We start from the raw sequence: 202,702 nt of genomic DNA on the forward strand, positions 1-202,702 counted from the left end.
CCCAGGGAATCCAGACCTTCCATGTCTGAGAGGACTGCATCTCTCCAAATCCCCAGGGGAAGGACAGACCTGCTCTCTAGAGAGGATGGAAAGGCTGTGTTACCATGACGACCTTACAGTCCTGCCAGCTGCCCCACAGGAACATGGGCCATTTCCCAAGAATTACTACTGTGGGTAGGAGGGTAAACACCCAGGCCCTTCATGGTCTGCTGAACACAAGGCTGAGCTCCTTGGTGTCTTAAGAATCCTCAGTGCTGGCCGGTCGCGGTGGCTCATGCCTGTAATCCCAGCACTTTGGGAGGCCAAGGTGGGTGGATCTCCTGAGGTCAAGAGTTCGAGACCAGCCTGGCTGACATGGTGAAACCCAGTCTCTACTAAAAATACAAAAAATTGGCCGGACATTGTGGCAGGCACATGTAATCCCAGCTACCTGGGAGGCTGAGGCAGGAGAATCACTTGAACCTGGGAGTCGGAGATTGCGGTGAGCCAAGATCACGCTCTCGTGATTACACTTCAGCCTGGGCAACAAGAGTGAAACTCCCCCTCAAAATTAAAAAAAATAAAAAAATAAAAAAGACTCTTCAGTGCCATCTGGGTCCTTCCATTCATGGTCAAATAGTGGCCAGCCTTCCAATAACTGGCCCTATAGAAGCACCCGTGGAGCCCTGCCTGCACCCTATGGACGTCTCTAGAGTCTCAGAGCCCCCAGTCGGGGTGGGCTGCCTGAGGACCAGGGACATCCCCAAAGAGAGAGACATTGGGAGCCAGATGCCTGCTATCCAGACACCAGAGATCAGAGCACTATCAGTGCTGAGGAACTGAGCTCTTGTCACCATTAGGGACCCCCAGGACAAAGCGTCATCATTTCCACCACGTCTCCATTCATTTCCTCTTTTTGTTGGTTCCAGGCATCTGATGGCTCATGGGAAATGACTGTGAGGTGCTGGGAGTGACAGGCTGTGTTCTTGCCTGTTGCCACACCTATTGCTGAGACTTTGCAAAATGAATCCACTGAGGACCTGGGGAACCGACCAGGGTCAGTGACATCGTCAAGGCCACCTTTTCTGTATCACCCGCTAGGAGCACCAAGAGTTCAGTTTGCCTCCAAAGGATGGGAAATTCCCTGTTATACAACACATGCAGACTGAGCATCAGCAACGGGCCGGATGTCATTCTGGGAGGTGGGATTCAATGGTGACAGGACAGAGCCACTGCCCTCAAGAAATTCACGTTATGGGATAGGGTGGACAATAAACAACTAAGTAGGAAATGCAACGTCTGTACTGATGAGCGATAAAGAGGATGTCCAGGGAGCGATGTGGTCAGGAGTGAGTGGGGCTGCTCGAGGACAGCCTCCCGGGGAGGTGACATTTAGCAGAGGCACTGGCAAAGAGAGATAACACAGCCTGATTGTTCCCCTCAAGGAGCCACAGTCAGGGACACCGGGACCTGACCAGGTCCAGCCAGCTGCCCAACCCAGGGACTTCAGCTTCCTGCTTTTCACTGAACTTGGAGCCCGCTCCGTGGGTTTCTACCCTCAACTTCTGGGAAGTTGTGAGAAATGCAAATTTTTTTTTTTTTATGGACATCATTTTGCTATGTTGCCCAGGCTAGCCTTGAACACCTGGACTCAAGCAATCCTCCCACCTCAGCCTCCCAAGTAGTTGGGACAACAGGCTCATGCTATTGCACCTGTCAAAAAAGGCAAATTCTTGAGTCCTATCAAATTCTACAGACCTACCGAATCTGAAACCCTGAGGCTGGGGGCCCAGCAATCTGTGTTTTAACAAGCCCCTAGATGATTCTGATGCCTGCAAAAGTTTTCAGACTTGGAGAAACCCTGGAGTAGAGCTAAACCTACCCACTACTTTGTTCAACATGTAGGAAGCTCCTCCCAGTTCCGCAAGACCACCCTGACTACTCTGGTGGTCTCATACCAGCAGCTGCTGATGGGATTTCGGCCTTGGAAACTGGGACCCCAGATGAGGGTGGTTGGTGATCTCAGCTGGGAGTGAGGTTCGCAGAGCTCCTTCTCACACAGACTTTTCTCTCTGCCCACAGCTCCTGTTGATGGAGCAGAGAGGATGAGCGGCTAGGCATGCCCTTCTAACTCGGACTAAATAATTCAAAGAAAATGTTCTTTGGGCCTGGAAAAACAGTCCATGGGTCTCTGTGAACCTTCCCTTGGTGCCAGTGGGTTTGTAGCCCACTCATTTCCGTGGGTCTCTTCTTCACTGCCCTGTCTCCCTGTCCCCATGGACCAATTAGTTGTGGTCTACCCCAGGCCCTGGCTTGGCCAGCACTCTTTCTCTGTCACACATCCTTGCAATGATCTACACCATCAGTGGGCACTTAGAAGGTTAAGTCTTGTTCCTCTTTGGTCATTCTGTAATGTAAAAAGGCATTTTTTTTTTTCAAGACGAAGTCTTGCTCTGTCACCCAGGCTAGAGTGCAGTGGCGCGATCTCGGTTCACTGCAACCTCCGCTCCCCAGGTTCAAGTAATTCTCTTGCCTCAGTGTAAAAAAACATTTCTAAGAGGCATAACCTAATAGAAAGGCTGCCAGTGGATTTTGACATGATTCCAAAGTCATGAAGCTACATGATGAACTTCGGCAGCCTTCTGGGCCTCCCATCTCAGGGCCACCCGCTCTGCTCTTGGCCAGCCCACTGCCTGGTTCATTCCTATAATAAACATGTGTGCCAGGTGCATGGAGACCAAAGGACATGAAGTCAGCCACTGGGCCAACTGTCTCCTGACAGTGAAAACTGCCTGAAATTTGTCAAGACAGTAAATTTAAAAGCTATAAGAGTCGTCTGTTGGCGAGGCCCACACAACCATGTCAAATTCTGCCTCCTACTCCAAAAATTTTAATCATGCCAAAGCCACACACATGCACACATATGTAGACACACATGCACACATATGTAGACACACATGCACACATATGTAGACACACATCACAAATACAGCACACACATGCCGAGTTTCTGCTCCTGTCTTCTTCTCCCAGAGGGGCCAGTCCTTCTTGTCAAATCATTCCATGAAAGGCCCTGCCTCCTGAACAGATCCTCCTGGCCTGACCTGGCCTGACCCTGTCACCTCCCAGAAATGGTGTGCAATTCCCACCAGGAAAGACCCTCCTCTGCATCGGATACCTGGGGTGGGAGGTGATGGTGGGAGGGAACCTGAAGTCCATAAGGCCCCTGCTAAAAGCATGTGGGGCTTGGGAAAGGAAAGAGGGGTCTTGGAGCATCTCCAGGGTGGTTGCCATGGAAGGCTCAGAGCCTGCGCTGTTGGGAGAGCAGGCACGGTGGTCTATTAAACCCAGTGGTGCTGATGGAGAGAATCTGCCCTGCCCAGGAGAGACCCTCTCTCTGCACAGCTGAGATTAACTGGCTTCAACATGGCTGCACGAAGACTAACAACCTTGTTGATTCTTAGAGTTAAGGCCTCAGGTGGTAGTAGCAAGACATGAAACATTAGCCCTACAGAGATGGACGTGACCTTGAAGTCTGTTAAGTCTGACCTACTCATTTGGCAGGAATGGAAAAGGATCCCGTACAGTGATGTCCTCCAAACCACACAGCTGATTAGAGGCAGGCCTAGGAGGCAACTGCTTTTCTGATCTCAGAGGAACATTCCCACAGCTGTTCTGGGCACCTCCTTCGTCTCTGTCTGAACATCCAAGAAGTACAAAGGGCTTCCAGGTTCTGGGATGTGGAATCCTGCTCAGCCTGTCTCTGGAGCCTGTGGCCTGAACCACTGGGCACTGTGCCGCCTTCTCTGCCCTTCCCTCATCTCTTCATCAGATTCGAGGGGGAGAAGGGAGCTCAGGCTGCCAGCTCTGGCCTGTGGACTTGCCAGCCTGAGGTGTCTGAACTGAAAGGATGTCAAGAGCAGAGATACAGGCTTCATCCTTGTTGACAGCCTAGGAGGGAGCGATTTGCACCAAGCCAGGAATTGCTGAAGAGCTCAGTCTCAAAGGCCCCTGTGTCTCCATCGTAAGAATTCAGTGCCGGGGCCGCACTGCCCTCCACATCTCATGCCCAGCGAGTGAAGAAGAAAGGAAGGAATCCAGTATTTAAATGTGCTGCTCGGAGAAGAGGTGAGAAAGCTGACTGTACTTTTGGCAAGGTATTGCTTTTCCAAGTTCCATTTTTGTACTGTTTTTAGAAGAGGGCTTCAAAGTAATAGATGCCAAACGTTTGGAAGTACAAATAACTAGGGGGAAAAATATCACCCATAATTTTACTAACCAGAGGCACATTTTCTTCTGGTCTTATCTCTGAATTTTCCTTTTTCTTCAAAACTGACATCATGCTGCACATTTTTTTTACTCCATTTTGCAGATGAACATGCTGCAAAATTGATCTAGGATCATGCTTTTGATCCCCCAACTTGACATTATATCACAAGCATTTCCTCCAGGTTATTCTCTAGCAAAAGATAATACATCAAAGAGACATGCTGTGAATTACTTATGCATTTCTTTAGTATTAGAAACAGAAGTTACTTCTATATTCTTTGTTATAAATCACACTGAGATGAACATCTTTGTGGGTAAATCTTGGCCCTTATCTGTGATTATTTCTGTGAAGTGAATCCTCTAAAAGGAATGATCACGTCAAAGATGAATATTTGATATCTCTTGAAATGGGCGCTTACCAGTGTAAAGAAAAACGCTCAATTATGAATTGAAATGCCCTGAAATGGCTTTCCTCTTTTATACTTTTAAACAACTGAGCTCCCAGAAAAATAGACTAAATAATGCATTTGTTCCTTAATTCACAAGTTGTAGTCCCTGCTTTCTCCCTGATGTTGTTTATAATCTAGATATAAGACCAGAGGTGGACACACACACACAAAGTTCTAGAATCACAGAGGTCAGAGGGCCCTGGGTGTTACCTGGCCTAGCTTCCTTCATTTGACAAGCATTGAAACAGAGGACTGGGGAGGCTGGGTGGCTTGCTCAAAGTCCCACAGTCCTGGCCGGGATGGTACCAGCCTCTGCAGGGCCTTCCCCACTAACTCCCTGGACCAGAAGCTCAAGGGTCCTGGTGAAAGATCCCGATGACTGTCACTTCCTTTCCTTTTCCTTCACACCCAAAAGGCACTGGTTGAACACTCAGGCCCTCTGTTCTGTCCAAGGAGGCTCTAGGCCAGGAGATGTCCAGATAGTGGTTGTTGTCTGAGCCGTGTTTCTTCCACATGTGGAGCATTTTCTTTCTTTGTAGATCTTTAAGTGACATTCCAAGTGCAGTCTTATAATATCAGAGCCATTTGGTTTTCAATGAGTAACTAACTTCTAATGCACTAACTACTTATGCTTTTTTTCTTCATTATTCCAATCAGAACACATGTATTGAGTGTCCGTTATGTGTTATGTACTGTGCTAAGGGAATAAGACAAAAGTGAACGTTGGGTGGGCATAGTGGTTCACGCCTGTCATTGCAACACTTTGGGAGGCCAAGGCAGGAGGATCGCTTGAACCCAGGAGTTTGAGGCCAGCCTAAGCAACATAGCGAGGCACCATCTCTACAAAAAATTAAAAAATTAGCCAGGCATGGTGGGATGTGCCTGTAGTCCTAGCTACTTGGGAGGCTGAACTGGGAAGATCACTTGATCCCCAGAGCAAGGCTGCATTGAGCTGTGATCATGCCACTGCACTCTAGCTTGGGTGAAAGAGTGAGACCTTGTCTCAAGAAAAAGAAAAAAAAAAAGAATGCTTACTGAGAGCTGCCTGTGTGCCAGGCATTGGTCTAAGCCATTTACAAGTGTTGAATCCTTATTATTGAATCCTTAGAACAACCTGTTAAGTCAGGTTACTATTATCACCCTCATTTCACAAAGAAAGAGGCTGAGGCAGAGAAAGATTAAGCCACTTGCCCATGATCTTACAAGCTGGTAAGTAACCAGGCCAGGAGATCAGGCTCTAGAGTCTGTCCTTTTCCCCGTCTGGCCACTGATAACTGAGGCGAGCTCTGGCTGGGGAGGAGTTAGACCCTGGACAAGAATCTCAGTGGAGGGCAAGAAGACCCAACATAGAGTATAAGCTCCAGGAGGGCAGGGGGTTTTGTTCCCTGCTGCATCTCTGGGGTCTGGGACAGGGTCTGGATTCATGGTAGGTTCTTAGTCAATATCTGTTGAATCAATGAATGAGTAGACATATGTAAGGTGCCAATTCAGTCATACTGGAGCCCAGAGTGAGTGTGGGAGAGGGAGGAGGAGACGAGGAAAGGCAAATGAGATATGGGGCTGGAAGAGCTTGGTGTGACCTGCCACGGAGCTTGCATTTCATCCTAGGGTGGGGGACACCATGGGCGATGTAACCTAAAGAAGTGGCAGGCTCAGATTTGCATTTTAGAAAGAGATACCTGGTAGGCATACAGGGACAGAGTCAGAGATGCGAGGGGGGTGTCCTGGAGGAGGAGGCGGGAGGAGGATGGGCTAGCAAAAGCCCTCTCGAAATAGTCCAGGCAACAAAGAAGGCTGGGACTGTGGGGCTGCCGCCAAGAGAATGGATTCCAAGGAGCTCCAGAACTCGATGATCCATCAGATGTGGGTGGTGAGAGAGGGGCAGGGATGGAGATGTTGGTGGTTTCTGGCTTGGGAGAAGCCAGTTTGGTGACAGCAATCTAGATAGGCTATGTGTGTGGAAGAACAGGTTTTCGGTGTAAAGATAGAAAATTCAGATGAGATAGCTTTTAAGTGTCTATAGAGTATCCTCACAGGCAGCAGGAAGTGTGGATCTGAAGGAGGTCAGGACCAGAAATACAGATTTGGAAGCCACAAGTGAGGAAAATGCTCTGGGGGAGTATGGAGGAGACAAAAGGGATGACCAAGGACAAAAGCCTGGGAAGAAGGGGGCTCAGGGAGGAAGATGTAGAACTTGGGGGAGCAACGGGAAGAATTTTGAGAGGGAGGGAGAGGCCGGCAGGGTGGCTCTCTGTAGTGGGGTCATGACGATGATGGGGTGCTGGGAGAAAGGAGCTGTTGCAAAAGGTTTTGGTGGGAGGGTTGGGGGTGGGGACAAGGCTGCTGTAGGAGGCTGAGTGAGGACAATTTATTCCAAAAGCTCCCCAATTTATTCCAAAATCACCCGATACCCAGACAAGAAGAAAGAGCAGGGAGCTGTGGCTCTCAGTCTTGGCCACCCAAGGTAGTCTTCTGGGGAGGTCCCGGCCCCACCTTAGAGATTTTTATTTAATTGGTCTGGGGTGGGGCCTTTCAGGCTTTCAGCCAAGACTGAGAACCTTTGTCAGGGAGGATTTTTTAAGTTTTTATTTTATAACATGGAAAAATCTTAAGCTTGCTTATAGGATGAGGGGAAGGAGTGGGTGGGGAGGAGAGAGAGAAAATCCAGAGGTGTGGGGGTGGCTGTGGGAGCCGGTCCCAGCCACAGGAGGGGAGAATCTGGAGGAGCCCTGGGGACGATGGGATGGAGGCGGGTGGGGACGCATTGGAAAGCAGCCTGGGAGACCCATCTAGCATCTGTGGGCAGAATAGTGAGGGGCTTTAATGTTTGGTGGCTTCTGGAAGTGAGCTAGCCTGAGGAGCGTGGGGAGGTGAGGTAGGGAAGCGGGGTCCACTGGAAAAATGCAGGCTTTGGTGCCGCAGCCAGCGGAGAAGGCAGGGGAGAGGCTGGAAGGCTCTGGTCTCCATGCTAGTGGGAAGCCGGGTTTTGTCCTGGGCTGTGCTGCCTGGCAGAGGCATTTCTCTGGCCACATCAGCAGCCCATTTGGCTGGGTGTGGCGGGAGAAGAAGGAACTTCGAGGGACTAGAGGGGCATGGGGAGGACAAAGTTTGTGGAGATGTGTGTGATGGAGAGGAGGGAACAGGAGGTGGTCAGGGCGGGGCTTGGGGCTGGCCAGAGATGAAAGGGGAAGCAATCACAGCCCAAGGGCTGGAGTGTGATTGGGAGGCTAAGGTTTGAGTTGCTGGTGCTCCCTGGGCTGCAGCTACAATGGGTAGAGTTGGCAGAAGGTGCTGGATCCAGGTATGGAGTAAGGAGGACTCCTGCCATGCTCTCAGGGGTGGGATGGAAATAAGAAAAAGTCAGGAAATGGTCAGATTCCAATCATGTAAATACTGTCAAGGATTTCCCACTTTGTCCTACAGGCAATAAGCAGCTGTTGGAATCACTCAGCAGGGGAGTCATGGGATGAACGGGAGGCTTTAGGGTGAACCTGCAAAGTTCTTTGCAATCTGGATTGCAAACTGAAGATCTGGAACTGAAGATTTGGGAGATTAACTAGGTCGCAATTGCAATGAGACAAATCACCTCTGGGTAGGGTGGGATGTGCAGGTTTAACCATCACCCCGGCCCTGGTTCCCTCTCCCACACCTCCAGCAAGTGTGCTTCAAGCCATCTTTTTGTTCTGTTTTGTTTTGTTTTGTTGAGATGGAGTCTCGCTGTGTCACACAGGCTACAGTGCAGTGGCATGATCTTGGCTCACTGCAACTTCTGCCTCCTGGGTTCAAGCAATCCTTCTGCCTCAGCCTCCTGAGTAGCTGGGATTGCAGGCAACTGCTACAATGCCCGGCTAATTTTTGTATTTTTAGTACAGACAGGGTTTCTCCATCTTGGCCAAACTGGTCTGAAACTCCTGACCTCAAGTGATTGCCCGCCTCAGCCTCCCAAAGTGTTGGGATTACAGGCGTGAGCCACTGCACCCAGCTTCATCAAGCCATCTTTGAGTTCACAATAAAAACCCAGAAGGTAGGGTGAGACCCGTGCTTCTGTTCCGGAGGGAATTTCCTCTAAATCTCCATGCCACACGCATCTCCAAGGACCCTGAAAATGGTCATCTGACACTCCCGTGTGCTGGGGACCAGCCCCTTGGGCCTAGACCCAGTAATTTCTTTATCTGTGCTAATTCCAATAATGGTCTGTGTAAAAGTAACAGTGGGAGCCCAGGAGGCTTCCAGATAGGAGAGGATGCAGGGGAGAGTCTAGGTGAGCAGGCCAGAGGCTCTAGGCCTTACGTATTGCGGAGCCCAGCGCAGAAGTTCCAGCTCATTTAACCCAAGGCATGTAGCGAATACAGAGGTTTTGGGATCAAGCAGATGTAAGCTAGACTCTCAGGTCTGCCACTAACTTGCGGGCAAATTATTTAACCTCTCTGGTCTCAATTTCCCTGCCAGTAAAATAGACATAATAATAGGATTTCCCTTTGTGGGTTGTCCATGAGGATTGAGCGAGGCAACTCGTGTAGAGAGCATAGCAGTTCTTCCACATGGTTAGCTGGTAGGTAGATATTGGCCGTTTTTATTAATTCAACACATGTTTATTGGGTACTGCTATGGACTGGTACTGGGTACTTTAGGGGAGTTATGTCCCGCACCCTGAAATTCATATACTGAAACCCTGACCCCCAGTGTAACTGTATTTGGAGACTGGGCTTTTAGGAGGTAATTAAAGTTAAATGAGGTCATAAGGATGGAGTCCTAACCTGACAGGGTTGGTGGCCCTAGAAAAAGAGGAGGAGAGGAGGGAAAGCCACGGGAGGACAAGGTGAGAAGGTGGCTGGCCACCTGCAAGTCAGGGCGAGAGCCCTCCTCAGATCATGACCATGCTGGCACTTTGATCTTGGGCTTCCAGCCTCCAGACTTATGAAGGATAAATGCCTGTTGCTGAAGCCATCCAGTCTATGGTACTTAGTTATGGCAGCCTGAGCTGACAAAGACAGGTGCGTACTGCCTGGCAGCATGAGCCGCATGCTGCTGCAGCGTGCAATGAACAAGACGGATCTGCATTCTCCCAGAGGTGAGAATCTAATGAGGGGAGAAGAGAGGTGCACACAAAATAGTTCAAGTCGTGATAGGAAAAGGCTGTAGGAGAAGAGCAGGCAGGTTGTGCAGGCTAGGGCAGGGGGTGGGGGCGGGGTGGGAGGGATAGAGGAGTGCTGATATGCCACGGAGTGGCGGAGCGTCAGAGAAAGACACGTGCTTTGGGTAGCCTGCAAGGCTGGAATGGTCCAGGGAAGAGGTGATGCTTCCGGGTGGGGGTGGTGACAGGGATAGTTGCTGGAAGGGCAAGAGTGGGGAGCCATTTCAGAGATGTTTCCCCATAGTTTTAGGAGCTGGCGAGGATGCAGTCAAGAAAACCTGGGGCTTCCTGAGACGCAGTCCGGCCAAGTAGGAGGATGGAGTGGGAGGAAGACCATGCTGGGAAGCAGATTCTGATGGGAATGAAGCTGGGACCAACCAGGTGGGGTGTTTTTGTTTGTTTGTTTGTTTTGGCACATTAGTTCATAGAACTGCTGGCTGAAGAAGCAGAGAGGAAGAGGAACAGAATGTGGAGCTGGGGAGAAGCTGCCACGTAATTGCCATGGAAAGAGTGGCTGTTGGCAGGAACTGCATTTAGGAAGCATGGTAGTGGGCCTGCCAAGGGAGGCGGTCATGATTCATGCCTGGGAAGTGCTCGAGGCCAGAACGGAGGTTGGAGGAGGCGCTGGGGCCTGGGGTGTGGCGGCCGTGGTAGACAGGCCGGTACTGGTGATGGCTGGGCTCAGGGTCTGGCTCAGGGGAGTGTTGCTGAGAGTTACTGTCCCTAGAATTTGTAAAATCTGACTCTGGGGACGGAGAGCCAGGAAAGGGGTGGTTGCTGTGGCAACAAGGGCACTCCACAGGGGTAGGGTGGGGCAATCGCTGTGGTGGGGGTGGGCATCACAGGCCTGCCTTGCTTCACACCCCAGGTGTGGGCTTAACTGCAACAAAGCTACCAAGAGGCCATGGGCTTGGCCCCTTCATGTTCAGTGCAAGAAACAGATCCAGACAGCTTTCTAGAAAGGGAATGTATTTATACATTTTCCTAAAAGTTAAAACGCAAGGAGAGAGCGCATTCTTAAATCAATATTGTAATGAACGTCAAGAATTCCTTTGAAATAAAAGTCCCAGGGCTTGTTTTTTAAAAACCTGTTTCATAAGTAGGATTTTCATCCATGTCACTTTCTTAAAGTAGGACACTCCAGAATTGCCCCTCTGAGTTTTAGAAAATATTAAACCCCAGTTATCATCAACAGTAGGTATGTAAATTGGTGCAACCACTTTGGAAGACAATATGGCATAACTAATCAAAACTAAAAATGCACACAACCGTTGAACGCTCGTTCCTCTTCTAGGGATTTTTCTTGCAGATAGACTAACTAAAAACTGGAATCTTTGGGAGGCTGAGGTAGGCGGATCCCTTGAGGTCAGGAGTTTGAGACCAGCCTGGCCAACATGATGAAACCCCATCTCTACTAAAAATACAAAAAATAGCTGGGCACGGTGGCACATGCCTGTAGTCTCAGCTACTCAGGAGGCTGAGGTACGAGAATCGCTTGAGCCTGGGAGGCGGAGGTTACAGTGAGCCAAGATCTCACCACTGCACTCCAGCCTGGGCAACTGAGCCAGACCCCATCTCAAAAATAAAACCAAAACCAAAAAAACCTTGGAATCTATGTGTCCAGGGAGAGGAGACTGGTAAAATGCACCATGTTATGATATAGAATAGTAGGTATCTTTAAAAGAATGTGGTAGATATAAACTAGCTCCACAAAATGTCCAGAAATCTGAAATGAAACATGAAAGACACATAAGAGAGTATTTAAAAAAGGGGGCTCTGCAAAAATCGGGTTGTATATGCATAGAAAACATTGAAAGACTGCATAAGACATTGGCCCTGGAGAAATGGATCTGGGGTCTGGGCTGGCAGGAAAACTTCCTTTTTATTGCAAACCCTTTTGAACATGTTAAATAACATGTTACTATGTGCACATGTTACTTTTCAATGTGAAAAAAAAAAAAAAAGGTTAAGGAGAGAAAAGTTGGTCTCTTTCTTAGGAATCCTAAGAGGAATGATGGGGGAAGAGTCTCCCAGGATACAGCCAGCCATCCACACAAAACAAAATGCTTCTAGCAGGATTTTACACACACTACCTTGAGCTGGAGTTCCCTTTTTATTTAATTTTTATTACGACAAAAGTAGTATGTGGGCAGTAAAGGAAAGCTTGAAAAGTAGACGGAAGAAAAAACATTGCTCACGGATATGCCACCTAAATCAACCGTGTTCACCTCCAGTGTCTTTCCAGGATAGAGCTTTTTCCATAGTTGGAATCGTAATATATTCCCATTTGGTTTCTTGATTTGTTTGTTTGTTTTGAGATGGAGTCTCGCTCTGTCGCACAGGCTGGAGTGCAGTGGTGCGATCTCGGCTCACTGCAACCTCCGCCACCCGGATTCAAGTGATTCTTCTTCCTCAGCCTCCCAAGTAGCTGGGACTTCGGGTGCCCATCACCATACCTGGCTAATTTGTGGATTTTTAGTAGGGTTTTCTACGTTGGCCAGGCTGTTCTTGAACTCCTGACTTCAGGTGATCTGTTCACCTTGGCCTCCCAAAGTGCTGGGATTACAGGTGTGAGCTAGTGCGCCCGGCCTTGATTTGTTTTTTCACTTAACGTTGTATTACGAATATTTCCCTCTGTCCTTGAGAATCTTGACAAGAGACGTATGTCGGCTTTTTGGACATGGTTTCCTCTTACCCAGTTCTTCCCAAAGTCAATCTTAATTCTCCTTGTTTTCGTTCAAGCCCATTTGATTTTCCAGCATCTTCAGTGAAACAGGAGATGCCCGCTGCCAGGCCTTCGATATTCACAGATGTCCTTGAGCACAGTTATGGACTCCATGGGCCCTTGGACTCCTTGGGGATCGCCCCTGTGCCTGTCAGCGACGTTCCCGGCTCTGGTCCCGGGGGAGGCCAGAGTGCAGCGCCACCTGGTGGCAGGGAGTCACAAGGCACAGACCCGGACCCGTTCAGGTTCTTTATAGTCGCAGGTAAAGAGTTCTCTTCTAGAATTGGGTTGTTACACCAGTGGCGAAGGTCACTGATGCCAGCTGCTGGCTGGAGCCCCCAGGAGCCCACCGAAGCTCTGCCCTTCAGGAGCTGGTCCGGGGGCCGCCTGGGAGACCCGCCTCATCGTGAGCACCTACCTGGTGCCAGACACATTACATAACTTCACAGACATTCTTCAACAGGGTGTCACTATCCCTTTACAGAGATGCAAACCAACCCAGAGATGCTAAATAGTCACGGTAAAGCTGAGATTTGGACCCCAGCCTTGTTCCTGTGTGTCTAATTCAGAGTCTGATTTGCAGCACTAAAATGGAGCTTATCAGAGGAGCAGAACAGGGAATGGGGTGGAGGGTGCCATGATTTGAGACGTCGCCTTCCCATTGTTGGGGATGCACCAAGCCCCAGGAAGCCGTGCGGCCACATAGATGGATGGTCTCTGGCAAAGTCTGTCAGGAATTCAGAGGACTGCGGCCACTAGCTCTGCAAATCTGAATGAAATTTGTGCCTGCAGGGGCCTGGGTGGATCTGGAAACGTCAAGATGCCGGTAGCAGAAATGGAACTGGAAATGGAAAGGCAGGCTGGTGGAGCCTGGTATCTTGACAGAGCTCCAAAAACAACTGTGGAGAGAGAGGGATGGATAGAAAGAGAGAGAGAGAAAGAGAGAGAGAGAGAGAGAGAAGGCTGGGTGAGGAGAGAGAGAGCTGGGCGGGAAGAAATTCTTTTCTGGCAGACGATAAGGGATCATGATCTGCTAGTTTGGGAGTGTTCCAGCTCTGCCAGACATCTCCAGTGGGATGGTCTCCCTTCATCCTAGTCAGGGGCTGGGACTTGCCTTCCTCTTCCACCATCTCAGTAAGCGACCTTGGCCTTTGATTTGAGAGGGGCTGATGTGGGCAGGGTAGATTCTCAGGACACAGGAGAGCATCCATCCTTCTTAACAAACTGTGAATAAGGTGCTGGCTCCTGCTTTTGACTGGTTTTCCTGGCTGGTCTTCCTCAGTGGCAGGAAGCAGGAGCCTGGGGGCTGACCCACCTGCCCTGGGCTCCTTGGGAGGGGAACAGTGGTGCTTGATCCCAGGAGGCTCCCTGTGAGTGACTGCTCCCTTCTGCAGCGAAGGATGTCTTATTATCAGGTCTGAAGATGAGGGAAGTTCACTATTGATTATGCCAGCCAGTGAGCAACTTTCTAACTTCACGGTCAAGTATTTGCCTTTCTGTTAATCAGGGTTCTTCAGAGAAGCAGATAGATAAGTAGGTAGATTAGATAGATAGGGAGATAGATGGCTAGATAGATAGATGGCTAAATAGATAGATGGATGGCTACATGGATGGATAGATGGCTAGATAGATGGATGGCTACATAGATGGATGGATAGATAGATAGATAGATAGATAGATAGATAGATAGATAGATGGCTAAATAGATAGACGGCTAGATAGATAGATAGACAGATGGCTAGATACATAGACAGATGGCTAGATAGATAGATGGATAAATAGATGACTAGATAGATAGATGACTAAATAGATGGATAGGCAGATTGATAGATTTATAGATCAATAGATAGATAATAGACAGATGGCTAGACAGATGGATGGCTAGATAGATAGAGAGATGGCTAGATAGATAGTGACTAGATAGATGGATAGGTAGATGGCTAGATAGATAGATGGATGGATGGTTAGCTAGATAGCTAGATAAATGGCTGGATAGATAGATGGATGGCTAGATACATAGATGACTAGATAGATAGTGGCTAGATGGATAGATAGACAGATGGCTAGATAGATAAATAGATGGCTAGATAGATAGATGGCTGGATATGTGGATAGATAGGTGGATGGCTAGAGAGATACACAGATGGATAGATAGATAGATAGATAGATAGATAGATAGATAGATAGATAATTTATGGAATTGGCTCATAGGATGGTCAAGGCTGGCAAGTGTAAAGTCTGTAGAGTGGGCTGGCAGGCTGGAGACCCAGGGAAGAGTTGATGCTGTGGGTCGAGTCCATAGGCAGTCTACTGGCAAATTCACTCTTTGGAGGAAGTCAGTCTTTTTCTATTAAGACTTTCAGCTTATTGGATGAGGCCTACACACAGGAATTGCTTTACTCAAAGTTTACTGATTTAAATGTTCATGTCATCTAAAAAATACCTTCGGAGAGACATCTAGAATAATGTTGACCAAATATCTGGGTCCTGAGGCCCAGCCAAGTTGACATAAAATTAACCATCACTGCTCCCTTTGCTTTTAGCACTCAGTGAGTGAACACTTTCAGCCCCTGCACCCCAAGCCATGAGTGATATCTATCTATCCACCCAGGCTGGGGGGAGTGGGAGCCCTGGGGCATAGTAAAGGGCTTCGATGAACACAGGAGGGGAAGGGAAGTACAGTGACAAATGCTTAGATATATTGTATATCTGTTAATATTGTATAGTAGATATATATTGTATATATAATGTGTGTATATATATATACACACACACAATATATATATAATGTAGTGTGTGTGTATACATACACACACACACACACACATATATATATATATATATATATATATATATATATATACAGTATATATTGACCTCTGCCTCCCCTCTCCTGGCTCAGTCCCTTCTCTGACCCTGAAATTCTTTCTGTTTCTTGTCCACGGTGGAAGGACCCCTGGACAAGAAGCTTGGTGTCTCCATTGTGCCTCTCTCCCAGCCTGCCCTGACCCTGTCCTGAGACTCAAACCTTCCTGTGACCCGCCTCCACTCAAGGTTTCCAAAGCAGAATCGCTCCTATGCCTTTGCCCTGCCACGTCAGCCCTCCTCTTCAACACCGAGGCCTGTCTGTTCTTCCCGGAGCTTCTAGAGTTGGCTGAGTGCCCAAGACCAGGTGCCTGCCAGACCACCCTGATGCTTCTCACTGCCCAGCTTTCCCAGAAACTGTTCAAGTCCCCTGATGGGGCCTGGGGCTTGCCAGGGCTGGCAGTGCCTTTGGGCAGATGCCCCAGTCTGGACCCAGGATCACATGACTGAGTCCGACCCCACTTCTTCCCCTCAGCTGCTTTCCAAGCCTCTGCCCCATGGGTGAGGTTGACCAGATGCTGCAAGGAATGCGTAGACTCACACTATGCAATCGCTCTGGGGCCCTATGGCTGGGTGTGGCTCCTGGGCACAGCCTGGGGAGCATGTTCCTCCTTTGAGTGGCCCCGAGCATTGAGGACAGCAAGGATAGTGGCAGGTGGTCTAGGCCCTCCTCATCCCTGCCAGCAGCAGCTGGCAGTCCCTTGTCCCTTCTGGAGGCCCCTGTCCACTATCAGGCAGCTGCCTCCTCCAGTGTCTTTTGAGGACATTGCTCCACAGCACCGATACACCCATGGGCTCTTCCCATCAGCGTCGTCTCCCACCTCCCATCCATGTGGTGATGCTGAGCTCTCCACATTGATCCTGCCAACCCAGATGCAGGCAGACATCCCTGGAGAGTAAGACTGCTCTTGTATGTGGAGGGCCGGGGTGCAGTCATCATCAAATGGGATCTCAAGGTAGGAATGCAGTGATTATGGCCTAACACATTCAAGAGAATATGGCTAGAAGATGTGTGGTTCTACCTTTATGCTATAAAATTTGAAACAGTAAATTTTTTTTTTTTTTTTTTTTTTTTTTTTTTTTTTTTTTTACTGTGTTGCTCTATCCCCCAGGCTGGAGTGCAGTGGCGTGATCTCGGCTCACTGCAATTTTTGCCTCTTGGGTTCAAGCGATTATCCTGCTCAGCCTCCAAAGTAGCTGTAGCTGCGATTACAGGCACGTACCACACCCAGCTTATTTTTTTAGTAGAGACAGGGTTTCACCATGTTAGCCAGGCTGGTCTCAAACTCCTGACCTCAGGTGATCCACTCCCCTCAGCCTCTCAAAGTGCTGGGATTACAGGTGTGAGCCACTGTGCCTGGCCACTCTCTAGCCATTATTTGAAGTCTTCATTGATAAATCACTATCCCTCACATGAGTTCGTGAATTTTGTAATATGTTACAATTATTTATATTGACTGGAGTCCTACAAAAAAAAAAAAATCCACCCACCAAAAGGGCAACTGTGATCTAGATACTGGGATTTCCTGAATATGGAGGGCAGAAGGGTGGGGGACAAGCCAACTGACCATGCTGGATAGATCAGGCAGTTGTGTGGAAAAGGAAGCAAAGTTGGGATGGGCCTTAAAAATGAGAGAAGCGTGCCTGTGTGGTGTGTGTGCCAGGGGATCTCACTCTGTGGAATGGCAAGGACCGTGGGAATAGAGGTGTGAGAAGTGGGGGGCTGGGGGTTTGGGGGAAGCTCTCTAAGTAGGTCAGTCTTGGCATGGTAGGAGTCTCTAGAGATGAGTGGGTGGAGGTGTAAAGGGACCAGTATTGCAAATGGATCCTCCTGGTGGCATGGTCCGGGGCTTCATGGATGTTGGTGGAGGCCAGCAGGGAAGCTAGAAGGGTGTGAAGGTGCACAATGGGAGCATAGGAGATGACCCCATAAGGAGGGGGTGGACAGGTGCTGAGTGGAGGTGTGGGTGGGGAATGAGAGGCCTCCACACTGGGCTGCTGCAGAGGTGGCGTGCTCCGGGAGGGCCGGAGCGTGGAGGCCAGTTCCCATCACCACCATATCCCCACGCCTGGCTCCAGGCCTGGCCAGAGGTCCTTGACTGGGAGTGCTTTGTCTGCCCTACAGTCTCGCCTGCCGTGTGTGTTGCTCAGCGGGGAGGTGCTGGGGGCCCTGTTCTGGGACAACCATCAGTGTGATGCATGTTGAGCCCCTGGGCCCATGTGAGCTCCTTTATGAGCTACGTCCTTCAAGTTAGACAAGAAGAGACCAAGGCCGAGGGAGAGAAGAAACTTGGACAGGTTCCCACAGCTTGAATGTGGTGGCGCTGCCTGGCTGGTGCCCCTTCCTGGAGGGGGTCTGTTGTCATATCCTGGAGGCCAAGGCCTGGATGTGGATGGTGAGGGCACTCTTTGTGCAGCGGGTCAACACATGCCCCTTCGGCCTTGGTGGGCCTGACCCAAGGACGGAGGGTGCCCAGGTCTGGGGGCTGAGGGATGAGTGTCCACCGCAGAGCCCTCAGAAATGACTGGTCCTGGATGGCGGTCCCTGGAGAGGCAGCTCCTCTTTGAGTGGTGGGCAAACTTGGCCATGCCCAGCCTTGGAGGCAGTGCAGTCCAACCGGCCACCCTGACTGCTGAGATGCAGGACTCGGCACCCAGTGTTGTCCTTGGCCAGGCGGCCAACCTGCCCTGTAGGGCTTTGGGGTTCTCCTCTCCGAGCTTGTTTCCCCAGCATCCTGGAGAAGCCCAGGGAAAAACCCAGCCTATGTTCCTGCTGTAAACGGTCCACATCCCCTCCAAGCTCCCTTTGTGTGTCTCCAAGTGCTGGACTGCAGGGATCAGAGCTGTGCTGCCCGTGCAGCACCCACCCGCCCCTGGGAATGAGGGTAATGGGGTCACAGAGCCATCAGTTGGACCTTGGCGCCCTCGGCTGGTGGCGGCCAAGGTCTCCCAGCACCCAGGCCGCTGGGAGTCTCTAAGGGGGAGGGGTGGGGCTCGACTGTCCCCTCCCCGTCAAGTTGGCTCTGTCCTGGGCAGGCCATAGTCCCAGTTGAGAAGCTGTGCCCCCTTGGGTGTTTTGGAGGTTCAGGGTGGGTGTTGAAAAGCCCTGGGGGAGAGCAGAAGGCTCGGGGGCCTGTCTAGGGCGTGGCATCCCAAGTGGGCGTCAGCTCGGCAGCAGAAGAACCACTCCCCTGGCCCACCCATGCCTGCTAGGCCATGCTTCTTCAGAAGTGGCCACAACTCTCCTGACATCTCCGGAGCTGGTCATTCCACCCAGGGGGACTTCAGCTGCCACTGGACACTTCAATTGTAGGCTGCGACCTGTTGCCAGGAAGGAGAGGGCCGGCGAGGGAGCTGCGGCGGCTGTGGCAGGGTGTGGGGGACGGTGGACGGCCAGGGCCCCCCTCTCTCTCTTTCTCTCTCTCTGTCGCTTGGTTTCTGTAATGAGGAAGTTCTCCGCAGCTCGGTTTCCTTTCCCTCACTGAGTGCCTGAAACAGGAAGTCAGTCAGTTAAGCTGGTGGCAGCAGCCGAGGCCACCAAGAGGCAACAAGCGGCAGGTTGCAGTGGAGGGGCCTCCGCTCCCCTCGGTGGTGTGTGGGTCCTGGGGGTGCCCGCCGGCCCGGCCAAGGAGGCCCACGCCCACCATGGTCCCCTGCTGGAACCACGGCAACATCACCCGCTCCAAGGCGGAGGAGCTGCTCTCCAGGACGGGCAAGGACGGGAGCTTCCTCGTGCGTGCCAGCGAGTCCATCTCCCGGGCATACGCGCTCTGCGTGCTGTGAGTACAACCTGCTCCCTCCCCGGGCACAGAGATGACAGAGGGGCTCAGAGGGGGCCCAGCATTGGGATGGGTTGTTCTTATGTCACAGGACAGAGTGATCTGATATGCACACTTCCCCGCCACCCTGTCATGGACCTTGTCCTTGGAGTTCAGAGAGCTGGTCTCGTGGCAGGTTTTGCAGCCTTGGAGCTGTCAGAACCACTCTGAGGCCTGATCTTACACCCCAGCTTCCCATGAGCTGTGTGGACCTTGTGGCTTCCTTGGAGTCTGGGGACTGAGAGAAGGGAGTTTGGGCTTTTTGAGCCAGGAGGAGGCTCAGGGCTCTGTGGAGGTGGGTGTGTTAGAGATCAGCTCAAATATGCCCAGCTCAGAAACCCTGAGAAGAGCAAAAGTTGCAAGGGGGACCGTTCCTGGAGCACCCAGGCTTCGGGCCCCTGGAAGCAGCTGTTGTTTGGCGAGCCAAGAATATGGGGTGAGTTTAATCAAGAAAGTACTTTCCGTTCACTCAGAAGCTGCTTTCAGGGGCCTGAGAGCTGAGGAAGTCACCATTACCACCAGCGAGCAGCCTCTTCTCTCTCCTGAGCACTCGGCTGTGACTGCTGCCCACCCCCCACCCCTTCAATTTAGGTCTCTGTCACCATCAACTCCTCCCACTGCCCGGTTGGGGATGTTACTGAATGTACCAGCTGTGCTAACAATGGAGGAACCAGCCATTTGCTGAAGGTTCCTTTCTAAAACCCCCTTCCTGTCCAGTGTCTGAAGGAGGCCCTTGCCCTGAAGCTCTTGGTCTAATCATTTTGCCGGGGCCTCAGGCAGTGCCGGAGTGTAGTCAGGGAAGGGCGTGTCCACCTGAACATCTCAAGTAGCATCCCTGGGCTGGCAGAAATGTTCCCCCGAGCAGCCAGGGCCTTGCCTTTCTCCAGGCAGGAGGGGAAGTGGGTGATGAACCCAGACCTGTTTTGAATACTGACTCACAGCTAGGACCTGCCATGCTAAGCATTTGTTAGCCCATTTCATCCTCACCACAACCTAAAGTGAAGGTCCTGTTAAAAGCCCCACTTTGCAGATGAGAAATCTAAGGCCCTCGCAGGTTAAGTGAGTGACAACAGTCAAAGCCACGGCCATCTGCCCCCAGAGGCTGCAGCTGAGACCAGCAGCCTGTGGCCCAACCTCTCCTGCTCCCAGTCCAGCGGGGCATGCATGTAGCCTTGCGGGGCTGGAGAAAGAAGCAAGGGGAGCCAGAGTGTTTACAGGGTCAGCTGGGGCACTGGAAACCAAGCCAGGCTCACAGCTGGTCGCTGGCCTGTGCTGACAGTCTGCAGCCCCACCTCCAAAGACTGGTTTCCTGTACCCCCTCTCTCATACCTCAGGGGAAGGAACGCAGGCCCAGGCTGCCTGGACTTCCCCAGTGGGGACCTGCTGTGGCCTTAGAAGGTGCAGGAAGATTCTCTTAGGCATCTCACAAGCCCAGTCTGACTCCACCCAGCCCATGTGGATTACTTGGATTTCTCTCCTGGCCCAGTGGGATCTTGTCCTGGCTGTTTGGTGTTGGCTGAGCTGAGGCCTTCCAGGGCCCCATCTCGTTAACCTTCACCGCAGCCCTTTGACCAGGGCTTGCTTTGTGGTTGCTCAGGTTACAGACATGGGGCGTGGGTCTCTCTGACTCCAAGCCGTGAGCATCTTAACGTCTAGGATCAGCCTGAGCCAGAGTCAGAGCTGGAGAGGCCTTGGAGAAGCTCTGGTGCGACAGCCCTGGCTTTTCAGGGGGTAGACAGAGTGCAGAGAGCCTGAGGCCTTTGTCCACCATGCTGGCTGGGGGCAAAACTGCTGGGATCCAGGCCAGTTCTCGTATTCCTTCCTCCTCCTCTTCTCTCTGAAACCTTGTCTGCACTGAGTTACTCTCAGAGTCATGATGGGTGTGCAGTGTCTGCTCCTTAGAGAGGGACCTGTGGTGCCTACAGATGTCCACTATCCTCTTAGCCGAAGCCTCGTCAGCCTCCTATCCTGAGGCTGCTGGGCTGCAAACACCAGGAGCCCCACCCCTTGGCCAGACAAACCCTGGGCTCAGGGTTCCCCTTCCTCCTCTGCTCAGGGTGGGAAGCTTCCCTTCCTGCAGGGTCAGGCTCCACTGTAGGCTGTGGGATGCTATGGACCTGCAGACTTTCCATACATCTGCAGGCTTCATATGGCTGCCACCCTGGATTTTGCCAATTACGGAGATTTTAAAACTAAAAACTAATTAAATGAATGATAACAAACTGTCATCTTCCAACACCTTGTTTCTTGAAAGAAAGCAGCCTTTGACACCAAAACAGGCAGGAAGGGCATAAAAAAAAAAAAAAAAAAAAAGCCAGTCATTTAAAGCAAAGAGATTGAACTTCTTGAAAAACAAACCCCACCACCCTTAGTTTTCTGTGTTCCCTGCAGAGTCACCGTGGCCTGATGGAGACAGCAGAGGCAGGCAGTCCCAGGCTGAGGGGTGTGCAGGGCAGCCGGGTTTTCTGCGGCTGCAGAAGTAGCAGGTTTTGCCCCCTAGCCCTGGAAGCCTGGAGCCACCCTGCTCTAGGAGTGACTGCAGAAGGAAGCCATACGCTCACCCTCCTACCCTAGCAAAGCCCATGGGAAAAGTATACCTGCCCCATGGCCCCTCAGATCCCCCAGGTGCCCTGACCTCATCCTGCCTGGGCCCCAGCAGCCCTCCCTCCCAGGCCCCTTCTGGTGGGCAAGGGGACAACGGCTGGAGTCTCCACCTGATGGTTTGGGCAAGTGTGCCTGGAGTTTCAGGAACTGAGAGCAGCCTCACCAGGGAGGGGCCTTTGTGCTCAGGAAAGAGAACAGGATTTGACTATGTAAATGGACTTGAGCGGGGGTTGGACATCAAAAGACAGGGCTGCAATTCGGTGCCACCCATGTGACTTAGGAGGGCACATTCTGCCCACACCCTGCAAACCCTGCATTTCCTCGAGAGAGGTCAGCCCCGTCACCTACCACTGGGCAGGAAAGCTTTGATCTCACCTCAGCAGCTTGGAAAGCCCTGCTTGACAGGGAGCCTGGGCTCCATCTCAGGACACAGAGAGTTGCAGTGGGAAGACTCCAGCAGATAGCTGCCTGGTTTGGGTCCAACTCTGCCGTCTTGCAGCCAGGGGCTCTTCTAAGCAGGGCCTATGTCGTCCCCACCTCGTCCCCACTCAAATCCCCCGGCAGAGTTGGCCCTGCTCCGGGGGGAGTCTGTGGGTGCCTTGAGGCGATGTTGGGCACATCGTGGATGGGAGACATTAAGAGCGGTCAGGCTCATGCCCTCTCCTGCCACGTAGGGGCCAGCACACCTGGCAGGGCCTCATGTTGCAAAGAAGAGATGCTTTGGGAATGGGGTCAGTCAATGCAAGGGTCCATGGGTCGGCCAAGCTGGCATCCCCTTGTGCAATCTGCACAGGCAAAGGTGATCAAAGGCCCAACGTCAGGATACATGCTGCCCTCTCTGCAGAAGCAGCTGGGGCCCGGGATCAGGCCTAGGGTGGCTGGCTCAGCTGGCTGCCATCCAGCCTGGAGTTGCCCAGGAGGGCCGTGTTCCCAGCCAACCACTCCAGAGAGAGGGGGCTTCCCTCATGGGGTAGGCGAAGGCACGTGGCTGCCTTTGGCTCAGAACCCAATGCCTGGTCTAGCCACAGCTGACAGTGTGGTTTTGGTTTCCCTCCACATGTGGCCTTCCACAGGCCACCCAGGCACCATGGCAGGGTCTGGCTCACCCCTTCCCAGGGGCAGTGTAGACAGTGCACCGGACAGACCTTGCTTCACTGACAGAAGGTTGTTACCAACCTGCTCTGCCTAATAACAGCAGGCAGCTTCCAAAGAGCTATGTGCCAGGCACCATTCTAGGCTTATATTGACTCATTTGATGTCCACGAAGACCTTCAAAGGAAGTCCTATTATCCCCACTTTACAGATGGGGAAACCAAGGTGCAGAGCGGTTTACAGAAGAGGCCTAGTTTACAGGACTAACAAATACAGGACTAACAAATAACAGGACTTGCATGCATGATCTTCCTGGAAGCGAGAAACAGAGAACATAAGGTGGCCTGTGTGGGGCGGGGCAAAGCCTGGAGAGGGAACTTCTGGTGATGGAGCCGCAGAGAAGGGACTTGGGAGGGCGAAACTCCTAACCTCAGAGAGTCCAACAGAGTTGGAAAGCTGTGGTGTGAGTGGGTGGCTAAGTCTCCCTTTCGAAGCTTCAGTAAAATAGACACTTAAAACGCACACTTAATTATTTTTGTGCAAATGCAATAAGGCACTATTTTTCATATCTGATATTGACAGTCAGTGGGAAAAAATGCTGGCCCAGGCAGTAGCCAGAGCTACTGACATCTGGTTCACACCAGAGAGCAGGCCAAGGGGCTTTATCCAAGGCTAACTGTGCTGGGTTTTCTCTCTACATGCAAGACCAACCAGGAAGGGGTATGTGCCCTGGAAGGCATATGTATTTCACTCACTAACTGTATCTTCCATGCGAAGTGATGTGGAGCAAGCATGTTAAAATGGAGTCTCCAGGTTTTCTGTGCCTATGCTCAGCCCCCCAGAAAAGTCCTTTCGGGTCCAGAGATAGGCTCCAGCTTTGGTGCTTTGCATGTTTGTCTACCTGGTAGGTTAAATTCATAAATTCATAAACACAATCAGCACTTCTTGGGTTTTTTTTTTTTTTTGACAGAGTCTTGCTCTGTTGCCCAGGTTGGAGTGCAGTGGTACAATCTTGGCTCACTGCAACCTCCGCCTCCCAGGATTAAGCAATTCTCCTACTTCAGCCTCCCAAGCAGCTGGGATTACAGGTGCCTGCCACCACACCGGGCTAATTTTTTTTTTTTTTGGTATTATCCTCAGGTGATCTGGCCTCTTCGGCCTCCCAAAGTGCTGAGATTACAGGCATGAGCCACTGCACCCAGGCTTTTTCTTTCTTTCTTTCTTTTTTTTTTTTTGAGACGGAGTCTCGCTGTGTCACCCAGGCTGAAGTGCAGTGGCGTGATCTTGGCTCACTGCAACCTCCACCTCCAGGATTCAAGCAATTCTTCTGCCTCAGCTTCCTGAGTAGCTGGAATTACAGGTACCCACCACCATACCTGGCTAATTTTTGTATTTTTAGTAGCGATGGGGTTTCACCATGTTGGCTAGGCTGGTCTCGAACTCCTGACCTCATGATCCACCTGCCTCGGCCTCCCAAAGTGCTGGGATTACAGGTGTGAGCCACTGCACCTGGCCTTTTTTTTTTTTTTTTTTTTTGAGACAGGGTCTCTTGCTGTTGCCCAGGCTGGAGTGCAGTGGCACAATCACGGCTCACTGCAGCCTTGCTTGATCAAGAGATCCTACTGCCTCAGTTTCCCGAGTAGCTGGTATTCCAGGTGCAAGTCACCAAGCCTGGCTAATCTTTTTTATGTAGAGACAGGGTTTTGCTATGTTGCCCAGGCTGGCCCCCAACTCCTGGAATCAGGTGGTTCTCCCACCTCAGCCTCCCGAAGTGCTGGCATTACAAGTGTGAGCCGCTGCATGCAGCCTCACATCAGCACTTCTCAATCAGTTGGTGCCATCTCCCTGCACATGAGCCCTTGCATCATGAAGACATGTGGTCCTCGCAGCCAGGCCTTTCTCCCCACCCCAGACATAGAGTGAGAGGAGCTCTGCTCTTCCCTCTATAATTCGTTCCATGTTGTGCACTCCTGAGGAGCAAGGCTCTGTGGTCTGCTGGCTCTGGTGTGCTGCATTTGCAAAATGCTAACCTTCCTGTGCCAACCCAGCATCTTCATGGGTGGAATGAGGATGACAAGGCCAAAGCCCACTCATTGGGTTATTTTTTCAGATTGAGGTATAATTCATATTCCATACAATCACCCTTTCTATGGTGTGCAATTCTTAATTTTTTTTTTTCCCGAGACAGAGTCTTGCTCTGTTGCCCAGGCTGGAGTGCAGTGGCATGATCTCGGCGCACTGCAACCTCTATCTCCCGGGTTGAAGTGATTCTCCTGCCTCAGCCTCCTGAGTAGCTGGGATTACAGGCGCGTGCCACCACACCCGGCTAATTTTTTTTTTTTTCTTTTTGAGACAGAGTCTCACCCTTGTTGCCCAAGCTGGAATGCAATGGTGTGGTCTTGGCTCACTGTAACCTCCGCCTCCTGAATTCAAGCAATCCTCTGCCTCAGCTTCCCAAATAGCTGGGATTACAGGTGCCTGCCACCACACCCAGCTAATTTTTGTATTTTTAGTAGAGACGAGGTTTCACCACGTTGGCTAGGCTGGTCTCAAACTCCTGACCTCAGGTGATCTGCCCGCCTAGGCCTCCCAAAGTGCTGGGATTACAGGCGTGAGCCACCGCACCTGGACCTGGTATACAATTCTTTATTGTGTTTTTAGTGCATTCACAATGTTGTGAAACCAACACCACTGTCTAATTCCAGGACATTCTCAATACCTCGAAAAGAAAAGAAACCGTGTACCCATAGCAGTCACTCCCTATTCCCTCTCCACCCAACCCCTGGCAACAACTAAATGACTTTTTGCCTATGGATTTATCTTTTCCGGATGTTTCATAACTGGAAACATACAACATGTGGACTTTGGGGCCAGCTTCTTTCACTGAGCACAATGCTGTCAGGCTTCATCTGTGTTGTGGCATGAATCATTCCTCTCCAGGGCTGACTAATGAGCCACTGTATTGAAAGAACCAATTTTGTTTATCCATTCATCAGTTGACAGGCATTTGGGTTGTTTCCACTTTTGGGCTATAATGAATAATGCTGCGATGAACATTCATATACAAGGTTTTGTGCAAACATATATTTTCAATATTCTTGGGTCTATATCTAGGAGCAGAATTGCTGGGTCATTTAAGTCTAACACTTTGAGGAACTGCTAAACTGTTTTCCTTGGTGGATCCACCATTTTGCATTCCTACCAGCAACATCTGAGGGTTCCAATATCTCCACTTCCCTACCAGCACTTGTTATTATCTTTTTTATTATAGCCATCCTAGTTGGTGTGAAGTGATGTCTTACTGTGGTTTTAATTTGCATTTCTCTAATGGCTAATGATGTCAAATATCTTTTCTAATGCTTAATGGCCATTTGTATTTGGAGAAATGTCAATTCAGATCCTTTACACATTTAGAAAACAGGGTTGTTTGTCTTTTCCTTGTTTCCTTGGGTTATTGAGAGGATAAAATGGAAAGATGTGAGTGACATTTATAGCCCAAGGCCAGGCATGTGGTAAGCACCCACCGAATGCTTCGCACACATGAAAATCATGCCGGTGCTGGGCAAGGTGGCTCACGCCTGTAATCCCAGCACTTTGGGAGGCCGAGGTGGGTGGATCACCTGAGGTCGGGAGTTCAAGACCAGCCTGGCCAACATGGAGAAACCCCATCTTTACTAAAAATACAAAATTAGCCAGGGATGGTGGCACATGCCTGTAATCCCAGCTACTTGGGAGGCTGAGGCAGGAGAATTGCTTGAACCCGGGAGGCGGAGGTTGTGGTGAGCCAAGATGGTGCCCTTGCACTCCAGCCTGGGCAACAAGAGCGAAACTCTGTCTCAAAGAAAAAAAAAATGCTGGTGATCAGGTGTGGTGGCTCACACCTGTAATCCCAGTACTTTGGGAGGCCGAGGCGGGCGGATCATGAGGTCAGGAGTTTGAGACCAGCCTGGCCAACACAGTGAAACCCTGTCTCTACTAAAAGTACAAAAAATGTAGCTGGGCATGGTGGCGGGTGCCTGTAATCCCAGCTACTTGGGAGGCTGAGGCAGGAGAATTGCTTGATCCCAGGAGGTGGAGGTTGCAGTGAGCCGAGATTGTGCCACTGCACTCCAGCCTGGGTGACAGAGCTAGACTCCATCTAAAAAAAAAAAAATAGTGCTGGCAATTAGTCTTTATGAGCTAAAAGTGACTAGTGACATCTCAGAAGCGGAGGAGTACAGGACCCATCTGTGAAGAACATTCCATACAGAGGAGAGAGGAGAATGGGGGCAGAGGATTGCTTCGGAAACTTCCTGGAGGCCTCCGGGGGATGCTGAGCTGTCACTTGAGGCAACACTCAGAGAGATGGAAGCAGGAAGAGGACTGAGTGATGCCCCTGTGACGGAGGCTGCTGGGGACAGGGCTGGGAGCCTGGAAGCCGGCAGGAGGAAGGGATGGGGGCACAGAGGCACATGGAGTGAAACCAGGGGCAATGAACATGACGTCAGGAAGAAAGGCAGGCATCTGCAGACTACTAGGCTCCAATTGAGGGGGTGGGTGCAGAGGGGACTGAAGTCCTGGGGCTGAGGACGATGGAAGGAGCACAGCGTGTCCCATGACCGGGGGACTCAGGGTTGACAGGTGCGGCAGCACGTGGGGACCAGATTCTCTCCCCTGCTCACTTCACGCTCCCATTGTCCCTTTTCATTAGAAAAACACCATATTAACAAGTGCAGGACCCTAACAGTTTGGGTTCAATACTTATTGTAAACAACCCCACAGAGGGCTGGCTCCGAGAGATCAGCTGGGACCTCCCCAGAGCAGAGAGGCTTGCTGGACCACACAGCTGTCAGTGGCAATGGAGAAACAAATAGATCTGATAAACAGCGACGTCCTGTTCTTTAGAGTCATTTTAAAAAATGGTATTTATACAAAGCACAGAAAGTACAAAGCAAAAAGCAGAAAAGTAACCACCCCATCACTGAGACACTAGCATAAACATTGTTAATTCGCTGGTGTATCTTCTTCTTCTCTCTACCTCCCTGTATGTATGTAATTTCCATTTTGTATACACATGTATTACATGTATATATATAATTTTAGTCTGAGATTTCTAGCAGCATTAGCATTTTCCCATTTAGTTAGGATTTCTTCCTAAATATCGTATTTTAATTTTACTCTGAGATTTCTAGCAGCATTAGCATTTTCCCATTTAGTTAGGTTTTCTTCCTAATGATCATATTTAATGGATGTACAGGATTCTATTACATGATGTGCCACACTTTATGAAATGATTCTTCTATGATCAGATATTTAAGTTATCAATAGCATTTTGTTGTTATAAATATGACCAATGAAGGTCTTTTGCAGAAATGTTATAAACATGTCTGGTTATAGATTCCGAGGAGTGGAATTACTAGATCAAGAGACAGGAATGTTTTTAAGGCTCTTGATACAGAATGATACATTGCTTTCCAGAAATTTTTTTCCATATATGCACCAGTAAGCTGTACAAGAGAGTGCCCGCCTCATTCTAACCTTCCTATTCTGAATATTTTCATTTCAAAACACAATGCATTGCAAGGTGAAGGTGGTGAATGTTCATTTTGATTTGCATTTGATTGTGGTCATGTTGAGCTTATTTGATAGAGTGATTGACCTTCATAATCCCTCTTTCGTGAATGGTCTGTTCAATTCTCTGCCATTTTTCTATTGAAGCTATAGTTTTTCTGTTATCTACTTGCACAAGTTTATATCACACTTGTTGCAAATATTTTCATTGTGATTTTCCTTTAAGTTTTATGATTTTTTTTGACATTCAGGGACTGTAAATTTTTATATAGTGAAGTCTATCAGTCTTTTCCTTTTTTCTCCCTTCGCTTTTCAATGCAGAGAATCCCTCTGCACACAGAAATTCACTTGTTTCTTCTTGTGCAAGGTAGGGGGGTTACGACAGAGCCTTTGGAGCTAATAGATTTGGGCTAAGGATTCAGCAGGTTGTTTTTTTTTTTTTGAGATGGAGTCTCAGTCTGTCGCCTAGGCTGGAGTGCAATGGTGTGATCTTGGCTCACTGCAAACCTCTGCCTCCCGGTTTCAAGTGATTCTTCTGCCTCAGTCTCCCAAGTAGCTGGGATTACAGGCGCCTGCCACCATGCCCAGCTAATTTTTATATTTTTTAGTAGAGACGGGGTTTCACCATATTGCCCAGGCTGGTTTCAAACTCCTGACCTTGTGATCCGCTCGCCTTGGCCTCCCAAAGTGCTGGGATTACAGGCGTGAGCCACCGTGCCTGGCCAGGATCCAGCAGTTTATTGAATTCCACTGGGCCCTGGTTCCCCTTTCAAAAACCAGGGCTAAGAATACCTATGTGGTAATGTTGTGGGGCAGATTGGATGGAAAATATATATCATGTTTTTAGCACAGTACTTGGTAAAAACAAATAAAGCAGTTATGGGTTTTTTACTTTTGTTTTTGTTTGTTTGTTTTACATTGAACCTTTTAATCTCTCTGGAATTAATTTAATAATGATGTAGGATACAGAGGCTGGGCACAGTGGCTCACACCTGTAATCACAGCACTTTGGGAGGCCGAGGCGGCCGGATCACCAGAGGTCGGGAGATCGAGACCATCCTGGCTAACATAGTGAAATCCTGTCTCTACTAAAAATACAAAAAAATAAAAATAAAAATTAGCTGAGCGTGGTGGTGCGTGCCTATAGTTCCAGCTACCTGGGAGGCTGAGGTGGGAGAATTGTCTGAACCCAGGAGGCAGAGGTTGCAGTGAGCCAAGATTGCGCCTCTACACTCCAACCTGGGCCACAGAGTGAGACTCTGCCTCAAAAAAAGGAGAAAAAAAAAAAATGATTTATGTGTATTTTTCTCAACTAATCATCTTTCCCAAAACCTCTTACTGAATAACATTCCTTTACCCTTTGGGGTTCCTCTTTTACCATATTTTAAGTCATATATCTTTCTTTGTGTTTGTACTCTGTTCCATGTATATCTGCTTTTCTTTCACCAATATCATAACAATTATACCACCTAATTTTATAAAATATTTTATTTTAGGTGATTTTCATATCTATTCTTCCAGGTGAACCAGCTAATAATATTGCCAAGTTGGGGAAAACTACTATTGGGACTTTGATTGGAATTGTACAAAATCCATAACATAGCTGGTGTAAATTGACATTTGGTAATATTCAGTCTTAACAAATATGGTTGTCCCTATTATTTTAAATTTTGTAATTTTCTTCACATAGATTCTGCATATTTATTGTTATAATTTCTTCTGATTATCTTATACTCTTATTACTATTGTGAATACATTTTCCCCTACATTTCATTATAACTGATAACATACAGGGAAGTTATAGATTTTATAAATTCATCTTTTATTCTGTCACTTTACTCACTCTTCATTATTTCAAATTGTTTTTTAGTTACTTCTCTGGGATTTTCTTGTTTGACTCTCATGTTTGACTCTCATGTCATCTACAAATTACCATTGTTTTGTGGTGTACTTTCCAAATACTTATGACACTTATTCAGATTTCATAACTTATTGCATGGGCCAGTATTTCTAAAACACTACAGTGGGGAATATTGGAAAAAGAAAACATCCACCTCAAGGAGACATACTGTGAGAATCGCCGTGGACCACCTGGGAAGGGCATGGGATAGCCTCTGTCACCTAGTTACCACTTGATAAAAGATAATTGTTGCTGTTCATCACGTCCAAGAAGAAGCAGTCTTCTTCTAGTTTTAGAAAGAGTTCTGAAGGACTGAGTATTTAATTTTTATCAAATGCCTTTTTAATATCTATTGTGATTATTATATTATATCCCTTATTTCATTTCCTGGTAAAATAATTTTATATATTTATATTTGGTTTATATATGTTAAACCATTTTGCATGATTACAATGAACTATTCTTGATACAATACTTTTTTATTGTACTCTGAAACTTATTTAGGATTTTTATATATGTATTCGTAGTTGAGGTTGATTTACCTGATTTTGGTTATGTTATGGTTTTAAGAGTCATGTATATTTTACAAAATATTCTGGAGGCATTTATGTAGCATAATTATTATCTGATTTTTGAAATACTTTAAAAAATGTTGGTAAAGTCACTTCTTCTCAGTGCCATTTGTAGAGATAATTCTTTAATATTTACTTCAATTTATTCTTTAGTGTTGAATTGGTCTTGTTTTCTATTTCCTCCCATGTCACTTCTGTTAAGTTATATGTAATTTTCAGAGAACAATCTATTTGTTGAGATTTTCAAAATTTCTGGCAAACAATCGTGAATAGTTTTGTATAACTGTAAGGTTTCTCTTTTATTGTGGCCATCTTCATTTTCTCATTTCTAACTGTTTGTGGTGCCCAGGATCCTGGCAGGAAATAGATGGCATGTTCAACAGGAGTGATAAAGACAGGAATGGCAAGGCAGCCAGTGGCTGGCACCTTCAGGATCCATTCCCACCCCTGACCTGAAGAGGCAGGGGCCAGAGCTGTGTCACCAGAACCTGGCAGGGCTGAAGCTAGGAGACTCCAGAGGTGGAGCTCTGTCCCCGCAGATCTGCAGCAGGCAAGGTGGGGTCAGTGGAACAAATCAGCCCATCCCCTCTCCACTCACCCTGCTGGTGCCTCCCTTCAGCCAAACCTAGGTAAAGCAGCCCCTGGAGATTTGCTGTCTGCACAGGGCAGGTGGAAAAGGGCAGAAAGTGGGTCTCGCTGGGGGAGGGGAGGCAGGGGGAGGCTGTCCAGCTCACTTGCATTTGTTTCTTTCCTTTATTCTGTTTGTCACAGGTTTGCCCATTTAATCTCCTACTTTTCAAGTGACAGGCTCTTAGGTTGGTTAATCTCTTCTGTTTTTTTGTTTTTATATTCTAAAAAATGATCTCTGGACCGGACACAGTGGCTCACGCCTGTAATCCCAGCACTTTGGGAGGCTGAAGCAGGCAGATCACCTGAGGTCAGGAGTTCAAGACCACCCTGGCCAACATGGTGAAACCCCGTCTCTACTAAAAGTACAAACATTAGCCAAGCATGGTGGCGGGCGCCTGTAATCCCAGCTACTCAGGAGGCTGAGGCAGGAGAATAGCTTGAACCTGGGAGGCAGAGGTTGCAGTGAGCCGAGATGGAGCCATTGCACTCCAGCCTGGGTGACAAGAGCGAAACTCAATCTCAAAAAAAAAAAATCTCTGTCTTTTCAGGAAGCCCTGTTGCATCTGTAGAACTGAGATCAGCTTCTGTATTTCTCTTCTTCCATCTCTTTGTTAAATCTTTGTCTTTTCCTCTAGTACCACTTTCCTGAGTGTGTCTTTTTCCTCGTTCACTTTCTCCAATCCATAGCTGCTATTTCCTGCCTCTGTCGTGTGTTAAATTCTGACTCTAAACGTCCCGGCTCTTCCCTAACGGTCAGTTTCCTTTATCTCAGTTTGCTCAATTTTCACAATCAATTCCTCCAATTTCTGATGTGCAGTGGTCTCTCGAATCTTCCTGAGTTCACAAATCAGACTTGTCCAGAATTTATTTTTATCAGGGATTCTATTTAAGATGGAAGTAACTCCTTGGAGTCCTTAGGAAAATGCCCTTTTCTGGGTGGTGACATGCTTTCATAGGTCAGGTGATTTTTCTTTTCTGACAAAGAACTGTCAAGAACAATTGGATCAGATTTGTTCAGAGATGGGAGTGGGTTAAAACGACTGGCACTGGGTGGGAGATGCCAATTCAAGATCCAGCCGGTGGTAGGGCCAGAGATGAGGGTGTGGTGAGACACACAGAGGATGGGCTCCCTCCAGGGGCGGAGAGGGGGCGCCTCATACCTGGGTCTTGGCTTTGAGTAGCTGTCAGACGAGGAATAGCCCACTGGACCCTCAAGCTGTTGTGGGGGTGCTCAGCCAGCTCCCAATAATACTTGGCCAGCCTCACCCCCATCTCTCACCTCCTGGCCAGCTGAGCCACCTGTTAATGTTTTCTCCCTTCTGGAGGGGTCCAGGTTAGCACGAAATGGCCTCTTTTCATTCATCAACTTTAGCTTTCTCTCTGGCTGCGATTCTTCAAGGTTTGGAGTGGCGAATGGTGAACAGCTTGTTTCCCAAGGTTGCCACACATTTTCTTGTCCTTCTACATTGGTGCAAATGGTTTTTTGTGGGTTTTTTTTAACGCAGGGTTTCCAGCCCTCGTTCTCCTACCCCATCTTGTCCAGAAATCTGCAGAAACAAAACAAGTCTTAAGAAAATGCAAAAACACAGACAAAAACATTAGAAATTAGAAATGATATGTAACAAGAGTCACAAAAGGATTTAAAAGCAATTACAGGAGCAGATCAGCAAAGCGAGATAGGAACACAAAGAGGTTCTTGAATCTTATAGTTGGATTCTCTGTCTCTCTGTGGGTCTGTCCATGGTGAAGATGTTCCTGGGTCTGGCTGTCAGTGTTCATTTGGCTAGGAATGGCCATACAGAAATGCTAAGATTTATCTGAAAGAATCAAACACGATGATGTTTCTTCCTACTTCCACGGGCTTGTCCTCCCATATTAGAGTAGAACTTCTCGTACCACATCAGGGTTGACCTGGTCTAGGAATGCCCTTCTGCTGAGAGGCAACGTCCTGCCTCTTCTTTGCCTCCACACTCAGCACAGGGTGAGCACCTGTCATCACCCAGCACCTGTGGGAGTCACATGGGAAATTTGCTGTAAGCCCCGCTTCATTTGGGAATGGAACAAATCTCATTTGTTAGCAGAAGGAAGTACTGTTGGGCCCAGTGCTATCCTAACCCAGATCTCCAATGGGAATAATCCTGATCTGATTACTCTGAAAGGCCACCCAGTCACTGGGAGTAATCTCAGCTGAGAGCCAGTGTTAGCGTAACAAGGTGTTACCAAATCACCACAAAGAGCTGGGGAAGGGCTGGGCAGGACCCACTGCCCCCAAAGAGCAGTGAGCATGTTTTCCAGGTTATGTTCCAGGGCAGCAATTGCCAAACACTATTTAGTTGTAGAATCTTTGCTTTAAACATTTTGTATGTAAGATATTGTGTGTGTATGTGCATGTGTATGTGCATGTGTACATACACATATGCATGCATGCATGTTACATGTATACACATGTATGCATATGTTGTGTGTGCACATGTATGTGTTTGTGTATATAAGACCAGAGTGAAGTACAAACTGCTGGTGGGGTGACAGGCCAAGTGAGCACCCTCCTCCACCGCTTGGCAGAGCCCCCACACCCATGGAATACGGTTTGGTACTACTGCTCGCCCGATGACTTGTGTGTGGCGGGGCTTTTGGGGTGTGTGTGGGGTGGTGCTGTATGTTTTCCCTTGAAGGTTGAAACTGATTCAGCCCTGGGGGTCAGAATGTCCAGCCCTGTGCATTGGCTATGCAGGGTCATTAACATCTGCTGAGATGTTACTGTCTAAGGGGGAAGTATCTTCTTCCTATTATACTAGCTTTTGAATTCTGATCTGTTTTGGTAACATGGAGCTGTTTCTTTGTTTCAATGTTTCTAGAACATCTTTGAAAAAGCCATAAAGGTTTGTCTGCCACACTTGATTGAACCAGAAAGTCTTTCCTGTTCTGTGCGCCTGCCTCTGACTCTCCCTTCGTGACTATGTTCTTTCTCTCTGTCTACAGGCTGATGTTCTTCCTCTCTGTCTACAGGCTGATGTTTGCGCTGGCTGGAGCTCTTCCACAAGTCAGCTGCCCTCAGCCAAATAAGAGGCTGTCCTCACCCCTCACCTCATTTGCATACCTACAGGAGGAAGTGCCAAGGGAAGAGAGCATTGAAAAATAAGAGCACAGCAGAGTTGAGCTATCTCCACATTTGTCTGGCAGGCTCTGCAAAGGGGACTGAGGCCAGTGGTTCTCTGTGTCCCAGAGGTGTCCCCGGGAGATGTAGTGTCACTGGACTAGAGATTCATCCTTGCTGTCTCTGATGCAAGATGATTGTATCAATTCAGGCTCTGGAGGTAGGACAGGGAGCAGAAGGATGGGGACTAAAGCCACGGAAGAAAGACAGAAAAATCACCTTTTCTATGTGAAGTGAAGAGACACGTGGAAGTGAAATTACTCAAAATTCTTTTGAAGTACCCATGATGCAAAAGCCATAAAATAAACTATTGTAAAATTAGCCACATAAAATTGTAAAACATCTACGCAGCTTTAAAAAAAACCTGTTAAAAATAACTCCAAGATATATTGTAGCATATATCAGAGTCTTATTCATAACTAAGCAAAAAATGATACCAAAATAAGCGAGTCAAAGACACAGAAGGGAATTCACAGAAAAAGAAATACAGATAACTAAACATGAGAACATGCTGAAGGACTTTTCTCATAAAAAAAGGCAAATTAAAGCAAGTTATCATTCTCACCTCTCAGATCTGCAAAGATTAAAAGGTCTGATAACAGCCAGTTGGCAGGGTGTGGGGAAATAGACACATTCATATCCGGTTAGTAGGAGAAAAAAAGGCCACGACTTCATTGGAAGACAGTTGGTAGTCTCTATCAAAATAGCAAATCTCCAGGTCATTTAGCCAGCTGTCACCTTCTAGTGATTTATCTACAATCACTAATAAACGTCAACACGTGTACAGCACATGGTGAAACATGATGAAAATAGTAATAAACCATCTCTCACTTGGCTTGAGAAGACCTCTACGATCTTTTTTGGTGAAAAAAACAAATTTCAGAAAACGGTATATATAGTATGATATTATTGGCATCTAAAAAAATATGCATATATAATCTTGTGGGTATGTTTAAAATTTCTGAACTTAGTTGCAAACAGGAATAGGAAATCTAAGAAGAGGGGCTCATGGGAGTGGGGAAGGAGATGTTTATTTTTTATTTTATATCTTTCTGTATGGTTTTCATTTTTTAAAGTTAGTCTATATTTTTAAAAATCTAGTTAAACAGGGTCAGGTGCAGTGGCTCATGCCTGTAATCCCAGCACTTTGGGAGGCCGAGGTGGGTGGATCACCTGAGGTCAGGAGTCAAGACCAGCCTGACCCATATGAAGAAACCCCATCTCTACTAAAAATACAAAATTAGCTGGGTGTGGTGGCACATGCCTGTAATCTCAGCTACTTGGGAGGCTGAGGCAGGAGAACTGCTTGAATCCGGGAGGCAGAGTTTGCGGTGAGCCAAGATTGCGCGCCATTGTACTCCAGCCTGGGCAACAAGAGCAAAACTCCATCTCAAAAAAAAAAAAAAAAAAAAAAAAAGAAACCCCATCTCTACTAAAAATACAAAAATTAGCCAAGTGTGATGGCAGGAGTTTGTAATCCCAGTTACTTGAGAGGCTGAGGCAGGAGAACTGCTTGAACCTGGGAGGCAGAGGTTGCAGTGAGTCGAGATCGTGCCACTGCACTCCAGCCTGAGTGACAGAGTGAGACTCCGTCCCCAAAAAAAAAAAAAAAATCTAGTTAAACAATAACATATCGATAACATATGTAAATGCTCAGTGGAGTGCCTGTACCTGAGGGGGTGAGTGTGTGGAGCTTCTACACTGAAGTACTGGCTTAATTACAGAGGCTGGTCCTGTCTACAGGGCTCTACGGGCCAGGCAAGCCTTCCAGGCTCATGAGAATCTTAAGTAGCAAAATGGGGCAAGATTATGGTGGGTGGGAACAGACCGGCAGCTTTAAGTAAGAGCGTAAGATCCAAATAGCTTTCCCTCGATCTCCTGACAGCCTGCTGGCCTCAGCAGCCGACGGATTCCATGGGTGTTAGCTGCTGCCAGGGTTTCAGCAGGCTGAGGACCACCCCAGTGTGCCCCTCTCCCAAGGTGCTAGCACTTGACAGCTCCCTTTTCCTCTCACAAGTTTTAGGAAAGTAAAAAGTACCGTCTCCTCCTCACATTAGGGATGACTGTGCCAAAGGAAGGTAGAGCTTCTAGAAAGAGAAGAGAATCTGGGATTCCTAGGACTTTCTTGTTAGAAACAACCCCAAGACTTGCTCTCCAGCTGCTGGGGCAAATCCAGGTCTTGGCAGGGCTGGTGGCCAACCCCTGGGAGATAATCCACGGGGCATAGTGTCCAAGAGGATGAAGCCATTTGGGGGTGGCAGGGAGCTCAACGGGAACGAGGTGCTGAGTAATCCCTGCCTCTGCCAGGTGGCCCCTCTGTGGCTGTGCCTGGCTTTCCATTCACCATAGGCCACTCTGCTCAGGCCCACTGGAGTTGTGTTTCTTCTTCAAACACCCCCTCTTTTTTGTTGTTTTTTTGTTTTGTTTTGTTTTGAGACAGAGTCTCACTCTGTCGCCAGGCTGGGGTGCAGTGGCATGTTCTCGGCTCACTGCAACCTCTGCCTCCTGGGTTCAAGTGATCCTTCTGCCTCAGCCTCCCAAGTAGCTGGGACTACAGGCGCGTGCCACCACGTCCAGCTAATTTTTGTATTTTTAGTAGAGATGGGATTTCACCGTGTTGGCCAGGATGGTCTCAATCTCTTGACCTTGTGATCCACCCATCTCAGCCTCCCAAAGTGCTGGGATTACAGGCGTGAGCCACCGTGCCTGGCCTGCAAAAACCCCCTCTTGCTCCATCTTCTTGGCAGCCGAGAGATTAAGAAAGCCCCTCCACGTGGCAGACTCCTTTAGATCAGACCCTGTAGCTGCCGGGTCCTCATCTAAACGACCCCCCCTCCCATCTTTTCCTGGTGGTGGGAAGCAGAAGCAGTGGGTGAATAAGAGTGCCTCAGCCCATGATTGCTGGACGTCAGGACTCACCTCCATCTTAAGAGAATGGTCAGCTCCTAAATTCAGAGACTTTGTGTCCAGATTCCTCAAGCTGTGTCAGGAAGTCTTGTCTTTTCAGTTAAGAGGAAACCGGGTTTTCCTGCATGGGTTCTAATAACGTCTTTGATCTATTTCAGGTATCGGAATTGTGTTTACACTTACAGAATCCTGCCCAATGAAGATGATAAATTCACTGTTCAGGTGAGTCCGTTATAAACCTAGAAACCCGAACCTGACTTCAGCCGATACTGGCAGAGAACGGGTGTAAACGATGAGGAAGAAAGCGCACATGCAGGTAGCCGGACGTGAAGGCCTGGCTGAGCCTGGCTTCCTCCCAGGCGTCCGTGGGGTGGCTTAGCTGGTAAACCGTGGCCCTCCAAGTGACCCTGCTCTGTGACATGACGGAGTTGCATGCCACAGGCTATTTGTGGCCCATGGGTATAAAGAGGAAACGAAGGTGAAGCAGACTGTCCAGAGATGAAGGGAAAGGAGGGGCTGTGGCTTGGCCGACTGTTGTCTTCAGTCTCTCAAAGGGGAGAGAGGAAGTGGCTCAGGAGGGAGAGAAGGGAGGTGAACTTACAGGAGAACAGACCGTGTTTTCTGAGGGGCTGCGAGACTAGCACAAAACAGTGCCTTTCCATTTGTAGAACTCTGTTCTGTCCAAGGCTGGTGCTCACGGCATCTGATTTCACCAAGCAAAGTCAAAATGTGCAAAACTTGCAGTTCATTTTTTTATATTTTTTATTTTTGAGACAGAGTTTCACTCTTGTCACCCAGGCTGGAGTGCAGTGGCACGATCTCGGTTCCCTGCAACCTCCACCTCCCGGGTTCAAGTGATTCCCCTGCCTCAGTCTCCCGAGTAGCTGGGATTACAGGCGCCCGCCACCATGCGCAGCTGATTTTTGTATTTTTGGTAGAGATAGGGTTTCTCCGTGTTGGCCAGGCTGGTCTTAAACTCCTGACCTCGAATGATCTGCCCACCTTGGCCTCCCAAAGTTCTGGGATTACAGGCGTGAGCCACGCTGCCTGGCTGCAGTTAAATTTGAAAGGAAAAATCAGCTGCACCCATCCAAGCCCAGCAAGGCCACCCTAAGTACGGTTTACTAAAGGCTTTGTCTCGCCACAAAATGTGACAACTGAGTGTGTGGAAGCCAGGAGAGCTATTGTTATCTGGCTGCATGAAGAGCACATGGAGGTGGCAAGAAGGAAGGAGACAAAGTTTCCTCATCCCGTGTGTGTGTGTGTGTGTGTGTGTGTGTGTGTGTGTGTGAGAGAGAGAGAGAGAGAGAGAGAGATGCTCAGTTCTCAGGGACTAGAGTAAGAGGCACAGCAGTGCATCCACGTCCCAAGCAGAGTAGCCGGGGTCGACAAAGGTTTGGACATCATGTCATGGAAGAGCAATGATGGCGTTGGAGGAGTTTGGTCGAAAAGAAAGTGGAAGTGGGAGGGGAGAGGCAGGGTACACTCTTCAGTTTCAAAGCTTGAAGGGAATGATTCATTTTGTGCGAACTAGGATGCAGTAGTAGACAGGGAGCTGGACTCAAGGTGTGGGGAGACCACAGGCAGGTCCCTGGGGGCAAAAGTCCTCCAGAAGTTGTCAAGAGGGAGAGTGTGGTGAGCAGAACGCCCCTCAGGAAGACAGCTTATGAGGATGAAAGGAATTGCTTCGAGGAGCGACGTGGTTGAGAGAGACCCAAGGGGCATGTGTGATGCAGCCCGGTCCAGGGGCTGTTTGCTGCAAGGCCTCCTTAGGAGATGCGAGTTTAGGCTCAAGCAGAACCACTCCCCACGTAGTTAGGCTGGCTTTGCTGCTGGCTGCCTCATCCTCCTGCCCCTGCGTCCACTGCAGCCTCTAAGGCACATCTGCTGAAGGCTTTCCACTGGCCTAGGGCGCCCGCAGGTTTGGCCTGGTTCTTAGCAGTCACCAGGAGCAGATGTTGGCACACCTAGTACAAGAACGTCCTTTCCAGTGCTTGGCAGCTATTTGCCATGGGAATGTCTGTCTCTGACATGGGCTCTTCACCATGTGTGGGATGTGACCAGTGGAGGGGAGCCCTGTCTAGGGCAGGCAGTTGGCCTCAATGACCTCTACCACTTTTTTCAAGTCTAGGAGGCCATGAGCTGTTCTGGCAGAGTTGGCATCTGTGATAGGTGGTTTGCTGAGAGGAGTCGGCAAACTCTCTTAAGTTAAAAGTTGGTCGATGCTTTTGATCTTTTTTCCCTTTGTGGTTTCTTCTCTTCCTTCAAAGTGAAGAAAACTTTAAGTATGACTGGAAAAGACATGACTCTGTGGCTTCTAGTAGAGTCGGCACCCGCCGCCTGTAAATGTGTAGACTGCGTCTCCGGTTTGCCCCCTCTGTCACCATCATACTCTTGCTACTGTGACGTCTTGTGACCCTGGGAACTGCTGATGAAATCTGGGGCCTCATCAGGCTACTGGGTGGTGGTGGGGGGGGGGGGGTGCAGGGAACAGAAACTCGCCTTGGCTGACTCTGTAAGGGGTAAAGGGTGGGCGGCCTTTGTGGAGATGTGCAGGGCCAGGAAGGAGAAGGCCGCCCTAGGGCCTTGGAACTAGAAGAGCATGGGGTCTGCACGCGGCTTCTCCCGTGGATCAGCTCTTCTCTGTGGGGCCGCTCTTCCCAGCCAGCAGCCTTCCTTCTCAGTCCCCCGTCCTAAGAGGGAGTCTGATGGCTCAGCCTCCATAGCTTTCTCCACATGAGCCACTCAGGGGCTGCCAGTCTGTGTATGAATCGGCTGTCTTGGAGCAGGTGCCCCCCTCTGCCTCTCGGAGATGGGGACAGAGTAATGGGTGCAGCGTGGCTCCTCAAGGTCTCCGCTCAGCCAGGGCAGTGGGCGGGCAGCTTTCATAGAAGATGGGCAGCCCTGCTGGACATATCTTCTCCTGACCCCAGCACTAGGTCTGTGACCTCCTCTGCAGTTGACGGTACAGGGAGCTGTGGGCCTAAGGTGGTCTGAAGAGGTTTCTCTTCAAGGTGAATAAAGGGGAATTCTCATAGGATTCTCCTAGGTGAACTCACCTATGAAAATCTACCTCCAAGAGTAAATGACAGCAGATGTCTACTGAGGACCAAGTGCACACTCACGCCCAATTAAGCAGACTCAGAGCCCTTCGGGGAAGCTTTAGCAGTTATTGATCTCTGCCTATTTTAACTCAAGTTCCTCTTTTCATGTTGAGGCAAAACCTCACAGTCTTTTCTGAGCTTAGCCACAGTTTCTAAATAACTCATTCCTGACACCTGAGCCTGTTCAGTGCCACCAGAATACGAGGCTCCCCAACATAAGAATCTGGCCTGAAACTTTGCCAAGTGAAGCACCGAAAGGCTTTCATTGTTTCTTAGTTTAGTAACTTTAGCTCTTTTCCCGGGGACTACTGTTCTCTTGTCAACACCAAAGATATCTTCGTTCTTTGCAGAACAACTTCATGGAGTTGGCCCGCGTGTCATAGCCCGTGACAGCCCCGTATCAATCAGGGAGAGGAGCTACCTCACCTGGGGGATTATTTTCTCTCACTCCATCTTTCACAGACTTAAAAAAAAATCTGAGATGGAAGGGCAGGATGCACACTGTAACTTCATCCAACCCCCTCGTTCTAAATATGAGTGTTGCTGAGAACTGCGGAAGTTGGAACTCACAGCCAGGCCTCCTGGCCTCCCCGGCTAAGCTTTCTTCCTTCCAGCCCAGAAGGTGTTTCCAAGCCTGGCTGGAGTCCCCTGGGGAAGGATGAGCCCAGGACTCTGCTCAGAGGGACAGAGAGACAGGGCAATGTGGCCTCTCAGAGAGCTTGGCATCTTGTCCTTCACACGGTTGTAGATAATATTTGATCCCAGGTGGCATGTCCTTTGTGGTAAATCAGTGAGGTGCCCCTAGAATGAAAGCAGACTCCATTCCCGGCTGGGATCTGCGTTCAAGTCCAATTTGGTCGGCGATGTGGCCTTGGGCAAGGACTGCCAAGAAACTGCTGGAAAGTAGAGATCACACACATACCTCCCAGCACAAGGCAGCTGCTGGGGAGGAGGGTGGAGACAGCAGGGAGCTGGAGGTGCTTTAGAGGATTCTAGGCAGTGCAGTGCTGGGAGTGGTGGGGAAGGAGGGGTAAATTTTGGAACTCCATCTCCCTCAGCTCTGCTCTTTGGGCTATGGACTTTGTGTCTTCAGGGACCTGAGTAGGCTCTGGAACTGTTAAGCAGTTGTTCAACAGCTGCTGTGCCACTCAAACCCTGAGAACCTTCTGGACTCAGCTTGCACTGCTTGTCCTGGTTGGGGGAGGGTTGGGGGCAGTGCTCTGAGCCCTGTGTGAGGCCAGACGAAGGCAGGATGGCTCAGCCCCGCAGGCCTGACTGTCCTACACCAAGAGAGCCGGTGTCTTGTAAAGCCAAAACTCCTTTCTTGACTTGGAAAGGGAAGTGACTCTCCCCTAAGAGAAGCGGTGCCCATCTCGAGCTGCTCGCTGCAGACTGAGCTGGGAGGCTGCTGCTGCCTTGGAAATGGCCCCTCTCTGGGAGAGTAAGGAAGAGTCTGAGGCCCTGCAAGCCACCCTCATGGGCCAGCTCCAGAGTGGCCAGGGAGGCCTGGAGCGGCCTCAGATGTGTCACATAAATGGCTGTCTCAAACCTAGGGCCACAGTTGAAGCAAAAGAGGCCCTTCGGCTCCACCCTACAACCTTTTGGCCCTTGCGTCCTTTCTGACATCCTTCCCACCAAGAGGAATAAAGCAGAAAATTAGAACTACCCATAATCCCCTATCACATCAATGTTCTCTGTGAACTTCCTGTCTTTTCTTGAGGTTGAGATTGTATCTAGGATATTGATTGTTTCAGTCAAGATGGGAGCACCCCCAGATGTTTTTCTGTTTTGTTTTGTTTTGTTTTTGAGACAGGGTCTTGTTCTGGAGACCAGGCTGGAGTGCAGTGGCGCGATCTCGGCTTACCGCAACCTCTGCTCCCAGGCTCAAGCAATTCTCCCATCTCAGCCTCAAGAGTAGCTGAGATTACAGGTGTGCACCACTATGCCCAGCTAAATTTTGTATTTTTCTGTGGAGACAGGGTTTCACTATGTTGCCCAGGCTGATCTCAAACGCCTGGGCTCAAGTGATCCACCCGCCTCAGCCTCCCAAAGTGTTGGGATTACAGGCGTGAGCCACCGCGCCCAGCCACACTCCCAGGTTTTAATGCAAGTTTAGATGAAGAGTTAGAAAATATCTATCTCATAGACCCTTTCATTATTCTTTCCCGATTTGGAAGAATAAAATCCAGTGACCTGAGCCATTCCGGTGAGTTCTAAAGAAGAGACACTCATGACTCAAGTCCCTGGTCCCTGACGGTGGCTGTCACGTATCTCCGGGCGGCATGGCTTTTGGAGAGGGAAAACAAAACAACTTTCTAAAAGCTGTTCCGTCACAAGCATCCGGGAGGTGAACGGTTGAGCCATTGTTATTAAGCTCAGGAAGCGAGTGGCAGCTGTTATTGTTCTCGGTGGTCACTGAGTGAAGTAAAGATTCCGTCTGAGCCGCCGGGCAAAGGATGTGGCTCTAACACACTTCCTGAAGTTGCACAACAAGGGGCGCAGAAAAGGTTCAGGGCACAGAAGCCTAGCATGGCCAGGGCTGCCCTGTGTGGGCTCCACAGCCATGCCAAGGACAGTGGGCCCCGAGGGGGTCCGTGCTGGGGGAGGGGTTCCTTTATGCTCTGACACTCACCTTCTAGAAGCCTGCATTTTGAATTGGTTTTTCTGTCTACTGCAGAATATGGACAGATCTATTTTCCAAGCCTCTGAATATCTCAAAACATCTTTAGTTGTCTACACATTTAAGAGTAATTTGATAGATATAAAATTCTTGGAACCAACTGTTCGCTCAAAATCCTATACGAGGTACGGCACTGCCTTCAAGAATGTAGTATTACGGGCCGGGTGCAGTGGCTCACGCCTGTAATCCCAGCACTTTGGGAGGCTGAGGCAGGTGGATCACCTGAGGTCAGGAGTTTGGGACTAGCCTGGGCAACATGGTGAAACCCCATCTCTACTAACAATGCAAAATTAGCCGGGCGTGGTGGTGCATGCCTGTAGTCGCAGCTACTCTGGAGGCTGAGGCGGGAGGATCGCTTGAACCTTAGAGGCAGAGGCTGCAGTGAGCTGAGGTCTCACCACTGCACTCCAGCTGGGTGACAGAGCAAGACTGTCTCAAAGAAAAAAAAAAAGAAAAAAGAATGTAGCGTTATGAATAGTTCCGAGTACAAAATCCAAGGCCAAACTTGTGCTGGTTCCTGTAGAGGGGACCCATTTTTTTCTTTTTTTTCTACTTTGAAGCCAGTGGGAATTCTTTTCCAGTGTTGTCATTTTCTTTTCATTGATAGTGCGTGCAATGTGTTCGGCTTGTTCACTTTGCAAACTCTGTTCTTTGACACAAAAGACCTTTCTTCTGTTAGGTCTTTGAGTAAGTTTTTATTCCAGCTCTTCTGGCATCTTTCTTCTAATCCCCTGAGAAAGCCAAGCCTCCCCTCGTTTTCTAGACTTCTGGGGTACACATGCCCTTGTGACTGAGCAGCCTCTCCCTCTTGTGTGGCTGCAAGATCCCTAATCCCTTTCCTAGTCTGTCAGAGAATTCTGGAAAGAGTATCCATGCCATTTGTCATCTCTACCTCCAAATGACTGTCTTTATTTTCTCCCCATCCCCACTGGCCATTTTGTCCTTGTTTCTCCATGTTCTAGAGCCTTCTGGTTCACCTTGCCCCAGATCGTGGGCCTGTTTCCTGTCTTTGTTACCCAAAGCAGTCTAGAACTGACATCAACGTGCACCATGTAGCTGATAAGTTTAGACTGGGGAATGGGATGCAAGTGTGACCAATGAGATGTGAAGAGAAGGGCTTTGTGGGCTTTCTAGTAAAGGTCTATTTGTCTTAAAAACAGACATAGGGATAAGATAGCCTCTTTCTTTCTTTCTTCTCTTTTTGAGACAGAGTTTCGCTCTTGTTGCCCAGGGTGGAGTGCAATGACATGATCTCGGCTCACCACAACCTCCACCTCCTGGGTTCAAGTGATTCTCCTGCCTCAGCCTCCTGAGTAGCTGGGATTACAGGCACATGCCACCACGCCGGGCTAATTTTTGTATTTTTAGAAGAGATGGGGCTTCACTATGTTGGCCAGGCTGGTCTCGAACTCCTGACCTCAGGTAATCTGCTTGCCTTGGCCTCCCAAAGTGCTAGGATTACAGGTGTGAGCCACTGCACCCGGCCAAGATAGCCTCTTTCCTACCTTTGGAAGCTGCCATAGGATGTGATAGCTGGGTCTCTGCTGCTGCCTTGTAACCATGAGGAGAGGTAGCTGGCGAGTGAGGCCAACACACGGAAAGGAGAAGTGAGCCTGGGTCCTGGATGATGCCCTTGAATTCGCTGAACAGAATGAAGCAACCTGGGATCTGCCCTGCCTCTAGATTTTCTGTTTTGTGAGTTAATTAATTCCTTTTTGCTCAAGTTAGTTGAGTTAGGGTTTTCTAACAGCGAACAGTGTCCTAACTTACACAGGTTTAAACTATCCTAGGGGAATTTCAAAGCAGAAAAGTGAAAATTTCAAATTGAATATCGAGTTTCACTGCACCAAATTGCTGATGAGCCACGGTCTGACAACACAGTCCCTGGGTCTTCCTTCTCTTTAGCCTGTGTCATGTTTCTGGGGACCTGCTCCAGCCCTGTCCCAGACATTCCTAATGACTTATGTTCCTGTCAGACATCCTTGGGCTCAACATCTCTTTCTCTAATCCTAGCCAGAAAAAGCACAAAAATCAATCAGTATTTTAACAATGTCTATGCACTGGGGAGGCATGATTTCTTGCTTATTGCAGAATGGTTTCGCTTCTCATCTTGACTTTGCCCTTTGAGATCAGGTTCCGGGTCTAAATGTGTCTGTCAGATTTGCAAGAGGCCACTTCGGGTTTGCCAAATAGAAGAAAATCTTTCTGAGAGGCCTCACTTGATCACCCCAGAAAAATAGTCACCCCACCCTTCACCTGTTGCTCTTTAACCCCTTACCCTCCTTTCTTTTCTTTGTGGCACTGATTTTATATTTTATTTATTTTTTTTTTATTTTTTTGAGACGGAGTCTCACTCTGTCACCAGGCTGGAGTGCAGTGGCACAATCTCGGCTCACTGCAACCCCTGCCTCCCGGGTTGAAGTGATTCTCCTGCCTCAGCCTCCCGAGTAGCTGGGACTACAGGCACATGCCACCACACCCAGCTAATTTTTGTATTTTTAGTAGAGATAGGGTTTCACCATGTTGCCCAGGATGGTCTCGACCTCTTGACCTTGTGATCCGCCCGCCTCAGCCTCCCAAAGTGCTGGGATTACAGGTGTGAGCCACTATGCCCAGCCCTGATGTATTTTAAAATATAAATTTTTATATTGACTTATTTATCATCTACACTATAACTATTCCTAGGATGTAGTGAGTGCTTGATAAATACTTATTGAATGAATTAACTCTTCTGCCACCATTAAGAAGATAGGAAGTGCTACAGGTTTCACTTAAAATTATGATTTATCTCACCCTTGCTGTAGTTATCAATCTTAAATTTGTCCTCCGCAGGATCTGCCGTTATCTATTGACTTGCTTTTCATGCCTTGGTCAACTTCCTCCGCATTTGAGACGGGTTCTCTTTTCTGGACTCAGTTCTGCTGTAGCTCCCTCCAAAGTGGATTCTCATTTCAGCATTGAATTGAGCTCCTCATTTTTTTTTTTTCTCGAGATGGAGTATCACTCTGTCCCCCATGCTGGAGTGCAATGGCGAGATCTGGGCTCACCGCAATCTCCGCCTCCTAGGTTCAAGCGATTCTCCTGCCTCAGCCTCCCAAGTAGCTGGGATTACAGCCAGGCGCCACCACCCCCCACTAATTTTTTGTATTTTTAGTAGAGACAGAGTTTCACCATGTTGGCCAGGCTGGTCTCAAACTTCTGACCTTGTGATCTGCCTGCCTCAGCCTCCCAAAGTGCTGGGATTACAGGCATGAGCCACCACACCCGGCTAAGGTTCTCATTTTGTTGCAAGCCTGCCTTGCCTGGCTGATCTTGCCTGGCTGATCTTCATGTGTCACTGGCCCTGTTGTCTGTTCATCTTTCTCCTCTTCCTGGGATTTTTACTCCTGGGTCATAAAGGCCTTGCCTTTTGACGTCCACGTGAGGCTGCCGATGCTTCCCGAGATGTCCCGAGACAAGTTCCAGCAGCCGCATTTCCAGAGAAGGCTCTTCCTTGGGTCTTCAGGGTGGTGTAATGTCCTAGTTCCCTGGGGGAAACAGTTTCTTTTCTCAAGCTTCTGTTTCCTCCTCAGAAACAGTGGGAGGCCAGCAGTACTTCTCTCCCGTGGAGATTTTGAGGACTAAAAGAGATGGTTTATGTAAACATGCAGCTCATGTCTGACACGTGACTCCATGGATGACTGTTTTAAAATGGCGAGGACACACAGAGGCCAGTCAGCTCGCTGACACCTGCATGGGGTCACCAGGCAGAGGCCCTGGGCCGTGACTGGCCAAGAGCTGGGGACACGAGGCACAGCGGAAGGAGAAAGGGCTGAGAGACTTTGGGACACAAAAAACTCAGGAGTCCTGGGATTGGCAGCAAGGCCATCCAAAGGGGCCTTGGAGAGGAGGACGAGTGCCTGGAAATCCTGACTGGCCCTGGATCGGGGTCCAGGAGCGAGGGTCGTGGGGGACGGAGGCACCAAGTAGGGCCCCTAGACCTTGTCTGCCTTGAGACCCTCTGAGAACTGGGGTTGTCCTGTGCCTGCTCACTGGGCATACGCCACTGCTGCTTTGGATAACTGAGGAAGACAGAGGCGGGGTGAGGGCGAGGGTGGATGCCTGGGGTCCCACCAGGTGACAAGAGAGAGCCTTGAGGACACGGGAGTGACCAGCGGGAGGCCCCACAACTCCCACCTGGGGCCTATCTTATCATCCCTTTCTGGCCTGGTTCCCTTTTGTTGAGCCCCTGTCAGGAGCTAGGCACTTCATCTGTGTTCTTTAATCCTGGGGGAGGGTTTACTACTATTGTTGCTATGATTACTATTCCCATTTTTAAATTCAAGGAAACAAAGGCTCAGATGAGATAACACGGTTTGCCTGTTTCATAAAACTCGTGACAGAAGAGGGATGTCATTGGAGCCATGCTGTGGCTCTGTGCCCTGCAGCCTGGGGCGCTGGGCTGGAGGGTGAGCTTCACACGAAGGCCACTGGCCTTTGTTTCTCCAGCCACTGGAGGTTCCCCAACTATGGACCCAGCTAAGGGCTTTGCAGTATTTGAGCCATGATCCTTCCTGAATGAGACCCAAGATGACTCTACTTTTAGAGTCACTGGGCTCAGGTCAAGGTGTTGGCAGAGCTGAGCTCCTTCCAGAGGCTTCAGGGGGAAATCCCTGTTCTTGCCTTTTCTGGTTTCTAGGGGGCACCTGTCTTCCTTGGCTCGTGGCCCATTCCTCTGTCCTCAAGTCCAGTGAGCGTTACAGCCGTATGTCCTGACTATATTCCTTGAGGGTCAGAATGACAGCTTAGAGATGCCCGACGGCTCATTCATTTATTAATATTCATGAATATTAATTGGTAACTGAACATACTAATACAACAGCCAGCCACAGAGACAGTCCCTCCTTCATAGGATGTTCAGTCTAGAGACCAATGACAAGCAATTTTCAAGATTAGACTCTGAACCCCAGATTTTTACATCTTGAGGGGGAAGGGTCTCAGAAACCTTCTACAGTGAAAGGAGCTCCCCTCAAGTGGGAGGAAATGAATGGTCCAGCCATGCCTTCCAAAGAACCATCTGAGAGGCACCCAGTCCCTCTTCTGTGCTTCCAAACAATCCCCACACCCAGCGTCCACATCCTCGCATTGTGGGGTGGTAGGCGGCCCGGTGTCTGTCTCTCCCAGTGAGCTGTGGGGGCCTTGAGAACAAGGGCGAGGCTCTCAGTCGCTCGAGTGTCTGCCGTTGGGCACAGGACAGAGGATGCGTCACCATCCCCTGAATGAAAGGCCCAGCTGGACCTGGCTTGAGAAGAGGCTTCTATTGACCACTCAGTGCCTGCAAAACCTCTGAGGTTAACTTTAATCTGCCCTGTTCTTAGCAGACTGTACTTCATTTTGAGTAATCCCGGGAGAGGAAAATCCAAATTTCTCTCTCAAGTATTGAATTAATCCAAACATGAGCAGTTAGTGATTTTTATAAAGAGATTTGCCGTGGAAGAGTAGTTCTTTCATTTCTGCTCTTCCTGGCTGTCTGAGTCAAGAGACCCTGCCGGGCTGGTGGCCATCAGGGTGCCCGACCCATCTCCCTACCATATTTATGCCCCTCATGACTGGCAGGAAAAAGGGTCTGAAATCTTGAAATGGAGAAATGTGTTTTCCAAAATCCAAACATCTCACAAATATATGCTATGAAGACCCTAAAAAGAGTTCTCAGCGCCTCACACAGACACAAGGACAGAACACGAGAACGTAGTCCCAGCCTTTAAAGAGAGAAAACGAACATTCCAACAAGCAGATTCAAAGTCACTCGGGGTCGGGCACGGTGGCTCATGCCTGTAATCCCAGCACTTTGGGAGGCCAAGGCAGGTAGATCACCTGAGGTCAGAAGTTCAAGACCAGCCTGGCCAACATGGCGAAACCCCATCTCTACTAAAAATACAAAAATAGCCGGGTGTGATGGTGCACACCTGTAATCCCAGCTACCCAGGAGGCTGAGGGAAGGAGAATTGCTGTAACCTGGGAGGCAGAGGCTGCAGTGAGCTGAGATCGCGCCACAACACTCTGGCCTGTGTGACAAGAGCAAAACTCCATCTCAAAGGAAAAAAAGAAAAAAAAAAAAAGTAACTTGGAAGTCTACAAGAAAGATACCACCAGCTGCTTGGGAAACCAGATGATAGAACTGCTTTCTCCCCTGACGAAGGCGCTGGGGAGATACTTACTCTTACGACACTAAACACCTTCCTGCCCCAGGGTCTTGGCACCTGCCCTGCCTTGTGCCTGGGACTCCATCCCTCAGGTCACTATGTGGCTGACTGGCCAACAGGATTCCTCCAAGGCCTTTTCCCAGGTCTTCCCATCTAATATCATGCCCTGTCCCATGGCCGCTCCTTATCGCACTCCTGTTTTTTCTTCATAGCCCTTATCGCTGTCTGCAAGGGGATTTGTCTCCATTGCCACTATAACAAATTTCAGCAAACAGAGGGGTTTAAAACAACACAAATTTATTATCTTGCAGTTGTGCAGGCCAGAAGTCCAGAAGCTCTCACTGGGCTCGGGTCAAGGTGTTGGCAGAGCTGAGCTCCTTCCAGAGGCTGCAGGGGGAAATCCCTGTTCTTGCCTTTTCTGGTTTCTAGGGGGCACCTGCCTTCCTTGGCTTGTGGCCCATTCCTCTGTCTTCAGAACCAGTAATGGCCCGTCAGGTCTTTCTCCTGATGCCGTTTCTAGGGCTGTGACTCTCTGCCTCCCTCTTCCCCTTATGAGGGCTCTTGAACGTAGATTGGGAACAGCTGAGTAATTCAGGATCCTCTCCCAACCTCAAGGCCAGCACATGAGCAGCCTTATCTCCCCCAGGCCGTGGTACATAACAGCCACAGGTTCCAGGGATAAGGAGGGCTTGGGAGGCGGAGGCCGTTATTTTTTCTACCACAGCAACTATCTTGATTATGTATTGACTCACTCATTTATTATCTGTCTCCACCACAACGATGTAAGACTCACGAGAGCTAAGACCTCGTCCATCTTGCTCTCCACTGTCTCTGTAGCACCAGAAGAACGCCTGGCACAGAGTAGGTGCTCAGTAAACATTTGCTACATGATTGAATGAAGGAGTAAATTTGCAATACAAACAAAGTGGGAAAGGCCAAGGAGGGAAGGAGAGTGGAGACCTCCAAAGCCTTCCTGTTCTGAAATTATCTGATTCATTCTACAAGATTAACAAAGCCTCTCAAGATGTGGGCGTTCAGGGCCAATGTTTCATAATCAGCTCTGCGAGGTTGGCGCTGGGTCTGGGATGAGGCAGGCGGCTGGAGTGACTGGGGGCCCGAGCTGCCAGCCTCATCAGGGAGCTGCCCCAGGCTCTGCCCCCTCAGGCAGTTTCTCTCCAGGCTGCTCCCAGGGCTGGGGACTCTGGGCTTGTCTGCCAGCTGTCACTTCTGTCTTCCCCAGAGTACCTCAAGAGTTTTACGAAAAGAAAAGAAGCAAGCTGGAAAGAAGAGCATCTCAGGGATATGTAATTAGGATAAAAATATCCCTCATAGGCTCTGGGCAATGGGGAAAATGGAGATTGCTCTCGTTCCTGGGCCCAGTGGAACCATGATGGCTTTTGAAACATAATGATTAGCGCGGGTTTTTAGCATTGATGAGCCTGGGCAATGATGAATGCCGTCTATGTGGGTGTGCGGTGCCAAAAGATGTGTGGTTAAATTCTTGAAGGGGAGGAGTTTAAACGGATCTGCATGTAAATACAGGACCTTGGCTTGGGGTGAGAAGGAAAGGGGAAATGGAAATAGCGAGAGGACGAGCTTCCTTAATTGCATGTGGCAGAAGGAAACGGCTATTTCAAAGGCGAACATTGAACATGGGAGGTGGAGGAGGCCTTGGATGCTCCCAACAGCATCCCTTTATCGCTCAATCTCCCGTCCCTTCTTCCATCTTGAGACAGGCCAAGGAGCCCCAGGCCCATCACTGTCAGTGGCTCCCAGGTAGCCAGGGGCGCTCCCACCCCAGCCCCCAGCACCCCCCCGGCCATCTTCATTACTCAGCCCCACCTGACACGTTGCCCCTGACAGGGCTCAGTAGATTCCTGCTGGATGAAAAAGGCATGGGTGAAAGAATCTTGACTCTGAGATAAAAATGGTTACCCAGGAAGAAACAGAAAGAGAAATTAAAGAATATGTCTCGAGAGAAATGGAACAATAAGCAGACTTCAACCTGAGGGCTCTGTGAAGTCAGGTTCTCCTTCACGTGGTCTGACGGGCCACTGCATTCCTCTCTTGTCTAATCTTTCTTTTCTTTTTTTGGACAGAGAAGGATTACTGCAGATTAATATTGATAATTTCTGCTTTTTCTCTTAGGACAGTAGTGAGGGTGAGGAAGTTCAAATCGAAAATACAAAACAGAAGTAAAATCCCCTGACATGGAAATAAGCCTTCCTTCTTGGGAAACTATCAGTGTAAATATATTTCTCTAAAATGTAACTTTAGAGTCTGGAATGTATTTGACATCTTAAAAATGGTCTTCAAGACTTTATGGTAAGGCCAGGTGCAGTGGCTCATGCCTGTAATTTCAGCACTTTGGGAGGCTGAGGCAGGCGGATCATTTGAGGTCAGGAGTTCAAGACCAGCCTGGCCAACATGGTGAAACTCTGTCTCTGTCTAATTCAAAAATTAGCCAGGCATGGTGGCGAGTGCCTGTAATCCCAGCTACTCAGGAGGCTGAGGCATGAGAATCTCTTGAACTCGGGAGGCTGAGTTTGCAGTGAGCTGAGATCGCGTCACTGCACACTCCAGTCTGGGTGACAGAGTGAGACTCTGTCTCAAAAAACAAAAAATAAAAAATAAGACTTTATGTTAAGCACATCAAGTGTTCAATGAGGCATTTGTTAGAGATGGACAGTCCTCAATTTTGGGGTGAAAAGATTTGCAAAAATTTGTCAATAATAATGTGATGACATCCAGAGCTGTTCCCACTACTGGCTCTCTCCTGCCACCTGTCCAGTGGTGGCTTCAGGCCACACTCCCTTGGCAGAAGGACACGCTATGAGTGCCTCCTGAGCACCCTTCTTCTGCCTCCTGGCCCATTTTCCCTGTGCTGCTCCCTGGAGTCTGAGAAACAGATGTTGCCCTGGTCCCCTCCCTGGTAGAGCCCAAGAGATTGTCTACAGCTGTGCTGGCCAGTGCTGCAGCCCCAGAGCACTTAGAATACGCTGCCTCTTCCCCCCAAAAAAGAGTGTTCTATATCTCATGATAATTTTATTGCACATTGAAATCTTAATATTTTGAACATACTAGGTTAAATAAAATATATTAATCAAATTGTTTTTACCTGTTCTTTAAAAACTCCTAGGCTGGGCATGGTGGCTCACGCCTGTAATCCCAGCACTTTGGGAGGCCGAGGCAGGCAGATCACTTGAAGTCAGGAGTTCGAGGCCAGCCTGGCCAACATGGTGAAACCCCATCTCTACTAAAATTACAAAAATTAGCCGGGCCTGGTGGTGCATGCCTGTAATCCCAGCTACTCTGGAGGCTGAGGCAGGAGAAATGCTTGATCCCGGCAGGTGGAGGTTGCAGTGAGCTGAGATTGCCCCACTGCACTCCAGCTTGGGCAATATATATAGAGTGAGACTCCATCACAAAAAAAAAAAAAAAAAAATTTCTAAAATCTGGCTGCTAGAAAATTTAAAATTGTATATAAGGCTCACATTACATTTTCACTGGGCATTATTGCTCTAGAACCTTGCTGCTCAGAGTCTGGTCTACAGGCCAGCAGATCAGCATCACCTGGGTGCTTGTTAGAAATGTGGACAATCAGGGCCCAGACCTGGGAATTCAGAATCAGCATTTGAACAAGATCCCCAAGTGATCCTGGGGCACATTAGGGTTTGAAGACCATGCGTGGGTGGGGGGAATGGCTATCAGTCTCACTCACCATGGGAGGGAGTGCAAATGCCGACAAATGCTCTGGAGGGCAAATTGCTAATGTCTATCAACCTCCGTAATGTCTGGGTCCAGTGAGGAATGTTCTCCCACCCCTAATTTGTCCAACAAGTCACATGGACAAAGATATACAGGGACACCCACTGCAGCATTACTTCAAATAGGGGTCAAAGAAGAATCCTAACAAACAACCTCATGTTGCCTAGGTTAGCATTCAACCTAACCATGATGAAGAGGGAACTGCTTAAATACGCTGTGGTCCAGCCAATGGAAGATTATGCAGCTGCTTAAAAAATTAAAGTAGAGCTGTGTGTAATGAGTTGGAAAGATCTCAAACATTAAAAATAAAAAAGTTGCAGGGTGATATTGTTGTAGGATAATTTTTGGTTTTTGTTTAAGGGATAGATTATATACACAAGATTGCACATACATAAGACTGTTGAGATAGAACTTGTATTTTAGAGATAGGGTCTCACTGTGTTGCCCAGGCTGTTTTTAAACTTCTGGGCTTGGCCAGGTGCAGTGGCTCACGCCTGTAATCCCAGCACTTTGGGAGACTGAGGCGGGTGGATCATCTGAGGTCAGGAGTTCGAGACCAGCCTGGCCAACATGGTGAAACCCCGTCTCTACTAAAAATACAAAAATTAGCTGGGGGTGGTGGTGCATGCATGTAATCCCAGCCACTTGGGAGGCTGAGGCAGGAGAATCGCTTGAACCTGGGAGGCAGAGGTTGCAGTGAGCGGAGCCACTGGACTCCAGCCTAGGCAACAAGATTGAAACTGTGTCTCAAAAAAAAAAAAAAGAAAGAAAAAACCAACTCCTGGGCTCAAGCAATCCTCCTACCTCGGCCTCCCAAAATGGAGATAGAACTTTTTTTTTTACATTTAAATTTTTTTTTTTTTTACATTTAAAAGTTATATCTCAGCTTGGTCAAAAAAAATTAAAACAGTACCAAAGGAAATACACAGGAAATAGAGACCTCCTTCTCTTATTGGTAACCCTAATGGCCTGCAAATCCCCCACCCTAGTCCCACTGTTGACAGTTTTTCAGATACTGTTTTCATATGTTTTATATATTTATATTTGTTTTTGTAAATGGGATAATACTGTATACACTGTTCTGCGATTTGCTTTCTTCCCTTAGCAATCTGTCCGTGAGATGGATCCAAGTTCATTCATGCATCTTTTGTGCTTTTTAACAGTTGAACAATAATGGATGGATACATAGATGATTTTCTTTTTTGTTGTTCTTACTACAAAAGACAGATGCTACAATAAGCAAGGCTTGCTAGTGACTGTACATACAAGCTTTCTCCAAGAAAAACTATTACTGGGTTGAAGGAATGCATATATGATTGTAAAATACTGCCACACTGCTTTGCCCGGTGCTCTTCCGAGTGACCGTCTCACCCAACGTCTCTTGGCCTTCATGATGCTCACACATCTCACTTCTGGACATTACCAGTGCCTGTCATTTTCAGCAGACAATGAGTGAAATATGTGATCGCAATATTTTATTTTGCATTTCTTTCATTAGAAATGACACTAATGACCCGGGCATGGTGGTTCATGCCTATAATCCCAGCACTTTGGGAGGCAGAGGTGGGTGGATCACCAGAGGTCAGGAGTTCGAGACCAGCCTGGCCAACATGGTGAAATGCCAACTCTACTAAAAACACAAAAATTAGCCAGGCGTTGTGGTGCATGCCTGTAACCCTAGCTACTTAGGAGGCTGAGACAGGAGAATCACTTGAACCCAGGAGGCGGAGGTTGCAGTTAGCCGAGATCACACCACTGCACTCCAGCCTGGGCAACACAGCAAGACTCTGTCAAAAAAAAAAAAAAAAGACACTAATGGCTGGGCAAGGTGGCACGTGCCTGTAATCCCAGCATTTTGGGAGGCCAAGGCAGGAAGATCACTTGACCTCAGGAGTTCAAGACCAGCCTGGGCAACATAGTAAGACCCTGTCTCTACAAAAATTTAAAAATAAAACTTTTTTTTTTTTTTAAATTAGCCAGTGATGGTGGTGCACGCCTATAGTCCTAGCTACTTGGGAGACTGAAACAGGAGAATCACTTGAACCCAGGAAGTTGAGGCTGCAGTGAGCCAGGATCACACCACTGCAATTCAGCCTGGGTGACAGAGCAAGATCCCATCTCAAAAGAAATGACACTGAGCCTATTTTCATATATGCATTCACCATTTGTGTTTCTTTTCCTGTCGATTGCCTATTTATATTCTTTTTCCATTTTTTCCTTTTTAAAAATATTTCTGATTTTAAAAACTCTTTATATGTTTTGTATATTAATTTTGGGGGTAAGTTATACTGAAAATATTTTCTCCAGCCTGCAATGTTTTTAAACATTGTTTATGGTGCATTTTGTCGTGTGGAAGTTTAAAACCATTAGGTAGTCAGATGTTTTCATTTATGGATTCTGAGTTTCGTGAATCACCCATCCCAATATTATTTATTTAGGGAAAATACTATTTTCTTCTAACAATTTTTAATGTGTTCTTATGTTTAGCTCTTTATTTATTTTTATGTTTGGTATAAAATAGGGACTATAACTTCACCGTCCAAATGGATAGCCAACACCGTATTAAATAGCCCATCCTTTTCCCATTGATTCACAATGCCATTATATCATGTGCTAATTTCCCCCATGGTCCTAATCTGATTTGAAACGCCTCCTCTTGTTCCATTGATAGATTAATCTACTCTTGTCCCAGCTGCGTAGGTTTAATCACTGTGGCTTTCTTGTATGTTTCCTTATCTGGCAGACTAAGTTCCCATTTATTACTCTCATTAGTCCTTGCTTGCCATGCATTTTCTTTTCCATGTGAGTCTTAAAATCAGCTTGTCAAGTTCTCTAAAAAATCCCAGTTGGAATTTTGTGCAATTACATGTAATTAATAGGTTAATTTATAAATAACATGTTCTTATAACATCAAGTCCTTCAATTTGAGATCATGGTTTCTCTCTCCATTTATTCAGCTTTTCTTTTATATCTTTTTTCTGCTTTCTCCATATAGCTCTTAAACCTGCCCTGTTACTGAGTGTGATGTAGCTTTAATTACCTTTGCAAACAGAATCTTCCTTTTCCATCATGACATTTTCTGATTAGGTTTTGTGGGTATCTAGGAAAGTGATAGTTTCTGTAGGGTACTCAACTATCTGTCTGAATTCTCTTATTCATTTTAATAGTTTCTGAATTTATCCTTTTGGCTTCCCTAGGTACATGATCTTGTTTTCTGCAAATAATGGCAGACGGTCTGTTCCTTCCAATGCAACTCATTTAAGGACAGGGGAGTTGTTCTGATCTGTTTTGTACTGGCTGGGACCCGCCGTGCAATGCTGCAGATCAGTGGCATGGTGCTTTTGGTTGTCTCATTTCTTTCTTTCTTTTTTTTTTTTTTTTGAGACAGAGTCTCACTCTGTCACCTAGGCTGGAGTGCAGTGGCGCGATCTCGGTCACTGCAATCTGCACCTCCCAGGTTCGAGCGATTCTCCCACCTCAGCCTCCTGAGTAGCTGGGATGACAGGCATGCGCCACCGTGCCTGGCTATATTTTGTATTTTAAGTAGATTTAAAATACAGGGTTTCACCATGTTGGCCAGGCTGATTTCGAACTCCTGACCTCAAGTGATCCACCTGCCTCAGCCTCCCAAAGTGCTGGGATCACAGGCATGAGCCACCGCACCCGGCCTTCGTTGTCTCACTTCTGATTTCCAAGGATGTTTCTGCTCCAGGAGGAGGATGCAAGTCAAAGACAACGAGTGCAACAGGAGTGCTGGGAGATGGGCACTCACCGAATGGTGCCCAAATGGGACCAGCACCGTGGATGGGAGCTGGCAAGCTTAGCCGGTGGTAAGCCACAGGGTCTTCTGAGCCAGCTCAACCCACTGCGAGGCTCCTCTTTGGTGAGACGTGGGGCTGGGGGCATGGTCAGGGCCAGACACCAGGAAACTCTCAGGCCACAACCTGTGTATCTCTAGATAGTTCTGGTCTTCTTTAATGTGTTCCTTAAATAGAGCAGAAATCAGCCTCCTATGACATCCACTCCTGGATCCCGGTTCTCCCCTCAGGAGACACATGGAAGCCTCAACTGTTTGAAAAACCAGGCAGGTCTCCCTTGAGGTTTCTTCAGGCTAAACCCTCTGGGTTACTTCAGCCATTCCGCACACCCCTCTTAACCCCAGGCCATCCCAGATCCCCGTCCCATGACACACTCAACCTGGTGCCTGTCCTTCCTAATGGGGATCTCAGAACCCAAGGCCTGCAGAGTGGACTGACCCTACCACCGGGCGCCCCTCCACGAGTGCAGTCTCACAGACCGTGGCACCAGGGGGTGCCCATTCAGCGATCCAGCTTCACACTGTATTTGCCATCGACTAAAAATGCCATCGTCTTTTTCACATGTGCTCCTGCTAAGCTAGATTTTGAAATTTATTTTTATTTATTTATTTATTTATTTATTTTTTTTGAGACAGAGTCTCACTTTGTCATCCAGGCTGGAGGGCAGTGGTGCGATCTTGGCTCACTGCAACCTCCGCCTCTGGGTTCAAACAATTCTTCTGCTTCAGCCTCCGGAGTAGCTGGGATTATAAGTGTGCATCGCCATGTCTGGCTAATTTTTGTATTTATAGTAGAGGCGAGGTTTTGCTATGTTGGCCAGGCTGGTCTCGAACTCCTGACCTCAGGTGATTCACCCACCTTGGCCTCCCAAAGTGCTGGGATTACACGTATGAGCCACTGTGCCCAGCCGAGACTTGGAACTTTAGATTGTTTTGTCCTAAACTTCCCATGGCTACACCAGCCCGTTACTCCAGACCATTGAGGTCAGCTTCATCCTGGCTATAGCACCTGGCATTTGTGCCATCCTCCTAGCTGGATGGCAGCCCCACATTGGAAGGCCTGCCTCCTGGATCCTCATCTGAATTGCTGATGTGAATGAGAGGAGGAACCAACAGCACAGATGCCTGTGTCTGGACTGACACTGGTGTGGCCTCAGCCAGGCCCATCTCTCTCCATGTGCTCTTCAACAACAACAAAATCACAAATGAACCCCATAAAATGCTTTATGGAAACCTATAGATATCAGATTAAAGATCACAATCTGGTGGCCCCTATGTTGGATTTAGTGTTCTGTTCACCCAACCCATATTTTTAAAAATTATGAACCAGTTACAAGCATTTTCAAAAATTCAGAGATTTCTACATAATAATCTGGATTGTCAGCTTTCCTTGAAAAATCTGAAGATCTGATACCCTTGATTATTCCACGGTGATGTAGCTGGAGTGGGGTGTGTATTAGTCTGTTTTCACGCAGCTGATAAAGACATACCTAAGACTGGGCAACTTACAAAAGAAAGAGGTTTAATGGACTCACAGTTCCACGTGGCTGGGAAGGCCTCACAATCATGGCGGAAGGTGAAAGGCACATCTCACGTGGCAGACAAGAGAAAAATGAGCTTGTGCAGGCAAACTCCCATTTTTAAAGCCATCAGATCTCGTGAGACTCATTCACTATCACGAGAACAGAGCCCCCAAAATTCAATCACCTCCCACCGGGTTCCTCCCATGACATGTGGGAATTGGAGTTACAATTCAAGATGAGATTTGGGTGGGGACACAGTCAAACCATATCACAGTGGAAGCATCTCCTTTCAATGGGGCATTTCTCTTTGATGTGTCACCCTCCCCACCTCGCCCTGTCGCCTCACTCCCAGCCTGTTCCACTCATTTACATCACCTGCCTGACTGCTGTAGGCCATTGAGCTATGATTTTCATCAGACGCAACCAATTACCTAACCTGTGAGGCCAGCAACCACACACTGGTAAACAGGTTTAGTTGACTTGGTGTGTTCCCAGTGACCTCCTGCTGGTTCCCAGGCCTAGCACCTGCTTTGCCTCTCCTCACAGATCATGCTGTTAGTAATCTCATCTAGCCTCTTGCCTGGGATGGACGTCAAGCTCACTACACTGTAAACTCCAGAACAGCCCATGCTACTCCTGGTGACAATCAGAATCCCCCCTGGCCTGCCCTCAAGTGTCCTGGCTCTCTCCTCTCAGCATCCCCCATGGACTCATGGGCACCCCTGGTTGAGCTCGCTCACGCAGAGCTCTCTCTCTTCCCTGGGATGAGGCTTGGTTCTATGGAAGCTGGGGTCATCACAGCCCGTTTTCTGCCTTGGGGTTTGGTCCCAGTTCCTCAGAGCAGTGACTTTCAGTTCCTTTGCAGGTGTGACCTATCTGCTCCTGTTAGAGCCTCCTTTCCCCAGAGGGCTGGGTGGGCCCCACTGGGGAGCTGGAGGGCTCACTTTTGTCACTACACTTGCCACCCAGAACACTGTTACTGTCCCTTTCTGGCATTTCTTGGTTTCAGACAATCTCACCTACCCCTCAAAGAAGGCGGAAGCTTCCTGTTGTGGTCTGGCCCTTTGCCATATTTAAGTGTTCCTCACTGAACAGTAATCCCCTCCGTGTGCCCCCAATGAATCATTCACCATCTTGTGCTAACTGCGTTTCTTCCTGATCCAAACTTGCTTTCTGGAGATGGGGGCCATGCAGAAGGAAAGGCGGGTGTATCAGGAGGTCTGGTCTCTGGGGACTGAAGGGATGATTTTGCCAAAATGGTCAATGTCACTGGACCACATGCCATGGTAAACCTTGGACAACCAGTTCTCCAGGGAAGAAAACAAGCCCATGATTTGTAGTGTTTGCCAATTTCTACCGTGGAGACACTCTAACCACAGCTCCCACCAGAGTGGCTGCATTCACAACCAGCTCTTGGGGCTCCTGGAAAACTGGGATTTGAGCCTGTAGGAGCCAGTGCCAGCACCCCATGGGCATGTGTGTTATCAACTCACATCTTCCAAGTCCTGGTGAGGTCTGCCTGCCTCTAGGACTGTAGACGTCTTTATTAGAGACTCCTGTCACTCCTATTAGGAGTCAGACAAATTAATAATCACTTCTTTTTATTTAGAGTTCTTTTAATCCCCAAACTCTTATTTATAAGTTATTTTATAAATTAATAATGATATATGACAATACATATCATATATATTATATTATATTATAATTAATAATGACATATGTGTCATATACCATTATGAAAATCAATTAATTATTAAATAATTATAATATATAATTATATATTATTAAATATATAACATATAATAGATATTATATATTATATAAGTATTAATTGCATATTATATAAATAATATATATAATACAAATGTATTTATTTATTATAAATTATATTTATTTATATTATATTTATAATTATATTATATTCATATTATATTAACTTATTTATAAGTTAATTCAGTTTTACCTCTTCATTGTGATCAGGTTTGGGAAGGATGTTTTTTCTACCTGCCTGGTCTACTTCCTCGACCGTGTGATCAGGGTCAAACTGTCCATTCTTCTGAGCTTCAGTTTATTTATCTGAGAAATGGGAGTTGCTGGTCCATTAGCACAGTTAGCAGAGCAGGTGCTGCATGATGACCGTGGCTCTCACTGACTGGGAGCCATGCCCTGGGCTCTGTTAGTTCATTAAACCACTTGGGCAAGTAGGTCTTGGAATCTTCATTCACAGCCAAGGAAACGGGTTCGGTCTTAGAGAGTTAACTACTATACTCTAGATTGCACAACTAGTTGGTGGTGGAGCTAAGATTTAAATTTGTAGCTGACATGGTGTTTTAAAACTTAGTTACAAACATTAAAAAATCGGAGCTTTCATCTAAGAATCTGGACTTTTACCTTCTGAAAAATTTAAAATTCTAGCACCCAAGGCCTGTGTTACCCCATGAGGCTGTAACTGGAGCTAACTGGAAGCTGCTGTCTTTGAAGGGGTATTTCCCCCATGTGCCCCAGTCCCCGCCTCTCCCTAGTGTCTCACACCTCGCCCGCTTCACTCACACCAAGCTTCACATTTCGTGATTTTCCCCATGGGCCAGAATGAGAGGAAGAAACTGAGGCACAGAATGTTTTGCCAATTAATTCAGCTCAAATCAGAGAGGCCACAGCAGAGCTAAGAACTGGTCTTTCACAGCCAGGCTATGTGATCAAAACCACAGCGCCTCGGTGGCTCACACCTGTAATCCCAACACTTTGAGAGGCCGAGGCGGGCAGATCACAAGGTCAGGAGATCGAGACCATCCTGGCTAACACAGTGAAACCCCGTCTCTACTAAAAATGCAAAAAAAAATCAGCTGGGCGTGGTGGCGGGTGCCTGTAGTCCCAGCTACTTGGGAGGCTGAGGCAGGAGAATGGCATGAACCCGGGAAGTGGAGCTTGCAGTGAGCCCCAGACCACGCCACTGCATTCCAGCCTGGGCGATAGAGCGAGACTCCGTCTCAAAAAAAAAAAAAAAAACCACAGCGCCTTCTCACTACAAAGCCATGTCTTTACAAACTGTTTTAATCCCTTCTGTCCCCATATTGCACTTTGTATAACCCTCCCTTTCCCAGGAAACCATTTGAGTGGGTGTCTTTTTATTTGAATATGTTCTTACAAAACATTATTGTTGTCTTGGGTGCATGCATTTTAAATTGACTGAAGTGATATCATAGCTTTCATTCTGTTTTCCCACTTTTCACCAAAGGATCTTCCATGGCGCTGCGTGCACAGCAAGCTCTTGCTTCTGGCTGCTGCTAAACACCCCATGTGTGCCTTGACCACACTACTTGTCCACTCTCCCAGTGATGGGCATCCAGGTTCCCTGCAAATCTCTGCTGCACAAAGAATGACAACCCATATAGGTGGGTTGTCAAAGTGAGCCCTGGGGTATATGCCCAGGAGTGAAGTTGCTGGGTCATAGGATATGCTCATATTTAATTTGCCTAAATTGTACCTGATTATTCTCCACAATGGCTGTCCTGGTCTATGTTCCTGGGTTTCTCTATCCAGCACAGATGTTGAGGGAGAAGGGAGGGCTTTGCATCAGTAACTAGGCCATTGGAATGGAATTCAAGGCAGGCTTGCCTCATGCCAAAGGCACCAGAACACACAGGCAGAGAGATTGGAGAATGGCAGTCTTTCGGAGTCCAGGAGCATAGAACTTAGAGGAAGGAACCTGAGACCTGGGTTCAAGTCCTGCCTCTGCCACTTCCAGGGCAAGTCACTTGGCTCTTCTGTATCCTGGCTGCCTGCCGAGGAGGTGATCTGCCCAGTGCTAGGGTGTTCTCTCAGAAAAGTAGTTCTTTTTTTTTTTTTTTTTTTTGGAGACAGAGACTTGCTCTGTTGCCCAGGCTGGAGTGCAGTGGCACGATCTCAGCTCACTGCAACCTCTACCTTCCGGATTCAAGCAATTCTCCTGCCTCAGCCTCCCGAATAGCTGGGATTACAGGCATGTACCACCACACCTGGCTAATTTTTGTATTTTTAGTAGAGACGGTGTTTCACCATGTTGGCCAGGCTGGTCTCGAACTCCTGACCTCAAATGATCCACCCGCCTTGGCCTCCCAAAGTGCTGGGATTACAGGCGTGAGCCACTGTGCCCTGCCTTTTTTTTTTTTTTTGAGACAGAATCTTGCTCTGTCACCCAGGCTGGAGTGCAGTGGTGTAATCTTGGCTCACTGCAACCTCTGCCTCCCAGGTTCAAGTGATTCTTCCGCCTCAGCCTCTCGAGTAGCTGGGATTACAGGTGCACACCACCACACCTGGCTAATTTTTGTATTTTTAGTAGAGATGGGATTTCACCATGTTGGCCAGGCTGGTCTTGAACTCTCAACCTCAAGTGATCTGCCTGCCTTGCCCCATTTCTTTATCTGTAAAATGGGAAGACTAAAAGAAACTTAAGTGAAGCTGTTTGAGTACTCAAAAAATGTTTATCCTTTTCTTCATTCATTCCCAACACTGAGGCAAATGCACAATGCATTTCATCCTCAATGCTGGAGCTTCTGTGCATGCTTGGTCGCACTTAGGGCACCCTGGTATCCCCTCTAGCTGGTTCAGGGACTCATGGGACAGAGGCCCAGCTAAAGAGCAGGATTTGGGACTGATCAGGGCAAACAGAAGGTGAGGTCGGAAGTGTGCTGAAGCCTTGGGGGTTAGGCTCAGGGAGGGATGGTGGTGGTCCTCATGGGCCACGGTTGGGGAGGAAGAGGAAGAGGAAGAGGAAGCTAAGGTTTTCATGTCTGATCAGCTCTTCTATAAAATGGGGGGTCCAAATTCTTTGCCAGTGCTGAGAGGCTTGAGTTGAGGACTTGAGGGTGAATCCTTTGGTCAGCTGTTGAGGACAGGCTTGAGATGGACAAGTGCAAGGATTCATTTTGAGAGTTGACCGCCATAGGTCAAGTTCTTCCAGAAGCAGATCCTAGGCCTTGGTACCAGTAATTCATGAAAGAAGGGCTCCCAGCAGAAACCAGTAAGGGAGTGGGGGACAAAGGACAGGGAAGGAGGGGAAGCCAGGTGTGGTTTCAGGTGAAGTCTCACCTCTGGCCTGATCTCACAGGAGCTGTGGAGTATAAATTACACCTCCAAATTTGTCCCACAGGGAGAAACTGGGCTTTTGCACATGTACTCCAGGCCCCCATTGGCTATCTTGGGTAGGGATAGGGAATGTGGACCTCCTGGGTTTCTCCTGGATTTCCCCATGAGTGAGCTGGTTCCAGTGCCCAAGGGCAGTCGTCTGAGGCACCAGGCTTAGGTCTTCCACAGCAAAGCAACAGAGCCCCCAGAAGTGGGGACGAGAGCAGGGGGCTGGTCAAGGGGTCCCAGGGAACTGGGTAGGACAGCAGCTGTGCTCTCTGTAAGAACCTGGCTATGGTTGGAAACCATCATCTCTGTCTACACTTGTGCTTTGCCAGTGCTGCTCCCTTTGCTTGCCAGGATGCTCCCTGTCTCTTTGCCCCACCACCTCCTATTCACCTGAAGTAGGAGCATCTCAGCTGCAGAGTAGCTTCTTTGGTGAATCCTTCCCTGACCCACCAGGCTGAGTCTCCTGGAACACCCTCCCAAGCCACTGTCTTCTCTTCACAAGCCTCTGCACCTGGTCGTATTTTCTTAGTTGTTTATGGTTCTGTGTCTTGCTCCTTCGCTGGATCATGGGCAGGGCCTGGGTCTGTGTTGGTCCCTGATGCTGGGGGCCGAGTCAGGGGGAAGAGTGCCAGGGGAGAAGAGAAGGGTAAGAGGGTAGTGACCACAAGCGGGCCACCTGCTGGCTGCTGCACCACCAGCTCTGTTTTCCTCCAGCCCTGCCCAGGGCAGCAGGTGATCGTGGGGCTGATCTTGACGAGTAGCTTCGACGACAGGGGCCACAGGAGGACAGGCTGACAGGGAGTGGAGGGTGCCGTGGAGAGAGTGGCTCTGGGGGTCCACAGTGGGGTTCTGGCTTGTTGGAGAGATGGTGGGGTCCCAAGGGGCCTGAAGGCCTGCACAGGGGATGAGATGAAGGGGCGGTGGCCTCTGGGAGGTCAGAGAGCAGTCGCTATGGGAAAGAGCATGTGGAACTCGACGATTTGTCCCTGTTGGCAGATATTGATGATAAAACAAGTTGTGTGACATTGGACAAGTTACCTTATCTCTCGCAGCCTCAGCTTCCCCATGGGTTAATGAAGATAAGTATGTCATGAAGGTTCAATAAGAGGAAGACCCTGGGGGAAAGTTTATTTTTCCCACCACACTTGTATCTGTCAGTGTTTGCTGCATAACAAACAGCCTCAAATCTCAATACTTAATGACAGCAAACATTGATTTTCCACTCCTGGGTCTGCAGGTCTGCTGTGGTTGGCTAATCTAGCTGGGCTGTCTTGGACTCAACTGGACCAGGCTGGACTCCAGGTTTCTAATCATGTCCAAGTCTGTGCCTAACATCCTCATTCCTGGGCCAGGCTGAAGGGCTGGAGTTTTCCTGGCCATCCTTTCTTACGGCAGATTGCAGGGGCCCAGGAAGGCGAGTAGAAATTCAATGTGGCCTTAAAGCCCTCAGCTCAGAACTGGTGCTTTTGCCCACATTGCATTGGCCAAAGTCATGTGGCCAAGCCCAACATCAGTGGGGCAGAGACACAGATTCATCACACTCTAGTGCAAGGTGCTACAAGGCCCCGTGATGAAGGATGTGGCTGCAAAGCCCTGCAGCAGGGAAGGGCCCCTCTGCCACAGCACCCCTCCTCCTCCTCTGGGCTTCTCCAGTGCACTAAGCTCTTGGAGAAAGTGCAGGAACCTTTCACATAGTGAACTGGAAAACTCACTGTGATGCCAGGTATGAGGCACAGTTTCTAGCTGTCAGCTGTGACTCTAGTGATCAAGGACACATCCTGTCCTGGAGTCTTAATTGTGGACCTGAATTTCCCAGATGAGGGTTCCACCATCCAAATACCCAGAGCACCTGCTGATAGAGAGCATTGTCATCCTTGTCCCCTTGCTCTGATCCTGGTGACATTAACAGAGACTTCAGAGCTGTCATTTCAGTATCAGCCAAAGCTGTCAATTTTCCAGCCCTCCATCCTGAGCTCCTCTGATGTGAGAGGTTCAAAGCACTTTCTAAGCTGCTTGAATCTTCAAGGAAAGCATGGGCCTGACTCCCAAGGCACAGATGCTAGGGATCGAATGGCAGAGATTTGGGGACCTGATGATTTCAACATCCCAATGGGAATCCCAGCTCATGGGGGATAAGGCCTAAGTGGATGCCCATGTCTAGAGTTGACCTGGCATAAGGGTTTCCCCAGCAGAGGGTGCGGTAGGCAGGGCTGCTGGTGAGTAGGCAGGGGGTAGGCGGGGACCCAGCCTGGGGAGGACGGCCTGATCCCACAAGGAGCTGTGGAGTATAAATTACACCTCCAAGTTTGTCCTACAGGGAGGCAAGAAACTGGGCTTTTGCACATGTACTCCAGGCCCCCATTGGCTATCTTGGGTGAGCACAGGGAATGTAGACCTCCCAGGTTTCTCCTAGATCTCCCCATGGGCAAGGTGGCTCCAGTGCCCAAGGGCAGTTGTCTGAGGCATCAGGCTCAGGTCTTTCGCAGCAAAGGGGGTGTTGGCTATGAACTCAGAGAAAGGGATGATTTAGAAGGCAGTGTAGAGACTGCTGGGGAGTGGGGCAAAGCCCATGCCAGGTTCTGGAAGTCTGCCCAAAACAAGGCGAGAGGAATGTTGAAGAACCTAGCTTCAGGAAGTTGGGGCTAGTTGGAATGAAGTAGTTGGGAGAAGACAGAACCCAGCTCCACTAGTGCCAGGGCCCCCCAGCCCTGGACAGCAAGGGCCTGGGGGAGGGGTTACAACCTGGTGCTCGCTGGGGAGCTGGGAAGAACCTGGTGTCTGGGGTGGGAGTCATGATGTCCCTGCTGGCCCCAGCTGGCGGGTGGGTGGAGACAGGGTGGGTGCTTGGGCTCAGTCTTCACTTTCCTTCCGTTAGGCTTGGGCCTCTTCCCTAGCGCCGCCACGGCACTCCCTTCTGCACACTGAGATTCTGACCGAGACTGGCATTGGCTTTTACCCGTTTCAAGTCTCCAGACACGTGGTTTGGGACCATGCCTGGGAGAGGCCAGTGGAGTCTGGACCTTGCCCAGAGATAGCAAGTGCCAGCTTTCCCCCTCCCACCCCTCAGTCCACCATAGCCCTGGGGGGCGGACCTCCTGTCCTCCAGGAGGTAGACTCCCCAAATGCCAGGTTTCACACCACCCTACCCACCCACTGAGCCCGAGTGGCTTGCATCTGCCACAGCGTCTCTGACTCCCTTCTCTGCCCTGGGCTGGCAGCCTCCTGGCTCTGTGCCTGTCCTCCTCCGGGATCTCACTATCATCCAGCTAGAGAGTCCGGGGGTCCCCCACGCACCACCTTCACCCCCTGTCTCTTCTCTCTCATCTGGAAATGTCCCCTGGGATGCTGCTCTTCTGACAACTTCTCTGACCGCTCGGGCAAGCTGCTCAACCTCTCTGAGACTCAGTTTCCCCATCTGTAAGCTGAAGATATCAAACCCACCTGCACTATTAGATAAAATATAAATTAGATCACATATGTGGGCGCATCTTGCCCACTTCCTTCCACATCTGATGATCAATCAACATCCATTCTTTCTTTTTTTTTTAATCGAGATGAGGTCTCGCGATGTTGCCTCCTTTCTCTCCCTCCAAGTGCCGGTCACAGCTCACAGCCTTCCAAGCCCCAGGAACCCACAAAATCAGGCCATCTTTGTGAGATGTGCCAGCTCAAATTCCCTAAAGCCTGACTACCAGAAATTTGCCCCCTTGAAAGTTTCCACAAGTATTTCCGAGATGCCCTCAAGGAGCCCCTCCCTGCTCCATCCCAGGGTAGCACGGGGCACTGTTCCTTCCTCCTTTGCCAGGTCCTAATGTGCAGGTCTCTGACAGGCACTGCCCCCAGTACCGCGAGAACACCAGGGTCACTGTCCCAGCCTGGGCTCTGTGCCGGCACTAAAGCTACCCATCCACAGTCTTTCAGCTTCTGCATGGCAGAGAGGGGACAACCCCCTGCCTGGTGCTAGGCTTTGGTTTGTACCCAGAGACCCACAAAATAGTGCACACCATCAGTCTCTGTCTGATGCTCAGTCATTCCAGGAGCTAAATCAAGCCATGGGTTGTGGGAGAAAACAGAAGCTATGTCCTATCTACTCCCATTCCTCTGCCCAGCCAGAGTACCTCCCTCTCCTGGTCACAAAATGAGACCTGCCTTGCTCTTCTGTGGATGGAAACTTGCAGGAGCCTAGCTTTGCCATGCCAATGCACACTGCCCATCCACCTCCATCCTGCAGCCCCAGCTGAGACACTTGTGCTGCTGAAGAGAGTGCAGCCCCTCCCCTCTGGCCAGTCCCACAGCACACGCTTCAGCTGAGACGGCCAAGAAGAGCAAGGGGACCGCCTGCACTCACCACAGTGCTTGTCGTGGGCTGCTGTGGTCACCTCACCCTCGTCTATGCACGCTGCTGTGTGACTCTGGTTCTCTGTAATTGACCTTTTTATTATTGGTGTGAGTGTTGTTGCAACTATTTGGGCATCGTAGGTGTTTCCATGGTATTTGTAGCTTTTGTACAGGAACCTTCAGAAGCATATAGACTGGGAATGTTTTTGTATGATAAAAATAGACACTTTTAGGCAAGATGATTTCTTTTTTTCTTCCTTTTTTTTTTTTTTTTTGTTGCTGTTGTTGTTGAGATGGAATCTCGCCCTGTTACCCAGGCTGGAGTACAATGGCGCAATCTCGGCTCACTGCAACCTCCGCCTCCCAGGTTCAAGCAATTCTCCTGCCTCAGCCTCCTGAGTAGCTGAGATTACAGGCACCTGCCACCACGCCCAGCTAATTTTTTTTGTATCTTTAGTAGTGATGGGGTTTCGCCATGTTGGCCAGGCTGGTCTCGAACTCCTGACCTCATGAACCACCAGCCTCAGCCTCCCTAAGTGCTGGGATTACAGGCGGGAGCCACTGCGCCCACCAGTCTTTTTCTTTTTTTTTGAGACAGGGTCTTATTCTGTTGCCCAGGCTGGAGTGTAGGAGCACAATCTTGGTTCACTGCAGTCCGCATTTCTCAGGCTCAAGGGATTCTCCCATTTCAGCCTCCCAAGTAGCTGAGACTATAGGCGTGTGACACCATGCTCAGCTAATTTTTTTTTTTTTTGAGACAGAGTCTCACTCTGTCACCCAGACTGGAGTGCAGTGGCATGATCTCTGCTCACTGCAGCCTCCGCCTCCCAGGTTCAAGCGATTCTCATGCCTCAGCCTCCTGAGTTGCTGGGATTACAGGTACACACCACTATGCCTGACTAATTTTTTTTGTATTTGTAGTAGAGACAGGGTTTCACCATGTTGACCAGGCTGGTCTTGAGCTCCTGACCTCAAATAATTCACTGGCCTCGGCCTCCCAAAGTGCTGGGATTACAGGTGTGAGCCACCGTGCCGGGCCTAATTTTTTATTTTTATTTTCTTTTAATAGAGACGAGTTCTCATTATGTTGCCCAGGCTGGTCTCTAACTCCTGGGCTCCAGCGATCTTCCCACCTCAGTGTCCCAAAGGGCTGAGATTGTAGGCATGAGCCACCGCGCCCAGCAACAAGATGCTCTCTAACCTCCCCCTGCTTTGTGTGTGTGTGCATGCACGTGTGCACGCTCGTACCAATTACATGAGATAGGTTACATAGGCTGATTTTCAACAAACTATTACAGTGTTTAGCTCAAAAAGTGGTTATTTAGGCCAGGTGCAGTGGCTGACGCCTGTAATCCCATCACTTTGGGAAGCTGAGGCAGGCGGATCAACTGAGGTCAGGAGTTCGAGACCAGCCTGGCCAACATGTAGTGAAACCGCATCTCTACTAAAAAATACAAAAATTAGCTGGGTGTGGTGGCACATGCCTGTAGTCCCCGCTACTTGGGAAGCTGAGGTAGGAGAATCGCTTGAACTCGGGAGGCGGAGGTTGCAGTGAGCCAAGATCGCACCACTGCACTCCAGCCTGGGCAACACTGTGAGACTCCGTCCCTTAAAAAAAAAAAAAAAAAAAAATGGTAATTTAAAAAAAAGGTAATTTGACTTATAGAACATTTTCAAGAATGGTACAAAGAATTCCTGTATACCCTCTGCTTTACCCAATTAATGTTTTAGCATACTGTTTATCATCATTTCACTCATATTACTATTATCATTTTTCTGAATTATTGACAAGTAAGTTGCTGACAATGCCCCATTGTTCCTAAATATATCAATGTGTTTTTCCTAAGTGATAAAGACTCTTCTTTGTAACCACATTCAACCGTCAAAATTAGGAAATTAACATGGATGAAATACCATCTAATTCTTAGATCCTTTGTTCAAATGTTTTTAATAGTCTCAATAACAATATATACATCTATTATTTACATATTTATGGAAGTTATATATAACTTTTATACACACACACACACACACACACATAATTTCCCCCTTCTGGGCTGAGGCTCAATCCAGGATGATGTGTTACATGTAATTGTCATATCCCTTCAGTGCCCTTTAATTGGGCACAGTTCCTTGCCTTTTCTTGTCTTTTGTGACCTTCGCATTTTTCAATAGAATAGGCTAATAATTTTATAGACTGTCCCTGTCCCTCAATTTTGGGTTTTCAGGTGTCTCCACATGACACGGCCTGGATTCTGCGTTTTCTGCAGGAGTGCATAGCAGCAATGCTGTGTCCTCTGTGCACCCATCTCAGGGGATACAGTGGCGCTCTGCTGTTACTGCAGAACTTAACACTGGACACTTGGTTAAGCTGGTGTCTGCCAGGTTACAATAAGGATTGTAAAGTTACTAGTTTTTGCTTTTAATAACAATTTAAGGCCAGGCGCTGTGGCTCATGCCTGTAATCCTAGCACTCTGGGAGACCGAGACGGGCAAATCATCTGAGTCCAGGAGTTTTAGACCAGCCTGGGCAACATGGCAAAATTTCGTCTCTACAAAAAATACAAAAAAATTAGCCAAACATGGTGATGCGTGCCTGTAGTCCCAGGTACTTGGGGGGCTGAGGCGTGAGGATCACTGGAGCCTGTAAGGTTGAGGCTGCCGTGAGCTGTGATCATGCCACTGCACTCCAGCCTGGACAACAGAGTGAGACCCTGTCTTGAAAAAAAAGAAATGTAATAAGATTTTTCCTCAAACTCTCACCCACTTTGTTTAACATGTATTGACAATTCTTGCCTGAATCAGTCATTACTATAATGATTGCCAAATGGTGACTGTTTTTGTTGTTGCTTCAACTGTTATTAATTGGCATTCCACTGTGGGGAGGAGCCTTCCCTTCTCCTTTATTTACGTCAGTACAGACTCATGAATTCCTATTCTATTCGATGGATTATAATTATTTTTATTATTCATTTTGATGTTTGAATTGTGCTAGATGCACCTTTCAGCTGTTCCTTCAGTTGGCTCCTGGCTCCTGTATCTTTTTGACAAATCCCCATTATTTTAGCATTTTCTTGCTTTCTGGGGCAACAGGTGTTGCAGGTACTGGTTAGATCTTCTTGTCCTCGATTCAAAGGCTGCTAGAATCAGCCATTTCTCAAGGAGCACTGGCTATCTTTCATGGAGGATGACATTTAGCAGCCAAGATCTGAGCAGCAGGTGTTCTCATTGCTGTTGGAGTGTTGTGGGCCCTCGCAGCAGACAGAGTGAGGAAATAGTGTGTGCACATACACTCATTCATGCACCTGTATTTATCTATATATCTTTTTTTTTTTTTAATACCGAATCTCACTCTGTTGCCTAGGCTGGAGTGCAGTGGTGCGATCTCAGCTCACTGCAACCTCTGTCTCCTGGGTTCCAGCAATTCTCCTGCTTCAGCTTCCCAAATAGCTGAAATTACAGGCATCCGCGACCATGCCTGGCTCATTTTTGTGTTTTTAGTACAGACAGGGTTTCACCATGTTGACCAGGCTGGTCTCGAACTTGGGACCTCAGGTGATCCACTCACCTCGGTTTCCCAAAGTGCTGGGATTACAGGTGTGAGCCACTGCACCCGACCGGTATTTACGTGTATGTCTTAAAAGCCCGAGTTCACACTGACACTTCCCATTCCAATCCAATGCCCCACAGCCATGGGACCTTTCTCCTTTCTGTGTTTGTAGCTCCTTTCTTTGAGAGTGAGAAGCCTGGCTCCTGCTTCTTCCCCGTGTATTACCCCCAGGAAGGGTAATCCCCTTCTTGGATTACCTGCTTATTCCCCTGTATATACCCTGCTTCTGGCTCTGCTGCTCCCCTGTTGCCACCACCTCCTTGGTTCTGGCTGTGCAGACTTCTAAGGCCCTGGCCGTGTCCTTTTCCCAGCTGCTCCCCACTGGCTCTGCAGCCTCATCCCCACTGGCTCTGCAGCCTCCTGCATCCTGACCACCTCCCTGGCCCCAGGTCCAAGGTCTGCTGGCTCTGGACACTTCAAAGGAAGGGAAAGGAAAGGAACCAATAAAATGTTTTTAAAAAAAGAGAAGGGAGGGAAGAGGAAGAGCTGATTGTTTTACTTTTGTTTTGTTTGTATTTTTTTTTCTCTTAACAAAAGGCACATTCAATTATCGTTTTTTTTAAGAAAGCACATTTTGGAGTCCATTCAAAGCCATGTGGCTGAAGAGAGATTCCTGCATCTGAAGGAGACCTCAAAAGCTCTTCCCAAATCTGTCCCCCCCGCCCCACCACACTGCCCACCTTTCCTATCTCATTAAATATCACCAACATCAACCAAGTTACTGCAGCCAGAGATCTAGGGCCACCCTCCCTGGCTCTCGCTCGTCGACCGTGCTCTGTTCGATGGGCTAATCTGGTTCCAGCTCCATCCTTGCCTCTCTCCTGCTGCTGCATCTCCCTAATTCAAGCACTAGAGTGGGGTTGCTTGGACCCCCAGCGTCCACACCGTAGCCGAGGTGACAGTTCTAAAATGGAAATCTGATCACATCACACACACACCAGCTTTTAATTGCCTTTAGTGACTCCAAGCCACTCTTTTCTTTTCTTTTTTTTTTGGAGACGGAGTCTCGCTCTGTCGCCCAGGCTGGATGGAGTGCAATGGCGCAATCTCAGCTCACTGCAAGCTCCGCCTCCCGGGTTCACGCCATTCTCCTGCCTCAGCCTCCCGAGTAGCTGGGACTACAGGCGCCCGCTACCACGCCCAGCTAATTTTTGTATTTTTAGTAGAGATGGGGTTTCACTGTGTTAGCCAGGATGGTCTCGATCTCCTGACCTCGTGATCCACCCGCCTTGGCCTCCCAAAGTGCTGGGATTACAGGTGTGAGCCACCGCGCCTGGCTAGCTCCAAATCACTCTTAAGACAAAACTCAAATTCTGCCAGGCCCCAAGGGCCCAAGACACCCATGCTCTGGCCTTTCTTTCTCCCCCACTTCTTCACCCACGTGGGGCTCTATGATTCTTAAATTTGGGGGAGAGGAGGTGGTTAAAAGTTGAGACCATCCTGAGGGCAGGAGAGAAGTACAGGAAAGCATTTCAGGGATTGCAGAGAGGGGAGAGGCCAGACCGGGAGGAGATGGCCCCCATCCCTAGTGAGAGCTGGACAGGAGGCTGCTTCCAGCCTTTCCCTCAGATGAGCTGGCTCAGAGCAGGGCAAACACGGCAGGAGGTCTCCTTCCAGAGCTCAAAGGCTTGGCCTGCACCATCAGACTCCACACTGACTCTCACTCAGCCTTGGGACGTGTGGATGCCTGGGTCAGTGGGCTCCGAGACCTGGACTGAATCCAGCTCTGCCTCTGTGGCCTTGAGAAACTTCCCAGCCTCCACAGGCGGCAAGTCTCCCTACTGGGAAATGGAAGTAATAAAAACAGCAGCCACCCCACAAACCCACACCGTTCTCTCCACCACAGCCGAGTGGTGTTTTCACCACCCTCTCTAGTGGCTTTCTCATCTAACTTGAAACAAATGCTTTGGTGCGGGGAGCAACTGAGCAGGGTGTTTGGTTTGGTTTGTTTCCCACTTTTTTTTTTTAGACGGAGTTTCGCTCTTGTCACCCAGGCTGGACTGCAATGGCACAATCTCGGCTCACCACAACCTCTGCCCCCCAGGTTCAAGCGATTCTCCGGCCTCAGCCTCCCAAGTGTCTGGGATTACAGGCATGTGCCACCGTGCCTATCTAATTTTGTATGTTGAGTAGAGATGAGGTTTCACCATGTTTGCCAGGCTGGTTTCGAACTCCTGACCTCAGGTGATCCGCCCACCTCAGCCTCCCAAAGTGCTGGGATTACAAGCGTGAGCCACTACGCCTGGCTTGTTTCCCAGTTCTTAATACTGTCCCACCACTGGTAAGATCTCCACAATCATTCTATATGCTCTTCCATTTAAAACGAAGCCTGGAAGAGCCTTGCGGGGGGTTCCCAGCACCCCGGGGTTCCTGCTCTGCCTGCATGGCCTTCCTCTGTGCCTAGTCCTGTTTTACGCTTCATTTAGAGACAGCAAACAGTGCTAAAGTTAAAATTACCTGCTGGGAAACTTGAGCCTGTGCAATGACTTTCCTGGATGGTGTGACTTTCCTGGACGGTGTTGGAAAGTCACAGCCCAGGAACTGTTTCTGGAAATGCAGCACTTCTCAGCATGTGCAGCCCTGAGCCTCCAGCAGTCTGGACAATGGCTGTTCTTTGTTTTAAAGACCCCAGTGACCTTCTCATCCTGAACCCCAGGGCCACAGGCAGCCCCTCTCCCTTTGGCCTGTACCTTCCCCAGGAGTATTGCCACCTGAGTGAGCTCAGGTGCCAAGCAGTCGGACAAAGGTGCCTCTCCCTGCAAGGCCCAGCTTGGCAATCCACACCTCTGGTTCCCTCAATACCTTTCTTCAATGGAGAGGTCCATTTTCTGCAATGCACATGCCCCTCAACACAGTGGTGGGGGCTGCCATTATGTCTTTATGTTTGCAACCAAACTACTCTGCAAGGAGACTTGGGGGACTATGAGGCTGAGCCAAGCAGGGTTCCTTTCCTTCAACCACTTATGAGCTTGTGGGGAAGGCAGGCACAGCAACTATGACATGACACAGAGTGAGCTGCTGATTCTAAGCTGGGCTTGGTGGGGAGCTGTCTGCAGAGACTCTGTAAAAATGATCCTGCTGGAAGTCACCCAGAACTTTCCACAGACCTAGCAATTATAATGGGAGGCAGGAGAAGAGTATTTTGTTTCACAATCTGAACTCCTACCATGTTTTGTTTGTTTGTTTTTTCTGCTTGACTCTTGGCTGTGAGCACAAATTCATGTCCATTCTGCTGATCCAAAAAGCTCTGAAGGGAGGGCTACTCTGAGCCTGAGATGTCAGATATATATGTAGATAGATAGATAGATAGATAGATAGATAGAGATATAGATATAGATATAGATATAGATATAGATATATAGATACTTTTTGAGACGGGGTCTTGCTCTGTCGCCCAGGCTGGAGTGCAGTGGTACGATTGTGGCTCACTGCAATCTCCACCTCCTGGGTTCAAGCAATCCTCCCACCTCAGCCTCCCAAGTAGCTGGGACTACAGGGTGCACCACTACGTTTGGCTAATATTTGTATTTTTTGTAGAGACAGGTTTCATCATGTTGCCCAAGCTGGTCTCCACCTCCTGGGCTCAAGCAATCTGCCTACCTCGGCCTCTCAAAGTGCTGGGATTACAGGCGTGTGCCACCATGTCTGACCAAGACCTCATAATTTTTTTTTTCTTTGAGACAGAGTCTCACTCTGTCACCCAGGCTGGAGTGCAGTGGCTCGATCTTGGCTCACTGAAACCACTGCTGCTCGGGTTCAAGTGATTCTCCTGCCTCAGCCTCCTGAGTAGCTGGGATTACAGGTGCCTGCCACTGCACCTGGCTAATTTTTGTATTTTTAGTAGAGACGGGGTTTCACCATGTTGGCCAAGCTGATCTTGAACTGCTGACCTCGTGATCCACCCACCTCGGCCTCCCAAATTGCTGGGATTACAGGCATGAGCCACCCTACCCGGTCGAGATGTCATAATTTAACAAGCCTACTTAAATAAGGCAATGCTGCTCTTGGTTTTGTTCAAAATCAGGCTTCCTGTGTTGTGCTCTAGTTACCTGCTAAAGGGCGGAGGCATTCACTCCAGGGAAAAGGGAGAGTTACCATGGCAGAAATCCACGTGTCCGAGGGCATTACTTGGGGGCCACCAGTAACCATTGCGGGGATCATGTCCCGGCTGACTTGGGCCTTCATGGTTTCCTTCTCTGTTTCAAAATGACTTAACAACTCTTTTCAGGAAGGCGGCTGCTGTGGAATGAGGAACGAAGTCTGGCAGCCTGGGCCATTAGGAACCAAGGGCAGCCCCCTCCTTGGTCAGAAGTGTGGCTGGTGCTAACCTCCCGATCCAAGCCTGGATGCCTCATGGGGGGACACAGGCATTTGCTTTCCCTCTGTCTCCTTGGGCGTCTTTTCACCATCGCCTTCATGTGCTGAGCATCTTCCATTTGCTCCCCAATTCATTCACTTCCCTGCCCCCTGCTTTCTCATTGGGTTTGGCCAATGGGAGCTGCAGCCAGATGAGGGGAAAGTTTTTTTGGGGGGAAGGGGATCTCCTGCCCTGCCCCCATCCTGTAAGGTCTCCATGGTCAGCTCCAAGGAGGCCACAGCGTCTGCTGGGCAGCCCTCTCTGGGTTCCAGCACCTGCTTCTTGCCTGTGATCTTCCCAGGGTGGTAACTACTGCGAGTTCGGGGGGACTGTACTGCCTCTTATCGGTATCCCTATGCCCTGTCCCTACATGTTCTCCCCAAGTTCTCCCTTTTAATGAGACATCTGTCTCCTGCCAGGACTCTGGATCGTGCACATGAAAAACGCACATGACACCTTGTTCACATTTTGCCTTTTACAATTGCTGAAAAGGCACCACCTTTGGCGACGTGCTGGGGGATGTAAGTGAGGGCAGCTCCCCTGCTTGCCACTGTTTCTCTGCATCCCCAGTCCCAGACCCACGGAAGGCCCTCCCTGGCCATCCGTCTTCCTGACTCTAACTCTTGTCTGTCATCCTGACCCAAGGCGGCAAATCCATGGAACCACTAAATGCTGCTCCAATCGCCAGGCCCTGCTGCACAGTCTGGGGATGGCACAACCGTGAGCAGACTTGTCCTGACTGTGGGTGCACAGCTGGGTGGGTATGGACTTGGCCTGCTGTGGGTGGGAACCCCCAGGCCTGTCCCAGCAGGACCCCCCTGCTCCTGCTGGCCTGTGGATGTCAATACACTGTCCACCTGGAAGCCCCTCCTGGCTTTGACTGGGTGGGGATTGTTAGGTCACACCCAGGCACGGTTGCCCTTCGAACGATCCCCTCCCCCCACCGGCCACTCTGCCCTGTCCCCTTGGCCATCGTACCCTGAAGCAGGACCTTTCTGGGCCCAGGTTCAGAATGCAACACCATGGGTGGGCTGCTCCGCTCTGCACTGCACACACTGAGGCCAGACCATGCTCCTCCCCACCCACCCGTCTAGACCACGCTCCCCACTCCTCCCCTGTCTAGGCTGGCTCTGTAGCTTCTATGATCCCCGTCTTGGGCTCTGACTCTTTCTCTTCCTGTTCTAGAATGTGCTTTGAACGTAAGTTCTCTGTTTTCCTTGTCAAAGCTTAGGGCCAAGAGCAAAGCCTTATGAGGACACCTTCCTGGACATTTTCTCCGGGAACACCTGCCTTTGCCTGGTTGGTGCCCCGCCTTTGCTGTCTCCTGTCTGCGCTGCCTGCGGGCACAGGGTGCTTCCTGCGCCCACTGCACACAGCAGGTTTTCCCTCAGGTGGGGTCTGTCCCTGTGGATCTGCTTCCTGTAGACCTGCTGTGTTCTTCCTGGGTGCTTTTCCCTCTGAGGGGGAGAGGTGGAGGAAGGCTCCCTCCCCAGCACACTTGTCAGCGGCCATTATCAGCTTGCCACCTGTCTGCCATTCGTGAGGCTTGGCTTCTACCCTGCATTCTCTCTGTTCCTGGGAACACAGGCAGCCGGCAGCCTTGGTTTGCCGGACCCTGGCTCCCTGGCCTCTGGGAGCGGGCCGAGCACACGCGGTGGCCTCACCGGGTCCACGGGGATTCCTTTAAATTGCTCTGTTCCTAGTACACAGCGTATGTCATCAAGTCTAAGATGTTTACCTTTCAGATTTCACATCTCCGGAATCACATAAGTCTATAATCAGTGGTGTAACATAGTCTGTGGTTCAGCTTCTTAGCGGTGCATAAAATAACGTGTCTTACTTGGTTTTAGCATTGCTGCGTCTTAAATTCCCAAATCTCACATGCTCACTCAGACATGCGTTCTTCAGATACCCTCCAGCCGAGAATCCTTTTCTGGATTCACACATGAGGCATTCAACTTCAGCTTTCTTTGGTATTTTCATATTCCTTTTCCACGCTCTTAATGGCTTGTCATCTATTAGCTGTACATTTTTTGACAGTCTGACACTTTCCACGACTGCTTTAACTGAATCGAGTTCATAGATCTTGTATCATGTCAAATTATTTTTGTTCTTCTGCTCACTTTGGTTTTTGAACCTACTCATGTTACTTTTTAGAAGGCCTGGCTGCTGCTGCTCAGATAGTTCTGGTTCAACAGTGTTTGAAAGAGATTGCTTAACACGGGGCTTTGTGAAAACAAGGGAATTTATTGAAAAGAATTTAGAACACCCTTTTGCTAAACTCTCTATAAATTTACTAACTAACTTAAGACACACACACACACACACACCCAGGCACAGACTTATATATGTGTGCAATGCATATGCACACAAAAAACACACTTGGAAAGAGAGAGACAGACAGAGACAGAGACAGAGCCCAGATGGACAGCCCTGAATCACAGGTCAGTGAAAGAGGCATATGTGTCCTTACTAGGACCTGGAGTTAGCCACCCAGGTACAAGGGCTCGGGAACAGGTCTGAGTCCTAACCCTGCTCCCTGATGTCTGAATCTGTCCGCAGTCTGGGTCATCCCGTCTCATCTTCTCACCTGATTCCACTTACCTGTAATCCCGAAGACCTTCAGGCACCCTCCCACCTGCCCACATCAATCCCAATCCCAGTAGATATCTGACTTGGAGGCGGGAAAGCCAACGCTTGGCCCAGCCACGCTCAGGCCAGATGCCACCCGCTCACCAACCAGGGTGGGCTTTTCAACCTCCATCCTACTTTCCTGTGGGTCTCGTTTCCCACAGGCAATGGGTCCCATTCCCTCCAGAAAGAAGGTAGCTGGCAGCTCCCAGAGGAGCAGTGAGATCCTTACTTCCAACTAATTTTAAAATGACCTGAAATTTGCTGGGTGTGGTGGCTCACACCTGTAATCCTAGCAGTTTGGGAGGCCGAGGTGGGTAGATCACCTGAGGTCAGGATTTCGAGACCAGCTTGGCCAACGTGGTGAAACCGCATCTCTACAAAAATTACAAAAATTAGCTGGGCGTGGTGGTGGGTACCTGTAATCTCAGCTACTTGGGAGGCTGAGGCCGGAAAATCGCTTGAACCCAGGAGGTAGAGGCTGCAGTGAGCTGAGACCGCGCCACTGCACTCTAGCCTGGGCGACAGAGTGAGACTCCATCTCAAATAAAATAAAATAAATAATCTGAAAGTCACTGACATGGTGGCTGTTATGAGGACAGGGTGAATGACAGGCACATAGCAGTTGCCAGGGGCGCTATGCTCCTCCAGGCCAGGGAGGCCCCACCCAGAGCGGGTGCCCCTTTGGGGCTCATTCCTGTACCTACCAACAGCCTGATCCCTTGCTCCTGTTCAGCTGCCCCTGAAGGCAGGGCCTGGCAAGAAGGTAAAGGGTAGGGTAGGGGTGGGGCTGGCTGCTCAGGGACACCTGGAACTACCAGCGAGAGCCACAGGGCTTCCAGGAAGGGGATCTGCCCCAGGGCATTTGAATAGTCAGTACAATTACCCCCAAGGTCCTCTGCTATCAGCAACAGATACAAACCAGGTAGATCATTTACTGAGTTTTGATAAAAACAACTATAACAAATGAAAAAAAAAATAAAAGCAAAGCAATTGCTGGAATTGATTTTTTCCTGTTTTTTAAAAAAAAGTTCTTTGTGAAGGAAAAAATAAAAGTAACTTCCCCACCAAATACACTCACAAATTCTAGAAAAACACATTCTAAACTGTTGAAAATAGGTATCTTGGGGTTGTGGGATTACAGTTGATTTCTTTCTTTCTTTCTTTTTTTTTTTTTTTTTTGAGACAGGGTCTTACTCTGTTGTGCAGGCTGGAGTGCAGTAGTGCCATCTTGGCTCACTGCAACCTCCGCCTCCCAGGTTCAAGCGATTCTCCTGCCTCACCCTCCCAAGTAGCTGAAATTACAGGTGCGCACCACCACGACCAGCTAATTTTTGTATTTTTAGTAGAGACTGGGTTTCACCATGTTGGTCAGACTGGTCTCGAACTCCTGACTTCAAGTGATGTGCCCACCTCAGCCTCCCGAAGTGCTGGGATTACTGGCATGAGCCACCACACCCGGACAAATTTCTTATTTAAAAAAAATCCATATTTCTAATTTTGCCATAATATAAATGTACTATTTGTATAAAAATACTTTTCTTTTATTTTATTTTGAGACTGAGTTGCCCAGGGTGGAGTGTAGTGGTGTGATCTCAGCTCACTGCAACCTCTGCCTCCCAGGTTCAAGTGATTCTCCTGTCTCAGCCTCCCAACTAGATGGGATTACAGGCACCTGCCACCACGCCCGGCTAACTTCTGTATTCTTTTTTTTTTTTAGTAGAGATGGGTGTTTCATCATGTTGGCCAGGCTGGTCTCAAACTCCTGACCTCAGGTGATCCACCTGCCTTGGCCTCCCAAAGTGCTGGGATTACAGGTGTGAGCCACCGTGCCTGGCCCAAAACTACTTTTAAAAATGAAAGTTTTTTAAAAACGGAAAGAAAACTGGATCTTAGGAACAATCCTCTGTGTGCCTTTTGCAGAAGGGCCCTTAGCAGCTGCTGGTTGCAGGATGTGAGGTTGTGGGCGTGAGGGCCACACACCCTGCATAGGAGCCCAGGGCTTTTCCTGGATCGCAGTCACTCCGTCCGCCTCGCTGGTCTCCGCTGCGGGTGGCCTTTGTGGTTGGCTGACATTCTAGTTGGTTAACGTGTGTTTGTTTGGGTGTTCTGTCCTCAGGCATCCGAAGGCGTCCCCATGAGGTTCTTCACCAAGCTGGACCAGCTCATCGAGTTTTACAAGAAGGAAAACATGGGGCTGGTGACCCATCTGCAATACCCTGTGCCGCTGGAGGAAGAGGACACAGGCGACGACCCTGAAGAGGACACAGGTAGGGAGGGAGGGACAGGACGGCAGGAGGTACTTTTGGGAACTTGCCCTGCACCCACCTTGAGTGCTTGTAGATTAGGTGAGTCCTATTATCAGAGGGAGATTGTTGGCATGGGGGTTAAGGACAAGTTAGGAACACAGGCTCTCGGGTCAGGCAGACATGGGTTAAAATTCCTCATCCCCAGCTTATTAGCTATGTGACCTTGGGGAAATTACCTGACCTCTCTGAATCACAGACTACTCTTTAAAGAGACAGTAAAAATAAGGCTGGGCTTGCTGACTCACGCCTATAACCCCAGAACTTTGGGAAGCCGAGGTGGGAGGATCGCTTGAGGCCAGGAGTTTGAGACCCTTCTGGGCAACATAGGCAATCCTGTCTCTACAAAAGGCTTTTTAAAAAATTTATTCAGGCATGGTGGCTCAGGCCTGTAGTCCTAGCTACTCGGGAGGCCGAGGCGGGAGGATCCCTTGAGTCCAGGAGTTCAAGGTTGCAGTGAGCCGTGATTGCACCACTGCACTCTAGCCTGGGTGACAGAAGAGACTTTGTCTAAGAAAAAAAGAGAGAGAGAGAGAGAGAGAAAGAGACAGTAAAGACTGCACTTCCTCTGCTTCACTTGACTAGCCTTTAAAAAGACAGAGACAGAGAATAACAATAGTACCTGCCTCTCATGGTATACCAAGGATCAAATGAGTTGAGGAATGTAGCACCCAGAGCCTGGTACTTATTAATAGTAAGCACTCCATAAATGCAGCTATGGTCATTAGCATCATTACAATCTGCGGATTTCACTGAAAGGAGAGTGAAGGAAGAGACCCTTGAACCCAACTGGAAGGATGAGGAAGGTGTTTCTTTATGTCATCATTAAAAGGGGGTAGGGGAAATACAACCCCTAAAAATATGTTGAAAAAAATGTACAGTCCCAGCCAGGTGCGGTGGCTCACGCCTGTAATCCCAACACTTTGGGAGACTGAGGCGGGCGGATCATGAGTTCAGGAGATCGAGACCATCCTGGCCAACATGGTGAAACCTTGTCTCCACTAAAAATACAAAAATTAGCCAGGTGTGGTGGTACATGCCTATAGTTCCAGCTACTTGGGAGGCTGAGGCAGAAGAATCGCTTGAACCCGGGAGGTGGAGGTTGCAGTGAGCCAAGATCGCACCACTGAACTCCAGCCTGGCAACAGAGGGAGACTCCGTCTCAAAAAAAAAAAAAAAAAAAAAAAAAAAAAAAAAAAAAAATTATACAGTCCCTAAAAAGTATGTGAGACATAGGGTGCCCTTTATAGCATAGGGACAAAGACCAATAGAGCAAGAGTCAGATGGAGAAAGTCTTGCAGAGAAGGAGCTTACCTGGGGATGCCCCACTTTTCCCCTCAAAGATTTACTGAGAATATACCTAGGAGAATAGAAATCATTTTGTTACAAAGACACATCTGCGTATGTTCATTGCAGCACTATTTGCAATAGCAAAGACATGGAATCAGCCTAAATGCCCATCAGTGGTAGACTGGATAAAGAAAATGTTGTACATATACACCATGGAATACTATGCAGCCAGTAAAAAGAATGAGATCATGTCCTTTACAGGAACATGGATGGAGCTGGAGGTCATTATCCTTAGCAAACTAACACAAGAACAGAAAACCGAATACCACATGTTCTCACTTAAGTGGAAGATAAATGATGAAAACACATGGACACAAAGAGGGGAACAGCACACACTAGAGCCTACCTGAGGGGGTGGGAGGAGGCACAGGATCAGAAGTAACTATTGGGTACTAGGCTTGATACCAGGATGATGAAATAATCTGTACAACAAACCCCATGACATAAGTTTACCTATGTAACAAACCTGCACAGGTACCCCTGAACTTAAAATACAAGTTTAAAAAAAAAAAGGCTTATTTCCTAAAAGAAAACCATGAGATACCTAACCGGGCCCCTCAGTTGGCCAGGGCTCTTCCTGAATTCCAGCAGGTGGAGACTGCCAGGTCACCCATGCTCTGCCCGAAGAGAGGAGAGATTTGTCCAGAGACGCTGAGACCCTTGCCTGGCCCCTGCCTGTTCTGGGGGCTTGTTGCAGGCATCCTTTTTCTCCCTCACCTGTGGGCTGGCTTGTGGGCCACCAGGGCCCCCTGCTCCCTCCCACCCTCATGGAAACACACTTTTCATGGTTGTGCAGCTCTTCATTACCAAAAGGACTGCAGCTCCATGGAGGCTGAAAGGGTCCCGGGCAGGCCCTGTCCCTTCTGGCCTCCCTGGTCTGAGTGAGCACTGCCCTCTGGAATCAGTAAGGTCAGGCTGTGGAAGAGCTAGGGCTGACCTGTCCCATTGTGAGCCCAAGGTCACTCACCAGCACCGCGCCCTGGCCGCACCTGAACAGCTGCCCCCAGGCGCCCAGGGCCATGCTGAGAAGCTGTTCTGCAGAAACGCCCTCCACACTAAACACCCTCACTCCCCTCGGGCTGCCCACCCCAGCTAGTTGGGCCCCTCTGGGCATGGCTGTCTGGAGGAAGATCCCGACAAGTTTCTGTGAGGGCCGAAAAAAGAACCTCAGTCTCATGACTGCTGGCTTCACTTCCCCAAACGAGGTCGCCCAGTTGTCGGCTTGAACCAGAGCAATGCGACACAAGGCCCCCGCAGTCCAAGAGGTCTGTTTGGGCCCAGGGCCTCTTGAGGCACTGCCAGACCGTGGAGCTCAAAGCAGACTCCTAGTTGTCTTCAGAACCCCAGACAGAGGAAGTGAAGGGTCTGTTCTCTAAAGAGGAGGTCCCCCGGGGCCCACTGTGGTTGGGCCAGGGGTAGCCGCTCTGTGTGGGAAGAGGCTCAGACAGAGCTCTGGACCCTCCATTCGTGGTACGTACAGGATGAACCTTCTCCTAAAGGCAATGGGTGGGCTCCCACTTCCCAGGCCAAGTTCAAGTCATTTGTTGAATGTCTCTGAGTGAAGGGAACCCCCTCGCTTTCTTTTATGTGTTTCTGAGAGTCTGGGGGAGGAGAGAAGGAAGGACAGAGGCGGGAGAGAGGGAGAGGGGCAGTGTGGCTAGGCCTGCCTGCCTGCCTCCTTACCCCTGGTCCCCTCCCATGGTTTTGGCCTATTCTGGGAACTGGGCCTCTGCCCAGTCCAGGGCTCAGCCATCATGAGGCACCTGTCTCAGCCCCTGAAAGCCTGAGAGCCAGACCCATCCTGCTCACCTGCCTGCTGCTGCCGGCTTAGTCCATCAAGGTCAGCAGCCCTGCAGGCCTTCCAGGCTCTCCATGGAGCAAGGCCTTCTGGCCCTGGCAGGTGTTTGCTGATGGCCACAGTGGGACAGACACTGTGCACTAGCCAGGGCCCTGTGGCAGGAGGCTCTCCCTCCAGGAGGGAGTCAGCGAGGGACACAGGGATGCAGTTGGAGATCAATAACGTGGGTGTCGTGGCCTGGACCCCATGGGGCTGCGGTGAAGGCCGCGTTGTGCGCACAGTGTCCTCCTCACCAATGGCCTTCCTGCTGTTCTTTCTGGTAGAAAGTGTCGTGTCTCCACCTGAGCTGCCCCCAAGGAACATCCCTCTGACTGCCAGTTCCTGTGAGGCCAAGGAGGTTCCTCTTTCAAATGAGAGTCCCCGAGCGACCGAGACCAGCCGGCCGAGCCTCTCTGAGACATTGTTCCAGCGACTGCAAAGCATGGACACCAGTGGGTAAGTCCCCACTCAAGTCCAGCCAGGGCTTCATCTGCAGTGAGCCCAGCCAGGGCAGGGCTGGATGGCTTGGGTTTCAATCCTAGTTATGGGCCTGGTGACCAGAGGGAGATGGGGAGGTCTCCGGAGAAGGGCGCTTGTCATCTTGCACCTCAGAGGCCTTTGCACCATCGGCTTCAAGAAGGCCAGGGGCATGGGCCTTAACAGGAAAAGTGCTCCGTGGGGGCAGGGGAGCACTGTGTCTCCAGGCACGGCCTGGGATAGTGTAGGCACTCACTGGATATATGCTACATTAATTAATAAGTTAGTACCTGGTAATCTCCATGCCTTAGTAAATATAACTTTTTTTTTTGTTTCTTTGTGAGAAACGCTCCCCTGCTCCCCAAAGAAATCCTAATGACAGGGCTGAAGCCGCATTTCCAACTTGAAGGATCCATCTGAGGCTGCCAGGGCTGCCCTCCTACTCTCTCACTTGGCAAAATATGAAGTAGATGCCGATGGGACACATATGCCACCTGGTTGCTATGACACTTGGCATGTTCCTATTTCCACCTGGACATACCCATTGATTCTTCCCTGGGCTCTCCAGGCTGAGTTCTGTGCATGCTCCTTGAATTATTTGTGCTGTTTATCAAATAGCCGAATATCCAGTGTTGCTACTATGTTGATTGTCTCTATATATGTGTCTAAATAACAGATGCTTTGAAAATGTTCCACATAGCCGGGCGCGGTGGCTCATTCCTGTAATCCCAGCACTTTGGGAGGCCGAGGTGGGCGGATCACCTGAATCCAGGAGGTCAAGACCAGACTGACCAACATGGCAAAACCCCTTCTCCACTAAAAATACAAAAATTAGCTGGGCATGATGGCGGGCGCCTATAATCCCAGCTATTCAGGAGGCTGAGGGAGGAGAATAGCTTGAACCTGGGAAGCGGAGGTTGCAGTGAACAGAAATGCGCCACTGCACTCCAGCCTGGGCAACAAGAGAAAAACTGCGTCTAAAAAACAAACAAACAAAACACATCGAGCCCATTGTTTCATTCCCCAGGGTTTCCATTTCTTCCCAGGTTTAGATGCTGAATGCAGTAAACTGGATGGGGAAGAGTTGGGGACGCCCCATGGTTCCACCTGCTGACCTCTCCTACTAAGGCTCCTACACCTCCTGCCAACTCCATCTCCTAATCAGCCCCTCCACCCTGGTTATGGGGTTCTGCCTCAGTGGGACCAGCAGAGGCATGAAGCCGAGCTTCTAGGCAGCCTTCCAGGAAGGGTTACGGTCGGGGCATGGGCTGAGGGCTCATGGGCAGAGAGGCCTGCTTTTTCTATCTTTGCTTCTCATGTCAGTGGAACCTTCCTAAAACTTCTGTTTGGAGATGGGAACAAGTGAAGGGGGCATGTGCAGAGACCAAGGAAAGCGGCAACCCAGAGCCGCCCTCCATTCTCAGGGTCAAGGAAAACTGGGACTCCACATTGTGTTTTAAAATCAGTCTATTTCGCTTGTCAAGTTGCTTCGCACATAGAGGACTGCCTTTTGATTATTTTTCTTTAAATGACAACATGCACAGTCTTTCCTGCAAGTTAATTAGATCTCATCAGTTATGTCTTAGTTAATAGGTTAATTATCATGTTTCTAAGTAAAATTAGCCTTCTCAAATAAACATAGTTTACATCTTTATGTCAACACTTTTCTACAACAAACTTTTTTTTTTTGAGATGGAGTTTTGCTCTTGTTGCCCAGGCTGGAGTGCAATGGCACGATCTCAGCTCACCACAACCTCCCCGTCCCGGGTTCAAGTGATTCTCCTGCTTCAGCCTCCTGAGTAGCTAGGATTACAGCCACGCGCCACCACAACTGGCTAATTTTGTATTTTTAGTAGAGACGGGGTTTCTCCATGTTGGTCAGGCTGGTCTCGAACTCCCAACCTGAGGTGATCTGCCCGCCTCGACCTCCCAAAGTGCTGGGATTATAGGCGTGAGCCACTGTGCCCAGCCTACCACAAACATTTTAACAAATAGAACTGCCTGTAATACAGACTCATGGTATCAAAGTCACAAGGCAATAGTCATTAGACCTGTTACGATACATATTTTAATACAGGCGTCCCCAACCTCTGGCCTATTAGGAACTGGGTGGCAGCAGGAGGTAAGCGGAGGACAAGCGAGCATCACCACCTGAGCTCCGCCTCCTGTCAGATCAGCGGTGGCATTAGATTCTCATACGAGCGTGAACCCGGTTGTGAACTGCGCATGTGAGGGATCTAGATTGCACGCCCCTTAGGAGAATCTAACTAATGCCTGATGATCTGAGATGGAGCAGTTTCCTCCCAAAACCATCCCCCCACCATCTGTCCATGGAATAATTGTCTTCCACAAAACCGGTCCTTTGTGCCAGAAAGGTTGGGGACCACTGTTTTTAATACTATAGAAGGGATGTTTGTCCCTTTTAGTAAACAGACTCAGGCAGAAACTAGATTTTTATGATGTCAAGACCCAGAATAAATATAGATGAACTTAAATGTAAATGTTCTCTTCTCAATCTAACAAGTCAAATGGGTAAGCCAGTCCTGTTCAGTATTTTTTTTGAGATGGAGTCTCGCTCTGTCACCCAAGCTGGAACACAGTGGAGCGATCTCGGCTCACTGCAACCTCTACCTCCTGGGTTCAAGCAATCCTCCCGCCTCAGCCTCCTGAGTAGCTGGGACTACAAATGCACACCACCACGCCCAACTAATTTTTGTATTTTTAGTAGAGACAGGGTTTCACCATGTTGGCCAGGCTGGCCTTGAACTCCTGACCTCAGGTGATCGGCTCACCTCTGCCTCCCAAAGTGCTGGGATTATAGGCATGACCCACCATGCCTGGCAATTCCTGTCCGATCTTAAGAGCAACGGCTTTTCATTCTTTCACAGATTCCACAGGAAAAGCCTTGTGGCCTGTAGTTTCAATTTGATTACATATCAAGCCTGTAACAAAAATCTTTAAGGCGGCTGGGCAGGGTGGCTCACGCTTGTAATCCCAGCACTTTGGGAGGCCGAGGTGGTGGATCACCCGAGGTCAGCCTGGCCAACATGGTAAAACCCCACCTCTACTAAAAATACAAACATTAGCTAGGTCTGGTGGCGCGTGCCTGTGGTGCCAGCTACCCAGGAGGCTGAGGCAGGAGAATCGCTTGAACTCGGGAGGTGGAGGTTGCAGTGAGCCGAGATCTTGCCATTGCACTCCAGCCCAGGTGACAGGGTGAGACCTTGTCTCAAAAATAAATAAATAAATAAATAAATTAAGGCTTGTAATAATTTTTTCCACACAGGTAATTAACATGGTTAAGCCTCAGTTCTCTGATTTGTAAAACAGGAATAATTAGTAATAATATCTGAGTCATAAAATTGATTTGTGGGTTAATGGAGAAAATGAGCATGAAGTGCTTAGCATAGTGTCTGGTATGCTGTGCTCAGGAAATACTTGCTTTAATTACAATTTCCATCATTATGGGAACAAACACTCAAGCGTTACCCAGAACAAAACGTGCTGGAAGATAGAATGCAGACAACTGATCCGACTTTAGGGGGTGCCCCTCGTGGGACTGGCCTGGGCTCTCTGCCTGTGCCTCTGCCACCAGGGTTGATCTGCACAGTGAACAAATCCTGCCTTCAGCCCCATTCACTCTGTACACTGAAGGGGTTGGAGCAGATTCGACACGGCAAAGTTGGCCACTTGCACTACCTCATTCCATATCCCCAGCTCCATCACTAATCACTCAGACTCCTCCACAGAGTCTGGGATGAATGCAGACTCTCCGAACGCAGTGCCCTGGGTAGCCTTTGGCTGTGAAATTGCAAAGTGCATGGGAGCTAAAGCCATTTGTTATCTCTAGATCCCATCATCCTTCCAGCCCTCAGATTCTATCTTTATAAGTAGATAAGATAGGAAAACAATTCCACTTACACTTTCCAAAGCTTTTGGCCTCCTCTTTGTGTGTATGTGTGTGTGTGTGTGTGTGTGTGTGTGTTTGTGTGAGACAGTGTCTCACTCTGTCACTCAGGCTGGAGTGCAATGGCATGATCTTTTTTCACTGCAACCTCTGCCTTCCGGGTTCAAATGATTCTCCTGTCTCAGCCTCCCAAGTAGCTGAGATTATAGGCACCCACCACCACACCCGGCTAATTTTTGTATTTTTAGTAGAGGCGGGGTTACCCTCCAAGCTGTTCTTGAACTCCTAACCTCAGGTGATCCGCCCACCTTGGCTTCCCAAAGTGCTAGGATTACAGTTGTGAGCCACTGTGCCCAGCCTTGGTCTCCTTTTTAAAGTATAACCATTTCCCGGACTCCCAGCCAGAACCACTTCCTCCCAGCAGCACCCAAAGGAGCTCATTGAGAGGCACCTTTTCCTGCTGGGCCACTACTTGCTCTGACCTGCTAATCTACCCCATCAGTGAGACCATGGGAACCTTCGTCCAGGTTTGCAAACATTCTCCTGAAGGACCGTGTCCCCTTGGAGGCTCTGAGGATGAGGATTTGTTATTGTTGTTGCTGTTCCCATTGGTGATGGTGGCTAAAAGAAACAGGCAAGCATGGTTTGTTTCTTTTTTCTTTTCTTTAGGCTTCCAGAAGAGCATCTTAAGGCCATCCAAGATTATTTAAGCACTCAGCTCGCCCAGGACTCTGAATTTGTGAAGACGGGGTCCAGCAGTCTTCCTCACCTGAAGAAACTGACCACACTGCTCTGCAAGGAGCTCTATGGGTAATGGCTGGCCCACCGGGGCGGGCAGGTGGGGGTGACCACCAGGTGAGAGAGACAGCTCATGAGAGCGACCTCTGCCTCTGCGTGACTCAACAAATGCCTCTGCCGCACTCACGATAATTGAGTGGTGAGCACAGCTTGGAAATCTCTGTAGTTGTTTGGAGGTCTTGTTATCATGGAATTTGAACAGTAGCTTGTGTGTGCTGCAGCTTTTTACAACTAAAGTTAATTGGAGGCCAGTTGCTCTGGGAAGCGGATGGGGTGGGAGGACATGGCCAGCCCTTTCTCATTTGCACAGGATCCAGCTCTTAAGATTTTTGCTGCTGCTCTTGCTGTTTGCTGCAGCCGTTACACCTGACAAGCACAGAAAGGCATCAAAAGGAAATAAATTAAAGTTAGTCTATTTTCTGCGTGGGTGGTTATGGCCTAAGATTTCCAGTGATGTCAGTTTTTCAAAGGGAGATGATTCACCAAAACTTCAATTTTCTGATATCCAATCCTTTGAATGACCAACTGGTAAAGGTTCTGATTTCTTTTAGATTCTTTTGGTTTTACATTTTAAAATTTAATTGACGAAAGTTAATGTCAAGTTAATTACATTTTAATTGTTAAAAGTGCAGAAGTAAGGCTAATATGCCATCCAAAGAATTGGCAAAGAATATTTTAAAAGCCAAAAGCTTGGAAGAGAAAAAAAAAAAAAAAAAAAACATTCCAGAGCATCCGAACAAAGTCACAGGGAGCCAAAACAATCCCATTTCAGATGAAAGGTCAGGCCGGGTGTGGTGGCTCACGCCTGTAATACCAACACTTTGGGAGGCCGAGGCAGGTGGATCACCTGAGGTCAGGAGTTTGAGATCAGCCTGGCCAACATGGTGAAACCCTGTCTCTACTAAGAAAAAAAAAAAAAAATTAGCTGGATGTGGTGGCGCATACCTGTGATCCCAGCTACTCTGGAGGCTGAGGCAGGAGAATCACTTGAACCTGGGAGGCTGAGGTTGTGGTGAGCCGAGATCTCGCCACTGCACTCCAGCCTGCGTAACAGAGCAAGACTCTGTCTCAAATAAACAAACAAACAAACAAAAGAAAGGTCAACATTTTGGTTGGAAAAATGGGATTTCATACTGACAACTGTTTTGTAGTCTGCGCTGTTTTGTGTTTTATTATACATACAGCAGTTTCAAGATTCCTTTGTCGATTTCTCTGGGGCTGTATCAATCTTAGCTTAGTTAATATGCAGAAAACACTCTTTTATCATCAGTAATCAAATTCGACTTTCCTTTTAAAGGCTTTTAAAAGCACAATCAGTACATTTGGTAAATTTAACAAACAATTTCTTTGACAAATCGAGCACTCACCAAATTGGCCTGTTGGGCTTAATTTCAATGAATTGGCTTTCAACTAATGCAGCTGTAGCTAATTGGACCTGGAGCTATCATTTTTATAGATTCCCATGGAGGGATTTTGTTCTATTTGATGCTGTTGTCATGAATCACTTTATCACTAGGGGAAAACACATACACACGGCACTTTCTTTTTGTAAAACACCATTTCACAATGGCTAATAACAAGCTCTTAGTTCTGCTTCAGTGGAGATTCTGTTCTTCCCTGCTTCCTTGTGGAGAAAGAAATATATTTTAAGTCTCTCCACGAGGCTTCCCTCAGTCTTCCCCAGACACTTCTGCACATTGTTAGGTTTCCCTAACACCTCACTGCTACCTGGACTTCCCAGGAGCCAAGTCACCTCATCACCATGGCGGCGCCAGCTTCCCCAACTTGCCTTCTTCTCGGGTACGTGGTGCCAATGGAGAGAGCTTCCTTCAGCTTCTAGCTGCTCCATGACTCTATTTAGAATTAAAGACACGATCATGCTCTAAATTTCCCTTGCACGCTTGTCTTTGCTTTCATTGGTAAGGCTACAGCCAGGCTTGGAGACTTGATCAGCCTTGGCATTTTAGGAAATTGTAGAAAGGAACAAAATGATGCTTCCCATTTCTCCTGCCACAATCCCTGCAGATTCTCATCCCTGAAACTGTAAACCCGTAATTTTCAAACTGCTTTGATTGGAATAGGTCTTCATTCATTCGTTCATTGAACAAACATGTATTGGAGGCCTCCTCTGAGCCCTGTTCTGGGTGCTGGGATGTAGCAACAGACACAATGCACAAGGCTCTTGCTCTTTTAGGCCTTTTTGGATCTAACATCTCAGTGAGGTGCACAACAGTAGACTAAGGATCCAGACGAACAAGAATTTTTTTTTTTTTTTTTTTTTTTTTGAGACAGGATCTCGCTCTGTCACCCAGGCTGGAGTGCCGTGGTGAGATCTCAGCTCACTGCAGCCTCAACCTCCTGGGCTCAAGTGAGCCTCCCACCTCTCAGCCTCTATGCTTGAGTCCCCCAACTCACTTGCTTCCCCCGACCCCAGCGGAGAAGCTGGGACTACAGGTGTGTGCCAGCATACCCAGCTAATTGTTGTATTTTTTGTAGAGATGGGGTTTTGCCTTGTTGCCCAGGCTGGTCTCCAATTCCTAGGCTCAAGCAATCTGACTTCCTCGGCCTCCCAAAGTGCTGTGATTACAGGCATGAGCCACCGTGCCCAGTTCAAACAATAATTTTAGTAAACATCATGATAAGATAAAACAGGATGATGTGAGGAAGAGACATTGGGTAGGAGAGTGCCAGCTTCCTTTGGAGGTGAAGGAGATGACAGAACTGGGATCTTGGTGACAAAAGGAAGCTAGCGACCCAGTGATTTGGCAGAGGGACATTACTACGAAGTACAAAGGCCCTGAGGCAGGAATGAAGACAGCCAGCTCAAGGAACAGGAAGTCTGTGTGGCAAGTGAGTGTTAGGAACAGAGGTCGGGGAGAGGCTGGTGTGACATGGCCGGAGTCAAGAAGTAAAAGCACAGGCTGCCCAGAGAGGTGGAATTTTAGGTGAACAGCAACTTCTTTAGTAGAAGTATATACCATATAATATTAGGATATACTCATGTTAATAGATTATTCATTGTTTATCTGAAATTCAAATTTCACTGGGTGTCCTGTGTTTTACCTGGTCACTATAGGCAGGAGCCACATCACACAAGGCTTATGAGGCCCTATAGAGTTTGTGCAGGGCTGGGCCATGATCTCATTTTCAAGTGGTGGAGGATGAATCCTAGGAGGCACTGCCCAAAGCAGGAGACCAGCTGGGAGTGGCTGTGGTTGTCCAAGTGAGACAGGATGGCAGTCCATAAGGAAGGCGGCTAGCAGGGGCAGGGGTCTGTGTCTGTTTTGCTTCCTGCTGAGTCCCAGGTTATACCCAGGCTCTGGCACATGCAGCTCAACAGATATTAGGTAAATGACCCAATGGCTGGGGGCGTGCACATGCTGAGAACTGGTGTGACCTGGGACACGTGTGCATGGCAGAGGTGTCAGACTTGCCGCCTGATTGGATGTGGGGTGATGGGAAGATGAATCTAGGGTGACCCTTGGATTCCCAGTGTGAGGGGCTGAGTGGATGCTGATGCCAGTTCCTGGGATGGGGAAAGTCAAAGAGGAGGAGGAAGGAGAGGGTGGTGGGAGGAGAGTTCTGGGCTACATTTGGCTTGAGGGGCCATGAGGCATCCGAGTGGAGTCACCAGCCATGGAGCTAGTGCTAAGAAGCTACGAAGTGGAGGATGCATTTGGGGAATCATGGGGGATGCATACGGGGAATCACTGAAAGCTGGGGGTAAGGTCACTGCAGGTGAGAGTGTGGACAGAGGACAATAGGGCCAGGCTCAAGATTTAGAGGAGGGACGGAGAAGGAGGAGCTGGGAGGGGGTTGAGAATGGCATCAATGATGTCCAGGTCTATTAGCTTGGACCTAAGTGTGAATGAGAAGGATGTTGAGCATTGAGAAGTGAGGAGAAGTGCCAGAGCCTCCTCTGCGGAAATGTCGTGATGATGTCCCCGTGCGGGTCTGGCATAAAGATCTCTTTGCAGTACAAAGCATCAGGCAAGATTTGCAACCCCAGGTTAGGCTCCCTAGAGCCAGACAGAAACTTTTCCAGAGAGAGAGAATAAGGAACCAGAGACTGGAAATATTTGGTAACTCCTGAAATGGAGACACAGAAAGGATTGCAAGTGGAATTTTAAAATAAAAGATCAAAGGTCTGAATATCAATACAATATCTATTACATGAGAGCAGGGTAAGATTTTTAATAAACAAACCAAAACCAAAAATACTTCATTACCATTATAACTGTTTCATTGGAGGCCATAAAATAAGCCCATAGTTTTCCAATCAAATTTCAAAAATTAAATCACAAAACAGAGTAGAGTGTCAGAAACATGTATATCAAAAGCATGAAAGGACTAAACAAGCCTAGATGAGGAATGTGTGGTAAAAATGGACAGTTCTTGGAGACAAAGCTCAGAGGTGCTACCTGTAGCTGGTAGGATAGGTTCTTGAAGAAGTAGGAAAAAATTGCCAATTAATGCATACAATAAAAAAAAAAAAAAAATTCCAGGCTTATAAAAGAGCTAAATCTAGGTTTTGAGAAGCTCCATAATGATCCAAATAATACAACAATCAAACAGCAACACTGAAACATCCTTTTTTTTTTTTTTTTTTTTTTTTTAAGAGACAGCATCTCACTCTGTCACTCAGGCTGGAGTGCAGTAGTGGGATCATAGCTTATCCATCCTTGAACTCCTAGGCTCAAGTGATCCTCCTGCCTTTAACTCCCGAGTATCTGTGATTACAGGCATGCACCACCATGCCCAGCTAATTAAACAATTTTTTTTTCTTAGAGATGGAGTTTCACTATATTGCCCTGGCTGGTCTCAAACTCCTGGGCTTAAGCCTTGGCTTCCCAGAGCTCTGGAATTACAGTTGTAAGCCACTGTGCCAAGCCTAAATCTCTTACAATGTCTCCAAATGACAAGGAAAGATAAGTTCAACAAATGGATTGTTACAAACAGTACCATAGCTTTAAAATGGTCGATATTTAATATTATTCAAACTCCTTGTCAGTATAATAAAGATTCTGAAGCCGTGTCTCCAAGGAAAGGGCTACTGACCTGGAAAAGCTCAGCCTAGCTGTCATTCAAGAGCACAAGGAGTCTTTTTCAGAAAATTCCTAAAAATGTACCAATCAAATGCCTTACTCAAAAGGAATCCAAAAATTGTTTTTCAGAAATTTTATAGTCCTGGTGATCGTAAAAACAAGAAGCCTACAGCTTACTGAGCAGCAAAATATGAATATACTCAAAGCAGAAACTGTTCATTCTCTACTCCCCTAACACGCTGTGATGAAAATAGAAATAAGTCACAAAACTAGCCACAACCACCCAATTACCTGTACATTTTAAAATCACCTTCTAAATTACAGCTAATTAAGAAAGAAACTGACACAATAATACATGGGGTAGGTGTGGAGGCACAGAGTGGAGTAATCAAACCACTGCATATCAGAACACTATGTGATGCAGCCAAAGCACCACTTAGAGGAAAAACTATAGCTTTAAAAGTTCTGCTCTATTATTAAAAAGTAAATAGAAGGCTGGGCCTAGTGGCTTATGCCAGTAATCCCAACACTTTGGGAGGCCAAGGTGGGCAGATCACTTGAGGTCAGGAGTTCGAGACCAGCCTGGCCAACATGGTGAAATTCCATCTACACTAAAAATACAAAAAATTAGCTGGATGTGGTGTCACACACCTGTAATCCCAGCTACTCAGGCGGCTGAGGTAGGAGAATCGCTTGAACCCAGGAGACGGAGGTTGCAGTGAGCCAAGATGGTGCCACTGTGCTCCAGGCTGGATGACAGAGCAAGACCGCATTAAAAAAAAAAAAGGAAATAGAATAACAAGTCAAACGTACAAACTGAGTCCAGATTGTAAATCTCTTGAAGACATCATGGGTCATGTCCTAATCCCCTTGATGTTTCCAGGACCCAGCAAAGTACTTGAAATGTTGATTTATTCGATATTCATGAACAAAGATCCAGTGTGTACCAACTACCTGCAAGACACTGTTCCAGGAGCTGGAAATACAGCAGTGAATAAAAGAGAATCTTTAAGAAATCTCTGCTGAGCAACTGAGCAATAACAACAACCAGAAAGGAGATGAGGAGGACAAGATGGTAAAAATAAAAACAGAGATACATCAGGAAAAACTGTCAATTAAGAAAGTTTTAAACATGAGAAATGTCAAAGGAGAATTAATAATCTGCATTAAAGATTTGCAAATCACTAAAGAATAGTGTACAGTTATGTAGCTACATATCTTCAAGTTATAATTAAATGGAACACATAGTTTACATAAAATATAAAACATTAAAAGTACCATGAGTGTCCTTTAAACTTTCAAGGAAAAAATAGTGAGCATAAGGTATAGATTATTCCTGAATGACAAAAAAGTCACCTAATTCACTCTTCAAGAAAAATATGATTTAAATCCAAAAAGCTAATCAAGATAATAGACTGAAATAAACTCTCTATCTCTGATTTCACTTATTAATATAAATGTATATTGTTTCAGTAACATCCCAGCAAATATAATTTAGTGACATGAAAAATGGAGGCTTTATCTAGGAAGTCATTCCAAAGATGAGTCAACAGAAAGAGAACACTGTAATTTTGCAGTAGATTAAAAGATAAAGGGAAACCATTTACATAGATAACATTTTAAATTCATCTCTAATTTTTAAAAACATTTTTAAAAAAAGGAATAGAAGGATACTTCCTTAGTAATGCAACATGAATCAAAGTAACACTAATTACAATCAATAGGGAAACACTAAAATTGTTCCATTAAACTTTTTTTTTTTTTTTTTTTTTGTGAGATGGTGGAGTCTCCCTCTGTCCCCCAGGCTGGGTGCAGTGGCAGGATCTTGGCTCACTGCAACTTCTGCCTCCTGGGTTCAAGCTATTCTCCTGCCTCAGCCTCCTGAGTTGCTGGCATTACAGGCGCCCACCACTATGCCTGGCTAATTTTTGTATTTTTAGTAGAGATGAGGTTTCACCATGTTGGCCAGGTTGGTCTTGAACTCCTGACCTCAGGTGACACCCACTTTGGCCTCCCAGAGTGCTGAGATTACAGATGTGAGCCACCACACCTGGCCCCATTAAACATTTTAACAAAAGAAAAAGAGATACTCTTTTTTTTTTTTTTTGATGGAGTTTTGCTCTTGTTGTCCAGGCTGGAGTACAATGGCACGATCTCGGCTCACTGCAACCTCTGCCTCCTGGGTTGAAGCGATTCTCCTGCCTTAGCCTCCCAAGTAGCTGGGATTACAGGTGCCCACCACCACACCCAGCTAATTTTTGTATTTTTAGTAGAGACGGGGTTTCACCATGTTGGCCAGGCTTGTTGCGAACTCCTGACCTCAGGTGATCTGCCTGCCTCAGCCTCCCAAAGTGCTGGGATTACAGGTGTGAGCCACCATGCCCAGCCTGATATACTGTTTATCATCTGATTTTTAAATACTTACAAAACATTTTTGCCAAAGCAATATCAAAAAAGAGGCAAAAAATTGGAGAAACAAAAATAAAGGGACATGAGGAAGCATGAGAACGTTCCTTCTGAGTCTATAGTTCTGGGTTCAGAGACTCTGGATGTGCTAGACAGGAATTGAATGGGAATCTTGAGGAAATTAACTCAAGGGGAACAAAGAGGGAGGTGGCTCTCTCTCTGGGAGGTTCAGAAAGACCATGCAAGGGATCTAACCCCTCCCAGCGATCCCTGGGCCAGACCTACTGCAGGACCCAGCCCTGCTCACCTTTGCTCCCCCAGGGCTGCAAAGGATCGGTCCCTTAAGCTAGGGACCTGAGGCTGGACTCGTTGTCCAGGGATACCTGGACAAATCCTTTCTGTAGGATAAGGCTGATTCTTAAGTCTTCCAGCTGCAGTCCCAGTGTGTCCTGGTTGGTCATTCTGACCCTAACCGACACCTCCATACATGCCTGGGAGCCAGTCAGATTTCTCAAAGTTTAAAAAGGCTTAGAAATACAGGGGGAAACAGTGTTATTCTTAGAAAACCCTAAGGATTCAGCTTCTGTGTGTGTGCCTGTGTATTTGTGTTTTTAGGATAACATTTTGTAAAAGGAGAACAATGAATGAGGGAGACCTATTTGATGTTAAAACACATTCTGAATTACTGCTTTAGAGAAATGTTTTCGCCCGAATGCTTTTCCGAAATGACAATTTAATCAGAATACCACCGTGTTGGCAGATGGACAGAGCAGCTCTCGGGAAGTGGAGTGTGAAACCCAGAACGGAACGCTGCCTGCATGGTGCTTCCCTTCCCCTCCCCATCAGACACCTCCTGCACCTGATTCTTGGTCACAGCTCCCACCCTCATCCTTGATCCTCACAGGATAGCAATTTCAAACCAGAAAACTAGCACACCATTCTGGAAGCTGTAATTCCTTGCCTAGTATATGTGGGGAGGCTTGGATTTTTAGTTGAATGAAAGAAATGAAGCCTGGAAACAAATACTACCATATTCAAGCAAAGCTCTAACCCAAGAGAACTACAGAAAAAGAGAAACTGATGTTGAGTGAAACAGAATAGCAATTCAGAAAGAGGCATATGTAGCCTTTTCATGCCTAGTGTTCCATTATCGGAGCGCTAAGCATGTGGGAGTTATTTATTTCCTACTGCTCAAGGTCATCGCCAAGGTCTGATTGCAAAAATTCAAAAAAATTGCAACCTTAGGCATAAATGGGTTAAAACAAAAGAAGTTCTAGATGGGGTAAGGAATTAAACACATAGAACAGCAACAATAGGCCGGGCACGGTGGCTCACGCCTGTAATCCCAGCACTTTGGGAAGCCAAGGCGGGCGGATCACCTGAGGTCGGGAGTTCCAGACCAGCCTGACCAACATGGAGAAACTCCATCTCTACTAAAAATACAAAATTAGCCAGGCGTGGTGGCGCATGCCTGTAATCCCAGCTACTCGGGAGGCTGAGGCAGGAGAATCACTTGAACCCGGGAGGCAGAGGTTTCGGTGAGCCGAGATCGTGCCATTGCATTCCAGTCTGGGCAACAAGAGTGAAACTCTATCTCAAAAAAAAAAAAAAAAAAGAAGAAGAACAACAACAAAAAACCTCATCTATAACATGATTACTTCGAAAGAGTTAGAAAACAAAATGAGCAAATAATTGCTCCCTAGGAAATACCAATGACAAATTATTAACTACAGTAAGTAAAAATTGCCAAGGAAAAAATGAAAACTCGAACAATAAAAAATTGTGTATCATTTCATAATGAAATCTAGGTCACCTAGGATTAATATAATATAATGATAATATATTATTATATATTATATATGTTATAGGCTGGGCGTGGTGGCTCACACCTGTAATCCCAGCACTTTGGGAGGCTGAGGCAGGCTGATCACCTGAGGTCAGGAGTTCATGACCAGGCTGACCAACATTGAGAAACCCCGTCTCTACTAAAAGCACAAAATTAGCCAGGTGTGGTGGTGCATGCCTGTAATCTCAGCTATTCGGGAGGCTGAGGCAGGAGAATCGCTTGAACTCGGGAGGCAGAGGTTGCAGTAAGCCAAGATCCTGCCATTGCACTCCAGCCTGGGCAACAAGAGCGAAACTCCATCTCAAAAAAAAAAACAAACAAAAATATATATATATATACACACTATATATATATATATTAGTATTTATTATTATGATATAATGAGATTATATTATATTAATAATGTAATGAGAAAAAAATACAGCACCTAGATTAAATAAAAGGCAAAGCAGGCCGGGCCTGGTGGCTCACGCCTGTAATCCCAGCACTTGGGGAGGCCAAGGCAGGCGGATCACCTGAGGTCAGGAGTTCGAGACCAGCCTGGCCAACATGGCGAAACCCTGTCTCTACTAAAAATACAAAAATTAGCTGGGCATGGTGGTGTATGCCCGTAATCCCAGCTACTCAGGAGGCTGAGGCAGGATCACGCCACTGCACTCCAGCCTGGGCAACAGAGTAAGACTGTCTAAAAAAAAAAAAAAAAAAAAGCAAAGCAATATGTAAAGTTTATAACACTATATAAAAATACGAACAAAATTCCCAACAGAAAATTGGCAAGGGAGAAAAAACAAAAAAGTTTATACAAAGAGAAATGAGAGAAATGCAGTAGCCATTAACTAGAAATCAGCGATAGAAAAACAATGACATTAGAAATTAAAGATATGCAAATTTATTCATCCATATTGAAGTGCAATGTTATGCCCCTTAAAAGAGAGAGAAAGAACAGAAGTACAGTCATTGGAGCTATTGGGTGATCAGGTCTGGACAATGCTGGTGACCCTATGTAATTGGTACTCACAGGTTTGGCAATAATGATCAAGAGCCATAATCTCTGGTTAACCTAATTCTGTAATTAAAAATTAGAAAAGCTATGTGAACAAAGCTGTTCAGAGCAGCCTTTATTTATTATTTTTTTATTTTTATTTTTATTTTTGAGACAGAGTCTCACTCTGTCGCCCAGGCTGGAGTGCAGTGGTGCGATCTCCGCTCACTGCAAGCTCTGTCTCCTGGGTTCACACCATTCTCCTGCCTCAGCCTTCCGAGTAGCTGGAACTACAGGAGCCCGCCACCACACCTGGCTAATTTTTTTTTTTTTTTTTTTGTATTTTTAGTAGAGACGGGGTTTCACCGTGTTAGCCAGGATGGTCTCCATCTCCTGACCTGGTGATCCGCCTGCCTCGGCCTCCTAAAGTGCTGGGATTACAGGCGTGAGCCACCGTGCCTGGCCCAGAGCAGCCTTTATTCATATAACAAAGATCTCGAAGTAACCCAAATATCTAGCAATCGATTTCAGCACATTTACTTGATAGACTATTTTCAAATCATTAGAATGTTAAATATGTAAAAACATGAACAGTTTTTGATGAGACAATAAGTGAAAAGTAGAACTCAAAATCGTCTGCCCCACTATGTTAAAACAATAGAGAAAGATGAGCTGTGAACAAAGAGCATAAAGCCCGAGGATTGGAGTTGTCAATGGATGTGACGATGGGAAAATCCCTCTGAGCCTGCATTTGGGCTGCTAGGAGGGGATTTGCATCAGAATCCACAGATCACCAGCACTGGGCAGCCCTAATATTTAAAATGCAGATTCTAGACTCAATCAGGCGGAAGCCCAGAAATTTGCATTGTTAACACCTGTGTGTGTGTGTGTGTGTGTGTGTGTGTGTGTTTTATAAACACAGAAGGTTGGGAACCATGGATGACTAAGTGAAGTCATTTTGTCACTCTAGATTTGAATTTTCTACAGGCTATAGAGTGCAGTTTGGCTAAAGGAAAACCTAGGTACAATCAGGACTACACATCAATTCCAGTTTGCTGTGGGTCGGGAAGGGATGGGGGCCGAGTGTGTGTGGGCCAGTGCTGGCAAGCCTTGATCTTTGCCCGGACTTGTCCTTCTGGGGAGAATTACCTGCTTCTGCTGGACCGAGGGTGACCTCATCTCTGGCTAGAGCTCGTGCTGCCATGGAAGACTGTTTCCGGTGCCCACTAATCCTTGACGTTCACCTTGTCCCCCGCCCCCAGAGAAGTCGTCCGGACCCTCCCATCCCTGGAGTCTCTGCAGAGGTTATTTGACCAGCAGCTCTCCCCGGGCCTCCGTCCACGTCCTCAGGTAAAGGGTCTTGGGGTTGAAAAGGTGAGATTAATACACCAGGGAGGAGGATTGAGTTAGCCAGTCCTGAGGGCTCAGGAGGAAGAGAGGAGCACTGCCTATCGTGTGTTCACTGGGCAACAGCAAGCAGGTACGCTGGGGTTGGGGGTGGGAGCCTCAGCCCCTGCCCTTCCCAGGAAGCCATCTCCCACTGCCAGATTTTGATTTGAGGAATAAAGATTTCAAATTATGCACCCATCAGCAAAACTTATTTGTGCCAAATAAGGGGGCAAACAGGGCCTGTTCCCATCATTTCTCATCAGAAACTGAAAGGAAAGAAAAACAGGAGATGCCTAAACTCTTGATCCTGCCTCTTGTCCCAGGAGGAGCAGGATGAAAGTGCCCCCCGACCCCCGCACCTGCTCATGGCCTGGCAGGAGGCCAAGGTCGTGGTGCCTATTAAGCAAATGTCTGTGTAACAAAAGGTATCATCGATAAAGTTTTAACAAGTTTTTTAAAAAGCAAAAGCTGTATCTTAGGAGAAAATACCTGCAACAAAGATTAGGGACAAAGGATTACAGATAACAAAAGGTGTCATCAATAAAGTTTTAACAAGTTAAAAAAAAAAAAGCAAAAGCTGTGTCTCAGAAGAAAATACCTGCAACAAAGCTTAGGGACAAAGGATTACAGACAAAGTATTCATATGTTTATATTATTATTTTTATTTGAGACATGGTCTTGCTTTGTCACCCAGGCTGGCATGCAGTGGCACAGTCACAGCTCACTGCATCCTCAAACATCGGGGCTCAAGCAATCCACCCCGCCTGAGCCTCCCATGTATTAAAACCACAATTACTTTTGTGCCAGCTAATAGCTGGGGATTACAGGTGCACGCCACCATGCCAGTCTCCTTTTAAATTTTTTTGTAGAGACAGGTCTCACTATGTTGCCCAGGTTGGTCTCAAACTTCTGGTGATCTTCCTGCCTCAGCCTTCTGAAGTGCTGGGATTACAGGTGGGAGCCACCAAGCCTGGCCATGTATTTTTAAAATATTCCTACAAATAATTAAGTAAAAAAATCCAATTTTTAGAATGGGGAAAGGCTATAAACAAGGTGGTTCACTGAAGTGGGACAGGGAATAGCCAATATAGATATGAAAAGGTGTTCAACCTCACCTTGTTAGTAACCAGGAAATGACATTTGACACTAGGCAGTCTCGTCTTGCCGGTTAGATGGACAAAGAGTTGATGCTGAAGTTGATGGTTGAGTCAGGACTTGACTAGGCTGTGAGATGGAAGAGGTACTCACAGGGGCTCACTCCTCTGCTGTTGGGAATGGAAATGGGTTTTCTGAACGGCAGTTTGGCCATTTGTATGAAAATGTGAACTGCAGGCATCCCTCAAGCCCGCAGTTCCATATGTCGGCAGCTTCTTAGGGACTACAAGTACACAAAGAGTAAAAGAAAAAACATTGAAAATCACATAAACAGGCCGGGCGTGGTGGTTCACGCCTGTAATCCCAGTACTTTGGGAGGCTGAAACGGGTGGATCACCTGAGGTCAGGAATTCGAGACCAACCTGACCAACATGGTAAAATGCTGTCTCTACCAAAAATTCAAAAATTAGCCAGGCATGGTGGCGGGCACCTGTAATCCCAGCTACTCGGGAGGCTGAGGCAGGAGCATTGCTTGAACCCGGGAGGCAGAGGTTGCAGTGAGCCAAGATGGTGCCACTGCACTCCAGCCTGGGTGACAGAGTGAGACTCCATCTCCATCTAAAACAAAAAAAAAAGGAAAAAGATAAAAAGAAAATCACATAAACAGAGAGCTGGTGAACTGCAGTGGTGCAGAATTCTATTCTAAGGTGTAAACACTGCTCTGGAAAGATCTCCAAGGCTACTGTTAGGTGGAAAAGCAAATGGCAGGATGATATAGAAACTCTGATGGAAGTCTCCATGAGGAAATCAGATGGGAAGGATTTAAACCCAAAGGGGCACACTGGTCACCACAATGCAGGGATGAGACTGGGGAGAAGGGGACTGGGCCAGGGGGATTTTGAGTTTGCCCACATTGTTTGTTTGAGTTTTCTACGGAGAACATGAATTTGTGTTCTACTTGTGCAACTTTCAAAATTCAGAAAAAAAATTTTTGCTTTCTCCGAAGTGAATGATGGGTTAATTTCTAAGAAAGTAAAAGCAAATCTAGACAAAACAGGGGCTCTGCCCGACACTTGAACTTAAGTAGTTTGAGTGGAGGAACACACAGTCAAGTCTTTGAAGTAGATTAGAAGAAAGAAAAAGCCTCGAGAGAGAGGCCAGCTGCAGTCCCAGTTACGGTGGTGCCTGGTGGAGGCCAGTCTCTGCATTTGGTGGCAGGACAGAGCAGCCACACGGTGGAGGGTGGGTCTTGCTGCCACACTCCCCTCCTCTTTATGAGACCCTGAGTCTTGAAGAAAAACAGAAAAGGTTGTTCTTGATTTGTCTTTAGGAATTCAGAAATCAAGGAGGGAGTTGAGGCTGCCTTGAGGAGAAGAAAGAACATTGGTCCATGGATCAGAAACACCTGAGTTCAAAATCTGATTCACCCTCCTGGATCTTTAGTTTCTCCATCTGTGAAATGGGGACAGTAATATCTCTGCAGGGTTTGGTTAAGGAGTGAGTGAAACTGGGTGTGTGAGACGTCTGACCCTGCTAGACTCTCACCAACATGAGGCCCTTTACCTTAAGTAGGCAAGACAAGCTGGGGACACCCAAACCCCTGTGTGGTTACTTGAGGACTGCTGGGAAGTGCGAAATGCAATGTTATCAAAATGCTGGCTGGCCTGGGGGATGGGGAAGACCTGGGTCTGCCCTGTGTGAGAAAGGAGAGCCAGTAACCTCCCTTGGATGGTTAACCTGCCTTGGAGCCCACTTCCTTTTTTTTGAAAAGTGCAACTGAAAAGCAAAGTGAAAAAACTGGGTCAGCTGATGTAAACCCTCAGGTAGCAGTCAGACCAGGCTACCCTTTAACAGGCTAAGCTGTGAATTCTATCCTCAACCTCGACACTGGTGACATTTGGGACTGGATTGTTCTCTGTCGTGGAGGACTCCTGTGCACTCTAGGAGTCCTCCACATCCTGGCCTCTACCCATGAGACACCATTAGCATCCCCCAGCTGTGACAACTGGAAATGTCTCAGACATTGCCAAATGTCCCCTGGAGGGCAAAATCGCCACCAGCTAAGGACCACTGGGCTAGCCCCCAATTCAGATCTCAGGTCTATACTAGCTGTAAACTCACCACTCTGACTCTATTCCCCCATCAGCAAAACAAGGATTAGAAAAATCAAGACATGTGAGGACTAGATGACTTAATATATTGCAGATGTGCTTGGCATATCATAAGAACTCATCAAATCATCATTAGGCAGAAGTATGAGGAAAGCTCCAGCATTTTTCTAATACTTTTTGTTTCAAGCACTAATGCCCTGTTTGTCAGTAACTTCATTTATGTTCTCTAAGATCTTGTTAGATCTCCCCTCCCAAAAGTCACGAATCCAAAGAGAGAGCCAGTGGGGGGCAGGGGACCTGCAATTGCATGGTGACTGCCCGTGGTGAAGGCAGGTCATTCCAAATGTCCTCTACTGTGAAAAGGAGGAGGCTTGAATCTGTGTTGTTTCCATTATTTATGAGATAAATAACCCTAAAACAAGGGAATACTGAACTGTCCCATCTCCTGACCAGCTTTTCTTCTCAACCAACAGGCAGCCCTTCTGTTGTTCCCTCACCTGAGTCTTAGCACCACCCCTTCAAGCCACTTCCCTAATTGACAATAACTATAGAAGAATTGTAAGCTTTATTAAGAAGCAAGGGAAAGACCAAAAAGTGGTTAGAGAAAGCACTGACAATTATTAACTGCTGTGATGGTGGAGTGATGGTTGTTGGGACGGGGAATGGTGTGATGTCTAAGGGTGGTAGTGATGGTGATGACAGAGGTGGTCATGATCATGGGAGGGCTGGTGGGGTGGAGATGGTGGGAGTGGTGGTGGTGGTGAGAGTGGAGATGGTGGTGGTGATGGTGATGGTGAGGGTGGAGGTGGTGGTGGTGATGGTGATGGTGAGGGTGGAGATGGTGGGAGTGATGGTGATGGTGAGGGTGGAGATGGTGGTGGTGATGGTGAGGGTGGAGATGGTGGTGGTGATGGTGAGGGTGGAGGTGGTGGTAGTGATGGTGATGGTGAGGGTGGAGATGGTGGTAGTGATGGTGATGGTGAGGGTGGAGATGGTGGTAGTGACGGTGATGGTGAGGGTGGAGGTGGTGGGAGTGATGGTGATGGTGAGGGTGGAGGTGGTGGGAGTGATGGTGATGGTGAGGGTGGAGGTGGTGGTGGTGATGGTGAGGGTGGAGATGGTGGTGGTGATGGTGAGGGTGGAGGTGGTGGTAGTGATGGTGATGGTGAGGGTGGAGATGGTGGTAGTGACGGTGATGGTGAGGGTGGAGGTGGTGGGAGTGATGGTGATGGTGAGGGTGGAGATGGAGGTAGTGATGGTGATGGTGAGGGTGGAGATGGTGGTGATGATGGTGAGGGTGGAGGTGGTGGTAGTGATGGTGATGGTGAGGGTGGAGATGGTGGTGGTGATGGTGAGGGTGGAGATGGTGGTGGTGATGGTGATGGTGAGGGTGGAGATGGTGGTAGTGACGGTGATGATGAGGGTGGAGGTGGTGGTGGTGGTGATGGTGAGGGTGGAGATGGTGGTGGTGATGGTGAGGGTGGAGGTGGTGGTAGTGATGGTGATGGTGAGGGTGGAGATGGTGGTAGTGATGGTGATGGTGAGGGTGGAGATGGTGGTAGTGACGGTGATGGTGAGGGTGGAGGTGGTGGGAGTGATGGTGATGGTGAGGGTGGAGGTGGTGGGAGTGATGGTGATGGTGAGGGTGGAGGTGGTGGTGGTGATGGTGAGGGTGGAGATGGTGGTGGTGATGGTGAGGGTGGAGGTGGTGATAGTGATGGTGATGGTGAGGGTGGAGATGGTGGTAGTGACGGTGATGGTGAGGGTGGAGGTGGTGGGAGTGATGGTGATGGTGAGGGTGGAGATGGAGGTAGTGATGGTGATGGTGAGGGTGGAGATGGTGGTGGTGATGGTGAGGGTGGAGGTGGTGGTAGTGATGGTGATGGTGAGGGTGGAGATGGTGGTGGTGATGGTGAGGGTGGAGATGGTGGTGGTGATGGTGATGGTGAGGGTGGAGATGGTGGTGGTGATGGTGATGGTGAGGGTGGAGGTGGTGGTAGTGATGGTGATGGTGAGGGTGGAGATGGTGGTGGTGATGGTGAGGGTGGAGGTGGTGGTAGTGATGGTGATGGTGAGGGTGGAGGTGGTGGGAGTGACGGTGATGGTGAGGGTGGAGGTGGTGGTAGTGATGGTGATGGTGAGGGTGGAGGTGGTGGTGGTGACGGTGATGGTGAGGGTGGAGGTGGTGGGAGTGATGGTGATGGTGAGGGTGGAGGTGGTGGTAGTGATGGTGATGGTGAGGGTGGAGATGGTGGTAGTGACGGTGATGGTGAGGGTGGAGATGGTGGTGGTGACGGTGATGGTGAGGGTGGAGGTGGTGGGAGTGATGGTGATGGTGAGGGTGGAGGTGGAGGTAGTGATGGTGATGGTGAGGGTGGAGATGGTGGTAGTGACGGTGATGATGAGGGTGGAGGTGGTGGTGGTGACGGTGATGGTGAGGGTGGAGGTGGTGGTAGTGACGGTGATGGTGAGGGTGGAGGTGGTGGTAGTGATGGTGATGGTGAGGGTGGAGATGGTGGTGGTGATGGTGAGGGTGGAGATGGTGGTAGTGATGGTGATGGTGAGGGTGGAGATGGTGGTGGTGATGGTGATGGTGAGGGTGGAGATGGTGGTGGTGATGGTGATGGTGAGGGTGGAGATGGTGGTAGTGATGGTGATGGTGAGGGTGGAGATGGTGGTAGTGATGGTGATGGTGATGGTGATGGTGAGGGTGGAGGTAGACATGATCATGGTGGGAGTGATAGGGGTGGAGATGGTGGTAGTGATGGTGGTGTTGGTGGTGATTGTGGTGGCCATGCTGATGACTCTGGTGGTGCTGTTGAAGGGGATCCTATTGATCAGGGCAGTGCCATTGATCATTGTGCAGAAGCAGCAGTGGTAATGGAGGTGGTGATAGTAAAAGTAGTATACTAAAGTAGCTGGGTGGAAAATTGAGGTCAAAAGCAAATGCAGCCTGGCTGCTATATTGAGCAAGGGGTGAGGTAAAGGGACATCACCTGCCTGGTGATAACCTTGGTTCCATTCTGCTTTGTGTTCACATTAGTCATACATGTGTCTGATTTTCTCATTCCACCTCTTATTATTAACTTAATAAGGTATTAATAACTTAATAAGGTATCTTATTAAGTCTACATTTCCACACCTGGCAGCATGTCTGACATAGAATAGATGCTTTGTAAATGTTTCTTCTGTGAATAAGTGCATGAGACCATGCACTCGGCATCAGGCAGAAAGGATACATGTCCTGCTCTGCCATTTACTAGCTGTGCGACCTCAGACAAGTTAGTTCATCTCTCTGGGCCCTGTATATACTGAACAACTTTACTGAGCATCTTCGTTGGCCAGACACTGTTCTGAGCCCCAACGTTGCAGTACTAAACACTGTTCTCTTGATCTCCATTCTCATGGAGCCTCCATTCAGCAGGGAAGACAAACGATGAACACATATTGGAAGGAGATAACTTTAGCTGGTGGTGATTGATATGGAACAAAACAGGGCGACTTGATAGAGGTGACCTAGTGGCTGTTTTAGACAGGGTGGTCAGCGAAGACTTCTTTGTGGGGCTGAGACCTGAATGATGAGGAGGTGCCCCTCCCAGGGGAAATTGAGTCTTTGGAGATTCCTCAGAAGGGAAGCTCAAGGCAGTTCTGACTTGAGGATGAGAGTGGCTCGGATCATGGGGTCGGGGGGTGCTGCATCATATAGGACCTCGGAGGGCAGGGAAGGGGACGGGATCATTTTCTCCTCTACGTGGAGAAGAACTGTACTGGGGTTTCAAGCAGCAGGGCTGGGTCTATTTTGGAAGTAGGACGGGAACACCATGCAGGAGGTGTAGGAGGGAGGAAAGGTAATATGCAAGGACAGTCCTCGAGTTTTGTTTAAGCAACGGAGTGGGTGAGGTGAGAAGCACCGGGGGAGAGGCAGATTTACAGGGAAGAAGAAATGAAGATCTATTTTTTGGCCATGTGAATTCTGAGAAGATTGTAGAGATCCCTGTGTCCTCATCTGCCGGAAGGGGATAATAATAGAACTTGTGGGGCTGCAGGGAGGCTGGAATGGGGTGAGGTGCGGAGGGAACCCAGTGCGTTGCCTCTCAATGGTTCTGGTTCAGTGATGCCGCCTTGATCCTCTTTCCCTTCTCTCCCAGGTTCCTGGTGAGGCCAATCCCATCAACATGGTGTCCAAGCTCAGCCAACTGACAAGCCTGTTGTCATCTATTGAAGACAAGGTATGTGTGGGGCTCCTGCGGCTTCTCTTGGTCCCCTCTTTGGTCCCCTCTTTGCATGGAGAATGTCCGGATGCACAGGCTCGGTGTCCCCTTGACCCTCTGTCTCTAACGCTGCTGCCCACAGGTCAAGGCCTTGCTGCACGAGGGTCCTGAGTCTCCCCACCGGCGTTCCCTTATCCCTCCAGTCACCTTTGAGGTAAGTGGCCATGGGACAGCAGAGCCTGGGCTTGGGCTCCACAGCTGGGCAGAGAGATATGTTCTTGTTCCTGTGGAAAGAGGGATTGGGGCTTGAGCTGGGGAAGAGCAAGAAGCCCATTAGCCAAGAATGGCAGTCAGTGGACCTTCGTCGCTGTGACGGTGGTTCGACGTCAGAACACGCACCCAGAGGCGACTGGGAAACCCCCTTTGGAGGGAAGCTACAAGGGAGGAGTGTCTCGTTGGGTCAGGCACCATGTAAACTTTGTCCTTCTCAAAATGGCAGAGATGAGTGACATCAGACGGGGCTGCAAAGTACTGCCTCAAGGGGGTGGGGAATTCAGAAAAAGAACCGTGCAATTCCTGTGATTTCCCTGAGAATGACTGGATTAGAATCTCCAGGCTTGACCCAAAATGTGTTTTTCTTTACAATCCCCAGAGATTCTAGTATATTCACCCCAGCACCGGTCCCACATGCAGGAATCCAGTATGAGACCCACACCCCCTCCGCCACACACACATTCCCCACCCCAAAGTCCTTTCTAGATGTGTTGATAATCCTCTATTAAGATAAATTTCCATTTTCTGAGCCTGCCTACACAACTGTTGTGGGGTTTCTTTTCTATTATTATCAGTAAATGTTCAATCAGTGGTTGTAACAAGGCCTGGGAGTTTAAATCTATTACTAAAATCCTTTCTGGAAGTAGGTGACACATCAGATTAATGAGTGTTGTCAAAGTCATCAGTCAATGAACCATTTCCAGCAATTCGTCTGTTTCTGCCACCAAACCTGTTGGCAGAACGGCTCCCCCACACATTGGACGAGGGGGACACCCCGAGAGTCTCTGTGATTCCCGGGAGACGCCCGTGGAAACGTGCACGTGCACCGCTGGGGCAAGAGAAGCCCAGTGGCCCCAAGAAGGATGCGCACCAGAGATTGCTCGCCATGTAGACAAGGGGTTGGGGTGGGGGAAGCCTTGCAAAAGCCCAGGCAGAAAATCAATGAGTGACACATCTCTTCCACTTCTAAGGTGAAGGCAGAGTCTCTGGGGATTCCTCAGAAAATGCAGCTCAAAGTCGACGTTGAGTCTGGGAAACTGATCATTAAGAAGTCCAAGGATGGTTCTGAGGACAAGTTCTACAGCCACAAGAAAAGTAAGACCCCCCGCACCTATCAACCACTGGCCCTCACCTGCCTGTGGAATTCCTGCCCTCTCAGCTCACCTCTCAGAAGGCCTGCCCTGCAGGTCTGTCTTCCGCACGCATGCACGCCTGCGTGCCTGCACTCATGCTTTTGTGTGTGTGTGTGTGTGTCTTCTCTTCCCCACCAGGACCCCGTGTGATCCATGCTATCACCTCTCAGTGCCAGGCACAAAGCCTTGCACAGATGAAGTCTTGTTGACAATTGGGTAGTGTCTGTAGCACAAGATAAACTAAACTGTGAGTACATGGACTCTGGAACCAAACTGCCTAAATTCACGTCCCAGCTCCGCCACTTAGCAGGTGTGTGACCTGGGACATGTCATGACCTCTCTAGACCTCAGTTTCCTCATATGTAAAATGGGGATGATAAAAATTATGTGAATAATATGCACAAGGCTCTTTAGGCTAGAGCCCAGCATGTAGTGGCCACTTTGAGAGTCAGCTGTTATTAGCAGGTTCTGAGAACCATCAAATCAACTCATCCATAAAATGGAAACTCTTCACACAACAAATGCATATAGAGAAGCTGCAGTGGGGCAAGACAAAAGGGGATCCAGGGCCAGCAGAACAGATGAGGCCCCTGCCCACATGGAATTTATATTCTGGTGCACTGAGTGGCGGATAGAGACTCAAATACATCTGTCAATACAGATGAATGATCAGGTGGATGATCCGTCAATACAGTGGATGATCCAGCTATGAAAAGTGCTACAAAGAAAACAAAACAGGGCAATGGGGTAGAGGTTAACTGGCAAGAGGGGATAGTGTAGAAAGGGCAGACATGGAAGTTTCCTCTGAGTAAAAGGCACATTGGCGGAGACCCCGAGGCTGAGAAGCAACCAGTCGGGCAGAGGTCTGAGGGAAGAGCATCCCAGCTAGCAGAGCAGCATGTGCAAACGCTGGGAGATGGGCACTGGGACTAGCAGGCCAGGGCCCAGGTTAGGGAGGCCAGGCAGGGTGTCAGGAGGCAGGGAGGTAGGCAATGCCCAGTGCGGGGCCACATGGGGCTGGAGAACAGCAGCAGACAGGACCAGAGGGTTGACGAAAGCATGAGAGTTTCCTGAGCAGCCTCCGGTTCTGGCTCACGGCAAATGGACATCTTTCTTCATCTGGGTGGCCAATGGGTTCCCCTGAGAAACCTGATCAATGTGTAGGCCCTTCCTTCAGATAAATCCCAACCTTCACATAATAGTTTGCATCCCATGTCAGGTTTTAAGACCACTATGAAGCCCCCCAAGTCCCTGTGGCTACAACAGCTTTTTTTATTCTTTAGTGTCTCAAAGTTCATTTAGAGGGGCATGGTTAAGGTTGCCACAATTAGCAGATAAAAATACAGGAGGCCCAGTTAAATTTGAATTTCAGATAAACAACCAATATAGTATATGCATGTCCCATGCAATATTTGGGACGTACTTATATGCAACAATGATTCACAGTTTTTCTGAAGTTCAAATTTAACTGGGCCTCCTGTATTTTATCTGGCTTCTTCAGGCATGATCAGCACCTTTTTTTTTTTTGAGACAAAGTCTCGCTCTATCACCCAGACTGGAGTGTAGTGGTACGATCTTGGCTCACTGCAACCTCCGCCTCCTGGGTTCAAATGATTCTCCTGCCTCAGCTTCCTGAGTAGCTGGGACTACAGGACCACCACCACGCCCAGCTAATTTTTTTATTTTTAGTAAAGATGGGGTTTCACCATGTTGGTCAGCGTGGTCTTGAACTCCTGACCTCAAGTGATCCACCCGCCTCGGCTTCCTAAAGTGCTGGGATTACAGGCGTGAGCCACTGTGCTTGGCCATCTTTTGTTCTTAATAAAGTAGTATGCACTAAGTGTGGGGAACTGGGAGGACCTTGGCAGGGCCTGTGCATTCAGAGTCCTCGCTGTCCCTGTGTCCTTGGAGACAGGATGCTCTGTCCCCCAGGTATAGGGAGGGCTCCTCTCATATGAGGGTCTATAACCTGCTTTAGAGGAATGTCAGAGGGTCCTTCCTGCACCTGCCATTGCTCAAATTCCTTCAGCTTAAAATATTCAACATGCTTAGGATGCCTATTTTGGAATAGTGCATCCTGAACCCCACTGATAGCACAGTGGGGTGCTAGTAGCCCAGCCTTGAGTCCCAGGTCAGCCACTTGTGACTTGGGTCTGGTGCCTTCTTTCTGGTCCTCAGTTTACTCTTCTGTCCAGCGGGGATAGTAGTAGTGTCTTTCAGGGCTCTCAGGAGTCTTACGTGGGTGAACATCAAAGCACCTGGTGCCCAACCTCCAGGGAGTGCTCAATACGATTGACTGTCACCACCGCCACCACCATTATTATTACCCTTCCAGGGTAGCCGTGAGGGAGGCTGATCCCAGGGAATGGCTGGGGGTGACATCATAGCTGTCATAGTCCTGCAGAGGGGAGCTCATAGCATCATGGTGGCCCCTGTGTATAGTGGCAAGTAGAGCAGGAGAAATGGGGAGTCACTGATGGTTTGAACAGGAAGGCTGTGTGGAAAGTGAGCTTAGAGTGGTGGTTTCCTCTTATCTGTTGATATGATTTGGCCATGTCCCCACCCAAATCTCATCTTGAATCGTAGCTCCCATAATCCCCACTTTTCATGGGAAGGGTGGGGAGGTAATTAAATCACTGGGATGAGTTTTTCCCGTGCTGTTCTCTTGGTAGTGAATCAATCTCATGAGATCTGATGGTTTTATAAAGGGGAGTTCCCCTGCACAAGCTCTCTTGCCTGCCACCATGTAAGACACGACTTTGCTCCTCCTTTGTTTCTGCTATGATTATGAGGCCTCCCCAGCCATGTGGAACTGTGAGTCCATTAAAACTCTTTCCTTTATAAATTACCCCGTCTTGGGTATGTCTTTATTAGCAGCGTGAGAACAGACTAATACATCTGTTAAGGAGAGAGGGGTGGCCCCAACTTGGATAAGAGGAGATGGAAACTTTAAGACGAGTGAAGATTGTCAGAGCACCTGATTACTAAAAATCTTAAGATTGAAAGAAACACCTCCCAGGATTCTGAGAAGTGCTGTGAACTTTCGTCGGTTTAATGCAACAGATATTTGCGTAGCATCTTCCGTGGGCCAGCCCTTCATCGTGAACGCTTCCTCTAAGGATTTGCTGTGGAGAAGGGAACGCTGGCACATGGGCAGGTATTAGAATGTGCTCCAGAGGAAGGTTAGTCCCGAGGGAGGACTGATTGGCTCTTTTGGGGAGTGAGGGCAGGAGAGTTCACACCACCGAGATGGCTCTGACTGGGATTTGAAGGTTGAATAAGATTTTGCGAAGCATCAGGCAGGGGAGGGCTCTGGGACTGAGAAAATGGGGTGTGCAGGGAAGGGGACAGGGTGTTAGTGAAATCGCACATTACATGTTGCTCATCTCTTGCTGTGGTTCTGGAGAGAGAAGCAGCTGGGCACGCCATCCTAGGTGTGAACAGAGCCTAGAATGCCTAAGTAAGGATTGGAGCTGTTGCTGCTGAGAGGTGGGTAATCTCCGTTGTGGAAACAGATCAGGGATGGGTGAAAGAGCTAAACTAGAGATCACTGGCCCTAAGAAAACCCAGCTCTAGTTAAGAATGGGCTACACGTGGGTGCAGTGGCACGCACCTGTATTCTCAGCTACTTGGGAGGCTGAGGTGGGAGGATCACTTGGAGCCAGGAGTTTGAATTCACCCTGAGCAACATAGCAAGACTCCATCTCTAAAAATTAAATAATAATAATAATAATGGGCTATTTCAGAGCAGGTTTGTGAGCCCTGAAGAGCGTGGATGCCCACAGACTGCCAGCCCACTCTCCGGGACTATGCCCACCTGGCTCCAGTCCTCCCATCAATCCAGGATGGTGGAGCCTGACTTCCTCTCTGTGATGACATCTGTCACATCAGAGCACAATTGACTGCTCACAAATTCCCTCCCCCTAAAAAGGGCAAGGTCTTTCCTTTACACACCCTGGACTCTGCAGGCCCCAGCTTGGGCCCTGGGGCTCAGCAAGTGCGTGCTCAGGGATTGCCAGTTGCCTGAGGCACTTGCAATATCATCCATCATAAATCCCAGCTCTGTTTCCCCTCTTTAATGTGGGCTTCACAAAGGCTGGGATGTGGATTTTTTGGTTGTTGTTAACCACTAAATCCCAGAGCCAAAACAGTGCTTAGCACAGAGTAAGTGATCAGTAAATGCATATTGAGAGAATGCATGCATGAATCAGTGAATGAATGCAAGAATGAAGGAACACATACAGGAATAAGAATGAATGTAATAATGAATGAATGCACACATGAATGAGAGAATGAAGGCAAGAATGAATGAATCTATACATGAATGAGCGAATGTGTCCTAAACCAGGTAAGATCATACAGTTCTCATGGATGCATGTTTAAGTGGCTTCTTTATAGCTGGTGCTGAAAGGCAGTGTGGTTCAGGAGTGGGTGCTCTAGGTAAACTGGATGCATGTGTTGGTTCCATGACTTGCTAATAGTATGATCTCAAGTAAGCTACTTAACTCCTTACAGCCTCAATGATGCCTCCACAAGACAGGGGTTCCTACAGGGGTTGCTGTGAGAGTTAATGGGGTAAGGTGTCTTAGTGCAGAGTCTGGCTCATGGTGAGTTTCCAGCCATGGTTATTACGACAGAGTGGTGCTCGCCTGGAGGGAATCTGTGGTTGCAAGAGTTGGAGCTTCCTTACCCTATTTTAATCACCATGTTCATGAATAGCTTTGGCGTCATGGTCTTCTACACATAGGAACAGCGAGTTGCTGTATGTTCAAATCATAAAATATTCATGCTCCGAGCACCTGCTATGCATGTACCAGGCTTTGGGATGCGAAAGTGAACCAGCCAGCCAGGGTCCTAGCTTTCAGGAAAGTTTCATTTAAATCAGGGCAAAGGAGAAAATAAACAAACACACACATATACAAACCAGGAATGTGTCAGGGAATGATAAACTCTAGACCTGGGGATTTAAATAGAAAAATATGACAATAATGGGGAAAAGCCTTTCTGAGGACATGCTGTGCCATTTGAACCGAGACCTGAGTGTCAGGAAGATGCTGGCTGTGCCCAACCCAGGGAAAGGGGCCACTGGCTTCAGTTCCAAGGCAGGAGCAAGTATGGCGTGTGAGACGGCTGGGCGGCCAGGACTCAGACGAGGCTGAGGCTGGACAGGGGCCAGGCATGTGGGCTTGCTGAGCCAGAGTACCAGGCTCACGTTTCCTTCCAAATGCAGCAAGCCACTATTAGGAGGTTTTCAGCTGGGGGGTGGCATGATTCCACTTCAAAAAGATAACTCTGGCTGCTGTACTGAGAATAAACTATGGGAAGAGAGGAAGAGTGGAGACAGGGACACCAATTAGGAGGCCATGATAGCAGCCAGGTAAGAGGCGGTGGCAGCTGGAGATGGGAAAAGGCGAACGGGGTGGGAATGTTTCAAAGGTAAACCAGCCAGCACCCGCTGATGGATACCATGTAGCAGGACAAGGGAAAAGGAACTTCCAGTGTTATTTCACTGGGCGTGGGGAAGGTGGGGCGCTGACTGACCCTGATGGAATAATAACCCTGATCAAACAAGATGTCACATCCTGGGGGCAACCGCACAGTCCTGCAAACAGATGGCAAGGAAATTCAGGGGAAGGAGACATGGCCTGATCGTAGCAGACTGGAAAAGTCTCAGAGCATTTGGTTAGCAGTGGTAGGAATCGGACTGTGGGATGCTTACTGAGGTGCAGATGAGGCTGATGTCATTTCCCTTTGGGGAGGCTTCCAGCTCAAAGTGATGGTTAAATGCATGCTCTGTCATCAGTTCCCTTCCGGAAGGCAAAACCCACAGGGAAAGAGAACGGGAGAGCCACAACATTCTGAAAGCCGGAAAGGAGATGGATAGCGAGAGTCACTTGTAGGAACCAAAAAACGAAACCCTAAGCAGGTGGAAGAAAAAACGGAGACACTGACTCACACAAAACCCACAAAGGGCTCAGGAGCTGAGAGCCTCGGGGACCCCAAGAAGTGGGGTGAAGGTGGGGTTATACACAGCAGGATCAGATGGAAGTCTATTTAAAGACAGTTCAGCCCAACAGATCACACTCCACTCCAGGTAGCCAGTGGCTCCTCCTCACTCCTTTGGCAGAAGATTGGATATTCTTCTTTGGAGAAGGTGAAGGGCTGGGAGATGCCAGGCCTGCTGCAGACAGGAGAGCCTACCAAAAACAGAGGACTAAGGGACAGTCACTTGCTGAGTGCTGAGACCCCAACCTTCTTCCCTGCCCAGCTCCCAGGATGCTGCTGGCCAGCCCCACCCTCCCTAGGCAGGAGTTAGTAGTCTTCTCTGGGAAACTTGATCAGCCCAGGGGCAAAGATGGAAAGGTGTTGCCATCACGCAGTTTCCCCAGGATTCAGCCCATCAGACCATCCTGTGGAGAAGCCCTGCTCGACAGACCCCACCTCACCATTGGACACAGATAGCCAAGGATCACCAGACACTGGAGGGAAGCTGGGGACAGAAGACAGGGGACACAAAGACAAAACACTTGGAGGGATCAAATTCTTTTTGTTTTTTTGAGACAAAGTTTCACTCTTGTGGCCCAGGCTGGAGTGCAATGATGCGATCTCAGCTCACAGCAACCTCCACCTCCTGGGTTCAAGCGATTCTCGTGCCTCAGCCTCCCAGGTAGCTGGGACTATAGGCATGCACCACCATGCCTGGCTAATTTTTGTATTTTTAGTAGAAATGAGGTTTCACCATGCTGGCCAGGCTGGTCTCAAACTCCTGAGCTCAGATGATCTGCCTGCCTTGGCCTGCCAAAGTGCTGGTGTTCCTGGACCAAACTGAGGGTCGGGCTGCTATTTCTTGTGGCCCAATAACAAGATGCAGATGAACTGGGGAAGAAGAGAGTTTTTATTTTCTGTAACTGGTTACAGGAAGAAGGCCTAGAAATTATCACCAGACCAACTCAAAATTATAAAGTTTTCCAGAGCTTATATACCTTCTAAGCTGTATGTCTACGTGTAAGTGTGTATTCATTGAAAGATATAAGTGATTAACTTCTTTTAATTTATAACTAAGGTCTGAGTCCTGAAGACCTTCCTTTGGAGCCTCAGTAAATTTACTTCATCTAAATGGGTCCAGGTGCTGGGGTGATTACCCTTATCTTGTCTCCTGCTAAATCACGGAGGTTTGGGGAGTTCCTTCAGACCTCCAATAAACTTGTTAAATCCTAAACTGGTCCTGTTAAGAATTCCTTCACCTAGGCAAGACTTCTGATGGGCTTTTGTTACATTCCAGCCTTTGTATAAGGGCACTGGCTTTTGATATTTAACTTAACCACTCAGTCAGTACTGAAACAGTTGTTACGGAGGCCTGCATTAGTGAGACCTGGTCTGCCACACCGGGATTACAGGCGTGAGCCACTGCACCCAACCTTGGAGAGATCAAATTCTATAGATAAAAAGAAATGGGCCTGTGGAATAACAGAATTATACCTAGAAAGGAACAGGAAGAGAATAAAATGAAAGTGAAAAAGGAGGAGGAGGAAGAGAGAAGGGGGAAGAAGGGGAAAGGGAAAGGAAGGACAACTCTGGGGCAATAAAAATATTATAGCAGTAATTTAAAAAAATAAGAACCCAATGGAAGAGTGGAAAGATACGGTTCAGAAAAGCTCCCAAAAGGCAAAACAAAAGGACAAAGTGATGGAAAATAGGAGAGGCAATATTTTTACAATTTAAAAGACCAGTTCAGGGCTGGGTACAGTGGCTCACGCCTGTAATCCCAGCGCTTTGGGAGGCCGAGGCAGGTGGAACACTTGAGGTCAGGAGTTCAAGACCAGCCTGGCCAACATGGTGAAACCCCATCTCTACTAAAAATACAAAATTAGACAGGCATGATGGTGCCGCCTGTGATCCGAGCTACTCAGGAGGCTGAGGCAGGAGAATTGCTTGAACCCAGGAGGCAGAGTTTGCAGTGAGCCAAGATCCACGACTGCACTCCAGCCTGGGTGACAGAGCAAGACTCCATCTCAAAAAATAAATAAAGAAAGAAAGAAAGAAAGAAGAAGAAGACCAGTTCAGGAGGGCCAATATCAAAATAATAAGGGTCAGTAAGAGAAAACAGAGTGAGAAAATTTATTAAAGAATTCAGGAAAGAGTCTCAGAGCAGAATAACACTTGCCTCCAGGTTGAAAATTGCCAAGTGCTCACACAACACAGGAGGCCCACACAACCCCGGAAAGTCTCACAACGCTGGGCTCCAAGAAAAGATCCTAAAAATGTTCAGAGCAAAAGATAGATTACACCCTGTGTCAGGGGCCCCACAAGACCACCCCCACATTCTGTGATTCCGTCAGAGAACCCACAAGACCCAGCAGGTGATCATATTCACAGCTGCGATTTATTACACTGAAAGGCTATAGAGCAAAATCAGCCGAGGGAAAAGACACATGCATGGGGTGAAGTCCAAAAGAAACCAGGCACGAGCTTCTAAGAGTCTGAGCCTGAGACCTGAGTGTCAGGAAGATGCTGGCTGTGCCCAAACCAGGGAAAGGGGCCACTGGGCACAGTTCCAAGACAGGAGCCAGTGTGGCTGGTGAGATGGCCAGGTGGCTGTGGCTCAGACAAGGCCGAGACTGGGCAGGGGCCAGGTGTGTGGGTTTGCTGAGCTAGAGTGCCAGGTTCACGCTTCCTTCTTCTTTTTTTGCTTGAGATGGAGTCTCACTCTATCACCAGGCTGGAGTGCAGTGGCATGATCTTGGCTCACTGCAACCTCCGCCTCCCAGGTTCAAGCAATTCTCCTGCCTCAGCCTCCTGAGTAGCTGGGAATACAGGTGCCCACGACAACGCCTGGCTAATTTTTTGTTTTGTATTTTAGTAGAGACAGGGTTTTACCATGTTGCCCAGGCTGGTCTCGAACTCCTGAGCTCAGGCAATCCGCCCGCCTCAGCCTCCTAAAGTGCTAGGATTACAGGCATGAGCCACCGTGCCTGGCCCACGCTTCCTTCTAAGTACAGTGAGCCACCATTAGGAGTGGCTCCACTCTTCTGTGGAGTCACAAAGGACACACTTCCCTCCTCCCCCAGTGAGGTGTGACAACATGTGTGAAATGTGGTTGTTAACTAGGGACTGGTCACATAGACACCCTCTACCTGGCAGGTGCCCAGATTACAGACTCCCAAAAGGAAAACAGGTGCTCAGCATAAACCATATTGTTTGTACAAACAATGTAGGCACAGCAAGCCACTCATCAGCTCTGGGAATGGTGGGAACCCTCCCGAAATCTAAGTTCCCAGATGACAGCAGAAAGCCAACCTTTCAAGCAAGCCCTTCTAAGGACAGCAGTCTTGGGCCTGCTGTGCTAACTCTTTTCTGAACAAGAGAATCAGAACAACATTGTTTCTCCAGCAATCCTGAAAACTAGAGATGATGGAACAAGGTTCCAGAGTCCGGAGGATAATTATTTCAAATTTAGAGTTCTGTCAGTTAAGTGTGAGGGTCGAATTTTCAGACACGCAAGGCCTCTAAAAATGTATCACCCATTCTTCCTTTCTTGGAAAGCTACTAGAGATGTTGCTCTACCAAAATGAGGGTGTAAACCAAGAAGAGGAAGACATGGGGTCCAAGAAATGGAATTTAATATGAGAGAGAGAGAAATGTATTCCTGGATTATGAAGTAAGGCCCCAAGGTTAAAACTGTGCCTCAGCCCTCGAGGTCACCAGTCCAGAGAAGACCCAGAGGCTCTGGGAAAGGCTCCCTCAGGACAAAGAAACTGATGAAAGTAGTTGGTCACATGGAAAAGAGAGTTATAAACTGGGGAAGAATTAGAAACAATAAAAAAAAAAAGTATGGCAATTACTAACTCCAGGAATAACAAAAGGTTGTCTAGAAAAAGAGAAACAATCAGGGCTGGTCTGTCAATAGCATTTCGATAATCAGAATAAGAAACACTGAGTACTTATCTGGCCAAAATTATGATATAATTGTTAGAAGGATGACGTGGGGACTGAAATTATGCATTGGCAGGGAGTCAAGGTAGGGGAGCAGGTTGTGTGTGTGAAAGAAATTTCAACCTTCATCTTCCATAGTGGACAGTCAAACATGCAATAGGACATAATGAAAACTGAAACATCAGAAAGTATTAATCTAAGCATTTTTTTTTTAAGAAACAGAGTAAAATTCCAAAAGACTCCATTAAGAGAGTTGAAATTGGTTGCCTATAGGGAGCTGGACATTGAAGAGAGGTTGGGTTGTGGGGGACTATTGTTTGCAAAAACCTTATAGAACAACTTGACTCTTTTAATTGTTGATGACAGTAAAATGTAAAATTAAATTTAGATATAAACTAAAAACAAAGCAAAAGAAGGAGAGGAGGAAGAGTAAGGAAGAAAGGAGGGAGGGAGAAGAGGAAGAAGAAGAGGAGAAGGAAGAAGAGAGAGGGGAAGGAGGGAGGCAGGGAGAAAGATGAAAAGACGATCACTCTGTCTCTGCTCAGGCCAACTCTTGCTTGTTCCAGACATCACCCTCCCCAAGCATGAGCCTCTCTTGGGAAGAGCAGCTGGAAGCAGAGGGAGCTGGGAGACCAGACACAAACTCGGGGCTCAGCCTGGGGATGGGAATTGATAGTCAGGTGCCTGGAACATAATGGAGACTGTTCATATTGGTTGAATGAGTGGATGAATGAATTAATGAATTTCTTTTCTCTTAAGTCCTGCAGCTCATTAAGTCACAGAAATTTCTGAATAAGTTGGTGATCTTGGTGGAAACAGAGAAGGAGAAGATCCTGCGGAAGGAATATGTTTTTGCTGACTCCAAAGTAAGTGACAGCAAACTTCTAAAATGGGCTGTGAGGTAGGGAGGGGACACAAGCGTTTTGAGGCTCGCTGTGTGCCAGGGAGTGTATATCATTAGCTCACTCAGTTCCCAGAACAACCCATTTCACACCTGGGAAAGGTGAGCTTAGAGAAGTTGAGGACCACGTTCCAGGTCGGCCTGGATTTGAGCCATCACTGCCTCAGGAGCAGGGAGGCTTCCCACTTTGCCCAGCTGCCTCCCAGCCTCGAGGCCACATCCTTTATGACCCATATCTAACTCAGCCCCACACCTGGAGGAAAGGCTTTCAGCTTCTCTGGCCTGGACTTGGGAAACCTTTGGGACACTCCTGGATTGATTGATTGATTGATTGACTGACTTGAGACAGCGTCTCGCTTTACCATCTAGGCTAGTGCAATGGCGTGATCACAGCTCATGGCAGCCTGCACCTCCTGGGCTCAAGGGATCCCCCCACCCACCTCAGCCTCCCAAGTAGCTGAGACCACAGACACACACCACCAGCTAATTTTTTATATTTTGTAGAGACAGTCTCGCCGTGTTTCCCAGGCTGGTCTCCAACTCCTGGGCTCAGGCAATCTTCCCACCTCCATCACCCAAAGTGCTGGTATTATAGGTGTGAGCCACCCCTGGATTTCAATCTGAGTCTTGACTGGAGCTCCATGCTAGAGACTTTCACTTCTACACTTTGCCTCTTTCTGCAGAAGTGAGATGCCCCTTCCAGGATGGGTTCCTGGGTTAAGAGGTTCTGTGGGCCACTGGGTAAACCCAGGCTGGGCCTCTGTGCCCCCAGAGTGGGTTCTTTGTGACCTGACCCCTCATCTCAGAAATTTGAACCAAGGGCCAAAACCCATCATCATGGCCTCATTCATTGTTCTCTGCCGTGCAGCTCATGTGAGGCAGTAAAAATGGATTGCACCAGCCTGAACAACACAGTGAGACCCCATGTCTACAAAACAAAAAAATTAGGCCAGGCATGGTGGGTGCCTTATGCCCGTAATCCCAGCACTTTGGGGGGCTGAGGTGGGATGGTTGCCTGAGACCAAGAGTTTGAGACTAGCCTGTGCAACATGGTGAGATCCCATCTCAAGGAAAAAAAAAAAGGCCGGGCGCGGTGGCTCATGCCTGTAATCCCAGCACTTTGGGAGGCCAAGGCAGGTGGATCACGACGTCAGGAGATCAAGACCATCCTGGCTAACATGGTGAAACCCCATCTCTACTAAAAATACAAAAAATTAGCCAGGCATGGTGGCGGGCGCCTGTAGTCCCAGCTACTTGGGAGGCTGAGGCAGAAGAATGGCGTGAACCCGGGAGGCGGAGCTTGCAGTGAGCCGAGATTGCGCCACTGCACTCCAGTCTGGGCGACAGAGCAAGACTCTATCTCAAAAAAAAAAAAAAAAAAAAAAAATAGCTGGATGTGGTGGCATGAGCCTGTAGTTTCAGCTACTTGAGAGGCTGAAGTGGGAAGATTGCTTAAGCCCAGGAGTTCGAGGCTGCAGTGAGCTGTGATCACACTACTGCACTCCAGCCTGGGTGACAGAGCAAGATCCTGTCTCAAAAAAAAAAAGAATGCAGCGCAATAAGGGTGTCCATCACATCAGGTGCTGGCTGACATCTCACATCAGGGACCCCGAGCAAGGCCAAGGGACAAGCGCTTCTGGTGCAGGCCCACAGTGATAGCTTCCCACTGAGTGCCCAGTCTCCGCTCCTACTTTCACTTCCAAAGCATCAGGGGTGGGCTGGTGGGAGGTCTAAGGTGTCCAGAGCTGTCAGGAATAATAGGGAAGGGTCTGGGAGAAACAGGAGAATGGGGCCCAGACAGGTGGTGGGAGATGGAGAGAAAGACCGCTGGGCTGGAATGCTTTCTGAGCACCTGGGCATAGGTTCAAACACCAGCTCTGCCCCATTGCTGCCACCTCAAAAGGACTGAGGCACAGGGATAAATGGAGGCCATGAATCTTGAGCCACTCCCAACTCGAGGCATCTTATAGTAAAGATGGTCATTATGACATCTTTGTGAGCTGGTGTCTTCAGGGAGGACTTACTGAGATTTGCAATTATGAGGTTGAATCATGTAAAATTTCTGTCTTTGCAGGTTTAAATAGTCAAACACTGGTCATGTCATATGTTACACCCTGAAATTTGTGTACTTTGTTAAAGTCTGCCTGCTCTATTGATTGCATCCTAAGACAGGGCCAACTGAGACTGCTTGGTGCCCCACTGGGTACCCCAGAAAAATACGTGAAAAATATTGAGTAGGCTATGAAAGCCTTCGTGTCCTCTCTTCTTTTTAACTAGTTTCTTTAATTTAAATTTTCTTTCCTTACATAAGTAATCCATTCTCCTTGCTGAAGACGTGGCAAACAGAAACAAGCAAATGTTTAAAATAAAAACACTCATATACCATGAGTTAATCTGGGACTATGCCCCTTCCAGATGTTTTTTAATTTTCTCTTTCTGTCTTTCTTCCCTTCTTTCTTTCTTTTTCTCTTGCTTTTCTTTTCTGAGACAGGGTCTTGTTCAGTTGCCCAGGCTGAAGTGTAGTGGCAAGATCATGGCTCATTGCAACCTCAACTTTCTGGTCTCAAGTAATCCTTCCACCTCAACCTCCTAAGTTGGGAGGGACTACAGGCATGCACCACCATGCCTGGCTAATTTTTTTATTTTTTGTAGAGGCAGGGTTCCCCTATGTTGCCCAGGCTGGTCTCAAACAATCCTTCTGCCTCAGCCTCCCAATGTCCTGGGATTACAGGCATGAGCCACTGTGCCAGGCCCAAATGTTTTATTAAAAATGCAATGATGCTATTCATATCATTTGTCAACTAGCTTTTCATGCTTAAAAATATATATTGTGGCCACCTGTCCTTGTTGGCAAGATAGTTCTGGATCATACTTGTTAAACACTATGATATTCTAGTTTATGGATGGTCTAGAATACTTTTTTTTTTTTGAGACAGAATATAGCTCTGTCACCCAGGCTGGAGTGCAATGATGCGATCTTGGCTCACTGCAACCTCCACCTCCTGGGTTCAAGCAATTCTTCTGCCCCAGCCTCCCGAGTAGCTGGGATTACAGGCATTAACCACCACGCTTGGCTAATTTTGTATTTTTAGTAGAGACAGGGGTTTCACCATGTTGGTCAGGCTGGTCTCGAACTCCTGACCTCAGGTGATCCACCCGCCTCAGCCTCCCAAAGTTCTGGGATTACAGGCATGAGCCACCGCACCTGGCCCTCTAATACATTATTAATGAACCTCTTAAGGCTGGACGGTAAGGTTGTTTCTGATTTTTTTCTGTACTGAGGCATGTGCTGCAGAGCTGTGACAGGGTTGGACTTCTGTGCAGCTCCTGATTACTTTGTTAAAGTCACAACCTTGCAGGGGAATGTCTGGGCCAGAAGCCACTCGCTTACGACTTTGGATGCATGTTTTCAGGTTGCTGTCCTGGAAGTTCATACTGATTTACGCTCCTCTCAGTTTTTTTGAAGCTGACCAAGTCCTTTGCAAAGTGTAATGTGCAGGGAGGCAGAGGCCTTTCTAAGTCTGTCTGCCCTTCCATCCCTAGAAGAGAGAAGGCTTCTGCCAGCTCCTGCAGCAGATGAAGAACAAGCACTCAGAACAGCCGGAGCCTGACATGATCACCATCTTCATCGGCACCTGGAACATGGGTGGGTCCACGCGCCCCCTCCCAGCTGTCACCCCCTCTGCTTCTGCTTTCCTGACTCAGGCATCCTCAAGGTGGGGTGGAGTGACAACATCCATGTCCCCTTCCTTCCTGCCCCAGGGCCCTGTCCCTAAGCCCCAGCCCACCCGCACAACCTCCTTCCTAAGGAATTCCACCCTTTTGCTGAGATGATGGGTAAGAAAAACAAGCTTTGGGACTATTGTACCCCAAGAGCAGCTGGCGTGGGTTACTCTGTATGTCTAAATTGGAAAGTTTTAGGGAAAGAGTCTGCATATCTAGGTGAAGGGGCTCATGGGCACCCTGTCAGCCCTAGGCAGCTCACCAAGGGGCTCCAGGCCTGAAAGAAAGAAGTCCACCCTGAGTAGGGTTGCCAGATTTATCAGGAGAGAGACAGAGAGAGACAGAGAGATAGGTAGGTAGAAAAAGGATGCCCAGTTAAATTTTGACTTCATAGAAACAATTCTTTTTAGTATATGTTTAGCTACAAACAAATCCTAAATATATATGCTAAATAGACATTATGCTGAATATATAGTATATATACATATGCTAAATACATACAGTATATATACATATGCTAAATAAATGTAATTATTATATTAAATATGAATTATACTAAGTAATATTATTTAGTTTAAGCATACAGCTAATAATATACTAAATATATGCTAAATATATTTTGTATTAAACATATATACTGTATATTTATATACTAAACACATGCACCCTACTAAATATAAATAATACTAAATAATTTTTTAGTGTAAGTGTTCAGGTAGAAATAAATTAGATAGAAGACATCCAGATAAACTTATTCTAAAAACTACCAGTTTATCTGAAATTGGAATTTCACTGGGTGTCACGTGTCCCCTACCCTTGTCCTGAGAGGAGTCTGGGAGGAAGAGGGTGAGCAGTGGCTGGCAGGGGACTCCTGGAAGTGAAGTGACAGCGTGTCACTCGTGTCCCAGGGCCACAGCAGCCCTGGAGTAGAGCCCGAGCCAGTGCCCCAGGGGGTCACTTGTCCCCTTCGGTCCCTTTCAGTGTTTCTAATAAGAGACAATAGTCTGCCTGATCTCCTCTCTCTGGACATGGTCAGGGATGTCCATGACACAAGGGCAGGGGTGCCCTTCCCACAGAAGAGTATGGAAAGAGCCAGCTGAGGCCATGCTGCAGGAGGGCCGGGGACCCACCAGCCCGGGAGTTCAGGCACCCACTTTGAGCCTCCTGGGGGAGCAGAATTTAGCCACAGTCCATTTACTCCAATGCTTGGCTTCTTTGCACTTGTAAGGCAAGAAACTCACCTTTTTGAGGAACAAAGTTTGCTCATCCTTCAAGGGCATTGTAGAGAGAACCGTTCAAAATTTCTTGGGTGAGCTGCTTTAACTCAGTTTTGAAATGGGAATGCAGAGGAGTTTCCATGCTGTCCCGTTTCTCTGGCTCATACCCAGGCATCTCTCCACTCTGGGCTGGGATCTGTCTTGCAAGGGAGCCTTTGTTGTCTCCCAACAATGGGTTAGAACCCGCCATCTAAAACTTGTCAGTTCCCTTGGCTGTCTTGAGAATAGGATGTGAGTTCCTTGAGGGACAGGACTGTGTCTCAATTATCATAGCCTCAAAGTGCAGGACAGTGTCTGACATCAGGGAATCTTCTGGTGCTTCTATACCTTGAAATTTAATATGTTTAAGAAGAGGCTTAACTGAGCTCTAGCCCTAACCAACATCCTGGGTGAGGTTGGTGCCCAGGCCTCCATTGCAGGCATTTCTTTGGTCTGCCTGGATGGTCTTGTGTAACGACGTGACCTCCCTCACACTCCCGCCCTCTGTTTTGAATTCTCCTAATGCTTTGACTCGATGTGCCTTTGACTCACTTGGTGTTGGGTTTTGCTGTTGAAGGTAACGCCCCCCCTCCCAAGAAGATCACGTCCTGGTTTCTCTCCAAGGGGCAGGGAAAGACGCGGGACGACTCTGCCGACTACATCCCCCATGACATTTACGTGATCGGCACCCAAGAGGACCCCCTGAGTGAGAAGGAGTGGCTGGAGATCCTCAAACACTCCCTGCAAGAAATCACCAGTGTGACTTTTAAAACAGTGAGCAGCTGGCCGCACCGTGGGTGGGCTTCCGGGACAGGATCTTTGCTCGGCTGGGCTGTCTCAGAGGCAAGGGCGGGCTCAGCCTATCAGCTCTGTTTTCAAGGATGTCTGGAGGCCCCCACTGAGAGATGCGTCTGTATTCAGAAATAAATGAGATCTGTGGGGTATTGCTGAAAACCACTGAGTCCTCTATCTTCCCACCCTTGGTCAGCCCCGGTTCTCATCTTTAGGATGCTTTGTCTCACCTATCAAGCATCGTTGGGAGTCCCCTGAAGGGTTGGGATTACAGACAGGATACCCTACACCCAGGGGCTGCGGCTGGGGCTGGGTGTGAATCACTGTGCCCTGGTTCACACCCTACACTTGAGCCGAGTATTGCAACGTTGTCCTCCCACCAGGTCGCCATCCATACGCTCTGGAACATCCGCATCGTGGTGCTGGCCAAGCCTGAGCATGAGAACCGGATCAGCCACATCTGTACTGACAACGTGAAGACAGGCATTGCAAACACACTGGGTGAGCAGGGCGGGGACCCTATGTTCCTCCCACACCCTCTGCCTCAACTCACGCGACCACATCATCCTGATCCCACCAGTAGTTCCCCGGGTTATAAACAGAGAGCCTCACATCCTCAGATCCCTGCTCAGTCCTCAGCAAATAGGGGTGGTTAGTCTCCCTGGCTGAAACTCACTCAGGGTCTACACCAGCAGTCCCAGGGATCTAGCTAAAAGGCAGGTTCTGACTCAGTAGATCTTGGGTGGAACCCAGGGTTCCAAGTTTCTGACAGGTTCCCAGGCGACTTGAGCGCTGCTGGTCAGCCTGTGGGACCCACTTTGAGTAGCAAGAACCTAGAACAGGGATTGGCCGACTTTTGCAGGAAAGGGAAGGGCCTGATAGTAAGTATTTCAGGCTTTGCAGGCCACTCAACACTATTCCTCCCTGCCTTTCTGGGAGGAAAGCAGCCACAGTCAACCCAGAAAGCAAATGGGAGTGGCTGTGTGCCAGTGAGACCTTCCTTATAAGACAGGCGGGAGGTGGCTGGCCCCTGCCCTCGGTCCCTGTGCACCAGGTTGGATCTGGAAACGCTGGTGTCAGTGGAGAGTCACTGGCTTCAGAGAGCAGTAACAAGGGCAAGAAGTCTTCATGAGTGTAAGAGTGCAAGCCTGTGTGTGTGTGTAGGATGTGTGTGTGAGTAGGTCTGTGTATGTGAGTTTGTGTGAGTGAGAGCGTGCATGTGAGTGTGTGAGCCTGTGTAGGTGTGAGAGTTTATGGTTGTGTGTTTGTGAGCGTGTTTATGTAAGTCCATGTGTGAGCGTACCACCCCGTATCTATGAGTGTGTGTCTATATGTGTGTGAGTCTATGCATGTGTTTGAGTGTGTTTATGTGAGTCTATGTATGTGAGTCCATGTGTGAGCGTACCACCCATATCTATGAGTGTGTGAGTATCTGTATGCGTGTGTGAGTCCATGCATATGTGTTTGTGTGTGTTTATGTGAGTCTACATATGTGAGTCCGTGTGTGAGTGTACCACCCCGTATCTATGAGTGTGTGTGTCCATGCATGTGTTTGTGTGTTTATGTGAGTCTATGTATGTGAGTCCCTGTGTGAGCATACCACCCCATATGTATAAGTGTGTGTGTCTGTGTATGTGTCCATTCATGTGTTTGTGAGTGTGTTTATGTGAGTCTATGTATGAGTCCGTGTGTGTGTACCACTCCATATCTATGAGTGTGCGAGTGTCTATGTGTGTGTGAGTCCATGCATGTGTGTTTGTGAGTGTGTGTTTATGTGAGTCTATGTATGTGAGTCCGTGTGTGAGTGTACCATCCCATATCTATGAGTGTGTGTGTGTTCATGCATCTGTGTTTGTGAGTGTGTTTATGTGAGTCTATGTATGTGAGTCCATGTGTGAGTGTACCACCCCGTATCTATGAGTGTGTGTGAGTCCATGCATGTGTTTGTGAGTGTCTTTATGTGAGTCTATGTATGTGAGTCCGTGTATGAGTGTACCACCCCATATCTATGAGTGTGTGAATGTCTGTGTGTGTGTGAGTCCATGCATGTGTGTTTGTGTGTGTTTATGAGAGTCTAGGTATGTGAGGGTGGGTGTCCGAGTGCATGTGCATAAGTGCTAGAGCCTCTCTGTGTGTGTGTGTGTGTGTGTGTGTGTGTGCACGCATGTGTGCATGTGGGGTGTTACACACACAGGGCTCCAGGGCTGGCATCAGGGGCGAGGCCAGTGGTTTTTGGTGGTTGGAGTCAGTGGAGTCAGGAACAGGACAGAGTCCCAGAGATAACAGGAAATAGAAGAATTGCTGCAATTGAACGTGCAAAGCTCTCTCAGCTTTTCTGCTGACAAACCGCAAACTGCCCGCGTCCACCCCCACTCGTCCCCCTTCCTTCCTGCCACAGTAGAAGGGTGGGGCTGGCGTGGCTGTCCTGGCTGCGCCCACGCCCTCCTGCTGCCCAGGAACAGTCCCGGGTGTGGATTCCATCGCTCCCTGGGCTTCCAGTCCCTCCCACCAGCCCCTGCCCAGCTGTGCAGAATATGCTCGGACCTCCTGGGGCCACATAAAACCACCCCCTCAGCCAGACCAGTTCCTGGTCATCCTGGCCTTGGGGCTGGGCACCGGGTCAGCTTCTGAGCAGGCAGGAGCTCTGCTCATGTGGACCTGACACACATTGCATGAGCAGACGGGAGGGAAAGAAGCCAGTTCCTGGGAGGGAGCGCGCTGGCGAAGGAGTGTGTGGCGTGGGCAGAGAGCAGAGGTCAGGGGCCTCCCTGAGAAGGGCAGTGCGACTGGCATCTGAGGGGTGAGGAGAAAGGCCTGGCCAGAGTCCCAGCTTTATGACCATTGCAGGGCAGCTTCTGGGCTGTGCAGCTCACACACACCTTCCCCTCCTTCCCCTCCTCTCTGCCCTGGGGCCAGCCTCCCTCCTCCACTCCCCTGAAATGGCTCCAAGCCATAATTTGGACAGGACAGGAACAGCAAATGCTGGTCGGCGTGGTAGGCTCACGCCTGTAATCCCAGCACTTTGGAAGGCCGAGGCAGGTGGATCACTTGAGTTCAGGAGTTCGAGACCAGCCTGGCCAACATGGTGAAATCCCATCTCTACTAAAAATACAAAAATTAGTTGGATGTGGTGGTGCGCACTTGTAATCCCAGCTGCTTGGGAGGCTGAGGCAGGAGAATCGCTTGAACCCGAGAGGTGGAGGTTGCAGTGAGCTGAGATCATGCCACTGTACTCCAGCCTGGGTGACACAGACTTTATCTCAAATTAGAAAAAAATAATACAAACACTCGGGCAGGGACTTTTATTATTCCCATTCGCAGATGAAGAAACAGAGTCTATGGCGATGATCCACAACTTGCCCAAGGCCCAGGGATAAGAAAGTGGTGGGGAGGGATTGAAACCAGGCTGTCGGGACCGGAACCAGTTGCTCAGTTCCAGGTCACCCTCCCGGGTTGGGGGCAGAGGGGCAGGGTTGGAGAGCTAGGTGCAGTGGAGAGGGCTGGAGGGCAGAAAGCCTGTGTACTCCCCCACTGGGTCCTGAGGAGGCTGAGCCAGGTGATATCCAGGGGTCCCTTCAGCCTATGGCCTATCCGGAGCTGTCCAACCAAAAGAAAATGGGGCCGGGTGCGGTGGTTCACGCCTGTAATCCTAGCACTTTGGGAGGCCGAGGCAGGCAGATTGCCGGAGCTCAGTAGTTTGAGACCAACCTGGGCAACACAGTGAAACCTTGGCTCTACTAAAATACAAAAAATTAGCTGGGTGTGGTGGTGCGCACCTGTAGTCCCAGCTACTCGGGAGGCGGAGACAGGAGAATTGCTTGAACCTGGGAGACGGAGGTTGCAGTGAGCAGAGATCATGCCACTGTACTCCAGCCTGGGAGACAGAGTGAGACTCCGTCTCCAAAAAAAAGAGAAAGAAAGAAAAGAAAATGGGAGCCAAATAGATAATAAATAAATAGATTTATGATCAAAATAGATTACAATTTGATCTATTATGATCAATAGATCAAATTTTCTAGTAGCCACATTAAAAAGGAAACAAGTGAAATTAATTTCAATAATAGATTTTATTGAACTTCATACATCCAAAATACAATTATTTCAATAGATATTCAATGTAAAAGGTTATTAGATATTTTACAGTCTGTGTTTCTTACCAAGGCCACAATTCCAATGTGTATTTTACACTCACAACCCGTCTCATTTTGTACCAGCCACATTTCAGGTGTTTGATAGTCACCCGTGGCCTGTGCCTGTGTTGGACAGAGCAGGTTCTCACCTGCGTGTGTCAGAATCAACTAGAGCAGGGGTTGACAAGCGTTTTCCATAGAAGGCCAGATGGTGAATATTCTAGGCTCTTTGGGCCACACAACTGTCACAGTGCTTCAGCTCTGCCATCGTAGTCTGAAAGCAGCTACAGACAATCCAGAAGTCAATAGGCATGGCTGTGTTCCAGTAACATGTTCTTTATGAACACTGAAATTTGAATTTCGTATTTTCATGAATGACAAAGATTGTTTTTCTTTTGAATTGTTTCCAACCATTTACAAATGTAAAACCATTTGCAGCTGGCAGTGAGCCAGCATTTGCCCACCACTGACACTGGAGGGCTTGTCAAACACAGATTACTGGGCCCCATCCCAGGATTTCGGATTCAGTAGGTCTGGGGTGGGGCTGAGAATCTGCCCTTCCATGAAGTTCCCAGGTGATGTGCAGCTGCTGGTCCAGGGAACATCCTTTGGGAACCACTGACCTGGAACAGATCAGAACGTTGGCAGAAAAAGGTGTGATCTCAGTGTGGGTTTTTGGTCTCCCCAGGAACCTTGAATTCGCTGGGAGGGAGATCAGCCCACCTAGGCTGGAACCTTCTGAATCTTCCCAGGGCTTCTGGCTGCCCACTTAGCACCCTGGTCACTTTAGAGAGAGATGCCAGGGGAGGATCGCAGCAGCCGCCTTCCTCTGCCCCGCGGAGAAGCCTGAGGCTGCCGCCATCTGCACTGCTCCTGCATTTTCTCATCTCCCCCTCTCTGCCCAGCAGCTCCCACCCCGCACGACCCCGTTTCGCCCTCCCCTTGCCAGCTCCTCACTCACAGCACCTCTCACCCTGCCTTCAGGTGATTTCTGGCCCCTTGGCAATTGTGTCTGTTTGATATTTTTATTCTTCTTTCTGCTCTTCTTTTTAGGGAACAAGGGAGCCGTGGGGGTGTCGTTCATGTTCAATGGAACCTCTTTAGGGTTCGTCAACAGCCACTTGACTTCGGGAAGTGAAAAGAAACTCAGGTAATGGAACTCCTTCCCCACAAGAGTGTGCATTTGGGCTGTCTGCCCAGACACGCCTCACACCTCTAAGCACCAGAAGGACCTGCTCAGCTCCTGCCTTTGACCCTGTGGATGTCCTGTGGCCTTTCAGGGCCCACCGCAGTCTCATTAAAGGCAACTGCAGCACAATAGTGACCTCACATGTGGAGGAATTTTGTCTGAAGGTCAGAAAAGATATTTCCTTGCGTCGTTAGCCTGGTAGACCCCTAACTAGCACTGTTTCTAAAGCGGAAAGCCTCCTCTGGGGCCTCCTTACAAATCCAAGCTGATCTTGCCTAGCTGGGGCCCAGGAATGAAGACAGCAATCTAGAATCTTCACTGTTCTGATTCTCTGCTGAGCAGATGCTGCTGCTCCAGGGCCCCTGCCCTCTGTGCACCCAGTGTGGCCTCAAATGCCCTTTGCATCCTGCCTGTGCCATATTTGCACACTAAGGTGGTCTGCTGCAGCAGGGCTGGAGGGCTAAGTCTCACTTTCCCCCACCTGCTATGCTCCTCACCCCCCACCTATGGCAGGAGTGACTTCCTGCCACAGTGGAGGGGGAACCAGTGACCCCGTGCTAGATGGCCGCTTTTTTCTTGCATTAGGCGAAACCAAAACTATATGAACATTCTCCGGTTCCTGGCCCTGGGCGACAAGAAGCTGAGTCCCTTTAACATCACTCACCGCTTCACGCACCTCTTCTGGTTTGGGGATCTTAACTACCGTGTGGATCTGCCTACCTGGGTAAGGGGCTGCCCGCCTGGGGCTGGGGCTGGGGCTGTATGAGATGGAGGCTCCCTTGAGTCCGCTTGGGGCAGGTGGTCGTGGAGACACGTGAACCAAGTGGGCTGAGGCGGCTGCTCCCCTTGGGGGCTCAACGCTGTTTCCATTACTGAGCCTCAGCCGCTCCTCACGGTTCCCCTGTGCTCACACCTGGTTCCCATAACCGTCACAGCCACCCTGCCACCATCACTCTGCAGCCCGGGTCATCCAGCTGCCCGCCCCCAGCCCCGAAGCTTGCCAGGCCTGGATCAGCAGGGCTTCTCACCAGAGGCCCGGGCATGTTCTATTTCCAGGAGGCAGAAACCATCATCCAGAAAATCAAGCAGCAGCAGTACGCAGACCTCCTGTCCCACGACCAGCTGCTCACAGAGAGGAGGGAGCAGAAGGTCTTCCTGCACTTCGGTAAGAGCAGCAGCCCCGGCCGGGCGCGGTGGCTCATGCCTGTAATCCCAGCACTTTGGGAGGCCGAGGCGGGCGGATTACGAGGTCAGGAGATCAAGACCATCCTGGCTAATATGGTGAAACCCCGTCTCTACTTAAAAAAAATACAAAAAATTAGCCAGGCGTGGTGGCGGGCACCTGTAGTCCCAGCTACTTGGGAGGCTGAGGCAGGAGAATGGCGTGAACCCGGGAGGTGGAGCTTGCAGTGAGCCGAGATCACGCCACTGCACTCCAGCCTGGGCAGCAAAGCGAGACTCTGTCTCAAAAAAAAAAAAAAAAAATCAACAGCCTCTCCTCTTGGAGCCTTTCCAGCCATCCTTTCGTCCCCTTTCCCCCAATTTCCTACCAGAAGAATAGGGAAAATTGGCCAGATGCAAAACCTGGGGAATCAGAATTGAAATGAAAGTCTCTCTGTTTCAGAGGAGGAAGAAATCACGTTTGCCCCAACCTACCGTTTTGAAAGACTGACTCGGGACAAATATGCCTACACCAAGCAGAAAGCGACAGGGGTGAGTCCTCTTCATAGACACCTCCCCTGCCCCTCCATCTCCTCCCCGCTCGTGTCTGTTCCCAAAAGGTGAACAGAAAGTGTCTTCATCCATTAGGCAAAAAAAAAAAAAAAAAAAAGGAAAGAAAAAAATTAGAAAGCACATGCTGATTTGTGTTACAGAGTAAATGGGCAGCCACACTTGTGCACTGCTTTGAGCTGGGAAAATAACCCTTGTGATTTACCTTCTGTCCAGATACTCTAAGATGCTGAGAGGATTTTAAAGTATTATTTCCTTAACTGGGTTCTGAAGATCATTTTTTTAAAGTCCCGTGATCAAATATATTTGCTAAACTGCCGAGTGAATTAACATTAAGCAGGTTTCTTCGCTGCAGGACTTACCAGAGCCTTTATGGGCCCAAGAGGATTGTGGTTCTCCATGAGGAAATCTGTATGCCAAACTCAGTTATTCATGGAACACCAATTAATATCTTATGAGGCCACTTGTTTTCCAAGGAACAGTGTTTGGGGAAAGATGCAATAAAATATGTATTCATTTGTTCAAAGATATTTCCTGATGGCCTATTATGGGTTAGGCACTCTCCTAGGTGATGGGAGAGCAAAGATGTCTACTCCAGGGACTTCACAGTAGGAAAAGCAAGACAAATATGCAACTAGCTGTAGCCAGAGCCAGAATATGACAATGCCAGGGCAGGGAAGGATCAGGGAAGCCAGCCCCTGGCAGGGTTCAAGGGTCGAATGGCTGAGGCAGTGAGGTACCCAGGCCCGCTAGAAGCCTAGGGCAATAGAGCACAAGCTCAAAGTGTCATCTGAAAGAGTTCTGGGCCCCATCTGGGCTCAGGGGCAAGTGAAGAACTGGACGTGGGAGAGGAAGGCCAAGCGCTGGGTGGATTTTAGAACAGAGCAGGAGAGGAAGAGAATACAACTGAGAGGACAGGAGGCGATCCCGGACTGCTGTCACCCACGAGGCTGGGAACCCCAGGATGGGACACCCTGTTCTGCAGGGTCCACTGCCTGCTGTGTGGGTAAGGTCACCTGGCCCAAAGGCACTGTCAGAGCAGGTCCATGTGGATCCCTGTGCAGGCTGGTGAAGGATGGCTTGGTTTGACGTGAGTTTAAGTTGAGGCAGATGAGGGCCTGAGATGGGAGAGTGGCCGGTCCTAGATGCCAGGATGACAGGCCACAGGGGGCCACTGCAAGCTCTGCCAGGCACCGGTGCGTCAGAGTGGCATGTGTAGAATTGTGGTGGGCATTGCAGTAAAGGATGAGGACGCAGCAGGGGCATTGGTGAGGAGGCCGTTGTGCACATTCAGCTGAGCAACAGCTAGGGTCGAATCAGGGAAAAAACAGTGAAAATGAAAGAAAGGGGGAAAGCAGGATATATTGGGAGACCTGATTGCCATTGATAAAAACTGGAAAATCACAAGGTGGAGCTGGCTTGAAGGGGAAAAAAATAGAACTTGTTTTCAGACTTACTGATTGTATGACATTAGCGGAAGAACCCAGAGAAAATACCCAGAAGGCAGCTGAAAATAGTGATGCATCGCTTAACAACGGGGATGTGTTCCAAGAAGCGTGTCATTAGGTGACTTCGTCATTGTGGGAACCTCATGGAGTGTATATACACAAAGCCCACTTCAGTTAGATGGTGTGGCCTATTGATCCTAGACTACAAACCCATATAGCATGTTACTTTACTGAATACTGTAGGCAACTGTAACACAATGATAAGTTTTTGTGTATCTAAACATTAAAAAGGTACAGTAAAAATATGCTATAAAAAGAAAAAAATGGGCTGGGTGCAGTGGCTCATGCCTATAATCCCAGCACTTTGGGAGGCCGAGGTGGGTGGATCACTTGAGGTTACGAGTTCAAGGCCAGCCTGGCCAACATGGTGAAACCTTGTCTCTACTAAAAATACAAAAATTAGCCATGCATGGCGGTACACACCTGTAACCCCAGCTCCTCGGGAGGCTGAGGCAAGAGAATCGCTTGAACCCGGGAGACGGAAGTTGCAGTGAGGCGAGATCGTGCCATTGCACACCAGCCTGGGTGACAGAGCAAGACTCTGTCTCAAAAAAAAAAAAAAAAAAAAGAAGGTGGTACACCTGTATAGGGCACTTACCATGAATGAAGCGTGCAGGCTTGGAAGTTGCTCTGGGTGAGTCCGCAAGTAAGTGAATGAGCGTGAAGGCCGAGGACATTACTGTGCACTGCTGTAGACCTTACAAACACTGTACACTTAGGCTACCCTACATTTATTTTTTAAATTTTCTTTTTTCAATAATAAACTAACCTTGGCTTACTGTAATTTTTTTATTTATAAGCTTTTTATAAACAATTTAATTTTTGATGCTTTTGTAATAAAATGTAGCTTAAAATACAAACACATTGTACAACTGTACTGAAATATTTTCTTTCTTTATATTCTTAATCTATAAGCTTTTTTTCTAGTTTTAAAATTTCATAACTCTCATTTACATTGACTTTTTTGTTGAAAATTAAGACATAGGCCGGGCACCGTGGCTTATGCTTGTAATCCCAGCATTTTGAGAGGCCGAGGCGGGTGAGTCACCTGAGGTCAAGAGTTCGAGACCAGCCTGGTCAACATGGCAAAACTCTGTCTCTACTAAAAATACAAAAATTAGCCAGGCGTGGTGGTGCGCACCTGTAATCCCAGCTACTTGGGAGGCTGAGACAGGAGAATCGCTTGAACCCTGGAAGCAGAGGTTGCAGCGAACCGAGATCACGCAACTGCACTCCAGCTTGGAGCAAGGCTCCGTCTCAATAAAAAAAAAAAAAAAACCATAAATGCACACATTAGCCTAGGCTGACACGGGCTCAGGATGGTCAATGACATTATCTCCCACCTCCACATCTCGTCCCACTGGAAGGTCCTCGGGGCAATAACATGGAGCTATCATCTCCTATGATGACAATGCCTTCTTCTGGTACCTCCGGAAGGACTTGCCTGAGGCTATTTTATAGTTAACATTTTCTTATAAGTAGGAATACACTCTAATGATAAATAATATCATAAGCACGGAAATGAGTGACAGTTGTTTATCATTATCAAATATTATGTACTGAACAGAATTGTACTGTTATGCTTTTGCACAACTGGCAGTGCAGTGGGCTGGTTTGCACCAGCGTCCCCAGAAGCACGTGAGTAATGTGTTGCGCTGTGATGTGATGACAGCTACAGCATCACTAGGTGATGGGGATTTTCCAGCTCCATTATAATTTTGTAGGACCTCTGTCCTATATGCAGTCCATTATTGTGGTACATGACTATTTGTGGAGCCCCACGGGTAATTCTCAGGGGCAGCCGATGCAGAGAACTGCAACATTAAGAAGTAACTGTTTAGGCTGGGCACGGTGGCTCATGCCTGTATTCCCAACACTTTGGGAGCTGAGGCTGGTAAATTATTTGAGGTCAGGAGTTCAAGACCAGCCTGGGCAACATGGTGAAACCTCATCTCTACTGAAAATACAAAAATTGGCCAGGCGTGGTGGCACACTCCTGTGGTCCCAGCTACTCAGAAGGCTGAGTCAGGAGAATTGTTTGGATCCGGCAGGCAGAGGTTGCAGTGAGCTGAGATTGCCCCACTGCACTCCAGCCTGGGCAACAGAGTGAGACCCTGTCTCAAAAAAAAAAAAAAAAAAAAAAAAGATGTAACTAACTGTTTGGCAGAATCAATGAAAACTAAAAATCCACCTATTCTATGATTCAGTAATTCCACTTTGGTGTGTGTTCAAGAGAAATTTGTATATTTGTTCACCAAAAATAGGTATAAGAATGTTTGGCTGGGCATGGTGGCTCATGCCTGTAATCCCAGAGCTTTGGGAGGCCAAGGCAGGTGAATCACCTGAGGTCAGGAGTTCGAGAACAGTCTGGCCAACACGGCGAAACCCGTCTCTACTAAAAATACAAAAATTAGCCTGGCATGCTGGTGGGCGCCTGTAATCCCAGCTACTCGGGAGGCTGAGGCAGGAGAATCACTGGAACCTGGGAGGTGGAGATTGTAGTGAGCCGAGACCATGCCACTGCACTCCAACCTCAGCAACAGGGCGAAACTCTATCTCAAAAAAAAAAAAAAAAGAATGTTTATGGCAGCTTTGTTTGTAATCTTCAAAACTGAAAACAACCCTATGTCCATTAACAGTAGAGTAGATAAATGTGATACTTATAAACAATGGAACTTTTATAAGCAATAAAGTGGCTGAAGGAGTCCAACATAAAAGAGTATCTACTGAGCCAGTCCATTTATATAAGTTCAAACAAATTAATCAATGAAGATGTTAGTCGCACTAATGCTCACCTTTAGGAGGCTCTGGTATTGACAAGGAAGGCATATGAGGGAACCGTTAGGATGATGGCGGTTTTCTATATCTTGCTCTGGGTAGTGGGTAAGTGGGTATATACAAACATAAAAATTCATGGGACTGTACACTTACGGTTAGTACACTTTATGTAAGTTGTACCTAAAGTGTTTTTAAAAAGTGAATGGTTCAGAAGTAGAGAGAATGAAAATAAAACTTTTTTTTTTTTTTTTGAGATGGAGTTTTGCTGTTATTGCCCAGGCTGGAGGGCAGTGGTGCAATCTCAGCTCACCACAACCTCCACCTTCTGGGTTCAAGCGATTCTCCTGCCTCAGCCTCCTGAGTAGCTGGGATTACAGGCATGTGCCACCACTCCTGGATAATTGTGTATTTTTAGTAGAGATGGGGTTTCACCATGTTGGTCAGGCTGGTCTCGAACTCCCGACCTCAGGTGATCCATCCGCCTCGGCCTCCCAAAGTGCTGGGATTACAGGTGTGAGCCACCATGCCCAGCCTGAAAATAGAACATTCTTGAAAGAAAATTGGTAAAAGGAAGAAAAGAGAAAAGTAATTGAAGGAGATGACAGAGGTAGGCTCTTTCAGGATGAGTTCCTTTATGTTTGTAGACAGAGAAGAAAGAGCTAGAACATGAGGGGATAAGGATATTGATAAAAGAGGGTTGTTATTGCCAGTTTACCTTGTCTACCCCACCCAATGGACATCTTGCTCATCATTGCAGCCTGAGGCCCTGGAGAGGGCTTGTCATATAGTATTAATAGATACTGTTTGAGTGATTGGATAAGTAGGTAGACGGGTGTGTGAATGGGTCAATGGATGAGTGGATGGGTGCGATGGATGGATAGATGGATGGATGGATGGATGGATGAATAGATGGATGGATGGATGAATAGGCGAATGGATAGGTGGGTGGGTGGATGGATAGATGGATGGATGTGTGGGTGGGTGAATGGATGGATGGCTGGGTGGATAGGTGGATGAATGGGTGAATAGACGGATGGATGGGTGGATGAATGGGTGAATAGATGGATGGATGGATGGATGGATGGATGGATGGATGGATGGATGGATGGACGAACAGATGGATGGATGAATAGGTGAATGGATGGGTGGGTGAGTGGATGGATGGATGGATGGATAGGTGGATGGATAGATGGACGGATGTGTGGGTGGGTGAATGGATGGATGGATGGGTGGATAGGTGGATGAATGGATGAATAGATGGATGGATGGATAGATGGATGGATAGGTGAATGGGTAGGTGGGTGGGTGCAGGGATGGATGGATGGATGGATGAGTAGATGGATGGATGAATAGGAGAATGGGTAGGTGGGTGGGTGGATGGATGGATGTGTGGGTGGGTGGAGGGATGGATGGATGGATGGATGGATGGATGGATGGATGGATGGATAAATGGATGGATAGGTGGATGGGTGGGTGGATGGATGGATGGATGGATAGGTAAATGGGTAGGTGGGTGGGCGGAGGGATGGATTGATGAACAGGAGAATGGGTAGGTGGGTGGGTGGATGGATGGATGTGTGGGTGGGTGGAGGGATGGATGGATGGATGGATGGATGGATGGATGGATAAATGGATGGATAGGTGGATGGGTGGGTGGATGGATGGATGGATGGATAGGTAAATGGGTAGGTGGGTGGGCGGAGGGATGGATGATGGATGGATGGATGGATGGAGGTGAAGGGTTAGGTGGGTGGGCGGAGGGATGGATGGATGGATGGATGGATGTATAGGTGGATGAATGGATGAACAGATGGATGGATGGATGAATAGGCAAATGGGTAGGTGGATGGATGGATGGATAGATGGATGGATGTGTGGGTGGGTGGAGGGATGGATGGATGAATGGATGGATGGATGGATAAATGGATGGATAGCTGGATGGGTGGATGGATGGATGGATAGGTCGGTGGGTGGATGGATGGGTGGGTGGATGGATGGGTGGATGGATGGGTGGATGGATGAATGGACAGGTGGTTGGATGGATGGGTAGATGGATAGATGGATGAATAGGTAGATAAGTGGATGGGTGGATGGATGAATGAATAGGTGGGTAGGTGGATGGATGGATGGGTGAATGAGTAAAGATGGGTAGATGGGGAGATGAAGAGGTGGACAGATGGATGAATAGAACTGGGGGTGGAAGCTGAAGTGTGTTATTAAAGTAAGTGGCTGCAGAAAGTGAGCAGAGACTGAGTTGAAAATACAGGTGGGGTTCATCTGAGTCAGAAAGAAAGTAAGAGAAGGTGAAGATACAAGGGATACTGAAGTAGTCAGGAGGATAAGTGAGGGAATACAGCAAGGCGAGTTATCTTATTTTAAAGAAGAAGGCGTGGCAGTGGAGTCTGGACTTGAGCCATGTGAAAAAAGTTTAAAGCCACCTACAGGGAAATTCTATAAAAAGCCAACAGCCAATTAATTTGAGGATTACAGAGGCCACCAGTTAATCTGTTCTTTTACTGATTAAAAAAATAATAATAAGAGGCATTTTATAAAGCCTGTGACTTTGATTTGCAGATGAAGTACAACTTGCCTTCCTGGTGTGACCGAGTCCTCTGGAAGTCTTATCCCCTGGTGCACGTGGTGTGTCAGTCTTATGGTGAGTCCAAACACTGGGGAAAGCAGAACCAGGATCAGAGAATTCACTGTAACCCTAATCAGGTGACCTGGAAATGTTGATGCTTCCCTGCCTGTCTTGTGCTGCCACCTAATCCATATCCCCTGCTTTAGGAGACATTTGAATTATAGAGTACTTTTTTTCTTTTTCTTTTTGAGACAGAGTCTCACTCTGTCACCCAGGCTGGAGTACAATGGTGTGATCTCATCTCACCACAACTTCCACCTCCTGGGTTCAAGCGATTCTCGTGCCGCAGCCTCCCCAAGCAGCTGGGATTACAGTCTCCCGCCACCATGCCTGGCTAATTTTTGTATTTTTAGTAGAGACGGGATTTCACCATGTTGGCCAGGCTGGTTGCAAACTCCTGACCTCAGGTGATCAGCCCACCTCGGCCTCCCAAAGTGCTGAGATTACAGGCGTGAGCCACTGTGGCCAACCTGGAGCACTTTTTTAAAAATTCAGTTTTATTTCTTTTGAAAAGAACATATTAAGTGTGAACCATATGAAAGTGTTTTTGTAGGTCAGAAATAGTTATTGGAAATTCATATGGCTCAAACTAATACATGTCACAAGTGTGTACACATATATACACATATATATTTGGGGAAGTTTAACAATAAATTGAGTTAAATTGATTTTTAAAAGGCATAATATGTAATATTAAAATAAATAATTATGGAATAAGTTCTCAAAACAATTAAGAAATAACTGTTAGCCAGGCACTGTGCCACGTACCTATAGTCTCAGCTGCTCAAGAGGCTGAGGTGGGAGGATCATTTGAGCCCAGTAGTTCAAAACCAGCCTGGGCAACGTAGACCCCATCTCTGAAAAAAATAAAAGAAATAAATGACTGTTAACTCTTGACCCTCAAAGTTGAAGGTGCACTGAAGGAGTTCTTAATTGCCTGAATGCTTATTCTGAAAAGCTACTGATTAGTTCCCATTACTTACAAAGTAAGACCTTAAAAATCCACAGAACAGAGTTGCTTTGAACACTTCACTGACTGAGAATTATGGTATTTTATTATTGATTGATTGATTGATTGAGATGGAGTCTCTCTCAGTCGCCCAGGCTGGAGTGCAGTGGCAAAATCTCGGCTCCCTGCAACCTCCGCCTGCCAGGTTCAAGTGATTCTCCTGCCTCAGACTCCCGAGTAGCTGGGATATCAGGCATGCAGCACCACGCCTGGCTAATTTTTTGTATTTTTAGTAGAGATGGGGTTACACCATGTTGATCAGGCTGGTCTCGGACTCCTGACTTCAGATGATCCACCCACCTCAGTCTCCCCAAGTGCTGGGATTACAGGCCTGAGCCACTGCGCCAGGCCCAGTGGTATTATTTTTAAAACACTGTAAATTCCCACACAACGGCCTCTAAAGGATGGCCACCCCGGTCCTTGGAGCAAGGAGAGGGGCGGGGGAATGCTGCCCACTGGCCACCTTTGTGGCTCCCACTCTGTCTCTGGGGACTGGCAAAGTTGGTCTCACAAATTTAACTCTGGTCCTATACATTGAACTGACTTCCATTCCGGTGCATGTCTCCTCCTACTGCCCAGAAGAGCCCAGAGCAGCTACCCTGAAACAGTTTAACACACGCACCCTGCATTCCTTGCTGAAGGACTGAGCTCTGTCTCCCAGAAGTGACGTCACTAGACGAACTTCACACAACACCTTTAGACGTGTGGGAAGGCAACCTTCCCTCACAGCCACGTCCAGGGCATTGTTCCAGCTTCCAAAGCTCAAAGTGCCTGAGTCGTACCCTCTGTCTGCAGCGTCCTCACTTGTGCCTTCCCTCCCCGCCACCCCTCGGACTCTCCAGGCCTGTCACTCCTTCCCAGCCACACGCAGGGTCAACCCTGTCAATACTGTCCTTCCCACATCCTGCAGCTCCGCGCATCCTGCCAATTCTTGTCTCAACCATCTGTCTGCTTCAGCCAGCCTCTGCCGAGAGTCAGGAGATAGTGGAGGCTTGTAGAATTACCAGTTACTGTTTTGCACCTAAACTTGGCATTCAAAACTGCTCGACAGTGGAGGCTTTAGAGAAAGAGGAGGGAGATCAGTCCGGAAGTGGCAATGAGGAGCAGGGAGGACACTCTTTGCCCCCACCTCTGGGCCCGGAATATGAGGGCTGGGGAGGAAAACAAGCCTCACCAGAGAGGCAGCAGTGTCTTCCGGGGACAGCCGAGTTTGGGAGGTGATAGGAAGATTAAAGATACAGGGAATTTTGCTAATGATATTTAATTGAGTGCCAGAGGGCTCAGTAGAAGCGTTTAATGAGTTGGGGTTGAGGGGAGATAAGATGTTGGAAAAGAAAAGGGAGTGAATGTCCAGAGCTCAGGAAACAGGGGTGACCTGGGAGCCTCAGTCTTCTCATGACAATTAATATAGCCAGGTGTATCAGCTGTCTATTGCTGCATAACAAACTGTCCTAAAACTCAGTGACTTAAAGCAAACATTTATTTGCTCACGAGTCTCTGCGCTAGGCTGAATTTGGACTGCTCACCTCGGCTCTAGTTGGTGTCATCTGGGCACACTCAGGCAGCAGCCCATCAGATCTGGGGTCGGCTGGCTGTCAGCAGGCATAGGGGTGGTACTCATCATCCAGCAGGCCAGTGGCGGCTTCTTAGCCTCCTGATCTCAGCATTCCCAGCTGCAAGTCTCACCAATGGAAGTTCTTCTTAAGGCTCTGTTGGCCTCATGTTTACTAAGGTCCCATTGGCCAAAGAAAGTCACATGGCCAAGCCCAGACTCATGGTGGGAGGGGACCGCAGAGAGTGTGGTTACTGGGAGGAGGACTGGGTCTTTGAGGGTCACCCATCTTACAGTCCACCTCCTAGGCTTAAGGGCACACTGTAGTGCCATTGCTATTATGTTCAGTACATATCTGAAATATTCTGAGAATGCTTAAAAAAAAGCCCTGCTTGTCAACCCATTAAATTCTCCCTGGAATACCCTTCCTCCACTGCCACAGCAAACCTGTACCCCTGTGCTCAACCTGACTCCCCACCTCCATCCTCTCCTGCCTCACACAGCACTGGACCTCACTGATTTCTTCCAGCTCATGTCCAGTTTTTTGTTTTTGTTTTGTTTTGATTTGTTTTTTGAGACAGTCTTGCTTTGTTATCCAGGCTGGAGTGCAGTGGCGCCATCTTGGCTCACTGCAACGTCAGCCTCCCAGGTTCAAGAGATTCTCCTGCCTCAGCCTCCCAAGCAGCTGGGATTACAGGCGCCCACCACCATGCCCGGCTAATTTTTGTATTTTTAGTAGAGACAGAGTTTTGCCATGTTGGCCAGGCTGATGTCGAACTCCTGGCCTCAAGTGATCCACCCACCTCGGCCTCTCAAAGTGCTGGGATTACAGGCGTGAGCCACCGCACTTGGCCTCAGGTCCAGTTTTTAGGCTGATGCCCTCACATCTTCCTCCCTCCTGTCTCAGAGAAGGGGTAGCCTCCTCTTTCTTTCCTGCCTAGCCTTCGCCCCTGGACCCTTGACTCCATCTATTCCTTCTCCACTACCAACCAGTGCCCCCATTCCCGTCCTTCTCTCCTGTCCCTTTCTCTGTTCTGTCTCATAGTTTCCATGTGTTTCTCTGGTGATCCTTAGTAAGTGAGTTTTTTTTCTTTTCATGTTTATTAGCCATCTGTATTTTTTGGTGAATTTTCTGTCCATATCCTTTGGTTGGTTGAAGGGTGGAGTGTTTATCTTTTTCTTGCTGATTTGTAAATGCTTTCTAGAAATGGATGCCAACTCTGTTTTATCACCTCCTTGGTCTCCTTTGCTGGCGGTTTTTCCTTTGCCCGCCCATTCATGGTTGGTGTGCCCTGGAATTCCATCCTTGTCTCTTCTCATCCTTCATGTGAAAGCCCAGACACGCTCAGGTCTTCTGCTTCCACCGAATCCCAAGACTCCACATCTAAAGACGCATCTCCAGCCTTGAGTGCCTATTTCCTGCCAGGCATCTCCAACGGGCTATCTTGAAAGAACTGTCTTTCTAGAACTGTCCTCTTTCTCTTGCCCCTTCCCAAAGTGCTCTGCTGCCTCCGTTCTCACCCAAGCACCAAGCTCCTTAACAGAGTTTTCTACACTTAGCATCCTCCGCTCTCTCCTGGTTCTATGAGGCATTGTGGGATGGAGAAGGTGTCCCGTCTCTCCCACTGATGAGCTGAGTGGCCTTAAGTCCCCTTCCCACCCTGTGTTTGGGGCTCCTCATCAATAAAATAAAGTGAGCCAGGCGTGGTGGCTCACGTCTGTAATCCCAGCACTTGGGAAGCCGAGGCAGGTGGATCACCTTAGGTCAGGAGTTCAAGACCAGCCTGGCCAACATGGCGAAACCTCATCTCTACAAAATACATAAAGATTAGCTGGGCGTGGTGGCACGCACCTGTAACCCCAGCTACTTGGGTGGCTGAGGCATGAGAATTGCTTGAGCCTGGGAGGTGGAGGTTGCAGTAAGCCGAGATCGCACCACTGCACTCCAGCCTGGGCAACAGAGCAAGACTCTGTCTCAAAAATAAGTAAATACATAAATAAACAAAATGATTAGACCAGAAAAATCTCCATGGTCCACACTCCCTAATCAATTCAAAAAGTCATAGGTCTTTAGGAAAAATGAGCACAGGCTTCTTTTGTCCGTGGAGGAGGCAGTGTCCACACTGTCTTCCACTGAACCCTTTTAAGCATTGCTGTGGAAGGACAACAGGACAACAGGTGCAAAACCTTCGCACTTCTGGAGGGCTCCATAACTAAAGTTTCTTTCTGCTTTAGGGTTGCCATCCTTGGCCTGACCGGAAGGGCTTCTCCTTCCCTGTTTAAAAATGCCTTCCCTCCCCTGCAGGCAGTACCAGCGACATCATGACGAGTGACCACAGCCCTGTCTTTGCCACATTTGAGGCAGGGGTCACTTCCCAGTTTGTCTCCAAGAACGGTAAGCAAAGGACGGTGTCTGTTTCTCTGTTTTCCTCAATGACAAGGAGTGTTGGGAGCTTGTCTTCGGGTGACAGTCAGTGGTCTGCATTAGAGGAAGGCTCATTTTCCCAGGCAAGTCCACAGTATCAGTCAGTTTCTTCATGTCCCAGCCACAGCACAATTTCCGTCCAGAGAATTTACTTGCTCTGCTTGGCAAGTATGTCAGCATTTTGAGCCTCAATTTTAGTCTGAAAATGTGGGTAAATCAGTGTTTACCAAGGAGTGGTCTGAAGACAAGGAAGACAATTCTCCGGGTGGGGTGGGAGGAGGAGGCGGGGGACATGAATAAACATTTATTAGTAATGCCTTTATTTTAACATGTTTTAAATTTATGTCTTCTGTTTAAGGCAAGCACCGTTGCTTTTCCATTTAGTATTGTGATATACCTTATTCAGCTACACTTAATTTTAAAAAGTGAGTCTATTTAGAGAAAATGTTAAGTAAAGAGTAGCACAGGTGCGTGGTAGGCAGAGATGGTAAAAATCGTTAAGATGGGATGCAGATGACTGAGTTTTGGGAAACACCACAGTAAATAATATTTAGATTTGCAGGTAATTTTTCAAATAATCCAGCTCAGCCCTGGTTGCCAGGCCACCCTCGTCCCAGCTGGGCCAGGTGTTCTCTGTAATGTGCCCATCCAGCCCTTGGCCTAGGTGACCAGGGAGCCATGATGTCTCGCCCCAGTCTCTGCTTCTGTGGTCAGCCCAGTGGTCACCGGGCTCCTTTAGGAAGACCAAGCATAGGGGACCCAAATACAAGGAAAGACCATCTTGCTCTGTGTCCTTCATGCCCTGGGGGACACACGTGAGGCCAGAGCACTGTCTTCCTGGGGTGCTTTTCTCCATCCTATTGTATCTAACATCCATGGCCCCGGAAATGTGACCTCCCTCCTCCACCTAAGCCTTGACCCACCATCGTGTCTCCTTCCTAAGTCTGGCCACTGTGCCTTTCTAGAATCTTCCTAGACCTTAGGCTGGACCTCTTCCCTGACTTCCACCCATCTCTCCTTTCTCTGAGCTCCTGCAGCTTTGAAGGGGTTGCCCTTGCCATCTCCTCCTCTATTCCGGGGTAGGGCATCCTCTGTGTCGGGCTGGGCTTCCCTCCACGGGGGCTCAGTACGCAGCAGATGCTGGAAAACACTGATCACGGGGATTGAGCATTGACAGGACATCTACCTAAGCTAAGCCTGGACTGGGCACTGTGAGGTTTAGAAAGAGAAAGGAAAGAAGGAAGGATGTGAGGGATGGAGGAAGGAAAGGTTTGTTCATGGTCTCCGAACAAGTCTCTGTTCTGTGGCTCAAAATTTCTATGAAAGGACAGAACACTTGTTTAAAAGCAGCTTAAGGATGCTTGCAAAAGCATCATCTAAATTAATACAGTTGCAGGCAAGTTAACTCTGTACAAATGAGCTTATGGAGTCCAGAGTAAGGAGTGGGGATAACTGTGCCTAAGGGAGAAAGAGCTGCTAGCCCTGATTATCTGAACTCAGAAACAGCATTGATTTGGGTATTGAGCAACCGAGCCATTGTACAAAGTCTTTTTGCTGGAACTAGCTGGGAGCCTGAAATTGTGGGGGTATTGCCTGAGGTCACACAGCTTTAGTGACAGAGATGAAATGAGGTCCGGACTCCTGGGACTCTGCATCTTTCTGCCCCGCTGTCTGCCCTGGCCAGCTCACGATGCATCAGAGAGGTTGAGGATGCTTGGCTGGGTGCTGGATTTCGCTGTAGCTTTAGTTCTCCTCCCACTAGACTCCCACCTTCCTGGGACCCTGAGAAGGAGCTCAGTATGTGGCATGAGAACTAATTTGAAATGCTCCATCTCCAGGCACATTGTGGAACTGAATCCGTGTTCTCCCCTGTTCCAGGTCCCGGGACTGTCGACAGCCAAGGACAGATTGAGTTTCTCAGGTGCTACGCCACATTGAAGACCAAGTCCCAGACCAAATTCTACCTGGAGTTCCACTCGAGCTGCTTGGAGAGTAAGTGGCTGCTGAGCCACCTTCTGGGCGGAACTGCCCGGAGCCTTCTTATAAACGCCTTTCATACTTGGCACTTTGCCCCATATCTCCTCTCCCTGGAAAGGACTCACGAAGCAGATCAGAGAAGTGGGGCTGCAGGTGGATGACTCAAGGGGACACTCAGTTACTGTGAGGGGTCCCCCTGTGGCCTGTGCAGCCCTAGGGGCAGGGGTGGCCATGAATGTACTGACCCCTCAGTCCCTTGTAGGTGGCAAGCAGGGTCCAATCCCTGGCCCTCAGGGCAGACTGTGACCCACTCGAGGTTCCCTGAAAGCTGGGGCTCTGACTCAACCAGAGAGTGTTGGGCCCAGGTCCAGACCTCAAAGAGCTGGTGTGAGGGCCTGAGCAGCAGCTGCCTGTTGTCGCCCTGGCCCCTCTTGCTCATTGGAGATCACAGCGTCTTTCTCGGGGGGTCTGCAGCGTCCGAAAGCAAGTGGGAGATGGACAGGCTCCCCTGAGCCAGCAGCATTTAGCACAAACTGTGTTTAGGAAACACCCTTTCCGGGTGACATTTCTAGGCATATTGTCTAAAGCTGTTTCATGGCTATGGAAGAGCTGCGTGTGTCCAGCCATCTTCGCTGAGATGGTCTGCATAGTGGTCAGCGGAGGAAAAGGGGGCATCACCTCCACAAAAGAGCATTTTGTGAGGGCCTGGCTGGGATGCTTCCAGAAATCAGGAAGAAGCGTGTGCTGCCAATTCTGCCCCTCTGGTCCCTGCCTCCTTCTCCAACTGAGGTGGGCCCAGGCCTGGTGCTAGAGCGGCCTTTGCCACTGAGTCCCCAAGCCCCAGTTCACCTAGCAGGGTCAAAGCGGTTCAAAAAATGATGAGGATTTTTGTGCGGGTGTTTTTAATAAACTATCAAGACACTTGCATACATTTCTATGGAAACAGCATATTAGGAAGCTTAAATTAGAATTTCAAAAGGCTGCTATCTTGAGTGGCGTGGGACGAGCTGTCAAGTTTCCTAATCTTTTTGCCTGTGATGTGATGATTTCTTTGTTGCCTGGTTTGTTGCAAAGAGGAACTGAAAAGGAGGAGGAATCTCTTTGATTTTCCTAAAAATAATTAGACCGTGTTGGCAAATGACCAATCCCTGCACAAAAACAGAATCCCCGGCGGGCCTGACTCCTAAATGATGCTGAGGCCCCGAGATTAAAAAAAAAAAAAGGAGAGAGCACATCTTCCTAGGTCTGGGTGGGGTGACCCAGGGAGTCTTTTCTGTCTGGTTCTTGCTCTGTTTTCTGAAAACCAGCCTTTTTGTCCTCCAACAGGTTTCGTCAAGAGTCAGGAAGGAGAAAATGAAGAAGGAAGTGAGGGGGAGCTGGTGGTGAAGTTTGGTGAGACTCTTCCAAAGGTAATTCTAGAGCAAGGCATTCCCCAGAGGAAGATTTGCATTTACTAGGCCACTAGTACCAGCCAGTGGCAGAGCTATGGCCAGGCCTGACCTGAGGAAGCAGGAATCTCATAGACCAGATGCAGAAAGAGACCCACTCTAGGAGCAAGCTCTCACTCAAGGTGGTTCATAACACACTTTGCAGCAGTGGGTATGTGGCCTCATAATGGTTTCAGTTCCCCTAAAGGATCACAGAAGGGATCTAGAGGTCAGCTCGTCCAACCACGTGGTTTTGCAAAGAAGGAAACTCAGGTGCAGGGCCAAGCGCTGTTTGCTCATGGCCTCATGGCTGCGGTAACACACCTAGGACGCAACCCCAAGACCCCGATCCCCGCTTTGACGCTTGTTTTCCTATTCAGTGCTGGTTCATAGAATCGGGTCCAAAGAGGCATAGAGAGGGGTCCGTTGGCTACTAATCATACACTTGTGAACACACGAAGTACTTGACACGTCTGTGGCCCTGCAAGAGCAGAGGGTGGAATTGGAAACACTCAACCAAACCTTAGTGGGAACACATCCTTCTTTGCTATAGAAAAAATGGTTTTCTGGCCTGGTGTGGTGGCTCACACATATAATCCCAGCACCTAGGAAGCCAAGGCAGGGGGATTGCTTCAGCCCAGAAGTTCAAGACCAGCCTGGGAAACATAGTGACACCCCATCTCTACCAAAAAAAAATTTTTTTTCTTTTTTGAGACAGAGTCTTACTCTGTTGCCCAGGCTGGAGTGCAGTGGCGTGATCTCGGCTCACTGCAACCTCAACCTCCAAGTTCAAGCGATTCTCCTGCCTCACCCTCCTGAGTAGCTTGGACTACAAAAGTGCACCACCACACCCAGCTAATTTTTGTATCTTAGTAGAGATGGGGTTCCTCATGTTAGCCACGCTGGTTTCAAACTCCTGACCTCAAGTGATCCACTGGTCTCAGCCTCCCAAAGTGATTAGAGGTATGAGCCACCGCACCCAGCCTAAAACATTTTTTTTTTTTAATTAGCCAGACATGGTGGCGCGTGCCTGTAGTCCTAGCTGCTCTGGAGGCTGAGGCGGGAGGATAACCTGAGCCTAGGAGATCCAGGCTGCAGTAAGCTATGATCATGCCACTGCACTCCAGCCTGGGTGACGCAGTGAGACCCTGTCTCTTTTTTTGTTCGTTTGTTTTCCTACTGAAACTGCTTTTGTGGTGCTAAATGGACAGTGGAGGTGTTGGGTGTCCTCGAGTACAAGCTTGTTATGAGCTCATTAGTTGTTCACGCTGGGTGGGAAGTGGAGTTTCTTTCTCACACCATGAGGGAGGGGTGGCACGAAGGGGAGTCCCAGGCCAGGCAGATCCATCACAGGAGGTGGGGCGTCTTGGGGGCTCCCCTCAGAGATCCCTCAGAGGTGACACTCGCAGTGAGTTTTAAAAGGACAGTCTTAAGCAGGCGGAGGGACCCATTCTCTCCTGAGACTGGGGTAGGATGTTGGCAGGTTTCAGGGGGCTGGACACACATTGGCATTAACCTTTGATTGGAACCAACTCTCAGGCCATGTAAAAAGGCCGCGTCATCTCAGGAGCAGAGGCTGATGCCTGAACTCCAGATTCCCCCAGCTGTGGCACAATTCCAAATTACTCAGAGGCTGCGGCCAGCTCACATGGCTCTGACTGGGGTCTCCCACTGAGGCCCCAGAAGAGCTGTCAGAAGTCCCTGTTCTGGGGCTGTCTTCAGGCCCCTGAGTTGTGGGGGCTCTGGGCTCCAAGAAGACATTTCTGCCTCACCCAGCCCAAGCCCGTTCTCCTGCTCCTCCTCCCTGTCTGCTTCCAGGCAGGGCCTGAACAGTAGTTTCCTCCTTTGGTGAAGGTGGAAAAGAGAGCAGCACCCCATTCCACAACACGTTCACCCCCTGGTCCAGCTCAGGGACCCCTAGGGCCCCTGTCTTCCTCCACTCCCCACATCCTCACAGCCACCAAGTCCTGCTGTTCCTCTTGCCTCTGTCCCCTCCCTCCGTCCCCCTGCCCCCTCCCAGGGGGTCCACTCCTTCTGTCTCCTGCCTCTTGCTGAGGCATCCTGAACGCTGATGGATCTTTCTGGAATGCCTCTCTGATGCTGGCGTCCCCCTCTTTATTCATTCGACTCCCTGTTGCCCACTGGGGCAAGCAGCCTCATCTGCTGTTCCCACAGGACTGCAGGGGCCTTCACTGTCTGCTGCTCCCTGACCCCCCGCCCCACCCCTGTTGCCTGGCGGCCTCCTCTGTTCACCCTGTAAATCCCTGCTGTGGCCCCCTAGATAGTTCTCCTCCCTGCCACCCCCTGCCAGGGTGGTGGTGTCGCACAGAGACATTTGTTGTTCAGATGTCTGTCACCCACTTCCACTGCATCCCAGGGAGGACCGGGTCTTCCTCCTGCGTCTGAGGCCCCCAGCTCTGGCCCTGGGTCTAACTTAGAGCCAGACATCACCTCGTGCCAGGAGCCAAGTGATGATGGGTGCAGCCGTAGAACCCTGGAGTACCCAGAGCTCCACTGCAATTTCCAGTCATCTGTTCTGGAGCTTTTTTTTTTTGAGGCTGAGTCTCACTCTGTTGCCCAGGCTGGAGTGCAGTGGTGCCATCTTGGCTCACTGCAACCTCCGCCTCCCGGGTTCAAGCGATTCTCCTGCCTCAGCCTCCCAAGTAGCTGGGATGACAGGCACATGCCACCACGCCTCGCTAATTTTTGTATTTTTTAGTAGAGACGGGGTTTCACCACGTTGGCCAGGCTGGTCTTGAACTCCTGACCTCAAGTGATCCACCCGCCTTGGCCTCCCAAAGTGCTGTGATTATAGGCGTGAGCCACTGTGCCCGGCCTGGAACTTTCTGAATGGAGATATAGTGAGTCTGCCCTGTTGGGCAGCATGGTGCCCAGAGCCCTGTACCAGGAGCCTTTTGGTGTCTGGAAAGGAAGGGAGGGAATCACCTAGAACAAAGTATCACCTTTTTGTTTGGCCCTTCTATATGGGAGTCATCGTGAGGAACAGCCCCACATCTGAAAAAGTCATAACTCGTAGCGGATGAGGAGCTAGTGTGCGTGTGACGCTCCTCCTTGCACTTGCCCGTACACAGCCCCCACTGGCCAGCGCTGTGCAAAGCCTGTTAGCAGCACCCCCTGCCGCCAGCCAGGCCAGCAGGGCCTCTGGGGGAGCTGGCACTCCCCGGCTCTGGAAACTTGCTCGCAGATAGAATGTGGGAGCCTGTGTCTGTCATTCGCTGAGCCACACCCCCAACAATCTGTAGGACACTCCAGGCCCAGCTGGGGGCTCTGCCAGGATGGACACAGAGGCTGCATCCTCCCTAGATAGGGGCAAGCCAGATAGGGGCAGGGCTGGGATGCAGCCACAGTCCTGGAGGGGGCCAAGGAGAAGGTCTATGCTCTGTGGGGGGAGGCTGGTGCAGGGTGGAGTGTATGGGTCATTCCAGAACTGGTGCCTGGCCCCACTTCCCCGCCAGCCTGCCTTTTCCTCCACGACCCTGGCCCAGGGATGGGAAGGAACGGGGGCAATGGATGGGCCCATGTGGGGTCAGGCCTTCTTGCTGGGACCTGGGAGCCAGCTCAGTTCAGGATGCCTGGGGTGCAGTGTGGAGGTGAGGGGAACAGGGAAGGAAGCTAACCCCCACCTTGCTAGACAGGGTGTATGTGAAAGCTCTACCCCACCTGCTCTCTTGGGTATGGACAGCAGAGATTTGGATCTGATTACTAAGAACACCTTTCATCATCCTCATCCACCTGTCCACCCACCTGTCCCCTCACCTGTCCCTTGCCCGCCAACTCCAGTCCTGTGCCCTTCTCTCTGCAGCTGAAGCCCATTATCTCTGACCCTGAGTACCTGCTAGACCAGCACATCCTCATCAGCATCAAGTCCTCTGACAGCGACGAATCCTATGGTAAGGGTCTGTGGGCAAGTGCCACACCTGCCTGTGAGCTGGCGGCCTCTGATGTAGCATTGCCTTCAGGGAGAGCCTACCTGGCACTGCCGGTCATAGGCTCCTGCCTCTCCTTTCCTCATCCCAGGGCTGCTAGTGGGACCGTCACCACTAAGTCATCTTTCCCTCCCCACTAACTTCATGTCTGTGAAAGAGCAACTTAGTGATTCCTTAGTTTGCATTTTTGATGGCTGACCTCACCACGGATAGGCTTCCCCAGATCCTTGCTGGCATTGGGTGGTTTTGTTTTTTGTTTTTGGAGGCCAGAGTGCAGTGGCACGATCTTGGCTCACTGCAACCTCCGCTTCCCAGACTCAAGAGCTTCTCCTGCCTCAGCGTCCTGAGTAGCTGGGATTACAGGCATGCACCACCATCTCTGGCTAATTTTTGTAATTTTTCGTAGAGAGGGGGTTTCACCATGTTGGCCAGGCTGGTCTTGAACTCCTGACCTCAAGTGATCAGCCCGCCTCGGCCTCCCAAAGTGCTGGGATTACAGGCGTGAGCCACCGCGCCCGGTGCATTGGGTGTTATTTTTCTCCCTTCCTATCTACACTAACTTCATGTCTGTGAAAGAGCAACTTAGTGATTCCTTAGTTTGCATTTTTGATGGCTAGGAAAGTGGAACTATTTTCCATTTATTAAAATTAACCAGCTGCAATTCTTTTCGTGTGAAACGTCTGTTTGTATTATCTGCTCATGCATCTGCTGGGGATTTGATTTTGAGGAGTTCCTTGTGGAGTTCAGACGGAGTACCCTCTTGCCTGGGGAGCTGGCTGCAGATACTGTTCCCAATCCGTTTCCTTTTTATTTTAGGTTTTTTCTCTGTGCAAGTTTTAAACTTGCATGTCCTCTTGCCCGCCAATTTTGTTCTGCCGTGTCTTACGCTGCATCAAATCTTGGGAAGTTTTCATTCCCTACAGCAATCAGACGAGTGTTTAGTTCTGTCTTTCTGCTGCATTTTCTACAATATAATTTTTTTTACATCAATGAATCCACCTTTTGTTCTAAGACTTAAGACATTTGCCCCCAAAGTACTGCGGTGTTGTTCTGACGGATTTATTAAATAACCCTTGCCAGGGCCATAGTTTCAAAGGACCGTCTTTGGATGACAGAGCCAACTCTCCGGCCAAGAGTTTGGTGTTTCCGCCATGAAAAGGCAGGGTCTTCACCCAGCTGTCTCCCACTTTCCCCGCAGGCGAAGGCTGCATTGCCCTTCGGTTAGAGGCCACAGAAACGCAGCTGCCCATCTACACGCCTCTCACCCACCATGGGGAGTTGACAGGCCACTTCCAGGGGGAGATCAAGCTGCAGACCTCTCAGGGCAAGACGAGGGAGAAGCTCTATGGTAAGCAGCAAGCCCCTCCCCAGCGCCCTCTTCAGCCCTCCACTTAGGGACAGGAATGTGCTTTCTCTCAGCAAAGCTGTCGAATATTCTCTCTGCTGCGGCCTCAGAGCAGAAATCCAGCACTGGAAAAGATCTCAGACAATCTGGCCCAACCCTCACTCGACTCAAAAATTTCCCAACAGAACCCAACATCCAGCACCCCCAGATTGCCCTCCCTGACCCTGCGGATTTTTTAGGGCCCCGAACCTCACCTGTCCACCTTTAGGCCTTGTCATTCCCCCATTAGCACCTCTGCTAAAAGAAGGACCCAGGGTACCAAGCGAACCTACCTCTTGTTAAATGGCTCCTTCCAGGCTGTCCGGGGAAGACCACAGCTACAGCTGCAGTTGAGATTTAGAATTTCTTGGGCGACCTCTGCTTGTCCACACGGCCACATGGTGCCCACTCCCATATACAAACAGACCCTCGTACGTGCCTAAACCCTGCCCTCACGGTGCCCGCCCAGGTTTCTGTACCTTCTAAACCGATTTTTTTTTTTTTTTTTTTTGAGACAGAGTCTCACTCTGTGGCCCAGTCTGGAGTGCAGTGGCACGATCTCAGCTCACTGCAACCTCCACTTTTGGGGTTCAAGTGATTCTCCTGCCTTAGCCTCCAGAGTAGCTGGGACTACAGGCACCCATCACCACGCCCCGCTAATTTTTGTATTTTTAGTAGAGACAGGGTTTCACCACATTGACCAGGCTGGTCTGGAACTCCTAACCTCAAGTAATCAGTAATCCACCCATCTCTGCCTCCCGAAGTGCTGGGATTACAGGTATGACCACCGCACCCAGCTTTTTTTTCTTTTCTTTTCTTTTTTTTTTTTTTTTTGGAGACAGGGTCTTACTCTGTAGCCCAGGCTAGAGTGCAGTGGCACAATCTCGGATCACTGCAACCTCCGCCTCCCAGGTTCAAGCAATTCTCCTGCCTCAGCTTCCTGAGTAGTTGGGATTACAGGTGCCCCACTGGCTAATTTTTGTATTTTTAGTAGAGACAGGGTTTCACCACGTTGACCAAACTAGTTTGGAACTTCTGACCTCAAGTGACACACCTGCCTCGGTCTCCCAAAGTGCTGGGGTTACAGGCATGAGCCACCGCACCTGGCCTGTTTATTTTAATCTGACAAAACATACTTGCCTGATTTGTTCCTTGCTAAGACCAGTAAGTTGGAAATGTCACATGAAACGACAACTCTGGATCCCAACTCTCCTCTCTGTGGATCCACAGCAGGCTTAACTAATCAATCACTGAACTCTTATGAGGCCTCAGAATCTTGCTTAACTCACCTCCCCAGGTACTCACTATTCACTGTGCAGCTTCAGCCTGCAAATGGAAACCCCTTTGCCGTCCCTCGCCTAAGCTCTGGAAGCTGGGCCCTCACATGCTCTTTCCCGGCCCTTTCCTTCCAGACTTTGTGAAGACGGAGCGTGATGAGTCCAGTGGGCCAAAGACCCTGAAGAGCCTCACCAGCCACGACCCCACGAAGCAGTGGGAAGCCACCAGCAGGTAAAGTGGGCGTGGGGTGGGTGTCGGGGGGGTGGATATCAGGGACTCATGACAAATTAGCATGGTTTGGCCGGATGTGATGGTTCATGCCTGTAATCGTGGCACTTTGGGAGGCCAAGGCTGGAGGATCATTTGAGCCTAGGAGTTTGAGACCAGCCTGAGCAACATATCAAGACCCTGTCTCTACAAAAAAGATGTTGGCTAGGTGCAGTGGTTCATGCCTGTAATCCCAGCACTTTGGGAGGCCAAGATGGGTGGATCACTTGAGGTCAGGAGTTTGAGACCAGCCTGGCCAACATGGTGAAACCCCATCTCTACTAAAAATACAAAAATTAGCTGGGCGTGGTGGCACACACCTGTAATCCCAGCTACGCAGGGGGGCTGAGGCACAAGAATTGCTTGAACCCAGGAGGCAGAGATTGCAGTGAGCTGAGATTTCGCCACTGTACTCCAGCCTGGGTGACAGAGCGAGACTGTCTCAAATAATAATAATAATAATAAGCTGGGTGTACTAGTCCTAACTACTTAGGAGGCTGAGATGGAAGGATTGCTTCAGCCCAAAAGGCTGAGGCTGCAGTGAGCTGTGATTGTGTCACTGCACTCTAGCCTAGGCGACAGAGTAAGACCTTGTCTCAAAAAAACAAAACAAAACACTAGCGTGGCTCTGCAGACCCAGGGCCTGTGAGAAGGTGAACTGAAGCACAGAGAAACCTAGGACACAGGAGAAAGAAGCTCCAGCCCAGGAGAGGTGCTCTCCTGCCTCCTCTGCGAGTCTGCTGACTGCTGGGGAGGTTGGTGTGACTGTGACAAAGCCGGGGAAACTCTAATGTGACGGAAGTTCACTTTGACTCAGCTAACATTTGTTGAGTCCCTATGATGTGTCCAGTTCTAGAGAAATCAAGGCAAATTCAGTGCAGTCCCTGACTTAGGAACTTGCGGCCCTAGTGCATGAAGAAGTGACTGCGGAGAGAATGGAGGGATTCCAAGTCTACAGATGGTGGCTGTGTCTCCCGTGGGACAGAGGACACCAGCAATCATGGGATCTGTGGCCATCAAACCCCACCCTATCCACTAGCAAGAAAAATCACTGGGGGAAAATGCACACTGGCTGCTTTTGGCAGAGACTGAACTGAGAATAGTACAGTTGTTAAAGTCTGTATTACCAGAATACAGACGTCCTTGGTAGCAGGGCTGCCCTAACTCACTGATGTGGTCTCCGAGATCCAGAATCAAGTTCTGGTCTCTTTGCCAGCTCACCAGCCGAGGAGGCAGAACCATGCCAGCAGCAGACACAGCTTGTTCCTCTCCTCCCTCCCTTCCCCACAACTCATCCCCACCAACCCTTGCCCTCACCCCAGCCACCCCCGCTGCACACAGGAATTCTCATCTCTAGCACACTCCCTGATCCACTTCCAGCTTCCGATGTTCACAGCCGTGGGCACACAAGCATCCCCTTTCCCTCTTTCCCTCCCATGATAATCCCATCAGCAATGCATCCTGGCTCTGAAGTGTCTACTGGGTTCCAGAATCAGGATCAGTGTAGGGAAACAAATTCTTTTCCATTTTGACTAGCATGAGAACAAGCATTTATTTCTGAAGCAGGCAGTGGTGGATGGGAACAAGGTACAGCTCGGAACAAGGCTGGTGGAGCACATGGGAGCTGTGGAGTGTCCCTGACAGCCTATACACTCAGAACTCAGTTCTCAAGAGGCCGGTGCCTGACACAGTGGCAGCGTGCAGTGTGTCTGTTGGGGCCACCTCGCCCGGGTCTGGGCCATCCCCTCCATAGCTTTAAGCTGATTACCCCCTATTCCAGGCTCCAGCCTTGATCTCCTTGACCTCACACTCATTTTTCTAAATATGCACATGGCTGTCTCTATGCTGATGCTGCACACACAAACGTGTGGGCTGATGTGTTCCAGAGGAACCCCTGCCAGAGTCTGCCCTGAAAATCCCCTCCTTCCTGCCACCCAGGCCATCTCCCACCATCTCTCTGCCCTGCCAGCCTTGCCAGCTTCTCACTCCATCCTCTGCACCTGCTCACCAGCCTTCGGACCGTCCAGGAAGAGGCCAAGCCCCTCTCACCTGGAAGCCTTTGCATGTACTCTTACCACTGCCGAGAACACTCTCCCCTTCTTTCTCTCTTATCTGCTTATCTTCTTATCTCAGCTAAAAGACCACCTCCTCAGATGGGGCCTCCTGGGGTCACCCAATGCCCAGTTGGTCCCAACACTTCACTAGTCCCCATCTCTGCCCCTTGCTACTCTCAGACTTCAGCACTACATCAATACCATATCTCTGTGCCACTGAGCTTGTTTTTCTCTCCCATCAAAAGTGAGTTCCATAAGAACAGACCATGGCTGCCTTGCTCACAACCATATTCCCTCCTCCCGGCCTGAGGCCGGGTGCTTACAAGGCCCTCAGTAACCACAGTGTTGCATGGATAGATGAATGAATGAATGAATGAATGGATCACTGCCCAAGAGGTGAAGGAGTTGAGGAGAGCCCGAGAGAGCCCCAGGGTTATCAGAGGACACTTTCCTTGGGCTGGTGCTGACCCCGAGAAGGGAAGGGACCCCTGAGATGTGACTCCATGTCTTCCCTGCAGGGCCCCTCCGTGCAGTGGCTCCAGCATCACCGAAATCATCAACCCCAACTACATGGGAGTGGGGCCCTTTGGGTCACCAATGCCCCTGCACGTGAAGCAGACCTTGTCCCCTGACCAGCAGCCCACAGCCTGGAGCTACGACCAGCTGCCCAAGGACTCCCCCCTGGGGCCCTGCAGGGGAGAAAGTCCTCCGACACCTCCCAGCCAGCCGCCCATATCACCCAAGAAGTTTTTACCTTCAACAGCAAACCGGGGTCTCCCCCCCAGGACGCAGGAGTTAAGGTGAGCATCCTCTTCATTAAGACGGCTCCCTCCCTCCTTATGAAAGTGCCCTGGGCTTTCACCCTAGAACGGAAGCCTCATAAAGTCCATAATCTGTGTCCACTTGGCTCATGACTTATCCCTGGGGCCTGAACACAGCAGGCCCCTGACATGTATGTGGAGTCTTCCACGTCCTAACCTATTAGTGCAACTCGATTTCTTTTTAAAGGGTAAAAATTTGTAAAGATATTGCTAAGAAAAGGAACCTCCTATAAAAACTATATACATATCAAAAAACATGTTTCAGGCCGGGCGTGGTGGCTCATGCCTGTAATCCCAGCACTTTGGGAAGCCAAGGCGGGTGGATCACCTGAGATAGAGAGTTCGAGACCAGCCTGACCAACATGGAAAAACCCCGTCTCTACTAAAAATACTAAATTAGCCTGGGGTGGTGGTGCATGCCTGTAATCCCAGCTACTCAGGAGGCTGAGGCAGGAGAATCGCTTGAACCTGGGAGGCAGAGGTTGCGGTGAGCCAAGATCACGCCATTTTACTCCAGCCTGGGCAACAAGGGTGAAACTCCGTCTCAAAAAACAACAAATTTCGGCGGGGCACGGTGGCTCACACCTGTAATCCCAGCACTTTGGGAGGCTGAGGTGGGTGGATCACTTGAGGTTAAGAGTTCGAGTCCAGCCTGGCCAACGTGGTGAAACCCCGTCTCTACTGAAAATACAAAAATTAGCCGGGCACAGTGGCTCACACCTGTAATCCTAGCTGAGGCAGGAGAATCGCTTGAGCCCAGGAGGCAGAGGTTGCAGTGAGCCAAGATTGCACCAGTGCACCCCAGCCTGGGTGACAGAGTGAGACTCCATCTCAAAAAAAAAAAAAAAGGCCGGGTGCGGTGTCTCACACCTGTAATCCCAACACTTTGGGAGGCCGAGGCAGACAGATCTCGAGGTCAGGAGATCAAGACCATCCTGGCTAACACAGTAAAACCCCATCTCTACTAAAAATACAAAAAATTAGCTAGATGTTCTGGCATGCGCCTGTAGTCCCAGCTACTCGGGAGGCTGAGGCAGGAGAATTGCTTGAACCTGGGAGGCGGAGGTTGCAGTGAGCTGATCATGCCACTGCACTCCAGCCTGGGTGACAGAGCAAGACTCCATCTCAAAAGAAAAGAAAAAAAAATTTTCTAGAACTAGTTAACCTTTGGGCATCTCCCACTCCCTAGAGGGCCCCATGGAACAGGGTGGGAGTTTCCATGTAGAGCCTGCTCGCACCCTCCAGTTCCCCTCTTTTTTCTCGACCATGAGGTTCCCTGTTCTATAAGCAGCTTCCTAGTCTCTCCTGTGGGGGACACTTAGTTAGAAACTGGAACTAGGGATATAAAAGGCAGGGCAGCCAGCCTGCAGAGAGAGGAGGCCTGGCCCTGAAACTGGGGAAGCCCCGGACAGTGGAGAAAACTGATCTGAGTCTAGAACTGATTCAGGCAGAAGAATGGAAGCCAGATAGGAGACTGGGCCGGGCAGCTGAGGAACGGGGTCAGCACTTCCCAAAGGCACAGACGCTCTCTGGTGCTGCTGGAACAGAGCAGAGCCAACCATGGGCACCTCGTGGATATACAAGTGGGGAGCTCTACATGTTTCTAGTAGCCGCAGGATGACAGACAGACGTGAAAGTACAGGCCCAATTACCAACGATTTAAGATGCGCAAAATAGCATGAGCACAACGATGTAAGATGGGCAAAATAGCATGAGCACTGTCTTCCCTTGAGGCTCTTTGCTGGCTTATCATAACCTCAGGGGTTCACTCTCAGCCTCTCTTCCTCTAACACTGGTTTTTTCTTCATCTTTTTTCCATGAGGAGTTGGGTGCTGTCCGCCACACAGGGCAGAGCCAGCAGCGGGTGTGTTCTCCATCACACTGTCCTCCAGCTCCACCCTTCCCAGGCCTGATCTGGCAGGGTCTTCCTCTGGATGGAGGAGCTGTTGACAGTCTCATTTCTCAAGATGTGCGAGATATGCTCTAAAAAACAGTTAGGCCAGGCGTGGTGGCTCATGCCTGTAATCCCAGCACTTTGGGAAGCCAAGGTGGGCAGATCACTTGAGGTCAGGAGTTTGAGACCAGCCTGACCAACACGGTGAAACCCCATCTCTACTAAAAATACAAAAATCAGCCAGGCGTAGTGGCCCACACCTGTAATCCCAGCTACTCAGGAGTCTCTGAGACAGGAGAATCGCTTGAACCCGGGAGGTGGAGGTTGCAGTGAGCTGAGGTCACGCCACTGCACTTTAGCCTGGGTGACACAGCAAGACTCCGTCTCAAAAAAAAAAAATAGATGAGAGGAAGTCAGGAACAGAGAGAGGAAAGGACAGGACAGGATAGCCCTGAAGCTCAGCTCAGCTGTCTCTCTCTTTACCTCTGTACAGAGTGTGTTGATAGGGTGTCAGACCCTGGTCATTCCCTAAGAAACTTGGAGGGAGGAGAAACAGCCTCAGTTTCCTGCCCTGGAAATATGAGGACAAAGGCACTATTCAGTGGGTATCAAGGTGCCCGTGTGGCCACCTCTTTGGAGACCCCAGGAAATGGAGCTCTAAGCAACCAGAAAGAAAAAGGAGCGTGATTATTTGTGTAAGTGAATGCTTTTCAGTTCCCAAAGCGAATGGATCTTGGTGCGTAACAATGAGCACACAGCTTGGTGGGAGCATGTTCCCCACAGCCCCATGGTGACAGCTGCAGACAGGCTGCCATCCACGGGCGAGGGGCCCGCAGGGTGCACTTCTAACTCACTGCTCACTAAGGAGGCGCTTGGAGCCTGGAGCCCTGCAGCTCGCACACCTGCCTCATCCCTTTCCGCTGCTCCAGGTCCCAGGCTCAGCCAGAGCAAAGGCTGTGGAAGGGAGTGTTACAAGCACCATCAGTGTTTCCCCACCATCACCCAGACCCAAGTGCAGGGACTGACCTTCCCGGTTTGCCAAGTACTGTCCCAGTTTTAGCACTGAAAGTCCCACATCTCAGGAAACCCTTCAGTCCTGCGCAAGCAAGGACAACTGGTGACCTCAGACTGAAGCTGTGCAGTTAGGAAGGGGACTCTTCCCAGTCCCTGGCCAGTGCTTAGCTGCTTTAGAGATGAGACTCATCTCCTGAATCTGAGAAGTACAGTCATTTGCTGCAGGAATCAACTCGTCCCCTAGATATCGGTTCCCTTATTCAACAACTGTGGCCTGCTATAGGAGTCAATTTCTTGTTACCTTTGGTCAGGGGAGTAAGACTTACTTTTGAGTTTTTCATGGTTTTCCCCAGTCTTCCCCACCCGCCCCCACCAAGCTTCCCCTCTCTAAGTGCAACAGAAGCCTCCTCTTAGAGGGAAGGCTTCCCTGGTCGTTATCTCGCTGCTCTTTTCCCAGAGGAGTGAGCTTTAGAATCACAAAAGGGCTTGCACACAGGGCTCTCTTCCTGGTCCTGCCCCCAGTTCTCTGAAGTCAGCCCCCTCCTCCCATCTCAGCCCCTGAGAGAGGGTGGTCAGAGGTCAGGACTTCTTGCTCCTTCATCTGAAAACGTGACCATGCCAGTTGCACCCTCCTGTGCCCTCTTCCCTTGGCTAACTCACAGCAACGGCCTTTGAGGGTCCACACGGGGGTCAGAAGAGGGCTGCACATGGAGGGGCGCCTTTCCAAAGTCCTTGTTTGAGGCCCTAGCATTTCTATGTATGTACCTGCTCTAAGGTGTTTCCAAAAATTAATGGGCAACACCCCCAAGTGCACAGTCAGGCTCCCTTTGGTGTGTCCCTGAGGCCAGCCTCCTTGGAGCTCCATGGCATCTCACCGGCACCTGTGTGAGGACGACATCCCGCCTTTGTCCCCTGAGCCCACATCTGCTCCCCAAAGAGTCACTGTTGAGTGCCTCTGAGCAGCTTCTCAGTGCACATCCCATCAGCAACAGGTGCAACACCCTCAACAGCTCAGTGGGTTCCCAGCGATCCACAATTTCTTCACGATAGCTTCCTTTTTTGTAGAAAGCAGAACCCAGAACACTCCCCTGGGAGATTCTGCTGCTGGTCAGGAAGTAAAATGTGTTCCCATTCCTTGTTCTCATAGTTTGCTCAGCAGGAAATCACCTCCAGTCAGAGCAGTGATAAATCAGAACACAAACAAGCAAAGGCAGCGCTTGCCTACTTTGGGTCACAACACAGGAGCTTCCCCTGCCCATGAGTTGAGCAGGCCTTTCTTCTAGCTACTGGCCTTGGTTTCCCCAGTACTCGCAAGTGTCCAAGTTCCCTCTGACTTGCACCACAGCCACCATGTGTTTCTTCCACTCTGAGTTAGGAGAGGCTTCCAGGGAGAGGACTTCATGTGGCTGGGAAGGACACTGTGTTAACCGGGATGTCGGGCCCCCTCAGCTCAGATTCTGTCCTTGTTTGTGGCTGTGTTGCTGTGCCTGGGGAAGCATCTCACACACGAGTTTAATAGATGGAGCCTCTTGAGCTTTCACACTCAAGTAGCACAAGTGGTTCCTGAGCAGGAGGTGTGATCGCCTTCCTGAGCGGTCATGCACATGCCGGGTCGGAGCAGAATTGCTGGAGTCAGAGGAGAGGCTCGGGGGTGGGGATGGGAGGAGCCAGGAAAGGAGGCCTGTTGACTGGGGAGGTGGGAAGGGGCTGTGGAGAGCAGGCTCATCTGATGAGGATGAGGGGTTGATACTGAGGTGCCATGTAAGTTCTCGCTTCATTTCTCCTACAAATCCTCCAGTGCCATGCCCCTTGCTCACAGATGCTCTGATGTGAACAGGTTTTATAGTGGAAAAGGTCCCAGGCCAGAACTGAGGCTGTCTTTGAGGACAACGTATGTGAACATAGTACTGTTTCCTCTTCCTTTTTTTTTCACTTGAGGTGAAATTCACTTAACATGAAATTAACCATTTCAAAATGAACAGTTTGCTAGGCTGGGCACAGTGGCTTATGCCTGTAATCCCAGCACTTTGGGAGGCCAAAGCGAAAGGACTGCTTGAAGCCAAGAGTTCAAGACCAGCCTGGGCAATATAGTGAGACTCCCCATCTCTACAAAATAAAACAAAACAAAAAAATTAGCCAGGCCTGGAGGCGTTGCTACTCCCAGCAATGTCCAGCTACTCCTAGCTACTCCCAAGTAGTCTCAGCTACTTGGGAGGCTGAGGGGAAGGACTGCTTGAGCCCAAGAGGTTGAGGCAGCAGTTAGCCATGATCGCACCACTGCACTCCAGCCTGGGCGACAGAGCGAGACTCTGTATCTAAAACAAAACAAGGCAAAACAATTTGGTGCCATTCAGTACATTTGCAATGTTACACATCTCTATCTAGTTCAGAAACATTTGTATCACCCCAAAGAAAGACCCGGAGCCATTAAGCAGCCATGCTCCCATGTCTTCTCCCCTGGACATGTGTTTTCCCTGCTCTGTCCCTGGCTCTAGGCCCAGTGACCTGGGGAAGAACGCAGGGGACACGCTGCCTCAGGAGGACCTGCCGCTGACGAAGCCCGAGATGTTTGAGAACCCCCTGTATGGGTCCCTGAGTTCCTTCCCTAAGCCTGCTCCCAGGAAGGACCAGGAATCCCCCAAAATGCCGCGGAAGGAACCCCCGCCCTGCCCGGAACCCGGCATCTTGTCGCCCAGCATCGTGCTCACCAAAGCCCAGGAGGCTGATCGCGGCGAGGGGCCCGGCAAGCAGGTGCCCGCGCCCCGGCTGCGCTCCTTCACGTGCTCATCCTCTGCCGAGGGCAGGGCGGCCGGCGGGGACAAGAGCCAAGGGAAGCCCAAGACCCCGGTCAGCTCCCAGGCCCCGGTGCCGGCCAAGAGGCCCATCAAGCCTTCCAGATCGGAAATCAACCAGCAGACCCCGCCCACCCCGACGCCGCGGCCGCCGCTGCCAGTCAAGAGCCCGGCGGTGCTGCACCTCCAGCACTCCAAGGGCCGCGACTACCGCGACAACACCGAGCTCCCGCATCACGGCAAGCACCGGCCGGAGGAGGGGCCACCAGGGCCTGTAGGCAGGACTGCCATGCAGGTGCGCTGCGCCACACGTGGGTTCGTGTGCATTTGTGTGTGTGTGCATGCGTGAGTGCGTATGTGTGCGCCTATGCATATGTGTGTGCGCATGTGTGTGTGCACGCATGCATATGTGCGTGCATGTGTGAACGCATGCATGTGCACACATGCAAGTGATGGTCCTGGGAACTGCTCCATGAGACGGGAGAGTCAGTATTTGAACCCAGGTCTGCCTGTCCCACACATCCCTGACCCTGCATTGCCTCTGCAGCAGTTGTTAAAAGGAAGAAAGGCTGGGCTGTGGATAAACTCTTAGTCTAGTGTCAGGCCCAGAGGAAGAAGATTCCATAAAGAAAAGGAGCCTAAATCATTTATATCTCATTGTTATTATAAATTTTTTTTGAAACTGAGTTTCGCCAGGCACGGTGGATCACGAGGTCAGGAGATCGAGACCATCCTGGCCAACATGGTGAAACCCCGTCTCTACTAAAATACAAAAAATTACCTGGGCATGGTGGTGCACGCCTGTAGTCCCAGCTACTTGGGAGGCTGAGGCAGGGGAATTGCTTGAACCTGGGAGGCAGAGGTTGTGGTGAGCCGAGATCGTGCCACTGCACTCCAGCCTGGTGACAAAGCAAGACTCCGTCTCAAAATAAATAAATAAATAAATAAATAACGGAGTTTCACTCTTTGTTGCCCAGGCTAGAGTCCAGTGGTGTGATCTCAGCTCACTGCAACCTCCGCCTCCTGGGTTCAAGCAATTCTCCTGTCTCAGCCTCCCGAGTGGCTGGGATTACAGGCACCTGCCACCACGCCTGGCTAATTTTTGTATTTTTAGTAGAGATGGGGTTTCACCATGTTGGCCAGGCTGGTCTTGAACTCCTGACCTCAGGTGATCTGCCTGCCTGGGCCTCCCAAAGTTCTGGGATTACAGGCATGAGCCACCGCACGCAGCCTCATTGTTATTATTAAGTCGCATTCATACTTGAAAATTTCCCAATATTTTGGAGAATTCAGCATGCTTTCCCTCTCCTTCATGTAAAATAAAAAATTTTTTGAGCAAAACTAAAAGTGATTAAGAACAGACTCCAGGCCGGGCATGGTGGCTCATGCCTGTAATCCCAGCATTTTAGGAGGCCGAGGTGGATGGATCACCTGAGGTCAGGAGTTCGAGACCAGCCTAACCAATATGGTGAAACCCTGTCTCTATTAAAAATACAAAAATTAGCTGGGCATTGCGGTGTGCGCCTGTAATCCCAACTACTCGGGAGGCCGAGACAGGAGAATTGCTAGAACCCAGGAGGCGGAGGTTGCAGTGAACCGAGATCGCGACACTGCACTCCAGCCTGGGCGACAGAGTGAGAATCCATCTCAAAAAAGAGAACAGACTGCAGAGTCAGGCTATGTTGGGTTTGAATCCCAGCCCTCCCGCTTCCTGGCTCTGTGCCTTGAGCCTCAGTTTACCCATCTGTAAAAAGGGGCTGTTAATAGTACCTACCTCATAGACTTAGGAGAATTGCATTGTAGGCTATTACGTATTATTACCATGTATTATCATCTATATAGAAATTATATATTTATATTTATGTATTTACATTGATATCCATTAATATCATTTCATATATATACTATACATATTACATATGTGTATATATTTTATATATATATATGGTACGTACCTGGGTGTGGTGCTATGCACCTGTAGTCCCAGCTACTGGGGAGACTGAGGCATGAGGCTAGCTGGAGCCCAAGAATTCAAGGCTGCAGTGAGCTATGATTGCACCACTGCATTCCAGACTAGGCAACAGAGTAAGACCTCATTTCTAAAAAACAATTTTTTTTAATAAGTAGGTAAAGTACTTAGAACAGTGAGTGCTGGCTCTTCTCAGCTACATGTTAAAGGAAGCCTGGCCTAGCCCACAGCTTGTAGGGACCCGGGCCACTTAGTTCAACATGGCCTGGTGAGAATGAGCCCTGACAGCCCTTCTGTTCTTGTCCCACAGTGAAGCCCTCAGTGAGCTGCCAGTGAGTCGGGAGCCCAGAGGAACGGCGTGAAGCCACTGGACCCTCTCCCGGGACCTCCTGCTGGCTCCTCCTGCCCAGCTTCCTATGCAAGGCTTTGTGTTTTCAGGAAAGGGCCTAGCTTCTGTGTGGCCCACAGAGTTCACCGCCTGTGAGACTTAGCACCAAGTGCTGAGGCTGGAAGAAAAACGCACATCAGACGGGCAACCAACCAACAGTCTGGGTCCCCAGCTCGCTCTTGGTACTTGGGACCCCAGTGCCTTGTTGAGGGCGCCATTCTGAAGAAAGGAACTGCAGCGCCGATTCGAGGGTGGAGATATAAATAATAATAATATTAATAATAATAATGGCCACATGGATCGAACACTCACGATGTGCCAAGTGCTGTGCTAAGTGCTTTACGAACATTCGTCATATCAGGATGACCTCGAGAGCTGAGGCTCTAGCCACCTAAAACCACGTGCCCAAACCCACCAGTTTAAAACGGTGTGTGTTCGGAGGGGTGAAAGCATTAAGAAGCCCAGTGCCCTCCTGGAGTGAGACAAGGGCTCGGCCTTAAGGAGCTGAAGAGTCTGGGTAGCTTGTTTAGGGTACAAGAAGCCCGTTCTGTCCAGCTTCAGTGACACAAGCTGCTTTAGCTAAAGTCCCACGCGTTCCGGCATCGCTGGGCTGAGAGCAGGGATCTACCTGGCTTCTCAGTTCTTTAGTTGGAAGGAGCAGGAAATCAGCTCCTACTCTCCAGTGGAGAGATCTGGCCTCAGCCTGGGCTAGAGATGCCAAGGCCCGTGCCAGGTTCCCTGTGCCCTCCTCGAGGTGGGCAGCCATCACCAGCGACAGTTAAGCCAAGCCCCCCAACACGTATTCCATCGTGCTGGTAGAAGAGTCTTTGCTGTTGCTCCCGAAAGCCGTGCTCTCCAGCCTGGCTGCCAGGGAGGGTGGGCCTCTTGGTTCCAGGCTCTTGAAATAGTGCAGCCTTTTCTTCTATCTGTGTGGCTTTCAGCTCTGCTTCCTTGGTTATTAGGAGAATAGATGCGTGATGTCTTTCCTTATGTTGCTTTTTCAACATAGCAGAATTAATGTAGGGAGCTAAATCCAGCGGTGTGCGAACGCAGAAGGGTATGTGCCCCACATTCCCACGATGGAAGTCTGCGTGACCAATAAATTGTGCCTTTCTCACTCAGCTGCGTGTGTGGCATTTTTCTTGACATTCGGAGCCATAGATATCCTTCTAGATGGCAGGGCCTGCACAGGGCACAACTGAGGCAGTTAAGAGTTCATGGTGGTGATGGACGGTGTTGCCTCGACCAGATGGGACACCATAGAGCCAGTTTGAAGCTGGTCCTGGACCGGGAACAGGAATAAACCGCACTCCTTCCTTCCACCCACACATCTTCCTGGCACTCCAAGCACCCTGCGGCCACCCAGAGGCCACGAGCATCCCCTCCAAACCTGCTGTCCTGCAGCCCACAAGTTCCCCCCAGCTTTTATAAGTTTTCACCACTTAAGCTGCAGTGACAAAAAACACATGTCAACACTCCTCAGGTCATGGGTTCCCAGGTCAGGGAGCAGCCCCCGGCCCAGAGGCACAGTGCGGGCCACTTCCATGGCACCTCTGCCCCACCTTGGGCTGCCTGGCCTCTGCTTCTGCTCACAGACACCAGGCCTGGGCTCCAGGCAGGGCCTGGAGCAGTGTCTTTGGCAGCCTCCAAGCAAACCATTCACTCCTACGCCTCAGTGGCACGTGGAGCCCAGCAGGGGCAGGACTGAGTGCCTGCTGGGACCATGGCTCCCTACCCCCACTCAGGTGTCCCCACCCTGCAGGCTCACTGCCTGGTGTCCATGTAGAACCTGACCTAAGTCCCAGGCCCCAGCCTCTGACTCAACAGACGAAGGGCCACGGTGGAGAGAGAGCTGGAGACACCCAGGCATTCTTTAGTCTCCCAGGCCCCATCACCAGAGCTGAGGACCCAGGCATGGATGCCCATGGTCCCTGGGGAACCCACTGGCTGCTGGGGTGGGCTGGCCTGCTACACAAGTGCCATCATCTGCTCACCCACAGGGAGAATGTCAAGCCCGAGGCCCCATGCCTGCTTAGGATGGATGTCTAGGCGCTCCCCAGCATTTCTGTGGGTTCCCAGGAGATATGGGTAGGAGAGCAGCTGTATGGGGCATACGTCATGCTCCCCCTCACCTGCTCTGGGTTCTAGTCACTCAAGCAAACGCAGTGCCCCCACCACAGTCACACCCAGGGCTGCTGTGAGGACCTGGCTTTGATTGCACGTGGTCGGACAGCTGAGGCCCACCTGGTGCTCAGAACAGGAAATGCTGTGGAATGCAAGAATTTTCATCCTTGCCTTTTCCATCTCTCTACCCTGCACCCACCCCGAGAGGTCCCTGACCGCTTTCTCCCTAGGCTCTTTGTTGCCGTGATCATCTGGGTTCCACCTTGACCAGGTCTCTCTCCTGTCTCTCCTTTCCTGACAATTCTAGGCATTCCAAACACCCAGTTTCCCCCTTCTGGCAGGGTGAGGGGGAACCCAGACATCCCCACCTCCTTATCACCTACGTAATTCACCTCCAAGGAATTCACCTCCACCAGGCTCCCTAACCAAGAAGGCAGGTCAATTAGGCAGCTCTCCCCATCAAAGTGCTCCATTCCTAGGATGAATTCCACTACCCTCTGAGATTGCAGATGCTGCTACAGTCACTGTTCCTTTTCAGAGGTAATTTTTTCCTTCTCTGCTTGATGTTGTGAAGGCTTGTTGAGAGCAGCAGAGTTTGTGCCGACAGGAAGGTGTTACCCTCATGATGGACAGTCTCTAGCAGCGCTCTTCCCAGCGCCTCCACACACCACCCCCCGCCCCGCCAGCCTGGAGGGCAGCGCCTGCAGCCCGTGCCACCTGCAGGGACAGAGTCAGCCACGGGCTCCTCCTCCTTCCTTCATTTCCATTCTTTTTCCACACCATTTTCCCCACCCGGATAGGAGAGAAATTAGTGAGTCATTCAGAAAAGCTCTCTCCCACAGCTACCTTCCCTAGTTCCAGCCTACCAGGTTCTCATCTTTGCATGTCCTTAAAATAGCTCCTTTCTCTTGGCAAACAAATTTCCATGGAGACCCAGCTATGGGAAGGCCCAGAAGCTTTCTGCAAGGCAGCAAACTCAGCTCCCAGCCTTCACTCCAACAGAGACCCTTTATAATGCAAATGTGTGGTCTCACCCCCACAGACACTCCCACCCACAAAGGTCCCATTTTGGGAAATCTGAACCACCCAAGGAACGCACTGGGAGGTTGAGTCTAGGTATAGGCAATCTAATTTCTTGTTATTTTCTGACAGGCTGGCTGGCCTGCACTGGTGAGTTCTCTCTCAGGTCACAGCAGATCGAACCACTAGGCTTACCAGTGACTAATCTCACAGCAGGCATACCCAGCTCATGCTCTTCCTCCATGCACTTGGCATGTTGATGGGGTGCACTGGGCCTTGGGGGTCAGTGCTTCTATTGAGGGAGGCCATGGGTGGGAGGGATCCTGGACTATGGGAACAGATAGAATGGGGCTTAAATGTCTTTTATTTCCTAAAACTATAATCTTGCACAGGTTTCTTAGCTTTTGTGAGCCTCGGTCTCCTCATCTGTGCAATGGAAAGAAGGCTACCTGGTGTGGTTGTCGAAGATTCACTGAGCTCATCTCTGCAAAGCCCCTGGCTCGGTTCCTGGCCCTGCTGTAGGGGTTCATTGAGTGTTATCCCGTTCCCTCATCCTGCGAGACAAGGCAGTGAGTGAGGGCACCGTGCACAGCACTGGAAAAGAAGCAAAGAGAAGAGCTTTGGGGATGCAGGAATGTCCAAGGCGGAGGTAAAGGCAAGAGCACAAATACAAAAACAAGGCAGGCCATCCAGGGGGCAAGTCAAGGCTGTGAAAAGCCATGAAGAGCAGGGAGCTAGATCAGGCTATGGTGTGGATAACTGAGGCCGGGAGGAACTAGAGGAGGCCAGGTGGGCTGTCTGAGGCTAAGGAGGGGCTTGCTGAGGTCAAGGACAGGCGAGGTTAGCTGAGGCCAGGAAGCCTAGTAGAAGCCAGAGGTGCAGGTGGATTCTCTAGCTACACAGAGCACAGCTGCTCAGATGACCTGAGCCAATGGGAGCAGACCCAGCGGACGCATAGGAACACTTCACGGGGCAGCGCTGGGCAGTGTTTCTGGCCACCAGGGATATGTAGGCAGATCCAGTCACCACAAAGCAGCTTTGGGCCCCACGGTGGTTCTGGATGGGCCTGTCCCTGCGAGACTTGTCTCTCCCTCCTTCGGCTTTTTCTTCCTCCTTCCCTAACCATGTCAGTGACTTGCAGTCCTGCTTCATTCTGCAGAGAATGGGGAGCCTTGGAGACTCCGGAGCACACAATGACGTGCTCGCTCAGCATTTAGGAAGGTCGAGAATAGGGTAAGGCCAGCGAGTCTCAGGGGGTGCAAAAGGTAACCGACACTCGCTCTCCGGTGCTCACCCTGAACTTGCACCACCTCAGATTTAAACATCCCCCCCCACCCATCCCTGCCTTGCTTCCCCTTCATCCAAGCCCTGCAGACCAGGCAGAAAAGTGAAAGTTAGATTCCAGAAGGAGCTGAATTCCTGTGGCTGAAAGGTGGCGACGCTCCAACCCACAGCCCTGGCAGGGCCTTGGAAGAAGGAAGGGCTGGAGGTGCAGGCGGGAGAGGCCGTCCTCTGCATCATGTGGAATCCTGTTTTAGTGCACGGGCTATAAATTGAATTTCCAGGACTTATTTAGAGTACATCCCCAGAAATGGTTTGTCCTGCTTCTGTTATTTTTAAAAAGCACTCTGTTTAGGTAGTAGTTGAGAGCACAGACTCAGGAGCTTAACACGCTTAAACACGTCAAAAATGTGCCAGGCTGTGACCATTGTGCAGAAGAAGGCAACATGCCCAGCTTCCAGAAGAGGCCGGTGCACAGGCCAGCAGTTACAGTGCCAGGTGGTAAGGGGTATGCAGACAAAAGCCCCCAGCGATGCATTTCCTTTCGGGGTTAGCTGGGAAATGTTTCATAATTTAGTGTTAGTATTCAGAATGATAACCAGACTGGTGCTGAGGATCTTGGACTCTGGGGTCAGAACACTTGGGTTCAGCCCCCAGCTCTACCACCTGCCACTGACTGGCAGGCCATATGACCATGGCTAAGTACTTAACTTCGGTTTCTCCATCTGTAAAAAGGAGATGATAATAACATCAACCTCATGGAGGCCTTGTGAGGATTTTTTTTTAAATTTTTTTAATTTTATTTTATTTATTTATTTTGAGACGGATCCTCACTTGGTTGCCCAGGCTGGAGTGCAGTGGCACAATCTCGGCTCACTGCAAGCTCCGCCTCCCGGGTTCACGCCATTCTCCTGCCTCAGCCTCCCGAGTAGCTGGGACTACAGGCGCCCGCCACCACGCCCGGCTAATTTTTGTATTTTTAGTAGAGACGGGGTTTCACCTTGTTAGCCAGGATGGTCTCGATCTCCTGACCTCGTGATCTGCCCGCCTCAGCGTCCCAAAGTGCTGGGATTACAGGCGTGAGCCACCACACCCGGGTGGCCTTGTGAGGATTAAAAGGCATGCTAATGTAAATAGCCCTGGCTTCAGGTAAGCACTCAATACATGTCACTGTTATCAACATGATGCTCTCACAAAGACAACGTAATTCTCCGTGTTCCCACTACAGCCTCGACAGCTACAAGCCCACAGTTTTTACCGTTTACAAGCCCTTCTCAAGGTGACTCCTTCGTTTCTGGACTCAAGGCCTGGTCCTGGCCCCAGATCTGACAAGCAGCAGGGCCTTGGCCAGGTCACTCCTGCAAGCCACACCATTTGTGACACCTGTGACATCAGAAGTAAGGCCCTGTGCCTGCCAGGAGCAGCACAGCACCTGCAGCAGCACAGCCACCAAGCACAGCCACAGTCCCAGCACCCGTGTGCCGGTGAGGTCCATCACTCATTCCTCATCCTCGGATGCCTTCTACAATCCAGCCCCAGAATCCTGTCCGACCACCGATGACTCGCACAAAGCAATGGGGGGCCTGGGACAAGTGTGCCTCCATCTCGCAGGCTAACTCCTGCAGGAACTAACCCATGCAGAACCGCTCCCCACAGGGCAGGGGTCCTGGACTGCGACACTACTGACATGTGGGGCTGGGTCATTCTTCGGTGTGGTGCTGGCTGGTGCACCGCTTAGCAGCATCCCTGGCCTCTGCCCACTAGACGCTAGAACCCACCCCCAGACATTCCCAAATGTCACCATCTGGCAGAAAGAATGGCAGAATCACCCCCAGAAGTGGACAACTGCCATAGAGCAGTTCTGAGAAAAGGCTACTCCTTGCTGAAGATGGTGAAGATCGGAATTCTGACACCAAACACACACAAATACGCACGCATGCACATGTGCAGGAAGCTAGCAGGAAGGAGGTGCCCCCCACAAATCTGGAGAAATATCATGGGGCTCGGCTGGGCGTGGTGGCTCACGCCTGTAATCCCAGCACTTTGACAGGCTGAGGCAGGCAGATCACGAGGTCAGGAATTCAAGACCAGCCTAGCCGACGTGATGAAATCCCGTCTCTACTAAAAAATACAAAAATAAGCTGGGCGTGGTGGTGGGCATCTGTAATCCCAGCTACTTGGGAGGCTGAGGGAGGAGAATCACTTGAACCCCGGAGGCGGAGGCTGCAGTGAGCGAGATCACATCACTGCACTCCAGCCTGGGCAACAGAGCGAGACTCTGTCTCAGAAAAAAAAAAAAAAAGAAGAAAGAAAACAAAGAAAGACCACAGGGCCCGTTAGGCCCCTTCCATTTCAAGGGGCAAAGATGTAGCAGGTCACCTCAGTGTTTCACATGTCCGTGTGAAGAGACCACCAAACAGGGTTTGTGTTAGCAGCATAGCTATTTATTTCACCTGGGTGCAGGCGGGCTGAGTCCGAAAAAGGAGTCAGCAAAGGGTGGTGGATTATCATTAGTTCTTAGAGGTTTTGGGATAGGTGGTGGAGTTTGGAGCAATGGTTTGCAGGCAGGGGGTGGATCTCACAAAGTACATTCTCAAGGGTGGGGAGAATTACAAAGAATCTTCTTAAGGGTGTGGGAGATTACAGAGTACCTTGATCAGTTAGGGTGGGGCAGTAACAAATCACAGTGGTGGAATGTCATCAGTTAAGGCTATTTTCACTTCTATGGATCTTCAGTTGCTTCAGGTCATCTGGATGTATACATGCAGGTCACTGGGGATATGATGGCTTAGTTTGGGCTCAAAGGCCTGACACTCAGGAGATGGGTCTGTCACCAGGGTGCATGGAAGTAAGGAAGCCTCCACTGTCAGGACATAGAAGCGCCTGGTGAGCTCAGAGCCAGCCCCGGGGCCCCGCATCCTGTGTCCTGTCAAACTCCAGAGTTTCCTCCTCCCGCCTGATCGATTGCACCACAATGGCTACTCTGCTGCTTCTCCTCACTGCTTTGTCCACACTCCTTACCCCCCGAGTATTTGGGCCTCTCTGGGCATATCCTACATTGAAACCTGCTGGGAAGGCTGGTTTGGGGGGTCTGTAAATCTCCACCTGTCTTATTAGTTTGGGTTCCCCAGAAATAGACTCTGAGTGAAAGATTTGAGTGCAAGGAAGGTATTTGGGGATAACTCAGGAAACACTACAGGAGCAAGGGAGTGAGGATTTGCGGCAGGAAAGGGAAAGAAGCCATAAAGAACTGATACAGAAGAGATTACCGCTGAACTCGGTGGCTCACGCCTGTAATCCCAGCACTTTGGAAGGCCAAGGCGGGAGGATCATGAGGTCAGGAGTTCGAGACCAGCCTGACCAACATGGTGAAACCTCGTCTCTACCAAAAATAGAAAAATTAGCTAGGCGTGGTGGCACATGCCTGTGTCCCAGATACTCCAGAGGCTGAGGCAGGAGAATTGCCTGAATCTGGGAGGCAGAGGTTGTGGTGAGCCAGGTTCGCACCACTGCACTCCAGCCTGGGTGACAGAGAGACTCCATCTGAAAAAAAAAAGAGAGATTACTTAGTGTCTCACGTGTCCGTGTGAAGAGACCAGCAACAAGGCTGTTTATTTCACCTGGGTGCAGATGGGCTGAGTCCGAAAAAGAAGTCAGCAAGGGGTGGTGGGATTATCATTAGTTCTTATAGGTTTGGGGATAGGCGGTGGAGTTTGGAGCAATGTTTTGGGGGCAGGGGGTGGATCTCACAAAGTACATTCTCAAGGGTGGGGAGAATTACGAAGAACCTTGTTAAGGGTGGGGGAGATTATAAAGAATCTTATTAAGGGTGGGGGAGATTACAAAGTACATTGATCAGTTAGGGTGGGGCAGAAACAAATCACAATGGCGGAATGTCATCAGTTAAGGCTGTTTTCACTCCTGTGGATCTTCAGTTGATTCAGGCCATCTGGATGTATACGTGCAGGTCACTGGGGATATGATGGCTTAACTTGGGCTCAGAGGCCTGACATTCCTGTCTTCTTATATTAATAAGAAAAATAAAACAAAATAGTGGTAAAGTGTTGGGGTGGCGAAAATTTTGGGGGGTGGTATGGAGAGATAATGAGCGACGTTTCTCAGGGCTGCTTCCAGCGGGATTAGGGGTGGTGTGGGAACCTACAGTGAGAGATTCAACTGAAGAAAGATTTTGGGGTAAGGGGTGATATTGTAGGGTTGTTAGAAGGAGCATTTGCCGTATAGAACTATTGGTGATGGACTGGATGCAGTTTTATATGAATTGAGAAACTAAACAAAAGACACAAGGTCTGAATAAAAGAAGGAGAAAAATAGTTTTAAAGGACTAAGAATTGGGAGTACTCAGGACGTCCAATTAGAGAGTGTACAAGGGGGTTCAAGGTTATTGTTTGTTTGGTTGGCAAGTTTTTGGGCTCTATCCTTGAGTTTTTTTATGTTGTCATATACCAGGCCAGATTGATTTAGGTAAAAACAACACTCTTCGTTTAAAAATATACAGAGTCCTCTTTTTTAGCAGTAAGTAAATCAAGGCCTCAGTGATTTTGGAGGAAAGAGAAATGCAAAGCCAGCAACTGTTTGTTAAAGAAAGATTAGAAATGGCTAGGAGAGAGTGACTGAGATTGATAGTGTGGTGGAGATAGCTGGGGAAAGGTAGAGAGTGGCATAAGAATGGGAATAAGAGTAGGTATAAAAGCAAAGAATAAGACTTCATCAGAGTGAAAGTATTGGAGTGCACTTTGTCACTGAAGATCTTCTATCCACTTAAAGAGAGACTTAAGGGTGGCAGTTTGAGGTAAAACCAGGTGCCACTGAATACCAAGAGCCTGAGAAACTGCTTGGGTGATTTGACTATTAAAGGCCGGTCCGTTATCCGACTGTATAGAGGTGGGAAGGCCAAACCGAGGAATTATGTCTGACAGAAGGGAAGAAATAACAACGGTGGCCTTCTCAGACCCTGTGGGAAAGGCCTCTACCCACCCAGTGAAAGTGTCTACCCAGACCAAGAGGTATTTTAGTTTCCTGACTCGAGGCATGTGAGTAAAGTCAATTTGCTAATCCTGGGCGGGGGCAAATCCCCGAGCTTGATGTGTAGGGAAGAGAGGGGGCCTGAGAAATTCTTGAGGATTAGTAGAATAGCAGGTGGAACATTGAGAAGTGATTTTCTTGAGGATAGATTTCCACGATGGAAAGGAAATGAGAGGTTCTAAGAGGCGGGCTAGCAGCTTGTAACCTACATGGAAGAGGTTACGAAATGACGATAGAATAGAATGGGCCTGTAAGCCTGGAAGGAGATATTTTCCATGGTCCAAGAACCATTTGCCTTGTGTGGGAAGAGATTGATAGGTGGAAGTTTCAGTGGGGGAGTAGGTGGGAGTGGCCAGATGAGAAGGAGAAAAACTGCCGCGAGGGATAGTTGGAAGCTAGCTGCTTTTTTAGCTACCTTATCGGCATAAGCATTGTCCTGAGCGATGGGATCTGATGCCTTGATGGCCCGTGCAGTGTATGACTCCACCTTCCTTTGGAAGTAAAGCGGCCTTGAGAAGAGTTTTTATTAAAGAGACATTAATGATGGAGGACCCCTGTGTGGTGAGGAAACCTTTCAGCCCATAAAACATCATGGTGGTGCAGGATGTGGGGTCAATATAAATATTGACGTGTAGTCCTTTTGCAAGAGTGAGGGCTCGAATTAAGGCAATGAGTTCGGCTTCCTGAGAGGTAGTGGAGGGAGGCAGAGCAGTAGCCTCAATGACTGATGTGGAAGATACTATAGCACAGCCTGCCTTTGCTAGTGAGTGGCGATTAGGCCTGGTGGAACCACCATCAATAAACCAAATGTGATCAGAGTGAGAAACAGGAAAGAAGGAAATATGGGGAAACGGAATGAATGCCAGGTGGATCAGAGAGATACAGTCATAGGGGTCAGGTGTGGTATCCGGAATAACGTGGAAGGCCAGATTGAAGTCTGGGCCAGGAACAATGGTAATTGTGGGAGACTCAACAAAGAGTGAGTACAGCTGAAGGAGCTGGGGAGCAGAAAGTGTATGTGTCAGGTGTGAGGAAGAAAATAGATTTTGGAAGTTATGAGAACTGTAGAGAGTGAGTTGAGCATAGTTTGTGATTTTGAGGGCACCAAATGTTTCACATGTCCGTGTGAAGAGACCATCAAATAGGCTTTGTGTGAGCAACAAGGCTGTTTATTTCACCTGGGTGCAGGTGGGCTGAGTCCGAAAAAGGAGTAAGCAAACTGTGATGGGATTACCACTGCACTCCAGCCTGGGCGACAGAGCGAGACTCCATCTCAGGAAAAAAAAAAGATGGGCTGGTGGGGGATGCACCGGACTTTATAGTCAGGCTTGAGAAGGCGGTGCCTGATTTACACAGGGCTCACAGATTGGTTCCATCAGGTATGACGTTTACCTACAACGCTTGTTGCCCCACCCCAATCTTATTATGCAATGAACTTTCCCCATGGCTGGCGGCCATCTTGTCTGCTCCTTACTGTACATGTGGCTGACAGAGATAAGGGAAGATGGAGCCGCCATCTTGAACATGATTGGTACAACTGCTGGTGTCTATGTCTGCAGCTTGATTTTACAGGCTGCTTTTTGTTAGAAAGGAAAATAATTTGGGGTTGCTCTTCATTAAAAGGACAACCTTACCGGGGACTTCTGTATCCCCACTATCTGCCTAAATGTCAGGGCTCTGAGCCCAAGCTAAGCCACCATACACCTCAGTGACCTGTGCCATCTAGGCTCACTGCAACCTCCACCTCCCGGATTTGTGCCATTCTCCTGCCTCAGCCTCCTATCTTTTTCCTCTTGGAAGTCCCATCTCTCTCACTAGAGAGAGAGCTGTTTTTCTTTCTCTTTCTGTCTCTCTTTTATCTATTAAACCTCCGCTCCTAAACTCCTTGTGTGTGTCCATGTCCTAAATTTTCCTGGCAAGACAGTGAACCCCAGGTATTTACCCCAAACAATATAGCTGCTTCAGAATGTTCTGTGGGCAGGGAGCCACTGTGGCCACCTGGGCTTACCCTGCAGGCACTGATGGGAACACATGCCTGTGTCACCCCATGCAAAGAGGAGCAAACAGGATCCAGGCATGGTAGCTCACGCCTGTAATCCCAGCAATTTGGGAGGGTGAGGTAGGAGGATCCTGTGAGGCCAAGAGTTCAAGACCAGCCTGGGCAATATAGTGAAACCCCGTCTCTACAAAAAAACAAAGACAAAAACTAGCTGGGTGTGGTGGCATGTACCTGTAATCCCAGCCACTTGGGAAGCTGAGGAAGGAGGATCTCTTGAGCCCAGGAGTTCGAGCTTGTAGTGAGACATTATTGTGCCACTGCACTCCAGCCTGGGTGACAAAGGGAGGCTTGTCTCTAAAAAACCCAAAGAGGAGCAAGTTGGGTGCTACCATGCCAACTCTGAGTCACAGTGAAGGGCTGCCTCTGGGAGGGGCGTTAACTTCTTAGCTCTTTTGGCCTATGCAGCAAAGCCAACTCCCAAGGCCAGAGAGCATTCAGGCAGGTGGCAGCAGACTGCTGTGCATGACATGGGTCACAACACCCAACAGAGTTCTACTGGCCGGCCATCCTGCAGGCCCCTGGCCTCTCTGATGCCTACTCTGTGCCTTTGGGTTGACATTCCTGGGTGCTCAGAGAGTCATTGCTGAAGAGGGACACCTCACTTGGGGGAGTTCTGTAATGTGGGATGGTCCAGTGTCAAAGAATGAGGAGAAAATATTCCAGACAGAAGGAGATGTGCAGGCCTGGAGAAAGAGCTTGGTGTGTTCAAGAAACGGGAAAGAACTGGTGTGCTGGAGTGTGGTGAATGCAGTCAAGGCCAAAGCTTGTACTATTCTCCACACAACAGCCAGTAAGTCAAGAGACAAGGTATGGGGGCAAGGAAGAAGACTTTATTTTAGAAAGCCAGCAAAACAGAGAACATAATGGACTAATGCCCTAAAGAACCATCTTGGGCCAGGGATAGTGGCTCATGCCTGTAATCCCAGCAATTTGGGAGGCTGAGGTGGGCAGATTACTGGAGGTTGGGAGTTCAAGACCAGCCTGGCCAACATGGTGAAACTCTGTCTTTACTAAAAATACAAAAATTAGCTGGGCATGGTGGCACATGCCTATAACCCCAGCTACTCGGGAGGCTGAGGCACGAGAATTGCTTGAACCTAGGAGGTGGAAGTTGCAGTGAGCCAAGATCATGCCACTGCCCTCCAGCTTGGGCAACAGAGGGAGACTCTGTCTCAAAGAAAAAAAAAAAGAAAGAAACATCTATAGCTAATATGAATTTTGGAATCCTTTTATATTAGGGAAAAAGGGGAGAGAGGGGTTGAGATCAAAAGGTGATCTATGACCACAGACAACTGAGTGGCAGCAAGGGTAAACTTCTTTGTCCCTGGTCAGGTCACAATGCTCTTATACATTTTTAACATAATATTGTTACTTGTGTGCACACCCTTCTTATCTCCTTGGGGGCTAGTTTTGGGAAGTGGCTGTTATCATCCTTGCTTTAAAGTTAAACTCTAAATTTCTCCCATAGTTAGCTTGGCCTATGTGCAGAGATACCATAGCAGTAGGGATAGGGTTTAGGAGCAAAATAGAGTTACATGTACACTGTTACATGAATGAGAGTGAGTAGGGTGAAGTTAGAGCAGTAGGGGGCCGTGGGTGGTGGGGTGGGGGCATGGAGCAGTCACATTCACAGGCTCCTCAGTAGGACACTGTCTTGAGCCCAAATGGAGAGTCACACAATCCATGAAGTGGTAGGTGGGCCCGAGAGAAGTCCATGAGCCAGAGTTGATCTGCTTGATGATGTCTCTTGTGCATGGTGGCCACACCTGACAGCAATAACTGAAGCACACCCTGAGAACAACCCTGCATGGCAGACGCACCTGAATGTGTGTTTGGAGTTTCCAGCATGGCCAATCTCAAGATTCATTCCTTAACTCTGAGGAACATCTGAGCCCCCAGCACATCCTGTGGAATGTGAGCCATAGAGAGCCTGAAGGCCCTTTGTTTTGGGTTAAAGGAAGGTTGCCAGGTAGAAGTTGCTAAGTGAAGGTGCTATATAAACTGCATGCTTTTTGCAAGTGGTGGCAGTTCTCCTGTCTGCCTGCTGCCACTCTGTCTTGAGCCCAAATGGACCATCCCTGTATGTAAGTTCCCAGTAAATCCTATGTCCTATTTGCTGGCACTGCATCTCTTCTTCAGCCTCTTGAACCTGGTGCCATCCCTATTGAAGGTAATAGGGATGCGGCACGGCACTTTGATAGCTGAAGGAAGAGGGAGGGTATTTGTGAGAGGCTATGTTGGGTAACAAAAGAAAAGGAGAGACCACTGAGGCCCATGGCAAGGCATGGCCTCTCCACTGTGTCCCCGGGTGCTTGGCACAGAACAAGAGCCTGGCAAACACTCCCCCAGGGCCCCATGGGAAGACGGGCTGCTACAGCTTCGGGGATGAACTTTGCCAGACACAAGCAGGAGCATAAGCAATAATACTTCAGGGCCCAACTATCAAAGATTTAGCAAATAGAAATATAAGATGCCTTGCTTCTTGATGAGATGAATAGCAAATAAAATTTTAAAAAATAAAAAATAAAATATAAGATGCCTTGTTAAGTTTGAATTTCAGAGAAACAATAATTTTTAGTTTAAGTATATTCTCAGATATTATATCTAAAATATACTAAGAAAATTCAAGGTTTGTATCTGAAATTCAAATTTGACTGGACTTCCTGTATTTTATCTGGCAACCCTAGCCCTGCTCTATCTATCTAAGGATCTAGAAAAAGGCTCCATTCCCTGTTGGAGGGCTGCTGCATTAGTCAGGGTTCTCTAGAGGAAAAGACCTAATAGGACAGATGTATATATGAAGGGGAGTTTATTAGGGAGAGTTGACTCACAGGATCACAAGGTGAAGTCCCACGATAAGCCATCTGCAAGTGGAGAAACAAGGAAGCCAGTCCAAGTCCCAAAACTTGAAAAGTAGGGAAGCCAACAGTGCAGCCTTCAGTCTGTGGCTGAAGGCCCAAGAGCCCCTGGCAAACCACTGGTGTATGTCCAAGAGTCCAAAGGCTAAAGAATGTGGAGTCTGATGTTGGAGGGCAGGAAGCATCCAGCATGGGAGAAAGATGAAGACTGGAAGACTCAGCAAGTCCCCTTCTCCCATCTCCTTCTGCCTGCTTTATTCTAGCTGTACTGGCAGTTGATTAAATTGGTGCCCACCCACAGTGAGTGTGGGTCTGCCTCTTCAGTCCACTGACTCAAATGCTAATCTTCTTTGGCAGCACCCTCACCGACACACCCAGGAACAATACTTTGCATCCTTCAATCTAATCAAGTTGACACAGCTGAAATGAACCACTACCACTCAGGATCTATAAAACATAAGCCTGAGGCAAGCAAGGAGCAGTGACAGTAAACAGCACAGACTGCAGACAGGGCTGCAAGTACTGACTTCACATCAAAGAGAACCCAGCGGAAGCTGATAGATAGAGTGCCCATTTTTAGCATAAAATTTTTAAACCTAGATGAAAACTTAGAGAAGTAAATAATTCCTGCCAAAGTCTCACCTATAAGTTATCTGAAGTTAGTTATCTATTAACTGTGTGACTGGACAAATTATTTAACATCTTAGAGAAGACAGAATTTGCAATCTGTGTTGAGCCAAATTAATTGCCCTTAATAAGTCAATAATGTTCAGAAGAATGAAATAGAATTCTGAAAATCCATAATCTTTCTTAATGTCCAAACACCATTCAAAATTGTTTCATATAACAAGAATCCACAAAACATGACCCATCTCAAGAGAAAAAACAAACAGCCATGATCAACCCCATTCCAGATGCTGGAATTAGCAAAGATGTTGAAGCAGCTACTATAACTATACTCAGGGGCATAAAAGAAAATACTCTTTTTTTTTTTTTTTGAGATGGCGTCTCGCTCTGTCGCCCAGGCTGGAGTGCAGTGGCGTGATCTCGGCTCATTGCAAGCTCCGCCTCTCGGGTTCACGCCATTCTCCTGCCTCAGCCTTCCCAGTAGCTGGGACTACAGGCGCCCACCATCATGCCCGGCTAATTTTTTGTATTTTTTAGTAGAGACGGGGTTTCACCGTGGTCTCAATCTCCTGACCTCGTGATCCACCCACCTCGGCCTCCCAAAGTGCTGGAATTACAGGCGTGAGCCACCGCGCCCGGCCAAGAAAATACTCCTGAAACAAGCAAAATGATATAAATCTCAAGAGAGAAATAGACATTTTAAAAAGTCAACCTAGAATTCTAGTACCAGTGATGATATCCTTAAGAATGAAGTGAAAACATCTTCAGATTAAAGAAAACTGACAGAATTTGTTGCTATCAGATCTACTACAAACAATCCTAAAGGAGTTTCTTCAGGCTGATAGGATATGACAATAGGTGAAAACTCAGATCTTCAGGAAGGAATGGAAAGGATTGAAAATGGTAAATAAGTGGATAAATATAAAAGACTTTTTATCTTAATTTTCTCAATTTCTTTAAAATATAACTGTGTGAAGAAATGATTATAACATTTTATTATAGAGTTTAGAATGATACCAATGTAATACAACAATTGAAGCAGGGAGAATGGTAAATGGAACTATACGATTGCAAGGTTTACATGTTGTTTGTTTGTTTGTTTGTTTGTTTTGAGATGGAGTCTTGCTCTGTCACCCAGGCTCCTGGAGCACAGTGGCACCATCTCGGCTCACTGCAACCTCCACCTCCCTGGTTCAAGTGATTCTCCTGCCTCAGCCTCCCGAGTAGCTGGGACCACAGCCATGCACCACCATGCCTGGCTAATTTTTGTATTTCTAGTAGAGATGGGGTTTCACCATGTTGGCCAGGCTGATCTCGAACTCCTGACTTCAAGTGATACTCCTGCCTCAGCCTCCCAAAATGTTGGGATTATAAGTGTGAGCCACTGCGCCCAGCCAAGGTTTATACGTTTTACATAAAATGGTACAATATTAACTCTAAATAGACTGTGATATATATATATATTTAAATCTCTACAGCAACCACTCAAAGGGGATTTTGGGGGGAGCTAGGTGTCTTTCAGTAGCTTCTAGTTTCACGTCCATATTTCTAGTCTTCTGACCCTTTTCTGTCCCATGCTAGACCCTGCCCTAATTCCTTTACTCCCTAATATACCACCAACGAAAGGCCATGTGTAAGGCAGACTTCACTGAAAGTGGGGGGCAATGGATGATTCATCACAGACCACACAGTCAACAACTTACAAACAACTATTAGAAATCTTTTTTTTCCTTTTTTTTTTAAAGACAGTCAGCTGGGTGCCGTGGCTCACACCTGTAATTCCAGCACTTTGGGAGGCCAAAGCAGGCATATCGATTGAGCCCAGGAGTTCAAGAGAAGCCTGGGCAACATGGCAAAACCCAGTCTCTACAAAAACCACAAAAAAAAAAAAAAAAATTAGCTGAGCATGGTGGCATGTGCTTGTAGTTCCAGCTACTCCAGAGGCTGAGCTGGGAGGATCACCTGAGCCCAGGGTGGTTGAGGTTGCAGTGAGCTATGATCACACCACTGCCCCCAGTCTGGATGACAGTGAGACCCTGTCTCAAAGCAAAAAATAATAATAAAGACAGGGTCTCACTGTCACTCAGGCTGGAGGGCAGTTGTGCGATCATAGCTCACTGCAGCCTCAAACTCCTGGGGTCAAATGATTCTTCTCCCTCAGCCTCCCAAGTAGCTAGGACTACAGGCATGCCACCATACCCAGCTAAAGAAATCTTTGTTTTTAGAATTCTTCAGTCACTGGGCCGTCAGAAATTTCTCTCTGATCTACTTTATTTGAGCTCCCCCACTACCTTGCCCCTTGCATTTGCCCTCCCTCTCTTAAGAACTTTCCACAATCTTCTTACCTGTCCTTTTGAGCAACATGACTTTCTGTCTATTCAAAGCCCATCCTGGCCATGCTTTGGTGGTGGGGAGGTGCCACTGCTTCACGATAGCCATGGCCCTTAAGATGTTCTGCTGTAAAGAGACAGTTTTCTCTCTGAAAAATTCCACTACCAGCTTTCAAACCCATTTTTCTTTCCTCCTACATAGATATACCACCAAGCTATCTCTGTCTCCCTTCTCTATTAAACAGAGCAAATGAGCTCGGATCCAAACTTGTCCACTCATCCAAGCCAAACAAGAGCCTTGGAGGCATCCAAACCCACCCTCAATGGCTATTGTTATACAAATGTGCCCCCTGGAGTCCCACACCCCACCTCAAGTGGCATATGTGTTCACCCAAAATATATATCTATTAAGCACCTCCTACACAGTACTTGTCATAATATTATATATATAACTCTCCCTAAGAAGGATTCTTTTTTTTGAGACAGGGTCTCACTCTGTTGTTCAGGCTGGAGGGCAGTGGCGTGATTACGACTCACTACAGTCTCATCTTCTGGGCTCAAGTGATCCTCCCACTTTAGCCTCCCAAGCAGCTGGGACTACAGACTCACGCCAACACACTTGGCTGAGTTTTTTGTAGTTTTTGTAGAGACAGGGTCTTGCTATGTTGCCCAAGTTTGTCTTGAACTCTTGACCTCAAGTGATCTGCCCGTCTTGGCTTCCCAAAGTACTGGGATTACAGGAATGAGCCACTGTGCCTGGCTGTTTTTATTTTTCTTTTTAAACATTAAACTAAGATGGATTTTCCTGAAAGCCACTAAGAGGACAAAAAATGCCATTTCCTTATCATCTCCTTGTCACTGATTAACACTGGGCCCCTTTAAGGCTAGTTTAAGAAACCCAAGCTGACTGTAAAAGCTTTGTGCCAGTCATCTATTGCTGCGTAACAAACAGCTCCAAAACTTAAAACAATGACAACACTTATTTTGCTGGCAAATCTGTAACTTGGACAGGGCTTACTGGGGACAGCTTGTATCAGCTGCACTCAGCATCACTGGGTGTGCCTGAAAGTTGGGGGCTGGAACCATCTGAAGTTTCATTCACTCCCAAGTCCAGTGGTTAATGCTGGAGTCAGTGGGGACCTCAGTTGAGCTGGGCTGTGCCCGGAGCGCCAATGACACTGATGTATAGTTTTCCTGGATGACTCTCTGGCTTCTTCACAACACTCTTGGCTGGGTTCTAAGAGCCAGTGGGGAGAGAGAGAGAGAGCGAGAGAAATGAGAGAGAGAGAGAGACAGAGAGAGACAGAGAAATGAGAGAGAGAGAGAATGAGAAAATGAGAGAGTGCACCAGCTGGAAGCCATATCACCTCTTATGACCTAGCCTCTGAAGTTGTGCTGAATCATTTCTGCTGCTTTCTACTTGAAGCAAGCCCACATTCAAGGGTGAGGGAATTAGACTCCACCTTTTGATGGGTGAAATGTCGAAGACCTTGCAGGTATGTTTTAAAATCCCACAGCCTTGAAGAGAAATGTTGATCATAACGGAAAGTTTTCTTGATGGGCAGTAATGAGAGGAAAATCATACTGTACAATCTAGAGAAAGCTTCTCTAAAATCCTCATTACCCACTTTTCTCCCAAAGGACTTCAGGGCAGCCCAGGCACCTGGCTCTCCTCTCTGCACCTCTTCTCCCTCACATTCCTTTCTGTTCTAGTTCACGCCCTCCCAGGTTTATAAAGTGAAATTGAGACTCATACATTTTTTCTTTTCTCCATGGTCCATGTCCATTGATTCCCTCAAATGAACCAACAAGGCCTTTCCTCCTTAGGAAGGTGGGAGAAGGTAGGTTGCCATGCTAACGTTTTTCGTGTGTGTGTGTGTATGTGTGTGTATACACATAAACACATCTATGTGTTTGAAAATAAACCCAATCATTTTAACTTAGTAATTATATTTGTAAATTAACCCCATAATTTGAATACACTAGGTATTTTTATATGCACATAACCCATGAATATAAAGAGATGTGCCTTAATGTACAGGAAACAGGGCACCCTTGAGAGAGACCTTAATGAAGAGTCCATTTACAGAGGTGCAGGCAGAGTTACAAGAAGTAGCAGGGATGTGGAGGCAGCCAGGGACTAGCAACAGCAGGAAGCCATCACCTTCCTTAGATCTAAAGTGGAGTGGGTATGGCATTACCCGAGGTGGTGGTAGCCGGACCCCAGGATACTGACCCCTGCTAGAAGCTGCTGTCAGAAAAGAAACCAAGAACAACTGAGAGGTTAAAAAGTTGTAGATTAAAGTTACTTTGACCTCTCTTTTCTCCTGCCTTTTTATCCCCTGCTGATTCTTCCCTTTGGTCAAACCCAACCAGAATCCAGAGGGCAGGTGGTGTTATTGTCCTCCAGGGCTCAGCCTCCAGCCCAGAGCACAGTGAGAAGAACAGAAAATGGACGAGGAGGAAGAGGGGCAAATGGAGAGTACCCAGCACAACTTGTTTAAAAATGAATAAGATCATCTTTTGATGGCAACTCTTTCTTCTTCTTCTTTTTTATTTTTATTTTTTTGAGACGGAGTTTCACTCTCATTGGCCAGGCTGGAGTGCAATGGCGTGATCTCAGCTCACTGCAACATCCACCTCCCAGGTTCAAATGATTCTCCTGTCTCAGCTTCCTGAGTAGCTAGGATTATAGGTGTGTACCACCTCGCCCAGCTAATTTTTGTATTTTTAGTAGAGACGAGGTTTCACCATGTTGGTCAGGCTGGTCTCAAACTCCTGACCTCAGGTGATCCACCCACCTCAGCCTTCCAAAGTGCTGGGATTACAGGCGTGAACCCCTGTGCCCAGCCAACTCTTTCAAACTGTTACATACACTGGGAGTAAAAGATGGTGAGGGGCCGCATGCCCAAACAATGAAGAAAAATAGATAGTGACAGCAATTGGCATGACAGTCATTCTTAATTGCATGAGCTAATGAAGTGGAATTCCTGGCATGACTTACCCCAAAGTAATTTATATTTGGCTTGGAAAACAGAATGGTTTTTATAACAGATTTTTCTAATTATGTTTTGCTTATGTTAATAAGAGAGTTTGACTCCCCAAGTAAATACCACCTGATCACAAAGCAGGATGGCTCAGAAGTACACTGAGCACCAGGTGGAAGCCAGGCTGGGATTTCACAATTTGCTGCAGATGATGCAAAAGTATCTGGAAGTTTTTGCTTTTGATGTGTGGGGGCTGCTGTCTCCAACTCATTTGTAAAAGCATTAAGGGCAGCTACTGTATCTCATGCTTCCTCTCGATTCCTCAAAGATAATAATACTCAAACTTTGCTATGCATAAAAATCACCTGAGGAACTTGTTAAAATGCAAATTCCTGGGCCCTGCCAGGATGATTGATTCTGTTGGTCTGGGTGATGCCTAGGAATCTGAATTTCAGCAAGCACTCCAGGTCCTTCTCATGCTAGTGTTCAGGCCATTACATTTGGAGAAACACCACTGAAAACATTAGACACATGGATTCATACTCAAAGAAGGCAAAGTGCTGTGACAGATGAAGTGGGGAAATGATTAAGAGCCAGAGCTGGGTTCCAGTCCCAATTTTGCCATGAATTCATTGAGGCAGCTTACTTTCTCTGATAATCATTTGCAAGAAGGCTAATACACAGACTTCGGAGTCATTAGGAAAATTGGAGGTAGCAAATGAAAAATAAAAATCAGGTGAAAACATAGTGACTTTCACTATTTGTACCCAGAAGGTCCTTGGGTGAGCCTTTCTCAAGGTAATTGGGCTCTGAGAATCCTACCTTCGAAGATCCATGAGGATGGCACCTGTAAGATCAGCTGGTCTGGTACCATCTTAGCACTGTTTCCTTACAATCACTGAGTGCCATCCTGAGACACTGTATTTCATAGATTTCATGTTTTTCAGGCTCACTCTTTCCTTGTTTCCACTTGTGAAATTATTATTCGTCCTGCAGCATATGGACAACAGGTTTTTTACCCATTCCCTCTTGCCGTTGGCATGATACCATTCAACAATATGGTGTTAACAAAAAATATTAAAACTAGCTGCCTTAAATTTTTGGTTCTGGTTCATAATGTTGCATAATGAAAAGGAAAATCTTTCCCACAGTCCCAGTGGTGCGGAAACACTTAGAAATGACTCTAAATATAGACTCTCAAATGACAGAGAGGTTGTTTTATGTCATTCTGCGATTTCTTTTTCACAGCATGTTCTATGTGCTGGAATAAAAATTTTTAACGAAGTCAGAATGCTAAATTTAATGGAACCTTTGCTCTTTGTTCATTGCAAAATACATCATGTTTCCATTTAATATGCTGTGCATCTTGGCGTCAGGTCCCACACAGCAAAACAAAACTCAGACCTCCTAATTCAATAGTTTTGGTTATGCCCAGATTCTAAACACCACTGCATGTCTTTCCTAATTTTTTACTCGCTTGATTTTCAGTGAATAAATGTAAAAAGAGTCTCCAATTGTTCCTCTTAAATCACCCTAATTGAACATAAGAGTGATAATGTATGACTGAAGGAATATTTTACATAATGTAAGTACTAATCCTAGGTTGCATATAATTAGCTTGCAATTTTTTTTTTTTTTTTTGGTCAATAAGTAGCATAAAAATACTGATTGAGGCGGTGGCTCACACCTGTAATCCCAGCACTTTGGGAGGCCAAGGTGGGCAGATCACTTGAGGTCAGGAGTTTGAGACCAGCCTGGCCAACATGGTGAAACCCCGTCTCTGCTAAAAATACAAAAATTAGCCAAGCATGATTGCGCATGCCTGTAGTCCCAGCTACTCGGGAGGCTGAGGAAGAAGAATTGCTTGAACCCAGGAGACGGAGGTTGCAGTGAGACGAGATGGCACCACTGCACTCCAGCCTGGGTGCCAGAGCGAGACTCCATCCCAGAAAAAAAAAATACTGATTGTTATGGAGAATAAATTTTAACTGCAAGCTGTTCCAAGCAGGCTATTCAAAACATGTACTTATACCTTAGGGGTGTAAAATCTATAGTAACCTGTTAGTGACTGCAAAATCTAATCTAGTTACCAGAACTTTGCTTCTCAAACTTAGGTGTACATAAGAATTATGTGAGGAGCCTGTTTTAAAAATGCAGGTCCTTGGCCAGGTGCAGTGGTTCACGCCTGTAATTTAGAAGGCTGAGGTGGGAGGATTGCTTGAGCCCAGGAGTTCAAGGCCAGCCTGGGCAACATAGTGGGACCCTGTTTCTATAAATAAAATTTTAAAAAGTGCATGTCTTGGGACCATTAATAAAGAATCTGATTCAGTAGCTGGGGGACAGAGGAGCCAGGGGAGTTCGCAAAACCTAGGAACATGCATTTTAAACAACCCCCACCCCCCGCCACCACCACCACCCCCCACGTCACACTGATATAGCTAATTGAGCACTGGCTAGCCCATTCTCCCTACAGAGGCTCTTTCTTCCTTATTTGTACCCGTCCATTCTCTCACCTGTGAGCAGACACAGGTGTGCACTCAAGATTATGAAATTTTGTTGAGCTCTTGGACTTCTCTTGGGCTAAGGCCACATGACAATCTACTCAGGAATAAGGTAAATCCACTCCAATCCAGCAAGTTACCTATCTCAGGAATTGCTAGTACTGGTTGAAGAGATGGATGCCTTTGGGCTAAGATAAAATGCACTATCTCATGGATTCTCTACTTGATCCTCACTGCTCTGTAGGGTGGGGCCTATGTGTATTTTACAGAGGAAGAAACTGAGGTTCAGGGAGGTCAGGGCACTGGCAAAGGTCATATAAGAAAGGTAAAGGCCAGGCCTGGTGGCTCAAGCCTGTCATCCCAGCACTTTGGGAGGCTGAAGCAGGTGGATCACCTGAGGTCAGGAGTTCGAAACCAGCCTGGCCAACAGGGTGAAACCCTGTCTCCACTAAAAATACAAAAATTAGCCAGGCGTGGTGGTGTGCGCCTGTAGTCTCAGCTAGTCAGGAGGCTAAGGCAGGAGAATCACTTGAACTCAGGAGGCAGAGGTCGCAGTGAGCCAAGATTGTGCAACTGCCAGGAGACAGAGAGAGACTCTGTCTCAAAAAAAAAAAAAAAAGAAGAAGAAAGAAAGAAAGGTGGGGAACCAAGTCCAAGTTGTGTCTCCAATCTCTACGCTTGTTCTTTTCAACTCCTTGTCAAGAGTTTGGTTGTATTGCCAGAATATGCAGAGATGGGTTAAGCATTTTACATTAAAAAAAAAACAACACATTACCTCTTGGTATTAATTTTCTATACAAGAGGAGATGATCTCAGTGTTCGCAGAACAGCAGCTACACAGGCAATGATTAAAATTCTGAGAAAAGTCTCCCTCAGTCTGTCTTCAGACAATGCTTCCATCTTACGGTTAGGTATGAAAGTAGAAAAGTAATTTGGGGCCTGGTTCTCACACCCTCTGTCGCTGGCCTCCCTGGAGCTGGGTGGTGGCATTGCAAGGACTATTTACCAACAGGATTAGAAAAGTGATCTTCGCAAACCTCATTCTAGAATTTTCGAAACTGCTTTTTGTGCTTTTTATAATGTATGAGTCTATTCAGCCTGCCACAACAAAAAGCCACAGAGTGGGTGGCTTAAACAACAGAAATTTATTTCTCACATTTCTGGAGGCCGAAATCCAAGATCAAGGTACCAGTAAGTTCAGTTTCTGATAAGGCCTCCCTTCCAGGCTGATAAACACCTGTCTTCTCACTATGTCCTCACACGGCAGAGATAGCAGGAAAGAAATTTCTGCTTTCTCTTTCTCTTTCTTCCTCTTCTTCTTTTTTTTTTTTTTTTTTTTTTTTTGAGATGGAGTCTTGTTCCCAACACCCGAGCTGGAGTGCAATGGCACAATCTCGGCTCACTACAACCTCTGCCTCCCGGGTTCAAGCGATTCTCCTTCCTCAGCCTCCCGAGTAGCTGAGATTGCAGACATGTGCCACCACACCCGGCTAATTTTTGTATTTTTAGTAGTGATGGGGTTTCGCCATGTTGGCTAGGCTGGTCTCGAACTCCTGACCTCAGGTAATCCACACACCTCAGCCTCCCAAAGTGCTAGGATTACAGGCGTGAGCCACCATGCCCAGCCACCTTTCTTCCTCTTCTTATAAAGCCACCCACCCTTATGGCTTCATTTAACCTTAATTACCTCCTAGAAGACCAATCTCCAAATACCATCATAATGCGAGCTGGGGCTACAAAATATTAATTTAGTGGGGACCCAAAATTCAATCCATAGCAGATGGATCCACTTATTTTCCAGGAGAGCAGCTTTGGACAGAGGCAAATAGGCAGCTTTTCTCAACTAAAGACAGAAAGTTCTATCTGAGAAGATGCCCTTCCAACCCTTTTCTCTTTTGGGGAGAAATGGATGCTTTATCAGGAAGTTAACAGGTATGATTACCAACCATAGGTGGGGGCCCAGGAGATTCCACGCTGCTGAACCCGGTTCCACAGCGCTCAGGCAGAGCTGTACACAAGGTCGTATGTATGGACACACTGCCTGGGGAGACACGCTGTAGGCACGATGGCTTCCCTGCTGTTTTGGGGACATGTCAGGCAAGCTCTGGCCTTAGGACTGACTTAGACTTGGTTCCCTGGAAGCAGAGCCTGAGCCTGGGGTTTTTGTGCAAAGATTCTCTTGGGAGAAGTCTAGCCTCATCCTGATCCCAGGGGGAGCTCTGGAACATACATTACTTCCCAGAGATGGTCCCTCTCAGGGGAAACGGGATTGGACACTTGTCCCTTCCCCCATCAGTCAGGCGTTGGTCGCCTCCCGGGTATGTCCAGGACAGGAAGCAGGTCGGGTCAGCCAAGGGCTATCCTCTGGAGAGGGGGACAGGTGTGAGGCTTTAGCAGACAACACTCCCCCCCAACAACAGAGGGAGGGCGCCAGCGCTGCTACAGAGGAGCTGGGGGGCCCAGTTGCACCTACTATGGAGGAGCTGTTGCTCTAGCTGATCCCTCTGCCAGGGATGCTCTCCCCCAGATGACCTCATGGCCAACTCCCTCACCTCCTCAGAGCTTTGCTAAAATCTCACCTTCTTCCTTTTTTTTTTTTTAGACAGAGTCTCACTCTGTAACTCAGGTTGGTTGGAGCACAAAGTGATCCTCATGCCTCAGTCTCCCGAGTAGCTGGGACTACAGGCACGTGCCACCATGCTCGGCTAAGTTTTGTATTTTTAGCAGAGACAGGGTTTCACCATGTTGGCCAGGCTGGTCTCAAACTCCTGACCTCAAGTGATCTGCCTGCCTCGACCTCCCAAAGTGCTGGGATTACAGGCGTGAGCCACCGCACCTGGCCTTAAAATCACACCTTCTCAATGGGCCCTTCTTGGCCACCTTGTTGATGCAGAAACTGCACCCCCACCCACTCCCCATTACTGTCACCTGGCTCTGCTTCTTTTTTCCATAGAACTCATCACCTTCCAACATAGACAATTTATTTCTTTCGTATGTTGTTTTTTTTGGTGGGGGGCATTGTTGTTGTTGTTTGTTTTTTTGAGACAGAGTCTCGCTCTATCACCAGGCTGGAGTGCAATGGCGCAATCTCAGCTCACTGCAACTTCCGCCTCCCAAGTTCAAGCGATTCTGTTGCCTCAGCCTCCTGAGTAGCGGGGATTACAGGCCCCCTCCACCACATCCAGCTAATTTTTGTATTTTTAGTAGAGATGGGGTTTCACCATGTTGGCCAGAATGGTCTCAATCTCTTGACCTCATTATCTGCCTGCCTCAGCCTCCCAAAGTGCTGGGATTACAGGCATGAGCCACCGCACCTGGCTGGTGTGTTTTTTTTGTTTTGTTTTGTTTTTTGTTTGTTTGTTTTTTTAATATCATCTGTTTCTTCCCCCTTAGAATGAAAGCTCACTGAGGGCAGAGATGCTGATATAGGCTTATCATCCAGAATAGTGCCTGAGATATCATAAGCACACCATGAACACTTGTTGAATTAAGTCTCAAAGGGGTCCTGACTCAAAGAAGGGAGTAGGTCAAGAGCTCAGAGAAATAGATTACATAAAAGGTTACTAGCCAAGCCATTAGGCCTGACCTGGGGCCTGCAGGAGGGGCACCCCTACCTCGAGGTATAATATAATTTTTGGACCAGCAAATGCAAGGGTGTCATTACACTGTGCTCAGTGTGGCTGTTCAGAAGCCGTCCTGCCCTGCACAGCTGCTCTACTTGAGGACTTACTAAGCTTTTCCTTGACCTTCTAAAATAATTCTGTCTTATTCTCCCACAGAAGTCTCAGCTTGGGCAAGTGGTGACCACCCACCCCTATGATAATACCTTAGTTAGCACAACTTTTCATCCAAAGATACGGAAATGCCAACATATGGAAACACTCAGATACCACAATGTTTCATAAGCACTAAGGGAGGAATTTTTATAACTTCCTATAAGAGGCTTCCTAACACTCAAAAGTTGAGTGACCCCATCCACACCCACCTCCTGTCTGCCTTACAAAGAATGTCTCTTAGACAAATCCTGAAAACTCATACCAAAAATATTATATCTTGCTAGCTTTCCCCCGCAAATAACTCACAGGTAATTTTTTATTCTTTGCCTATACAAAATGGGCAAAGTATTTAGACAGACATTACCCCAAGAGAAAAAAACAGAAAATAACAAATATGTGAGAAAATCCACAATTTTACCCATAAAATGCAAATTCAAACAACAGTCAGATACTATCACAATCTATCAAACCAACAAGAATTTCTTGTCGTTGTAATACCAAAACTGGTAAAGCTGTGGTTAGGGTGCACATTCTGCAATGTGGGTGGAAATGTGAAGTGGTAAACCCTTGTGGAAAGCTACAAGGCTAGATTCTGAGAGGCTTTGATATCTTCATCATCTTTGACCTTTCTTCTAGAGTCCCTGCTAGGACCTTATCCTACCAAAAAATCTGAAATGCAGGGGGAAAAATCCTTTGAACCCAGCCATAGAGATTTCACGCAGGACTCACATGGCAGGAAGAGGGAGAGGGAGAGGTTACTTAGGTAAGCTAGCAACAGATTCTCTCAAAGTTTTTCTTTTATTTAACGTTTTTTTTTTTTTCAGATGGAGTTTTGCTCTTTTTGCTCTTGTTGCCCAGGCTGGAGTGCAGTGGCGCGATCTAGGCTCACTGCAACCTCCACCTCCCGGGTTCAAGCAATTCTCCTGCCTCAGCCTCTCAAGTAGCTGGGATTACAGGCATGTGCCACCATGCCCAGCTAATTTTTGTATTTTTAGTAGAGACAGAGTTTCACCATGTTGGTCAGGCTGGTCTCGAACTCCTGACCTCATGTGATCCACCCGTCTCGGCCTCCCAAAGTGCTGGGTTTCCAAGTGTGAGCCACGGCTCCCGGCCTGGTTTAACTTTTTATCACAAGGATGACTCTTGTCACATACACTCTGTGGCCCAACAAACAGAATACTGGCATTTAGTTTCATAATTGGAATTGCTGATTTGTTGTGTTTTGACAGTTGAATCATGTTTCTAAAACTCATATTTTCATGTTCCAAAAATTTCCCCTGTGCCTGGGGATGCAGGGCCATCATTTACTCCTTGCTGGATTCTTTAGCTGTTAACATAAAGCCATGGTAACAGCTATCTTATTTCCCAAATTCAAAAACTCAACATTCAAAACAATCATTTTCAAAATTCTCTGAATTCTCTTGTTACTTTTTCTCCTTGAACTTCACTCACTAAAAATCAACACAAAGTACGGTGTTTTTTTCTTTCTCAACTAGAATAAAACCCACATTTATGAATATTTTTCAGGTAAGGTATTCACTCATTAAAAAAACAAAAAACAAAAATGCCGGGTGCAGTGGCTCACGCGCTCACGCCTGTAATCCCAGCACTTTGAGAGGCCGAGGTAGGCAGATCACTTGAGGTCAGGAGTTCGAGACCAGCCTGACCAACATGGTGAAACCCCATCTCTACTAAAAATACAAAAAAAAAATTAGCCAGGAGTGGTAGTGTGTGCCTGTAATCCCAGCTACTCAGAAGGCTGAGGCATGAGAATTGCCTGAACCCAGGAGGTGGGGGTTGCAGTGAGCCGAGATCGCACCACTGCATTCCAGCCTGGGCAACAGAGCGAGACTCTGTCTCATAAATAGATAAATAAATAAAAATAAAAAATAAAAAAATAATAACTTCTACCTGTAAAACAAGGGCTCACCCCCAATAGGATTTAGGTTTTTCCTTTTTAATTTTTAGCAGGAAAGTTGCTTAGAAGTTTGCTGGTATCTTTCCGTTTCTGGAGGTGGCCTCTTTGGAGCTGACTTTACTCTGGGAAAGTTAACAGAAAGGGGCTTTTTAGTTACCCAAAGGTAAAGCAAATTCCCACCCATCAACCTTGGAGAAGCTGTGAAATCACGTCCCATGGGGAGGCAAGATTGTTGGGAGGAATGGAGAAGATTCCATCCAGGCCTAGACACAAGAGACCTGCCCTCTCAGCTGTGGCATGAGAGGCCACTGCCAGGGGTGACAGAGAGGGTGGATGGATCCCACACACTGCAGTGTCATCCACCAGGGCCCGAGAAGGGCTCTGCAAGGCCACCCTCCTCCTGCTAGGGGCCCTTCTCCCACTCCCACCTAGGACTCAGGGAGCAGCTCTTGGGCCCCTTCCCAGGACACACAGGAGATCCTGTCCTCAGATCTTGGTAAAGGCAGCAGGAGAGGGTGGAAACATCCGGCTTTTGTGTCTTTGCCATAAAATGATGTCTAAGGGGTCTTCCTGCTCTAAAATTCTAAATTTCCATTTCAGTCAAGGCTTTCTGCTTATGGGGAAGAGAAACTAGCTCCAAACAGAGACATAGTAACCTAACCCTAAGGAGAGCTCAGCCAGGCAGAGTGGCTCACACTGTAATCCCAGCATTTTGAGAGGCTGAGGCGGGTGGATCACTTGAGGCCAGGAGTTCGAGACCAGCCTGGCCAACATGGTGAAACCCCGTCTCTACTAAAAATACAAAAATTAGCCAGGTGTGGTGGTATACGCCTGTAATCTCAGCTACTCAGGAGGCCGAGGCAGGAGAATCACTTGAACCTGGAAGGTGGAGGTTGCAGTGAACCAAGATCGTGCCATTGCACTCCAGCCTGGGTGACAGAGCAAGACTCTGTCTCAAAAAAAAAAAAAAAAAAAAAAAAAAAGGAGAGCTGATGAGCTGATGATAAGTAGCTAGCCAGGCCTCAGCCACATGGAGCTGGAAACAAGGTTGTCAGGCAGAGGGTGGCTCTTCTCTGGGCCCTGGTCCTTTCTGGACGTTTCCTCCTGCCCACCTGTTTCTTGCTCTGCCCAGCGTCCTCTGCCTATTCCTGGTTCTTCCTGGCTTTGTCTTGCCATGGTGCTGACTCAGCCCTTGACTGCTGCAGACCCAGAGGCCCGGCTCCTCACTCTCCCCTAAGAGAGGATTTGGGCCCAGTTAGGTGTCCATGGCTGGTACAAAAACCTCTTGGCCAGAAAGCTTCAGTCATGGGATAGAAACACAGCCACCCAGGCACATGACACGATTAGAGGGAAAGAGAAGTGGACTTGGGAAGGGTCAGGACCCCCAAAATGTCAACAGCAGTGTTGGTGGCAGCTTCTTTCATTCCCACTTTCTTCTATTACTTGGGTTTCATCCAAACTTCTCTGGTTCTCAAAGAAGTACGTTCTGGGGCAGGGTTAGACATGAGAGATTTATTGAAGGAGGTGCCTGTGCAGGAAGATGGGGAGATTACAGGAGGAGGCTGGGAGAGCTGTCAGGCCATGATGCAGGTCTGACCCTGGTGAAGGAGAGAGGGAAGGAAGGTGAGGTAGGAAGACACTCCGCCTGCCGCACATTCTAACAAAGTTTGGGCAGGGTTGATAGACATCTGTCTAAGTCAGTTCAGTCTACTATAATAAGATACCATATACTGGGTGGCTTATAAACAACAGAAATGTATTTCCCACAGTTCTGCAGGCTGGGAAATCCAAGGTCAAGGTGCTGGCAGATCCAGTATCTGGTGAGAACCCTCTTCCTGGTTTGCAGACAGTAGACTTCTCACTGTGTCCTCACGTGGTAGGAGGAGCAAGTCAGCTCTCTGGGGCCTCTTTTATAAGGTCCTCACCTCATGAATGGGTGTTGATCCCATTCATGGGGGCTCTTCCCTCATGAGCTAAGCACCTCCCAAAGGTCCCACTTCCAAATACCATCACACTGGGGATTATGGCTTCAAGATATGAATTTGGGGCAGGGGCACAAACATTCGGTCCATAGCAGCATCCTTGAGGCAAAGTTCTTCAGGGGAGTCCCACGTGTCACAGGAGTCATTCTGCCTTAGCAGCCCTGCTGTGCTTTGTCATTGGTTGGGAGCAGTGGTAAGAAATGTGGACACAGCTTGAATGTGGTGGTGGATTCAGAGCACAGCATCTAGGGCTGTCAGATGATTGTATTTCCCCCAGCAGGAGATCTGAGAGATACACGTTCAAGGTCAACACACAGGCTCTTTTTTATGAAGCAGGAGAAGGAAGGCACAGATTGGTAAGCTTGCAGGCTACGGAGTCCACAGGCTGGGTTGGAATCTGCCTACCTCTTACCCATCATGTGCCCCTGGACAAGTTACCTGTCTCCCTGAGCCTCACTTTCTTCCTCTGAAATAATAATAATGGTCATACCTATAAAGCACTTACTGTGTGCAAGACACTGTTGTCAGTATTAATTCATTTAATCCTGGGGCACAGAGTTTAAGCAACTTGCCTAAGATATCAGAGGTGATAAGTGCTGGCATCAGAATTTGAACCCAGATCCCAGGCTACATTGTCTTTGTGAAGTAGAGCCAGCAATAGCACCAACACGACTATGCCGTTGTGAAAACTGAGAAGAGAACAATTGTAAAGCATTTAGCCTCACACATTGTATACATTCAATAAATGTTACCTGCTGTTACTGGCATTACTAATTATTATTATAGAAGGTACAGACTGAGTTTTTCTTTAGTGGTTTCGAAGAAACACACTTTTCATCCCAATGGTCTCTTCTGACAATAACTAGTTTCCTTCATATGGTGGGAAAAATGGATCCCATGGTGACAATGTAAAGTGATCCCACCTGCAGACATTCGCCTTGCTTTGGCTCTACGCTCATCAGATGTCTTCTGAGGATAACATGGTGTTCTGTGCACACTCCCAACAGGGTAAAGGGGACACACCATTGATAGCCTACCCAGCAGCCATTTCCTGCTTCTTCCTTCCTGAGAGAGAACCAGTTTCCTTCAGATATTATTCTGGTTATCTATTGTTGCATCACAAACCATCCCCAAAACTGAAAACAACAATTCATTATCCTGTCTCACAATTCCGTGGCTGACTGGGCTCAGCAGGGTGGTTCCTGCTTGGGGTTTCTCATGTGGTTGCAGTCAGATGGCAGCTAGGGCTGGGGTCCTCAGAAGCCTCCACTGAGCTGGACATCCCAGGTGGCCTCTTCATTCACGAGTCCAGAACAGTAGAAACCGGCTCAGTATCTCGGTATCTCGGTATCTTGGTATCTCTCTCTCTCTCTCTCTCTCTCTCCCCCCACCCCCGTGTGTGTGTGTGTGTGTGTGTGTGTGTGTGTCTTTCTCTCTCTTCTTGCTCTCTCTCTCTCTCTCTCTCACTTGTTGGCTCTCCACACAGCCTCTCCACATGACTCTCTTGGGCTTCCTTACAGCATGGTGGTCTCCCTTACAGCATGGTGGTCTCCCTGAAGTCGGGCTCTGTAGATGCTGGCTGGTTTATCACAGAGCAAGCATTCCAAGAGACTGAGAAGGAGCTGCAAGGCTTCTTATAACCCAACCTTGAACCTCATGCAAAGACGCTTCCTCCGCATTTTATTAGTTACGTAGGAGCAACCCAGACTCAGTCCAGGGATTACCAGGAGGCATGGTGTGGCAGACTGGGAGTAAGGGGAGCTTTGGAGAGGAGCTACCGTGGATACCCCTTTCCCACTCAGCCACAGGCCTCTGGGGCAGCCAGCCTCACCCTCCAGCCTAAAGGTGAACAAGATGGGTCTAAAGGTGATGCCTCCCCCTTGCCAAGAATGAGCATGTGACTCTGTTTCGGTCAATGAGATATAAGGGGGATGTCTGCTGGGCTTCTGGGGAAAGTTTTCACATTCCTAAGAGTCTTCTTCCTCAGGTCACGCTCGGATTTGAATAAGTTTTCTGGAGCTGCTGCGGGCATTTTCCATCAGCCTGAAGACACCATCCCTAAGAAGGGCAGAGCAGACAGGTGGAAAGACCCAGGGCCCTGGATGGCACAATGTAGCCCATCCACAGCCAACCCTGAAGCCCACCCTACTTTGGGACTCTCTGTTATCTGAAATAATAAGCCGAGACCACGTCTCTCTCTCTCTATATATATATGTGTGTTTGTATATATATATACATATATACACATACATACATATATACGTATGTGTGTATATATATGAGTGATATGTGTGTGTGTGTATATATATATATCACTGAGGCTGGAGTGCAGTGGTGTTATCACAACTCACTGCAGCCTCAAGCTCCTGGGCTCAAATGATTCCACCTCAGCCACCCCTTAGCTCTCCTTTGCACAGAAGGCTGTACAATAGATGGCTGTCTGAATTTGGCCTGCGGGCCATGTTTTGCTGATCCCTGGTTTAAAATGTCAAGGAGTAAATACTGCTGACACAAGAATGCTGACTTAAGGCTGCTTGTCCCTCTAATCCCCACTGTAAATTATCATTATAATTATCCACTGATGCTCAGGTTCACAAATCTGCAGATTGTAATTTACTTTAATTCTTGCTTGAGTGAGAGGATGAGTTTACCTTAAGCTTAAAAGATGGTAACTTTTAAGACTAAGGTAATGGATGGGAGGTGGATGCTGGGCTTCTGTAAGAGAAGTCAAGACTTGCAAGGAGAAAAATATTCTTACAGGTTAATAAGGCAAAGGAGAGTCACTAGCAAGAATCAAAGTGCTTATTGTCTTTTAGATACTTCCCCAGTACCCCACTTCCTGACCAAACCATAAAGGTCACTTCCTCTTGCCTCCAATACACACACCTTTAACTAAGAAACCTTAATTGGGGTGGGTATCATGTTGGACACCAAGGAGATGGGGACCTGAGGGAAGAGAGATAAAAAGAAGTAAAGAAGGCTGGGCATGGTAGCTCACACCTGTAATCCCAGCACTTTGGGAGACCGAGGCAGGCAGATCACCTGAGCTCAGGAGTTCAAGACCAGCCGGACCAACATGGAGAAACCCTGTCTCTACTAAAAATACAAAATTAGCTGGGCGTGGTGGCGCATGCCTGTAATCCCAGCTACTTGGGAGGCTGAGGCAGGAGAATCACTTGAACCCAGGAGGCAGAGGTTGCAATGAGCTGAGATCATGCCATTGCACTCCAGCCTGGGCAACAAGAGCAAACCTCTGTCTTTAAAAAAAAAAAAAAAAAAAGAAGTAAAGAAGGCTGGGCATGGTGGCTCATGCCTGTAATCCCAGCATTTTGGGAGGCCAAGGCAAGTAGATCACTTGAGGCCGGGAGTTCAAGACCACCCTGGTCAACATGGCAAAACCGTGTCTACTACAAATTAAAAAAAAAAAAAAATCATCCGGGCATGGTGGCACACACCTGTAATCCTAGCTACTCAGGAGGCTGAGGCATAAGAATTGCTTGAACCCGGAAGGTGGAGGTTGCAGTGAGCCAAGATCATGCCACTGCACTCCAGCCTGGGTGACAGAACGAAACTATTTCAAAAAAAAAAAAAAAAGAAAGAAAGAAAAAGAAGAAAAGAAAATAAAACATGTCAGGAGGGAGAGGGAGAGACTGTGTAAGGGAGAGGGTGTGGCCTACTCTGCCCACCAGGGTGTGATTAAGGAATGTACCTCCATGGTCTGGGCAGACCCAGGCCCTAGGGAAAGCTCAGGGGTAAGTTGAAAAGACCATGGAAGCCACTCCTGAATCTCCACCTCAATGTGGACTCTGTAAGGGCTGGGCCAGATCTCTTAAGCCTGAAGCAAAGGACAACTGAACATCTTCCAAGGTCCTTCCTGTGCTTTACAGGCTAGACCGTTCTGCCCTGGACTGGACTGTCCCACACTTCCAGGAGAACAAGGAGAACCCCATGCTCTGGGGTTTCCCTGGTGTTTGGAGAAGCCATTTATCCATGCAGACAATTTGACAAAATGAAGAGAGATATGCAAGGATTTCTAAGGAAACTTTAGCTGTGGGGAAGTTTCATTAGAAACTGAGGTCCAGTGTGCACTTTGGGATCGAAATATTTCCTTATTGAAAAGAAGAGGCTCAGAGACAAAAAGCTGGAATGCATGGGACGTCACATGCCATGCAGAGGAGCCAGTCCTGGAGCCCCGTCTCTGCAGGAAGCTGTGTCCCTGGGTGGCTCCTCCTGATTTGGGGACCAGCCTCTCAAAGGCAAAGTGCCTGGGCGTTCAGATTTGCAGAGCAAGTTAGAAAGTTAGACAAATCGCTGTTCCCATTTTTGGCCCTTATAAAGACAAAATGTCAACTTGATACTAAAGCAAAGACCCATATCTCATGGCATATGATATTTATTTATTGATTGAATCAAAATCAGATTCCACTGCTGCATACTGTCTGGTTCTGCTGTATGAGAATGCAGTAATGGTTAGATATGCTGCAGAGCTATTCATATCTCGTGAGTCATTGGAACAGTGCGTTTTGAAATGGTGTCCCTTCACTTTCTGTTTAGGGGGAAAAGAGGAAATAGTTCTATGACAACAGCAGTATTTTCTAATATTCTAGGTTTATTCTAATATGTCTTTTTTCTTTTTTTTTTTTTTTAGACAGAGTCTTGCTCTGTCACCCAGGCTGGAATGCAGTGGTGCAATCTCGGCTCACTGCAACCTCCACCTCCCAGGTTCAAGCAATTCTCCTGCCTCAGCCTCCTAAGTAGCTGGGATTATAGGCACCTGCCACCATGCGCGGCTAATTTTTGTATTTTTAGTAGAGACAGGGTTTCGCCATGTTGACCACGCTGGTCTTGAACTCCTGACCTCAAGTGATCGCCTGCCCCGGCCTCCCAAAATGCTGGGATTACAAGCATGAGCCACCATGCCCTGCCTATTCTAATATTTCTAATTGTAATTTTGGAGTTATGATTTTTTGGGGGGGCTATGATTTTTGGGGGGTTATGATTTTTTAATTCGAAATTTCTCCCACCTGCAGATACTATTATTTAGAGCAGAGCTTAACTTACTCAAAAGTTCATGAGATCTCCAATCCAGAAACTTTTCCCAAGAAGCCTGGACATGGATTGCTGGTAAACACAAAAACCGCACGGAGGGCAGAGCAGCCGGTTGACTCCCCCTTGTCAATATCTTAAAGTGGAAAAGCTTGACTTAGTGACTGTCGTTTTGTCTGCGCAGCCCTGGTCTTTTCTTAGGCTTGCCTGCTTGTATTAGTCTTGGGTAGCGAGTGAAGATAATAGCTCAGTGTAAACTAGCTTAAGTGACCTGCGGGACTGTGTTGGCTCAAGTCCTGGTGGGGAGAATAGGGCTGGGCTAGTTGCAGGAGTGGCTGGAACCAGGGACTCTAACTCCATCAGGGCTCCTGGCTTCTCATCTCTACTTCTCTCTGTAGGATTGCTCCATTGTTTTCAGATTGGCCTTTTCATGA

The 202,702-nt window shown here is 48.6% G+C and overlaps 1 protein-coding gene across 2 annotated transcripts; it reads left to right on the forward strand.

The window, feature by feature from the left end:
• The first annotated feature begins 18,578 nt into the window (after window positions 1–18,578).
• On the forward strand, window positions 18,579–167,837 carry INPP5D (inositol polyphosphate-5-phosphatase D). 2 transcript variants are annotated; one of them, XM_054477564.2, is made up of 27 exons: window positions 18,579–19,200; window positions 37,807–37,870; window positions 80,890–81,040; window positions 84,548–84,719; window positions 89,317–89,457; window positions 100,987–101,074; window positions 108,468–108,548; window positions 108,673–108,744; window positions 109,775–109,898; window positions 120,629–120,735; window positions 124,314–124,416; window positions 126,327–126,523; window positions 126,925–127,042; window positions 131,725–131,821; window positions 132,446–132,584; window positions 132,917–133,025; window positions 133,485–133,573; window positions 140,452–140,533; window positions 145,385–145,474; window positions 147,383–147,496; window positions 148,808–148,890; window positions 152,732–152,819; window positions 154,054–154,203; window positions 155,652–155,748; window positions 158,357–158,638; window positions 164,063–164,654; window positions 166,639–167,837. In XM_054477564.2, the coding sequence occupies exons 1-27, from the start codon at window positions 19,067–19,069 to the stop codon at window positions 166,639–166,641; spliced, it is 3,567 nt and encodes a 1,188-aa protein (XP_054333539.1). In that variant the 5' UTR covers window positions 18,579–19,066; the 3' UTR covers window positions 166,642–167,837. The 2 variants fall into 2 exon arrangements, with proteins under 2 accessions (XP_054333539.1, XP_054333540.1); XM_054477565.2 differs by lacking the exon at window positions 164,063–164,654 and having other exon boundaries at window positions 18,580–19,200; window positions 166,639–167,831.
• Window positions 167,838–202,702: the final 34,865 nt, after the last annotated feature.

The sequence above is a fragment of the Pongo pygmaeus genome, chromosome 11 (assembly GCF_028885625.2).
Source record: "Pongo pygmaeus isolate AG05252 chromosome 11, NHGRI_mPonPyg2-v2.0_pri, whole genome shotgun sequence".
In the NCBI taxonomy this organism is placed as follows: Eukaryota; Metazoa; Chordata; class Mammalia; order Primates; family Hominidae; genus Pongo; species Pongo pygmaeus.

Coding starts and splice junctions, on each gene's coding strand:
- INPP5D (XM_054477564.2), top strand. CDS start 19,067: ATGGTCCCCTGCTGGAACCACGGCAACATCACCCGCTCCAAGGCGGAG. Junction 81,041..84,547: donor CGACCCTGAAGAGGACACAG/GTAGGGAGGGAG, acceptor TCTTTCTGGTAG/AAAGTGTCGTGTCTCCACCT. Junction 131,822..132,445: donor GGAAGTGAAAAGAAACTCAG/GTAATGGAACTC, acceptor TTCTTGCATTAG/GCGAAACCAAAACTATATGA.